The sequence below is a fragment of the Polypterus senegalus genome, chromosome 14, assembly GCF_016835505.1.
Source record: "Polypterus senegalus isolate Bchr_013 chromosome 14, ASM1683550v1, whole genome shotgun sequence".
NCBI classification, from domain to species: Eukaryota; Metazoa; Chordata; class Cladistia; order Polypteriformes; family Polypteridae; genus Polypterus; species Polypterus senegalus.
This window is the reverse complement of record NC_053167.1, coordinates 63,011,252-63,217,630: the sequence shown is the minus strand read 5'-3', so window position 1 is coordinate 63,217,630 and position 206,379 is coordinate 63,011,252. Positions and strand designations below refer to the sequence as shown.

The 206,379-nt window shown below is 38.1% G+C and overlaps 3 protein-coding genes across 6 annotated transcripts; 2 read left to right on the top strand and 1 right to left on the bottom strand.

Moving 5' to 3' along the window:
* The first annotated feature begins 23,714 nt into the window (after window positions 1-23,714).
* On the top strand, window positions 23,715-66,858 carry ssx2ipa (synovial sarcoma, X breakpoint 2 interacting protein a). The gene is made up of 14 exons (XM_039735362.1): window positions 23,715-23,888; window positions 38,199-38,331; window positions 39,078-39,223; window positions 40,558-40,761; window positions 46,156-46,266; window positions 46,728-46,863; window positions 48,562-48,637; window positions 48,839-49,016; window positions 51,508-51,658; window positions 57,861-57,997; window positions 61,327-61,500; window positions 61,623-61,740; window positions 65,846-65,996; window positions 66,271-66,858. Exons 2-14 carry the CDS (start codon window positions 38,289-38,291, stop codon window positions 66,422-66,424), a joined length of 1,779 nt encoding a protein of 592 aa, XP_039591296.1. The 5' UTR covers window positions 23,715-23,888; window positions 38,199-38,288; the 3' UTR covers window positions 66,425-66,858.
* Window positions 66,859-73,515: 6,657 nt separating this feature from the next.
* Window positions 73,516-102,984, top strand: LOC120514248 (vitellogenin-like). 4 transcript variants are annotated; one of them, XM_039734527.1, is made up of 35 exons: window positions 73,516-73,595; window positions 73,696-73,716; window positions 73,822-73,973; window positions 79,126-79,377; window positions 79,470-79,631; window positions 79,710-79,858; window positions 80,706-80,856; window positions 80,947-81,104; window positions 81,554-81,719; window positions 81,815-81,940; window positions 82,017-82,235; window positions 82,325-82,542; window positions 82,628-82,725; window positions 82,818-82,942; window positions 83,023-83,124; window positions 84,472-84,591; window positions 84,672-84,861; window positions 85,307-85,400; window positions 85,520-85,705; window positions 87,094-87,238; window positions 87,337-87,559; window positions 91,546-91,715; window positions 92,270-92,797; window positions 94,214-94,267; window positions 94,922-95,029; window positions 95,130-95,342; window positions 95,609-95,751; window positions 96,156-96,294; window positions 97,299-97,431; window positions 98,150-98,333; window positions 100,390-100,478; window positions 101,339-101,427; window positions 102,076-102,235; window positions 102,372-102,533; window positions 102,765-102,984. In XM_039734527.1, exons 1-35 carry the CDS (start codon window positions 73,556-73,558, stop codon window positions 102,869-102,871), a joined length of 5,376 nt encoding a protein of 1,791 aa, XP_039590461.1. In that variant the 5' UTR covers window positions 73,516-73,555; the 3' UTR covers window positions 102,872-102,984. The 4 variants fall into 4 exon arrangements, with proteins under 4 accessions (XP_039590461.1, XP_039590459.1, XP_039590460.1 ...); XM_039734525.1 differs by having other exon boundaries at window positions 80,706-81,104; XM_039734526.1 differs by lacking the exon at window positions 73,516-73,595 and having other exon boundaries at window positions 73,653-73,716.
* Window positions 102,985-119,316: 16,332 nt separating this feature from the next.
* Window positions 119,317-199,819, bottom strand: LOC120514321. The gene is made up of 70 exons (XM_039734645.1): window positions 199,738-199,819; window positions 199,549-199,569; window positions 198,578-198,729; window positions 198,239-198,490; window positions 197,982-198,143; window positions 197,121-197,269; window positions 196,766-196,916; window positions 195,533-195,690; window positions 194,299-194,464; window positions 194,030-194,155; window positions 192,564-192,782; window positions 191,952-192,169; window positions 190,048-190,145; window positions 189,253-189,377; window positions 188,864-188,965; window positions 188,123-188,242; window positions 187,767-187,956; window positions 187,002-187,095; window positions 185,368-185,553; window positions 185,117-185,270; window positions 183,858-184,077; window positions 183,452-183,627; window positions 182,404-182,868; window positions 182,099-182,152; window positions 181,415-181,522; window positions 179,658-179,870; window positions 179,308-179,450; window positions 178,952-179,090; window positions 177,283-177,415; window positions 176,585-176,771; window positions 175,959-176,056; window positions 173,993-174,247; window positions 173,178-173,339; window positions 172,730-172,844; window positions 145,004-145,070; window positions 138,624-138,795; window positions 138,251-138,271; window positions 137,974-138,125; window positions 136,838-137,089; window positions 136,590-136,751; window positions 136,343-136,491; window positions 135,130-135,280; window positions 134,877-135,034; window positions 134,612-134,777; window positions 134,390-134,515; window positions 134,087-134,305; window positions 133,780-133,997; window positions 133,482-133,579; window positions 132,337-132,461; window positions 132,145-132,246; window positions 130,956-131,075; window positions 130,666-130,855; window positions 130,184-130,277; window positions 129,377-129,562; window positions 128,394-128,541; window positions 128,087-128,309; window positions 127,569-127,744; window positions 126,882-127,427; window positions 125,700-125,756; window positions 125,502-125,591; window positions 124,704-124,916; window positions 124,456-124,598; window positions 123,867-124,005; window positions 122,844-122,976; window positions 122,492-122,678; window positions 122,193-122,287; window positions 121,991-122,085; window positions 121,605-121,770; window positions 120,408-120,569; window positions 119,317-119,620 (listed from the first exon to the last, which is right to left on the bottom strand). Exons 1-70 carry the CDS (start codon window positions 199,775-199,777, stop codon window positions 119,511-119,513), a joined length of 10,962 nt encoding a protein of 3,653 aa, XP_039590579.1. The 5' UTR covers window positions 199,778-199,819; the 3' UTR covers window positions 119,317-119,510.
* Between the last annotated feature and the right edge of the window lie 6,560 nt (window positions 199,820-206,379).

Genomic DNA, 206,379 nt, shown 5'->3' with positions numbered 1-206,379 from the left:
TCAGGAGGTCTGAGCCCATTCTAAAGGCATCTGACAAAATAATAGAAATGAATCCCTGATGGGGTGCCAGTCTGTCATGAGTCACAATCACACTCATTCTCCCTGGGACGATTTACAGAGGCCACGTAACTTTAACCACTAGTTCTTTGGGCCTTATTAAAATGTAGACATATGTGAGAACTAAAAGCCCAGCTTTGATATCAGCATTTTGAATCTCAGAACTCAATTATGTGTGAATCCAAAGTAAAAGATTCACAGCTTCTGTCAGAAACCATTTTGTGCTTTAGTAATGACAGTTAGGGCTCGTTTGTACTTCACGCTCAGAACGTGTATGCGCACGCATCATGGCTGTCGCGCGTTCCCAGCATTCATTTGACGCATGGATTTATGGCAAAATTGGAGGAAGATTTCATGTCAATGTGCATCATAAAACCTTGTATCTCCGTTACATAAATGACATCTTCATAATCTGGACTGCCAGTGAGAATGACCTCCTCCATTTTCATAATGAATACAATTCTTTTCACCCCAACATAAAGCTGAAGCTGAATTACTCAAAAACAGAAGTCGGCTTCCTTGACACCACCGTTCAACTGAAAGACAACACCCTTGTATCTTCTGTTTTTCACAAACCAACAGACAGACGGACCTACCTAAGAAGTGACAGCTTTCACCCCAAGCATATAAGGCGCTCCATTATTTTCAGCCAAGCAATACGGTACAATCATATTTGCTCAGACCCGACAGACTGGGATAAACAACTGCAGGAGCTCAGACAAGATTTCATCAGACAAGGTTATACCCCCAAAACAACAGACACTCAAATAAGAAGAGCTACTGCCATACCCACAGACAACCTTCTGGAATATAAAAACAAAGACAACAAGAACCGCATCCACCTTGTTGTCACCTACAACCCACATCTTGAAACACTTCAAAAAATTATAAAAGAACTTCAGCCAATGCTAAACAATGACCAAACACTGAAAAATGTATTTCCTGAACCTCCCCTCCTGGCATACAGACAACCACCAAACCTTCAGCAACTAATTGTCTGAAGCCCCCTAAGTGAACCAACAGAAAATGGCACATGTCCCTGCCTACAGAAAAGATGTAAAACGTGTGCCTGCATTTATAATACAGACCGTATAGTTATACCACACTGCCGACTTGAACATCACATAAAGGGATCATTTTCATGCAGATCATCTAATGTGGTCTACCTAATTCTCTGCATGAAATGTCCTGACACTGCACTCAATGTAGGAGAAACTGGACAAACACTCCGCCAGACAATGAATTTACACAGGTTCCACATTAAACATGGCAACACAGATGTTCCTGTAGCGGCCCACTTCAACAGCCATGGACACTCTGAGAGGGAATTTAAAGTCACAGGGCTTATGGGCAACTTCAAAACGCAGCAAGAGAGAAAAGAATGGGAAGTTAAACTCATGCTGAAATTTAATACATTACAACATGGCTTGAATAAAGACAAGAGTTTTATGGCGAGATATGAGGATTGTTTACATCTCTGAGAATGACACAGACAACCTGTCTACAGATCCACATTGTTTGGAAAAAACGTCAAAAGACTTTCTTGGACAGTTATCTTATCCAAAGATCTTGACCATACATTGATGTTCTCTCTCTTGTTAAATTTACCCTAGCCTGAAGGAATCTATTATTTTTTTACATTTAAGATTTCTCATTTAAAGATTTACCAATGTTGTTTCTTGTCCTAGTGTGTATATAAACACAGGGAACTCCAGTTTCTCTATTATATCTTGCCTGAAGAAGGGGGCCTGAGTTGCCTCGAAAGCTTGCATATTGTAATCTTTTTAGTTAGCCAATAAAAAGTGTCATTTTACTTGGATTTTCTCTTTATTATAATGTAACAGTTCTACAAAAGAAAGGGGATGGACAGAAGTTAGCACTGCTCCCTCACAGATCCAGAAGGTTAGGTTCAGTTCTCATTCCAATCACTCACTGTGTGAGGCCTGCATGTTCCCTCTTTGTTAGCCTTTCTTTGGGTGTTCAGGTTTCCTTTCACATTTCAAATAATCTGCAGGAGAGGTTAACTACTGACTCTAAATTGTCCTGGTGTATTTGTGTTTGTGGGTACGTGTGTCCTGGGACGGACTGGCTATATGTCTAGGGTTAATATCTGCTAATGCTGCCAGGCTAGGTTCATTGCCCCATGACCAAGATGTGGATTAAGCACATCTGAAAATGGATGGATTAATTATGGGAATTTTGCCAATTATTTAACACATGTAGTGTAATTGTGATGTTAATATGCATGAACATATGACAGATTTTATGAACTGCTAGGCTACTCATCAAAGACAGCAGCTACTGATCCATCTGTATTATTTTCAAAACAAAATAATCTATTGTGGCTGGGTGCAGAAATGACAGGTCAGAAAAGGAAAAATTTGGGGTGCCAACAGAGTTGTCCAGTTTATTTCTTCAATAATTCAAAACCAAAAAAATAGAATTTGGCCTATTGGGTTCTGAAGACAAAACAAAAGGTATTGGCTTATCCACAAGTTAGGTCAGTCTGCTCTGGAGCTCCATTCAGTGGGTAGCTCTTGCCAAAATGACACCTTCTTCTATTGAAAGCCGGGGCTTTTATGGAGAGTAAACTAGAAGGAGCAGAGTCAGTTGCCCCACTGGGTGGATTCTTGGCACTATGGAGAAAGGAGGAGTTGACCATGTGAGTAATGGCACACCCTCTCATCCTGAGGCTATTATATACCTTGACAAAGCCTTTAAGAAGATCCATGTGTGACACTATATAAGAATTAATGGGAATAGTTGTACTCATGTTCTCTTGTGAAATGTATTCTCAGTTTTTGGTTTTCATGCAAAATATCTGAAAAATATTTTAGATTGCTATAAGTTCATTTACTATTACTACTACTGCCTAGGACTACGTGTAGTTTCCAGGGTGTTAATGTGGGAAAGTAAAATGCAATTACATAAAAATATATTACCAAACTTTATTACCTTTAAACATGTATTTAGTAAATAACTAAAGCTTTCTGTACATGGTATTCTTGTATTTTCCTTCAGGTACAAAAAACTCAGACTGTAAAAAATAACTCTAGAGCAGTGGTTCTTAAACTTTTTTATCTTGTGACCTAATTTTGCTGATTTTGTGTCTTTGAGACGGAGAACTGCTGCCAACCATCATCCACTAAGGCTTTAGACTTCAAACCCTGAGCTTGTGGGTTCAAAACCCGCTACTGACACTGTGTGACCATGAGCAAGTCACAATTGGAAAACCCAAAGAAATGAAACCAATTGTATCATAAATATTATAAGTCGCCTTGGATAAAAGTGTCAGCCAAATAAGTAAATGTAAATGTAAACCCAGGAGGGTTTTGGGCATCTTGGAGAATTGCCACTGATTGTCATATAAGAGAGGGTGTCCACCTTGGATCAGGTGCATCGCCAATGCAGATTGTAGTGGATCAATGACAGTTACTTAGTCTGCCCATGTCAACCCATCACAAGACACTCTGCAACCAGAGCGCAACCTCTCCCATTATGTACTATAGAATCGCTAATCTCCTCTACCCAACTCCCATACTTTGAGAACCTCTGCTCTATAGACAATACGGTCCCATTTGGATTGGCCTGGGACTGTGACAGCAATAGTCAGAGAAATTTTTGTTTAAAGAAGAAGTCTAATGTAACGGGTATAAACCAAACATAAATGTCTTGACTGAAGGGCTAATGTGCTTAAGATCACACTACTAGCCTGTGTGGTTTTTCTGTTGATGCATCTCACTGTAGTTTTTCTTTGCATTCACCCTCACCTCCAAGGCCAAACATTGTATGTTAAAAATCTGACTTATTGTAAAAAGTACTTCCAATCTACATTTCCACTTGGTGGATTGAAAAACAATTGTAACTTATTAAAATGTTTTGCAATTCATTTATGTCTATCTATCTATCTATCTATCTATCTATCTATCTATCTATCTATCTATCTATCTATCTATCTATCTATGCACACATATAGCATATATATCTACTGTGTTGTGAGCACCAGGGGATGTAAGGACAAGGTGTAATAGTACCTTCCCAGACTTGATATCCTGTAGGTGATTTGCTTAAATGAAATTGCTTCTCAGGTCTGTAAGAGAACTCTAAGCCTGTCTGTGTATTTAAGACATTTCCAACCTTGGAAGGATGGCCTCCTGTATTCCACTGTGCTAGCAAACTGCTGCTGTGTCTTGTCTAGCAATATATGCAGTAGCTGTGAGTGTAGGGTGTGGCTGGGAGGATGTCAGTGGTCCCAGTTCCGGTTCAGATTGGCTGGTCATTTTCTGATGCTGGTTATTCTTTGATAAATGGACGGAGCTGGACATTGATCCTGAGGAAATGCAAAAGTACAGCAAGAGGTCTAAACCATCACTTCTTTTGTCTCACAAACATCTCTAGATCCTCCTAATGGAAATAAAGCATGTTTGGGCAGCATCTGTTATGTCTGCCATGTTATTTCTTTCCTGGAAAGTTACAATGTGCTGCCATGAACTTCTTTACCTGAGTTTCTATCAATAGCCAAAGATCTTACATTTCTCCATATTCTCCATAAAATTATTTATACCAAAGGAAGAGAAGGCATATTTGTTCATTTCATAGTAGCACCTTCAGTATTTAAAAAGGGACAACTTTCATAAAATTACTGGCCAAGCTAAAAGTGTCTTTACAGTTTTAGTTTAATTGATGGTGTCACAGTGTCTGTAGCTGTAAAACCCGCTATGCTGACACTAAGAATTCTATTGTCCTACTGACATATGGCAAATAAAGCAACTAAACTAAACTAATCTGTCAGCATTAAACTGTCAGCTGAAACAAGGTAGGATGTAGTGTTTTTTTTGCCTTTTTGTTGATATTTAGCTGAATTCTAGCTTACGGTGACAGGCTGGGATTAAAGTTCCCTGCTTTCTACTCAGAGATAATAAAGCACTGCAAGGGTAAAAGTACAAAGAACACATGCTGCTTAATTTACAGTTTGAGGAGAATATTATAATTGAATACACACAATCTGTTTTCATACCTGCCTGTGGGAAGCTAAGACCAGCCATGAGCATTATGAGGGAAACAAGCACTTGATAGGTTCCTAGTTGTTTTGGAGCACACACATGCACACCAGAGGTGATTTAGAGACAGCAAAGGCTGAAGCTAAATAGAAGTACTCCCCTCCATAAGGTAAATGGAAATTGTGACGATTTGCTCACTACTCACACACACACACAATCAATGGACTGGAATTTGAATCCAACTTTCTTGATCTGTGAGGCAGCTGCCTATATTTCCTTTATGAATACAGTAAAAAGAAGTAAAACGCCTCATGGTATTTCTTCAAATATGAAAAGATAAGGAGAATACAAAGTACAACGCAAGTAGAAATTAAAACAGAATTGCATTTTTAGACCTTTGTACGTGGCTTTTGAACCCCTGTCTTCTGCCGACTTACGCACTTTTCCAGTTCTCTTACCTCTCACCTCTTGTCTCTTTGCTGTTTCTGATTCTCAGCTTTCATCCTCATATCACATTGAGGCCTTTCTCCAAGTCTCCTCCCAGGTCTTAACTCACTAGTTCATTGATACAAAGGGGTCTTTAACCCCCATACTGGAACACTGGTGAATATAATGTTTTTAAGAGTAGCCTAAAATCTGGAGTCTGGATTAAAGAAAATGGTTTGAGGATATTGCAGAACATCAAGCATGAAATATGAACAGAGCTCTGATTACATGATTGTTTCCTCTAAAAACAGACAGTTAAAATCCATTCATGCTGTATGTACTGTAGGTTACTGTAGGTAACAGTGAACACAAGAGAGTGAGAGTCATTTAAAAAGTCTCTCACTAGATCTTGGATGCAGAACTCATCTGAGCGATACAGAAAAAGATGACTATGGTCTGCTAAAACCAAAATTGACATTGTTTGCATCAAACCATGTTTGACAAGAGGCCTAAGCACTTCATATCATCTGAAAATCCCACCCTAACTTTGAAGAATGGTGTTGGCAACATCATTCTATTGTTACATCCCTGAGTGGGATTCAAATTCTTGGTTTTATGCCTGTGTTGTGTATTTTTGATTTATTTGCATATGTTGCTATTGCTTTTATTTATGATCTATATACGTTTTATGTATCTGTCTTCATGCCTCTGTTGTGTGCCTGTGTGGGCCACTAGCCCATCATAGACCTATAAAGTCGGAGGCAATCCACAGTTCCTTATGGCTCATTCAAATCCACTTGAGAGGGGTGACTTTCTTGGTTTGTGATTTTTCTGTACTTCTTGTGAACTCATTTTTGATCTCTGTGCTCTATATTTTGACTGTTCTTTGGATTTATGATTTGGACTTGGCCTTGGATTGCCTTTGTCCTTTCAAACAGTTCCTTTTGTGCTCCATGGAGGTTGCCTTTGTTCAGAGCATTTTTGTAAGTGTAAACAGCAACACTTAAGTTTGGGTGCTGCAAAAATGCATTGATTACACATTTGGTATTATTTAACATACACTTTGTGGCTTCATAACACTTACAAAGCATTAGTAAAGTGTATATTTATCTCTGCAATGTGGCCTACTAGCAAAAATTCACTTTGGAGTGGTCTGAGGTGGATTAACTGAGACACATTTCTTGCGCTATTACATATTTAATATAAGGCATGTGAATTCTTCATATTAACAAGTTTTACCATCACGTCAATATGCCACACTGCACACAGATGAATAACCGATCTACCAATGTTTTATAAGTGTTATGAAGGCCAAAAGAACATAAGAGTAAATGAGAAATAGATTTTGTAGCATTTTCACAGTACCTAAAGTAAAGTGTTTACTTTATAAAGATCCTGTGTTTTCCCTGATTACTAGCCGGGGTTGGATGGTAAAACCCATCCCCAGGTATATTTTTGGGACTTATGTTCTTGGGATTTTTTCAGCTTATAACTGCTGTGATATATGGCCGGCCGTTCATCCCGGCCAATACCCCCACGCGGCCAGGTGGAGCCCTCCCTGCAGTATGGAGGTGCCCCGAAGACCAGCAGGGCATCATGGACATTGGAGTCTTTATGCACAGCCCTGCTGGATACCATGGGGGCCGCTAGGAGACGCTGCAGGGAGGAACAACGAATATTTGCCCTACGCCCCGGAAGTAGATGATGTGCTTCTGGGGTGAAGAAAATGACTTTTGATCTGACCTGGAAGTGATAGGAGTTCACATGGACTGGGGATTGGAACACTTCCAGGGCAGGGATTATAAAAGGATTGTGGGAGCTCCCAGACGGCGAGCTGAGCTGGGTGGAAGGGTGGCAATGCATCTGGGAGAGGAGGATTGTTTATTGTAGTGTATTGGTGTAATTATATGAGTATTGTGGAGAGAAGGGTGCTTGGTGCACATTATTGTCCAAATAAAATAAGTTATTGGACTTTTAACATGTGTCTGGCGTCTTGGACAAGGGTTCAAGGGAGCGATAGCGGACCCAATCTGTCACACTGCTATATGCTGGTTTTCTGTCAGACCTCAGAAATTTTAAAATATATAAAGCAAAACAAGTAGAGAAAAAATGCTGTTGCCTCCAAGATACCAGATGATTGGGAAAAGTTTAGCCTGGCAAAAGAATCATCACACAAAAATACATCCATGACAAAGCATAAGCAATAGTCTGACATATCCAAATATAGAATGAAATGAAATATTGTCATTCAGAAGCAGTCCTTATCTGATATGAGAAACTATGAGCAATTTGAAAAGAAGACCCAAAAAATGTTTCAGTATCCACATGTTGCTAAATATTCCTAATTGCAATTGTTGTAATATTTACTCATCTTTCCATTGAAATCCATTCATCAGTTTTCTAAACGCACCTTTTCAGTCACAAGGTTGTGGGCAGCTGGAGCACACTCACATAAATATTCACTCATTCCCAGTGAATTTGAAATGATCAGTAACCTAAAATATAAATTTCTGAAGGACACTGGGAGGCTGACACAAATAACGAAAGAACAGAGAAGAAACAGAGATGAGGTCAGGTGTTGAACCCAACTGGAACTGTCAGACAAGTGCACTGATTACTGTGCCATTCTGATACCCTTTTATTGGATATACTATCATTCTGAATTGTTTTAAACAATCTGCAGTAATTCGCTCTCTACATGTCCCAGAGAACATCATTTAAGAAGAAAAAAATTAAATATAGAGTTTGGCATTTGCATTTATTAAAAGAAACTGAAAGCACCAGAGAAACTTTATCTAAAGAACACTCTGTTTATTAGTAACCTTTCTTAATTACCAAGGAACTGTGTTGTGGCAGAGATAACTGATGCGGCTTTATGTTTCAAAGAAGGGTATCCGATATAAATTAATGGCACTTTCTTTGGAATGAGATATAGAATATTATTTACCTTCTGAATCATATCAGTCCATTTTCTAGAGCTGCACTCTATTGTATATTACATAAATAAACTGAAATAAGCTGTTAAAAGTAACATATTCAAGAAAGAAAGCAACGTTCTCCACATTTTACGAACCTCTGAATGCTGTAATTGTGGTTTTTTTTTGTAAATATCTTACAAGAAGACTTATGAACATTTCCTACATGTACTCAATAAGGAGTGTGGTTGCACATTTAGGATATAGTAATAATATCCATAAGTATGTTTTGTTGTCTTCTCAACAATGACAGAATATCATCTCCATCTGTTTGAAATTAAGCACAAAGATGTACAGTACGTTTAGTGCTGTAGAAATAAGATCCTTATCTTTAAGAGTCTTAACATTAACTACAGAAAGAGGAGGCCATCTGCTTCAGATCTCTTACCAGATCCTCATGGAAAAACCCAAAAACACATGTATCGTTGGCTCCAGCGATTCCAGAGATCTGGTAAGGATAAAACTAGACATGTGGTACTTTCTCAACAAGAATGAATAATAAAGCACTCAAGTTGTGTCTCTCATTTGCATGTGAATTCTAAATCAGGGGATTACCAGGTAGGGCACAGATTAAAAGACTCGAGAGAAAAAAAATTAATGTAAAAAATATGCTTATTATTCAATAACCCACTGTGGGTGCTCTTTGCTTACTATGGCTTGATCTTTTATTAGAGTTCATAATGGGTAACAACCAGTGGTGTTTCTGCATTACGGGCCAGTAGGACAAAGTAAGAAATAAGCTTCCCTCAGTAATATATGTTATTTCTGAAATGTTTATTAGAAACCTCACCTTTGCTGTCTTGGACATTTTTCACATTTTCCTGCATATGCTCAATGTAAAAATATTGCTTTTAGTAAGTTGTCTTTATGCCGGGTGCTGCAAGCCCATTTCTGGCTAATAAACTGGCTCTAATGGCCCTGCAGTGTTCTTTCACTGTGTATGTAGTCATGTATAATCTAAACGTTCCAGTTTTGCAATGGAGTTTGAAGGCTAGTGCCCCTTATCATTGGCATTAACGTGCAGACCCCCTTTTTTATCACATCTTTTAACTTCTGGCTTGAACTTTTCCCAGCCAATGCTATGCAAAGCAAACCAGCAAAGAAGCAGGAAACAGTTGCTCCAGTAAAGGTAGCTACCATATTGAGAAGAAAAAAAAGGAGATCGATATCAGGAATGGATCCAACATAAGATAATACAATGATCAGAATGGGGCTGATTAGGAACCTTTATCCTCCTTCACTGCTAAGGAGGACCACCTTGATAGTCCTAAATTTGAAAAACCTATCCAGGAACCCTTCTGTGTTCTCTTTCCACTTTGTGGTATAGAAACAAGCCATTTCAAAGAAGCACAGAGTCCTGGTGTAGAAAGTACACAGATGTGGATAATCTATTTTTGATTGGTTTTGCCAGCCTCAAGGTGTCCAGCATACACCTGGTTGCATGGTGGTAAGCACCTCTACCAGACAGCTGTAGAGAGTTGTGCTCCAGTCATACAGTGTGCATAGTCTGTGTGTTCTTTCCATGCTATTGTGGATTGTTCTTTTCACCCTAAAGCTTCTCGGTTCTAAGGTGTTTCTGTTTCAATTTAGGTACAGCCAATATTTATTCCAAGGCAGTAGGTAGTTACAAGGCTTTCAGTTTACTTAACATTTAAATTTAGATGGCTATATTTTGTCAGATGGTGACAATGTCTTAGAGTATCACTATGATCTGATACCAGTCGAGATAGACAGAACATCAGCATTGTTTGATTGATTTTTGTGTGATACCAATGTTGCATAAACTCCCAGTCTCTTCTTTAGCGATAACAAAACGGGGCCAGATATTATTAGTTAGATAAGTTAATGTTAACATATGCACACATAAAGGAAAACTGTATGGCCCCACCAGAAATTTCATGCCAAAAATGCACCTGCTAACAACAACCTGCTTCACTGGATAAGCTCTACTTAAGAGGGATAAAATCACTTCCTTGAGGCAACTTGTGACAACTATGCTGCCAAGCTGCTGAGTCTGTCAGCACATTGCATTATTGGCGACGTCACAGTTAGCTCAGTCTGTCCGCCCCTCTTCTCTCAGGCTGGTACTATTGACTTTGGAAACAACAACATTTATTTATATAGCACATTTTCATACAAAAAGTAGCTCAAAGAGCTTTACATACTGAAGAAAAGAAAAATAAAAGACAAAAAAAGAAATTAAAATAAGACAACTTAAGGTCCGATGGCCAGGGTGGACAGAAAAAACAAAAAAACTCCAGATGGCTGGAGAAAAATAAAATCTGCAGGGGTTCCAGGCCACGGGACCGCCCAGTCCCCTCTGGGCATTCTACCTAACATAAATGAAACAGTCCTCTTTGTAGTTAGGGTTCTCACGGAGTCACTTGATGTTGATGGTCATACAGACTTCTGACTTTTAATCCATCCATCATTGTTGGAACATCACGGTGCTTTGAGTAGATGGTGGTGGCACAAGCCACCACCAAAAGGATACCGGAAAAAGGAAACAGAAGAGAGAGTAGGAGGTAGTACAGATTTTAGAGCCACCATGAATAGTTATTATAATGAGCTGGAGATATAGAGTATTAGGATTTTAATTACAGTGAAGTTATGAGAAGGCCATGTTAAAGTAATGTGTTTTCAGCAGTGTTTTAAAGTGCTCCACCGTATCAGCCTGGCGAATTCCTATTGGCAGGCTATTCCAGATTTTAGGTGCATAACAACAGAAGGCCGCCTCACCACTTTTAAGTTTTGTTCTTGGAATTCTAAGGAGATACTCATTTGAGGATCTAAGGTTACGATTTGGAATATAAGATGTCAGACATTCGGATATATAAGATGGGGCGAGATTATTTAAGGCATTATAAATGGAATGAAAAGAATCTGTAATGGTGTTGAATATGGAAGTCTGTATTTCTGAAGTCCTGTTTAATATTAAAGTCTCCAATCTCAGTCCATCCAGCAGAGTTTCAGGAATCTACATGGGAGATGGTTCAAATATGACCCTAGCAATCATAATGTATTACCGGCAGTTCTTGAAGCAATTTATCTGTATCATTTACAGATTTTTTTTTAAAGAATGCGGCAATTGCCAAGAGCGTCAACCTATGTGTAAAGACCCATAGCCACTCACACTAAATTATTTATGACCTCTCATTGCTACAGTTCTGCAAAACTTCACGTTGGAGTGGACTGAGGTAGCTTATCTGAAACACATTTCTGTTGATATTACATATTTAGTATAAGACCTGTGAATCCTTCATATTAACAAAGAATTTTACCATTATGTTAATATGCCACACTTCATTGAGATAAATGACCCATCTACTGATGCTTTATAAGTGTTATAAAGACCAAAAGAGGCCTTTGCTAAGATCTTATAAGAGTAAATGAGTAATAGATACATTTCTGCAGTACCTAAAGTAAAGTCTTTTCTTTTATATAAAAATCCTGTGTTTGCCCTGATTACTAGCCAGGGTTTGATTTTAAATCCGGGTACAATTTTGGATGTTTTTGGGACTTACATATTTGGGGTTTCTTCAGCGTATAACAGCTGTATGCTGGTTGTCTGTATGAGGACCACAACAATTTAAAAAAGATAGAAAGCAAAACAAGGAGAGAAATGTTGATGCTGCCTTCCAGGTATCAGATGACTGGGAAAAGGTTAGCCTGGCAAAGGAATCATGATCCAAAAATGCATCCACAACAAAGCATAACTAATATTCTGAAGCATCAAAATACACATTGGAATAAAAAAAATATTTATGTTTTAATTGACATTATTGAAGGGGCTGAAGTAATAGAATTTATTGCTGCTGAAAGCTAAAGAAAAATATATTCTGAGACTTTCAGTTTTGAGGTAAGGTTATTATACTCACTTTACATATCACTGGAGAGTGACTACATGTCACATGTTGATTAGCACATCCAAGTAAGAATTTCACTGTACTCAGTACATGTGACAACAATGATACTATAACTGCATACAGCATATTGTAACCACCAGCTGTGCCCTACAAGAGACTATCTAACATCCTATCCAAGGTTTGTTTCTGCCTTGAGCCTAACAGTGCTGGACTTGGTCCGGCACCTGTGACCCTAAATTGGACTTAATGGAAAAGGAATAGGTGAATGGATGTTTGGATATACAGTACTAGAGTGTCACCTGATTGTCAAAGGATTGAGAGGTGCAGATATGGCATCAAGATTGCGAACAACAAAGGAAGACGCACCTGTAATAGTTTTTAGGGGCCCTCTATGTAAATTGGTATGGACAGCAGCAATGGTCAGATGATGGTAGAGAAAAAAGGTGGAAAGATGGAAACGGCAAAGAAAAATATTATGTGTATACTTTTTGCCTTGTTCTCTTATCTCACTCTGACTTCAATCCAAGAAATACAGACTTCATAATAGATAAGAACCAGTCATTGAATACTCCAGAGAATCAACTGATGAAAAATGGTTATCATTATATGGATAAGATGCTTGCATAAATGGGGTAGATGAAGCATGTCTTCAAGGTGTGACAGTAATAGATTTTGGTTCTCACTATTCCATCAAGTAAAGAGTTGTTAAAAAATCATAACTGAGCCTGCCTTCCAAATACGTCTGTTGATTCATTACGCCTCTCTTAAAGCATTTACCAGCACCAGCACACAAAATCACACCATCCATCACAGCGTTGAAGAACATGTAAAGGATGTCACTAGCCACATTAAAAGAATGCAATCTCTAATGAAAAAAGATTTGGTACTTTTTTTTTATATAGTTCTTCTGTGTTTTAATATCTACTCCAGTTTACCATGGACCTCTGAATATTTATAGCAGTGCCTCACCTCCACATCCTGTCCTTGAACAGTGACTAGACATAGTGACTCAGTGTTACAGCAAAAGTCAATAACCATTCTAGTGATTTTGCTGATGTTGGGTTGCAGACAATTCTCTTCGGAGCAAGAAACAAAGTTCTCCATCTGACTTCTGTACTCTGTCTCACCGCCCTTGTCAATACACGCAATCGGTACAGAAACATCACAGAATTTGTAAAAGTTACAAGGCCTGGTGTATATTTATAGTTCAAGGTGTGCAGCACGAACAGAAAAGGTGATAGGACAATTCCTTGTAGTGCTCCAATGCTTCTCATATCCACACTAGACACACTGTAAGCTCAACCACTTGCCTATGTCTAAACTTCAACCTTAACAGGAATGTCTGGATGGTACTGAAGGCGCTGGAGAACTCAAAAAACATAATCATCATAGTGCTGCCGGCTTTGTCCAGATGAGAATAAGTCTTGAGGAACAGACACATATTTGCTTCTTCTACTCCAACCTTTATCTCATAGGCAAACTGCAGTGGCTCCCACTGATCTTTCACAAGAGGTCTCACATACTCCAGGACCAGCTTCTCAAAGGTCTTCAATATGTGGGATGTAAGGGCCACAGTAGGTGAATATGTGCCTGCTTTCTTGGGAACTAAAACAATGCAGGATATTTCCCACAGCACCAGCACTTTCTGGAGCCTTGATGACAGAGAATACTATAAAGTAGGTCAGTATAGGCCTTAAGACGTTGAGGACTAGCTTCATCTGTTCTCTCCTTAGTTGTCTCCTAACTAGGTCACAATTATGGACATCCTACACTGGTGGTCAGAGGTGAACTTATCATTGGTCATATCAGTTGAAGTGATAGCAGTAAAATACATACAAAGAGTTGTTGATGCAAAAAAGATGGGGTTGGTAACTGGCCATTGGAAGAAAGTGGCTAATACCTTTCTCTGCGATGCATACAGCTTGTCTGGATTCCCTGTCCTCCGTGGATTTTACGATGCTTTCAGGTATTATCACTGGTTTGCTGTTCCCTTGTCTTTTGGTTGGAGTTTTGTTAGGTGCTGACATTACCTCGTGTAACTTTCTCAGAGACAAAGATCATAATAATCACCTGGGAGGCATTCCAATGAAGCACAGGAGGGTGTACAGTTTTGTTCTGCCTATGCGGTCACACTATGAGCACAGACATTTACAGTATGTGACTTTCAAAGAGGATGAGCTGGCAATTCAAATATAATGTAACATTTTTAACTTAATCCAATTCAGGGCTGCATGGGATTGGAGGCTATTCCAGTAGCATCACAAGCAACGCAGAAACAAATCCTGCTCAAGATGTAAGTTCATCACAGGGCCAACTCACACAAAACCACAGCGGACCAATTAAGGGTCACCTATGAGTCTACCATGCACATCTTTGGGGGTGTGGAAAGGAAACTAGGGAACTCAAAGAAAAACCAACACAGACTTGGGGAGAACATACAAATTCCACACAGACAATATCCAAGCACAAAATTTTAACCCAAGATGCTGGATCCATACAGCAACAGAGATCACCACTGCATTGTACTGCCCTTAGTGGCAATCTGAATAAAGTACATTGAGAAATACTGAAACACAATAAAATTTTAGAAAGTCCAAAGAGGGACAGAATAATTGAAATAACTACTGCATATTCTTTAATATTATTTCAAACAAGGTAGGTCTGCCAGATAATGAATAAGACAAATGCTGTTTCTGCTAATAAACCTTGCACAATAAGGTGGTACAGAATATCTGTACTTGTTTACCAGCTGTACTTGTACCGTACATGGCCTAAACTATTTGTCTATGTCTCTAAAACACTTTTCTCTACTGCTGTACAGTATGTTAAGCACAAACAAGTTTGACTTAAAGGGTGTGCTTCCCATGTGCTGCCAAGATATGTGATGTCGTCTGACAGGTACAACAATGCAACCTCCATTAATCTTTAATCCATTGCATTCTGTGCTCTCTGTAGAAAATGTTGTTTCAGGCAAATGCTTGTGTGTACCCAGGGGGAAACCCCTGTCTGAAAGCTAAAATGCCACCTGAAATTGCATAGTACACAGAAATTCTATGTAATTGATCCAAGAGTTTTGGGGGCACAAAAATATATATACATATGATATATTTAGTGAAAAAATAACTACCTGCAGTCAATTCATATTTTTCTGAAGTGTATGCACTTACAATAATTGTGGAACACTGCCTTCATGCAGGATGAGAGATAAGAATGTCAAAGAGGACATCCAGTGATATCTTCAACACGACAGCTTTAAGGAGAGTTCTCTTTTCCTATCGAAAGACCTGGCTGTCTTTTATTATAATCAGCACAATGGTAAATGCTGACAAAAGATAAAGTCACACATCACTTGGACTAAATGGAATGGGTCCAGTTTCTAAAAAGTGGCCAAGTGCCATCTTGATGGTAATCTCTTGTGCATAATCTTACACCGGTGGAGCTCTTAAACAGATGTGGGTCTGATGTTGTTATGTGTCCTGCTACATCCATATGTCAATTTACTGAAGTCACTTTCTTTTGATCAGAGCCTTAAGGGGACAGAAAATATCCCAGAAGCATTGGGGAAAAAAACTGAAAACAACAACAGTGTGCCAGTTCATCATATGTACAAGATCAATTAATTGTCATCAAGCAATACATCTTTAGATGTGGGAGGAAACTGAAGTGTTTGGAGAAAAACCTACACTGATAAAGAAAAGTCGATTCACACAAGAAGTGACTGAGCTAACAACTGTACCCAAGTCACTGAAATCACACCAGCATCCTCCCTAGAGGACTGTGACGAGGTTAACACTGCTACCTGGGGGCTTCAGAGTCCTGGGATGATTTCAAATGTATGTTCTTGACTTCTTCTCAGTATTGTACTTAGCTTCCAAAACACTGTACCGGTAGAAACAAATACAGCAAACAGACAAATGAACATTAAAAATGATGCCAGCATCATATTAATCTATACATTTAATCTCAAAAAACATTGGTCAAAAAATATTCATCCATTAGAGAATGATGCCAAGCTGGAACCAGCATTGCAAGGAACAGAGGGATGGGAGGTTAAATAAAATACTGCAAGGGGGCAGTTAAAGGTTATGTTAATAGAACATGTCCAGGTGACAACTCCAGAGGCAGAAATAGGGCCAGGGCAGTGAGGGAAGTTTACTGAAAAAATCGTCAGTCCAATACAAGGCAGAAGGGAAGTCTGTAACAGAAAAACTGGCCACCTGCAATGTGATGTGGGGGTCAGTCATCATGGGGTGGCCTCGTTCTTTAGGTGAGTGTTGATACTCGGATGTCTGGAGGCAGTAGAGAGAATTCCAGGGGGAATTCCTTAACCTGGAAGTGATAGGAGGAATTACAGAGGAGTAGTCCCAGACTGGGGTCTAAAAAATCATTGCAGGCATTGTACTATTGAGCCTGGAGTTGGGATGACAGGTGTGGATGAAAACTGAGGGGAAAGTAACATCAGAGGAATATGGAAAAAGTATAGGATGTGAGAATGAAAAGGACAGGAGTTTTTGATTTAGTACAATGGAGGGAAGTGAGCAAACCACACCTCATCCATGTGCTTTTGAACCTGCTTAACCCAGATCTGGGTCACAGGAGATGAGCCTATGTATTCCAGCAACATTAGGAAACAACTCTGGATGTGGTACCAACTTATTAAAGACACATTTATTCATACATTGTTACCTAATTATGTACCATTTAGTTTTAAAGATTAAATATGTGTTGTTGCTGGAGCAATTGCATACATTTTACTGGTATGCACTATGTCAGGGCTGGGGTGAGGGGGCAATAATCAATAGAGGCTCACATGGATATATGGATATTATTCTTGCAGCTCTTGTAGAAGTTTTAGGCTGACCTTTCACTTTGGTTTGTGCAGCAGTGTCTTGAAGTGCCTTTCTGTTTGGTATGTGTGTCAGCTGCTTGCCATGTCATGATTTGGTGATCATTGTCAGTGAAACAGCTCCTGCTTTTAGGTCTACACTGAGGAAAGGTTATGGATGCTGTTGTTTTTCTTGGCCAAATGGTATATATAGCTGTTTTTCTCACAGAGTGTAAAGCTGTGGATGAAACTGTTCTGCCTGCATTCTGTGTCTCTCAGTTGATGGATGTGTCATTAGCATGTGGAATTGTCTCACTGTGATGGAGTGTCAGTGTTTGTCCACATGTCTGTATTTTGTGTCCCTTAGCTAACATGCGTTGTCAGTGGCATGTGGAAAATCGCCCACTGTGATGGAGTGTAGCTGTCTGTGGACAAACCACTGTGACTTTTCTGATACTGTTGGTGGGGTTTGGCCTGTGCCGGCAATGTCGCATGTATGCTGTGTGCTTACACCTCCATTCTGTTTGCACATGCCATTTCCTGTTAAGAAACGTGTCTTCCCGCTTCATCAGCAGTAATGAGAAGGACTCAAAACCAAATTTCAGGGTTGCCGTGAGCCAGATATCAAAATAATGGGTTGTATCGCTTGTGTCAAAGCTGCCAAATGAGACCAAGCTTCAGTGTGCGAGTTTTGTGTAACAGACAGACAGCCCTTAAAGTTTTATTTATATAAACAAATATTGATCTCTCTCTCTCTCTATATATATATATATATACAGTGGTGTGAAAAACTATTTGCCCCCTTCCTGATTTCTTATTCTTTTGCATGTTTGTCACACAAAATGTTTCTGATCATCAAACACATTTAACCATTAGTCAAATATAACACAAGTAAATACAAAATGCAGTTTTTAAATGATGGTTTTTATTATTTAGGAGAAAAAAAAATCCGAACCTACATGGCCCTGTGTGAAAAGTAATTGCCCCCTGAACCTAATAACTGTTTGGGCCACCCTTAGCAGCAATAACTGCAATCAAGCGTTTGCGATAACTTGCAATGAGTCTTTTACAGCGCTCTGGAGGAATTTTGGCCCACTCATCTTTGCAGAATTGTTGTAATTCAGCTTTATTTGAGGGTTTTCTAGCATGAACCGCCTTTTGAAGGTCATGCCATAGCATCTCAATTGGATTCAGGTCAGGACTTTGACTAGGCCACTCCAAAGTCTTCATTTTGTTTTTCTTCAGCCATTCAGAGGTGGATTTGCTGGTGTGTTTTGGGTCATTGTCCTGTTGCAGCACCCAAGATCGCTTCAGCTTGAGTTGACGAACAGATGGCCGGACATTCTTCTTCAGGATTTTTGGTAGACAGTAGAATTCATGGTTCCATCTATCACAGCAAGCCTTCCAGGTCCTGAAGCAGCAAAACAACCCCAGACCATCACACTACCACCACCATATTTTACTGTTGGTATGATGTTCTTTTTCTGAAATGCTGTGTTCCTTTTACGCCAGATGTAACGGGACATTTGCCTTCCAAAAGTTCAACTTTTGTCTCATCAGTCCACAAGGTATTTTCTCAAAAGTCTTGGCAATCATTGAGATGTTTCTAAGCAAAATTGAGATGAGCCCTAATGTTCTTTTTGCTTAACAGTGGTTTGCGTCTTGGAAATCTGCCATGCAGGCCGTTTTTGCCCAGTCTCTTTCTTATGGTGGAGTCGTGAACACTGACCTTAATTGAGGCAAGTGAGGCCTGCAGTTCTTTAGACGTTGTCCTGGGGTCTTTTGTGACCTCTCGGATGTGTCGCCTCTGCGCTCTTGGGGTAATTTTGGTCGGCCGGCCACTCCTGGGAAGGTTCACCACTGTTCCATGTTTTTGCCATTTGTGGATAATGGCTCTCACTGTGGTTCGCTGGAGTCCCAAAGCTTTAGAAATGGCTTTATAACCTTTACCAGACTGATAGATCTCAATTACTTCTGTTCTCATTTGTTCCTGAATTTCTTTGGATCTTGGCATGATGTCTAGCTTTTGAGGTGCTTTTGGTCTACTTTCTGTGTCAGGCAGCTCCTATTTAAGGGATTTCTTTATTGAAACAGGTGTGGCAGTAATCAGGCCTGGGTTTGGCTACGGAAATTGAACTCAGGTGTGATACACCACAGTTAGGTGATTTTTGAACAAGGCGGCAATTACTTTTTCACACAGGGCCATGTAGGTTTGGATTTTTTTTCTCCCTAAATAATAAAACCATCATTTAAAAACTGCATTTTGTGTTTACTTGTGTTATATTTGACTAATGGTTAAATGTGTTTGATGATCAGAAACATTTTGTGTGACAAACATTCAAAAGAATAAGAAATCAGGAAGGGGCAAATAGTTTTTCACACCACTGTATATATATATATATATATATATATATATATATATATATATAAAAGTCAACGTATCTGTGTGTGTATGTATGTATGTTCCAGCATCACTTCTGAACGGCTGAAGCGATTTTCATGAAACTTGGTACACATATTTCTCATTGGTCGTCTAAAAATACTGTAGGGTTAAATCAACCCTAACCCTAGACTAGAATGTTATAAAGTCCAATTGTAGTGTCCTAAGTAAGCCTAGAAGGAATAGAGAGACATTTCTTAATAAATTCCAAATTTTTGAGTAACTATTAAGTTTGACCAGTAGAGGGCAGTATATTTGAACCGTAACCCAAAACTTGAAAAATTAAGTAAAAAATGAGTGGAATTGGTAAGAAAGATTAAAAACTATTGAGCAGCCATAGAGAGGACAAGATTTATTGGATTTTTGGAGAGTTTTGGTAACATTTTATAGAATGGGTGTATGGACCTTTAAAAATAAAAAATTCTATGAACAGAACAAGTGTACCCATGCATGCCTTTGGGCAAATATCTCCTACCCTAAGCCACCCCCTTCTGGGTAGGGTGGGGGGTGATCTCACGGTCTTGTATGCATGTTATCATCCAGTTGATACTAGGAACGGCCACCAGAGGGCAAACTGGACGTGACTGCCACCATTCTTTATGTTTGAGCACCACTGTGCCCCTGCTGCTTTTGAAATTAAATAGAGTTGGCCGCTTCCAAGCATCAACTGGATGATAACATACATACAAGACTGCAAGACAAGCATATTTGTGAGTCTTTATTGTTTGTTAATTTATTTTTATTTTTAAAGTTGTGCTTTTTTTTATCATATTTTTCTCAAACAATTAAAAAAAAAAAAATTCCTCCCAGGCAACTCTGGGTATTTCAGCTAGTAGGGAAATAATTACTGGATTGGAATAGTGCTTTATTTTCAATTATTTGTTTTTTGTCTAGTAAAAAATGACTTCTTTGTAAAGATCTTGCAAACAACGTTGACCTGCCTAACAAAAAGAAAACGCATACAAAAACGCTACACAATTTGCCCAACGGAACAAACAGAAGTTGCATTACGTGACGCAATCACTCAAAGGTAATTTAAGATGGCGGTAAATTATTTGTGATGTTCAAAAGTCTAGATTTAATACTAAACTTTCTTTGTGGTCCTAGCTTGTGCAAAAATCTCATTCTGGTTTAGGATTTTATGTTTTGGTTAAAGTACTGGACTTGGTTTTCTGGTTATTCTGATTTTTTGACTTTAACTCCTACGAAATGTTGACAAGAAATTTACCATTTTGTCTCCTGACCCATTTGTTCTCCTTTTCATGCTGCTTTTCCCACTCTGGCAGCACACTCACACGTAGCACTAATACTTGAACCCAACCCTCTGAGGCTGAGAGACAGCACCACTAAACAATGTGACACCTAGAAGTTATAGTTTACCCTCTTGTTTCTGAATAACTTTGAGATCATCTTGAATATTTTGTTGCCTAGGATCTTGTTAATAAGGCAGTCAGTGTGAATTGGTTATTGATTATTTCTGAACTTGTTTTTTTCTCTCTTAATACTTCTTCTGAATTTACCTTTCCATAACCTCACCCCACCTTTCTAATCTTTAGATCTGGTAAAACTCAAAGCAGCATTCTAAGTGGAGGAATGTGTATCTGAAAGCTCGACTACTTCCAGTCACTATCAGCAATCCATATACCTTAGAATCTGAGTGAGTAACAATCAGAAAAAAACATAGCTATACAAAACAACAATCTATAAAAACATATCAGAAAGTAATTAAGCAACTCCTTGTTGTCATTTCCTTAAGAACAGATTAAGCCAAATTGCAAACAAACATCTGGTAAACAGTTCCTTGCCTTGTGTCTGACGTCCCATTGCCATGTAGCACATTTGTTCATAATTGTTTTACAGTCTCTTTATTACCAATATACAACAGGAATGACGTGTAATTATGTTTTTTCACGTCAGACAGCTGGAGACTGCTTGAATGTCACCAATCCCTAGTACACAATCAAATCAATCATACAAGCCACCAGTATAGCTAAAACAAAAGCACAAAACAGGCAAATAAAATATTTTATAAATAGTAAATGGGACTCACTTTGCTGCTGCTCTGGATTCATGACTGTGTTCCTATTACTTTGTCAAGCCCATAAAGTCAAAGCCCAGTCTCTGTTCTCCCATTGACCAGTCTGAACCTCTGCAATGAGCCGTGGGTCATCACAAGGGGAAGCAAATTGTGTCTAATCTGCATCTAAAGGGTAAGGTAAAGCACATCTGTTTAAAAAAGCTATTTCTCTGCTCATACTGGACATAAACACTTAAGTCCTGCAGCTTATTAAGTTTTTTATTTTTATTTGGATGTTTTTGGACCTGTTTTACAAAGGGCAACTGTGTCTTTCTCTCTTTGGTTGCTCTAAACTATTGCTAACAAAGACCCATGCTGTACATCACAGGTTATGAGATTATGACCAAAGATGTTGGGATGTTGTACAAAAAAAGGGGTTTAAAGTCCAAAAACTTTTCAGTCAAATCTTGAACTGGGGCCATGCATGAAACCCAACAGAATTAGCTCCAACATATAGCAAAATAATAACAATGGCCTTAATCTTATATGTTGTAGTACGATTACAAATAAAAGAAAAGGTTGTAGTCTGGGACAACCTATCATACTTAGCAGCATATTGTTTTGTTCTGGATTATGCCTTCATGAAATGGGGCCAGCTGTGCATAGTTTTAAATATTAAAAACATCTTTCCATTTCCTAACTTACTGTTTAGCACTGTACAGAGATGGATTGCCAATGAAAGCAGGAAAAAATGCAAAATGGGGAACCATTCCAGGGTATCAAGCCAATCCATTAGACTGTCCACTTCCACTTTAGACTGACTTTGCAGTAATCCTAGTTTCCCAAGAAAATGGCAAACCTCCCAAGCTTTCATCCAAACAATACCCAGGCATTCAAACATGGGAAACGCAGCACATGCAAGCCACTCTTCTGTAAAAAACGGGTGCACGTAAGGACATCTACAAGATAATTGTGATATATAAAGGTAAATTGTGTAGAAATTTTGAACACTCTGGAATTTATTAATCAGATTTTTGCCATATGTATTTTAATGTTTTTTTGGCATTTTTCCGCCTGAATCCACACTAGATTTTATAATGCAGGTCACACTCTCGCACATAACATTGCAATTTAGATTCAACAATTATCCTAAATGATACAGAAAACTTTATTAACTGAAAAAGCAGAGAAGGGGAGATCATGCTAAATCTACATTGACTATGACCGAGTCAAAAGCTGGGAGGCATCGTTTTTTTAATACGTAGCAAAAACACTCATATGATGTAGCAGTAACCTAAATGATTAAGTAATTACTTATGTGATGCAGGGTCATTTAGCCTCCCAAAATATCATGCTTCTAACCACCTACGGCAGTGCTTCCCAAACTCGGTCCTCGTTTTTCATTGAGGTGGTCTTGACTTCCATCCAAATCCACAAGCTCTACATGTTTGATTAATTGTCGTTTATTATGTGGGTGAATGCTTTCGCGGACCCTGCGATGTACCAGCGTCCCGTCCTGGATTAGTTCGTGATGTTACGACACGCCCTAGCAGATTAGCGCATACCCACCAAAGCCCGCACATAAACCTCGAAATTCTTTACAAACCTTACAAAGATTTTTAAAAGTTGGATATGCCAAGTAAACTTTCACCGAACCGGTATATACAATAAATCCAGCCATCCATCCACTCCCCCATTTTCTAACCCACTTGCATGTTTCGTAACAAAATCATCCTTTAAGAAAAATGGAGCCGAAAAGAAATCACCGGCGAAAGTGACAGCAGTGTGAACACCTGTTGCTGGTGGAGCCTCGCACAACGTTATAAGGAATTCCAAAAGACAGTACACGTCCAAATGTAAAACGATTAATGAAATAAGATATACATAAATGGCACACTAAACAGAGCATCATATTTGATCAGTAATTGATACTTCACGCCGGTTCCTAACGATAATACACTAGCTTTCCTTAATGTTTCTCGGCTATAATCTAAGCCAATAATATAGGGCCGCACTGGTTGCTCGGCAACCGTTTATCCAATAGCGTGAGTTGTCTGTTGTAAGGTGACGGAGTCTGCATGCTTCAAACCTGCTGCTGCTGTAACTGGTGTAGGAGGGGGTGACGCGCTGAGATCAGCTGCGGTCGTGGTGTTGATCGTGAGGAGATTACATTAATAACTGTACTCACGGAGTCGGACGCGGAGGGATAAAACATTCAGCATTTGTTTACTTGGGCAAACCAGGAGGACTCTTCGGGTGTACGTCATTTAAAACCATGTAGCGTAAGTACCGCATATTGACTAGAGTATTAAAGAACCCGAATGTTCTTTTTTATGACGGACAGCTGCAGTGCTAAAACTCCATGCAGACAGCCTTGTCTGGTGTTGCGGACAGAATAAGTAAAAGGTATATGACAGGTGGTGGAGGTTAGCATTTTGGCTTGTATGGATGCTTCTCGAGTGTTCGTCTGGTGGAACATTTTCTTTTTACGTTTACTCTCCGATAACTTCGTTTTTTGTAGTTAAAAGTTAAGTACAGTCTAAACCATCTGCTTTTAAAATGACACAATTTTGACTTTTTCATTCTGCTAATTGTATACCTCTCTCCGTTAAATCCTTTAAAAATGCTAGAGTAGATATAATTTAAGACCTGCTGCTATTGGCCTCTTGAATTTTCAGGGAGCCTTTGACCCCCCATTTATTTTTTACTTTTACTAGCTGTCTGTAGGAAGGTGTTATCGCAATGATAGCGCATATGTTATGTAGGGATGTGTTCAAAAGTCCACCTTTATTGTAGTTGCATCATGTTTTATCCATTTTTTTTTTTAAACCGTATTTTAAATTGTTAGAACAGACATTCATTGGTGGTATTCGTTAATAGTTTATCAAGGTGTGGTTAAGTCGATAACGTGGTATTTCGGTCCCTTTCCCTATTTTACCACTAAAACAGTTAATGTTTCATTTGTGCAACAGTGAATAGAATGATGCAGTGTTCGGTTAGCGGTCGTCCGAGACGTTGGTATTTTGATATTGCTAGGATTTAATATGCTTTCATTAATGTTGGGTCTGGGTGTGAGGGTGGAATGAGATGATGTATATTCAATGTTACATTTAACCAATTACTTGATATATATTGCATTTATTTACTGATAAATACTTTTTCTGCCTTCAGACATTTAACTTTTATTGGTAAGTAAACTGATTCTCTTGCAAAGAACCTCGCTGCTTGAGGGGTTTGCTGTTAGTCACTGAAGATTTTTTTTTTATTTATTTTTCTTTGCCAATATTCTTTCCTCCTGTGCTGTGCAGGTGGTCTCATTTTGTTTTGCTTATTCACTAGGCATGATCACTGATGTTTCATCTTCATGTCAGTATGGACTACTCGATAATCATGGTGGGGAGCACAAAGCATAGGGCCCTCCTTAAGGCAGTAATAAAGAACTTTAGGCTGAAATGTTGTCAAATAAGGTTTGTGATACTGCACCATGTGCCTGTTTAAACATTAGTGTATTTTATCCAAATAACAGACCGGAGGCCTCATGTATAAACAGTGTATATGCACAAAAATGTTGCATACACCTGTTCCATGCACACTTTGAAATGTATAAAAATTAAACTTTGCGTAAAGCCATGCACATTTTTGAGGCAGTATCACACCATGTGTATGCATGTTTCTGTTTGGTTATGCAAATTGGCGGCACCCAGTGTCAAACCAATACCACTGTTTCTGTGTGGTCTCTCTTTTGCAGTGAAGTGGGATTTATCGAATACACCAAAATTAATTCCATATCATTTACAGATTTAATTCACTTGATTGTAATCGTTCTGTAAAAATAAATGGTGCATGGAATAGTCAAACTATTCCAACTACCATGGCTGCTTTAGCGTCATTAGATGACATTGCAAAAGGAAGAATTAGTGCATATTTATAGGTGATGACGACTGGCTTCCAAGTTGGTTTTGATTTCTAAGAGCTGTCTTTGTGAAGCTGTGTGTTGAACTGACGCTGGCTTTGCAAAGGCAGAATTTGAGGAATTATGCTCTACTTGATCCTTTGTCAGTTCTGTCCACTCTCAGGTTTTTAGCCACAGGAGCTTTTCAGTGTGAACTTGCTGACCAATTGGATATTTCATAAACATCACTGAGTCTCACCGTGCCAGCAGTATAGGACGATATTATCATCTTGTCATCCAGACAGAAGATTTCCTTACACTGCGGTTGAATTGGAAAACATCAAAGCACAATTCGCAGCAACTTCCGGTTTTCCCAATGTAATCAAAGCGGTCAGCTGAACGCACATTGCTTTTGCAATGATGCAGGACAAGATGCATCAGTCAGTAATGAATCACCAAAAGAATGAGCTGGACTTGCGTTGTCTATTGTAGGAGAGCCTATAAAAACTGCAGCTCTGCACAGTCACAGGTGCTTTTTCCAGCTAGTGTTGCAAAAGGCAAGCAGTCCTTTTAAAGATGGTGAGTCGCCTCAAAGACCCATGTAAAGAGCAGCAAATCTATCTGCCGTGGGCGCCGACACTGCTCTATAAAGAGTGCTTCAACTTGGTTTGAATGTAATTAGCAGAATGTAAAAACAGGTAATCAGATGCACCATTTATTTTTTTAACCATAAAATTCTTCTTTTTTTCCACATGCTTTTGCCATTGTCTTTTAACAAAGCACTGAATGGAAGGGGCTATTTATATTGATTTGCATATTCAAATCTGTGCAGTCCTAGGAGTTGGGGTGAGGCTGTAGGTGCATGGTCTTGCATTAAATTTCACGTTAATTGGGATTTAAAAAGGGGAAGTGGATTTAACTTGGCATATCCATAGTTTTATGGATCTGAATTTTTTTGCGCATACACGTATTTCTATTTTTGTCTGTACTCCATGTTCCAGTGTGAATTCTATGCACTGCATTATACATGAGGCCCCTATACTGGAAACAAAAGTAATTTTTATAGATACATTGGGAAAAATAAGTATTGAACGTGTCAACGTTTTTCTCAGTAAATATATTTCTAATGAGGCTATTGACATGAAATTTTCACTGGATGTTGGTAATAACCCAAGTAATCCACACATACAAATAAGTCCATAATTTATGTGTAATTAAGTTTTTTTTTTCTCCAAAAAAAGCTTGGTGGAATACTCAAACTTGTTTTTTAATGTTGCCCCATTTAAATTGTAGTAATGGCAGAGAAAATATTTTGAATCTCATGTTTTTGTGCAGAATAGTGAGTTTTATAAAGGTTATGATAAATTACAAGCCAATGGTGAACAACACTGTACAACTGAAAAATGTCCATGGAAGAAAAAAAAAATCTTGCGTCATTCATTTTGCATAATCCATTATTATGCAAGTATAGTTATGTGCCAGTGGGCTATTTCTTATTTGAATAACCGTTTGAGTATTAGACAGGCAGTGTGATGTAGTGGTTAAGGCTTTGGACCTCAAAAGGTTGTAGATTCAAACCCGACTACTGGCCCTGTGTGACTATGAGCAAGTCTCTTCATCTGCCTGAGCTCCACTTGACCTTCTCAAGTGTTGTAAGTCGCCTTAGATAAAGGCATCAGCCAAATAATAAGCAGTATTAAGAATTGTATAATGCTTATGGAATGTGCAGAAGTAAAATAAATGACAAAAAAACAAAGTTTAAAATTGAATTAAGTAAAGAACGTTTATTTTTAAAAACTTTACTGTAAATAAATAACAAATAAAAGGCTACAAGTTGTATGGAAGATGATGAAGCACTGGGGAGCATCAAATAAGCAAAGGTATCTGGATGAGCATGTTTCTGTCAGCAGATATTTGAAAATGTCACTACCTTTTTTTTTTTTAACAAATTCTTTTAAGATTTCTGTCTCTTCTTTAATGTTCAATTTAAAACTGAAATAGTTCCAAACTGCTAAAGTTTCCACCTGAGTGTCAGTTATCATCTTTTATTCTTATTTAAGTGTATTTAAATGCGCTACTGGGGAAGCATCCCCAACCTAACTTTCCTGAAATCCTGCTGTTGTGCCAAAAGCAATAACTGCAATTAAGTTCAGAAATTGTCCAGTCATTACTTGGAAGAACGCTATCGAATTAAATCAGTTTACAGAGATTTGGAAAACGTTTATAATGGGGGTGCACAGCCTTATTTGCCCTGATTGATCAATCCAGGTTGAATCGGTGATGCCTGCAGGTTGTTTAATGTTATAGTGTTTGTTCTATTGTTTATAATCCTGCTCATTTTTGATGTTCACATTTCCACTTCTACTACCTGATTAGATTTCACCACTTTATAGTATTCCGAGTACCGTTGGTAGCTTATTTAACCGTTTACTGGCATTTATACTACTTGTGTATAAGTGTTTATAAATTTGTTCGTCTCCTGTAGAACTGGGGATAATCTGGAGTCAGGAGTCATTTGCAGCAGACAGGAAGAAAAATGCAAGGTAATTTTATATAAAAAAAAAAACAACACCACAAAACCTGTACCCAGGCGGGCTGGCAGTGTGGTGCAGTGGAATTTGGACCTAGGATTTAGAGCAATGAGGTTGTGGATTCAAATCCTGCTACTGACATTACATGACCAAGAGCATGTCACCAAATGTAACCAATTGTATCTCGAATGTTCTAAGTCGTGTTAAACACACCAGCTAAATAAGTAATAATAATAATGCTAGGTCACTGAAGCTGCTTAGTCTTGAACATGCTATGTACAATTACACATGAGTAAAATATTCCTGCATTTGTTCAATTTCCACTCTTCCCAGGCTTTTGTTGATGGTCAGTGTTTCTCATCAGTTTTCTTTGGCAACCAGTCAGTTCTAACTCTGCATTGCATTATCCTTTAACTTATTACAATGCCATTTACAGGCTGCATCTTTCTGCTTCCAATGAAATGAATTGAATTATTTTACGTTTGAAAGGCTTATTTTCTTCCATTTCAAGCACTACAGAAAACAACTGGTTGTTGTATGGTTTGAAGGCTTCTTAAACGAATGGGGCACCCCCTTTAAAGTCCACAGATGGAACCGGGCAAAGAGACTTTTACATTGGCACTTGACGAAACAGTATTGTAGCTTTATTCAAACACACAGCAACTTTGAACTACTTAGTAGTTTTACTCCATTGGTGGATTAAAAGAACTCAAAGGCGTCTTTCTTGGAAGTATTCGTTTGAAGGGAGACAGAAGCAAAGCCATAGAGGGCTAATACTGTTCTTTTAAAAGTCGTCTTTGCTAGGGAGCTTACATTGAAGATGCTTATACTTGGAATGTAGATGCTTTAAGAAGAATAGTCTTTTTCCATGATCCTATTTTGTCCTTTAGTTTTCAACATTTTACTATAGTGTGTGTCCATTTAAAATGTTATTTTTTTCTTCCCCTCATGTTTGCTTTGTTTAAATTAGCTAGTAGATTTACAGACATTGCTTGACACGTAGTCAAAGTTGTTTTAGTAAGCTTCCATTTTAATAATTTTAAGTTGAATAGGGCAATTCATTTTATTACTTCTTCTGATCTATACTAATAAAAGGCAAAGCCCTCACTGACTGACTGACTGACTGACTCACTCACTCACTCACTCACTCACTCACTCACTCACTCACTCACTCACTGACTTACTTATCACTAATTCTCCAACTTCCCGTGTAGGTAGAAGGCTGAAATTTGGTAGGCTCATTCCTTACAGCTTACTTACAAAAGTTGGGCAGATTTCATTTCGAAATTCTACGCGTAATGGTCATAACTGGAAGCTATTTTTCTGCATACACTGTAATGGAGTTCAGCTGGAAAGCCGAGGGGGGCGGAGTTTCTTCTGACAACATCACGCCTCCCACGTAATCACGTGAACTGACTGTCAACGCACTACGTAGAAAACCAGGAAGAGCTCCAAAACGCGCTGAAGAAAACATGCAGTATATAATTGAGAAGGCAGCGAAACAATAAGAAGTGAGCGAGTGACATATACACTGAATCCTCCAGGCACTACTTACAAAAGGTTACATTGACAATCGCACAGATGAGAAGGTTCGATGCATGTGCTCCATAACGCATTAAAAAAAGGTTACATTGGGGAACTTGTGTCAATGCATGATTTCCTGGTACACCGATTACATTGATCAGCGCTTCCCAAAACCTGACGGTCATAACTAGAACCTTCTTTCCTATACAGTACTGTATACGCCATAGCGGGCAGCTCGCTCGCCGTGTGAGGCGTGGCGGCTGAAGGTATGTGCTTAGCATATTCATAAGTAAGGCTGCTGCGCAACTCAGCACGCCTCGACAATCGCACAGATGAGAAGCTTCGATGCATGTGCTCCATAACGCATTTAAAAAAAATAATGCATTTAATCACAGTTTCAATTACAAGCAAAGGGGAACTTCTGTCAATGCATGATTTCCTGGTACACCGATTACATTGATCAGCGCTTCCCAAAACCTGAGTATATAAAGACGGTGTTGGAATATTTCGGAATATATAATATAAGCGCTGGATAGTCAAAACTTTATATATTCCGACGCGGACTTTATATATTTAAAGTCAGCGCTGGAATATATGAAGTCAAATCTTGAATGTATAAAGTCAGCGTCGGAATATATTGTCACGCTTGGGTCATAGATTTGCACAGAGACACAGGAGATCGTAGAAACAAGAAGGATTTTTATTCACAGACTGCAAACACATCAGCTTAAACGTGCTCCATGACATGTCAGAGATGACAGTTCTGCTAGGAGCAGAGAGAGACAGATAAAAGCAAGCAAACCATCAATTTTCAACTGACCGGTGCTGCACAAGGCTTTTAAGTTAGTGGAGTATCGCGCGAGGTTTGCATTACGCGTTATAGCGCAAGTGAGAAAGTAAGGAGCAAGCGCTGGAATAAAATCCACAAGTTAATACACAAGCTGTCTCTACAGTTTCTCCACACTGAATCCTCCAGGCACTACTTACAAAGGGTTACATTGACAATCGCACAGATGAGAAGCTTCGATGCATGTGCTCCATAACTCATTTAAAAAAAATTATGCATTTAATCACAGTTTCAATTCCAAGCAAAGGGGAACTTGTGTCAATGCATGATTTCCTGGTACACCGATTACATTGATCAGCGCTTCCCAAAACCTGAGTACTGTATATAAAGACGGTCTTGGAATATTTTGGAATATATAATGTAAGCGCTGGATAGTCAAAACTTTATGCAAAGATGCCTACATTTAACTTACATTCCTACCAAAGACATTTCTATCGACTAAATAAAAATCCCTTCTATTTAAAATTTAAATAGAACTTGGAACAGATGTTCATAATATCCACGCAGACTTGCACGTGAGAGCGGGAGTCATCCGTTTTAAATAAATTAAGATTTTGTACAAATAATGTTTTTCATTTTTCTTCCTTGTTGGATTCTGGCACCCCCAGCAACAGTTGCTCATATAGCAAAGTGTAAAATGTTATCTATAATTTTATTTATTTTTTTTTTTGTTATGGACTTCCCCAAAACTGTTGATCCCTGTAAATAGTTTATAGTATAACAACACTATAATCTGTTGTAGCATGAGCGTTAATTAGCGTCACACCTCACAACCTACGTGTACCACGTTTTTGGCTCTAATGCTAGAAGCGCGGTGGATGCTGTGGGGGTAAGTTCTGGTTTCTGTTTCTTTCCCGATTATTTTTTTTTCATTTACTTTGTGTTAATAATTTATAATCGATTTAATTTATTACTTAATAGGCAGAGGAAAGAAGACGTGTATGTGACGCTCTTATTTCTTTCTTTTTGTTTTGCAAAGATATGCTATATAAATATATATATATTTTTTCTTTTCATTTTTTAAGAATAGATATGACAACAACACTTATATCAATGACAAAACAATTACATTAACAATCATGTTATGTTTTTTTTTTTTAATTTTTCCTTTTCTTTTTCATAACTTCTTTTACACACTACTTCTCCGCTGCGAAACGCAGGTATTCTGCTAGTTTATTATAAATGACCAGTTTTGATAGTTTTGAATTCTAATCATAAGAGTTTTGTTGTTGATTACATTGTTAACAATATTGTTTTTCCCATATGGAATGCATCTTGACATGAAAAGGTATATATTTTTTTTGTGTGTGTATTTGGGCTCGGGTTTCTAAAATGTATACTAAAGTTAAGAAAAAGTTATCTAATTTGCCAGGTGAAGTAATCAAAGTTCCTAGCCCTGGGCTTGGTAATGTTGTTCTATTGCCGAAAGGGGGTGCTGCCTAAATTAGTAGCAAGCTATTATTACCTACTGTATTTGTATGAATTTAAATAATGTCGTTCTTGCATCATAAGTATTTAACAATAGCTCAAAATAAATTAATGGCTTTTAAGCACCTCATTCTGTTTAGGTCCAGTGCAGGTCAGCTTCTCTGGCCTTTTGTAGGTGAAGAAATACTAATGGTGCATTTGGAAAATTTTGTTCAAAATTTCTTGGTATCAAAATGCGATAAGAAGGCATTTTGGAGAGTTAGAGAAGCAAGTGAAAAAGCAACAAAGTTACCATACAAACACTTAATTTCCATTGGCATTTAATGTTGAGGTCCTCAACAATTGAAATGTTTTTTCATATAATAATTTAAATTATAATGAAAAATATTTTTGTTTATTTTAGTTCAGAGTGCTTAACATAATTTCATGGTTAAACCTTTTATATCTAGGTCACTTAGAAATGATGTAGCACAGACACATCCGTCAGCTTTTCTGTATGCAGCTAATGCCATCTGGGGAGAAGGGATTAGTGAAAATGAACAAAAGAGTGTTATGATGATTTCCACTTGTGTTCTTGTGAAGCAAATAGGAGCATGTCTGAAGCTTCAAATTAGGTACTGAGGATACTTAAATGCTTGATATTTCAAACTGGGTAAAGAAAGATAAAGCTTTTTTTTTAACATTACTACTTTGTTACATTCTCAGACCTGCTTTGTGCAGCAGTTTGCATTTATCTGTTTTAATATTGTCTTTTTTTGCATTTGAATCCACATGAAATAATCTTTGTAAATCTTGAGGATTATAACTAAGGTTTATTAAACCTGGTAAACATGAAAGGCTTATGTAAGCTACAAGGATAATCAAAATATCATGAAGTAATGTTTTGTATATTTAAACTGCTGCTTATAAAACTGTTATATGTTGATTTGTTGCAAAGTTTCTAATGAGGTAGCCTTTGCTACTTAGTGCTTGGAAGTGCTCAGAAGAGTATAACCACAATATATTAAAAAACAAAAACAAAAACAAACAATACCAAAACGCACACACTAAAATCCTGCAGGCTTAAATCCTTCTGTTTGGTGCACTAGAATTATAAATACAGGGAATTGTCAGGTGCACCGGGCTGTACAAGAATACATACCCTTTGGTTATTGTATTTATGACATACTGTGTCATAAAAGGAAATTTCACCTCTAAATCTTACAGAATACTAGTTCTGTATTGGATTTCTCCTGAACAGTTTCAATTTCCACTTCTATGCATGGCCATGCCTTATTGATGTGGTCTGTTTAAACGTAGCCTGTAAATATTATAGCAGTATACTTCAGTTTCTTCAGCAAAGTTTATAATGAGGAAGCCATTTGCTACTTAGTACAATTATTAACACTTGTTTTGAAAGCTATGATCAGTCCTTAATAAACACTTGAATTTTAAAGTGCAAGGTTTTTTTTCCAAAATGCTTGCAGTAAGCTGATACATTTTCCTTTCAGTAATTATTTGCAGAATATGATTCCAAACATTCCTTTATATAATTCTGCTTTCATGCAGTTTGTGCACCAGCAAATAAAATTAAACTGCTTAGGCAAGATTTAACTACCAGCACTTGCTTCAGTAAGCCGTCCCCAAACCTAAATACACCGCATCGGACATAGCAAGGTGCTACTGTGCAAAATTAATTAATGTCAATATGGTTTATATGTTTATAAATTCCACATTTAAAGGAGAAATCTACAAAAGTAATCCGTCACTTTTCATCACCATCTGCAATACACACAAGTCCCTCTATAAAATCAAACCACCATGCAATATGTAATGTTAACTGTGGCAAAATGGCTAGCATTACCTTTCACCTCTATAAGCACATTTAATTGAAGTTTTACTTAGTAACAAATCATAGAAATCAACCTATAAGGATAAGTGTCTATGTACCTTTGTCCTTTTGGTTGTTATATGTCTGTCATTCAAAAAGGTTTGCTGTCACTGTGCATACTTAGGTTTTTTAATTAATTTACTCTCCAGACCGATTATTTTTCTGTCTCTTTGGGCACTCCTCTGTAATGGGCAATATGAATTGTATGGGGTGTGGTCTTTTTTTTTTTTTTTTGTATACTTTGTGCACACACACCAAAATGTTGCTTTGTTCTTTGATACATGCAAGCTAAACTGCAACAAAACATTTTATAACAATTAATAATCAGATTTCATATAAAGCACCAGTAATTTATTGGAAATGTCTTCCTTATGGATGAAATTGCCTTGCTATTCCCACTATAATTAGCAGTTTAAAGAAATGCTTTCAAAAAAGGCAAATCCTGTACAGTGAATTAGTCTATATTTAATGCATATACCCTGACTTGTAAGGCCTTGTTCACACGGGCGTTAATTTTTTGGATAAACGAACTTGCTCTGAACGTCCTAGACGTTTATGTTGCATTTTGTGGTGGCGATCGATTGACTTCTACACCGGCGTTCGTTTGTCTCTGTCCAACGCCAGCCTGCAATCCAAATTGTAGTCTGTGTGTTAACCTGTGGAGGCAGTGTCGGGAACTGGATATGAAAGCCCTTGTCGTTTTATTTGAGGTGCCTCCTTTCAATATGGACCATTTTGCTATGTTAGATATTAATCTTCTTGTTTTAAAAATACTCGTAATACGGCGACGTAGGGAGAGAAGAAATCGCTGCCGCTACTGGGTTCATCCTCTGACTGCACAACGTTGGGTTAAAGGAAGTTTTTTTTGTGCTTTATGAAGAAATGCGATATATGGGATATATCCGGTCCTCTAGAAGCGGTTTCCTTGCGTTCGTTGGGTTTTGAACGCCAAGAAAAAGCTGCATGCAATGTTTTTTTGATGCCGTATAAACACACTGCCGGACAAACGCACGTCACCAAAGCCCGTGTGAACAATCTCATTGACTCCTTCCTACGTGTAGAAAACACTCGGCGCTTGACCCGCGCTCACCGGACTCTACGAACGAAAAAAAAACGCTTGATTTTAACGCCCGTGTGAACAAGGCTTAATGGTTGTAAAACTGTAGATTTTATATGAGAGTAGAAAACTTCTACCAGTTGACAATGCAAGGGAACTTCATAATATAATTCTGTCAGCTGTACAGTATTAATGGAAAATATATATATGAATGCAAATTCAAAGTTATAACTTACAGTAGTGAACATTTTAACAACTGTATTTCAATATGTGTACAGTGACCTAAGATTTCATTTGGAAATGGCACTATAGAAATATGTAATTCTAATTACCTTGCAGGAACAAACCGGCCAATACATCAGTCATTTATAATTTCAGTACATTTTTATTATAAAGTTTAAACTAATTGTATACAAGAAAACAATTAAGCACATTTTTAAACATCCATAATGATCAAACTAACTCTTTAGATTGTTTAAACAGGTTCATACTGTCTTATAGGCAAATTCAAATTAACTGAAGTATTCTTGTTGCCTACTATAAATTAATCAATATCTCTAGTTTTACAAAAGGAACATTTGTTGTGCGCTACATCCACTAACTAAGTAAGCAGCAGGAGAAGTAGTGACAATTTTTGATATCCTGGGGCCTAATGCCATGTGTAGAATTCACACTATAACACAGCATATGGACAAAAGCGGAAATGTGTTTATGCACAAAAAAATCCAGGTGCATAAATCTGTCCGAACGCCAACTTCCACGTTGTTCTGCTACATAAATCCCAGTCAGCGTGAAAAGAAATGCACGTGCACACGCCTGCTGCACCATCCCAACTCCTCCCAGAATTATGCCTCTTTGAATATGCAAATCAACATAAATGGCCCTTAAGCTCAACGTTCTGTGAAAAGGCAATGGCAAAAGCACGGGGGGAAATAGAAGAATTTCAGCGAATACCAAGAGGGGGAAAGGACAAACGTACTATTTGTTGGTTTAAATCGTGGTATAAACAACAAAAGTAAGTTGATCGAGTGACAGAGTGTCAGAGAAACTCGAAAGCTCAAGTTCACAAAGTCGCACAGTGACCAAAATAAAAAAGTTGTCAGATATCAAAGTCTGTGTGAAAAGGTGAGTCGTAGCCCACTGTCTGAGTGTCATATGAAAGCTTATTAGGGAACAGAGAAAAAAAAAATAGGCACACAATGGGGGGAGGAAAAAGCATGAAATGTCAACTTTAATCGTGATATTTCCACTTTAATAACGTAGTTTTTGTCATTAAAGTAGAACATTGTAAACTTCATCTTTAAATTGTTTAATTTACTAGTTTTTCAAATCCCCTCATAACTAAAGTAGCACATTAAATGCTTTGTTTTGTATTTGATCTATGTGCTCTGTATGTGAATCACTACATGCTGCTTAAACGTGCTTTCTCTTCCTCCAACAGAACACAGAATACATTACGTTTGTGATATTGCAACTCTCCGAATAATTAAAATACTGAGATGTATACTTGATATCATTTTCATGATGATAGGAGTTAAAGCATGTTATTAAACATGGGAACACAGTGGCGGAGTGATTGTTCATGCCTCACACAAGATGCTTGCTGTGCCATCCGCAACCTTTGATGAAATAATTAATTGCATCAGTACTGTCTCTTTCAAACGTACTAACCCCTAATTCCTGCTCTTACTTTTCTTTCTCCAAATACCCAATCGCCACATAATCAGCTCTGTAATAGACGTTAAGCCATAGAACGCCGATTCTTCAAAACTGTACATCACATTTAGAGTGTGAAAACGTTCGTTCGCAACATTTTTTTGTGTACACACCGTTTATACATGGGGCACCAGGTGTGTATTGTATTGTTTTTATATAAAACTATCAAGATACTATATACACTCATTTTAAGCCTTAGAATTAAAGCACAATGGAATCTGGATATTTTATGTGAAACATATAAACCAAATTACACACACATACGCACACGTGTGTATAACCAGTAGGTTTTGTCTCTCTTGATCCACCTAGCTACAATTTCATCCTGTAGCATAAAATTCAAACATAAGTAGTTTCAAGTTTGACAGGAGGAACAGACAAATTGAACATTTTGTGCTTCAGTGTGTTGCATGAAAACACTTTAACTTATAGACCATGTTCTCAGTTGCTGTTAATAGACCATACTCTACCCCAGATTAAGAGCAATTTTGTTACTGAAGTCGAGGAATATGCAGAAACCCATTTAATGTCCTTTCTCATCTTTCCAGATAGTGGAGAAGTTTGTGCTTTACTAGGAAATGGGCAGTGCTTCCCTGAAAATTTTAACTTTTTTTCCAGTTTTTCATCCAGGGATGAAAACATGTGGGTAACATGACTTTTTAAAAATATCCTAAAACTAGCAGACCACGTGCGCTTCGCTGCAGTCGCTGTATAATTGGAATAATTATGTATCTACATGCGACTTATAGAGCTTCTTTATATACAACATTTTTGGTTTATCCTCCTGGAGCCAAAATGTATAAATTTTCTCCATGACTAATTCGTGAACATGCTACATAAAAAACAGAAACGGGAAAAACGGCAACACCACCGGGAACAACAGTAAATGAGATAAAGTAAAAGTCTACCAAACACTAAATGAGATAAAGTAAAAAAGAGCAACAGCGCCGGGAACAACAGTAAAAAACAACAGTAAATGAGATAAAGTAAAAGTACAAAAACGAAGTAGAAAGTAACAGTAAACCGCAACACCGCCGGGAACACCAGCTGACCGCGTCTACTAAACAATAAGAAACACTAAGTAGAAACACTAAAAATACTATTCAGTTAGTACTGCGTCTAGTAAACAGTAAATCAGTAAAGGAGAGAGGACTAAACACTAAGGAAAAAGAACAGCAAGACCGCTCCGCTGCGGAGCTCAGCTCGGAGCGAAATGAAGTGAATGAAATGATGTGAATGGGAGGGGAGATGATCACGTGACTTCCCCACCCGCCTTAACTCTCAATTCCTCCACAAACACAGTCTCTCGGATCCCAACTCTCCTTTATATGTATAGATGTAATGGATTCAATAGGTTTTGTTTTTGTTTCATATGAAAGGAAATGCATTTGTTTTGTATTTTCAATTATGGGTTAAAATTCCTGGGGTATGTATACAGTAGATAGGGGGATGGAATAACAGACATCATGTGAATCCTGATGTATTTGATATTATTTAAAACATTCACAATTATCTTGTAATTAGAAGTTGAACAATATTTTAAATATCGATACTCGTTTTGAAAAAATGATTTTTACCTTTATTTTTTAACATCCGCCTAGTCATCAGTTTTTTGTGATGCAAAATTCTAGTGTGTATGCCTAAGAGTACTATAGTATTATCTTTTTGAATCTGATTTACAGACTTTTTTTTTTTGGTGTTTTCTTAACAAGATGTTTCTATTTTAGGAATAAATCACTAGGAAATTTGTTTTCATCACATGGCATGTGAATGCCAAGCCTGAACCAGTTGCTCATGTATTTTTACTTTTCGTTGCTATGGGAGATTGGAAGACTGTAACAATGCCAGAGCCTTTACCAGGTAATACTTGTCAGCATACTGATTAGTAGAACCTTCCTCCTATTTTTGTTTTTCATGAATTGTTTGAGTACTTATTTAAAATATATTCTAAAACTGTAATTGTTATCAGTTTAATTCTGTAAAGCAAGGTGCCAACATTATCTGAACTCTCCTTTAACTTTATTAAATTGTAAAATGTTTGTAGTTTGATACTTAATCATTTTAAATATATGCATATTCTAAATTTAGTAAGCTTTTACTGCATTTTTATTGTTGTAATTTACTGCTCCATATACTGTAGTTGGTTATCAGAAACTACTAACTAGAAATTTCAATTGTTGACTAGTCTCCCTGTTAGTTAAAATCAGCATTAAGGTTTGGTAACATTCATCATGTTCCTGACTTTATCTTATCCAATTTGACATGTTCAATGTAGTTCTGGTCACTGACCTGCCTAAAACCTTTCTAATCCAAGGAAATTGTGCTTTGTTGCATCTATTGAATGGGAAGCAATGCTTTTGATATTTATGTTAAAACATTTGATCTTATTTGACATAGCCAGTAGATGGTGGTAAATTGTCACAGACGTTGATGGCTGTGTTTTTTTTTTTGCTATATTAAATGTAATGCCGTTTCTAATTTGTGCTTTTTTGAGAGTTTGTTAAATTTATAGATGTACATTATGCGGTGGACACCAAAATTATATCTAAATAAACTGAGCTCTGTTATATAATAATTTGATGTTTTCTGATTAATTTGTTTTGTAGTTCTTGACCTTTCTAATTATGGCCCTACATCTGTGATTTCATCATTCGTGCAAACATTGCCACCTTTATCTCAAAACTCTTACAACCTTGTTAGTGCTTTTTGTACGGATGAAAATATTGGACAATGTCTTACCTACATTAATCAGGTAGGTTAAATTATCATTTGTACCTGTCCTTCATTAAATGAGAGGGTGGCTTCTTCTTTGTCAGAGAGAGTGTGTGTGTGTACAGTTTTTTTAAATCTTCCTAAACTTACAGTAATCACATCATGCTGAAGTTTTAATTATTTAATAATGTTATAGTGTAAAGTATTCTCGTTCAGGATTTTTTTAAATTTTTTTATAACCCTTCTGTTCCATCTTAAATATATTTACTGATTTAATTGATCATGTACACCTGGATATGGACTAAGTTGTATCATAAGTCATTTCCTAACAGTTTTCAGTTTGCCCCGAGACCCGAGTTCATTTAGGTTCACTTTTTCAGCCTCTTGTTTAGCCCAAATTGATATATAATTACTTTTCTATGATTTTTACACTTGTCTGGAGAACGTGTGGTTCTTTAACAAACAGGGCTGCCATATGCCAAAAAATTTTCTAATCTGTAAGGTGTCTTACTAATAAGAAAGACTGTGCTTAAATGTAAACTTGTTGTGATTTTGGTGGGAGTGCTAAAGGGGAAACTGGAGTAGAAAAGAGCACAAGAATGCTATGCAGGTATTGCAATGGTATAGTGTAGAGTAAATGTTTTTTGTAAATAGTTGAAGTTGCTTAAAGATTGATTTTTGAGAAATGTTTTTTCTAAAATTAACTTCAAATGATCCATTCATTTTTTCAGACCTGTTTAGTCTAGCTAATCATTGGTCTATCCAGTTTCATAGAAACCAATGCCATTGCAGGGCCCAATTTAGAATGACAGTTTAACCTAATGTTGGATAAGGGAGAAAACCAAGAGTACTCCAAGAAAACTCCAGGAAGACATAATCTGCAGATTTCATGTAGACAACCTGGTATGGGATTTTTAAACTCTTCATTTTGAATCTGTGAGGCAACAACGCGAATTATTGTACCACTCTGCCATGCTATTTAAATCCTTTGAATTCATTTAGTTTATTAAGTGGATCACTCATTAAGAATGTTACCCACATATTCTATTTATGGGATATTTTTTTTTTTTTTTGATGTGGTGAGCTAAAACTTGTACTGGAAATTTGAGTATAAGGCATTACACATGCATGCTTAAGCTTAAGCATAAGGAGTTACACATAACCATTCCAAATTGTAAAATTTATGTTGTTCACTTTATTTGACTTGGGTAAATGTATGCCAGGGCAGGGATTCCCGCCCAAGGTGACCCACAAAGACTTCAGTTTTTGTGTTGCAATAAGCAGCAGTCTATAAAGGAAACTATTACATTGTCTAACAATTTACACTTTTTCTATTAGATTTATAATTGTTTACTACATCATAATCTTTTACAGGAAATATCTTCTCTGGGCTTTCAACCAATTTCCAATGATACCAGGGGTAACAGTGATCTTAATTTGGTGTCTGTGTTAAATGTCATATATGAATTACTTCAGCTTCACAAAAAAGGTCTAAGAACCATGGAGGACATGGAAAATGAACAGCTTAAGTCAAGCAGTGACATGGACCATCTCCAGAACAGCCATTCAAAACTTAAGGTCTGTTCATATGTATTCAAATCACAGTTATTATTTTTTTTTTTTTTTTTTTTTTTTTTCTCCATATTTTCAATATTTATTTCTGGATAAATAATGTTGGTGTGTGAGATCTTTTTGATTTATTTACTGGTATGTTGTGTATGTGTATAGCAGCAGATGCTCACCTGTCATAGTATTAACTTGCTTACATTTTGAAAGTGGGCAAATACAATTTTATATTCATACACTAAATACACAGATGTTTTTGTTTAAAACTAGAAAAATCTTTACAGAAATGCTGAAGTTTAATTCCCATCCATTCATCAGGAAACCTGCTCAGTTTCATTTGGTGTTGTTGGGGTCCAGTGCCTATGTTTGTTTCCACGGAGAAATTCAGCCCTGCACTGGCCTCCTGTCCATCACAGGGCAATCTTACGTGCACACATCAACATATATATGGGAGAGTTTAGTATCCCTGAATAAACTAACATGAATGTTATGGAAGGAAATCCTAAACCTACAAGGTGAAACTGTAAGGCTGCCTTACTACATTAACCACTGTGCCACAGTGCTGCTGTGTAATAAATATATAAAAGACCATAGTTCATGTATGGTTGAAGTATGGTCCACATAGACTATTAGGCAAGGGTATTTCCATACACTAAAAGCAAGACAGAGATCTGTATTTTATTTTTATTTTTTTATATTGGATGTAATGTAATATTAGATTTTATGACCAAAATGGTAAAATCTAAGTACTGGGCTGAACCCACCAACCCTATCTTTTGTAGTCTGTTTTGATTATGAAAATGTTAATTTTTGCTTCATGTTTTTAAGTTTTATCCTGAAGATTACAACATGGATATGAGGCTTCTGAAAAATCCTTTGAATGTCTGTATCATACCCCACACCTGTTTAGAGTATGTCTGCTAATGGGCATGATGTTAATATGCCAACACTGCTGATACAATAAAAAATATGTACTTGCAAATATAATTAGTGCAGGCAGGTTTTGAAGGTTAGTCAGATGATGCTAGTGCACCACAGTTTTCCAATAACGCTTCAGATTTTGAGTAGAATTGAGATCCGGGCTTTCACTAGATTAATGAGGGCATCCATAGTTTTGTCCTTGAGACTCCTACTCTGGCATTGGTATCACTGACCTGCTGAAAGACTAACTTTTGCCCAAACATAAGCTTCTTAGAATGAATTGGGTTGTGTTGCAGTATTTGCGTATACAGTAATCCCTCCTCGATTGCGGGGGATGCGTTTCAGACCACCCGCGATAGGTGAAAATCCACGAAGTAGAAACCATATGTTTGTATGGTTATTTTTATATATTTTAAGCCCTTATAAACTCTCCCACACTGTTTATAAATATTCCCGCACAGTTATACAGCATAATCACTTTGTATTCTCTTAGATATTAGGTAAGATTCAATGAAATTATGTATATAAACACACTGTTTATATACAGTAAAACCTAAATATTATTTTAAAAGATATTGAGTGTCTCCGATATCACATATGTTACAGCCATTACGATAGACAGGCCACCAGCAATAAATACGTACAATGCAAGAAAAATAGTATACAGTAAATGTGTGTACAGTGACACTAAACGTACGTACATGTACTAAGTACTGTAAGTAGAAAATTAATTATGGTTGCTCACCAACAATGACAGCGTTGCAGCCCTTCTAAAGGAGCCACTTCAGGCGATTGTGTAGCACTGCCGTTGTTCTTCTTGTGGCAGTCTTCAATCCAAATCCCTAAAGCAGATTCCATCCAGACTACTGCCTTATTACATCCACTTACAACTCGTTTTGCACCCTGGTTAAAAGGACACTGCGGCTGTAGATCTTCTATTCCTTTCCTACTTTTTAAATAAAAAGAATCATAGCCTCATTGATGCCGTAATGGCGTTCTACAGCGGTGTAGCTTTTCCCTTCCTTTAGCATATCCACAACGTTTACTTTTTCGGCAATCGTTAACATCTTCCGTTGGCGCTTGGGCAAGGCCCCTGAAGCAGCAGCAGGAGCAGATCGTTTTGGAGCCACAAAAGTTAACTCTTTACACAGCGAAACACATTGATGCTGAATGAGCGAGACGAGACTTCCTGGTTAACACTGCATTCAGCACACAGGAACTTAACTGCGTGCTCTGATTGGTTAGCTTCTCAGTCATCCGCCAATAGCGTCCCTTGTATGAAATCAACTGGGCAAACCAACTGAGGAAGCATGTACAGGAAGTAAAAAGACACATTGTCCGCAGAAGCAGCGAAAAATCCACGTTCTATATTTAGTTATGCTTACATATGAAATCCGCGATAGAGTGAAGCCGCAAAAGTCGAAGCGCGATATAGCGAGGGATTACTGTATTCTCCATCATCCCATTCTCCTATTTTTAATGAGATAGCCAGTTGCTGTCCATGAAAAGCACCTCTGCAGAATGGTGTTGCTGCTATCATATTTCACTATAGGTGTTTTTGAGGTGTGGGCAGTGTTATAGTTGGCGCACACCACTTTGAACAAAAATATAAGAGCCCAGTTGCAATGTCATATAAGGTTTAACATCAGCACATGTGATTTCTTATAGGGTTTTTCTTTGTAGATGTTTTTGTGTTTAAGTTATGAGTTTATTTTGTGCTAACATCTCTTGATATGGTTAACTGGTGCATCCTGTTTTCAGTTTCGGCTATTGAACTCTGTAGCTCCTTCAATTTGATTGTAGGCCTTTCTGTATATTCTCTCATAAGACCCCTTCTTGTTCATGTTTTAAGGAATAACCTTTTCTAGGTAGTGTCTGTGTGATTTCACATAACATACTTCTTGATAATTAAATCAATAGTGTTTACAGGATACTATGGAGTGTGTGTGTGTTGTGTGTTTTTTTTTTTTTTAATTGTACTGTGGATTTTCCTTTGCTGCTCATTTGACTTATGCTGGAACCTACCTTGTCAATTCAGCAGCTATATGTAAGAATTCAATTATTTGCTTTTTCTTTAAGCAGATCCTATGAATAAGCTTTATGTGCTTCAAAAGACAGTAAATAATTGAAGTGAACATCTAAACCAGCTTCGGTTATGTTGCATTTTATTAAGGGCCTTAACTTTTTGGACCCACATTCATGGCAGTTTTTTCTTCCACCCACCCAGAACAGTTCATCATAGCTGTTCATGAGTTGACTTTTTTATTGATAACAATCAAACCTTTTCTGAAATCTGACTCGGCTTATTTTAGAACTTAGTCGTTGTTTACAATTAAACTATGAATTTTAGCAGATGAAGACATTATTACACAAATTGGTATTTTAATAGAGACAATTGCAACTCCTGAAATCTCTGCAGGAACACTTTGAGGAAATGAACAAAAGAATATCTTTTGAGACATGCATGAAATCATGTCTCATTAAAATGCATTTCAAGGTAGAAGAATATCTGAACTAATTGCAGAAATCTGTGTAGTTGATAAAATATAGTTAACTCAACTAATGGTATGTTATACAAGGATTGTTGCTACAAATAGATTTTAATCTCTTTACTGAAAGAGAAGATCAGTCAGTTAATAAGTCAAGCCACTCTAAATTATTATGAGAAAAGGCTAAGACAATTCTAGCACCATAGATACGCAAACAGAAATTAATTACAGAGATCATAAATTTTAGTTGGAGCTGAAGTTAGTGAACATTATAGTATTTTAAGATTTACAAGTCTCTATACCCATCAGAGTTTAATGACATTGAATTTAATGCTGTTCGTATCATGTATTGAATTATAATAGTTGTATCTTGCTACATTGCTTATAAAGAATCTAAGCAAATCCCTGAGGCTCATAAAACCTGCATGTTAAATTAGCTTTGTTGTAATACTAGATATTTTTGATGAAGCTAGAAAATATACCATAGCCTATATCCTGTACTAGACATTATTACTGTCTTCCTCAAATAGGAATAAAGACCAATTTTTTTATTTTTAATAAATTTTCAAAAATCTCAAGTAAACTTTTTTCACGTTGTCATTATGGGGTGTTGTGTGTAGAATTCTGAGGAAAAAAATGAATTTAATCCATTTTGGAATAAGGCTGTAACATAACAAAATGTGGAAAAAGTGATGTGCTGTGAATACTTTCAGGATGCACTGTGTGTGTGTGTGTGTATAATAAAAATAAGAAAGCCTGCACATTTCACTGACCATCTTTTTGTTACTCCATCCTATGCCCATATAGGAACCTTCTTGAATCTGATCAGAGAAGTGGCCAAATTTAATACAAAAACAAAAAAAGTTAGTCCTCCATCCCCTTTAATCATCCCGAAGTGCAAGCCCCTGCAGATTTGTTATGTGCCGCCTGATCTCACAGTTTAAAAATATCTGTAGCAAACCACTGAATAAAAATTTAAACCGATTTTATTTATAGATTTCTGTTACTGGATTCCACAGGGCATACTCTTAATTGATTGGCTGTGTTTTTTTGTTTTTTTTTGCATAAGAGAACCTGTGTATAACATTCACTTCTTGCCTTGTACTCCACCGCTGCAATAAACAAGACTCCCTGTGATTTTAAATTGGAAAGATGAAATTTACCTATCCGCACATATAGGATTAAATTTGCCTACTTTTATTCAATTCACTTGATTGCATGCATAAATTCTTCTTTGCTAGCTGTCACCACATGGTCAGAGCACACAAATATGCATGATATTACACAGGCAGCAGTAGGCAGTGGCCTAAAATGGCAATGCTTACGAAAATGCAGTATTTTTACAATTTGCGTTTTTTGTTGTTATTATTATTATTATAAGTATACATAGTAATGCAAATGATCTTTAGTCAAATAAATAAAAAGTAGTAACAGAACCAATTTTAAATGTTCACTTTTGTCTGATCTGCAGGTGGAGCTTTTTTTCATGGTATTTTGGTTAAAAATGTGAGGCTCAGCTTATCCATTAATATCTACCATTATTAGATTTAAAATAGAGTACAAACTGCACAAAGATATAAACATGTCATTTACAAATTTCTTGCCTGGTGAAAAAGCTTGTTAGATAGAAGAGATACCAGATAACTGGAGACTGAAAGACTGAATTAGCAAAATATGTTACAAAGTCTGATTCAAACTAAAATTAATATAAAATAGATAAGAAGGGAAGACTGCATGTGTCTTTCTCAAAATTAAAACACCAGCCTTAAGTTTGCTTGCTGTCTGCATTTCAAAAGTAACCATCTCAATTTGTCCTGTCTTTATTCTTGAGACTGGATATAAATGAGCCCTGTGTTTCTATATCACAGTAGTTTGTGAAGTTTTGTCTACACTGTAATTATTTTGACCCCCCGAGAGGGCATAGGAAATTATTGGCATAACATGTTGTATTTTGAGCTGTTTATAAAAGCGTAACCAGAACATTAATTTTTAACAGGAACAACTGGAGTTATGTAGAAGGGAAAATAAGTCATTTCAAGAAAGAGAGCGGCAAGTGCATCTTAAGAATAAAAGTTTGCAGAATTCCTTGAAGAATGAAAAAGAGGAGGTATTTGTATATGCAAATAAAAAAACGTTTCTTTGTATGGACCTGTATTTTTATTATGCTTATTAGGTATACGATTTTAATTTAAATATTGTTCCTAGTAACCTCCTTTTATAAAATTGCTGTTTCATATACTGTGTGATCCTTTATACAAAGCAGTCCATGACTACATCATCTGGAATGCCTCAGTGTTGAGCATTTAGTTATAATATGTATTTTTCTGTTACCTTGGTAATAACTGTGTTTGTTTTGGGTTACACATATTCTCTTTATGCACAGATCATAAAGTTTAAATGTTCCCCTGTAACTTGTTAATCCATTATATGTTTAATGCCAATAAATTACTGTAGATGCGTTTCCGCAAAACTGCTTAAGCTACATTGATTTTGGGTACCTGGACATTCGCTGACGGTGCTGGCTTGCTTTGTTGCATTGTTTTACTAAATGTCCCCCCTCCCCCATAGGTTCAAAAGCTTCAGAATGTAATTGCAAGCCGCGCCTCTCAGTACAATCATGATATGAAAAGGAAAGAGCGAGAATTCAGTAAAGTAAAAGAACGTTTGAATCAAATCCTTATTGATAAAAAGGATAAAAAGATGGGTATGTATTGTTTGTAAAGTTCTTTTATACCACAGAAGTTTATCATTAACTATTCTTTTCTTCATCTTCATTATCGCCTGTACTTTCTTTGCCTTCAATGGCAAGCCACATTTTACTTTACAGATAGTTCAGTTCTCCTAGTGGCTTGTTTTGTAAGCAGCTTTATCAATCTGTATAATATTGACAGTTGTAAAATGACTATGTTAAAATCAATAAAATGAAATAGTAATTTTAATATCTTATTAGGTATTAAGGACTTTGTTCAACGTCAGAATCCTGACTAAAACTTTGACATAATCTGTACAATAATCTACTGAGAGCTTAAAGGAGGTCTTAATGTTGTTAATGACTTTATAGTTTAACTTCTGAGAAATATTCATTTAGATTTATTTTTTCTGTGGCACTTGTACAACTGCAAATTATACTGAAACCTACTGCCCACTTGAGCATATACATGCCATTTTCTTGTAATTTGTTGGGTGTTAAGACAGAAACAAGCTTATTAACTATTTGTGCATTTACTATACATGTTTAGTTGATAGTCTATTTAAAAAATCAGTTTAACTATTACATGTGTGTTTTTGTTTTTAATTATTTTCTCAAGTATGTGGTGTTATCAAAGATATTCATCTTGCACTGATTTTAATGAAATATTTTCCTATTGTGTATTTTCTTTAATTTTTCTTTTTTTATCAGGCTTGATGTTTATGTATCACAGTTGCTAAGTGACAGGCAGTACTTCAAATCTAATGAAAATTTAAAATGTTTTGAATATTCTGAGAGCTTTCATTTTTTCAATTGTAACATTTTTTGTGAAAATGACCCCTTCCAGTAACTGGCCTGTTTTTCTTGGACACTAATTTGTATACTCTGTTTATTTTTTCTGCAATTGCTACTTTATAAATGTAAAGAATTATACTTTAGTGCATTTCTAGCAATGAAAAGGTTTAAATGAATTCAGACTGAAATCTCATTATGAAAACTGCCGCTTATACCGTTTGACACAAAGACTAGTAGATAATTAAATTGTATTATATTCCGACACATACAAGTGGGTATGTGGATAAAACCTCATGTGTTCAAAGCTCCATTATTAGTAAATATATTGTATAATATTGTTGTTAAGCAATCTATAACTGCCAATATGATTATGCTATATATTCCGTTTCTTTCTGACACGTTTATCATTGAGTACTTTTGGCCAACAAATTATTCAACAGAAGTGGGTTTTTTTTTTAAAAAAAAAAAAAAAAAAAATGCAGCTTGGGTTTCTTTTTATCTTTGCCAATACAATTACCTCACTGTGACTGCTCTTTGTCATTCTCAAATGTAAGTGTTGAGAAGGGTTCATAGGTTTGGGGTTGTTATAATGAGTGTGTTATTTCTTGATCTTATATGAAAAAACTACATTAGTCCTTAGATTCTTAACCCTAGCTAACAGCTTAGGTTAAGTTTAGTCTGGTTATGTGCAATATTTATTCGGTTAGTCAGAAGTAAAACTCAAATATCACTTTCAATTGAGGCCAGAATGCCAAGTGCGTAGGCGAGTATTGATTTACTAAATGCCAAAATCTCAGATACTAAAGTTTTTGCTAATTATAACCTGTAACGTTTTGGCAAACCTAAGTGTGTGGTTTTTTTTTTATCTTGCCAAAGTTTAAATACAGTTTTTTTTTTTTTTAAAACATTTCTCTATAGCCATTGAAGTTCTGAATTATGTGGGACGACCAGATGGAAAAAGAAGTGTTTGGAAAACGGGGAAAACTGAGGCTAGGTATGGAATGTTATATGATTATTATGATTGGAAAGACCTTGTGCAGTAAAAGTGACCACATTGTAGATCAAAGTACTCTGCTGCATTTAGTTCGTTGGTATATGCTCCGAGTATACGGTGTACGAATTTTAAGGTCTAGGTACTTTAATAATATGCGATATGAGCTAGCATATTGGACTTTTGTTCACATGTTTTTTGTAGAAATGAAGAAGAGATGTACAAAGTTCTTCTCGGTGATTATGAGCATCGTCTGAAAGACCTAATGATAGAAAATGCAGAACTCAAAAAAGTATTGCAACAGATGAAGAAGGAGATGATGACAATTTTGCATCCTCAAAAGCATGAATTCAAGGAGAAAAAGGAAGAGAGCATTGATCCAGTTAGTAGTTTCTTCATACATATTCTTTAGGAAATTACAGGATGACCTATTTTTTCCTTAACACTTGCTAAATGCTCACAAATAATTAGTCATTATTTACAGTATTAGTGCTACTATTTTTTTAGTTTGCTGGTGTTGTGTGATGGTATGTTTTTGTGAATTTTTTTTTTTTTTTTTTTTTACATTTTTCATTTTATTGAGCAGTTGTTTAAAATGAATTGTTTACTAGTGAATTATTATTGATTATATGTTGCCTGAAGAAGGGGACTGAGTTGCCTTGAAAACCTACATATTGTAATCTTTTTAGTTAGCCATTAAAAGGTGTCATTTTGCTTGACTTTTCACTGGAGAATTATTCAAAATGTAGAGGATGCTAAATCACAGAACTTGCAAGCTCCTTATCTAAGTTTTGAGGTCTACATTACAGAAATGGATGTTATAATGGTTACTGTACTATTTGCACTATTTCTAACCCACCTTCCTCACCCCAGTGAAAGAGATGTGCTACATTACTTAGATTAGATAAAAAACCAAAAAAATACAAACTACTCTTGATTCTTCAGTATTTGGCAGGCAATACTGAATTGCTGTAAGCCGCAAGGCCATTATAACAATATCATACTTCCTTTCCCTTCCTTTTACTCTTTCTATACAGGGAGTGCAGAATTATTAGGCAAGTGAGTATTTTGACCATATCTTCATTTTTAATGCGTATATTCCAACTCCAAGCTGTATTAACTTGAATGCTTATTGGATTTAAGCACGTCAGGTGATGTGTATTTGTGTAATGAGGGAGGGTGTGGCCTAAGGATATCAACACCCTATATCAAGGTGTGCAGAATTATTAGGCAGCTAGTTTTCCTCAGGCAAAATGGGCCAAAAAAGAGATTTAACTGACTCTGAAAAGTCAAAAATTGTAAAAAGTCTTTCAGAGGGATGCAGCACTTTTGGAATTGCTAAGATATTGGTGTGTGATCACAGAACCATCAAACATTTTGTTGCAAATAGTCAACAGGGTCGCAAGAAACGTGTTGAGAACAAAAGACGCAAATTAGCTGCCAAAGATTTGAGAAGAATCAAACGTGAAGCTACCAGGAACCCATTATCCTCCAGTACTTTCATATTCCAGAGCTGCAACCTACCTGGAGTGCCCAGAAGTACAAGGTGTTCAGTGCTCAAAGACATGGCCAAGGTAAGGAGGGCTGAAACCCAACCACCACTGAACAAGAAACATAAGTTGAAATGTCAAAACTGGGCCAAGAAATATCTGAAGACAGATTTTTTTCAAAGGTTTTATGGACCGATGAGATGAGAGTGACTCTTGATGGACCAGATGGATGGACCTGTGGATCAGTAATGGGCACAGAGCTCCACTCCAACGTGGAGGTGGGGTACTGGTATGAGCTGGTATTTTTAAAGATGAGCTAGTTGGACCTTTTTGCATTGAAGATGAACTCAAAATCAACTCCCAAACCTACTGCCAGTTTTTCGAAGACACTTTCTTCAAACAGTGATACAGGAAAAAGACCATGATTTTTATGCAGGCCAATGCTCCATCACTTGCATCGAAGTTCTCCACTGCGTGGCCAGCCAGTAAAGGCCTTAAAGATGAAGGAATAATGACATGGCCCCCTTCCTCATCTGACCTAAACCCTATCGAGAACTTGTGGGCACTTCTTAAACGCTAGATTTATGGGGGAGAAAAACAATACACCTCTCTGAAGAGTGTCTGGGAGGCTGTAGTCACTGCTCCACAAAAAGCTGATTGTCAACAGATCAAGAAACTGACAGACTCCATGAATGGAAAGGCTTATGACTGTTATTGGAAAGAAGGGTGGCTATATTGGTGATTGATTGATTTATTTATTTTGAAATGTCAGAGATGTTTATTTGTAAATTCTGAGGTGTTTGTTTATTATTCTCACTATAACAGATGAAAATAAACAAGTGAGATGGGAAAATTTTCATGTTTCCTTTAGTTGCATAATAAATCTGCACACTAATAGTTGCCTAATAATTGTGCGCACATATGTATTCCCCCGATGATGTTCACACTCACATTTCCGTTGTGAAACGTTCAGGTTTATTAACATTTTGGATTGACTGATAGCACTGTGTTTGTTCCATATTAAAATTAATCCTCAAAAATACAACTTGCCTAATAATTCTGCACTCCCTGTACTTGTACTCATGATTTATTTGCTGGGGTAGGAGGGAAACTTCTTTGTAACTGTAGACAATGTATATAATATTAATTCTATGTGGATTCCCTACATTTACTGTAGAGCTATTTTAAATTAAAGATGTTTAAAAAAATGTGTCATTTATGCATAGATGCAAGCAATAGATCTGGTATAGTGGGCGTATTGTTGTATATTAAGCATTACAATTTTGTAGCTATTTAGTGCAAGTATTCTTGAAGTCCTCTATTTTGAACTCTACATTCTGACTGGCTTATTGTGTGTGTTTTATTTATTTATGTTTTGGTAAGGTTGCATCTGACGATGAAGAGGAACCTGGTGAAAACAGCAAAGAATATGGTCTTGATCTCTCTTGTGAATTGGCACGGGAAAAGCTCACAAACAGCATACGACAACAATGGCGAATGCTCAAAAATCATGTGGAAAAACTAGACAATCAAGGTAAAAATGAAGGAGTTCAATCACTAATGTAACTTTTGAGATATGGAAGATATAAAAATATTAAGATACCAGTTTGGGGCATGCCTTTTGGGTTTTTTGTTGGTAGTCATCTTGTTCATGTTTTATAATTATAATGTTGTTTATGGTGATACTTCTCGCATGTAGGTTATAGTGGTGGCCCAGAAGAAATTTTAATTTAATGTTTATGTCAAACAGAGACAGAAACTTTAATGATGTGATGGAGTCCATGATGGGGGGGGAAGGGGAGGATATCTGATTTTACTCCTTTCGCATAATCCACATGCTCATTATCCAGTTGCTATCACAAAATAGTGCTTTTTCTTTGCTAAAATGTTAAATTACTTCCTGGAAAGGGAACTTTCATAGTAAATGGGAAAGGCTCATTTCCCATAATATTGTGCTTTTAAATTTAAGAGGCGCCTCTCCTCCTGCTCCTTCATTAATCCAAGAGTATTGTAAGATTAAAAATTGTTTTCAGCCATCAGTACAAATTTACGTAGGGAGAGTAACATAAAAAATATCACCTTTGGGTAGAGTATTCTTTTAAGCATAAAATGATTATGTATTATGCACTAGGTGCCTTTTTTAGGTTGGTGGGATTGTATCAACAGTGCTGAATAATCTGAAGATCTGTAATATGTGAAATACCTGGTGATTGGAATGTTGCAAACGTCACACTTCTTATGGAGGGGAAATGCATGAACAATTATAATAGAAGTATATAAAAGTACTGGGGGGGCTATGTGCCTTTGTTAAAAGGGGGATTGAACATACCCCAAGGAGATGCAGATGCTCCTCCGAAACCGCTCTTAAGCGGTGATACAATGGGAAACAGTTGGTTTTTTTTTTTTTTTTTATAACCTCCTCCTTGCATGATCAGATGCAAGCTTGCTGCCGTGTTGTGTGATCTGCATCTCGTGCGACGCTACAAACGTTTAAAAGCCTGTACAGCAGTTGTCCTTTTGTGTCACTGCCTTGTCTCTCTTCTCTCCCAGACATTCTCAAACACTATTCGATCTCTTTTTGCTGTTCTGTTATTTCACGGAGTAATATTTTCTGTTTGTTTGCGCTAATGCGATCTTTGCTATCATTTTTTGAGACTTTCAAATTTTCCTAATTCCATTATCTCTAACCTGCTCAGCATTTGTATCGCACCAACGTTTTTGAAATCTTTACGACGTTCTACTTTGTCTTTTTTCGGCCCCAGGCGTGGTTAAATCTCTTGGCACAAAGAACACAGGAAGTGTGTCTGCCAAAAGCATTCCAACAACTGAGAGGTTAGATGACCGTGGTCTTGTTTGAAAATGGTTGTAAGTAGGGCGTGACTTGCAAAAGTCACCGTCTCACAGGACTTGCTTCCAAAGCTTGTAAGTATGACATGACTTGACCGTCAAGCTGAACGTGAAAGTGTCTCTCTTCTGTCTCTCTTCAAAAGATCACGTCTCGTTGCAGAAAAAAAGTCTCGCCTTGTCCCAAGATTATTATTTTTTTTATAATAGAGTGATGCCTTAATCCCATGTAAATTAATGGAAACTATAGTCAAAAACACACTGAAGTAGTGCTTTTGTAAACCAAATATTTTCGCTGTATGAGGGTTAATTTTTTTCCCCGAATTTTAGTTCAAGGCTGTATATACTGTATTTTCCAAAAAACTATGTTCAGAAAAGCACACAAAGCAATGCTTTCACACATAAGTCAACATAAAATGCTGCTGTGTTTTATGTTCCATGAGCCTCTACAATATGTGAATTTGCATACCTAGTTACACTGCATAGTCCTGCAAGGCATGGTAATGTTTGAATGTGTGGAATTCACTGCCACATTACACTGCTTGCATTGTTCATTACACTTTTGCCGCTGTTTCAGCTGGCTATGGCAGCAATCACAGTATGCGGCACCTGAAACAGCAGCCACAGTGTAACACATACTGCAAGCAACATACTACTAGCAAATAGAGCCCAACTATAATGTAACAAGGCTTTTGTCGATGTTAGCAGTCAACTGCCGCCCTCTACCCCATCTGCCTTTTGAGAGAATTTAAAGTGGTAAGCAGCTTGCTGTGTTTTTTTTTTGTTATTGATTTCTCTATATTTCTGGAACTAAGTCTGGTTGTCATTTAGAATGCTGAGATTTACAGTTGCTAGAGCAACAATGTTTAGTATCTTTAGTATTGTGGGTTTCTACTGTAGATTTAAGAGTTTCATTTTCATTTATTGATCAGGTAAGTTTTTGAATGAGTATCAGATTGAGGTGTAACAAGTGTGAAAATTTAACACTGTCAATGGTTGCTGTCTTTTTTTGTTCTAACCATTTTTTTTTTTTTGGAAGCAGGCTTTCACATACAGTGGATTGAAAAAGTATTCAGACCCCTTCATTTTCTGCATACTTCATTGTGTTTTTGATATAATTTTAAATGTATAAATTTACTATTTTTGCCCATCAATCTATATATACCCCATAACCCTAGATTACTAAGGGAAATAGTTTTTTCAGAAAGGTTTGCAAATTTTTTTTCAAAATCAAAAAACTGAAACCTGGTACTCCTAAATCATGGTCTTTTGCTTCCTGAATGTTATCCTTACTGTGTTTTATAAATTGCTTTGGAGTCCACCTGGACTAACTGAATTGATAGGACATAGTCTAGGTAGGCACATGCCTGCATATATAAGGTCATGTAGCTTACACTGCGTGTCAGAACCAAACTAAGCAAAAATGTCCAAGGAACTCTTCACATGTCTCCACGATCTAACCACAGTGAGACATAGATCCAGGGCAAGGATATACAATAATTTTTTAAGCATTGAGTGTTCCCAGGAGGTCAGTGCCCTCAATAATTGAGAAATGGAAGAAGTTTATCAAACTGCATTTAAGCATCTATGAGAGCTTGAGGCAAAAATGATCTGTTCTGAGAAGGCAAAAATGGAACTCATTGAGCAGAACTCCAGGCATTATGACTGGTGAAGCTTAGGCGCTGCTTATAACATGCCTAATACCCTATGATCTTAAAGTAAGGCAAAGTATGGTGGTTGCATCATTATACTTTGGGGTGCTTTTTAGTGATGTGGAGGCTCATCATTTTGGGAAGGGAGAATGCAGCCAAATACAGAGACTTCCTTGAAGCAAACCTGCTCTAGGGTGGCTGTGACCTCCGACATAGGCGATGGCTCACCTCTTAGAACATAAGTGAAACGAATCTTGTCTGAACAGCCAGGATAACACTGGAGTGACTTCAGGACTATTCTCCGACTGTCCTTCAGTGGCCCAGCCAAATCCTAGACTTAAACCTCCATTGAACATGTGTTGGAAAGACCTGAAGATGGCAGTTTACAGACATTTCCCATCCAATCTAATGGATCTTGAGAGTATTTTCATGAAAGAATGGGGTAAACTGCCCAACTCCAGGGGCCTCATTTATAACGCCTTGCATAGAATTCACCCTAAAACATGGCGTATGGACAAAACTAGAATGTGCATACACACCTTTGCATAAAACTAGGCGTAACCCAAGCACTTTTCCTTTATGAATCCCAATCAACGTGAATTTTAGTATATATGCATGAGCCTCCAGCCCCACCCCTACTTCCCCCTTAATTTTGCCTGTTTAAATATGAAAATCAATATCAATAGACCCATCTATTCCGTGTTTTGTTAAAAGCTAATGGCAAAAGTACTTTATTTATTAAAAAAAAAAAGGAGGTCCCACTCAGTGAAGTGGAGGCAAGGAAATACATACTATCTAGTGGCTTTAAACACTGGTATAAGCAACAAAAGGAATTCATGGAGTTGACCTTAAAAGGTGAGTACAAGCCCATCAACAGTGTCAACACCACTGAAGAAGGTAGCAGAATTCCAGGGCTCTTACTGTTTGAGCAGCAAGCTGCTGCAGTTATTGGTGAGACACTTCTGTTTATCACCACAACATTAATAAGATGCCTTTTTGCATCACAGATAATTTTTACATTAATAAAGCGGAAATGCTTTCTATTTACATAAGCAAATTAATTTCTTTGAAGGCACCTTTTACAGCAATATGCGTGCAATCAATAACTGATTACATTTGGAAAACCGGACATTGCTCCAAATTGCGCATTGATGTTTGCTGTTCAACCACAGTGTAAGAAAATTGTGTATATCTGGATGACAAGTGGATAATGGCGTGACTCAGTGATGATTGAGAAATACCTGATTGGTCAGCCAGTTCACGTTGAAAAGGTCCTGTGGCTAAAAACCAGAGGGTGGACAGGACTTGCAAAGGAACAGGTAGAGAACAATTCCTCAAAGTCTGCTATTGTAAAGCCAGCCCTAGTTAAGCACACAGCTCCAAGAGTATAGCTCTTGGAAGTATAAATCAAGTAAGAAGCCAGTTATCATAATGGGTCAAGAAATCAGTGCAATCTCTAAATACGTTTTGTCTTCTAATTGTTCCATTTGTGGTGTCTTCTAACAACGCTAAAGCAGCCCTGGTAGTTGGAATAGTTTGGCTATTCCGTGCACCATTATTTTGTTACAGATTGATTACAATTAAGTGCTTTAAATTTATAAACCATATACAATTAATTTTAGTGTATTTGATAAAGCCAGCATCATGGATGTGAATCGGGTGGGGGAAACCACTTGGAAACCGTAGCACTGCTTTAACCTGGTGCCAACCACTTACAAAACGGAGCAGAAACATTCATACACATAGTCTGAGGCTGTTGTGAAAATGTGTGGCATAATGCCAAGTTTACTTTTTACACATCTCAGCGTGTATATGAAAATGGGTATATGCAACATTTTTATGCATACTCATCGTTTATACATGAGGCCCCAGGTGTGAAAAGCTTGTAAAGATTTATCCAAGAACACTCAAAATTGACATTGCTGCCAAAGGAATTCTGCAAAGTACTGAATTAAAGTTCTGAACACTTGTATGAATAAAAGATTTCAGGATTTTATAATGAATGAATTTGTAGACTTTTCTGAAGTTTTCACATTGTCATTATGAGGTATTAAGTGTAAAATGATGGGCAAAATTACATTTATCCATTTACAAATAAGTTGAGATAGAAATCATTTTAAATTTTATTTTAGTTTAGGCCTAGTCTCAATTTTAAATGATGCTGTATTCATAATGTAACTAATGCTCCCCTCTTGAGATTTTTGGCTGCTTATGTTGGATTTGCCTGTAAAGGTCTCAGTGTTTTTAGATACAGTAGGCTCTGCACCTTAAGTGACCACTGTAAGAAATCACTCATGTAAAGGTAGTCTGATTTTTACATTTTTTTTGCTATCTCCAATCTATTGTCTGCTCTTTAGAAGACTTTTTCAGTGCCCCCACCCCAAACACAACAAAGAATGTCTTTGTGTTACTATTATAATGTTCCATATGTTTAGCTTGATATATATTCTGTTTACATGCTACTATATACATATCATAAACTTGAAAGGAGCTTTTTATAATGTTTGGCTTTAATAGATGCACTCTAGTTTTTTATTTTATTTTTTTTTTTTTTTATTAAAACACATTAACTTCAGTTTTGTGCCCATATTTCTTTCTAGTTGAATTCTGGTTTGTTAATATATTTTAAATAGTTCACCTGTAAAGCCTTAAAGAATTATTTGTTTTTGAATTTCAAATGTTTGATTCTAGAAAGACTTGCTTTAATTTTCAGGATTCAAAGACACATTCAGGTTGATCTGCGTTCAGCATTTGCAGAATCCAAACAAGGCAAGCATTCCCCTCCTGCACTCTCCAGAATGCTGCTCAATAATTTTTTTTTTCTAACTTCCTGTTTCTAACTATGATATTGAACACTTCATAGACATTTGCTTTCTCCTAGCATGCCATCTGTGTTACGTTTTGTTTGCTTGTTTTCTAAAGAGGAAACAAAGCCATATTTAAATATTTCCTGCATGATGGCCTCCTTCTTTGAGATGAAGATATTGTCAATAAAGTAAATTATAACATTTATTCTTTGGCAGAATGTATGTTGCTAAGTGCATTGCAGTATTAAATATTTCAAATTAACTCTCTTCCTTATTTTTATTAAAACTTTGTGTATTGTCACTGTGTGATAACTGCAAGTATAGCTGCCTTATACACTGAGTTAGAAATGCAGCTCATCCAGATAAGTTGTCATTTCCTTTTAGGATTATATTGTGTATATATTCTTAATAAAACAGGTTTTTATTTCTGTAGCTGCCTTAATGCAGATGGATGTCCAGAATGAATGTAATGTAGTTTCCCGTGAGATTCATGAGGAAGAAGTAGATAAATTGAAACTGGAAATTCAGCAGTGCAAAGATTTTATTAAAACTCAACAGCAACTATGGCAGGTGTGTTGGATGTATTGTGCATGTTTTAAGTTTTCATTGTGTTTTTTACATTTAACCAGTTTTATGTGTTTTTGTTTTTATCCCAACTCCTCCCTTCTAGTGCTGGGCGATATGGAAAAATCATATATCACGATATGGATTATTTTATATCACAATAATGATATATATCACAATATACCACCCACAATAAAGTACGTTTTCAGTTATTCTTTGAAAAGTTTGACAAAAATATCATTGCATACTTTTTTTTGCAACTTTATTTTGAAGTGACATTTAACTGAACTGTCACAAATGAGAAAAATACATTTTAGTTTAGCAATATAAATGTATCAACTGACAACAGATGTGGTGGAGGTAGAGCTACAGTAGCTTCACTTTTTTTTTATCCACATCATAGTTATTTAAATAGTATTATCAAAATAAACTTTATTTAAAAAAAAAAAAAAAATTAAAGTGCACAACCATTTCAAGTTTCTGAGCAGAAAAGCACTCAATTATAAAAAATAAACACAAAACATTTTTCTCGGAATTACTACAGTAAAAATGACAGAACAGTAAACTAAAAGTACCTCATACAAATTACTGCACGAGTAACGCACCATGGGCAATCATGGCTCCCGTGTGGTCATCTGGAAAGTACGCAGTCTGTAAACAGCGAGCACAGAGGATCCAGTCTTTGCTGATGTAATGGATGGTTACGCGCATGTAGGGCTGCGTAGCTCTGCTCGTCCACAGGTCAGTTGTCAAGGCATAATGGACCACACTGCGAACATCCTTCTCTACTTGGGCCCGGCATGCGTTATATAAGCGAGGCAACTCGACTTTACTGAAGTGCTTACAACTGGCCATAACGTACCTCGGGTCAAGGACTTTGACGAGGTCTCGGAAGCTACCCTTCTCAACTGCATACACGGGGGTCATGCCTTTACAAATGTAATGCAAGATGGCACATGTGATTTCTTTATGGCGCTGGGACGTTTTTTCATACGGTGTGCTTTTTATGAAAGACTCTTTAATTTTAGGCTGGCTATATTTTTTCTCGCCACTTGCCCGGGGTGTTTCACAACTTTCTTTACGTCGCATTTCTTTGATTCTCCCGTATTCTTTTTCGTGGACCTTCTTCAAGTGGTAAAAGAGGTTTGTTGTGTTAGCGTCGGGCGCGGAAACAGTCTTTTGGCAGAGTTTGCACATGACTGTCTTCTGCTCCGTGTCAGAGCTCTTGAAGCCAAAATGCAACCAAATCACTGACGTACCCCCACGTTTCGGTAAAAGTACTTCTTGGGCTGCTGCCTGCATAGCAGTTTCAGTTTGTTGCGACTCCGGGCATTCATCTTTAACCTCTTGCGTCTCCATCTTTAAGCACTCACGAGTTAACTAGCGTAAAGCATGTCGCAACAACGTAAAGCGTCTTGTCGCAAAACCACAAGACGGAGTTTCTTTGCGAAAAAGTTCATTTTTATTCTTGATTATCACTTATATAAAGGGTAGAGTATGCATTGCATAGTGACAAGACATTATCATACATTTGTCATAGCCTATTTAATGCAATATTTTCTTTAGTAATTGATAAAATGAGGTTAGAAACAATAGAAACGATAGAAGAGAAATAGGACGATAGAAAAGTGTGTATAGTCCCCACGATATATATCGTCATATCGCCCAGCACCACTCCCTTCTCTTCCTTACATCTGTCGTTTTTCTTTGATTAGTGGGGAATGTAGGCCAATTCAAGTGCAATCATTCTTTGACTTCTTCTCAGTTTAGGCTTGCTTTCTGCAATGATTCTGCTATCAACAAATTGCCATTTCACATACTGTAGTTTAGTGTTATCTGCAAAGGTAACCAGCTTGTTGCACCCTATAGATCAAAGACTTTTGTTGTGTTTTCTTAGAATTATAACATTAGTGAAATGCAATATCCTGTCTAAACTTGTGTTGACTGAACATTACACATGCATTTGACAGGTATTGCTTAAAGATCTTGTTTAATGTATACTTTAGTAGGGTAAATGTGGCCTAGTAGTTAAGACTTTGAACTTCAAGCCCTGAGATTGTGGGTTCAAATCCCACTACTGACACTGTGTGACCATGTGTTACTTCACCTGCCTGTGCTTCAATTGAAAAAACAAAGGAAAGTTCAAATGTTGTAAGTCACCTTAGATAAAAGCATTAGCCAATTAATAAGTAGTAGTACTAATACTGCTAATAATCTTTTACTTCTGTTAATTTATACTCTGTAAGCTTAGTGGCCTTTTGTTACTAGGAAAGGTGCAATCCCCCTTTTTATAGTATGTAATGGGACAGTTTTGGCTAGCATCCAGTCTTTAGGAGTGTGCAATGATTTTTGGAAACCTATGGGTTTATAAATGTAATCCCAAACTGCACTGGGGTAAACTAAATGTAGCCCCTGCAGTTTGTTTGTTTTTTATCTTTTTGTATACTAGTAAGAAATTTTGTCTCTGATAGCCCCAAATTACTGAGTACCATCTTAATAGTCTCTATAGCTGAGACACACTCTCAGTGTTAGGCCTCAATCCTTTTGTATTTGATTCTACATACCAACACTAAGATGGGACTCTTCTTTTAAAGAAGACTCTTAAATCCTCCCCTTATTCCCTCACAACCACCTTTTTTTTTAATAATAACCCTGCATTCCTAAATAGTGGTATCTGTTTCTTTTATGTACGTCTCTCGGCCCTACTATGTGTAATTTGAATTTTTTTTTATTTTTTTTTTATTTTTAATATGCCTAACATTAAGGCAAGCAATTTTGTAATGTTTCGCTGTTAGGTTGTGTTATTTTGCCTATAGACCACATGCTTACATTTCCTCTTTGTTCGTGTTTGTCCCCTTATAGGAAATTTTAAGAATGGCCTATCCTAAAATCCCTGAACCTTACCTCACAGACATACTTTATTCCCTAGTTTACCCAGTGCTAAAGTAACCTAGTCAATTTGAGTCTTTTCAGTCTTATTTGGACTGTGGCACAAGCAGAAGACCACCTTGTCAGGTTTTTTTTTTTTCTCCCTTGTCAGGTTAACATCTTACTCATTAAATTTGTTTTCTGTAACTAACAGCCTATCCTTACTACATCCTTGTCCTGGAGTGGTCAATAACCGCTCATTTTCTGGCCAGGAGCCTATCCACAACCCCAGGGAGTTCTGTAGCTTGAAAGGCAAATACCATTTAAGACTTGAAATGTTATACTCATGGAATTTAATACTGTGTATAATTATAAAATATTTGCTGTTATTGTATTCATTTGATTTTTGTTACTTTTCCATTGCAGTTGCCTTTCTTATGCTAAGGTTATTTAACTTTTTATTATAGCAACAAGTCAATTCCCCATGTGATGAAGAAACATCATCACTTCTACAAGATTGTTATTTATTAGAAGAAAAGGAAAGATTAAAAGAAGAATGGAAGCTGTTTGATGAACAAAGAAAAAATTTTGAAAAAGAGCGTAAGAATTTTACAGAGGCTGCTATCCGATTAGGTCATGAGGTAAATAAAAAGTGAAAACTTTTAATGATTTAAAATTCAGATAATTTATTTTCCTTCTGCTAATGGTGTGTGTGGGTTTTTATTTATTTATTTATTTTTTTTTTGCATCTTTTCATATATAGAGAAGAGCATTTGAGGAAGACAGAGCTAGCTGGTTAAAGCATCAGTTTTTGAATATGACTCCTTTCATTGATCGTAAAAGACCACAGACTTCAAAACATCCATTTGCATTTTCTGCTAGTAAGTACCACTTATCTTGTGTTTTTTGGTTTTTATTTATTTTTATTATTTTTTCCTTTCTCTCCAAATTACAAATGTTCTAGCAGCTGCTTTAGACATTTGATTCCATAGCATACCTGATGGCATTTTACAGCTGCTTGTTGATATAGTTTGCAATGAAGTGGTGTGATACTAATTTATGAGGAATGTTTCCAGCACTTCATGGGAGCAATCAGTCTTTGTCTGTCTTGACAGGAATCTGGTGGCTGAGGTGGGAAAAATAACTTATTTTATATTATTCATTATTATTTATTTATTTTTTTATTATTTATAATTATCTCTATTAAATATTTGGCATTTAAAAAGCTCAAGTTTACAAAGTAGTTTAAATAAGTGTGTTCTCTTCTCCGTGAATTCTGAGGTACGCCTGAGTTAACTAGATCTCTTTTCACTGGATTGTCTCAAAACAGTTTAAATAACCAGGGGTAGGCTGGGCGATATGAACATAGATTTATTGAATATCCTTTACAGTAGGTGAAAAATAGTTGCAATATCAACTTATGTTCTCAAAATTCTTGGATTGAAGATCAGCACAAGTGATGTCACTAGGGGATTGTGGACTATATCGGACAATGCCATCAGAGACGCAGCTTTTTATTAACTGCCATGCTAAATAGTGATGGATTTGCATATATACTGTATATTCTACATATAATGTTTTATGATTTACGTAATTTGTAGTGGTTCCATATTATGTATTTGCATATACATTCCTTTTTTGTCTGTAGCAGTCTATTTGATGCATGCAGGTATTTATTTTAAAACCTTCACCAGCACAATAAATACTTTTATGGTCAGGCATCTTGTGTTTTGTATCTTGAGTACTGCTGTCTCTATAGTATACTGTACATAGATATTTTGCACAGTTCGTGCCAGGTAAGAGTCTGTAAGGAGGCTACTGAAATTCTAAAGAGGGTGTGGATTATCAATCCCAGTGAACAGTTAAATAACCCCATATAAAAGTTTGTCATTATAAAATCACACAAATTATTATTTCATTGTCATTTTATTATTCTATAACTGACTTCTGCTCACAAAGCAATACAGATGCACATTTGACTTCCTCCAATAATAACAGATTCAAATGTCACCTCTACATCTTTAAATGTTAATACAAACTGATTGCTCTGTATGTTGAATATGCAGTTACTCTGGTTAAGAAGCTTGGGCCTGGATTATATCTTCATATTCAGTAACGTGTTTTGTTTTTAGATGTTACACTGCTGGAACTGTTGTTTTTGGGTGAAAATCCAAACCATATGTAAACAGCAGGGCTTACTCTACCTGTTGTAAGCTCTTCCTCTTCTGATCCTTGCTGCATTTGTTGCTCACACTCCACCTATCTAGGCTTCATGGGTAGATTCCACATAGACAAACTTAAAACTAGAATCCCTGAAGCCTACGAAAATATTTGTTATGCCGGGCCACCTTAAATTCCCTCGCACGTCCTCGGCAGCACATTGGTTTTGTTAAAGTGACCATCCGCACTGGCAGCAGGCAGCCTGCTCAATCATTCAAACCCCCACCGAGGCAGCAAAAGTCTTACACAAACTTCAGCTGTGAGAATTTTGTGTATCTGAGAATGAGGTGTCTCGAATTGTATAGTGTAAATAATATATTGTTATTTGGAATACATACATTTCATTTGTGTTCTGTGTCTACAACAATCTATAAATGTAGGATGACGGGAAATATTGAACACAACTAATTTTTTTTCATGTTATAGTAATAACAAAATGTTGACGTGATATGTATAATGTGTGAAGACTGAAGTCCAAATAACAAACAGTTTCAATAAAAGTATAACAAAACAAGTGTGCTTTTGTTCAAGAACATAAAAGAATTTGTTCAAATTACAAGTTGCTGTCAAAGTGTAAAAACTGAAGGCCAAAAATCTATTGATACAAAGGGTGGCTGGTGCAGAGGCAAGAACTGCTGCTTCATAATCAAGAGGTTGCTGGTTCAAGCCAGTGTTTTTCCCTGCATTTATCGTTTTTGAGTATTGAGCTTCTATTATTAATGCTGTATAATAAACATACAAATGATTTGAGCCTCTAACAGCTGGTGTAAATTTATGATATTTGTACAAGTTAGCTTTTCTTTTTTCAGTTTTATTCTGTCAGTCACGTTTAAACCCTGAGGCTGTGGGTTCATATCCTGCTACTGACATTGTGTGACCATGAATATGTCACTCATTCTGCCTGTGCTCCAATTGGAAAAACAAAACAAATGTAACCAATTGTATCGTAAATGTTGCAAGTTGCCTTGGATTAAGGCATCTGGCAAATAAGTAAATGTAATTGTAAATGTACCTCCTTTAGTAGTGCCTGTTACTGTTGGGAAGCTTATTCACTTCTGCATTTAGCCTTCCTAATACAGTAATCCCTCCTCGATCGCGTGGGTTGCGTTCCAGACCCCCCCCGTGATAGGTTAAAATCCACAAAGTAGAAACCAGGAGCCACTTCAGGCAACTGTGAAGCACCGCCGTTATTCTTCTTCAATCCAAATCCCTAAAGCAGATTCCATCCAGACTACTGTCTTATTACATCCACTTACAACTCGTTTTGCACCCTGGTTAAAAGGACACTGTGGCCGTGGATCTTGTATTCCTTTCCTACTTTTTAAATAAAAAGAATCGTAGCCTCATTGATACTGTAATGGCGTCCTACAGCAGTGTAGCTTTTCCCTTCCTTCAACAAATCCAAAACGTTTACCTTTTCGGCAATCGTTAACATCTTCCGTTGGCGCTTGGGCACAGACCCTGAAGCAGTAGCGGGAGCAGATCATTTTGGAGCCTTAATGAAGGGCTTGACTATGCACAAAGATAAACACAAAAGAGCACAAAAGTTAACTCTTTACACAGTGAAACGCGTTGATGCTGAATGAGCAAGACGAGACTTCCTGGTTAACACCGCATTCAGCACACAGGAACTTAACTGCGTGCTCTGATTGGTTAGCTTCTCAGCCATCCGCCAATAGCGTCCCTTGTATGAAATCAACTGGGCAAACCAACTGAGGAAGCATGTACAGGAAGTAAAAAGACCCATTGTCCGCAGAACCCACGAAGCAGCGAAAAATCCGTTATTTATTTAGTTATGCTTACATATAAAATCCGCAATAGAGTGAAGCCGCGAAAGTTGAAGCACGATATAGCGAGGGATTGCTGTATCCTATTAACCCGTTGCCCTCATGATCTCCTATGCCCTACAGTTAATGATGGGGTAGTTAGTCTTTTTCCTCTGTAACTTCAAATGGACCTCATTCCATTTGAAAAGAGTGTGGGCAGTAATGAAAGAGCATGTGAACATCTGTTTTAGTTACATCAGTTCTATCTTGAGGAATGGGCCAAAATTCTAGCAACTTATAAGAAGCTTAAGGAAGACTGCCCAAAGTGTCTGGCTTAAATTAAACTCTCTAAAGGGAATTCTACAAAATATAAACAAAGTGTATGTAAACTTGTGACCCACATTATTGGAAAAAGATACTTTTGCCCTGCACAAAGTAGATGTCTTCAATGATATGCCAAACTGATAGTTTATTAGTATAAAATCTGTAATGGGGTTATATAGTCAGTTTTAAAGAATTCACCCAAAATATATGCAAACTTCTGACTCCAGCTGTGCACTTCTGTCCATCTCTATCATTTAGTTAGTGTTCTATTATTCCTGTTATATCAAAGTCATGCCGGTACATATAATTCCAACTCAATTTATTCTTAATTCTCATTGCATCAAGGCAAGCATTTTTTTATGGATTTTTTTTTTGTTTACTTTGAATTTTTTAATATTTTTAAGAAACTGTTATCTCTTGTATTTAAAGAACTGCCTGTACCCCCCCCTTTTTTGGAAGTTCTTAACCTGCCCTGTCCTTGACTCCATGCCTTCTGAGCCGGGTAGAAAATGGAGGTCAAGTGTTCAATGTTCAATTGTTCTGTTCTGAAGCGCAATGTCTTTATAAAAAACTTCATAAAAGTGTTCCCTCTAATGGATTTGAGTCTTTCATGCATTACGTTTTTGTGCTTTTTCTAAATATTTAATCTAACAGCTAACTTGATTTTTTTAATTAGGTACAGAGCCAGAAGTAAGAAATTTGCATAGTTCGCCACAAACCATGAAGTCTGCTGTCACAAACATACCTACACCCAAATCCCAACCGTCATTGAAAATGCCAAGCACTCCTGATCTCTACCAAACTTTGTGCCTTATTCCAAACAAAAGGTATTTTTTGTTTTTTTTTCTTATGAATTGCATTTTTTATTCTCCACTAGGGGGCAGTATTGATTAATTTTTTTGTTATTTTTGGAGAGTAGAGTTGTAAAACCCAAAGAGTGGTTTGCAAATTTTTGTCTTTAAATTATGTATAAAAATCAGTCAACCGCTATCTGTGAACTTGTTCACCAGTTTGTTTTTAAAATGTTTCTGTTTGTGTGTGAATAAAACATGTATTCGTTTTTACATATATAAAATGTTTGTTTTTTTTCCTCTTTAACAGCTCTCCAGAAATCCAGCCAAAGCGAAGCAGTTTGCAAGATCCAAATGCTAGATTATACGGTGGTGAACTGTCCACTCCTAGGACAAGACACTCCTTCAACTCCGATAACTATTTTATTTATTGTGTGTCTAGAGATGAGAATACTTTAAAATGATTGATTTTTGTGTTTTTTTTTTTTTTTCTCAAAGATTTGTGTAGCTTTTTCTGTTTTGATTCTTTCATTTAATGTGCTCCATGTAGGATGAACATTGTTTTATCCTTTTCTCAGCAAGATTTTTCTGAGCTACATTGAATTTTTTTTTTTGTCTTTTGATTTTTAAGTTTTGTTTAGCTGTATAATTCTTGTGGATTTTTTATATGAAATTGGGGAAAGAATTTTATTCTTTTTATAGCCATCCATTTCAGTAAATAGTATCTTTAGAGTGATGTTAATGATCAGGTAAGAATAAAGATTGAATGAATGTAGAGCATATGATTTTCAGCAGGAACTTGAAATGAAATATTGCAATTAGCACTTTCTACATTTAAAGCTGAGACTTAGAAAAACATTTAATATTTCCTTGAATATTTTTATATAGTGTATGTGTGTTTTTGTTTTTTTTTTTTTTTTTTTTTTAATTTACCATCAATGTTTTGAAATTTATTAGCACTTTTAAATTATTTTGTTACTTTTTTTTTTGTACAGTCTTTGGATTGCTTTTTAATCTACTGTCCTAAAGGTACAGCAACATAAATGACACTATTATGCAAGTTTTTGTTTTACAACAGTGACCTTTGCTTATTTTGATAAGTGACGAGGAAAGTGAATTAATAAAATCAAGTTTACCAAATGTGTGTGTGTCTGGTTCTAGAATTCTACGCACCAAATCATTGGGCTACCAACCTGGTAGTCCCTGTTTGATAATGAACAAGAAAACAAAAAATGGTTCATAAGGGTACGACAGAGAGAGTGCTGACAAGTATTCCGCCACTGTAGAGGTTTCTGCGCAGCTCAATTTAGTCTCGACTCCGGGTCACAAACTCAGTAGGCTTCAGAATAGCCCAGGATCAGACATACCGCATGTTGTATGTGTAACCATAACCTTTTTATTAGGCAAAATGTGGGTTGTCTCATTAGGATTTTAAAATCTTCAATAAACATTCAGCAAAGCTGCTTTATTTTGGAAAACGTCGGAGTTTTATATAGATACGAATAAAAAGAAATGAGATACAAAAACCTTTGTTTGTCAAAGCTAGGACAAGCACATTGTGTGAGATTCGTGAGCTGTTATTAAGCAATTTTGTTCTTGCTAAAAGCAATTTGTCTTAAAGTAAGCAGTTTGACCATATCCATTAATATTTATCTAACTGTTTGGGTTGCATTATTCCAAAAGGTTTGTTGACTAGGTGTTTGAACTGGGTCATGATACCCCCGTATAGATAACAGAGATGCTGACAAATATTGCACACTGAAACTTACAATTTGAAAAAAGGAAATTGTATTGTGTAAACGTAGCAGCATTTTTGTTACAAACAAATGCTTTAATATTCAACACCTTTTCAGATCATCTGATTTTTATGTTTTAATAATTGTATTCATTGGTTATTTTGCAATGTCAAGTTAGGTGTATGTCAACGAGGCTGATTCCCTTTTTCTATGTAATTTATGTCTTTTAATGTGGCTTGAATTTTATTGCTTTAATCTTTGCTTCTGTGTCTGAATGTTGGAATTGCAAAAATATATTCCACTCAAGTTGAAATCCTGTGGCATAAATGAAGTGTGGGCCTTGCTTTTGTGTTTTGATTCTAACCAGTTTTTACATTGTAGCCCAGTTCTTGCCACTGAAAGTTTGATTTTTTTTTGGTCAAATCATCTGCTGCTTCATTTTTTGTTAGGGTTTTAGCGCTCAAAACTGCTGAATGCCTGGCACTGCCTACAATGTTCATACTAAAATCACTATGATGAATACATTTTAAATGATTTAAAAATAAATGCAAGATTTGAAGGGAAAAAATCTGACATTAGTGTGGTAGGCTGGGTAGAGAATAGAAGTGGCAAGCAAATTGGAAACTTTGCAGTCCTCTCCCATATTTTGGGATTAAATTGACACACTGCCATCACATCTGGATTTTCTTTAATGTAATGTACAGCAGTTTGCCGTACTTATTTCTATTTTGAATGATTGAATTTAAATGCAGTTTTTATAGAGGTTTTAGTTACAGACAACTAGCAAATGATGATAAAATACTGTACTTGACTTCTTTTCTTCATTAAATGGAAAATAATGCAAATGACCAATTTGTTTGATTTTCTGACTAATATAGTAATTCCCAAATTACTTGGCAGTTTGTTTTTCTATATCTGACAATGAATTACTTATGAGGTTACTTTGGAAAACCTTTTGGTAAAATAACCCAATGAATTTGGGCCTTCATATAAATATTTGTACCCTCTCCAGGACAGTCCTAACCCTGACATTCCTCACCTGATGTCTAAGCATTGAAGACCGAGCTGGGTGTCTTGAACTGTACACACAAAATAATCTGCCTTGAAGTAAATAAGATTATAATCGGTCATAACTTTTAGAGCACAACAATTATTTAAAATTTCTTTATATTTGGAAATAAAGTATAACAAACACGACAGCCAGCTGAATTAGAAATGTCATATGTTGGACATTCAAACAACAACAACATTTATTTATATAGCACATTTTCATACAAAAAAAAACAGACCCTAATGCACAGTGAGGGCCCCATCTAAAAAAGTTCTTTGTGTTACAAATGACAAAAAAGTAAATGACCCTAGAATGTTTATTTTAAAATAACATTAATGAGTTTGGTACAAGTTCTGAAAAGTTTTAGGGAGATCTGTAATTTTTTTTTTTTTTTTTAATTTGGGGGGGAAATAAGTGACATCTTTCTCACTGCATTGTAGAAGATGTAGTTGAACAAACCAAGCCTGTGTGTGAGTAGTGGGGTATATGGTTATCACAAGCACACTTTTAACATATCTGGTATCTGGTGCTACTCCAAATACTTCTGTCAAGCTGTTCGATTTTGGATTTGGGGTCAATCCTGCAAGGAAAAATCCCTGCTCAAAAGGGCCTTAATGTGAAGCACTCCCGGCCCACTTGACCTTGCAGTGCAGATTGCGTATCTTACCTTCACTAGTCTTCTAATCGGTTGCACTAGACCTTGCAGTCATGACTTCATGATGATTATTCGATAGTGAGGATGTGATGTGTGATGCCTCTAGCTCTTGTTTTTGTTATTTGTTTTTAGTTTTGCAAAAAAAAAAAACAAGTTTTAAATGGATTCTACTTTTAGGTTTCTTTTCGGTCCATGCGGCCATTGTACCTTAGGAGATTTGCTGATTGATTGGTCAGTTGTCATTTAACAAGTGCACTTTGCTGTCTCGACTAGATTGTGAGTGTGTGTGTTATGAAGACCACATTATATCTAACCATTCTCTTAATTTAATTTCCCTCTGCTTTTAGAGATCGGAGGACTATGGGTCTGTCATGGTAACAAAAGCAACAAAGCAAAATTTGTCAGATCATCAAATAACATCTATGCATACGCCATCACACCAGGTCACTTTATGGCTGATAGTCAACCTTAAAGCCAGCGTTTCTAAACACAGGGGTCTCTTAGGGAGACAGACACCAAACTAGAAGGAGCCCAGCTTGGAATTTAACTTTGAGCAATCACTCAATCCCTGAACCAATATTTTCAATTTGTCATACAGTAATTCCTTTAAATTTGGGATTTGTAAGATAAATTAACCTGGTACTGAATTTTTCAAATTTTGGGCAAGATTGTTGATGTAGAAATTACAAAATTCCTTGATGTATTAAAGACCTTGGTTTGACTAAGTGACGTCTGTAAGAGGCAGTATGGCTGGGTGAGTGAATCACGTTCCTCTTGTGACATGTATGGTCAAAATGGAAGTCCTCATACTTCGGTGAACAAGGAGATTATTCAGCCTTCCACATCACCACCACCATCAACTCTGTATTCACCACTGCTGTGCTTCTGAACCACATACTGTACCTGCCGTTAGAGTTAGGGTTAGACACTTGGGTCAATTTACATACACTGATTGACTTATTGTATATCCTGAGTAAAGAGGAACACACTCTAATATGATAGCAGTGCACAGACTCCACATGGGCCGGAAATCTGAACTCCCCTGGGTCCCCAGACCGTGAGCCAACGTCTGTGTTTACTGGGACATCTTTCAGACCTTTAAAAACATAAAAAATGGGTTTCAGCTCAATGAAAATTAAACATTAGCTTAACAGTGTAATGTCTCCCTGTGATAAGGTGATAAGACAACAGGCAAGTCAGAATGACCTGACCAAGGATAGAGAGACCATTAGTACTACCTCTAGAGTCAAGTGCAAAATAGCAGGAGGCATGTGGCTCCTTGCTGCCTTTTCACTTTTAGTTCTGTCACTTAAATTGAAGATTTCTGAGAAATGTTAGGACCAGGGTACAGTAAATGATTGAGGTGCTATGCCATTATACTCAATCTTTGAAAAAGCTCGTTTGTGATCACCTTTAGAGTATAAGAGTCTTAGTGCTTTTAGTGAAATCTCAGCTGAGTCCTAATATGGTTTTACTGAAATGGGGCACCGCAAAATGACAAACCCCCTTTAGTGAAAACACAGTACTATGAAGGTGTCAGGATTGATCACCCTCTGGGCATACTGTTGAGCGGTAGTGGTGCCTTTAGGGATTGCCAACTATTTTTTATATTTCCTCAAACCAAAATGTCAACTTTTTATGTTTTTTGATGATGATTTATAGGAAGATCTTACTGTCTACCCCTTGACTCTGTGAAGATAGGCTAACATTTATAAGAAATGGACCCTTAAGTTCCTCTCTGGTTCCCCATGTTCTTTTACCTAACATAACAGCTGACTGCTGTACTTGGACTATTTCTCTTCATATTTTTAATCACCTTAACTTAATGTCACTTTTCAATCTCTGTTTTCTTAAACTAAAAAGGTTCAACTCCATCAGTCTTCCCTTATAGCTCCTACCTCTCATGGAATCGACTTCGATCTTCTCCTCTGGACTTTCTCTTGTGCTGCTATGTCTATTTTGTAATATGGAGACCAAAACTGTGCACAGATCTCCAGGTGTGGCCTCACTAAGTGAGTTCTAAATCTTAAGCATAACCTCCCTTGCCTTGTGTTCTACACATCGTGATTTACAACCTAGCATCATATTAGCCTCTTTGGTTGTTTCTGTGCACTGGGTGATGAGTCCACAACAACTCCTACGCCCTCCATAGCATGTGCTGCCATACTGTTTTTAGAAACGGCATCTATTGTTAGACGACTACGTTGAAAACGTGCAGAGTGTGATGTCATCGCCTCCTCACTATAAAGGACTGCAGCACTCGGTAAGGGTTACAGACTTTGAGAAACATTAAGAAAGACCCCATGTAAGACAACTTCTTGAGCACCTCAAAAAAAGTTAGGGATTCTGTTTTGATATTTTATTTTTGACTTTGATATTGGGGATAATATCTTGCTTTAGGTTATTAGTCACTTCTTCTTCCATTGTTTCAGCCTCTTTTCCTATCCATCCAGCCATTATCCAACCCACTGTGTCCTAACTACAGGGTCACGGGAATCTGCTGGAGCCAATCCCAGCCAACACAGGGCGCAAGGCAGGAAACAAACCTCGGGCAGGCCGCCAGCTCACCGCAGAGCCTCTGTTTGTTTGCCAAAGTTTTTTTCGATTTCCTAAAAAATACAAACTCTGAATCTCTGCTGCTGTAGTCATCCTCTGGTCTGTTTTGGCCTGCCACAGTCTAACAAACACCTAACAACTAGGAGTTACAGCGATCATCTGAAACTGAAATGAAAAATGACAGCATCCTGTCTCAGTTGTGTTTTTATAGTTTATTGTGAGAAAATAACCATACAGGGGTAGACATTAACAAATGGGTGCTACCGTTGTCAGACAATAGATATGCACCTTAAACACTGGAACACAGTCCTCACCGATCAGTCACTTGTTGTTTGGCTGCAACTGCCTCTGTTGATACAACCAACAAAAAACATTGAGCCCATCGACGTACAACATCTCCCAGAAATGGCAGCCGAAATAGAATAGAAATTCATTCACTGCGCATTAGCAAAGTATCGTGGGCTGCCATCTTCTCTCACTGAACTGTGAACATGTCATCAGTGTAAGGTGCTGCTGGTTTCCATTAAGATATGGAAGAACAGATGGAACTCCTAGTTATGATGCCATGTAATTCAATACTGCCAGGTAGTTTCTGAAACTCTACAATACCTGCTACCTGCTAGGCTTATATAAGGTAGAAATTATCCGTTAATCCGTTTTCTACAACACGGATCCAGTTAAGAGTCACAGGATGTGTATGTGCTACATCACCTCAGGCCTTAACTGGATTTAAGAACGTTGTTATGTTATATGCATTATAAGTATTGAATGTGATTCCAGAGTCTGTCACAGCGCTTGTTTCATTAAATCAAAACAGCGGAGTAGACAAACACAAATATATCAAACCAATCCAAACCATAGTCATCCTGTCCTACAGAGTCCATGTAGCAATAGGCCAAACCCTCGCTGACGGCTAGAGAAGCTCACCTATTTTGCCCTACTCCATACACTGCTATGCAGCTGACCCCAAGTAAGACACTGACAAGGAAAGGGAATCGAAGAGAAAGAATTTGGGGACCATTTCTGGAATCATCAGAGTGACGATGGCACTTAATAATTCCAGGGTTAATGTGCTCCTCTGGTGCTACCTGAAACCTGTATCTGGGTGTGTCCCCTTGTTCATCTAAAAGTTCAGCAGCTGTGTACCACCTGCCCTAGTGGCCTCTGCAATCTGAGGACTTAGTGCTCAGCCACAATGGCACCCAGAGCGGCAATCTCTTTAAGCAGCCCCTTGTGCACCTGGCAACCTGTCATTAAAAATAAACCCATCAATCCATACCAATAATTATTTTATATTCATATATATGTGCAAAATGTCATACATATAAATGTCCAAATACATATTTTACATTTTAAACAAATTATCCGTTCCTAACACATTTTACACCTTTCAGCTATAAACTAATTCTATGACCAAGAGATGTTTTTTTTTTTTTTCTTTGAAATGGGCAATATGACAATCTGATATGGCACGGCTTCAAAATTTACAAAAAAAAAAAAAAAGGACGTGTCAGCAAAATCCTGCGCATGCGTCATGAGGGTCCTGTGCTCTATAAAAGTGGACTGGACAGAGGCAGGAGTGCACTCACCTTCAGCCATGAAGGGACTCATTTTAGCTCTGTTTGTGACTCTTGTCGGTAAGTAAGGAGAAGCTGGTGTGGCGAGTTAATGTGTTTGTCCTGAAGACTGTCTTCATGAGTGTTTTAATGCTTTTTTTATATGCATTTTATTTTGCAGCAAGCAGCCAGATTAACTGGGGTAAGTTGATGTGTCCTAGTAAGCCACTTTCCTGTAATGTTTTCTTTCTTCTGGATGAATGCTTTAAAAGTGACGTCCATTGCTATGTTCCCTACTCTCTTTTAGACCCTGACTTCAGCAGCAGTAAGACTTACGAATACAGATACGATGGTCTTCTACTCTCTGGTTTGCCTGAGAAAGGATTAGCAAGAGCGGGTTTGAAAGTGCAATGCAAAGTGCAGATTAGTGGTGTGGCCCAGAAAACGTATCTTCTCAAGGTCTGTGTGTATTTGTGGTTTCTTTGCTGGAGGTGAAGTTTATTGCTGTGGTTGATCGATTTCCATTGTTGAACGACTAAATATTTATCTTGGGATCAACACATATCCGCATCGGTAGTGTAAGCGAGCTGGAGATCATGCTAAATGGTGTATCCAGTTCACTTCTTGCAGTGTTTCACTCTAAACAAGAGTAAGAGCTGGCCTGTGAGCTTCATTTTTTCGTTTTTTATTATCATGGGTATAGATTTTCAAATCCTGTAGGCTTTCAGGGATATCTTCCATTTATATTATTTTGTTTTAAATAAGTAACCAACTTCAGTAATGCATGCATTGTCTTTAAAGCCCCAAACTACTGCAGCCCTGCCTTTCAGTGGACAACTGGATCACCGAGTCCAGCTTTACATGTAAAGGACAGGCTAATGTCAAACAGCTGGAATGAAGAACATTCATTTAACAGACAAGATTAGGCTCAGCGGTCCATCAAGCACTTTTGTGTAGCTTCTGTTGTTCCAATACATCAGGGCTCCACCTCAGTTACTCGATTTGGTCTTTTCTTCTTAATTTCTACAATTCTTGGTGTAAACCATAGCTTCCTGACTGCTGTATTGCACACAATTTCACTTCATTTCCATCGAAGTCTTGGATTATTTCTCTACTTAGCTGAAAGAATTCTGTGCGATCAACTTTGTTGATGTCTTTGAGAATTCTGAAGACCTGAATTAGGCTCTCACAGCATGTGCTCTCTTCAGGACACTATAGATGTTCGGTTCTCTCGGCCTCTCAGAGGAGGCAGTGGCTTTTAGTCCAGGGATGCACTTGATCGCTGTACTCTGCATGACTGTTCGTTTTATTTTGTTAATTTTTATAGTGTTGTGACTCAACCAGACTTGCATGCAGTTTTCCAAATACAGTCTCACCAGCTCTTCAACTCTTTTGATTTGATTTGTGCTAATGAATAGTAAAATGTCACTTCAAGCCAACAGTTGTCATTTTACCTTATTAAAATAAATCTGGAATTTCCTTGAAAACGCTTAGATTTAACAAAGCTGGCCACTATGTGCCAGTAATAAGTGGCCATGTAAGATGAGATGTACTGCAGATTCATTCATTCAATATTTCAAAGCTGAGTGATGCACTGTGCAAAGGTAGTTCTACTGACATTACTACTGCAAAGTCACAATCGTGACAAAAAGTTACCATGACACAAATAATAATTACAAACTTAGTTTGTATTAATGTATCGCTCATCATAACTCCTAGCTCCACCTGAATGGTCTATTGAATATTGGCAGGCAGTGTGGTGTGGTGGTTAACGCTTTGGACCTCAAACCCTGAGGTTGTGGGTTCAAATCCCACTACTGCCACTTTGTGACCATGAGCATGTCACTTCACCTCTCTGTGCTCCAATTGGAAAACCAAAAGAAATGTAACCAGTTGGACCATAAATGTTGTAAGTCACCTTAGATAAAGGCGTCAGCCAAGAAAGTAAATGTAACAGATGAAATGTAGCAGTTAGCTGAGGTGTTCTCGGCACTTCAGCTGTTATCTTCTCCGGGGCTGTCAGGGCGTGCAGATGTTTTTAGGGTTGAAGGTTACAGACGACTTTGATTGAAACTCCCAGAGTGTGCAGCTCCAATGTGTCTAGGTCACAAATGTCAGGATTTGGTAATATATTTTAAAGCTTTATGATAAGATTGTTTTGGTCAAAAAACAAGGTTTGACTATAAGTGACTATACTACAACTACTATTTGGGGCTTCGCCTCCCTTTTGTGTGAGTCTCTGAGAACAAAGAAGTTTCTCAGCATTTCTTCTGGTAGAGCCAAAGAAATAATTTCTTTTCAGGCTGATCAAGCATTATATTCAAAGCAAAAAGCAAGAACATATGAAAAAGAAAAACAAGCAATGTAGTGATAATAATAAGTAGAACTCAGATATACATTGTATATGACAAAACAACGACTAATAAGCAGGTTATGTATATAAGTGTAACATTTATTAAATCTTTACACAACAATGAAGCACTTTACTTCACCGCTGCCTACAGTTGCTTACTTTAACTTAAAGCTATAAAATACACTTGAATGGTCCCAGTCTAAAATGGGAGTATGCTGGGCTGTGGTGAACACGTTTGCTTTGTTAACCTCGAGTTGTGTTGCATAATTCTATAGGTGCAACGGTCTGCACATCTGTCTGTGTGGAGTTTGTATGCTTTCTTCACATCTGTTTGTGCTTTCTTTCTCCAGATTCTCCACTCAGATTTCCATTTGCGTCCCAAAGCTGCATTTTCTTCTTCTTCTTCTTCTTTCGGCTGCTGTCATTAGGGGTTGCCACAGTGCATCATCTTCTTCCATATCTTTCTGTCCTCTGTATCTTGTTTTGTTACACCCATCACCTGCATGTCATCTCTTACCACATCCATAAACCTTCTCTTAGGCCTTCCTCTTTTCCTCTTCCCTGGCAGCTCTATCCTTAGCATCCGTCTCCCAATGTACTCATTTCTAATCCTATCTATCCATCCTCGTCACACCCAGTGCAAATCTTAGCATCTTTAACTCTGCCACCTCCAGCTCTGTCTCCTGCTTTCTGGTCAGTGCCACCATCTTCAACCCATATAACATAGCTGGTCTCACTACCATCCTGTAGACCTTCCCTTTCACTGTTGCTGATACCCGTCTGTCACAAATTACTCCTGACACTCTTCTCCACCCATTTCACCCTGCCTGCACTCTCTTTTTCACTTCTCTTCCACACTCCCCATTAGTCTATACTGTTGATCCCAAGTATTTAAACTCATCCACCTTCACCAACTCTACTCTCTGCATCCTCACCATTCCACCTACCTCCCTCTCATCTACACACATGTATTCTGTTTGTTCTTACTGACCTTCATTCCTCTCCTTTCTAGATCATATCTCCACCTCTCCAGGGTCTCCTCAACCTGCGCCCTACTATTGCTACAGATCACAATGTCATCAGCAAACATCATAGTCCACAGGGACTCCTGTCTAATCTCGTCTGTCAACCTGCCCATCAGCACTGCAAATAAGAAAGGGCTCAGAGCCGATCCCTGATGTAATCTCACCTCCACCTTGAATGCATCCGTCACTCCTACCGCAGACCTCACCACGGTCACACTTCCCTCGTACATATCCTATACAACTCTTACGTACTTCTCCACCACTCCCGACTTCCTCATACAATACCACAGCTTCTCTCGAGGCACCCTGTCATATGCTTTCTCCAGGTCCACAAACACGCAATGCAGCTCTTTCTGGGCTTCTCTATACTTCTTCATCAACATTCTCAGAGTAACATCATCCCAAAGCTGCATCAGTTAGATTAATTGTGAATTCTAGATGTGTCATGGATAAATAAGAGTGGATGTGCCCTTGGATAATTTCTGCAATGGCTTGCTGTTCTTCCAAGGTTCTCCTACGTTGCACTTGATGCTGCCAGATATTCAGTCTAGAATCTTGTAATGTAAAAAATGAAATTGGACAATGGATGGAATATTATTCTGATCTATACATTGAACTATGTTTAGATATGCACATTTTTAAAGAAGGGACCGTAGTTGTTTGTGAAAATCTGGAGTCTGATCAGAGGTGGAATGTGCAGTTGTGTCAAATCATCGAAGTGCCATCAGTGCTGCCATCATATTGATCAAATGAGCATTTATGGCTTGTTGGCTCAGAAATCTCAGTTTGTTCATGGTAGTAGCTCGTACACTGTAAGTGAAAGCTTTAGATACATAATATTGGATTCAGTACTTCATATTAGAGGGCATATACAGTATCTGCTTCCTTGCAGCCGCTGGTCTGTTTCCTACCTATGTAAGTTTGCTTGTTCTCCAGTATGTCTTTGTAGGATTTTATGCAGGTGCTTTGGTTTCCTTCCACATTCCCCAGAGACATGCAGCTTGCATTATTGGTGACTTTAAATTTGCCCAGCCTGAGTTAATGCATGTTATGACTTACTGGCACTCAATCCTTAGCTGTTTCTTGCCTTGTGCCCAAAGCTGCCAGTATGGCCTTCAGCCCCACAACTCGTATTAAACTGCTTTATTAATGAAGATTATTGCATTTTTGATGTAGTGCTTCAAGTCCCCAGTAAATCTTCGAATCTAGTAAATTTGGGATGATGCCTGGTTAGATAAAGGGAATTGAAAAAGTCCTCAAAACGGATATACGCACACAGATTTGCATGTTTATGCATTTTGTGCTTTGTTTTTGGAAATAATATGTTTATAAGGACACTGGGCTAAGAATACTAACAGCTTTCAAAAGATTCTTCATTGGCTGCAGAGCACTTCCGACATATTTTACTATACCATTTACTTGTGTGGCCACATGTGTTTACAGTGGCAGAGGAGACCCCAACACAATGAGATTGTCCATACAAACAATATGAGAGTTTGCAAACACAGCACAGTCAGTTGCTGGGCAAGGAATCATGTCCAGCTCACCATTGCCATCAGGCTTTAATCACTGTATACATAGTGACAGCGATAGTGAGCTGGACATGGTGCACTATACATGAATGCACTGCATATTTATACATAAACGTTTATAAGGTGTGGTCATCCAAGTGTGTGAAGGTTGCAGCAATGGGAGAATTTTGGAGTGTAACACGGTCCACCCCATTTAAATGAAGCTACAAACAAAAAAATATTCAATGATGTAAAGAATCAAACAAAAATGAATTGCCACATAAAGAGGGTGGCTGCTTATTTCTGGGTAGTCATCCTTTTGTAGTCCAGGGACTGGAAAGCACAGAGCCAGTTTCCCTCACTGGGTGGTTTCTAGGAGCTGTTTAGGAAGAAAATGATACAATGGAGAGCAGGAACGTCACCTCTTGGCCCGGGGTGGTATCACATGCCTGGGAAGAACTTGGATGGTGATCCATGCGTGACAAGGGTTGTTATAGTCTTGTGTCCACAGGACAGTGACATTTTCACTGGTATGTGCAGGCATCATGATTAGTTTAGTATGACTACCTTACCTCAAAAACTCTGTTTTCTTTAATTGGAAAAAATTACCAAAATATTGTGGAATTCTGCTTTTGTACTGTTTAGTGTGTCCAGATTGTAGTTTTGTACAGTGCAACTATGACTGAGGGTAATATTAACTTACTTTTACATTATCCCTCCAGATTATTGACCCTGAGATCAAGGAATACAATGGCAATTGGCCCAAAGACCAATTCAGTCCGGCTGAAAAGCTAACCCAGGCCCTGGCTTCACAGCTTCAAAGACCAATTAAGTTTGAATACTACAATGGTCGTGTGGGAAACATCTTTGCTGCTGAAGACATTGCTGAAACTGTTATCAACATCCAACGAGGTATCCTGAACTTGCTGCAAGTGAACATCAAGAAAACCCAAAATGTGTATGAGCTTCAAGAGGTGAGGCAATGCCCTTTTCTTTATTTTTGAAAATCTAATGAAGTCTGTTCACTAAATGATGATGTAATCTCTCTGTCTTACTCTAATTCTAGGCTGGAATTGGCGGCGTCTGCCAAACAAGCTATGTGATTCAGGAAGAACAAAAGGGAAATCATATCATTGTTACCAAAAGCAAGGACCTCAATAACTGTGAGGACAGAGTCAAGAAGGACATTGGCATGGCTTATATGGAACATTGCGCCTACTGTCAACAGGTAGGAGTCTTTCTAAAGCTCATCACTTCATTGTCACCATGAATTACTTCATTGTTTTTCTGCCTCATTCCTTTTCAGCGAGGAAAGAACCTGCGAGGTGCAGCTGCCTACACATACATCTTGAAACCATCTGACACTGGAGCTTTGATCACTGAAGCTAATGCTCAAGAAATCCATCAGTATACCCCCTTCAATGAAAGGAGTGGAGCTGCACAAATGGAAGCTCGGTATGCTTGTAGCCACAATATTTGTACCCCTGTTGAGTAAACTCTAAATGTTTTCCATGTAATTCAGCTGTAATTTAGAGGATTATTTGGTTGTGCTTCACTTTTGGTCCCTTATGATTATGTTCCTGTTCCTTGTTCAGTTTTAAACATTAGACAGAACCAGCCCTGAAAATAGCCTACTATGGGACACACTTGGGCACACATTTGCGCAGCTCCAAGCCATTTTGGAGTGACCATTCCATCCATTATCCATCCCGCTATATCCTAACTACAGGGTCACGGGGGGTCTGCTGGAGCCAGTCCCAGCCAACACAGGGCGCAAGGCAGGAAATAAACCCCGGGCAGGGCGCCAGCCCACCGCAGAGTGACCATTCCTTCTAACATATATGGTATGGGCTGTAGAGAACAGGCAGTTACTTTCTCTATAATTTCATCACCTGATCCTTTACACCTGGAATAAAAGTATTTTTAAGCATCCATCCATCTATTAATGAAAAAACTAAATGTGTTTTGTTCACATAATGACATCAGAACTTGTCCTTGGAGTTGTGTGCTCAAGGCACACTTGAATGTAGAACGCACACAAATCCATTGCCTGGTACAAACACACTCTTCTATACTCTTGCGAACTCAGTTATTAATCCTTAACGAAATGCTACAAATAAGTAGGAATGTTAAAAAAAGCAAGGAACCCAATGTTAGCAATAGATAAGTACTCTGTAGTTATGAATCCTATCATAATTATAGTCAATTAGCTTAAATCAAATATTGGTAAAAATATTTGACAGGGCACCGTTTTGACATTTTGCACTTTAATATTGACTTTGTGCATCCTCTATTTCTGCAGCCAAAAACTTATTTTAGTCAATGTCAAGAACAATCCAGTCAGAGCAGTTGATATTCAACTTGAAAGGCGAGGAAATCTGCAGTATGAGTTTGCTTCTGAAGTGCTTCAGACACCAATTCAACTCTTCAGAGCTAAAAACCCAGAAACTGAGGTATACCAATCTTTTCAGAAAGGTGGATGGGCTGAGTTTCTTTGCAGTGGTCTCAATTCTGTCATTTCACTTTTCTGTTGTTTTTTTCAGATTGTGGAGACTCTTCATCACCTAGTCCAGAATAACCAGAAGGAGGTGCATGCTGATGCTCCGGCTAAGTTCCTTCAGCTGACGCAGCTGCTCCGTACTGCAAGCCATCCAAACTTTGAGGCCATATGGAAACAATTTGAAAACAGAAGAGACTACAGGTATCTATTCCTTTTGACAATTGATTTAATCCATTTCTGGGTCACAGGGGCCAGCTAGCTATCCCAGCAGCAGGGTACATTTACTTAAAGCTGACCAAAAACAAGATTCTGTACTGAAGATGTGAGTCTTTAACGTGCACATCTTTAGAGTGTAAGGTGAAAACTATAGCATAAAGAGGAAAATTCTATTCAGACATAAGAAGAACATTCATATTCCACACAGACATTGACCAGACCAACACCGGAATCCAGCCTTCTGATGCTGGGGGACAGGATTTCTATTCATTGCATCACTGTGTCGCCCATCTTCATTAGTGAATTGTTAAAATGCGTTCACCACTCATTTTTCTTGGAAATATTCTGTGCCTGAATTCAGATGTGTACAACTTACATGTTTGTTTCAGTCCATTTGTTTTCCACACCATCTGATTGTTTGCCACTTCACGCAGGCGCTGGATTCTAGATGCAATCCCAGCTGTTGGAAATGCTTATGCCTTAAGATTTTTCAAAGAGAAGATCCAGGAAAATGTTCTCACTACAGCAGAAGCAGCTCAGGCTCTTGTGACTCTCATGCATCTTACAAAGGCGGACCACGACACCATGCCACTTGCAGCAGTAAGTTGAATCCCTGGAGGATACAGTAACATGGCTACTTGTCCAAATGACACTGCTGATTACCATGATTCTATTTGTTTTTCATTTGTTTCCAGGCCCTGGTTCACTCGCACCATGTTCAACAGTCACCAGTTCTCCGTAAGATCGCTTTCCTAGGGTATGGCACCTTGGTTTATAAGTACTGCTCTGCCCGTCAGAACTGCCCTGAGAATTTCCTTCAGGTATTGTGGATGTCCATAATGAAGCTGATAATATCGCACTCCTTCAGTGTAATTCACACTCATGTTTCTTTTTCAGCCCCTTCACGACTTTGCTGCAGATGCTGCCAGCAAAGCTCACGAGGAGGAGATTGTCCTTGCTCTGAAGGCTTTGGGCAATGCAGGACAGCCAGCCAGTATCAAACGCATTCAGAAGTTCCTGCCAGGATTCTCTTCTAGCGCCTCTCACTTTCCAGTCAAAGTCCAAGCAGATGCTGTAATGGCTCTGAGAAATATTGCCAAGAAAGAACCGAAAAGGGTAAAAAAAAAAAAAAAGGGTGTGGCTGCATGGATGGGGAAATCCTATTGGCTATTGGCATTCTAAACTGTGTGCTGTATCTCATCCAGGTTCAAGAAATAGCTGCCCAGCTCTTCATGGACAAGGATCTTCACCATGAAGTCCGAATCATGTCCTGTATAGTCCTGTTTGAGGCCAAACCCCCAGTGGCCCTTGTGGCAACAATATCAGATGCCCTGCTAAAGGAAACCAGTTTACAACTGGCTAGTTTCGCTTACTCCCACATGAAGTCACTCAGCAGAAGCTCAGTTCCAGACTACTATCCAGTGTAAGAGCATGTCTGGCTAATAAAATGTGAAACAGAATGAAACAAACAAGATAAAAATTGAAAATATCTGTTTTTCCCTCTTTAGGGCTGCCTCAGTCAATGTAGCTATTAAACTTCTGAGCCCCAAACTTGACCGTCTAAGCTACCGTTACAGCAAAGCCATTCGTATGGACACTTTTAAAAGTAAGTGCAGCGACCCTTATGAAGATGATGTCGTACATGTTGTGAATCTTCACAAGAACTGCCCACTAGAGTATCGATTTTCTTATTTCTAGCTGAATGGATGACTGGCATGGCTGCAAACGCTTTCATCATCAACAGCCCTAACAATGTCATCCCTGCTGCTGTGATGGCCAAAGTCCGTGCCTACTTGGCTGGAGCTGCTACAGATCTTGTAGAGGTATGTGCTGTGAATTGAGACTGAACACTGTTTAATCCTGCCTAGGGAGCATTGAAATGATTGTCTGCTTTAAACCACAGGTTGGTGTGCGGGCAGAGGGTCTTCAGGAGGTCCTTATGAAACAGCACATCCCAGTGAATAGCATGCCTTCTGCAAACAAGATGGAGCGCATCATCAAAGCTGTAAGTGCTTTTGAAATTGCAAGGCATTCCCTAAAAGAATCGGCTGTGTGCTTTAAAGTTGTGGGCTAGGATAGTCAGTGCACCCCTAAAAGGGCCATCTGTCCATCCAATGAAAAGTCAGTTCAGATGAAGTTTTAATTTATTTTGGTACTTAGCTGCCCTACCCACATATCATTATTCCCACACCGAGATGACATCCTCGTAACGCCATTGGCATGCTCCAATCTTGACACTCATGCTACATTGCTCAGCCATTAAAATTTCTACTTACACATTGTTCATATTTTCACACCAGGGTGAGACATGATATGTAATTGATCATCTAATTAAAAATGAACAGATATTGAATATAATTGTCATTTGTTACTCTGCATTCAATGACATGTAAAAGCACCTATTGCTGGTGTCAGGTCTGTCTGTCTGTCTGTCTGCATGTAACAACTCGGCTCCCATTGGACCAACTTCATTGCAGTTTGGCACAAGCAAACATTTGTCAGAAATGTTCAGTTTCCATTCTGGTGTCTATTTCCCACATTTTTTGACATTTTGTAAACTCCCATTTAAATCATTGATATTAAAATGGAGAAACATTCTGTGCACCCTCAATTCCTGATGAACTTGACCTTACAATTCATTAGCATTGAGAGATGTTGTATTTTCACTTCATTTATAACATCTGATAGCCACACGTGATGCCGCAACAATTCCCCCAATATAAGTTAATGAAATGTCAGTCGTGAGTCATGAACTTTAACGTAGGTAGTAACTCTCCATCAGGTACTTCTTTCAAAATATTTTATCTTTAAGAAAAGTTGAACCTCATTTAGCCGCAAAGCCTCCACAACCAACACTAACCTGAGTTAGAATCTGATGCCAGTGAAAGCTGCTTCAGTACCCTCAAGCATACTTGGGCTTGGTTTTTAACTGCATGATATTGTAAAATGTGATGTATTTTATGCGCTGTACTAATACAATTAATAACAACTATTGCTGTTAATTTTGAACATGAGTTATTGTTACAAAAATAATTAATATATATTTTAATAAACAGATATAACTGTTAAATTCTTCAACTTTCAAAACAGTTGATTGAGTCTCCAAAGGCGCCTGAATAATGTGCCATGTGTATATTTTCTTACTTGTTAATTGGTTATGAAGAAGCGGTATATGGTGTACAACATGATCCATCTTATGTACAAGTTTGTTATTTCTAACGTTTACTAAGTTGTGTGTACGTCAAAGGATTTTCTTGACCCACAAATTCAAATATCATTTTTGCTTTAAAGTCACCAGAGTATTCTGTTTGCTAGCCAGAATGCGGTTTCACTGCCCGTTCTTGTTTCTCAGCTCTCAGGATTCAAAGCTTTGCCTTCTAGCAGACCCCTGGTGTCAGCTTACCTGAAGTTGTTTGGACAGGAAGTTTCATTTGCTGACCTCAACAAGAATGCAATTGAACATGCAATGCAGGTAATGGAAAGCTGCCTGGGCTAGCTGACCTCTGAAGGCAGTGGTGAGCTTTTTATAATCCTGCATTTCATTGCATACAGCTGGCTACTGGTCCACTAGACAGACATGACACTTTGAGAAGGGTGGTACAACAGCTTCAGGATGGCGCGGTGGCACAGTGGTCCAAACCAGTACTTGCTGCTGAAGTGCGCAGGATTATTCCAACTTGTGTTGGTCTTCCCATGGAAATAAGCCTCTACGCGTCAGCCGTTACAAACGCAGCTATAAATGGTAGGAACATAGAATATGAATGGCATATTTCAATTTAATAATAATAATAATTCTTTGCATTTATATAGCACTTTTCTCACTACTCAAAGCGCTCAGCAATTGCAGGTTAAGGGTCTTACCCAAGGGCCCAACAGAGCAGAGTCCCTTTTGGCATTCGACAACCTTCCGATTGCCAGTGCAGATCCCAACCTCAGAGCCACCACAAGTATCCACAAGTAAAAGTCACAAAGTGATGGCTGTATGTTTTCTTATCTGTTTACAAGCTTACATATTTTTAAAGACTAAACCAGCCCTTTCATAATCATTTTTCTACTCTTTGAAACATTAAACCTGTCTTTGATTTAAATGTGTTTGTTGAAAAGATGTTAACGTTTGGCTAAACAATATTCTGAATGAAATGCATTTATTTTAGTGATTTTTTTCTTGATGTTCTTTATCCCATTAGTTCACACCCAGATTTCACCATCGCCCTCTGGAGATTTCAGGCTTGCCCAATTGCTCAATGCCAACATTCAGGCTCAGGCTGAAGTCACTCCAAGGTACAATATGTCATTTCAGGAAAAAAATGAACGGGGGACATGCTTGTATGTCCATAATATGAAATCCTATTTAAGACGTTCAAGTTTAAAGGCACTATATTTTTCCGATTTGTTTTTAGTGTCTCTGTTCACACCATTGCGCTTATGGGGATCAACACTCATTTAGTTCAGGCTGGAATGGAAATACACGCAAGAGGCCGCACTGTCATCCCCCTCAGGTTTACGGCTAAGATTGACATGAAGGAAAGAAATTTCAAGTTTGAAGCCTTACCAAGTCAACAAGAAGATGAGCTTGTGTCTGTAAGGTAAAGAGCAAAGATACGATCCCACAAATAATTTTATTGTATTGAAATTTTACTCTTTGGTTGATCATTTCTAACATCAGTCATTGCCAATCAGTCTCAAGTAAGCATAGTAATAACTAGTCCAAAACCTTCTTTCATATACTCCATGATTCTCATGCTAGTATGTTGTACAGCTTTGTATTTGCTTCCCAACAGAAGCACGTTCTTTCTGATTTTAGTTCGTGTAGTTCAGTTATGACAAGGTGCTGGTAATGTGTACACTATTTAGTTAGTGCGAATGTTTGGAGGAGAAAGTGAAATACATGTCTCTTTGAATGAGGCACAATCAAGCAAAATCTTCAGATCTTTGGTTTTTGTCATGCTTGTCTTCATCTCTACAGAAAATATGTTAAAAGTAAGAAATATATAGATAACATCGTCTCTACAGTTATCAGTGGTGGATGCAAGCTGTGCTTAGTAGAATATGCCGTGATGGTTGGAGATTCATTAGGGGACAACACGGACAACCTTTACTATCTCTCCACACCATCTCTCCACACCCAAAAAAATGGCAGTGGGGCTACAAGCATCTGAAATAATGTACATATTTTGGAATGTTAATTCATAGAGAGAAAGATACATGTGGAGAATCCAAACTACAAAAAAACAAAGAAAAATAAAATTCTATTACCACTCTAGATTCCCCTCTGTAGGATGTCCAAATCGATGGTCTTATTCATTAATTTATCTTTCTTCTCTCTTCTCCCCTTCTGTCTCGTTGTAAGTTCTTTGGGGTGTCTTATCAGACTGCCTCGCATTCTCTCACATTGGTGCCTCTACTTCTCTCCTATCCAGCAACCACAGTCTGCTGTCCTGGTCTGGCATATAGCAGGATCTCCTCTGCTCTTCTCTGCAGAGAATGTCATCCCAAGACGCACATAGGGTTATAGTACAATTGCATACTTGTGGTTTGTGCAAATAGGACTAATGTAAGTTAAAGCACCCATGAGGGGCAAACTGTGAGCTAGAGGAGGGGGCTCAACCAGCAATGCCATGGAATTATGTAGGTTAGGGTTAGGAATTAAAACATGACAAATGTGTCAAAAAGTTGATATTATTTTATTGAATTTAGGTGTATGCATAAGAGTGCCTAGCAATGGATTGGCCCCCCATCCAGAGTAAACTCCTGCCAGGATAGACTCCAGTTGAATTTCAACTTATGAACAGGTTTAGACAACAGATTGATGGATGGATACTGGTTTAAATCCATACTTAAGTCTGTAGTGCCACTAGTGGAACCAGTTGTATAAAAAAGAGTTACAGTTACAAAAGAGTTCATCCCTAAACGTTTAGGTTTGGGAAAGTTTCTAAATCTGATTTCTTTTTCCTCCCTTTGCTTTCCTAAATAGTGCCCGAGCTTTTGCTGTCTCAAGGCATGTGCAAGATTTATCTGAGAAGAAAACACCTGTAATACCCGATTCAGCTAAAGTGAACATCTGGAAACAACAGTTTACCTCTGGAGAACAGACTTTCTCTCCACGTACGCATGGCATGGTAAGCACGACCATGGTTATTTTCTAATCCTTTAACAAAAAACTGCCAGCTATCACATTAATTTCTGATTTGTTCGACTGTCTCTCTTCTAAATCCAGTCGAGACTATCTGCTGAAATGGAGTCTGCAGAAGTGCCATATGCAGTAGACCATTCAACACATCCATCCCACTCTTCTACTACACGGCATGCCTGCTACAAGGCAACAGAGTTTGGATTCCAGGTGTGCTTGGAGGGCAAATCACAGTCTGCTGCTTTCATCCGAAACTCACCTCTTTATACCATTGTTGGTGACCATAAAGCCAAGATTGCTCTTAAACCAGGTACTGTCATTCACTACCAATTCTCTGAAGTAATCGGTGAATCTGAAAAAAATGTTCCACATGTGTAACTTTACATAGACTTGGAAATTGCAATTTCCTGACTGATTCTTCATTGTATGGTGAATGTGATCTTTGCTGTTTAGTGGTTTTATTCTGTCCTGAGAACTTCCATTTGTTTTCCTTAAATTAGATTTGTCATTGTTAAACCTGAATATTACCAGTAACTCATGTTTGTATGTAATTTGTGTAAAGCACCTGTATTGATAGTGTAAGAATATAGAATGCTAATAATAAAAGAACTTAAGGTGTTTGACAGACCAGAGGAGACCATTAAGTCAATTAAGCTGATTTGGTAGTCCTCATCCAGTTACTTTTTAAAAGATGTCAAGGTTTCTGCTTCAGACGTCATGGCCTGATACTTTGTTTCACATTCCCACAACTCAATGGTTCTCAACCTGTGGGCGGGCCCCCCTAGGGGGGCGCGAAATGTGGAAAAAAAGGAAACAAGAATCAAAAATATGAAAAAATCATCTGTTGAAACCAAAACAAATTAACTTAAACTACATTCTTATACTAGAACAATAAATGTAGAGTTAGATAAATGCCAATAAAAGTTAAGTAGGTATAATAAAATATGCATCTACATTTCAAAAAAATGTCGGGGGGGGGGCGCGATTAAAACTGTTATGAAAACTCTGGTCACAAATACTTAAAGGTTGAGAAACGCTGCCACAACTCTTTGTATAGAAAAGGGATTCCTGCTTTCAGTATTAAATGCTCTTCAATTTGGTTTCTATCAAAGTGATTACAAATAGTGATTTACTATTTGATTAAAAGAATTCTTCTGGGTAAAGTGATGCTGATGCACAGCCTTGACAATAAGCCGGTTTATTTATCTGCTCCTCTCAGAGTAGGACATGTCCTTCATTGCTTAGTTGATTTTCTCTGCATCTGCTGCAGCATTGTTTACTCCAGATTTGGCCTCATTACTGCATTATACAGTCTAAAGAGCATAAAGTTCCTTGACTTCTGTTCCAACATTTTGAAAATATAACATTATAACATTTCATTTACTTTTATAATTGCTTGTGCACATTGCCTAGAGACAATGAGAATGTTGTGTCAATGTGAATCCCTAAATCCCTTTTAGTATAAGACAGTGCCACTCGTGATGTACTTATAGTGAATGTTCTCTTGACTAAATGTAGCCCTTTACATGCTTCTTCATTAGATTACGCTTTTTCCAGTGTTAACAAAGTGTTGAGGATTAGACTAGTAGTTTTGAATTTATTTTGCTGTTTCTTCAGTATCTGCTACTTCTACAATTTTAATGTTAGCCATGAATTTCACTAGTCTATTCTTCTTCTTCCATAACTATTTCCATTTTTATATCGGGTAGCTGTTTTTTTTCTTTAGACTTCTCCAATAGAGGTTTTGGCACAATTTTTACTAACTTTACCATAATCAATGTCGTTATTATGAATTTGGAAAAGTAGCAGTCCAAGTACACACAGCTGATGGGGTGTTCTTCTCTTAAATGTACCGTAGGCCTCCATATGATTATCCAACTTTAGAAGTTATCTTTAACGTTAAAAGTGTCTAGTTTCAAATGTGATCTTTGGTGTGGAACTGTATTTATTTAAGGCAATCAGAAAGTAGAAGCAAATTATGTCGTACTAGCAAACAAACAGACTTGCAGCCTTCAGATAAAAGTGGTTCATACAGAGCAAGCTGAAAACTTCCATTTTGGCCACACATTTCGCTGTTTTCAGTATGAGAATGTGCTGCCCCTGTACCTAACCTAAGTTGTCCTTTTCAAGGAAACATTGATGTAAGGATGTAAAAACAATGTTTCCTGATGAGCAGCAGTTGTTTTGGTGGGAAGCTGTTCTTTTCCAATCTGCCATGTGACCCTCTCAATATCAAAGTTCCAGCCCAGTAGTTTGTAAACACCAGTAACTTACCGGTCTGCATATGCTTGATGCCTAGTGGATTCTTCTTCTTCTTCTAATTGACTTCTGTTGTTTCCTTGAAGTTTAGCAGATGTTGCTGCTCTTCTTTTTCCCATTGCCACATCTTCTTGATCACCTTCTATCTCACCTTGCTGATCATTTTGCCTGTCTAGTTTGCCATAAGAAAAGCGAGAACACCAATGACTTTGCAAGGGTTGCTGGCAGCCACATTTCAAATGTACCAGCAGGTTGTGGCTGTCCTTGTCCATCTGCAATTTCCTTCACTCTGAGTGTGCAGCTGATACCAGGGCTTTTTTTCATCCTCTTCCTATCACATAAGCGGCTTCCACAATTTGCTTTATGCCCAGTAGATGTCGCTGCTCTTCTTCTTCTGTCATGGTGGCCTTCTCCATCAGTTTGCCATTAGAAAGATGTGAACCCCGATAACTTTGCAGAGGTTGCCATAAGCAAATCATGTTACAAGTGTTCAATTAAGTGTAACATCAAAGTTGTAGCCCCAGCGGTTCGATTGTTCACATGACAGACAGACAGACTTAACCAATATGCTGTATATGTACAATAGATGCTTTGCTTTTATCTGCTACTACAGTTGTTTCTTCAAAAAAGTTTTAACATTTACGTTAAGGAGAATCTTCCATTCATACTCCCATACTGGCTCTCATTTAATGTTATTATTTAAATGGAAATAGTCTTAATTTATTTCTGATTATACATAGATTCCATGATTGTGTATGTTATATAAGTAAGGATTTTCAGCCTGTAACAAATGGGCTCCATCTTGTGGATTAGGGTGACATTTGTGACTTTCTAGTCATCAGGTCACTCTCCCATCTGAAGCGACTGTGCTTAATAAACGCCCCTCATTTCTCTCAACACTACTAGTAAAATCCCATCAGGCTCTAGGGTTTTATTGGCATTCAAGGTCCTGAAGCACATTTGATTATTTTCTATTAAAATCTGTAACTCTGAGCTTGTCTTTAGTTCCGCATGAAGCAATGCAATTATTTCTTCTTTTATACATTCTAGGGTAAAAGGCATATTTAATTATACATTAATTTGCTTCTCCTTGTGTGTCTCTAGATATATTTTTTTAAACTGTACTGGTACCAAAAAAATGAGTTTTTAAGGATTCAAAAGAAATTCTTTTCTCAGTTTCCCTTGTACATTTTTGAATGCTTTTTTTGATTCCTTGGCGTAGTCTCGAATATTCCTGAATTTTTGTAAGGTTTTGTGTAGTGTGCTCTGTAATTATGTTCTTATTCATCCAGTTCAGATGTTTTAAACTTTTAATTTTTTTGTTTTTGAAATATGTTTACATTGGGGCAGGATTATTATGTCTTTCAGTTGATACTCTCAGTGACTTATAGTTGTAGAGTTTTTATTTTGCCATTCTATGTGTTTTAGATGTTCCCTTATCTTCATCATGTCTGCGTTCTACAGGTGCTAGGTCTTTGCTTTTGTTTGTTTTCAAACACCGTTTCAGATTTATCATTTGTTGTAATCAGTGCTGCTTCAAACATCACGCATGTCTGTCAGTTTTTTATATTTTTAATTTTCAAAAATGTAAGATACTCCTGTCATGAGCACAGTTTCGTCTTCTGTGTTTCCCTGTCAATGTCTGGAAAGTTAAAATTCCCCCAATCATCATAACTTTTTAACACACAAATGACTTTTGTAATCAAATAATATGCCGTTGTTTGAAATATTAGAATTTGGTGGGCTGTAACAAACACTAATCATTGATCCTCTGGGCTTCTTCCTCACTACTTTAACCCCTGATGAGTCTGACATGTTCTTTTCTGATATATACAGACTAACATCAAATTTGCTATGCAGTCTTACTATGTTGGGCATAAACCGATTCACTCCTCTGTTAAATGTGTTTAAAGTAAAAATACAAGTTTTGTCTTTACTATGATGTAAGAGCTTAGCGCAGGAGTTTTGGTTCTGTGCAAGGAATTGCGCCGGCTTAGGTGGCTGACTCTTATTCTTCCTATTCTCTTATGGCAATAGTTCACACAGAAGAGCCCATTGAAAAACTTCAGATCGAAATTCAGGCAGGTGAGAAGGCAGCTTCCAAGATCATCAAGCTTATCACACTGAAGGAAATTAAAGAAAAGGAAACACACAAACGATCTGAGGCCGCAGTGCAGAAGCTTATGGAAATCCTCAAAACTGATGAGGTACTTTTGTTTTTTGTTGATAGGAAGGCATTGCAGAAGTAATGTCTCTGAGACAGTGGATTAAATAAGCATCCACCATTTTAGGTCCTTACAATAATTAATATTACTTAGACTGATCATTAAGAATAAACCCGGGTCATGACAAGGAACATAACTTCCACAAAGGATCCCTTCATTTTAGAGTTTACTCCCCTATTGTTTACAATGAACACTTAAGTATCCCAGTCTGTACTTGTTATAATGCATTGCTTCCAATTTACAATTGTCATAAAGCCACCACCCTTTTTGTGACAAAATACTGACAAATTTAAGCTAGAGAACAATAATAAAAGTATTTTGTCTTTAATGTGTATTTTTCAGATAGCACTGTCACACACCAGTTCCCCAGGTTTCATTCCTGGTCTGGTCACTGTCTATACAGAGGTTGGACTTTTATTCCATGTGTACAGAGGTTTCTCTAGCTTCACTGCTTTCTTCCCACATCCCAAAATCATGTAGGGTTAGGTTACTAGGCAAATCCAAACTGAATTTTTAAATTCTCTTTGTTTTAACAGAGTGCTCCAAAGAACTTAACTCAGAGAAGCTCCTCTTCATCTTCCTCCCCATCATCATCCAGCTCTCAAAGCAACAGCAGCTCTTCAAGCAGCTCCTCCAGTCAACAGAATGATGATAGAAAGCAAAATCTGAATGTCAAGAGCAGGCGTCGTTCTTCCAGATCCTCCTCCTCTTCTTCATCCTCTTCATCCTCCTCCTCATCTTCCTCTTCATCATCATCTTCTTCTTCTTCCAGTAGTCAATCTTCCATGCGAAGACGGAAGAACAAGGCAGATGAGCTGAGCCCTGATGATCAAAAGGACCAAAGATCAAGGAACAGACGGAGAAACAAGAGCAGCAGTAGCAGTAGTAGTAGCAGCAGTAGCAGTAGCAGCAGCAGCAGCAGTAGTAGTAGCAGTAGCAGTAGCAGTAAATCCTCCAATGCCAGTCGGCAGAAGAAGAGACAACAGCCGGGAACTAAACAAGCCTGGAGTGTGAGCAGCTCTGTCAGCAGCAGCCAGTCCTCCAGCGCGTCCAGCCAGGAGCAGGTGATGTATTCCAGTTTTTCACAGGAATTTCCTTTTGTCCAATGTGAAGACATGTACTGTGTAGTCCGTTGTTGTGGCAAGCTAAATTCACATACAGTATAGAGATATCTCAAAGTACATTTTAAGACATCTTGAAATACATACAAAGATATCTTAAAATGAATTAAATATATTTATTTTAACCCTTTAAACTCTGCCCCATTGTTTTGGACCCACTGACAGGACAGTAGACAGTAAGAACAGAGACAAAGAATCCAATTTTTTTGTACCGCTTCAAGACAGTAAAACGGGAAATATTATTTGTCGATATTTCATAACAATATTTTTCTGGTTGTTCCTGACACATTTACTGACACTTTTATAGTGTTTGGAAGCTTATTCCTTCACCTATGGAAATAGGAATAACATTCAAAGTGCATTTTTTGGTAAAAATGTTACTGAATTTTGCAACTTATTTTGCTGTAACATATGAGTACAACATAAACTTTATTATGAAGGGTAGAGCATGAATAGTGAGTGACAGATGATGAAGTTAAATGAAAGTAGCGGAAAGCAGACATAAATGAAGCTGAGTTTAAAAGGTTAAAATATCTCAAAAGCATTTTGAAATAAGTTCCTGTGCATTTTGTGATGTTTCAAATACGTTTTGTATTATTCATAATTCTATGTATATTTTGAAATGCAATTCAAGATGCAAGAAACTATTTCCTGTAGAATTTCTTGAATGTTCAGAGGGATTTCTTGTCATTTTAATTTATCTTGAAATTAATTTGAGTGGCCTTGAATTGAATCTTGAAATGCATTTCAGATACCATCATTCTCATATTTGAGATATCTAAAATATATTTTTAGGTATTTCAAATTAATATCCTGATATCTGAAAACATATTTTGAGTACTTCTGAGATATTGTAAAATGTACTTCAGGGTAACTCAAATTTTATTTTATTTTGACATATCTGAAATATGAATTGAACTGAATTCTGAGATATCTTAAAATTATTGGGATACCATATATTACAGAAAGTAATTTTTAAGATATCCCAAAATGAAAAATGCATGCAAGGTCAATTAGATCTAAAATGTATTTGAGATGTCATGAAATGAATTTCACATACTGTAGAAGGTGTTTTGAATTTTACAATATTGGATATTAATTGTAAGATATCTCTAAGTGTGAATTGGATTTGCCATAGTCAGTATCAGTTTGTAATATTCTCTTTATTGTTATTACACCCATAATGGTAAAGCCCTTACTGTGTGGCCGCTCTGCCCTAAATTTGACATGTCCACTGCTGGAATGTACCTGACATAAATCTTCTGGATTTTTACTAGATCCTCAGTGCTTGCCACCTAACAAAATAATGAACATTTCCAGCTCTAATGATCATACTTGAAACCCATTCTTCTATTGCAGATCCGGGATCCAGAGATTTATGAAGTCAAGTTCAAGTCTGCTCATGTCCATCAGGTACTGAACTCGAATGCAAAATCTGAAGAAAATTTCTATAGAGTTTGGTCTTGAGTGCTAATAAAACCTGCTGAACAGGGGAATCACAACTACTGGTGTGAAGCACAGTGGGTTGTCTTGTCTGAAGACTCAATTTGGCCAACACAATCTAACCATTCCAGTCTCCATCACCATCTCACCATATAATACTAAACAGGTCACTTAACCTCTCTGTTGAAATTTTTGAAAAGGTTTGGTTGAGCGCATTTGGCTTGTGTTCGCTGTGGAGATGCCTCTTTGACATAAAACTAATGTTAACACGTACTGAATGTCATATAGATTGCTTCTGATAAAGCTGTTAGGAAAGTCTGTAATGGATTTGAACTTACACATTGTTTTCAAGCTGTTCAAAGTGGTGTTGGTTTGCACCTTGTGAAATGCATTTGCAGTGTAAATGCAGTAAATAATGGAAGTGTGCTGCAACAACCTGATGATTTTGAAGAGACATATGAATGGCAACTAAATGTGTTTAGTTTAAAAACCGAAACAGAATGTATAGTCATTGTTTTTGAAGCATACTGTATGCACGAGGCACATAAACACATTAGTTGTGGACTCGGCCACATTGCCTCTGTAATACGTTTGAGAGATTCATAGTGTTGTTTTTGGTTTCAGCACGCTAATAACAGACAGCGCAGCAGCTCCAGTGAAAGCAGCAGCAGCAGCAGTAGCAGCAGCAGCAGCAGCAGTGAAGCCTCCAGTTTTGCTACAGCCACCAAAAAGGTAGGCCAATGTGACAGATCTGCACCTGTCATTTGCTGCGTCTTGCACCAATGGCTAGTGGCTTTGATTAAAGGTGTCCTCTTACGTTGTGCATACCCAGCCTAGGTTCCTTGGAGATGCTGTCCCTCCAGTGCTGGCTGTTATTCTTCGAGCTGTGAGGAGTGATGGCAGGCAGCAAGGCTATCAGGTGGCTCTCTACCATGATTCTACAGCACACAAACCAAGACTGCAAGTGATGGTGGCTGACATGAAAGAGAAGAGCAAGTGGCAGATCTGCTTGGATGCTGTGAAGCTTAGTGACCAGAAAGCAACGGTAATATTTTATGTCCCTGTGGTGTTGGACAGTTCGAGTTATGTTAGTAGTAAATTGCTGTGCCTCTCTGGCAGAAGTTCTGAATTCTATTGTATAACTCAATCGGAGAACGTGGGCTGGTATGCCATGTGGTTTGAGATGAGCGGGCTTTTCTCTGGATTAATTGTTGACATTTTAAAGCTGCAGAAAGGGAGATTACTTGGTGCCCTCCATTCAAGTAAGCAAAACTGATCCAAATGAAACATCATCTCCTTTTTTTCATATAGGCAATGCTGAAATGGGGCCAGGAGTGTCAGGATTACAGGGTGTCATTTAAAGCAACGACCGGACAATTATCAGCTCACCCAGCTGTCCAGATTAAAGCGCAGTGGTGGAAGATACCCAGACGAACTAAGGCTATTGGAAAAATGTAAGTGGTCGGGTTTGATTTTTCTCAGTCGGTATAGATTTGGTTTTATTTAAGGAAAATGTTATTGTAGCATGGGAGTGTTGTGAGTGGTAAGTGGACCCTGGTTTGGTTTCCTTTGTTGCCTTCTGTATAGAATTTACATGAAGTCGTTCTGTCAGAAAAACTGTAGGCCTCAAATGAATCCAGTATCTAGTTCACCTGTACGCTGTTGCTGCCAGGATAATCAGCCTGATTGTGGCGGCAGGGAGTGGATTATGCCTGTCGGAAATGGCTGGATGAATGAAACACCAGGAATTATTCCTCCTCATCTTTTCCCAAGAGCTGTCAGCCATCTACAATATTTGTAGCTATTTTCTCTTCTTATGGCTTTTATATTAAACAATTGTTATCTTTTGGTGTTACAGGATTGCTAATTATGTGCCAGCTGCAGCTTATTTCCTAGGATTTTCTGAGCGCACAAAGAGGAACCCATCAAGGGAATTGACTGTCATTTTTGCAGCTACTTCTCCAAGAACCATTGATGCTGTGGTTAAAATGCCAAAGGTAATTATGTAATACCATTAATACAGTATCTGGACAGGATCCTATTCTGTTTAAAGGATTCCTATAGGGACACTACAGCCCAGAATACATGGGTCAGCTGAAATGTAATGAAAAATGGATGTTATTTATAAGACACAACACAGCTGAAGAAAAGTTACTGGGATATACGATTTGTTCATTTTCAATATCATTCTCTTCCATTATAAGTCAGTTTTATATAAGCAGTGTGGAGAACAAATCTACTAATTTCTGCCCACAGACAAAACAATATTTACCTGAATATTGCTTGATTTGATTAATCCTGCAGTCACACCAAGAGTAAAATGCAAAACAAGAAGCCAAATAAAGCAAAGAGTTCAGTTCAAAGCAGTAATTGGCCTCCAATGAAAAAATGGCTACTATGAAAATCGGTATCTGCTGCTGTTTTGAGTATCTTCCAGGTCTGAAACCAAATACCACAACTACAGAGATGTAGAAAATATTTGACAGGAATTGAATTTTATGAATTAATTTAGATTGAGTTTTTTTAAAAAGATATATGCTATGTGTATAATATATGAAAAGATCCATGATTAAGAGACTGATTCCAGAGAAACCCTATAGCCTCTTCTGCTGTTGTTGATGGGAAAACACGTGTTCCCCCAATTGGATTGTGTTTACATAAAATTCTCCTTTCATTAGCATGGAGTCTTATTTTCTTCATAAGGCTTCTCTGTAGCACTGTCTGTGGTTCATGGGGCCTTGGTGTTTACGTAGCAATTCACTGTCAGTTAGATAGACAGATAATAGCCATGTGTGGCAATGTGACCCTACAGTATGCTTACACAGAGTGAGCTTGTTTTATTCATATATATATATATATATATAAAATATATATTAATATAAAATAATATATTATATAATATAATATATTATATATATCTATATAAATTCTATGTACATTTATACAAATGTGGCAAATGCCTACTTATTTACAAATTGTCTTTATTTCATGTATGTTGCAGTTGACGGTTTTCACCCGTGCTATTAGCAGTCCTATTGCCTTACCTTTTGGTCAAAGCCTCATCCCGGGGTCCACGCAGGCTGGATGGAGTATGGTCAACAACATTCCTTATATGCTGGCTGAAGCTGCAGCAGGTGTGTAAGATTCTTAGTGACTGTTAGTTAAGTGCGTATGAATGAGGAAGCAAATGATTTTCCACAGTGGACAAAGAGAAGATGCTTGTTAATAAGAAACAATGGCCATGTACAAATACCTTAGGCCTTGTCAACTGATTAGAGAAAATGCCTGTTGGCCTGCTTTCTACAGGATTATACAACTACATGTTTATTGATTCTGTTTAGGGTGTACTGTGCTTAATAAACTGGCCCTAGTGTGTGGTTGGTGTGCGGGTGTGTTTGCCAGGGCCGATGCCCTGTCCAGAGTTGCTTCATGCCTTGCGTCTAATGCTACCTGGGATAGGCTTCAGCACCGACCGACACCCACCTGTGACCCTGTTCAGGACTAAGCAGGTTTCACAATGGCTGACTGACTTTGCTTAACACTGCAGCCTTGCAGCTCATGATTACTGAATATGGGTATCAGCCCTAGCTAATCATCTCTCAGCCATTTTTCTTTATGGTACATAGGGATGGATGTGTGCATTAGTTTACTTGCCAACTGCCAATTGTCATTGTGAGTGAGTATGGGTGTATGCTTGAGTTGTACAGTGAGTAGATGGCCACACAGTGGCTACTGCTGGGCACCAAATACAATAAACAGGTTTGTAAAATGAATGAATGAAATAAAACCATTGTTCTGTTTTTCTTGTTATGTAAAAGAATCTTTTTTCTTTTTTCCCTGTTGGTTCCACAGGTCACTGCACACTGAATCGCAGTAAAATTAACACATTTAACAATGCAGAGTTTGATGCGAAATTGCCCGACTCTTGTGAGGTTATCTTGGCTCAGGATTGCACAGAAAACCTTCAATATGCAGTGCTGTACAGAAAAATGGACTCTTTGAAACGCAAAATGCTGAGGGTTGTCGTGGCTAACAAGTGAGTGTGCCTCTTTAATCGTCTGATCTACCGTATATGACTTGCCACTAATTCTGAAATCTGTTATGTCCTCCAGAAAGATGAGAAAGGTTCATAGCATTTTGGTATGAGAGATGATTAGAGGCAACAGTCTGCAATGACCATCTGTGGAAATAGAAAGTGTGCTGAGTTCTGATAGCATATAGCAAAAATACATGAAATAACTACAAATGTATAAGGAGAAGGATTTTTCAAACTTACATAAGCTTGAATGTATAAATGTACTCTGTATATACTGTCCCCATGAAGCATGCATTGTGGGCAGCACCTTGTAAGTCAGTGGTTCTCAAACTATGGGACGCGAAGATGTGAAAAAAAGAAAACAAGAATCAAAAATATGAAAAATACATCTATTGAAAGCAAAACAAATTAACTTAAACTACATTCTGATCCTAGAAAAATAAATATAGAGTTAGATAAATGTCAATAAAAGTTAAGTAGGTATACTAAAATATGCATCTATAGTATATCATTAATTAAAAAAGAACAAATTGGTATTAGTGGGCTCCTTTCAAAAAAATGTTAGGGGGGGCGCAATTAAAATTGTTATGAAAACTCGGGTCACAAATACTTGAAGGCTGAGAAATGCTGTTGCAAGTAATGCTGCTGTTCATAGATTTAGTGTCCAGGGCTCAAATTATTTTGTTGTCCATGTACAGTATGGATTTCCCTATGCATTATTGTTTTTTTGTTTGTCTAAAACCCCTAAAGACAAACATTTTGGCTGATTGGAGTTTCCAAATTGACCCTGTGTGGCCCTGCTATGGCCTGGCACCCTGAATTAAGGATTAAGAGGGTTAGAGAATGTTGTGTTACTATATGTGTATTATATAATATATATATATTGTGGCCTGCAAAGGGCACTCAGCTCCCCAAGCCCGGCACAGACAGATGCAAGACACAATTTCAGCAGTACACATTTATCATTTTTCCATGAGAAACGCCTTCACTCACTTCCTACCTGCTCAGCACTTTGCCTTCTCTTCTTTCTTTTTCTTTCTCTCTCCCTGTGCCTCCTCTCCTCCTCCTCCTCCAGCAAGCTTCATCCCTCTCCCTCTCAACAATGGCTCCCAGAATGAAGGCAGGTGGCTCCTTTTAAGCTGAACCTGGGAATAATCCAGGTGGCTCACCAGGGATGTCTGGAATCACTCCCAGGCGTGGCGGAAGCCTGACATAACAGGGCTCTGCAGTCTCTGCAACTCCCGCTGGCAGCACCCACGGAACCCAACAGGGCTGTGGTGAACTCTCACTTCCAGCATGCCCTGCAGGAGTCTTTGGTGCCCTGGCATCCCAGGGGGCTGCCCTCTAGCGTCCCGGAGGAGATAATACCCTGAACATGCTCTCTTCCCTGGCCCTTCCATCCTACTGGCATCTCAGCCAGACAGGGCCCCTGGCCATCCATGCCAGTATGTACACATTGAATATAGTACTGGTGTTTTTTGTTAGGGTTGTTTAATGTTTTAATTTGACCCTGCTGCTTATGCAATTGGGTATAGCAGGCTGGATTTTTAATTGAAGGGGAAATCTTATATATAAACGTCTACACGTGTGTGTGTGTGTGTGTGTCCAGACCGGAGGTGAGAGGTGTAGTCGTGGTAAGAGCTCCTCCTCCAAGGAAACAGAAAACTCGCTTAGCCGCCAATACAGAAGCGAGGCCAGCACACCAGCAAAACGAAACCTCAGAAGAAAGACAAAGTCGCTTAACCGCTAACGTCGGCAAAGCAGTATCCCTTTTACTTTTCCTCTTGCCACTTATCCTCCTAGGAGAGAGATGCCCAGAGTAGTTTCTTTCAATTACCTGACATCTCTACATTTCAGTTTTTTTTCTGATGATTTCAATAGTTTCTAGGACCCCGGGCTTTTTACAGCATGGGTTTACACGGCTAGTTGATTACATAATAAAAACTGAGTTAATGTTTTGTAATCCTCTCCTTAAATTTAACTTCATGATGATTCAGTTTTATGCAAATGTTACATTTTTAATGTTCATGTGTGTTTTATTGTTTTTTTTTTCTAGGAATGTTCAACTGTCTCACTCAGGTGAATCAGTCAACATCCAAATGAACGGCCAGAATGTTCCCAGCCTACCTTACAGTGACAGAGGAGGTCAGAATGATTTTTTTTTTCCTTCATATATTATAAAGTTAGACTATCAAAATTTCCCAATACACATAAAGTAATCTTAGAGGTATGTCTGATACAAAGCACATTTCAGCCGTTATCTTCTTTCCTGTTGTGCTCTACTATGGACCACTTTCCTAAACTACATAATTTAATGAACACAACAAACGGTTTTTCAAATTATCCTATCAAATGATCGCACAAAGGCTCACATTCCTATTCTGAACTAGATGGCTTCCATAGACAGTTTCATTGACTCCCCTTTTTAATGCATTCATATCACTGTTCACGTTTACATGGTTTCACGTGTTTCAGATACAACAACAAAAACATTTATTTATATAGCACATTTTCATACAAATGATGAAGCGCAACGTGCTTTACAGGATGAAGAAACAGAAAAAAGACAAAATAAATAAGAAAATAGAATTAGGGAACACTAATTCACATAGAATAAAAGTCAGGTCCGATGGCCAGGGAGGACAGAAAAAAACAAAAAAAAATTCCACACGTCTGGAGAAAAAAAAATCTGCTGGGGTTCCAGGCCACAAGACCACCCGGCCCCCTCTAGGCATTCTACTTAACATAAATGACCTCAATCAGCCCTAATTGTACTCAGGGTTCTCATGGAAGAATTTGATGATGACTGTCATGTGGACTTCTGGCCTTTAATCCACCAATGTAGGAACATCATGGTGCTTTGAATGGGTGGTGGTGGTGCAGATCGCCACCACAGAAAACCGGAAAAAGAACAGAAGAGAAAGTTTCTTCTGTATGAGATGGGCTGGCTGTACTTTTATAGCTGCAGTTTTAGTAATGTTTTACATCTTCTTTTGAATTTGTAGTCTCGGTACGCAGAGAAAACAATGGAGTAATACTAGAAGCGAGTGAACATGGGCTTAAAGAAGTTTACTTCGATAAGAACCAAATCAAGGTATTGGAAGCGGGCTCGGCCTGTGAGCAATGTGTTGTTATGGCTATGCAGATGCTTGTTTGTTTTATGTTACTGTTAATCGCTGGGTGGTACAATGGCCTGCTAGTTAGCACTATAGTCTCTCAGCCCTAGGAGACTGAGTTTGAATGGCAGCCTGCTGGGCACACTCTCTCTACCGCTTTCTGTGGAGTTTGCATGTTACTCCTCGTCTGTGTTGTTTTGTATTCTGTATTTTATCACATCTGGTAGACTTACATATTAGGTTAATTGAGAAGTCTACAATAGTGAGAATTAGTATGTATAAGAGTGTGCCCTGTGATGGGTTGATGCCCTGTCTGGGGTCAGTTCCCCCATGTGCCACATATTTTCAGGGTAGACTCTGGTCTCTGAGACAGTGAATTAGATTAAACATGTTTCAAACTGTAGTATAAATTGTTGTAATGGACTCAGTTTCAAAAGACGCTGTATAAAACAGAGACTAATTGGGTAAGTAGCCTGGGGTAGAAGGCTCAAGATCTTTTAGGAAATGCATGCTCTGTTTCTGGACAGTTCTTTTCTATGAGAGTTTTTTTTTTTTGATGAATAATATTCAGCAATGAACTGTCATGAACAAAACTGTGCCAATTCTCTCATTTCTCTACATAACAGATCCAGGTGGCCTCCTTGAAGAAAGGAGAGACTTGTGGTTTATGTGGAAAAGGAGATGGTGAAACCAGAAGGGAATACACAATGCCCAGTGGACGCTTAACAACATGTCCTTCAGCCTTTACTCAGAGCTGGACGATCACAGAGGAAACTTGTGATCAGGGTAGGAGGCCATCGAGCTACTATGAACTACTACTAAACTATGAACTACTAAACTTTAGATATTGAATCTTAAGCAGATGCTGATTTCTACAAAAGGCCGGCTAACTGAAATGAGTGTTTGCTCTTCCTTCTTGCAGACTGCAAGCTGAAAAAGGAGTTTGTTAAATTGGACAAGGAGATCACCATTAATGACAAAAATGCCAAATGTTATGCCACCGAACCTGTGCTTAGGTGCAAACCTGGTTGCACACCAACAGAAACTACAACTGTTCAGGTTCCTTTCCACTGCATCCCTTCAGGTGAGTCCATCCTGAAATCCCAGACGGGGAGTGGTAATTTGGAAATTGAGTCAGTGTACAAGTTGTGGAAAAATCTACACTTATAAAGAATAAAGGAGGCCCTGGGAAGTTACATAAAGTCCTTCTTGGTTCCCTTTGCCATCCCCCTGCTTACGAAAGCTGGCCATGTAGGTGATGCAGATTCCTAAACCACATTCATTTGGTCTAATGCCTTTGCTTGTCTTTTCCCAGATTCTACAGTGAGCCTTGTTGAAGAAGATTTAAGTAAAAAGAATGATGACATTAAGGAACTCGTGAATGCCCACTTGTCATGCTCCTGCACCAGGCAATGCTCTTAAAATCTGTTTCTCTTCAACAGCAAAATCTTGTTAATTCAGGATTGTTTACTGGAAAAATGCGCGACGATGAGTTCAATGTACATTAACAAGTTAATAAATGCAAGTTAAAAACATTTTTTGTAGTTGTTTCTTTTTCACTTTAACAAAGTAGCACATGAATCACTGTGTGCTGTCCCAGAGTTTATACAAATGAGGTCCAATATTAAAAGGAGGTCATCCTTATATATAATTTGATATTATCCGTATGTATGGTGTTCACGTCAATACCCCGTATGTATGGTGTTCGTGTCAATACCTCGACTCAATACAAGTTAGAACCATGCAATGGGACTCTGCCTCTATAGTTAGAACATAATGTGGCAAACGAGGATGCAGTATTGCATGATTGGCCAAGAATGTTCGAATGCTTCAGTGACGCCGCTGGACAGCCGAGTATCGTAAGTCAGTGTTGGTTCAAGCAGATAACAGTAAGTTCGGTTGGTTTTTGGACGGTTTGGTGGGGTGTACTTTCCAGGAATAACATTGTTGACTGACTTAAACCCTTCGACAGCTCTGGAACTGTAAGTAATTTAGAATGTATCGCCATTTGCTTGGTACATCGAATTCTATCTTTGGGCAGTTCGGTTTTGGCAACCGTCCTTCTGACATCTATTGGCAAACTGAGTAATGACGGCTGAGTATTAACAATGGTCATTGTTTAAATTTTAGCCGATCTCAGATCTAAAATGACCACGCCAACATAATTATTACTCCGACTCTGATTAGAGTCGTAAAATACGGTTTGTTTTGAAAATTTGTTTGCCGGAAAAAATCAAATGAGTTCACGTATCGCAGCCCCGTTTAAACAGGAAGCTCTTCATTACATTGGCCGAAAAGGTCTATTTTAAGCACAAATCAATGCCATGATAACAAAATCATTTCATGCACTTAAAAAAACAAAATTCTTTGCAGATAAAGTATGGATTTCACAAACGTGGAATTTGTAGCCAGATTCGATCGGGCTCCCAGTCGCTAGTAGATAGATAAAAGAGCTCAAGATAAATCTGGTGTTCTATGAGTAAAGATAAAGGACTTGAAAATACGAGATGATGTTCACAGAACATTCAGCAATAATGAATTACTGTATTAAAAAGAGTGTTCTGTTTACTACAAATGTAACAAGTGTAATTCACCAAGTATAAAAACAAAAAAGAAAGTCCAAATAAGAACAACTCTGTCTCTCTTTAGGCTTCAAGCCCCCGTCTACTATTTGGGGTTATTCACCCACTTACCCAGCGAGCAAACAGCACCAAGCACTCGATTTCTCACTTTCCCTCAGTCTCACTCTCTGTGTGCGCACCACAAACACACACACACACACACAACTGCCACTACCTTGGAGTGCCTTCAAACCCAGCCCTGGGGTCTCCTTCAGAGTAACCGGTGGTACTTTTATTACCAACAGTGACCATTAGCAGCCTTTAAAAGACCAGTGCCTGATTTATCTCAGAATTACGCCTAGGAATTGCGTTAAAAGTCTAACTAGGATAAAAATTTGTCTGACCCCAGAAAAAGACATCTGAAGTAGTTATGAAGCGTCCTCCACCCATTCGTAGAGAGGAGTGGGAGTTCACATTTCAGAATGAATGATGTCATGATTTTATGGCACCCCGGCCTGCAACGAGGTGTTCATGATTATGTTTTGTACTTTTCAGGTACTAGCGCTAAGGCTTCACCACAAATATGATGAAAATAAAAATAATTTTCAAAGAAGATGAAGGAAAACATACAGTAATAGGGGAGGTTGCTGTCCTCAGCTGCACGTAATTACAGCTACTTTATAACAGCATCAAGAATAATACTGTAACGAGCACTGAGAAGGAAAGACCGAGACACACACACACCAAGTGAGAGTAAAGCTCAGTAATGGGCACATCTATTTCACAATGAGTGATTCACAGCCGTACTTTCAGAAGGATCAGCTTCCCTCTGTTATAGGAAATGCCTTGTAAAGTAGTAGTGAGAGTAAATCTAGCCATGGCATTGTTTCTGAAGCCATGGTCACGCTTCCAGTGTACCTGATCTTCTTCCACCGTGCTGTCTCTGTCTCTCCCCATAATTGCCACTACACCCGTGACCACCGGTGTGTTGAGTCTGTGATGCCGCTTGTGATTCACATACACATGCTCATCCACACTTGGGCCAGTGGTCTCTAAATGTGTGCCGATTTGCGTGAATATTACTTGGAGTATGGAGTGGTGGGGAGATGAACAAGTCTTCAAATTACCTCACGCATTGCAAGGACCCTCTAATTTTAGTGCAAGTTTTGAGAATTGGTTGGTTGTTAGATACCCAGATCATCACTACAGCAAAACTGCATTTTACAGGTAACATAACCCACACTTTAATTTTAGCTGATAATGCATGGCTTCTCCACATAGAATGATCAACTGCGTAACATGTGAGATTTATGACAAATATTATTCCATCTCTGCCAAATTGATATCTTTAAATAAGTTCATTGTTGTTCAGGGATTACAAAACATTCCACCTTTTCCAGAATATGCATATTATTCTCTGACTGAATACCATCTTCTGGCAGCTCCTAGTGAGTCAATAATAATAATAATAATAATACATTTTAATTATATAGTACCTTATCCTTGCTCAAGGCACTTAGGACAGCTCATGAGATCTCCTGAATGATGTTGAAGTTAGGAGTGGTTTTCTAACTTAACTGATAAAAACTTAATAAAATGCTTTTTCTCCTATTCCCAAGAGCAAATTTGTGTTGCTCTTAAGTTTTTCAGCCAGTTGCAACTATTTTCTTACTTGATAAATAGGAGCACAGATCTCATAGGGAGCTTGTCAGCTATCCCTTCTCTTAAAGGAGCCTTACAATTGTAGTGGTCCGGTGCCGCCGCTCAGATTCACACTGACATAGAGACAGTGATTTGTTTATTTTTTTTGGTGGGGATCCCAGGAATGCACCCAGCCTTGGCCCGACTTGCCCCACTGACACACAGAGACACAAAATACAGCAAATCAAAAAATAATGTGTGGTATATTAAATGAAAAACAAATAGAAACAACAGATAGGCAGAAAACCTTCCCCTTCCACTATGGCACTTTGGAGAAGCTTATATTATATTATCCATCCATCCATTTTCTAACCCGCTGAATCCAAATACAGGGTCACGGGGGTCTGCTGGAGCCAATCCCAGCCAACACAGGGCACAAGGCAGGAACCAATCCTGGGCAGGGTGCCAACCCACCGCAGGACACACACAAACACACCCACACACCAAGCACACACTAGGGCCAATTTAGAATCGCCAATCCACCTAACCTGCATGTCTTTGGATTGTGGGAGGAAACCGGGCGCCGGAGGAAACCCACGCAGACGCAGGGAGAACATGCAAGCTCCACGCAGGGAGGACCCGGGAAGCGAACCCGGGTCTCCTAACTGCGAGGCAGCAGTGCTACCACTGCGCCACCGTGCTGCCCTTATATTATGTTATATTATATTATATTATATTATATTATATTATATTATATTATATTATATTATAGCCCCTGCTTATTACATTTTTAGCAAAACATCCTGTAGGTCAGCCTTACTGCCTTTGTGTGGCTCCTGTCTATTTGCTCTTTTTCTGTGCCAGAGTGTGTATCCTACCCTCTCCTTAGGGGGTTTCTTGTGGGACTTAAATCTTTCATGTACCACCTTGGTTTCTCTACTGTCAGGAGCAGACTCTTGCCTATAGGGCACCCTTCCAAAATATTTCTGTGTATACGCATATAAAATATAATGGTATCTCTTTGTTACTTGATAATTACATACAAAATTACTCTCCGGGTGGGCCAGTATGGCCACTAATTCAGCCGGTCTCCGCATCTTTGGGACGTGGGATTAAAACTTTCAGGCAGATACCACTAGTACAGTATGTGTGAAGAAAACAAGACTAACTAATAATATTCAATACAGTGTATTGCTTAAATGCAAAGAAATAACATGTTATGAAAAAACAAGGCAAACATTTTTTAAAGGTTTGGGGACTCCAAGTACAGAATTTGTTTTATTACCAGAGGCAAGGAGTAAGTAAAAAAGCAGGCCTTTGCCGCAAGAGTTTGAAATATGACATGTCCCCTAAAGAGGCAGTTGAAGCAACGCTGAGCTGCTTCTAGACTGGATTGTTCGTTTATCCTGATAGGATTGAAGAGGCAGTCTAGCGGTCAGGAGGAAATTAGGTCTCAGTCGTCTCACACATACATTGCCGTATTCTCACTTAGTCTAAGGTGGAAAGGAAAACACTGTGACATAACTCTAGCATTCCTCTTTATCTTAACAGGAGATGCCACAAAACTTTTGCCAGGCTACCATGCATAACGGTGTGTTTCTTGTAATATTATGGTAAATGTTTATGGCCAGATCTGTTGTCATCATTAGTGATTTTCAATGATACGCAATGCTTCGATAATGGGCTCTTGTGTTCCCTGATGTTAGCCTTGCACCAGGAAAGCCTGCCAAATTTATAGGGATTAACCAGGGAAGGAAACGTAAAATAGGACAAAGCTAAAAATCAGTCCAGTCTGACATTTACTGTAGACACAAATCTAAAGCAAAGAATCATGTTGTGGAAGTCAAAAGCAAAACTTAAGCACCAGGATGTCAGATAGATAGATAGATGAAAGGCACTTTATGATAGATAGATAGTTAGATAGAGATAAGGCATTATATAATAGATAGATAGATGAAAAGCACTATACTGTATGATAGATAGATAGATAGATGAAAGGCACTATATGATAGATAGATAAAAGGCACTATATAATAGATAGATAGATGAAAGGCACTATATGATAGATAGATAAAAGGCACTATATAATATATAGATACTTTATTGATCCCAGGAGATATTTAAGTACAGCACCAAAACTAATACACATGAAGGTTCTTCTCCTTAAATTCGCAAACTCAGAATATAACTCTAGTGATATTGATGGCTGATAATGGTGACAATAAGTGACACATCTGGCAAACCTGTTCTTCAAGGGGTGATCTGATGACACATCTCTTGTATCTTCTGGGACAGCATTCGCTGTGTCGTGATGACAGAAACACAAATGGAGCCACCATGGGAAAAACAAAATGGCCATGAAAATGATGCTTTTTATAATAACGGAAAACAATTTCCATTATGAAAATAAATGCAAAATTCATATTAAGGACCTGAAACCCCATCAGAAATAACAAGTAAGGAAAAAATCTTAACAAATCTGTTACGAGTTACCAACATACATAATCCTAACAACTGCATGCTGTGAGGAGCATTGCTCAGTGCGGGTTTCAATTAGTAGATCCAAGTCTCTGGCCGTAGCTACAACCCCATTTCCATAAAAACTGGGAAGGTTGTGTAAAACGTGAATAAAAGCAAAATGTGTTGGTTTGCAAATTATTGCATTCTTTTTTATTTACCTGTTACACAGCATCCCAAATTGTTTAAAAACGGGGTTGTACTTATTAGAACATTAAAATAATCTAGACAAGAACAGGCCATTCAAAGCTCTCCAGTCCTATCCATTTATTTTTTCCAAAATAACATCAAGTTGAGCTTTGAAGGTCTCTACTTTCTCTGCTTGTAATGCATTCCATGTGTCTATCGTTCTTTGTGTAAAGAAAAACTTCCTAATGTTTGTGCGAAATTTACCCTTAACAACTTTCCAACTGTGTCCCCGTGTTCTTGATGAACTCATTTTAAAATACAAGTCTCGATCCACTGTACTAATTCCCTTCATAATTTTAAATACTTCAATCAGGTCACCTCTTAATCTTCTTTTCCTTAAACCAAAATGGCTCAGCTTTTCTAATCTTTCTTCATAATTCGTCTGCTGTATACCAGGAATCAGCCCGGTCACTCGTCTTTGGACTTTTTCAAGCACAGTACTCCAGATGAGGCCTCACCAGCGCGTTATAAAGCTTGAGCAGAACCTCCTGTGACTTGTGCTCCAAACATCAAGGCGCTATATAACCTAACATTGTTAGCCTTCTTAATGGCTTCTGTCTGAAAGTTGATAGTGTGGTGTCCACTATGACTCCTAAATCTTTCTCATAAGGTGTACCTTTGATTTTCAGACCTTCTATTGCGCACATTTAATACTTTACATTTACTTATATTAAATTTCATCTGCCACAAATCTGCCCAAGCCTCTATGCTATCCAAGTCCTTCTGTAATGATATAACGGATTCCAAATTATCTGCTAATCCACCTATCTTGGTATCATCTGCAAACTTAACCAGCTTGTTACTTATATTCCTATCTAAATCATTTATATATATTAAAAATAGCAGCGGCCCTAGCACTGACCCCTGTGGAACACCACTCTTAACATCGGCCAGTTCTGATGAGGTTCCTCGCACCATCACCCTTTGCTTCCTGTTACCAATTCTGCACCCATCTAAAAACATCACCCTGAACTCCCACTTCTTTTAACTTGATGCCCAACCTCTCATGTGGCACCTTATCAAATGCTTTCTGAAACAGTGGCGTAGTGTGGGTGTCAGCCGCCCGGGGCAGAGGAAAATTTCGCCGTCCCCTTATTTAGGTATTTCAATTTAAAAGACTAAAATATACAGTAATTCTTTGCCGCCCCCTAACAGTACCGCCCGGGGCGGGCTGCCCTGGCGCCCCCACTATGCTATGCCACTGTTCTGAAAGACAAGATAAATAATATCATATGCTCCACTCTGATTGAATCCTTTTTTTGAGTCTTCATAAAATTCCAGCATGTTAGTAACATGCGACCTCCCTCTTCTGAACCAATGCTGACAGTTCAGTAAAACTCCTGTTTTTGCCAGGTGCTTTTTCTCAATCTTTTCTTTAATATTATTCAATAACTTGTATGATTACCTACCTGCCTGGAAGGCGGTAATGGAAGGAGCACAAGAGAGGAGACAGAACCTAACATGGATGGTCCTCAGTTTCTGTCCCAGTCAGGATGATCAGGTAATGGTTAGACGAGGTTGGGGCTCAATGGCACCCCCTTGTGGTCACCACATATAATAATTGTGGCTGGGAAGGCCGACTGACGGAGACACCCAAAAAACATTGGGGTTATCAGTTTTGTGCTCTAGGCAGATGTTCATCTGTGCCATTCTCTTTTCACTACTTAATGATTGATTTAACTGGACAATAAGGGACATTCAGTGACTTGGACATTTTCTTGTCTCCATCTCCTGACTTGTGCTTTTCACAGAGTCGCCTGGAGCGTTCTTCTGTCTTCATTGTGTAAGTAAGGCCACAATATGGACTCACCACAAGGTAGGTAGGGGTATAACGTTTAACACCGAGGCTTATGTCGTGCGGTGCAGTGCGCTCTATTGACATAATATGATGAAGCTTGTATCAAAGTCTCCTTACCATGTGATTTATGACATCCAAACCTTCAAACATCACTAAAGCCCCAGGAATGGTCTGACTGCTTTGAAGCTTTGCGCCGTCCCACATGCTATAAAAAAGGATGCAAAACTACCACTTATATTGTATGCAGAGACAATAAATATTAATAATTTAATATCCATCCATTTTCCAACCCACTGAATCCAACCAAAGGGTCACGGGGTTCTGTTGGAGCCAATCCCAGCCAACACAGGGCACGAACCAATCCCGGGCAGGGTGCCAACCCACCACAGGACACACTAGGGCCAATTTAGAATCATCAATCCACATAACCTGCATGTCTTTGGACTGTTGGAGGAAACCGGAGCGCCCGGAGGAAACCCACACAGACACGGGGAGAACATGCAAACTCCACGCAGGGAGGACCCAGGTCTCCTAACTGCGAGGCAGCAGCACTACCACTGCGCCGCCCTTAATTTACTATGTAGTGCTGAAATGGAAAGAAAAGCCAGGAACAGTTACACCTACCTAACAGCAATAATATAAATACTGTTCTGTACAATCTGTCACTTGTGGAACTTAATATATCATTAATGCTGCAGGCCCATTCCCTCTCCCCCCTTCTACACTGTCTCTGTTACTTTAGCCTGTTCCACAAGTGCAACCCTGGTATTAATCTCTCTGACAGTGCAAATATTCCCCAAAAAGTGATGATACATATTAATCTTTCATTACCTCACAGCAAAAATTAGCACATATGAAAAGCCTGTCACATTAATTATGAATCAGTGGTGTCTCATAATGTCTTCATCATGGTTGCTGTTATGTTAAAACAACACATTTAAACATCATTTAATTGTTAAAAGTTGTTGCACTTATTAACAAGTACTTGCATTACAGTATTTTAATGACAACATGATTATCATAAGATATCATAAGGTTATGTTGTTAGGCTTTTATTGCCCCTGTCAAATTGAAGCTCAACCAGCCGTCACTGCAGCAGGTGGAATGGGGCGGGGCTAAAACTTGGCGGAGTTGATCGTTGACGTCGATGAATTACAAGTGGAGTTCAACACGGCCCTGGTTTAGCCCCGCCCCGTTCCACAGGCCGCGAGCCGCGAGCAGATTCTCCTGACGCTCGCTCACACGACTGCTACGACTTCGGTAAATCACCAGATGGCACTCATTCAAAACGCGGAAACTTTTTCTCGGCCGTCGCCCAAGAACATTTTAACGTTTGTGTAATTATGATGTGAGTTACTTTAAGTTTATGAACGAATCTCATCTTTTCAGGTAATTTCATAAGCAATTCATAAATGCGTAGTTTTATAACAGGTAGAGGAGCATAAATGGGCTTGTTTAAAGGGAAATTGTCAGATGAATGATTTCTTATGCACAGGACGGCAGGTCCGTTAAACGAACACGTTACCGAGTTAAGTAGTTGAAAGTGTCACTTTGAGATTATTCGAGTTTCAAACTTGGTTACTTTTTGGAAATGCTTCGTTGCAAGAAATAATGGGTTGCTGTGTTCTAAACGGTGTTCTCTTGTGAAATTCTTGTACTTCTTTTTAAATCCTCATTGGTTTTGTAGTCAATAAAAGGTAACCTTTGTAAATTGTTATTCATTAAACCTTGCTTGGTTATTTGTGAAGAACAGACAAAGCTCATTTTAAATGTAAATGTTAAGGCTGTTACACATTTATATTACTTCATCCTCATTTGATCATCATACATTTCAATTGAAGTATTTTTGGCAGATGTAATTAAGAGCAAACCAAGAGCTCTGTTGTAATTACTTGTTTGCATTTCTCTTCCTTCTTTAATTCTTCATCTTTATTTTTGAGACAAATAATTCAGAATTTTCTAAATAATCCAATAAAGACCATAAAATGCAAAACGTATGGATATTAATCCACCAGTCGCCTTGCTTCAGTAAGAGTTCCAATTGCTGCTTCCAATGAAAGCAAAATGTGAGATCATTCCTTAGCTTATTATGACAGATCACATTTATAAATTGTACTTCTGTTCATCTTGGTGACTTCAGTGCGTGTTATCGGTTGAGAGATTTATTCATCCATCCATCAACCATTACTATCGGCAATAGTAGTAATAAACAATCCATTATATTATTTCTGTTTTTGCATTGTGGCTGGAAACTTGTGCAGACGCTCTTGAGGCTCGACTCGGTGACAAAAACACTTTACATTGAATCGAATCCGAAAAAAGGCACATTAAATCTCTCCCACTAGTGTGTGTCAACATCATTGTGTTTTGCTGTGTAGAGTTTCCTATTACTTTATCTAACATTTTAATTAATACGAGGGAACAAATTAAAGCCCACAAGCACCCACACTAAAGGTGCCAAAGTGGTTCTTCAGAGCGACGCCATAGGGGAACCATTTTTGGTTCCCAAAAGAGCCGTCCATGTGAAGGTTCTAGAAGCAACATTTATTTATTTAGATCTACATAACTATATCACATATAAACTATAACATGTTTTCTTGTCTCCATCCCCTGACTCGTGCTTTTCACAGACTTGCCTGGAGTCCTTCATTGTGTAAGATGGGTCACGATATGGTAGGGATGGAACTACGCATAGATGATAATACATTTGTGAAACACCAATGGGTTCCTGTTTTTCAAGGACTTTTGCTACGTGCAATAACGGAGGGTTAGTTCAGGTTTTCTAGATATGTTGTGTCCTGCCTGGTAGCTTACTACACATTTGTATTATTGTGAAATTTGTTAGACTTACAAGGAACATTTATTGAGTTCATCTACTCTCACCATTGTAGATTAACACACACGCATGCACTCACTCACTCTGCGGTATACACACACATACACGTAGCTATCCTGTCCAGACAAAGTCTCGAGTGGTGTCATTTGCCAGTTACTTCACAATAACTCTCTTCTCGATAAAGGAATTCACTATCAGCAGCACTAACAAACATGTGGGCGCCATCGCAACACACAGAAAAACTCGACTCTTTTGGTTGTATGCTACTTGGTATGCAAACTGTATGGCGTTATTTCAGTGCCACTATTCTGAGCGCACGTAAAAAAATATTGCAAGTGCAAGTGTTGCATTTTGAGGAGAAATTTATTTTGAGCGTACAAAAGCTGAATTTGAGTGAACAAAATTCATTGCTGCGTGCAAAAAATGTATTTCGGTGTTTGCACTTATCCATATACACACACACAATAGCACCCCCTCTCGCTCAGTTTTTTCATTTGCGCTTGCTCAATGTGTTGCTAGCTCACAACATTCTCTGCTGCAAGCGCTCAACTCTCTGTACACCGTTATAAGTGTGCCACAAAACCAACCAATCACAGACTTGGTTTCAAAAATTCTGATTGGCTCTTACGGTCTCCAATCAGCTCGCTAGCTGCTGCATTCCGGAAACAGTCCGAAATGTAGCTAAATCCAGCTAAACTCAATTAAACCCCAATTTGCGGATAATATCTTTAATTATTTTATTTTAAAATATATTATTTGTTAAGACTATCGTTGGTGTAGTATAATGTAGTTGCATTATACAACCATGCCAACTGACTCTCCAAATTATATTTGAGTAGCTCTCTTTTATGTCGTCGAATACTGAACAGCAGCTGATTGAAACCGTAAGAGCCAATCAGAATTTTTGAAACCAAGTCTGTGATTGGTTGGTTTTGTGGCACACTTATAACGGTGTACAGAGAGTTGAGCGCTCGCAGCAGAGAATGTTGTGAGCGCAAGCAACACATTGCGAGCAAGCGCAAATGAAAAAACTGAGCGAGAGGAGGTGCTATTGTGTGTGTGTATATGGATAAGCGCAAACACTGAAATACATTTTTTGCACGCAGCAATGAATTTTGTTCACTCAAATTCAGCTTTTGTACGCTCAAAATAAATTTCTCCTCAAAATGCAACACTTGCACTTGCAATATTTTTTTTACGTGCACTCAGAATAGTGGCACTGAAATAACGCCATAAAACTGTGTCTTGTTTTTACCGCAGTTGTGCGAATTATTGAGGAACATCCTCAGTAGCCTTGATAAACCTGTGAATAAAAGTAGCATCAAACTCACAATTGATACCCATTTATTATTTCAATCACTCTAGATGCACTAGACCAGGGGTCCTCAATCACGGTCCTGGAGGGCCGCAGTGGCTGCAGGTTTTTGCTCCAACCCAGTTGCTTAATAAAAAGCGCTTATTGCTAAAGTAACACTTCTGCTTCACTTTAGTGATTTTGAGCCCTTATTGCTTAATTTTGTCTTAAACAGCTATTTTAATTGTTCCTTATTATCAATAACATGCAAATGACAAGAGAGAGCAGCATTTCTCCATTTAGAGTATTTACATTTAAACCTGTGTGTATTTATCTGCACTATTGGGTTTAATTAAATACTTGGAAGAAAAATGAAGAGAAAAAAGTGAAGGACTGAGAATTCCTCGTCCATTTTAGCCTTGAAATCATTTGCATGATAGAAAGGGAAAGAAAATCTAGGATATGAGAATGACCTGACATAGCAGAGTTAATTTAATTTCATAGCTTGTTAGTGCTTTATTGGCAAGAATTGCTTTCTAATTAAGCAACCAGGTCAGAACAAAAACCTGCAGCCACTGCGGCTCTCCAGGACTGGGATTGAGGACCCCTGGTCTAGGGTGTTGTACCCTGTTAGCCATTATGGATGTAGTGACAAGTCAAGCAAAACGCTAACTAGAAAGATTACAATATGCAAGCTTTCAAGGAAACTCAGGCCCCATTTTCAGGCAAGATGTAATGTTACCTCGAAAGCTTGCATTTTGTAATCTTTCTAGTTAGCCAATTAAAGGTGTCTTTTTTCTTGAATTCTCACTACAATCACTCTATACAAAAGACAAAGTGCAGAAAGTGTAAAAGCAACATGGTATTTATTAATGTATAACAATACCAAACAGAAGAAAATATAATCGAAAATAGAGAGCAAAGTCCAGATTAAAAAAATTCACTGAAAATCAGAAGTGTCAGCGAGTGAATGTTCTGGGCGGCCTTTGGTTTAGTGTTAGCGTTGTTCATAGTTAGATGGCTGACATCCAAATCAGACAGCGGCCCTGCTGTCGTTTGTTTTTCTTCCTTTTTTTTCTCTCTTTTCTCCTCCTCTTCTTTGGCCCATCAGATGAACCAAATTTAAGTTAAAATGCACTTGTGGGGTTTTTGGGAAATGAGACATTGTACACATTTGATTGGCCAACCTGTCCTGACGATGAATGTCTCTGATCAGAGTGTTTGATCTTTTACGTACCTTCCTTTCAGAAGCTGTAAACTAATTTGGTAATTTGGAAGAATAATGTTAGGGTAACACAGAATTCATCTTAAAGAAATAGCATAAAGGGATCTTAAATGTCAGAAACCAGATAAAGGTCAAGTGAACAACAAAATGCACTGAAAAATGGCTAAGAGATGACTGAGAAATCAGCAGATGTCCAGTAAACAACCAGAATGGACAGTTTTTATTTGCACAGAAATTTCAAGGTGGTGTCTCAGCTCAACAGTATAAGAAGGACCGGAATATAATATAAGAGACTTTTATTTTATACAAGTCGTTTGGATTGTGAAAACCATGGAGACATACAGCTCCTCAAACCGGAACACAGACAGGCCCAGAGACACACAAGTGCAAAAGCAGCACACTGTTTATTCATTCAGTGCACAATTACTACTGCTCAGTCCCTTTTTCTTTCTGTTTCTCCTCTGCCGCCTCTTCTCCTCTCCCAGCAAGCATTGTCCTCCACTTCCTCAAATGGAGTGAGGCGGCCTCCTTTATAGTGTGCCCAGAAATGCTCCAGGTGCACTCTGATGCTCTACCGGCAGCATTCCCAGGTGTGGCGGAAGTGTTGCAAACCAGGGCTCCGGAACTGTCCAAGGCAATCCAGGGGGGTTGACCTCTCTCGTGTTCTGGGGGAGGTTTTGCTGTGAACCTGTCCGCTCCCCCGGTCCTTCCATCACAGAAGTGTCCCAGCCGTCCACCACAGGGTGTAAACCAACGATCCAACCAGAGTAAATGTATGTATTGATTGACACTGTATGTAAATTCAACAGTTTATAAAATGAACCTCTATCCTTTGTTTCTCTGACCATTCTGACCATGCTGTGACGGACTGCTTTTGAAGAATGCTCCCTCCAAGGCATTTTGCAGAGGAGTAATTCAAAAATACAATGAACAGCTTTTCTCCTGCCAGATTACTGATTTGTCCTGTTAGAGGATGTTTCCTTCTTTAATAAGATGTTAAATTTCGATCACAGTAATTACTAGTCCTACTGCCAAGTTCTGTGGAATGTGCTTATTTCCTATTATCTCCAGCAGGGACTGCTTGCTTCCTGAGATTGTGCTCTTTTTTTAATGCCGAACGGATCTGAGCCATACACATCCCTTTAGTGACCATGGCAGAAGTAATCACAAGAGAGTAATATGGTACAAAAAGATGTACGGATTGGTCGTAAGTCGATCTGGCGTAAGATGGACTGGTATATGTATTTAAACCTGATCATCTCTATAGTAGTGTATAATAAGTCTGTGTTATGTTACGTCATCAGTGTTCATCCCTCCCAGTGTTCATTGTGTTAACTGTGAGAGTGGGAATTGTACCAGCAGAGTTTGAGTGCTCGTATGTTTTCTGTTTTAACATTTCAGCCTGTTAATAATAAACATTAACAGATAATGGAGTTCAGTGTGGTTTCATTAACCGTTCGTTGTAGTTCACATGAAGCGGCACATCATAATTTACATCACAGAAGCTTCAGAGGTTAACTGGAATCAAAGCTAGAGCACAGCAGTACAGCGTTTGTGGTGAACCCCGGTTACAATGGGACAACTTAAAGTCACGTGGGATCATATTCACTTTCTTTTCTCCCTCATACTGCTTGATCACCTTCATTTTTGTGTTGAGATCAATTGCCTTTTTTCCTATAATTGTAAGACAAATGTAACTGAACGTAGTCGAAACTGCTGCAGGTAATAAACCAAGATGGAGAAGAATGAATTCACAGAGGGAACTTCGAATAGAAGACAAGGGGTCCCTGGCTAGTATGACCAACTAGGGCAAGTAGCCTGCCTGAGTTGCCTTCCACCTGTTTATGTCCATCTTTCTGTCAGCTTGTTAATGGCATTGAAATAAACTTCACAGATTACAGTGGAACTCTTCAAACCTATTACTACACCTATCCCCAGGTAATAAAGTAAATAAGCTGACTGGAACAAATGCATCAATTACTAGTACAATACAAAAAGATGCTTGCAATCCCTTTAAGTCCTGTTAATTCATTTCATCCTGGTTCATTTCAGCAACATTATTAAAACCTAATATGAACAGTTTGCAGTTGCAAATTTGAAGATATTCCATACCAGAACAACATTAAAAATTTCTGCTTTGCCTACATGTTAAGACCCTTTTCAAAGTCCAAAGTGCCAATTATGCACAGAACAGAACCCTTCCCACAAGTAAATAGTTCTTTGTCAAGCAAAAGCTCTACGAGAAACCCAGTCAAGTGTCAATAAGCCGGTAGTTTTAAGAGTGCAGTTGTATTATTTGAGTTAAATGAATAGTCTCATCTGTCTGACTTCTCATTAACTTGAGTGGATTGTGATAGCGAGACCATCAATTGTCACAATATTTATTAGCATGAAACATAAAATTGTAGCCTCAATCAAAGTTGCTTCCATCTTTCTAGTTCTTACTATATATTATTATTATTATTATTAAGCGTTACATGAATTCTAGTTCTATGACTTGAACTCATTTAGTAAAATTTCAGGTGCTAGGACTGTTTGAAAAGTGTACCATAAGATTTGCTATAATATGAGATTTAGTACACTGCAGTAAACTGGCGCCCTGTCCAGAAGTTGCTCCTGCTTGGTGCCCTGTGCTTGCTAGGATTGGCTCCAGCATCTCCAGGATACTGCTCAGAATAAGCAGGTTTGGAAAATGGATGGATGAGCTGTAGTACACTGTGTAACTGCAAACAGAAGCCTGGCTTTGCTATAGAGTATCATTTTATGTTTTGTCGTTCATCCATCTGTTGATTTTTTAAATCACTTGTCCAGCTCAGGATCTTGGTGGGGGGCAACTCTAGGATATTGTACCAGTCCATTCCAGGGCACACTTACACAGAACTGCTCACCCTAGCCAGTTTTACTAACAAACTTAGCAAGCATGTTGCGCTTGTATAGAGAGTTGAGCCAAGTGTAAGATTTATACTTGTTGACCAGTACGCAGTGTATCTTAAAAAGTCAAAAATCTAAATTGTTACTGCTAGTATTTCATTTTCTTAGGTTTACGGGAAAGCCTAAAAAGCTTGTATAACTGTGATATTTATTTTTTACCATGAGTGAAATTAAGTATGTTCTATATAGTGTGACGGACAGCTGGGTCCCATGCCCAGCCGGGACGCCTCTGATACATACGTCCCGGGGGAGCCATCATGGACTTTGCAATACCTCCCCCGGGGCACTTGGGGGCAGTCTCCCTGGCAGTGGATTCCTCCTCAATCTCCCCGTGGCTCCATGGGACATGGAGTCCACCACAGCAGCCCGGTTGGGAGATGGGGTGGCCACTAGGGGGTGCTGCAGAGATCCAGCCACCACACTGGACGGTTTATCAGCCCCACCCGGAGGTGCAATTAAGACCAGCTGGTTAGGCACCTGGATCACTCCCGGGTGGGGCATAAAAGGGCCTGCCTCCCAGCAATCGAGGCCAGAATCGGGAGGAAGAGGACGAGGTTGCCTGGGAGGAGTGGTGGAGCAGGAAAGTTTGGTTTTTTGTGTGTTTGTGCTTTGGACTGTGTTTGGGCTGTGTGGCACGGGGAAGACGTGTCACACAGCTGAAGAAAAATAAAAAGCCTTTGAGTGTGAACACGTGCCTCTGCGTATTCTATGCCGGGTCGGGCGCTATAAAGCGCTTGTTTACAATAGTTGGATTTTGTCCTTTATCCAGTATATTGAATTGTCTCATAGTTAATACCGAATATTTTTATTCATTCTCTAGGTATGTTTACATTCTAAGATTGAGTAATTTTAATTTTAAATGACCAAACCACATATTTCTTTGTATGCATTTTATTATATATCTGAAATCTTTTGACAAATATAAATACATTTGAATGATGTATTTTTCATTGGGTAGTTCCCATGAATTACATTTCAAGCACTTTCTAAAAATTTCAACTTGGAATTAAAGTTTGCGTGAGGAGACACAATTCATCTTCTCAACGTTCCATCAGCCCGTCTTGTTCATTTAAGCACATCTGTTGCAGCTGCAGGCCACATGTGAGTCTACGGTGTCTTTGAGGTCCACACTCTTATCAGAGAAGTAGGCCATATTGTCAGGTCGGCTCACATATGAATCTGAAAGTAAATAAGCAAAATTAGATTTTTGATTCTTGAATGGAAACAATTCTTCTTCTTCTGCATATCGCAAAACTATTGAATGTGATCTCTTGTAGTCAAAGTCTGAAATAATCTCAAAGATTTACAAATGCAGTTTGTGTATCAAACAGTAACTCATACATTCTTCAATACCATGAACAGCTAGTGTGCATCATAACCAAATCAAGATAGAGTAGTTTGTTATTTATCTGACAGTAAAATCATCTGCTGATGAGAAAAAAATGTACTGGACAACAGTATCATGACATAATGTTTGACTGTTTACAATGTAAAACCTCTAGACCTGTAGCCAAGTTGTTTTTTCCTAATAATAAGAAAACCTTAACATGTGTTGTACAAAAAGGTTTTATTTATTTATGTTTGCATAGTCCTACACACCAAATTCTAGTCAAAGTCTGAAATAATTTAAAGGATTTTTAAATCAAGGATTTTTTAGCAATGTTCTCTAACAAACATCCTGATTTTGAGTTAATATATTTTATACATTGGTACAATTTATAAGGTGTACCACGTCATGACTGACATGCATGCAGTTTGTAATATATTCATTATTTTAGTAGCAGCACTGAATTTCAGGGGTGATGTTTTTTCGTTATTGAAATCATCACGAATGCCCTAGAATTTCTTAAATCCTCTAATTGCAGATAAAACAAGTGTGTGCTGCCGTACTGAGATGCTACACATAAGCCAGCAGTTCAATTTGCTAATAAATTCTTCTGCCAAGTAGCAAGTAAGGCACACTTACCAGCTGGGAGGCAGTGGAATCCAACAGTCACGGGAGCCGTTCTGGTTGGTGAGCATCCTGGCAAACAGCGCAGCACAGGCTCCACGGAGTAGCACTTGGAGTTCTGTCCTTCAAGGTTGACCTCTTTCTCCATCTTTACAGATTCATGTTGCATTCGGCATGCTGCAGAACACAGAAAGTGAGAACCGTCTGTTCAGCCCATCTTAGCTCATCACTTTCTATTCATGTAGTTCTTTCAAATAAGTGACTTGTCGAGGTTTTAAGGCCCTGACGTCCTGTTGTTCTCTACACTGCTCAGTGAATCAAGCCATAAATCTTTTGTTCTCTTTTGAAAAAATACTTTCCAACCTTTGTGCAAAATTTGCACTTAACTGTCTACCCTTTTGGAGTAAATGTAAAATAAATATATATAAAAAGGAGAACCCATATATTTCTGGAATCAGTCAGTAGCACTGGAGTAGGGTGTAGCTATCATGTTTGTCATTAGATTTTGTTCCCTTTACTTTTTTTTCCCAAAATTTAAAACTGAGGCTGAAGGAAAGATGATTTGTTATTGTGTTAGAAAGCCAAAAACAAATTCTACGAGGCTCAAAAGATTAATGCTGGAAATGTGAACAGGAATGGGAGAAATGCAGGGAAAAATGTATTGCATTTCAAGGAGAGTATTTTGACATTTACTAAAAGGAAATTGCTGTAAATTGCATATGCTTTTTTTAAAAATAATTCTGGGACTTTTATGTATGTATATGTGTGTATTTTTATATACTGTGTATATATATATATATATATATATATATATATATATATATATATATATATATATACACACACATATATACAGTACAGGCCAAAAGTTTGGACACACCTCCTCATTCAATGTGTTTTCTTTATTTTCATGACCATTTACATTGGTAGATTCTCACTGAAGGCATCAAAACTATGAATGAACACATGTGGAGTTATGTACTTAACAAAAAAAGGTGAAATAACCGAAAACATGTTTTATATTCTAGTTTCTTCAAAATAGCCACCCTTTGCTCTGATTACTGCTTTGCACACTCTTGGCATTCTCTCGATGAGCTTCAACAAGTAGTCACCTGAAATGGCTTTATTTTACCACAATACCTAGTTAATCTTTTAATACAGTGGAAGAGGCTGTGATAAATAATCAAAGTGCACATTTATAAATTGCAATACCTTGTGCATTTTTGCAGCTGTCTCCTGGAATCACCCATGAATTCATGAAACTTTGTGCATTCTCCACTGCCTCTCCGTTTGGCATCTGATACTCCTCTCTTGTTTCTCCATCACCACGACCACAAATTCCACAAGTGCGTCCAGCCATGGAGGCAGCAACTTGAATCTGGTTTAAAAATACATTTTTGATTAAAGGCAATTGGGGGAAAAAAAAACACATTGTCAAAATACTGTACAGTTATAGAGAGGATATCTCCAGATATGTCATACTGAAATCAATGAAATGTCATAGAGAAATCATACATATAGAGCAAGGAGAGTCTCAGAATTGACATGACGTCATTTAAACACATTGTTAAACCAGCCTGTGAAGAAAGGATGCCTACCTTCCAGCTGTTTCCATCAAAGTAGATCTCACTTAGTCCATGGCTCACAGCACGGAGAGACAAGCCATCTCCAGTTTGTTCAATTGTAACAGAGCCTTTAAGAAGCATGTACAAAAAGTCAAATGTGTGAAGAAATTCAAACATAAAATTAAAAGGTAAAATATTTTAAGAATATGTATCTGCATATGAGTTATCCACTGACCAGTTGAGTCTGTGTATGGGAGATTTACAGCGGGTATTTCCAAACCATCAACCTTCAAGAACATGGCATCACCTCTGGGGTCCATGTCAACATCTCTGATGAAAAATAGCAAGGTGTGCATTTGTTAAGGGATTTTTAAAACTTGAGTGCTTGTAAAACCTGTTTTTTTAAAATCAAATTACATGAAACTGCTACTGTCTGCTAGTGCTGTACTTTTCAGCTCCTTTAACTTTGTTTTTATATTTGTCTTCCATTTTCTTTTAATGATTCTGCAAAATCAGTTAAGCTTTAATACTCACATATCAGCAACTTTGACATTAATCCTGTTACGTTCGGATATTTCGTCCTTTTTCAACATCACCATAAATTTGAGCTCATCACTACAGTCTTGTGCCAATACTTGGTAACAGGATATGGGGATTTCATTGTTGACTCTCACATTGTTGAAGGTTGTCAGGAGATTTGAAGAAGAAGCTGAGCACTGGGCTAAATAAAACATATAATAGGAATTGTATAAATGGATGTCATCACAAAGGAAAATGTTCTAAGTTAAGATTGGAATAAGGAAGTCGGGTTTTAAAGGAATGTTTTGTGCTCATAACATGGGGTAACTAAATGTCCAGTTCAAAGATTAGCACAACATCCACCCACCTGAATAGGAGTCAGCAAACATGTCAGGAAGGTCAGCAAGGATACTCCAGCCTGCCTGCTTCTGCTGATCTAAAGCATTTACTCCAACTGGCAGCGCTAGAGGGATACGGACAGCACGGGTATAAAAGGTCATCTAGAAAATTATAAAGAATCGATTAGGAAATGCTGTTTTTTCTTACCTTTTTAAATTACCGTGGTTTACAAACTTAAAAGTATTTTCGACGCATGACTACATTGTTCTGCAAATAATCCCCTCTATCTCACTGTGTCCTGCTAAATACTTAAAACATTACAAATAAATGATGAGTGTAGGAGCATCACAGTGGAGTGAAACACAAGCACAAAACCCTAAAAGAGATGACTGAGGAGGTTCTGGCTTCACTTAAGTTAGGTTTCTTTTTCAGGCTTATGTAAGAATCCACCTAAATAGTTGTGTGAAAATTAAGATTTTATTAAAAGGTTGACTTTACTTATTATCTAAAATAAAGTCACAAGTGTTAAAGTTGCTGAGCAGTCAATCATAAGAACAAATGTTGTAACAATATATAAATATATAGTGCTTGCAAATAAATGTTACATATATATATTAGGGTTGGGTCGGTACTAAAATTTCAACTTTTGTATAAATACCAGCTTTAGGAACACGGTGACAGTATTAAAACATTACCAAATAATTAACGGATTAACTCAATTCCCCTGTCTCACTCCTGCCTCTCTGGTGTGCTGCACAATCGCGCCCTTCCCTGTTGCGCCACGTAATCGCACACCTCCCTGCCTGGCTGTAGTCCATGTCAATACAATGGAAAAAAGAACAGAATACAGAAGAAACAACAGCTGAGCACACGGTCTTTCAAAACTACCTTTTATTTCCAGTACCAAAATTATCAAAATGCTGGTAACATACTGTTTTAAAAATTGTGTTTTCAATGTTTTTCCACTTTTGGTATACCATGCAAATCTAATATATATATTTTCTAGAATACAAAAAGCATGAAAGGAAATAAAATGTGCAGGCGCTCTTACCTTTGGTATCTTTATGACAGCATCAATAGTTCTTGGGGAAGTTGCTGCTAAAATGACTGTCATTTCTCTAGATGGGTTACTTTGCCTTTGCTGAGAAAAGCCAAAATAGAAAGCAGCACTTGGAGCATATTCTGCCATCCTGTAAAAACACAAGGGGTCTCAGAGGGGATTCTTTGGGCAGTAGGCCTTTGAAGTTTCCTTCCTGCATATAATTTTTCTATTTATTGTAATGCTGTATTGATTGATTATGTTTCTAATGCTGTATGAGAGAAGATTAAAGACAGTAGAACAATTTGTCCATGATGGATAGGTCTCTGTTTAAGAGACACTTTCAGCTGATTTCATTTCAGTGATGTCGACACTAAGATGTTAGTATAATCGATAATACATGCATTAGAACTGTGTATATAATTTAAAAATGAGGATATATTTCAGAAACGGTATTTCCACTACATGATCACAAAAGTCAGGACTGAACCTTAGACAGGACACCATTCCATTAATCTGATGCCATTACACACTTCCAAAAAAAAAAAAAGAACAGCCTGTTTATAATTATTGCAGGTTTCTCCTGCATCTGAATCCTTACATCTTTGCCGTCTTCTTCACTGCAGTAGGGATCTTCCAAAACTGTGTTTTGAGCTGCACTGCTGGATGTGCACCGAGCTGTCCAGTCACTGCCTTGAAAGCAATTTTGTAGTCCTGGCATTCTTTACCCCATTGTGTTACAGCCTATTTAAAATAAGAAACAACAAATACATAAGAGAAATAAGCCATATTTGTGCTCAAGTATCCAAAGTAAAGACAATCAAAGTTGAGAATGAACTTCCTCCTTACCATTGCCTTGTGCTTGCTGAGTAATATGGCATCAGCACAGATCTGCCATCTGCTTTTTTCAGCGAGTTCTGCCACTATCACCTGTGCTCTTGGTTTTGAAGCTGTCAGGTCACTGTAAACGGCCACCTGGTATCCTCGTTTCTCTCCGTCAGTCCTGATGGCCCGAGCAACAATGGCAAGCACTGGAGGCAAGTTATCTCCAAGGAATCTATGCTGCATTAGCAGGAAAGCAAGGGAGGGAGCATGTTAGCAGTGACATTTCTGCTGAAACAGAACATATAGTATGCTGTACATGGTATACTGTTTCCATTAATCAGAATTTAAGGTGGAATTATACACATCTGCAATATTACCTATGTATAAGCTTCTCAGCAATTTTGATTTCAAACATTACTGCTAATTCATAGATATTCCCTAACTAAAGCATAAATTAGTGACTTTTCCAAATTTTTCAGAATCTTTTTTATATGATATTTACCTAGAATATAGTAAAAAATATGGCAACATATTTACACTGCCCTCTTCTAATTATCCCAGAAATGGTAAAAGTGAAGATGGCTCGTCTAACCTACTGCATGCAATGATATTGCTCCTTTTTACAACAGCAGTGGAAGTTAGTGGCTTGAGCATTTGTTTAAATTTAGATGAGCTCAGATCATGATTACCACAAATCAAGATAATGAAAGAACGATAATCAACTAATTTCTGCTTCATCTCAGCTAATGTTCAGTTAACTCTATTCCAGTAAGTAGGCATGAAGGAATAAAGCAGAAACATTAAGCTGGTTAGTCAACAAACCTTCTGTGATACTTCAGCAAAGCTAGAGGCGCTACTACTACTGCTGCTGCTGCTACTGCTGCTGCTACTTGACTGCCTTCTGTCACCATGCTGTAAAACAGAAAAATGTCATATAGAGAAGGCAAGTTCATTTTGACTTTTTCAAGTAACAACCCTGCAATCTAAATATATGGTTACGAAGAGTCAAATACACTTTACCTGGTGGATGTGAGCAGATTTGAATTTGTATTCATAAATCTCAGGTTCTCTCTTTGGCTGCAAAACAAGAAATTGGGTTTATCTTTCTGCATCTCACAAAAGGTTAATATCAAGACCACATCAAACCAACATAATGGATTATCACTGAGATAGCACCAAAGAAATCATGTTATAGCTGAAGAATAGACAGGCTGGAATGAGAATATATGGAATTAACTAACAAAAACGATAGAAGAGGCAACTAAAATGACTGAAATATAAGCATTTATTGAGCTCAAGCTTGGGAGGTCACAGGGTTCGGGGCATGAAGCTAATGATACTTGGATTCTTCCCCCTGTTTCCTCAGTCTTACTTAATCAAATTTCAGAGTCATGAAGAACTTGAGTCCCTGTAGCTTTAGGTGCGAGGTAGCACCCCATTCTTGACATAATCTGGGGTATGGGAGGAAATGAGTCTAGAGTACCTAGAGAAAAACTAATGCGGACACAAGGAGGACAAGCAAACCCAATGCAGTTATTGACCAGGACAGAATTCAAACTTAGTCTCCAAGATCTGTAAGGCATCTGCATTAACTACTGTACCACTGTGTATTTAATCACAGCTCTGCTTGCAAGAGCATAACATTAACTAAATATTATATAAAAGGTGACAGTCTAGAAATATGGAAAATAACAAGTGATTAGATATGTTCAAGGAAAGAATTACAGAAGACTACTATAAACACTTGGCATACATTTTAAGATATTATAATTGGCCATATGGCTATCTTGTTTTCACAGAGCTGTTCTCAGGTTGGTAACATATATGAAAGTGAGAAACTGAAGTTAAATCTAAACAATATTTTTTATATTTTATTTTTTATATCTGTGTTGCCCTTGTGAAGAATAGAATGGAACTCTCAGGTTGATTTCTGATGTATTCGCAACATGACAAGATCAGTAGATGTGTTATAAAGGAAAAATGGGAGAGCAAAGAACTAGTGCAGATAGAGAAGAAAGAGATATCCTTGAGATGTGAGCTGTTAATGGAAAAGCAAATATTTCAGTGATTACTGGTCAGTATCATTCAAAGAATAACAAAAAGCAGTGAAATCTCCTTTAGGGCCCTACATGAATGCCTGGATAGACCCGATAGTCTTCCTCTCTAAGTTTACTATATTGTTAAATAAGAAGTGAGATTAACCTGCTGCTGGCTGGACTCGCTGGAGGACTGGCTGCTGCTGACAGAGCTGCTCACACTCCAGGCTTGTTTATTTCCTTGCTGTCGTTTTTTCTTCTTGTTTTGACTGTCATTGGAGGATTTTCTGCTGCTGCTGCTGCTGCTGCTACTGCTACTGCTACTACTACTGCTGCTGCTGCTACTGCTGCTGCTGCTACTGCTGCTCCTCCTCCTGTTTCGGTCATGGCTTCTTGTTCTTTGACTCCTCTCTCTTTGTGGATTCAATTCATCAGGCTTTTCTCTCCTACGTGAGGAGGACTGACTGCTGGAAGAAGATGATGAAGATGAAGATGATGAAGATGATGAGGAGGAAGAAGAGGAGCTAGAGGAACGGCGTCTAGGCTTGGCTTTGAGGTTTTCCTGTCCTTCTTGTGCGACACGTTTCTCCTGACTTGAGGAGCTGCTTGACTGGCTGCTGTTGCTCTGAGAACTTGAGGAAGAACTTGTAGATGGTTCTGAGGATGAAGAGCTGGAGCTGGACTTTCTGTATGTCATGTTCGTTAATCTAACCTGTAATTTAAAAGCAATCAGTAACTAGACTGATTTAAGACAACCTTCTTACAGTACCCAAAGTTTCATGTTTCAAAATACCAGGAATAAAAATGAGCCAGCTAATCTAAGTATTAAAAAAGGAAGGGGAAATATTAAAACCTCTTCTCGTGTGAGGATTTTTTTCAGTTTCAGCAAAACGTTTTTGCCTTCAGGGTTTTCTTCAGTTTCTTCTTCAGTGAGCCCCTTCAATGAAACCATTTTGATAATCTTGGAAGCAGCCTTTGCTCCTGCCTGGATTTCAACCTGCAGTTTTTCAATGGTACCTTCAGAGTGAGCTGTAAATATATTTGGGAGACTGTTAGCTGTGAAAAAGCATTTATTCAACCTTAGTAAACATCCATCCATATTTGTATCTATTTTGAAACCTGCTCATTCAGTGTAGTGTCATGTGGGGGTGAGTCAGCATTACCTCTTGTATGTTAAGAACAAACCTCGGGGAGAGAATATGCAACCTGACACAGTGAGTGGACCAAGCAAGATTCACCCAGTCTCCCACTGGTATTAGGCAGCACCATCATGAATCTGCATATATATCAACATATATGTGTACAAATACACAGATTATACAGTATATACTAATAATAATATATCCAATGACTAAGATAATTCATTAGTACCTGGCTTGAGTACAATTCTTGCAGCATGTTGTCCAACGGCCTTATACAGGCATGAATTCCTTATGAAAGCAGCATTCTGGGTTTTGCCCTCATAGCACAACTGGAATCCAAAGTTGGTAGCTTTAGCACAGGATTGACGATAGTAGCTGGCCATGTGCTTATGTGGTGCACCTTCTGCATAATAGGGAATTTCTGCTGATTGGAGTTCCGAAGACATCTTTGGCTAAAAGAGTGGAGGAGAGCTCAATGAATATTTCCGGCAAGACTTGGAGTAGTTTAAAACAGAAGGATTGGAAAGTTATTTTACCATTCCTTGTGAATGTTCTCTGGATGACTGCTGCTGGGAAGTAAATTGCTGTTTCAAGATGTTACTTTCAGCAGAGTCTGGCACTATCAGAGTTTTCCTGGTTGCAGACAAATCTTCCACATTCCTTGTTACAGCGAAAGCTTCAGCCCTGTTGAGACAGAGAGGAAATTTATTTGCAGGTTTATTTCAAAATACTTGTAGATCATACTGTATGGATTTGCCCAATGTACTTATATTTTTATTTAGCCATAACCCAAGTGACGCCACCTTGATCAACAATATGACTAATTCAGGCTGAACTTGGAAAACATCTTAGCCTTACACATTTCCCATAAATAGGACCTAAGAGTTGTTAATTGGTGCAGAATACGAGACGCTTCACTATTAATGTTGTATTTGTTGTAAGGCACAATGTCACTGCATGCAATACTAACTGAGACACAAGTAAGTCATTATTAGTGCATTGCCATTTAAATCTTAGGCGTGTTGCTAGTACATTAGAGAGCCTGTATTGATGCTATTAATAATAATAATAATAATACATTTTATTTATGTAGCGCCTTTTCCATGCTCAAGGCGCTTAAGACAAAATGATACAAATAGTTTCTGCATGGGCAATAAACAAGTAAACACAGGATATACAAAATCATTAAAAAGGATAAAAGAAAAAATAAACCAGAGTATAATACTAAATTCAATACTAAAAGAAATGCCTGAGCAAATCATATAATTTGTGATATGACAAACACACAAATTATTCTGAGCATCTGGACAAAGAGGTAAACTGAAAGAAGGAGCAGAGTGTTACATTAAGGTAAAAGCCTTCCTGAATGGATAATCCCAGTAACATTAGTTAATGGACAGTTTGTGTTTGTCTTAAGATATACAGGCTCAAAGTATTTCTAAACATTTCAGTTTATTCAAGTACTGTCCATTATTTCAAAATGAAATGCAGTTTTTCGGACATTTTAACATCCGCATACCTCAGGTTTAGAATCTCTTCCTCTTGCTGACATGGTGCCGACTCAAGTTTGAAATTCATTTCCTTTAAGTCAACTCTGGCCACAAACTTCAGAGGAATGGCAGCTCGTCCTTTTGCGTAAATCTCTACTGCACTCTGAATTAAGTGAGTGTTGATGCCCATGACTGCTACTGTGTGCAGGGAGATGCTGTAAAGTATACAAGTTAGTGACATTAATCAGCTGCCTGACTCGTGCTCTTCCCCGCTCCAGCTCTGACTGGCCCTGAACAGAATTTTGTGGCTGGAAAATTGTTTTATTGATGAGACCTTCTACTTATTTCTGAATGTTAGCAAATATTTGTTGCATTTATTCTTTTATTGTATAGGTTCTTTACCCATGCCGTGCTCAGAGCTTGCACAAATTTACAAATAAAAAAACGGTACAGTACATAACAATATGCTCACATATACCTACTGAAATGAACCACACCTGTACCAAACTAATTTTTTAATGTTTTAGAATTGTATTCCAAGGTTTAAATGACTTTTCATCCTAATTTCAAATACAAATTTCATGATCACTATATGTACAAAAGATTTATTCATTCAAGAAGTACTATGATGTTTCCAGGTTAGTTACTTGTATTATAATTTGCCAGGATGGGAATCAGACTGGGTTCCCTCTTGTGCTATCCACTGCAACACGATGCTGTTTTCATTTTTTTATTTGAAATGCTAAAATACTTTATGCCTGGCAGAAAGTGTCACGCATACTGTATATCAAAGGAATCTGCATCACCTGCAACTGTACAAAGTGAAACACACCTACCTGGGAGTTAATTCTGCTTGAACTTGAATGTTAGTGTTCAACAACTGAGATACTCGGAAATTGTCGGCAGGAGCAGGTGACATACGAGTCTGGACTGGGAGGAAAAACAAACGTAAAAACTGTTAGTATTTGTGATCGGTGCGGCATGGCACGTCTTCAGTTCCATCTGCTGGTTATACCTCCGGCCCCGCTCAAAGGATCTTATGGTATCTGAGCTCAGGCTGTAGGTATATTTGACATTTGTTTTGTTTTTCTTCTAAAGTACTTTTTTTTTGTCAGAAGCTCATTATTTTGAAGGTTTAATCTGAATGGACCTCATGTATTATGTACTTAAGGCCATGAGGGCTTTACAGTTCTGACAATACAGTAGGAATGAGCACAAATGGTTTTCAGTAGGAGGCTTAATAGGTGAGTTTGGAAAACATCCATGTCTGATTTATATTGCTTTTAAAATACATCAGAATCACATTAGGAATCCATACCATTTGCTGCAGAGGCTGCCACGGCTGCAGAGTACAGGCTTACTTCAGCAGGAAATCCCACACATGTAGGTATAATTCTTCGTACTTCTGCAGCGAGCAGAGGCTTGGACCACTGAGCTGCTGCTCCATCCTGAAGCTGCTTCACAAGTTTTCTGACGGTGTCGTGTCTTTGTAAAGGTCCAGTTGCCATCTACAATGAAGATCACACATTTGAGTGTCTAATCGCTTTGGCCATCTTCTTTTCCCAACTGGTTCCAAGGAAATAACATTCAAATAAAAGTGTGCCATACCTGCACAGCATCTTCAATGGCATTCTTGTCAAGTTCAGCAAAAGAAACCTCTTGTCCAAACAGTTTGATGTATGCAGAAGCAATGGGCTTATTAGAGGGCAGAGACTTCCATCCAGAAAGCTGCATGGAAGGGAATAAGGATAAGGTAAGGATCGTTTTAATGGTGGAAAAGCTATTTGTAACATTGTTTAAGATACCATTGACGTATGAAGAGGCTTAGTTAGTTTTGTTCATTCAATATACAGGAAATACTCAGAAATGCAATGGCTAACAAAAGTTGCATTTGTAGCCCCTCTTCGGCATCTATTCATGCTTTATGTACAGTTATCGTACCTGTTGTGGTGGAGTTAGAGATAAAGTAGGTAAACTGTCAAAGCTGCTGTTGTCATTTTGAGGCAAACAGCAGGAGACAGTTCTGCAGACATGAGTGTGTTTGAAGCAAACAGTAGGACTGCCTACTGACTCCAACATTTGCTGCCAGGTCAGGTCCCAGTTCCTGTAGCTATGCATTAGATGGCACATATTCAGAAGACTGACAGATGACTCCATCGTTTGTTAGCCAGACATGCATTTGTGCACTTGTAGAACGTTAATCTGCTTTTGCATTATTATTTCTTACTGACATACATCATACCCTTAGAATAAAGGATTAAAACCACATGTGTTATAAATGTTTTATTTAAATAAATTAATAGGTGCCAAAGATTTTGAAGTCATTCCTCCATTGAGATACACTTGTCCAAAACTCAATGTATTTGTTTTGCTTTCTTAGAATATGTTTACCTTGACCATAAAATTGGAATTTGCAGATTCAGCAAGTGGATTGATTAATGGATGTGTGTGCAGTACAGTGCAGGACTAAAAACCAGTAAGCCAGCTTAGTGAAAAGTGAAATTAAAAACAAACTTGCTTAAATGATTCGTATACATTTTCTCCATAATTGTCTTCCTATGCCTGTTTTAACAGCTTCATACCATTAACCTGTCAGTCAGCCTGATTTCATTGCCTAAATTGTCACCTAATCCTTGTCATCATCTTCTACAACATTCAAACCAAATACCTCCAAATGAGATTCTCCACCCTGAAGAGCAACTTTCAGCTAGCCTTCATTCCCATTTAAGTCAACTTATTTAATGTATAACTAAATTATATATAATCTTAACTAGACAAGGTAGTAAAATATACTTACAGCTTTCAGTATATTCTGAATTTTGTTAATCCTAGCAGGGTTAATGTCTTGCTGTTGTCTTTTCATAATGATATCTTGCAGCCCTTCTGTTCGAACACCAACCTATGAAGGATGCAGGGGACATAATATTTAACAGACTATATTGACAAGTAAGATATTTTTTATATGCATTGACTGAAATTGTTGCCTCACCTCCAGAAAATCTGCTGCACTTCCTGCAACATAAGCTCTGATTTTGGATACCACAGCAGTGGGCAAGATGCTAGCAGCATTGTTGATTACAAAGATCTTTGCAGCAGCTCCAGCCATTATCTCACCTGGAAGGCATCAAATATTCACATGTATTAGGGAAAGTGATGGAATGGGAGTGCATGTGTTTCCAGATTAAGTTCTTGCAAATTTCTTTTTATGCACTTATGGTGATTTTGTTTTTTTAATTGAACAGATTTGATGACAGCACTGGTCATTTTTTATGCTTTGTTTCTGAATTGTGCAATGACCTAAAGTGAAGTTTCTAAAAGTCATAGTAAGGCAGTATCTTTGTGATGTATTTACCAATTATTAGCAACATGAGTTAACCCAAGGTCTGCTAATTTTCTCATTCCTCTAATGTTCGGATCTCAATCTGGCACAGACATAAGTTTTGTTATTTTTTGTTTTTTGTTGTTGTTTTCTTCTCTAGTGCTCACTACACATATTGCCACTATAATTTCAGTCCCAATGTCTGCCTTAATAAAGCTAAGTCATTTTTTTATTTATATTTAGAAATATTTGTGATTACCATGAGTTTTATTTGGCCTTTTTTCATTGTGTCCTCCCCCACCATAACCTATCTTCTATGGGGAGGAGCTAAATGTTTAGATTCGTCAAAAATTTCAACCTCCGGTTTTCGACGGTCCCTGATACTAAAAACACTGATTTTTCGATGATGGGTGTGTGTCTGTCTGTATGTCACAGTTACTTGAGGACGGCCTAGAGATAAAACAGCTGGACAGAAAAATACTAAACTCGAAACTTAAGCCTGTTATGAGATGCCGATGTGCTGATTAGTTTTTGAGCGAAACCATGCAAGAGAAAGATACACTGCAGAGGAACCCTCAAATACTATCATTCTGCAATTAATTATGAATTCTTCTCATCAGTTGCTATCGTAATGACCTATTTTATGATCAGAAAGATCAGCATCAGAGCATAATTGCTGAAATGTTAGAAGATAGTTCAGGTAACTTGGTTCCTAGGGCACAAAGCCTACTGACGCTCATGTCCGAATTTTTGTTGTTAATGTGTTGTGTTGATTGAATAGAAAATGAGAAAATGTAGAGTTTAAAAATACTTACTATTGAAGGTATCAAGACGTATAGCTTTGCTGTAACGGTAGCTGAGACGGTCAAGCTTTGGGCTCAGGAGCTTAACAGCTACATTGCTGGCAGCAGCACTGAAGAAGAAGAAGAAAGGATATTCTTCAGTTAGAGTAACTATAAAAGTCATTAAATTCAACCCACTACATGACTTGACATTTCAGTTTGCTTGTTATTTCCAGAAATCTCATAATTTTTTTACTTGTAATATAAACATGAGATAAAAATGTCACATCATTTGGCATGCTTGAAGATTTCTCAGCCAAAAACTACATACACAGGGCGGTAATCAGGCAGACGACTTCGGGTAAGAGCCTTCATGTGTGAGTAGGTGAAGCTGGCAACTTGTAGACTTGTTTCCTTTAACAGGGCTTCAGTTAAAGTGGTCACGACTGCTATAGTGGGCCTGGTTTCAAACAAGACTATACAAGACATGATTCGAACTTCAGGGTGCAGTTGTTTCTCCATAAAAAGCTGAAGAGTGATTTCTTGGACCTTTAAAAACACAGAAGTGTTAAAAGTTATTAATCCATTAAGTCATTTTCTCCCCTTTTTGTATCTACCTGAATTTACGTTGGCACTACCTTTTTGGGTTCTTTCTTGGCAATGTTTCTCAGAGCCATCACTGCATCCACTTGCACCTTGACTGGCATGTGTGAAGCACCAGAGGAAAACCCAGGTAGAAACTTCTGAATGCGCTTGAGGCTGGCTGGTTGGCCTGCATTGCCCAAAGCTTTCAGAGCAAGAACAATATCTTCCTGGTGGGCTTTGCTGGCAGCGTCAGCAGCGAAGTCATGAAGGGGCTGTAAATAAAACTGATGGTGAGTCTTCTCTGGAAATTTCTAGATTTCATCATTGTAGCATTTTTTTTATTTTAAAGGACCCACCTGTAAGACATTATCGGAACAGCTTTGATGCAAAGAGCAGAATTTGAAAACCATAGAACCGTAGCCAAGCATTGTGATTTTACGGAGGACTGGTGACTGCTGAATATGGCGAGAGTTAGCAAGAGCCTGAAACAAGATACATAGAATTCCGTGAGCTTTTTGATTTTTCAAGGTTTAGAATCTAGGTGATAGTAGATGGTTTTCTGGTAGCAATGAACTTACTTGTGCAAAAGGCATGGTCTCGTGATCTGCTTTTGTTAGGTGCAAAGCAGTGATCAGAGCCTGGGCAGCTTCCATTTCAGTGATGGCATTTTCCTGAATCTTTTCCTTGATGAACCTCAAAGCATAAGCAGTCCCAACCGCAGGAATGGCATCTAAGACCCAGCGCCTATGGGTGGAGAGCACAAGTTGATTAAAAAAAAAAAAAAAACGGGTGACAATGTGTGCTACATGAAGCTCATATAGAAGGACAGCCACCGTGCCATACCTGAAATCTTTTCTGTTTTCAAACTGTTTCCAGATGGCCTCAATATTTTGATGGTTGGCAGAGCGTAACAGCTGGGTAAGCAGAAGGAACCTGGCAGGAGCATCTGGATGGGCATGCTGCTGATTGTGCTGAACCAGATGTGTTAGGGTCTCTGTGATCTGTCAGTAGCAAAAAAGCAAACCAGAAGATTATTAACAAACTGAAGAGACTTTGATTAGGACGCATTCTATTAACTGATTTATTGTTGCCTCACTTGTGTTTCAGGATTTTTGTTCCTGGTAAGCTGAATTGGTGTTTGAAGAACTTCTGATGAAAACTCATACTTGAGAGATCCTCGATCCTGATATTCAGAATCAGCTGGCCTTACTGGGCTACTGCGAAGTTCCACAAATGCAAGATTTTGCCTGGAAGAGGATATGTTTTATTCGACTTTTCAGGAACCTCAAAATTTATTGCAAGAGAGATCACAGCTACTCACATTTAGTCATTTATAAAAGTCTGAATATTTCTAAATTGGACTTGTACCCTTATTGAACTTTCATTCTCTGTTCTCACAGCATGTGTAGGCTAATTTTGTATTCCTTCATCCACTGTCAGGACCTGCTTATTCTGTGGCCAAGAGCTAACTGTGGATGGGAAGCCAGTATGTCACCCAGCATGCTCCTTTACTCCAGGACAATTTAGAATCAATCAACTTAACTGGCACATCTTGGGGAACTTAGAGGAAAGTGAAGTACCCAAAACAATTAGAGGAAAGTAAAGTACCCAAAACAAATCAACAGTGATAATGGTAAGACCAGGATTTACTATGCAGAAGTGTAATTCTCTGTTTTCTTAAGTCAGTGGAAAATGCTTTGTAATATAAAAGATAAAAGTCAAAGCAGCTTGTACCTCCCTCTTGCCATAGAATGAATTGTTTTTGTCATTTTAATGAGCTTTTTGTTAATTATTTATTGTGCTTATCTTAAGAAAGGTGTATTATATAGTGTAATCTATCATGCAAAACTTTACTTACCTATGTCAAAAAAACTATATTGCCAAACTGTAGAAATCCATCTTAGTCTAATATACTGTAGCCAGGGAATTAAATGACACCATTCAAGATGTCCATTATTTAAAATCAGTGCCCACAGCCAACAGTGTGAAATTCCTACCAACTAAAGATGCTATACCATGCAACTTTAAGGCCTTGTAAAATGCTCATGAGATTGTTTCATTAATAGTTTTAATCTAGTATCGCTTCACAAACTTTAGCTATAAGTAAACATCAATAACATTTGTAGTAATTGTCACATTTATAACCAAGCCAGCTATGCTTTTAGTCTTATACTCACCTGATTTGCTATCTCTGTGGACCCAATGAGCAACACATCTTTCATAGCAACATTCCAAAAGAAGAGTGTTTTGTGAATTAAAAACTACTGTCTGAAATCAAAATGATTTATTTATTTCCTAGGGCAACATACCGAGCTTCCACTTGCGCAGAACCCAAAACTTCATTGAATGGAGTGTACTGATGGACCTCCTGAGCAGTAGCTTCAATGATCAGTGCGCCTGAGTCTGTGGGTTTCATGACGTAGTTGTAGGCAGCTACACCCCGTAGGTTCTTTCCTCTCTAGTCAGTCATGAAAATAAAGAACTGTTAAACTCAGCCAAAGTTTAGTGTGAAAAAGGCATGCGCCATTCTAAAAGAAAAAAAAATAAAAATCCCACCTGTTGACAGTAAGCGCAATGTTCAGCATAGGCCATGCCAATGTCCTTCCTAACTCTGTCCTCACAGTTGTTGAGATCCTTACTTTTGGTAACAATGATACGATTTCCCCTTTGTTGCTCCTGAATCAAATAGTTTGTTTGGCAGACGCCTCCAATTCCAGCCTGAGGATAGACAGAGGTCATGTCACATCAGCTGGTTTACCTTAATTTAAGTAAAATGAAGAGCTAAGAGCCTGGTTCTGACTTGCCTCCTGCAGCTCATACACATTTTGTGTCTTCTTGATGTTCAGTTGAAGCAAGTTCAGAATTCCTCTTTGGATGTTGACCACAGTTTCTGATACATCTTCAGGAGCATAGATGTTTCCCACACGACCATTGCTGTATTCAAACTTGATGGGATTTTGGAGTTGAGATGCCAATAGCCTGGTAACTTTTTCAGTTGGTGCAAACTGATCTTTGGGCCAGATGCCATTGTACTCATAGACTTGGGGATCAACAACCTGAGAAACAGTATGACAAGTGGATTCACTTTACATTTTAAGAAAAGCAAAAGAAGGCGGTGTTTTGTGTAAAACATTCAAAAACTGCACTACTACTAATATATGTACATTTACATTATTCTCTGTGGCAATACTTTTTCATTCTTTGAGAATATTTAAAAAGGCAACATAATTAGAAAGAGAAAGGCTAAGCAGTATTATTATTCTGTAAGCGTTTTAGTGTAGTAATGAAACTCACGGACAGCCACTACAGTATGTGTTTTTTGCATGTGTAATATACGCAAAACGGATTCTTCTCGGACTCTGGTACAGGCTGGATTATTTGTACCTAGATAAGGCACAGGAACATGTCTGTAATGGTGATGTGACACTTAAAAGTGTTTTATTAGGAGTCTCACAAACAGGCATTTAACTAATAATTTAATTTACATTTCTTAACGATAGCTACATTACAATTAATTCCAGAAATAATTCCCTAGAGGTGTTAATTGTTTTCTGGGTGGTTCTTAACCGAAACAGAGCAGCATATGTAGGACTACTGGTATGCTGCAACAATAACTCTGGAAGAAAGGTTGGCCCGTGTATTTTATGCCATTTACTTATTCCAATACATCCCTAGTAGAAGTCTGTGTGTGTGTGAGTGTCTCATGATGCTGGAAAGGTGAAGATATGCGGTGATCACTGCATTGTGGAAAAAAGCAACATAAAGTAAGTCACCCACAGAGATATACCTGTTAGTATATAGGATTCAGTACTGCACGGTGTACATGACACTTTATAAAATAAACAGAGCCCTCAGGTACAAAGGCCTAATTCAGAAAGAGTGTGCGGTGGCTTGTATGTTTTACAAATATCAATAGTAACAATACTTATTGCTCTAGTACCTTAAGGAGATACGTTTTCTGAGCAACCCCACTGATCTGTACTTTGCTGGTAATCTTCAGACCGGCACGTGCTAAGCCTTTCTCCGGAAGCCCAGCCAAAAGAAGCGCCTCATATTTGTACACGTAGGTCTTACTTTCACTGAACTGGGGATCTAAAAATAAATAACGTCTTTAATGCATTTGATACTAAAATGGAGAAACTTTAGAAATGAATGTGATCAGAAGAGATTGTACGAATGATCCAAATAAAGTGGGTGAATATATAGATTTAACTCACCAAGGTTGATCTGCTGACATGCTGTAATAAAATGAAAATATAGGTTCAAATAAAATATTCACTGCATATTACCCAAAGTGCACAATATAAAAATACTGAAATAGAAAACAACCTGCTTTTGGTTGTTTAGGTGATTCATTTTTAATTTAAATGTGATACTCCATGTAGAATGTATGCATTTCATACTGTTAATTCTATAGAAACCATTTAAAAAGAAAATTAATTCCACTATTATCCATCACTCTACACATTTAACATGCACAACTTACTTTGACACTTTTTAACAAATTCCCAATATTTTACCCACACCTTCTACACACCATGTCATGAATATAAGAGGCTCATTTTTCTTTCTCTTGTCCCTTCTACTTACCCACAAGGGCAATGGTCAGTGCTATCACCAATCTTCTCATGGTGGAAGAAAAGTGATTTCTGTACGTGATGCCTGGGTTTATATACTCTTCTGCCTGCTCACTTGCGCATGCGCATCTCTGTGTCTGTGTTTTTTTTTTTGTCCAGTTTATCTTTCTGGTCATCCTGACCATCTATCACAGATATTGGCAATTCTAATTTTTATTTAAACATGCTCCATTGTTACATGTTGCATTAACCTCACTGGGGTTATACTGACCTGTATTTTGCAAGCTTGCTGTTGTGACACCACCAGCACCTCAAGTAAAGCCGATGCACCAGAAATGTGATTTGAATTTGATGTTTTTGAGATTTTAAGCATTTGATGAAGAGATACATTCCCAGAGAAACAGGGTGACTAATGTATAAGTTTGAATGACTGAAAATAGTATTACAACAAAGCAGACCCCATCATTTTCATACTGTAAATGGGAATAATTTTATGGAAGTCTCTCTTGTTTATTTTTGTTATAATCTACCTGATGTGCCTGAGTGTTTTTCAAAATATTAATCTTACATAGTGTGCCATTTATGGCGCACATGAGGATCATACTGAAAGACTAATGCACTCAATTCTTTGTGGATGTACCTATCTTATGCTTTGAATGCAATGCTTTCTATAATGGGTATAAACAATTACTAAAATGATTCATAAATTCTCTTTCACTCCACTCATTACATTGCTGCTATATTATTAAGTTTATATAAAATTATAATGCAAATCAATGACCTGGTTAGGCCCCACCTATTAATGATGCACATGGAATAATATTTTACACTCTGCAGACCCACTAAATATATCAAACACACTTTGATTTGCACCACTGAATTAAAATAATATTCACATTTCAAATATTACATCTCTTAGGGTGCACTGCCTAGGCCTAAATAATCAGTCAGTCAGTCATTATCCAACCCGCTATATCCTAACACAGGGTCACGGGGGTCTGCTGAAGCCAATCCCAGCCAGCACAGGCGCAAGGCAGGAACAAATCCCTGGGCAGGGCGCCAGCCCAATGCAGTAGACCTAAATATTTAAGTCATAAACTAGGGGTGACTTTTACCTTCGGCTTCTGCTTTCCAACTTTTATTTATTAGAGTGATTACAAGATGAGGGATTAGTGAGTAAGAGAAATTCGGAAAGAATGAAGTTAGTTAAAATATTATATTGTACAGCTCTTCAAAACCTGAGTGAAAAAGTTATAAAATAAAAAATTACACTTCCAGAAAGCGAATCTGTATCCAACATGCTACTTCAATATTTTTTTTGGTTTTTGTAAGCCTATAGGCCTACAGAAAAAAGTTTTTTTTTATAAAAGAGATGATTAAATGTATTTTAAATAATGCTTTTAAAAACAGCATTTAAAATTGTAATGCCTGAATGTGCAAGTCATGGTAAGCTAATAATGTTTATGTGGTTAGAAGAGAGGTAGGTCTATTACAAGTAACTACTGATGCAACATATTTAATAATAATAATGAATTACTTTTATATAGCACTTTTCTAACCTACTCAAAGCTCTTTACGTAGACAATGGGGAGTCTCTTCAAACACCACCAATGTGTTGCATCCACCTGGATGATGCAACGACAGCCATTTTTGTGCCAGTACGCTCACCCCATATTGGATATTAGGTGGTGAAGGGGTGAGAACAATAGTTATCCAGTAGTGTTGATCGGTGAAATTTACTAGAGCTGGGTTCACTGGCAACCTCGTTTGCTAAATGTTTTCCTGGAAATTCACCATGTGTCTTCCTTAAATTACCCTTTTTATTTGCCATTGCCCCATGAAACTTTGCAAGACCAGTGTGACATCACAGACCTGTAGCAGCCAACATTGGATGGATTAGCCCCCTTAACATATAATGCTGGTCCTATTAGTGGGAAGTTAAAATTAGTGGAAAACTTGGGAATACATTCAAACACAGAAGGAGACTGAAAATGTGTCATTATATTTGTGTCTTGATATATACAGTATATTTGTGTCATCCTTATGTATGGACTTGTATGTCACCTGTGTGTAATACGTGAGCCTACCCCTTTGAGTACTGTGCATTTGATGCAAACAAGAAAGAGTGAAAAATCCACATGTGTTAGTCTTACACTTATTTGGTAGTAACAGCATTGAACGAGCATGAAAATCAGAGAAAAAAAACCAAACTATTTTTCGATTTAAGAGAGGCGAGTGCCTAGTATCGAATTTGTGACCTTAGTGAATTCATGTTTCCTGTCTGTGACTGTGCAAGAAATTTTGCTGTTCTGATATTTCATTCTATTAATTTGATCTCAGGGAGCCACAGTGACACAGTGGTTAGCACTGCTGCCTCACAGCGTAGGTCACATTTTTGGCCACAATTATCGGCCCATCATACTTAGCAGATGTACCCTTATCCATCAGGGACACTTAAAGGCCATTGCATCATTATAGCCCACTCAAAATGAGTTCAGTTTATCCTTTCTTGTTAACTTCAATGCACTCTACTGAGTTCAGCAGAGTCCTAAAACATCTCCATGATTTCACTGAACTTGAAGTGAAGTGACTTCAGTGGGGTTTGTTCATGACTATTAGCCAGTAAGGAGCAGGAGGTGATTAGGGTGCCAGAATAGCCAAGTAGTGGTGGGCAATCTAGCCAGGACATTGGGAAACTCCCTGCTCTTTTCATGTCTAGGAATCTTTTCTGACCATGGCGAGTCAGGACCATGGTTATAAGTCTCATCCATAGGATTTCTCTAATTTTTATCACAAAGTGTCCTCATCACTGTCCTGGAGCTTTGGGATCCACACACAGACCACAGGTTAAGCACTCCCTGCTGGCCTCACCAACACCTCTTCTAGTAGCAACCCAAGCTTTTTCCTCAATGGTCTCCCATCCAAGTACTGGCCAGGCCCAAACATGCTGATCTTCAGGTGGATTATGTGCTGGCAGGAGAATGCTAGATTTTTTGGTTAAACTCTGAAAGGTTTTTCCCCTGAAATCGGCACACAGATTTTTCCTTTCCTGTTTTGTTATGGTGGATGACTATTCTGAAAGAATCGTATTGTGTTCTGAAGTAGTGATTCTGTGAGAGTCTTCTCTGCTTATATATGGTGGTCCAGATCTAATTATGCAATTTTCATTACGCTATAACCTATTAAGTTTATTACATAGGCAATCACCCAAAAAATCCTGGACCATCGAGAAGTGTGTGAACTGACGACATGAAGAATCGTCTTCACGTCGAACTGGAATCGTTCCCGCATAAATCAAAGTCATCCAAACAATCTGGATCTGCATATTTAGATCTGGACCACCCTGTAGAAAAGGCACACCAGATCCTGAATTGAACAATTAACATTCATTAAGAAATGTTAACCATACACTGTAGCAATTCTCTGTAACCACACAGTAAAGGCTTTTCTTGTATATCACATATTCCTTGTGCCATCTGGGCAGCTGAACTGTGACCAGCACCGGTGCATTCATACAGGAGTGTCTTAATACAACAGTGTTTATTTTTACCTACTGTATATGTCATCTCCTCAGTTAAGTCAACCTTAAAGTAAATGTGTACTTTAAGTAATTGTGAAATTCTGTCTGTTTTATGTCAGGATTCAGGTTACAGTGACCATAACTAATACCTGCAATATACTATCTGGCTGGAAGCGCAAACATTTGCACAGATAAACATCTCAGCTTGTAGCCAAACCTGATGGTGCAAATTCTACCTCATTCTAATGTGCCTGGCCTAATTACACAAATCCTCTTTATCCCTAAAACAATTCAGTTTGTATCACAAAGCTAACTGAACTGAGCTCATTTTGATATAAAGTAATGCATATATAATACAAATATAGAAGTTTGATGGCGTATTGTCTAAAATACAATACCTCTTTCTGTTCATCTGCTCAGCATGTTGTGTTTCTTTTACTGCAGTGGGCACTCAGTTCAAAAACTTGAATAGTTTAAGTATAGCTTAAATAACTTAGGTGTGACGCCATTGATAGTCAAGCAAACTCAGCATCTCACCAACTGGTTGTGTCACCTTAATTCTTCATAGCCTGATCCTTTTGTTATCCAGCCTGTTTGTTTTATGACAATTTGTATGGATGGAATTAAATCCAGGAGAACAATTTAATTATGGATAAGTAGTTAAGGAATCCAAATTAAACGCAACATCATCTTTCTTGTTTGTTCTAGGAAGAAACCTGCAGATACTGCTGCAGTGCAGGAGATCGTGCTGGACAAGCAAGTACAATCCACAGGTGAGTGGACAGGGCCACTGTAGGGCAGCAAAATGGTAAAGTGAGAAGATATACTGTACACTAGTTTATCTCTACTATATTCAGTCAGATGATAAAGTCCCTACTTGTGTGCTTGTACTGTATAGACACCTGAAATAATGTGTTGATAAAAAGAAGAAATATAATAAATGAATGGTTTTTTGTCTCATTTAGTGCTGCAAAAGATGTGTTGTATCATTTACTATTATTTTAAATGTTCATTGAATTATTTCAGTACGTGCAAAGCCAAAGTGGATGCATGACAAGCACATGCAGTGTCACTCAAATAATAATGGTGTTAGGGTGCGCATCATTCATCAATCTGGAGCTTCCACAATTAGTTGGTGATTCCCATGTGGAATAAAGACAGGAAATGATTTCCACTGAAGAACATTTGTCAAACCACTGAAAGGAACCTAAATAGAAGAGATACCAGTTTACTCTAAATTTGCACCCTTATTGCATAATTACAATAAATACTTTAATTCTCTGTAATACATGTGTTCCTTTTTGAGGTGTCACAGTAGCTTAGTTATTAATGCGGCCGCATGCCTCTTGTTTTCAGGATCCTTGGTTCAGACACTAGTCCTGGTCTTGGTCTGGGTAAAGTCTGCATGTTTCCCCAGTGTTTGTACAGAGTGTCTTCTGGGTGCTCCGGTTTTCCTCCCACATCCCTAAAGATGTGCAAGTTAGGTTGATTATGGCACTAAATAGACCTGACTAAAGTGTATGTGTGCTCTGCAGATGACTGCTGCCATATCCAGAGAGTTTCTTGTCTTTTATCCAGACTTGCCCTGATGCGCTGTGAACCTGAAGTGGACTAAATAAGTTTGAGAAAGTGTCTATGATACTTAACAACATTTTGTTTGGATATACTGTATATTTATTGAATACATTTAAACAGATGTTTTGCCCCTTTGCTCTTGAAGTTCCCTTTCTTAGTCTTAATCATTAGAGTAAGCCCCCATGACTGCAGGCAGCAGACGTCATTTTTGTTTAACAACCGCCTGTCTACATTTCCAATTATTATTATTTTTTTTTAATTCATCGTGTGTTCTTGTTTTATAAGCTTTAAACTGGACATGGTCAGAGCGCTGATTCCCAGGAGAGGACAGGACTTTTTTAAAGCTCTGGAAAAGCGGACACCCATTTAGGCTGAGCTCTGCATAAATGAATCTCATAATTTAGCTTTTGACACCAAATCAGATGAATTGTCTGGTCAATTAAAGCTGGTGTACCGAATCAGTAATCTGAATTCACTTAATGTGTGTTTCTGAGTTAGTACCCATTCATATTTATCCTGGTTGTTTATTAGATTTTCCATATTAATACTCCAGTGAATATTGATTTTACTTTGCTTTTCCTTGTATATAAATTTTCTTGTTTATTATATTTCACTTTTTGATTTCTACCATTGTGTTTTTGTTGGTTTTTTTTTTTCCATTTACGGATGCCATTATGTTGTTGGAGTATGTGGCCCCAATGCTAAAGCTGGCAGTAAAAAAGATCGCTGTGTGTTTTGTTTGACATCTGAGTTTTGAACTGTTAAAACTCTATCTACAACAAAAATAAAAAACAAAGGAAACAAAAATAAAACTGTTTCAATTGGCAGTACAACCGTACAGCCTCTGTGTATCAGATCCGTGCCTGCCGAGTTTGTTGCAAAACCACCTTTAACAACACAGACAATTAGTTCCAGTGGCTTTTTACCTGCCTTGTATATTACAGAAAAGGAAGAGGAGTAGGATATGAATCTGAGTAGGCCTACAATGTGGGCCTACTCAGTACTTGGTTAATTAAAGTAAGTTGTCTGATTCTGTGTAGAGATAACTAGAGTCCCTGTGCAGGTATACATGAGCTAAATGAAGTGAAAAAGAAAATCCATTTTGGTTTTGCCTGGAGGATGCCAGTGAATGCATGTGCGTCCTGGGGACTTCTTTCCTTAGACTGAGTGTTGATAGCCTCCGTCATAAGTAAGTTCTTGCATTAATTATATTTGGAAGTCACACCTGCAATACTAATGTACAGTATCATGTAAAAAGTAAACAAAACCGAAAGTGTCTTTTTTATAACACATAATACCTCAAAGACACCACTTTGTAAACACTCTGGCTTGCTTTCATATGGGTAAGTACTGCATTGTTTTTGTCTATGATTGGATAAAAGCAATAGCATAGAAATTCTGAATCATTCAATAAAACCAAAGCAAATAGTAATAAATTAAGTTGCAATATGAATCACTATATGCTATTATGTAATTCTGCAAAACTATAGCACAAATGCCAGTAATTATGAAAGAAATCCTCTAAAATATATTTTATATATCCATCCAACTTCCAAATCTGTTTTGTTCTTTTCACAGTTGCAGGACACTGTGACATCTCATGTACTGGGAAAGGTCACCAGACTACACACTGGACACCTTGTAGTTTGGGACGGATACGGATCAGAAATGAGAGATGTTAGATGGGGGGCACAGACAGAATAAGGTTGAGTTTCAAAAACAAAAGTTGTTTTTTATTTACAGGTGCACATCAAATAGTGTCAGGCGGGCTTTTTCTGCAGACCTCCCTGCAACTGGCACACAAAGAAAAAATAGTCAAACTTTTTTTTAGTCAAACTACAAATATTTACAGTGAGTCTCCAAATTAAAAAGAAACAGGAACAACAAATGTGTATACATAATTCCTCAATAAACATGCTGACAAGAAGTGACTACACCAAAATCACAGTCTTTCCAATAATAAGATCCTTAAAAATATTAACAAAGAGAAAAAAAAATCAGTTTACAGAATCCCATTGTAACAAAATTCAAGAGACCGTAAAAATATTTTGTTATAATGGAAATTTCATCATAATGAATATGGGTAAAATACATATACTATTGTGACTGGGGTTGTTGTCATTCACCATGTCTAGCGGCAGCGGCACAAGGAAAGTTCTGTAGCTGTCTGTAGCTTAGCCAAGGGCAAAGTAATTGGGTGTCCTCTGCTTACCGTGTACTGTGCTTGTCGCACAACATTTAACATTTAACACTGGGCTTTCATCTGCTCTTCATCACAACTCTCCGGATCTGTCTCTCCAGAGTTCTTCTGAAGATGGGAGCTAAAGCTGGATGTTCTTCTGAAGATGGGAGCTAAGGCTGGATGATTGCACCTGTCGTAACTCCTATCTTGAGTGTCGAAGTAACAGCTCCAATGTTGAATGAAGTCTTGAGACTGTACCTGCCTTCTCTATACAGAAATAAAGTACCTGTATTTTTCTTGGAAACTTAGTCTCATCTTCCTGTCTCTAATACAACTTTGTGACCCAAGCTTTAAAATACCTGTATAAAAAACAGCGCTTCTTAAACTGCAAAAAATATTTTATTTGAAAATGAGACATTTGATGTAACTTTTTTTTATAGAAATACAGGTATGAATACAGAACAGAACAGTATCCGTACATGACTCAACTCTCCACGCGGACACTCAGTGGAGCACTGACTAAGAATTCAGCTGTTAGTATGATGTCACGCCTACACTCTCACGGAGACTGCCCAAGACCAGACATTTTGTAACAGACTCACTTTCTTTTGGTCTAACAAGAACGAGATAGTCTGTTGCAAGGTTCCTCAGACTTGGCAGAAAGTGTAGGTATTTTTTGCATCACATTATTTTCTTTGGTGCTCATTTTTGGTTGAAGAAAGCATTACACTGAAATTTACATTTCATTAAAAAAATCTGTTAAACATGATGTTGTGTGAATGTTCTTTCCTGGCCCACAAAAAGTATTCATTATTCTGTAAAATTTGTTACTTTGGTATTTGCTATAATGGGATTAGTCCTGTATATGCAAAAAGTGCATCATAAATTCAATTCATGTAAAAAAAAAAACTTCACCAAAAACTATACTAGGAAATATAATATATATTAGAGCTGGTCATTGATTAAGAACATTTTAAATTAATTTCATAATTTTAAAATGTTTGTAATTAATTGAGATTAATTGCATCTAACATCAAAACATGTAATTCAAAAATTAATACATTAATCCTGAATGAAATATAGATTGAATCACAAAATTAATGTAGAATCAACACAAAAGTATTAAAAAATGAATGACATAGTTTAAACTGGACCTTAAACCTGAATTATACAAAATAATACTTGAGTAAGTATAACCTGAATTTGAATGCCTTCCTCCTTGGCAAGCTGAAAAGAAGACAATAAGAAAAGGAGGCTAATGTATTAATTATCAAATTGGCATAGCATATGAGACTCAGACATGTCAAAGTAAAAATTAAATGATTGAAATGACTGTTGATTTTGAATGCACTGCTGAAGATATTTAATTGAAAGAATAAGGATCTCTTAAATGGCATGCATTAAAACTTGTGTTAAAACTCTGCAAATGCTATCATCAATTGTTCATCACCATCAATGACTTGTTAGTTAAACTCTACACAAGTGTTTTCCAACTGGTAGGCCATGGAAATAACAGTATGGTGCCCCTGGGTTCTAACCTGACAAGACCTGTTGTCGAGACCTGTCTGAGGAGGACTGGATTACCTGAAGAAGCCAACATAAAAGCAGCACCAGATGCAACACTTAGGGAGCACTTTAGCAGCCAGGAGACGTGTTAGGGATCCATCTGCCTAGGTGCATGTTCACCAGTGATTCTCGCAGACAATGGACAGTGGGCTTACAGGTTGACTCTGACTCCAGGTCAGTGGAGTGAGGCAAAGAGTGGATCATCTGTATGAGCGGGCAAAGGGACAAAGCAGCTGGGAAATGCATCCAAAGGGTCTGACTAAGTGCTGTGTCTGTGAATGACAATCTCTGAGGCACCTTTTTTTTGCCATTCCCGTCCTGGCCCTTCGGACAGTTTAGTACACCTATGGGATTTAATGCTCTTTTGGTTGGTAGAATTGTGGTGTGCCTTGGGATTTTTTAGGTTGTAGAAAATGTACCACCACAGGAAAACGGATGGAAAACACTGCTCTGCCAACACCTTTGCTTCTGACATGCTAAAAAAGATCTCTGTAACTGCTACTTCGCTTAACAACTGACACCATGCATTACTTGAATGGTTATGTTGCGTTATTTGTATAAATTAGCCAAGACACTGCAAACTTTAATCTTGGGTAAGGAAAATCATTACACTTCTATTTCTTAGAATTTTGTCATCATATTACGGCAGTCAACACTGTAAGCTACCTGGCAGAATAGTGAGTTAAACACTGAGGTACTAGAGACTTATTTTAGTTTTAGTGCCACACAAAGATAACTTATTTAGCAGTTATGTGATATGACATTGAATAATGACATGAAAAAAAAGAGAAGGTCATTTTTACCTTTGCAACTTTTCTCTATTCCACCAGGACTACGGTGAACTCCCCTTCCTTTTCATCCCACTCCTCCTCCCCCCCGCACTTATGTCAGTATGTATAAATCAAGAAAACAAACACTAGTGCTATATATTGACATGCGTAATATGAGATTTTAAACCTTTAAATGAAAATTTTATTTCATTAAATTTTTAAAGGTAGTACAGATAAATATGGCGCTGGATATGTTTGTAATTCTTTAGGTATACAGTTAACTTTTTTGTATTATTGTTTCATAATGTTAAAAAAATGACATGAAAATGCCACCCTGACCAAAGGACTGCCTGATGCGCTTGCCTCGCTGCTGGCCCTGGATGGATGCAACAATGTTTTTTAACATGTTTAACAGGCCCAATTAATCGCAAAAGTAATATGTTAGCTTTCCCAGGGCTAATATATATATATATATTGTGGCCACCAGGGGGCACTCCAGCTCTCCAAACACCTGGCACAAAGGCTCAGACACAAATATAAAGTACCAAATACCAAAAAATAAAATAAACAGCCTTCTTATTCTATATATATATATATATATATATATATATATATATATATATATATATATATATATATATATATATATATATATATATATATATATATATATATATATATATATATATATATATATATATATATATATAGTGGTGTGAAAAACTATTTGCCCCCTTCCTGATTTCTTATTCTTTTGCATGTTTGTCACACAAAATGTTTCTGATCATCAAACACATTTAACCATTAGTCAAATATAACACACCAGTAAACTCAAAATGCAGTTTTTAAATGATGGTTTTTATTATTTAGGAAGAAGAAAAATCCAAACCTACATGGCCCTGTGTAAAAAAGTAATTGCCCCCTTGTTAAAAAATAACCTAACTGTGGTGTATCACACCTGAGTTCAATTTCCGTAGCCACCCCAGGCCTGATTACTGCCACACCTGTTTCAATCAAGAAATCACTTAAATAGGAGCTGCCTGACACAGAGAAGTAGACCAAAAGCACCTCAAAAGCTAGACATCATGCAAAGATCCAAAGAAATTCAGGAACAAATGAGAACAGAAGTAATTGAGATCTATCAGTCTGGTAAAGGTTATAAAGCCATTTCTAAAGCTTTGGGACTCCAGCGAACCACAGTGAGAGCCATCATCCACAAATGGCAAAAACATGGAACTGTGGTGAACCTTCCCAGGAGTGGCCGGCCGACCAAAATTACCCCAAGAGCGCAGAGACGACTCATCCGAGAGGTCACAAAGACCCCAGGACAATGTCTAAAGAACTGCAGGCCTCACTTGCCTCAATTAAGGTCAGTGTTCACGACTCCACCATAAGAAAGAGACTGGCAAAACGGCCTGCATGGCAGATTTCCAAGACGCAAACCACTGTTAAGCAAAAGAACATTAGGGCTCGTCTCAATTTTGCTAAGAAACATCTCAATAATTGCCAAGACTTTTGGGAAAATACCTTGTGGACTGATGAGACAAAAGTTGAACTTTTTGGAAGGCAAATGTCCCGTTACATCTGGCGTAAAAGGAACAAAGCATTTCAGAAAAAGAACATCATGCCAACAGTAAAATATGGTGGTGGTAGTGTGATGGTCTGGGGTTGTTTTGCTGCTTCAGAACCTGGAAGGCTTGCTGTGATAGATGGAACCATGAATTCTACTGTCTACCAAAAAATCCTGAAGGAGAATGTCCGGCCATCTGTTCGTCAACTCAAGCTGAAGCGATCTTGGGTGCTGCAACAGGACAATGTCCCAAAACACACCAGCAAATCCACCTCTGAATGGCTGAAGAAAAACAAAATGAAGACTTTGGAGTGGCCTAGTCCTGACCTGAATCCAATTGAGATGCTATGGCAGGACCTTAAAAAGGAGGTTCATGCTAGAAAACCCTCAAATAAAGCTGAATTACAACAATTCTGCAAAGATGAGTGGGCCAAAATTCCTCCAGAGCGCTGTAAAAGACTCATTGCAAGTTATCGCAAACGCTTGATTGCAGTTATTGCTGCTAAGGGTGGCCCAACCAGTTATTAGGTTCAGGGGGCAATTACTTTTTCACACAGTGCAATGTAGGTTTGGATTTTTTTTTCTCCCTAAATAATAAAAACTATAATTTAAAAACTGCATTTTGTGTTTACTTGTGTTATATTTGACTAATGGTTAAATGTGTTTGATGATCAGAAACATTTTGTGTGACAAACATGCAAAAGAATAAGAAATCAGGAAGGGGGCAAATAGTTTTTCACACCACTGTATGTATATATATATATATATATATATATATATATATATATATATATATATATATATATATATATATATATATATAGCACATATTTTACAACAATGATATATTTTAACATGAATAACATTATAGGGCTGTAGTGCTGTTGGTTAGTGCTCCAAAGTTCTCTGTGTTTTTTTTTTTTGTTATTTTTCCTGGCTGCCCCAGTTTGTCCCTGCATGCCATGTCAGGTTAGTTGACAGCTCTGAAGTCATATATCCTGTCTGGAGTTGATTCCTATCTTAATCCTGATGATACCAATGTAGGCTGCAATTCTCTTCGATCCTGATTTGAAAATTTCTTTTCCTGGAAAGTGTATGCACTCCTAAAGTAATCAAAATTTGAGTGACTTATTTAACATTTTTAATCTTTACCAGAGAAAGTGCCCTGTTTATTAAGAAGATATCTTTGTTAACCTCCTTGGTATTAATCTCGAGTGTCTCTCAGCTGTGAATTCTTTGTAAAAACAATTAAACTTGAGTGGTACTCAGGTTAACCTGTTTTGTTTTCATGTACAGTGTTAAGCCTGAAAAACACTCAATATTCTGCTGTCCTCTCATGCAGTATTTCCCAGCCTTTTTTTCTGCGGTGGCAAACCTTTTGTCACCAAAAACATCCCAAGGCACACCACTATTTTACTAACCACAAACACATTATACCTTACATGTGCTTTACTGTCTGAAGGAGCGGGACTACCAGAGAAGCCAGTAAAAAAGCAGCTCCAAGATCAGCGTTCTCAGACACAGTACTTAATGAGTACTTTGGTGGCATCTCCCAGCTGCTTTGACCCTTTGCCCACCCCTCTTTGCCTCAGAAGCAACTCATACTCCCACTATCCACTGATCCTGTGACAACACATCCAGGGCAGATGGACTCCAGCAGCCTGGAGATGCATCTGAAGTGCTCTAAGTGCTGTGTCTTCAACATCGCGATCATGGAACTGCTTTCATGCTAGATTTTCCAGGTAGTCCTGTCCTCCTCAGACAGGACTCGACCACCTGCGAAGCTTGTCTCTCTCAAGTTCAGACCCAGAAAATGCAGGCAGGTAGCCGGAAGGAGAGTCCCTTGAGGAGCACATGGATGATGCTCAGGGACTGGAGAAGGCAGCTCCAGTGTAGCAGCCATAGAGCTGGAGTAACCTGCCATTGGAACTCGCTGCATAAGTCCAAGAAGGCAATGGTAGTCCTGGAGGCTGGAACGGGGAGCCCTGTCTGGTGTACGAATGGTCACAGGACCCCGAGCCTTCACTAGTTGAGGTCTGGATTAGGTGACAGCAGGGACCTGGACCTATAGCTGGAATTGGATGGTTGCACCTATCGGTTGTGCGGCTCCCCTGTTGCAAGGCTACGCAGCAGAGGTAAGCAGAGGAGACGTCAATTTTAAAGGATTACACCAGGGACTGCATTTTTAAACGTTGGATACATGCCTGTGTTTTAAGCACTGATTTAAAGAATTATTTATTTGACAGTTTTTTTGGATTATTTGTTTATAGAACATTTGCACTGCACCGTGTTAGATACCTGTTTGTTTTGATGAATTATTTTAATAAAAACACTGAATCACTTTCACACCAGCCCCTTGCTGCTGCATGTGCATGTGTGTCCTTATTTGCTAGGCTCATCCCTTGGTTATGTTATTGGCAGTAGCGTGTTCAAGAGGCTCCCAAAAGGACCCTCTAGCATGGGGCCGACCTGCACTGTCACAGAGTAGTGCAGAGCTTTCAACCAAAAATCACTAAGTAAATGAAGAGCTGTAAATCCAGCTTTAGAACAAACTAAAACTGAACTATTAGTAGAATTAGGTAATAGCGATGACAATGTGATTTGGACATCAAACATTAACAAGGATAACTGATGCATGCGGCACTGTGTAACTGGACCTATGTGATATACTCCGTGAATTCAGTTGCTTGATGCTTCAGTGTGAGCAAGTAGATGAATGGCAGAAAGGCAAAAAGATTGTGTTTAAGTGGAAGGCCAAGAAAGACATTAGCCATCTAAGCACTACTGTTCATGATGTCACAACTGTCAATGTTTGGTCAGGGAGAATGTGGAAGTCACTAAGCCTACAGTAACACAAGAGGTACGTCATTCATGCAGATCAGACACTTAAATTCTACCTTCTCATGTGCAAGCAGCAGAAAAATATAAGAAAAGTGTATTAAGAAACTCACTTCTAATGTCCCGATTGCAACATCAGGCTGTGCATTGGTGACAGTTTCAAACATGTCACACAACAATTGTGTAGTACATTTCTATCAGTACGGCAGTGGACGCAAGACCTACCGTTCCTGCTGTATTTTCGTTGATGTTTTGGACATTTTCATGTTTTTGTTAGACATAACATTGTTTCTTATTAAAAAAAAAAACAAAATTTTTGGCATATTTTTCCAGGGGTAAACATAATACTAAGTAGGCATCATTTTTAGGATGAAGTTTTAATCTCAAGCCAAAATAAACTTACTGTTTGCATGTTTCTAAAATAAAATAATTTATGACAAATATTTAAAAAATTAGTAACTGGAAATATTTATTTGAATCTACAAGTATATGTGACTCTCCACCAGGGTGCAATGTGTTTGGTGAGGCTTGGTGAACAAACATGGGGAAAAAAAGTACATGTATTTTGGACCCTAAAGAATAAACAGAGTTACATGTTCTTTGGACCGTAATTATGTCATTGTACCCAACGTGAATTTTCACAAGTTAAACGATTATCCTAGTAAAATCAAAAAAAAAAAAAACAGACATAGAGTGGCTTCACTCCACAGTCCAGGTTACAGTGACCAACTAACTCATCTCCAACTGTGGCAAAGTATATTCTCATAAAGTAGAAAATTTCAACAGAACTTCAAAATTAAAATAAATCAAGTGAGAACTCTCAGAAACAATCAGTAGTACATTGCAGTGTAGAGGCACACCACACCACAGCTTTACATCAAGCAGTGTCACACTCCTGTCGCAACTCGATGTTTGATGACTTGACTGCACTGTACAAAGATAAAAGAAATGGCTGTCTGAACAGGACAGGCGTAACATGGTGGTGGCTTATCAGTAAGGGTGCCCTGCTCATTCCTGCCTTACACCCAAAGATGCTGGGTTAGGCTCAGAGTGCCTGCTATCCTGTGTTGCATTAAACTCGCCTGGAAATTGTAAGGGTGAAATAAAAGGACCTTCTGTTTGTTCTCTTCCATCGTTCTCCTTTCACCTTTCAGTTCATTAACTTGTCCTTTGCTCTTGCAGTCTGCCTCCATTTGACAGAGCCCCAAACTAACTTGAGTTTCTCTTTGCTAAGCTGTTTTTCCCACTGTTGTGTAATTTTGGTCTACCACTCCTTGATTTCATAAGATCTGCTCCCACTCCTTCTATTTCCTTTAATCCAGACTCTCCCTACAGGAAACTGATAAACCAACATCTACAATTTGTCTTTCAGAGGACACATTACCTTCTTCCCGCACCTTTCAGAAGTCGACATTATGTTTGTTCTTCTCATTGGGTTGGCCTCTACAAATCCATTGTTCTACCGGTTCATTGTAGCCAGTGTGTTGTTCTGTGCTGCAGAAGCAACTTAAGCTCAAAAGACACACAATGCCTTACGGAACTTATTAGGAAAGCCTGCGCCATCATGGAGCAAAACTTGGGCACACTGGAAGCTGTTGTGGAAAGAGGACGGTGGCAAAATTAAATGCCATCATAAAAAATCCTCTCCTGGAGCATTTTTAGCTACAGGCTCACTCCACCACAGTGTGCAAAGAAACGCCTCTGAGGGTCTTTTCTGCCCGCTGCTATTAGGCAATACAATTCTCCTCCCTGACATCCCACACTAAATGCTGATAATCTTTAAGTTCATTTTTCAATTTCTGCATAGTAACATTTATTTATTGATTGATTGTATTATATGTCAAGTGAGTCTGTCTCTTTGTTTTTATATTTCAGCTGCTGTATCCATCAGAATGTCCAGCTTGGAATGAATAAACTTTAACTAATCGAAATATATTATTGGGCGCTTCTCAAGTTCTGCCAGACTTGCTATAACTACTCACATTTAGCTTTGCCTGTAACTAACTTGTTCACTCTTTTCATCTTATTTTCAAATCAAGCACTTCCAATTTATAAGCTCGGGGAAGTTTACATAATTTAAAGACTAAAATATTTATAAAGAACAACACAAACTAAAAAGTATTCATGTGTATACCTATAAACAGCCAATTTAAAATCTGTATCAGAAGACAAATACAATTTCATAGTGCTGTACTTATGTTAATTAGGTTGTTAGGACTAGTAATCATATTAGTGTCAGGGACTCATTAACTACTGTGTTTTTTAAATTATTATTTTTAATCTTTGTTTTCCTAGTGTCTACATTGTGTGCACTGCTAACATTTTGCATGTCTAGATTTCCTGGGTGATGCCATTTCTTGTACCTGGTTGCTGTAATGCTGCACTGCTGTTAGGGCTGCGATGTGTGTGCTTCCAGACCAAGGATGGCATGATAAGTAAGATGTCTGCTTGCATGAGCAAGTGTGTGAGCTTGGGGTAATAACAAGGGAGCACCACTTCGAAAGCAAATCATCAGGGTTCGGCTTGGTGTTGACTCCATTTTGAGCATTGTCTGCGAATTCTGCTTTCTCTTATTTGGTACTCTTGATCTCCATATTTTGAACTTTAATCAGTTTACTGTCCTCCCTTTCTGATGACCCCTAAAAACTACAGCAGTTCTCTGTTCCTGTTATTATTTATTCATTTGTTTGAATGTGTCATCATTTCCTTTTTTTCTATTTTATTGAATTTATCAAAAGCAGGTAACGTTCCATACTATCAAGTCAAATTTGACAAAACTAAATTCTATTCAACTCCCACCCATGAGAAAGAGAAGAAGGCCTATAGCCAGAGTAAAGCTTTGAGAGTAGTAAAGAGGGAAAGAAGTGCTTCTCCCCAATATAAATGTTTATTCTAAAATGTTATTGATTAGATCCTGCCATATTTTTAAAAAGTTTTGAACAGATCCTCCAAGTAAGAATTTGATTATTTCCAACTTCAAATAATTTATAACATCAGTTACCCACTGACTGAAAAGAGGTGAGTTAGGATTCTTGCATTTGAGCAAGACAGGTCTATGTGCCAATAGTAAAATCAAGGAAATTACAGTTTGTTTGTCCTTCTCCTCTGTGAGTGCCATCATTTCAAACAAACAACAGTTAACAGCAGGCTAAGCAGAAATCGAGACTTAGCTGAGTAAGCCTTACATAAATATGCCTCATTTACCATTCAAGGTTCTGTGAGTTCTATAAACACAAAGTGTTTCTCATTGACTCAAGATGGCAATCTGTGATTGTGCACACACTTGTGAGATTTAAGCAGCCCTGAGAACCTATCGTCGATGACGGCTCTGAAGTTCAAAAAGCACAGAGGAGAGTGCAACATCTGTAGATTTCGTACCCTTGACTTTAAGTGTGAAGCTGTTGGGATATGTAGTGTGTTATGGAAAAGCTTGGGAAAGTTAGAAGATTATTTAATCTTCATAAAATAGAAGAACATGCACTAGAGACAGTAGCAGTCTTTATCAGCTGAACAAAAAATAATACTTGATCTGTAATTGCACAAAATGGAAGTGTGTCTACTATTAAGAAAGCTGTCACAGTTTTGTAGATAGATAGATAGATACTTTATTAATCCCAAGGGGAAATTCACATAATAAACATATGTACAGGTGGTTATTGTTTCTAAGTTATTAGTTATTATTATTTTTACATCTTTTCTGTGCACTATTTACTGTAGTGTCTGTGTCTCTGCTTGTGCTGCTTTATCTTTGTGTTTTGAGGGGGTCCCCAAGAGGCGGGGTTATCTGCTTATCATCATCAAGGGACTCCCCTCAGCCCCATAAAAGTTAAGCTGAGACGACAAGCAGTCCCTTGCGGTTCATTTGAATACGCTTGCTGCTTTTGGTGAATTATTGTAATTTCTTGTGCTTTTGTGAATATCTTGGATTTTGACATTCATGCTCTACTTTTGGTCTTCCTTTCTGGATTTGTGTTTTTGGGACTTGTTTGCCTTTAGATTGTCTATTTAAGGCAACTACTGTTGCACCTTTTGTGTACATTGGAGATTTTGTTAAAAAGAGTATATTTGTGCAGCAAACGTCTTTATTTATCTTCTAAGTGGATCCTTCCACTCGTTGGGGTTTTTGGATACAGTTGTCTGGACTTTATGCTAAGGTTCTCCAAAGTTTATCACAAAAGTGAGAAAGGCTGCTTGACAATCTATAGCAGACCAACGCCAGAGTACGTTCAGAATTTGTGCATTGCTTTTTAAATGGCAATGGCATTATTCAAAGTAAAAAAATGTTAAAGCTGTTTTAATTATCAAGTTTGATTGTAAATGTTCTAGTTTGTGAACTTTAAAGACTTGATCAGAGTAATATGGTAGAAATTGGTAGAAATTAAATGCTAGAATATATACTAGATCATGCTTCAGAATTACTAGAAAATACAATACATTTATAGACAAACACATATTGCACATTTTGCAGCCAAAACGAGAGCTGCAGCTCCTGCTGATTAGTGTGTCCTCGTCAGAACGTCTAGTGGCATTCACGTCAGTGTCATTTAAAAGAACTGCCCTGTCCTGTGACGTTACAAATGATTCGTATTTTACAGAGGCAACCTCTAGTGAGCTTGGTGCTGCCGTTATTCACACACGAGTGCCGTCTACTGCACCTACGACATGTGGGAAGCCTAAATAACATTATGTACTGCAGAGTCACTGATAGATTTTAGATTAGTGAATTTTACAGAGACTCACTAAAAAAAAGTCAAATTGATGCAAGCAGTTGGTCAGACATTTGCTGTGGCGCGTTGACTTTGCAATGCACAGCTCCAGCTAATTTTATATGAAGGAAATGCTGAGGGGTCCATGCTGTCCTTTTAAAGAGCATTTGTTACAGACAATCCAAGCTCCCCTATCCATCATATTTTCAAGGAGTGAACAAGCAATGGATGATCCCACAGGGCTGTTGAAAGCAAAATTACCTTGTATGGATTGACTGGCAACTACAGGCATCTTCATGAAATGTCAGACCTGGCAGTCTTTTGAATTTTTTTTTTTTTTTTTCTGACAGATCCTCAATTACAAAACATTTTGTATTTTGAATATCTTAATAGTAAAAAAAACTCTGCGGTGGGCTGGCACCCTGCCCGGGATTTGTTCCTGCATTGCGCCCTGTGTTGGCTGGGATTGGCTTCAGCAGACCCCTGTGACTGACTGACTGACTGACTGAAAAAACAATATGTGCTAAATGACAAGGTGCTTTCTTCCTACTCCTTATTTGTGCTGATGAATAAAAGCTCAGCATAGTACATGAGGACAGGGGGACAGCATGGTTGATCCTAGAAGGTCTCAAAGTGTGCCATTTTTTCTTGTGTATTGCATTGCTATGAACACTTTTTCTAATATATTAGTGTGACAGGCTTATTGAGTTAGAGGTGGTCCTTTTTTGACTTTATGGACCATGTCTTGTTGTTTATTACTGTGTTAAGTGTCAGCAGGTGACCTCTGATTACAATGGTTACAAAGCACAGTTTGTCCGTCTCCTCTTTGTTGGAAGAGAGCCCACCACCTACATCTGCCTGCCTCTTGCATTCTCTCCCCTATTTGTCATGAATGGATTCTTCCTGGATTTGAACCTGTGGGATGAGATTGCACAAATCATGGAGAAATAAAGAGCACTTACTGTACCTCTACACCATCTGTCCTGGTGAGGCATCCCCAAATGAATTTTCACAACTTCTCCGTCAAATACAGTTTATTGAGGTTTCTGCAGGAGCACACCAAACAGGAAAGGCACTTCTCAGTTTACAGTTATAATGGCTGGCATTCACACTCAGATCTGTTTAAAATCCAAGTGATAACAAGTTATTCTGTATTTACGTAGTGCCCAGCAGATTACAGAGATGTTTTCATGCTGACACCTTGTAGCTGCACCAAATAACCAAATAACAAAAGGCAATTCCTGAGAGTACATGTATGGAGGAATATTTCGGACAAAATGAAATAAATAAATAAATGCGTAAATAAATAAAAGTACTGTGAAATGTGAGCATAAATAAATAAATGTGTCATGAAATGAGAGCCTTAATAAATAAATGTCATTAAATGAGAGCATAAATAAATAAATGTGTCACGAAATATGTTTTTCGTTGCTTATTTATTTATTTCATTTTGTCCGTAACATTCCTGCAAACCGTAATGAAATACGGCTTGAAATAAAACTGTCAGTTTCACTCGTCAAAGTTGGGAGGGTGGGCTCTAACACGCCCTCTAGTTACTGATTGGTGAATCAAAGCACAAGAATTAATTAGAAAAATGCTTAGTACTGCCAATGAAATGGATTCTGCCGAAGATATTACGTATTTTAGAGAGAGAATTGAAGATTTATCGGAAGAAATTACAATGTTGGCGGCCCTTTTAGACTCCGATATAGATGACACTATTTTTGAAATTATCGAAGAACAAGTGGAACGGACTCTACTACACTCCAGTTCAGGTGATGCAGTTCGCTGCTCTGGACGTCCATCCTTTGACATTCCAGCTGAGTCAACAGAACACCTTCTGTTATGCGGTTTAAAAGTAGGACAGATTGCAGATCTATATGGTGTATCGGAGAAGACGATCACAAGGCGAATGAGCCAGTTTGATATACAGTAAGCTGCAACGGCCCTATTAGTGCAGGTACTTTGACATGGAATGCCCAAAGCAGCTCCAAGTAATATTTTGAACTGAACAACTTTATCACTGATCAGAGCTGTACAGTTGTTTGAAAAAGTAGCTGCGAATATGCACCTGACTTTATACTCGTAAAACAAGGGTCAAATACTCAGTTCTAAAAGGGCCGCCAACATTGTAATTTCTTCCGATAAATCTTCAATTCTCTTTTTGAAATACGTAATATCTTCGGCATTATCCATTTCATCGACAGTAGTAAGCATTTTTCTAATTAATTCCTGTGCTATCGATTCACCAATCAGTAACTAGAGGGCGTGTTAGAGCCCACCCTCTCAACTTTGATGAGTGAAAGTGACAGTTTTATTTCAAGTCGTATTTCATGACGGTTTGCAGGAATGTTACGGACAAAATGAAATAAATAAATAAGCAACGAAAAACATATTTCGTGACACATTTATTTATTTATGCTCTCATTTCATGACACATTTATTTATTTATGCTCACATTTCACAGTACGTTTATTTATTTACGCATTTATTTATTTATTTCATTTTGTCCGAAATATTCCTCCATATACATGGCGCCACCCACTGATAATACAGACAATGACGATTGTTTCAGAAATAAAAATAATATGAACGTTGTGGTTGGGAAGTGAACTGTAACTTTTACCTTAAAGGTATGCTTCTTAACCACTACAACTCATCTTGGTGCTGACGTTTTGGGATGGATCTCGGATAGATTAAGGCTTTAGGCCTCAAACCCTGAGGCTGTGGGTTCAAATCCTGTGACTGTGAAAATTCACTTTGCCCACCTGCCTGCCCCCCAACTGGAGGAAAATGAAAACAAATGTAACCAACTGTACCCCAAATGCTGAAAGGCACCTTGGGTAAAGGCGTCAGCCAAATAACTAAATGTATGAAAGCTGTCTTTACTTGTACCATACTTGACTATTGTTCATAATGAGTGTTTCAGTTTTGCAGGCTGATCCTCAATTACAAAATATTGTATATTTTTAAAACCTTACTAGTAATAAAAACTATATGGAATAATATAAAAACAAGAGGTCTGTTTAAGAATCCGTTTAACTGGATGTGCTGGATGTTCATTTTTTTATGATTAGTATTAGGTAATATTAAATATTTCCTTGAGTAATCTGCGGTACAGTATTGTCTTTTTTTCTTGAGCGGTTTCTTCTTTAGGATGCTTTCCTGCTGTTAATCCAAAGGTGGCCTAATAAACATCTCATCTTCATCATATTTTTGAACGACGTCACAGGCATTCACAGGCATCAGTTATCAAATTACTGCGTTGCTGTTCTTTGTAGGCATATCTTATGAAAGACAGATGTCAAGGGGCACGTCCTGCACCACACACTAACACACAAGGACCGAGGTGCACTGCAGGTTCCAGCTGACTGTCTTATCATTTTGTCTTCTCTCAGTAATGTTGATTACACATTACATATCAGTAGGTTTCATTTATTTTGCAGAAGACTGCAACAAACAAACCCTTAAAACTACAAAGGCAAAATCTTCAAACCACTTTAAGGGAAGAAGAGCAGAGAAGAGTTCATTGTAGTCCAATTTTTAGAACATTAGAACATTTTTGATGAGAACCAACTTTTACCAAAAAGTTCATAATAAATGGAAGAACATCAAGGCATCTTCACAGAAAATATTAACATCAGATCTGTCAGCATGCTCTTTAGAAATTTAGAACAATCTAGACGAGAACAGGCCATTGAGCCCAACAAAGCTCTCCAGTCCTATCCACTGAAATCTTCTAAAATAACATGAAGTTGTGTTTTGGAAGTCCCTAAACTCCTACTGTCTACCACACTACTTGGCAGTTTACTCCAAGTGTCTATGGTTCTCTGTTTGATGAAAATTTCCTGATGTGAAATTTATCGTTAACAAGTTTCCCACTGTATCCTCATGTTTTTGATTAGCTCATTTTAAAGTAACTGTGCTAATTATGTTCATAATTTTAAACACTTCAATCATGTCACCTCTTAATCTTCTTTTCCTTAAACTGTAAAGGCTCAGCTCTTTTAATCTTTCCTCATAATTCAACCCCTGTATCCCTGGAATCAGCCTAGTCGCTCTTCTCTGGACCTTTTCTAGTGCTGCTATGTCCTTTTTGTAGCCTGGAGACCAAAACTGCACACAGTACTCAAGATGAGGCCTCACCAGTGCATTATAAAGGTTGAGCATAACCTCCTGTGACTTGTACTACAAACATCAAGGCGCTATATAACCTAACATTCTGTTAGCCTTCTTAATGGCTTCTGAACACTGTCAGGAAGTCGATAGCTTAGAGCCCACTATGACTCCTAAATCCTTCTCATAAGGTAGACTCTCGATTATACTTCCTATGTGTAATACTTTACATTTACTGACATTAAAAGTGATCTGCCACAAATCTGCCCAAGCCTGTATGCTATCCAAGCCGTTCTGTAATGATTTAATGGATTCCAAATTATTTGCTAATCCAGCTATCTTGGTATCATCTGCAAACTTAATCAGCTTGTTACTTATATTCCTATCTAAATCATTTATATATATTAAAAATAGCAGCGGCCCTAGCACTGACCCCTGTGGAACACCACTCTTAACATTTGCCAATTCTGATATGGGTCTTTGCACCATCACCCTCTGCTTCCTGTGTCTGAGCCAATTCTGAACCCATCTAAAAACATCACCCTGAATTCCCACTTCTTTTAGTTTGATGCCCAACCTCTCATGTGGCACCTTATCAAAAGCTTCTGAAAGTCAAGATAAAGAATATCATATGCTCCACTTTGATCATATCCTTTTGTTGCTTCCTCATAGAATTCCACCATTTTAATAAAACATGACCTTCCTCTTCTGAACCCATGCTGACTGTTCAGTATTTGCAGCAGATATGGAGGGGATCTACCATCAGGGCATTCGTGGTGCGTACACAGGGATCTTTGATGGCAAGGGGTCTTTAAACCACTCACAGTCCTCTCCCTGCTTGATGAAATGATCACACAACAAAATGACTGAGAGAATCCCCACCACCCTCTTTACCCCTTGAGTGTCCACTCATGTTAAATAGCTCAGTGTCCGTGTGTTTCATTGTTTGAAGTATAACAAACTCTCATCTAATCTGCAGTACCGTATTCATTACGTCACCCAGGGGCCTGTGAAGGGAATGGGTCTTAACCTGGCCCTGGCAACAGACAAATCCACACAGCCAAAGGATTTTTATATTTTGTACATTTTGGTTGTTTTATAATGCAGTTACAATCCACAGAAGCTAATTTAATTATCGACATGGGCAGATCTACCATCAGGGTGTCCTGAGTGCGTGCCCAGAGGCCTGTGAATGTAAGGGGCCTTCCTACCATTCATAATAATCCCTCTATGCAACAAAACGATCCGGACCACCAAGGGGGAATGCTCAAAAACTCAATGAAATGATTGGGTGTCCATGTGCCAAAATCACCAAGGAGAACCCCAAGATGATACTTATATTTTAGACATTTTGGTTGTTTTATAACACCGTTACAGTCCATAGAATTGCTATTAATTATCAATTACAGATGAGATCATTTCTTAAACTCAATACACTTAATTTGAAATGCTCTTATATTGAAACTGTGAATAAAAGTTCTCTTTCAAGAAATAAATAGACTTCCCTGATGCACTAGATGGTGGCACACCCGGACCAGGATTCCCATATAAATACCTGCAAAGCATAATGGGACTTGTAGTCTCATGGGGCAGCTCAATTGGGTCCCGTGTGGTCCACCAAAGGGAGCTATTTGGATTAGTAATCCCATCTTTATAAAACGTCCAATTGACCTGGAAGTTCTCCCATCAGGCTATGCCCTAGCACTGGATGTACCCCTGCATACAAAGTAAAAGGAGCCGCTCTGCTACATCCAGGCGAGTTGGAGCCAGGAGAGAAGGCAACACTCGCTTGGGAGGAGTGGAGGAAAAAGAAGAGAGATAGAAGAGACAAAAGAGAAAGAATCGTCATTTGGTGGTGTGATATTATTAATGGAGCCTTTTGTAAGGTATTTGTTAATAATTAACCCTACACTTTCACTGTGTTTGGGGTTTGGTGCTGTCTGGCATCTCCTGTGGTTCACACTGTATATTTAGTTTATAACAATATTTTGCACACGTACAGTGTAACCTTGGTTCACGAACGTCTCGGAACACGTATAAATCGGTTTACAACCAAAAAGTTCACCAATCTTTTGCATCTGTTCACGACCACAGACTCAATATACAAACAAGACAGTTTCCCTTTCGGTTTGTGCGCGCCGATGATTTCCACACGTGTTCAGTCTCTCCCTGTGCAGAGAGAGAGAGAGGGACACACACACGAGAGAGAGAGACACACACACACACATGAGAGAGAGAGACACACACGCACACACATGAGAGAGAGAGACACACACGCACGCACACACACATGAGAGAGAGAGAGAGACACACACACACGAGAGAGAGAGACACACACACACACGCCACACACACACATGAGAGAGACACACACATACACACAGAGAGACAGACACACACGCACACACGCACACACACATGAGAGAGAGACACACACACACACACACATGAGAGAGAGAGACACACACACACACACATGAGAGAGAGACACACACACATGAGAGAGAGAGACACACACGCACACACACATGAGTGAGAGATACACAAACACACGAGAGGGAGAGACACACACACACACGCACACACACATGAGTGAGAGACACACACACACACACACACATGAGAGAGAGAGACACACACACACGAGAGAGAGAGAGACACACACACACACACACACACGAGAGAGAGAGACACACACACATGAGAGAGAGAGACACACACACACACATGAGAGAGAGAGACACACACACACACGAGAGAGAGACACACACACACATGAGAGAGAGAGACACACACACACACACACATGAGAGAGAGAGACACACACATGAGAGAGAGAGAGACACACACACACACACATGAGAAAGAGAGACACACACACATGAGAGAGAGAGACACACACACATGAGAGAGAGAGACACACACACGAGAGAGAGAGACACACATGAGAAAGAGAGACACACACACATGAGAGAGAGAGATACACACACACACGAGTGAGAGACACACAGACACACGAGAGGGAGAGACACACACATGCACACACACACATGAGAGAGAGAGACACACACACACACGAGAGAGAGACATACACACTCACGCACACACACATGAGAAAGAGAGACACACACACATGAGAGAGAGAGATACACACACACACGAGAGAGAGACACACACACATGAGAGAGAGAGAGACACACACACACATGAGAGAGAGAGATACACAAACACACGAGAGGGAGAGACACACACACACACACACACACATGAGAGAGAGAGACACACACACATGAGAGAGAGAGAGACACACACACACATGAGAGAGAGAGAGACACACACACACACGCACACACACATGAGAGCCAGAGAGAAACGGCTGGACGCATAAGGCCGAGAAAGCAGTTAAAGAATGCACCAAGCTTGTTTTTAACGAGGCAGACCCAAGCATTGTTTTAACCTCGTTGTATTTAATGGACTTTTTTCTATTGGATTTTAACCTCCACTTCACTTCTGTTTACAGCGATCGGTTCATAGTGTGCATTGTTGCAAAGTTACTTTTCTTGGTGGTTTATTAAATTACTGATTTTTCAAATGTTAATTTTTTCCCTGTGCTTAAAACTCATTAAAAAAAGTGTTTTTAGCAAGCGGGTCGTAGCACTATAGCACAAACTCTTGCAGTGTTAGTTTTCTCTGTTGTTCAAGGTTTTCTCAGTGTTAGTCAATGTTTTTACATTTAGTTTACTATTATGCTGTGCATTCTATGGTATATTTAACTATATTTGTGCTTAAAAATCTTTTAAAAATATATTTACATACAGTTCGTATGGTCTGGAACGAATTAATTGTATTTACATACAATCCTATGGGGGAAATTACTTCGGGTCACGACCAAATCGGTTTACGACCAGAGTTTTGGAATGAATTATGGTCGTGACCAGAGGTTCCACTGTATTCATTTTCTTATCTTGTGTTTTTTAGAACTGCTTGCTCTCACTCATGGTACACTCTCATCATGCACTGTTAAGAAACAATCAACTAAGCTCCATTTCTAAGGTGTTGATTACCATTTGTCATCATGACCATTAGCATCCATCTTACTCTTTCTGTGATCATCGCCTGCTAATACGCAACAAGACCAACAGCAGACAATACCTTTTTTCTCCCAATGACATGTTGCCTTATAAGTGATCTGCTGATGGTGTGTTAAGTTCCCACCCACGATCAGTTTGTCACTACTTATGCAACACCCTATAGCACGGGTGTCGAACTCCAGACCTGGAGGGCCGCAGTAGCTGCAGGTTTTCATTCTAACCATCTTCTTCATTAGTGACCAGTGTTTGCTGCTAATTAACTTCTTTTGCTTTAGGTTTAATTAACTTGACTCAGACCCCTTAGTTGTCTCTTTTTTTAATTAGCAGCCAAACAATAATGAGACACAAAACGACCCACCACATGAATAGCTCACCTTTGCCTGTCACATAATATCTGAAAATAAAGAGAATTAAAGGTCTCGGTAAGGTTGATCTCTCAGGTCACCAAAACATTTTGACGAACAGAAAATCAACTGTTTTCAAAATGTCTGCTGTGGCAGAATGAGAGCAGCAACATGCCATGCAATTAAATAACGGGCTTAATTAACGGCAAGAATCAGCTTCTCATTAATAGATTGGTTGGAGTGAAATTGGCTGGAGTTTGAAATCCCAGTTTAGCTGCTCATCTGTTGGCTCGTTTCATGTCTCATTTCTGTTTGGCTGCCATTTCATGAAGAGATAAATCAATTCAGAGGACTGAATCCTTAAACACAGGGCTATTAAAATGAAGGGAAAAGGTTAATTAGCAGTGAAAACTGGTCACTGATTGCTTAAAGGGTCAGAATGAAAACCTGCAGCTACTGCGGCCCTCCAGGTCTAGAGTTTGACACCCCTGCCCTGTAGCGCAGTGTTTCCCAATCTTGGTCCTGTGGACCCCCTGTGACTGCAGGCTTTTGTTCCAACCAGATTCCTAATCAGTGACAACGCCTGCTAGCACTGATCTCATTTAATTAGCTGGTATTATTTTTCTTTTATTCTACATTCAGAAAAGCACAACAGCATGATTTTTACATTTTTAAGACATTTTGAAATAATTTCTATATTGTTCCCAAAACACGGAACTTGAGAAATGACAGTTCACTTATTAGCCCAGGAGTCCAATTAAAAACAGATGCTGGTTTGAACAAAAACCTGCAGCCACTGGGGGGCCACAGGACCGAGGTTAGGAAACACTGTTGTAGTGGACTAAAAAACGCAGCTAAGATTCTCACCGCCGATCGGACGGTGATTTATTTATTTTTTATTTGGGGATCCCAGGAATGCACCCAGCCTTGGCCCAACTCACACACACTCCCTCACAGAGACAAAAAAGGAAGCGGTCATAAAACAGAAATTAAAGAATGTATTACACAATAATAAACCAAATACAGTATAGGCAAACTACAAAGATCCCACCTCATTTCCCTTCTGGCGGTTATACAATAAACATAAATTAAGCAACAACGGTTTACTAAGAAAAACCAAACACTACGAAGTCCATGAAAATGGCAACTGATGAAATGAAATGGTGGAGGTAGATAGTCCAGAGATCAGCACGCTGTATTTGAATGTAAAGATAGTCCTACCGGTATTTCCTGATGAGCTGATGATGTGTGAATAGGATCAGGTAGCACTTGTACCCTTATGAAATTCGGCCTGTGGGAAAAGCTTAAATTGCCTCATGAGCAGTTAAGGGAAAGTGCAAGAGAAATTTTTTTTCTTGTGGATTTAAGGGCACACGGGGCAAAGGGCAAGGTTCCTATGAGGCTCTGCTATACAGAAGTATACATCCTGGAAGATGGCCACCTGTCAGTGCCCTTATTACTCGGAATGGACTTACTAGTGTTGGTAGGCCTTACCATCCACCTGTCACGGCCAGAGTACAAGTTGCCGGGGGGTGAGGTCCATCAGTCTAGGACAAAGGCTCAGAGCAATCTGGTTTGGCCTAACTTGCATTATTACCTCGCGCAGTTGGTTGACGAGCCCACCCCAGTAGAGAAGGCAATTCTTGAACAGCCAGAGCTCATTCAGCCACTGCTTAGGAGGTGGCACTATGTGTGGATGGACAAACTGGGTCGGATTGATGTGGTGTGTCACCACATCCACACAGTCGACCAAGTCCTTGTTAGGCACAGAGCCTACAGAATGTCACCTCTGAAAAGAGGAATAATCAAGGAGTGGTTCGGCCAGATTTTTCCAGATGTGGTCATTGAGCCTTCCACCTCACTGTGGGCTGGCTCTGCAGTGCTCAATGGGAGCTGCTGATTCTGTGTGGACTTTTGGGAGCTGAACAAGAAGACCCTGAATGATGCATCCCACTCATCCAACATCTTGGAATCTTTGCATGGGGAGGCAATGTTCAGCTCCCTAGATTTGAAGTCCAGGTATTGGCAGGTGAGGATGGGGAAGAGTAGCATTGAGAAGCCATCATCACACCGGAGGGATTGTTCCAGTTTTGGGTGATGCCCTTTGGACTTAAAAACGCAGGAGCATCATTCCGGGTGCTCATTGGGAAGACCTGCTTTGTACAGTATGTATTGATGACATCAATGTGTTCTCCCCATCTAAGCCAACATCTAAAGGACCTTGCCTCCATCTTCCAGCAACTACGCAAGGCTCATCTTACACTCAACAACAAGAAGTGTAGATTTCTACAAGATCATTTGACCTTCCTCGGCCATGTGTGTAAGTTCTTCTTGGACTACCCAGTTCTGCAGGAGGTAAAAATTCTCCAACGCTTCCTGGGGATGGCTGGGTGGTTCCGCAAATTTGTCCATGGGTGTCCCGACATCGCTGCCCTGTTGTTCCAGCGGCTGAGAAAGGGATCTCCCTGGGAGTGGCTGTTAGTGTGCCAGGACTCCTTCAAGAGACTCAAGAAGGCACTGACATCACCACCAGTCCTGGCACAGCCTGATTCATCCTTAACCTTTCAGGTCCACAATGACGAGAACGACCTCGGGCTCTGTGCCATTCTCTCTCAATTGAGTCAAGAAGAGGAGAGGGTGGTGCCCTATGTCTCACAGTCACTAAAGGGTGCTGAGTGTAATTATTCCACCACTGAGAAGGAATGCCTCATTTTTGTATGGGCTGTGGAGAAGTGGCGTCACTACCTGGAGGGGACATCATTTGAAATCTACACTGACCATCGGGCTCTGACCTGAGCATTCAATTGCCTGAAGGCCACGTCTAAGCTAAACAGGTAGGTATTGCGCCTCCAACAGTTTATGTTCAAGTTGTACTATTGAGAGGGCTGTGCTAATGTTGTGCCTGATGCTTTGTCACGAGTGCATGAGACCGCACCGGTGGTATGTGAGTCTCTAGCCCTTGGCCTGATCTTCTCTTGTAACGTGCAGGACATTGCTTAATCTCAAGCTGCTAGTCCTGTATGTCAGGGATTGAGAAAGGGCACATGTCAGCATTACAAAGCCCCACCTAGTCTACCCTCTGGACAGCTTCAGGCAGTAACAATCGCTACCCCAGGGGAGAGCCTAGGCATGGACCTTATGGGACTATTTCCTGCAAGTAAAAGGACCAGAAGACCTACCTAATGCTGGTTGTAGACTACCCGACGGGTGGAGGTATTCCCCATGGCTAATGACACAGCCAAGAAAATATGTTGTCCTTCAGGGTGGAGCACGTTTACCTGAATTTGGGTTGGGGGTGCCGAAAAGCATCATCACAGACCATGGCTTGCAGTTTACCAGCTCAGTGGCTGAATAGTTTTGGAGACAGTGGGGGGTGGTTCACCTGAAGATGACAGCATACCACCCCCACTCTAATCGGACAGAGCGGGTGAACCAGACCCTGAAGACAATGATTCCATCCTTTGTCAGAGGCCACCATCGGGATTGAGCACGGGCACGGGTGCATGAGGACACAGGTGAGACCCCCTGCATTGTTAGCTTTAGGCGGGAACTTACTGACTCAATCACAATCCACCCAAACCAGGTACATCGATTCATGATCATCTACAAACTTTACAGCAAATTACACAACGGGTGAAGGAAAGTATGGTTGTGTCCCAATCCAGGCAATCTCAATCATACAACCAGAGACATAAGCCTGTACAATTTTCGGTTGGGGAGAAAGTCTGGATCAGGACTCATCCCATCTCCAAAGCCTCCGACAAATTCACAGCAAAACTGGCTCCAAAATGGTTTGGCCCAGCTGAGATAGTGCAGAAAAAAGGTCCTGTAACCTATTCAGTACAGTGGGGATTTCTGAGGACTGAAAAGGTAGACACTGTCAACATCTCTAACCTCAAGCCTTAGTTTGGCCATACACCATGGCCTGGGGGTGGGGATTGTAGTGGTGCTACTGAGGAATGAAACTTCAACTCCCAGCAGTCCATGCAATGGCTCTGATTGGTCGTCTGCTGAGGGTGCAGGGGCTGCTGGGGATAAGGGGGCGGCGCAAGATTTAAAAGGAGGCCAGTTCTACAGAGAGAAGAACTCTTTTGTGTTTTGGGTCTGGAGTTGCCTGTCTGTTTGCCTTCCTGTTTACTACCTGTGGATTCTTGTTTTGTCCTGGATTGTCTCCTGTTTTGGGTGTATGGACTGTCTGGTGTCTTCATGAGGACTGTCAGAGGATTTGTTGTCATCCTGCGATGAAAGGAGTATTCCTGATCCCATTCACATGTCATCATCTCATCAGGAAATACCGGTAGGACTATCTTTACATTCACATACAGCGTGCTGATCTCTGGACTATCTACCTCCATTATTTCTTTATATCAGTTGCCGTTTTCATGGTCTTCATCATGTGTGGATTTTGTTAGTAATTTGTTGTTGCTTAAGGAACTAGGGTGAGATCTTTGTAGTTTGCCTGTATTTTATTATTATTGCCTGTATTTTGTTTATTATTATTTAACACATTCTTTAATTTCTGTTTTATTACCAGTTGCTTTTTTGTCTCTGTGAGATGAGTCGGGCCAAGGCTGGGTTTTTTCCCTGGGATCTCCACCTAAAAATAAGTAAATCACCATCCTCTTGCCGGTGTGAATCTTAGCTGGGTTTTTTAGTCCGTTTCAACCCTATGCATCTCCAACCTTACAGTCAGACTTAACCATAATGGAATGCAACCAGTTATGCAGTAGATGAGTCCTACAATAAAACTGAGCTGCTGTGACATCTCATATATACAGTATTTAAGAACATAAGAAAATCGACAAACAAGAGGAGACCATTCAGTCCCCCAAGCCCATTTGTTTAGCTAATAGCTACGCTGTCCCGATATGTCATCCAGATTCTTCTTGAAGGTTTTCAAGGTTTCTGCTTCAACTGCAGATGTAGTTTGTTCCAAAGTCCCACAACCCTTTGTGTAAAGGAGGTTATTATGACTTTGGTTATTGCACCTGACTGTTCAGGTTGATTATGAGCTGGAAGTTAAAGCCTACCATGCAGGCCGTGGCCCGAGTGCTGCTATGTTCAGATCAAATCTGGAGTGTGAATTGGTGATTACAGTATGGCCCGGTGACCCCAGGCTCAACCCACCACCTGCCACCATGTTGGCTCACCGTGCAAGCTCCCGTTATAGCACTGATCGAGTGGAGGTCCTGCAGTCGCCTGCTCCGAGGAGCGAATGAAGCACCTGACTGATCCCCTCACATATTGTTAGAAACTTGTTGGGAATGATTGAATCTGAAGGCATCACTTTATTTTGCCATTGGACTGACTGAAAAAGCAAATCACTGCTATAAGCTTTTAATCACCTGGACAAATCAGAAATTCCGTAAAGTACATTTTTTCAGACAAATATGTTTGACTTGAAGTATATTAAGTCAATTGACAGAGCATTTGGTAGTATTTGCCACTCTTGCCATGCTGCATGCCAGACACTCTCTACAGATCTTCAGGAAATGGGCTGGCGATGAGAAGGATATGGCCATTATGCCAGGCCGCTCTGTATAGGTGTGAAGAAGCACATCAGGGGTCAGTGCCCATGCAAGATTTGGTTTTAAAATGGTGCGGCTCTGACTGTGGGGGTGTAGATGTATGTGGGTGAAAACCTGTGCGGCCCCGCAGTGTTTAATGGGGAAACTGGCTGTTTGCTTATTGACGTGCTGGCACAATCGGCACTGCCATTCCTCACTGGTGTGCCATGGGTTGTTAGTTTATTTCCTTGCTTCTTGTTTTCACTGCACTTAGCCCACTCAGGCTCACCTTTATACTTCTTTGGTCCTGATTATGACCTGTGGAGAGACAACATGGAAATTGGAACCAGTCGCTCCCTCACGTGAACAAGCAATCAGCCCCAATCTCCCCCTTGGCCAGACTACTCCTCCCAACCATGAAATGAAACGTCAGCATGAAGCAGACAGACAGAGACGCCACCGCTGACCGCCATGTGATCACAGCTATGGACACTGGCCTCTGCCATACCATAGTGCAGGATGCCTGAGAGAGGCGTGTGGTCATCCAAACGTGGGCTTTCATTACTCCAAAGGTGTGTGGATATGAGATTGTATGTATGCAAGAACACTTGGGGTCTGTTTTATATTTGACAGCTCAGCTTGTCTTTAGTGAAGACTTCTCTTTTCCTTTCTAAATCCAAATAAACTGAGTAGAATTAAAGTGGATTGAACGTTAGAAAAGAAAAATATATGAGAAAGAGGAGAGGACAGAAGACCACTAGAGCAGCACTTGAAAAGAAAGCAAATGTTACAGGATTTGCATCTAATGGAGCATTGATTTGACACGCAGCACATCAAAGGGAATGTTAAAGAAGAAGAAGACAAGATAGAAAACACCAGTCAGGTTCAGGAAAAGCAGCAGAACAAAAGGCGCAATAGCTAAGAATCAGAAGAGTGAACAAAATCTTAACAAACTTTCCATTGAGTCAAGAAGGAGAAGTGAATAGAAAAAATGAAAGAAAGACCGGACGGGAAAGAGAGAAGGTTCATCACACTGAAGAAAAAAAACTGCAAGAGAGTCAGATGTACGCAAAATGGGGTATTGGTGTGACACAGCACTGTGTGTTTTCACCGTTAATTCTTTAAATACATGAGGACGGTTGAGAAAACAGGATATCAGCCAGTAACACAGAGGCGTGAAATGACTTGCAAGAAAGGTTTATTAAAACGCATTAGCTTCATTTTACACAGCAAACTCTAGCTCCACATTCTATCTTTATGGTATTCTGATCATTTACAATTTTTTGAACAACAAGGTATTGTGTAGTTCTCAGTCGCAGGGTTCTGGGGTCTACGCTTCGGCGCACAAATCAGTGGGGCACGAGCATTCAGTATAGGCTTCCACCGAATGTTCCATGTCTTCACTCTTTTCAGCAAAGCTACTGTATTGTGCTGGGCTGACAGATGTGCCTGAACAACATCAAAAACACAAAGAGAAGTATTTAAATAAGCAGCAAATACAAAAAGAAATGTTAAAAAAGCAACAATATACTTAGTCCATTAGTAAGTGTTAAACGTCCAGGTTATCATAGCAGCACTACAACACTTCACCTTCACATCTAGTGCGGTGTACTCGGTCGCCACGTTCATGTCGTAGAATGACGTCTTTTTCTAAACGGTCTCGTAACCATCTCGAATGAATGAACGGCTCTGCATTCTCAGTAAGCCCCTGGAAGAACCAGGCTAGCCCACAGACGACTGACACACGCGCTACGCCATTGTTTAGTGAATAAGCAAACTGACCTGTTGGGAGGCAGTGGAACCCAACTGTGACTGCAGCGCTTTCGACTGGTGAGCATCCTTCCTCACATCGTAGGACTGGTTCAGTAGAGTAGCATTTTGATGGCTCTCCGTACAGGGAAATCACTTTGCCAAGATCAATATGTTCATGCTTCACGTTACAACCTTAATTGTAATAACAAAAATATACATTTAAATATATATATATATGTCACTATTAAATCACATGTCCTTCTCTGTACATTTTTCAACTTGAAATGGCGATTCCCTGAACACACACACATTCCCTCATTTGAAGAACCCTGGCTTCTCCGCTGCATGCTGACTGACGCTGCTTACTCCATCTTCTTTGACTAAAGCCAAAGGTCAGAGCCCTCCATGGCTTGTGTTTAAGTGACCAGTTAACATATCTGCCCTCACCAGATTCGTCTTGGTATTTCATCCGCTAGTCTGTCCAGACGCACCCTTATGGTGCTCAAGTGGGAAGAAGAAGCAGCAGGCAGCTGAGCCATGCATGTGATAAAATGAAGACTTGAGCTAAATGACATTTTAATGTAACTCTAAATCTTTCTAAGACCACCTCTGGAGTCGGGACAGTCCTTATAAAGCTGCTCAAGAGTCAGTAAGAAGAAGCAGGGATCCTTTACCGTATGGGACACTAGATTCTAGCAGCCCAGCCTACTGATTATTTGCACACTTCAGACTTTCTAATGACAAATTCAGATTAATGAAGAAAAAAATAATTTTTCAGAAAGCAAAAAAAGAACAAGACAGTGTAGTAAATCCAATCCAAAACAGTTTTGTTTGTTTTCTTTTACCTTTCTGACATTTCTCTCCTCGTGCTATCCATGAGTGGCCAAACATGCTAGACGACTTGGCCAGACGTCCATTGGGCATACGGAATTCATGTCTACTTTCCCCATCATTGCGGCCGCACATTCCACACATGTTCCCTCTCATATTGGACGCCACGGTGACCTTTACTTTCTCGCCATTGAACTTCACTTCTTTTAAGCCATACTTTTCTGCCAGCACAACGAGGAATGTATCGTCTTTCTTGATCTCAATTGAGCCTATAACAATGAAAATATTCAGATAATCAAAATCACTTCTATAATAAATAAACAGTACATGCTGTGTATGGGGTCTTATAGGCCATTTACGTTATTTAGAGCTGAGTATAATCAATATTAACTCTCTGTAGAACTCTTTGTATAAATTGTATTCATATTTCAATAATTTGTTATCTAATCTGTTCCCAGAAGTTACATTTACAAACTAATAATACATAAAAGTTCTAAAAAGATGCCAATTGTACACAGAAATATTCAGGTGACACCGTGTGTATATATTTATAGACAGAAACTCACAACGGGACAAAACGAATCACATATCTTAAAACATCTTGTCCTTTAAACATCATTATCAGAGGAAAAAGACTGGCATACTGGAATCACAGGCAACATATGGGGGATTAGTAAGACGGGCTTTGGAAGGTGTTGGTCATAAAGTCTTTTTTATCATTTAGATTTAGTTTTTCTTTTTAAGCTTGCATATGCTGGGTTCAAGTCCAAGTGTCTGTTAATGGCATTTTGTTTGAGTGCCATGATTCAGCCAGCTCTCTGGCACTCTTACTATTAGCCCTGAATCTCTCTTGCACTGTGTCCCAGTTAAACGTGTGTCTGGTTGAATTGGTATTTGCACATATGAGAACGTGTGTCCTTCCTTCTGACAGCACTCTGATGTTGTATACGTGTTGCAAGCATTTTAGACGTTTCTCCGACGTATAGAGCTGGGCATGCGCTACACACTGCGTCTTGTGTCTCGGCTGCAGATTTCTTGCTTTTGGGATTAACAAGAGCTGTCCGCAGAGTGTTTACGGGTTTATGCTCTACTTTACATGCTGTGGTTTCTCATATGCCACGGTAATAAGGAAGACTGCACCAGGTAGAATGGGAGATCAGGCTGTGCCAGTTGTTTGCTGACGTCTTGGTAAATGTTTTGGAGTAGCTGTTTGATGTTAAAAGATGGAATAAGTAACGTCTTTCATTCTCTTTTGTTTCCTTTATATTACAGTGTGTATATCCTTTTGAATAATGTCTTAATGCAACTCGTTTATGCGATAAGGGTTGATTGCTACCAAAATGTATTATTTTGTCCACATAACAGTCTTTGTTATACACACTTGTAATCAAAGTGGCTTTGTTACTTCTGTCAATGCGAATGTCCAGGAAGTTGATGCGTCTCTTTCTTTCTCTTTCTATGGTGAACTGAATTGCAGGGAATACGGAGTTGATGTGGCTGTGGAATTCATTTAGCTGGTCGCTTTTTAATATGACAAATTTATCATTGACATAGCGTATCCAGAGTTTAGGTCTGAACTGAGTTAGAGCCAAGCTTTCAAATCACTGCATAACAAGTTTAGCTAGGAGTCCTGATAACGGAGATCCCATTGGCATGCCTTCTGTCTGCCAGTAATATTAACCATTCAAAAGAAAGTGTCATAATGACATTAAAAGCATTATGTCCTTCGTTTATGATAGTGTCAGTACAGTATTTAGCTTTGAGAGTAAAGTCTCTGTGGCCAGATGACTTAGAATCATGGTGACCACACAACATTATATTTATATAAAAACAGTAATCTTAAACCCTTCCTACAAAAATGTGAAAGCACCGTGTTTCATTTTCCCCCACATATAATCTTGGGAGTGAATGCTTGCCACCTTTAATGCTAGGTCACATTATTTATAATTATCAGCAAACGTCTCACAGCTCGTACAATACCTGAGGAGTCAGTGTATGGTAACCGGGACAGTGGCATCTCATTGTTGTCAATCAGCAGTCTCAGATGGCCATGGCTTGTGGGTAACATTTCAATATCTCTGTTTTTAAAACAAATACAGTATGTATTATTTATACAAACACAGTAGTCAACATTGATTTCCCTTTTTATGTCTGGACTGTCTGTTGTTTGGTACTTCGTCTACTGATAGCATCTTTGTTCCAATCCATATATTCTAATTCCTCCAGATCAGACGTTCCTCTTCTTATATTCTGTACACTTGACCCCAAAAATAATAAATTCTCTAAATTAATAATTCTTTTAATTTACGAGGAAAATAATTAATTTGTTATACAGTTGTGATATGCCCAATTGAAATGCCTCAGTGAAAACAAAAATAATGTGAATGCAGTGCAGTGATAGGAGAGCCGCCATCAACCTTCTCCTGTCATATTTATCACTCAAGGCTGCTGCGTTATGTAAATCAATAAAACTCTGCTAATTCAACCACTTTTCATGCAACATGCACATATAGTATCTAAAATATATATATAGAAAATTTAACAAAATAGTGCATTATTAATCAGATGAAAATGTCTGTCAGATACTTTCCAAAACATTCACTTACTTGTCACGGATATGAATATTCAGAGCTGCTAAATTGTCTCCCACAGATGTCCGTTTTAACAACACTGCAAATCCAGGTTTGGTCGTACAAGCCTGAGCTAGGATGTGGTAGCAAGATTTGGGAATCGCATACGTAAACCGGACATCATTAAAAGTGTCAAATTTGTTTTGTGATGCAGAACACACCGCTGCCAAAAAATTAAAACAATAAAAGACTTCATTAGTTTTTTTTTTTCAGCCATAACAATAAACAGATATTTGTGATAGAATCTTCCTGTTAATTTTAAATTTTTTCTTAAGTTAATTATGATGGAAAGTTAGCCCAACTTTCAAACATAGTGGAAATAATTGTATATAACACAAACAATAATGGGAATAAGTAAGAAAAATTTATGAGTCCCCAAATAACAGGTAAACTCTGTTGTCTCATTCAAAATATAGACCCACTTCCAATTAGTTTTTCTGTTGTTATATCTGATAATTACAAATTTTTAGTAGGCTATTTTATTAAAATACAGAATAAGAATTAAACCAAAAATGTTATTACTACTTTGCTTAATTTTCCATAAATCTTCTCAATATAATTCTTAATGGATTATTTATCAAGCATTAGTGGACTATACGACTGTTGTCATGATTACTGAATTTTGTTTGCAGAACCAAAAAGGGAAAAGCAGTAACATCTAACACTTGAATTACATGTGCTGGCTTCGGCGATCAGTGTTGGGATTTCAGTGATGCTGTGCAGCAGTCCTGCAGGCTTCTGTTCAGCGCTAAGAGCTGGCTGTGGTACTGCAAACGGAATCTGGACGGCCCTTTTGAATAAAGTCAGCTATCGGAAAGAAGAAGATACAACAAGAGAGGTCACTGCACTCAAATGTAGGTTACCCGGCATCTTCTTACAATGTAAGAAATAAATCTGTTTCCATGTTTTTAATTTTCAAAACGTCACCATTTAAAGAATAATCTGATATTTATAAAGCACTAACTTTAATTCAATTCTGTTCTGCTTCTTTGGCAGTACAAGTGTGGGAAGTACAATACACACAAATGACAATAGGAGGACCTCTGGTGTTCTGCTTTTAAGTGACAGGAGGCATCCCACTGTGCACACAGTATGAACAAAATGCATTCATTCTTAATTTTTATACATATATGTCCCTAATTAAAAAAAATTAAATACATAATATGCCCTATATATTGGCCGTCCTGAAAGCACAAATTAAAATTTACAAAGAGTTGTAAGCAACCATCCTTTTTTTCTAAAAATTTTTCTGGCCATCCAAGTGGCCTTAATGTGGCCAACAGTGCTGAAATGCGATAGGCAAGTGGCACCAAAAGACTGTGATCTGTGTTTGCATAGTCCTTCTGTTTCACACAAACACGTTGGGCAGAATTCTCACATTAGGTTTGGTGAGGCGGGCGGCACGGTGGCGCAGTGGTAGCGCTGCTGCCTCGCAGTTAGGAGACCCGGGTTCGCTTCCCGGGTCCTCCCTGCGTGGAGTTGGCATGTTCTCCCCGTGTCTGCGTGGGTTTCCTCCGGGCACTCCGGTTTCCTCCCATAATCCAAAGACATGCAGGTTAGGTGGATTGGTGATTCTACATTGGCCCTAGTGTGTGCTTGGTGTGTGGGTGTGTTTGTGTGTGTCCTGCGGTGGGTTGGCACCCTGCCCAGGATTGGTTCCTGCCTTGTGCCCTGTGTTGGCTGGGATTGGCTCCAGCAGACCCCCGTGACCCTGTATTTGGATTCAGCAGGTTAGAAAATGGATGGTTTGGTGAGGCAGAAAATAAGTATTGAAAGTGAACAATGCACATTTACTGTATGTATCTGTTCATCTGTGTAGGACAGTTCCATGAGAATAAAAAGAAGAACTCCAACAGATATTGAAGGCTGACAACCAAACAATGATGATTTTTTGATTTTAACAGCCTGCCATTGTCTTTACGGTAATTAATGCAGCAATGATGTACTTGATGCAAAAACAGAAAGGAATGTAGAAAGAGAAAACAATTAAATATACAAAACCCACTCATTTTTCTTTGCCCCCTTTATACATTTTGTTCTCCTTGACATTTTAAGAAAAACTAAATTTGTTTCTGTACTAAAAGCTGTAAGAATAACCACATGCAGGACTGATTGACTTTTTCCCCCTTGTGTTTATGTTTTTAGAACAAAACATAATATGTATTTGTAGCATGATGTTTACAAAAGAAGATGAACTAAAACATTGCCAGGCATTGTTAAGAAAGAACATTTCAATATGCAGGGTTACATATGCTATACTTGAGAGAATTGCTGTCCTTTACACATTTCCGCCATTCTAATTGGTGATATGCAGTAGTCGGAGTCTGCTTTCACAATAAGTACCTTTGGTGTCTTGATGATAGTATCAATAGTCCTTGGTGAAGTTAGTGCAAAGATGATTGAACACTGGCTAGATGGATTCTTCTGCTCTTTCTGTGCAAAGCCCATGAACAATGCCATTCCTTTAACGTATTCACCAAACCTGTAGGAACGCATGAGCCATATGGTGTTTTATAGTTAAAATACAACATAACAGAACATCTTTAAACCTGTTTAATTGGAGAATATCTCAGCAGTATTTGACTCATGGTAGAAAGAAATATACTCTGTTTACCAACTGCAATGCTCGTCCAAACAGTTCTACTTTACAATATAATAAAAGGAATAAAGTAGTTGTACATTTAGATAATAAAGCATACTTTTTGTAGGCTTTCCTGGCAGAGCTGGGTATTCTCCACCATTTTGTTGTCAGTTTCACAGATGGGTGGTTTGCTAAGCGGCCACTTTCCAGTTGCATTGCCATTCTGTAGTCCTGGCATTCCTGACCCCACCTCACAATGGCCTGGACAACAAGAACAACAGACACGTGGCATTACAAATACAGCACCTTCTTTGGAGAATTAACCTACTGAAGCTTTATATGAATGTGAAATAAACATTATGGAAAGGTAAGGTATAATACACATACTAAAAACACATGCCAGCTAACAAGAAACCTTATTATCTAAAAGTTGTATTTTTTAATACAAAAGTGCACTTTTCACATTACCATTCCTTTGTAGTCATTTGCCATCAAGGCATCGGCACAGACTTGCCACTTGCTCCTCTCGGTGATGTCAGCTGCCAGCACTTGGATTCGGGGTTTTGGAGCAGTTAAGTCAGCATAACCAGCCACCTGATAGCCTTGTTGCTTTCCATCACTCTTTATGGCGCGAGCCACAATGACAAACACTGGCGAAGAGGAATCTCCCATGTATTTAAACTGCAATGCAAGTTCATACAAAATTAGTGCTAAAGAAATAAAAATGACACCATTTTTATATTACCTCGCTTTATTTCACTATTATAAAATGCTTTAGGTATACAATGAAAAAAGGTATAAATATTTTAAAAACAAAATGATGCAAGATAAAGAAGCATGTTTGCACAAATCATCCTTTTTATTTTACCAACTGGTACCACTTTAATAACACTATTATTAATGTTCTAAGCATTTTATAATTATAAATTACTGTATAACTGTAAGGCACAGAGTAGCTAATCATCATTTCTGAGATGTTTTTATTAACCATTCATCAGTCTAAAAGAAATCAATGTTTTGCATAAATCTGTATAACAGAAAAGCATTATTTCATGTATCCAATTTTTGAACATATTGCAGGAGTATGAAGAACACGAGCCTCTCCACTGCAGTTTGGCACAGGGCAGGGACCAACCCTGGAAGGGGCAGCAATCCACTGCAAGGCACATTCATCCACAAACCCACACTCACTGAGAACATTTTGAGTCACTAATCAACCTAAAATTCACGTCTCTGAGTGGAAAATTTCAGACAGAACTGAGAAAATGTGTACATTCCACATTGAAAGTGACTGGGCACTCTCCTGGAGTTGTGAGGCAGCAGCATAATTTAAATGCAAAGCTGAGCCCATAATTTTTTTTAGGGATTAATAATGTCTCTCTATTGTAAAAGGAAATCCTGGGACGAGACTTTCTCACAGATAATTTCAACTCCCGCGAGAGATAATTTCAGGTCCCGCAAGACGAGACTTTTTTTCAAGAGATTTTGACAAGTCCTGCACTCTTCTCAAACATTTACAACCTTGCCTACGGGCCAATCACTTCTCATTCGTGCGAATGCTATTGTTAGACACAGTTCCTGCGCTCTCTGCTCCAAGCGGGGCCAGAAATAAAAGACAAAGAGTAGAAGACAAAGTAGAACGTCATAAAGAGGTTCAAAAACATTGGCGTAATACACATGCAGAGCAGGTTAGAGATTATGAAAGTGCTAAAATTTCAAAGTCTGAAAAACTGATATTAAAGATCGCATTAGCGCTAACAAATGGAAATTATTACTCGGTGAAATAACGGAACAGCGAAAAGAGATCGACATATGGACATAGGTGATATGACAGAAGTAAGTAGTTATTGTTCAGCTTTAAACTTTAAGTCGGAGACTTGTAGATCGTCTAATTTGTGTTCCCCATCAGGGAAAAGCAGTGTTTCTTCCCAGTGAAGAGGCGTATCCGCGAGAATTAAAAGATTTGTTGTTTGGTGAAAGTGAAATCCACATACGCGAGCAGAATAGACATGAAGTGGCTGGCGTGTAGTGCAGGCCAGGGGGATGGTGAGCGAAGCGAGCAGGAGGTGAAGCCCCCTAGTAATCTAATTTTTAAAATGTCTGTCTTTCAGTTTTTGCTATCTTTATTACTACAAAAAAGGGCAAAATAAGATACATAAGCCTATATAATTTTATACAGTATATGTATATATTTTAATCTTTGAAGCATTAAACTCTGAATTTACCTGCTTTGACGTAAACATCATTTGACTGCTGCTGCTGCTGCTACTGCTACTGCTGCTGCTGCTGCTGCTCTCAGATGACACTCTTACTCGGCTGCCTAATTTATTCTTCTGGAGTATTAAAAAGGGAGAAGATGCTTTAATATGAAAATGAAAATGTATATACTATTATTTTTTTTCATTATACAGGTACATTAAGCATAATGGTTGGAAAATGACTGACTGACTGACTTTAAAAGGAGTCATATCTAGAACAAGTACCATAGCATATATAAGAACATGTAACAGAATAAATGCATATTTATATATACATATATATATATATATATATATATATATATATATATATATATAGTCTTAAATGACAAAAATTAGACAGGGCGAATCTTACTTGCCATGTCTTTAAAATCTTCCATTTGCATAAAATTGAGCAAAATGCTATAATATATTTAATGCTGACGCATGTATAATAGTAGGTGTTGTATCATAAGTAAAGCAAGGGGCCTGAGTTACCTTGAAAGCTTGCATATTGTAATCTTTATAGTTAGCCAATAAAAGGTGTCATTTTGCTTAACGTCTCACTACATCCATAATGGCTAATTTGGTACAACACCCTAGTACTCTAATCATGTCTATGAATTTAAAGATTTGGTACATAAGAACCAAAGAACATTGGTTTAATCTTACCATATAATCATGTGCTCTGAATTTGTAATCATAGATTTCTGGATTGCGATTATTCTGCAAAAAGCAAAAGAGCAAGTCAGCTTTCAAAATGAAAGACTTAAAATCTTTGTAGTTTGTTAACTTTTTAAAGACAACTTAGAGTGGAGTGAAATTATTGCCCTTTTGTAAAACAGTTGCATGTTTATGCTGATAGCTAGTTTTTATCACATCAAGTTCTACTACAGATTTTACATTTCTGTGATAGAAGTTGTTCATTTTCCAAAACAACTGCATATTTAGTTTACTTTCTTTTTTCTCTATCATACCTGTTCTGAAGATGAACTTGACGATTCACTGCTGGATGAACTGGTGTTTGTCATATGCCTTCTAGCTGGTCTTGGCATTTTAGAATAATGTTTTCTGTTTGAATTGCTGCTGCCGCTGCTGCTACTGCTGCTGCTGCTGCTGCTGCTATTGCTGTCACTGCTGCTGCTACTGCTGCTGCTACTACTGCTGCTACTGCTCTTCTTCTTAGACCATCGACTTCGAACTTGTTGCTTTTTCTGTTGCTGCTTCTTTTGAGATTTCTTCTGTGAATACTTGCGATTATTCAGATCAACTTCTCCTTCAGCCTTCTCCAGATTATCAGTAGCTTCGGTTTCTATGGAACTGGACTGGCTGCTTGACTGACTGGAAGATGACTTGGATGAAGACCTGGAGGATGAACTGGAGGACGAACTGGAGGATGAACTGGAAGACTTCTTATTCAATGCAGTGCCATTATTTGCGGCCTTATTTGGAAAAAGAGCACAAGTAAATATTACCTGTTAAGCTACCATATGTTTTCCAGTTTCACTTGAACACTCCACATATTTGCTGCCTTTTGTTTAAGGTAATTCTTCATTCAACAGCTCAGTAAATGCAAATAATTTAATATTCCAAGCTCTTTTACTTTTACATTACACATCTCCAGATTTCACAAAATGTATACATTGCAATTTTGTGTTTACAAAAATGTGTATATTTTTAATTCACCATACACCTACCTACCCATCCATCCATCCATCCATCCATCCATTGTTTTCCTGAATCTGTTCAGTTTATTTCAGGAACACAAGGACCTGGAGCCTTTCCCAGCAACATCAAGCACAAGTTTTTAAACCAACTTGGACATACCTCAGAGGGAATTCTGTTGTATGCACCCACACTCACATATACAAGGGTAGTTTAGAGTTGATAACTAACCTAATACACACTTACAATCAAACTGTATTAAATAAGAATATGCACAAAACATGTTTAACATCATTCAGCAGCTACACTTGCATGTTATACTAATTTGAAGAAAAGCTTATTTTAAAGAGTTGTCTTTACCTCAGCTCGGTCATCTGCGGTGAGGATAGTCTTTAGTTTAGACAGGATCTTGTCTCCAGCTTCTGCTGCCTCAGGCAGTTCAACCATAGACAATGTTTTAATCATTTTGGATGCTGCTTTGGGGCCTGTCTGTAATTCAAATTCAATCTTTTCCACAGTTGAATCAGAAGTATGTGCTAATGTGATATAAAGAAATGAAGAACACACACTATTATGAAAGTATAAAAGACAGATTTGCCTGGTAAAAACACTTGAATTTATCTAACAATAACATATACCACAATGCCCCCTTTATGTGGCAGCTTTACACTACTGCAGTTAAATACAAAGAGACAAAGTAATAATAGTGAGCACAATTTATAGAGTCTGAAAAGATACATAATAGCCATCTAATGGGCTCCTTTACCTGGTTTTAGAAGTATTTTACAAACATGATGCCCAGCAAGCTGGTATAGAGGACTCCTCCTGAGATATGCAGCATTTTCTGATTTAGACTCCATACATACTTGAAAGCCATAGTTTTTAGCTTTGCTACAGAAACTGACAGATGATTTGGAAAATCGGCGTGACTGATGTTCTCCAGTGTTTGGCAGATCTTGGGACATCATTTCAGCAGACAGTCTTGCCTAAATTAAAAACACTTATAATTAAAAAAGCTAATTTATTTTATTTGGTACAAATAATTTATATACAATTTGGTTGTAAACTATTCTATGAGGACTCAATATGTTTGCTGTAGCAATAAGGTTGCTATTATTTTAAATCATACCATGAGATCATCAAAATATATGTTTGTTTGGTTTTTAAAGACGTCTACAAGGAAATACACTTGTTTCAGAATGCATAGAAAATGTGAATATAAAACTGAAATATATAAGTATGGGATTACTAGCCTGTTAAAGACAATTTATAAATATTTGATATCTCTTCTACGTGTATCTTAATCGTCTTTCCGTGGTGTCCTTGTGTGACTGAACGTTTCTTGACCAGTGCTTCCACTGCTGAGCAAATTCCCATAAAGCCTGCTTCCCACACTCTTGTTATTTTGAGGCGCCTTGCTTGCCCCCGTCTGCTTTTATACTTCCCATCTTTGAAGGTGACTGTCAGGGTGCCTCCCACACCTTTTGCTCCTCCTTGTGTGTTTCACATTCACACTCCTCTTTCAATCACATCAAAGCTAAACTGCTCAGTCTGATTGCTTGGAAGAACCAGACAGAACAGACACACACATACTCTCACACACACACAAAGACACCTTAGCATTCTATTAGATGGTAGATAACAGAAAATAGAAGAACATATTACATTTTACCTCATTCTCAAACCCATTTATTCCAATTCAGGTTTGCAGGAGGTCATAGACTACACCAGTAGTGCTGGACACAAAGCAGGACTGAGCATCATTTACAGCAGCGCCCACACATGCACACACCTATGCTTACACAGGGCCAGTGTGGAATGTCCAGCATGTATTTGGGCATATGGAATTAAAACCTGAGCACCCAGAAAAAAACCCACGCAGACCAAGGGCGAGTATGCAGGCTCTACACAGATAATGCCTGGGAACGGGATTGAAAATAGATTTGTGCATTTCAAATACCTAAACTAGATTTGTTTTATGTTCAGTGTATTTTAATAATTGGCCTACAAAAACATTGCACTTACTATTCTGCCAGCTCTTTCCCTTTCAGTGGATGCCACTACTTCTGCGTTGAACTTTTCTTTCAAAATATCAGCCTCTGCATCATCAGGTAGGACAGGAGTCTCTTTTGCAGCATCAAGATCTTCAATATTTCTTGATACAGCATATGCCTGTGATCTTGAAAAAGTAACACCCATGTGAATATAACAGCAGACTACAACAGAAAACCATCATCTGCAAAGCCAAAAAACACTAAACTATTAAATCACTGTACCTTACAGAAATGAGTTCAGTTTCCTGTTGACATGGTTCTGATGATATCTTGAAGTTATTTTCTTTCATGTCAATCTTGGCAGTAAATTTCATGGGGACTATTGTATGTGCTTTGGTATATAACTCCACTCCAGACTGAACAGCATGAGTATTGATGCCCATCATTGCAACTGTATGCACACCAACACTGGAAAGAAAATCAAAATGAAACCAATTTTTTTTTGATCAAAAGATCATTACAAATAGGTCAGTTATAACACTGTGAAACACAAAACATCAAAAAATAAATTGATTGAAAACGTTTTGCATTTTAAAAACTAACAGAAGTGGACACCTTAGTCATACTAGAAAGAAATACCCACATTTCACTTCTGAAAGACATTTTTTCAGTGGATCTTTATTTTAAGCAACTAGGGGGCTTTGCCCCCTGCTCGCTTTGCTTGCTAACCCACTTCATGCCTCTGCCGCTCGCGTATGTGGATTTCATTTTCGTTTTTCATTTTAATTCTCGTGGATAGGCCTCTTCATTGGTAAGAAACACTACTTTTCCTTGATGGCAACACGAATTAGACGATCTACAAGTCTCCAACTTAAAGTTTAAAGCAACCAATATCTACATACTTCTGTCATATCACCTATGTTCATGTATTCGATCTCTTTTTGCTGTTACGTTATTTCACAGAGTAATCATTTCCGTTTGTTTGTCCTAATGCGATCTTTACTATCAGTTTTTTGAGGCTTCCAAATTTTGAGAGGAGTGCGGGACTTGCCAAAATCTCTTGGAAAAAAGTCTCGTCTTGTGGAACCTGAAATTATTTCTCGCGGGAGTTGAAATTATCTGCAAGAAAATCTCGTCCCAGGATTTCCTTTTATAATAGAAAGATATAATATAACCCTTGTAATATGTAAAATAAGGTACATATTGCATTTGTGTTATGTTACTTATCTATTTATCTATCTATCCATTAAGTTAACCTGCATATTGAAGGATCATGGAGCCAAAGTCTATGTTTGTATTGGAGGGTGCAAGTTGGGAATGAACCTTGGAATGGGAACTGATATTTTAGGGAAAACACACTCATTAGTACCAATTTACAGTCACAAATCAAATTAACATTGAAATGTAGGAGAAAAAGTAAAGTACCAGTGTAAAACACATGCAGATATGGGAGAGAATATGCTGATTGCCCACAGGTCACGACTGATGAATGTATGAGGCAGCAGCAGCACTTATCATTACACAGACATGCTGCCACCATCTTGTAAGTAAGCTATGTTGAACTAAAACTGAAATGTTTGACTGTGGTGTGTATATTTAAATTAAAAGTTAGATTTGCCTCAGTATTTCCTTCTGATAGTTAATTAGTTTGCCGCTGCACCAAGGATAGATTTGACATAGTATAACACATTTTTGCATTAAATTGTTATGTATAGTTTGTTGTAAAATAAAAACAAATTCATTTAAAATGTTGAAGATAGTGAATGTATAATAAGGAGTTCATAACAATCAAAGCCTGTTAATTACTTTGTTTTCTTTTATGTTTCCAATACAATACACGGTGCCAGCAGTGAAAACAGTGATCAAATACTTTGTATAAATTCCTTTCAGAAGCAGAAATCAAACAACACAGTTACCTTGGTGAGATATCAGAGCGAAGCAGAATGTTGGAATTCATCAACTGAGCCACATGGAAGTCGCTGCTAGGTGTAGGTGTGATTTGAGCTTGAGCTGAAAAACAGAAGCTAATAATGTGATGCTTTGAACTCTGAAAAGCTGTCCCTTTGTCATATTCAGTTCTGTCACTCACATACTTGGAAATAAGATGCAAATATCTATATGTATTAATAGTCAGTTTTGAAAATAATCTTCAGGTTTTGGCAACTTTTCCATCCACACAGTACATTTGCGATGCCTTTGGAAAGCCCTCTCCATTCACTTTGATGTCTTACACTTCAACAAAAGAATTTGTCTCCACTGCCATATAGAAACCACCAGGCAGTAAATTATATGTGTCCATCTTCCAGACCTAGCTTGTAGTTTAAGGACCTTCCAGTACTTTATTATGCCACCTCGTTTTAGTCTTCACCGACAGCTTCGTACTATTTTGAAAACTCCACAAATGAGTTACTTACACTGTGTAGATATGTAGTAATTGCTAATCTCATATTTTTGTAATTCAAACAGTTATATATAAAAATATATAATTACTAAATACACAGTGCTTTTGTTTTTTATGCTTGGTTATTATGTGTCTGAGGCACTATATTGTTCCTGCACATTAAACAACACAGGGACTAGCAATGTACGTATTTTGCTAATTAAAATTACCTTAACTGAAGAGAATTTAATTGAGCTGAAATGGAAGATGATACCATTAAGTCTCAAATAAATAGCCTTACCGTTGACAGCAATGGTTGCCACTGAAGCGGAGTAGAGGCTTGTTTCCATTGGGAAGCCGACACAGGTGGGTACAATTCTTCGCATTTCAGCAGCAAGCATGGGTTTGGACCACTCTGTGGAAATTCCTCTCTGAATCTGTTGGATCATGGCCCACATGAAGGACTGCTTTGCCACTGGCTCGCGGACTGCCTGTAAACAGAACATATGAAATGCAGGTTATGTGAATTTTGGTTGACGTTTTTCAGTTCTGTAGCCACTTCATTTAAGTGTTAAGTAATATCCCATGTGACAAAAAATAAAAATCTGTCTATCAGAGTCTCAAGTGCATATGATTTAGTTGATTTTGGCATCTTACCTGCAGGGCTTCTTGAATGTATTTCTTATCCAAATGAGCAAAAGATACTTCTTGTCCAAAAAGTTTGATATAGGCAGATGCCAGGGTTTTTTCTGATGGTATAGACTTCCATCCACTGAGCTAAATCAAACAGAATGACACATTAATAAGTGACTGCAACAACTATAATGGTGAGAACTTCAAAATATGAATTTTGGTAAGAGCTCATAATGTACACTGTTAGATTTGTAAACAGGGCCAAGAAAATGTATATCTGACAAAAATATATTTGTAACTCTCGTTTTATTATGTAATCCTATGCCAAGCAATTACAAATTTATGAACTATATCTTAAATTCCATTGTAGCTTTACATAGGTAAAGAAAAACATGGGTTAAACTTTAGCTAGTTTGGTAAAAGTTGTGTAATGATTCTGTCCTTTTACCCAACTCAGCAGTTTCCTCCTGATAGCAGACAGTGCCACTTTACGCTGCACTGTTGTCTAAATCTGATCATAAGGGCATCAAAATAATTTCTTGTTTTCTTTATCATTTCTTAATAACCAAATAATTCAAAACGTAAAGGATCACATCACTTCTTATATACAAAAATGTCCTGGAATGTATCGTCAATAAACCAAAGATCAGTGAGCGTATCCCATGCCACGTTGTCACAATTAGTCACTTCAGTAACACAAACATGGTAGCAGTCTCCTAGAACACTTTACATAGCCTTTTGACACAATATTGAAAGATTACTTACCTTCTTCACAATCTGTTCAATCTTTCTAGGTGAAGGGAAGTTGTTTATGTCCTCATGATTTCGTGTTAAAGCCTCTTGAAGACCCTCTGCTCTCAGTCCAACCTAAATAAAAATATATTCAGAAATTTCAATGATTTTCATTATAAAAGTAACTATGCTATAGTGAACTGAAATGCACTCTTTTCTCTTAGCTTTTTTATACATATTTCTATATTTAATCAGTCACTCCATGGCCTTTATGATGCAGTACAATGGGTTTGACAACACACTTTCAGTGCATGCTCCCAACAATACCTCTGTTTTACTCATAAACTATTTTGGTTTCATATGGTCAGCATATACTACACATTATTGACTTAGGAATTAATCAGCATGGAAGGATAACACACCTCCAGAGGAGTAGCTGTGGCTCCAAGAAGATGTATTTTGAATTTTGCCATAACTGCAGTTGGTATAATATTAGCTGCATTGTTCATGATATAGAGCTTTGCAGCCAGGCCAGCCATAAGTGAATCTAAATGAAAGAAATATTCAAATAAAGAAACTATAAAGTAAATCATATTATGCTATTAAATACAAAAAGCAAAGCTTTAACTTATTTTCAAAAACTGTTTGCATTTATTTGAAAGACCTGCTTTGCTGTAATTAATGACACTCATGGTTAAGCATAATTTATTCTTCAAAAATAATTAATTTTCACTTGTTTTTTTTTATTTTCATCTGCTACAAGAAATTATATTTGTCACTTCCTTCTAATGCATGTCATTCTTTTTTTTTACTATTGCATGACTAAGTGAGAAAGCAGTACATTTTTAAAACCCACTAAATCTAGTTCAGGGTTTTCCATTACCAGAGCATGCCCTGGCTGCATCAAGCAGAAGGCAGGAAACAGACTTATACAGGGAACGATTTTAAAGTGCAAAACCCCTCACTTAGTCATGCTGGGATGATTTAAATTCACCAATCTACCTGACCATCATGTCTTTATAATGTGTAAAGAGACTGGAGTATCGACAGTAGATAAAAAATGACACAGAAACAGGCAAAGAACGTGAAGCAAGCTGCTAACCATTGCATTATTTCACTCTGTCAAATGAAACTTTAGGTATCAAAATTTACACTTCTAAAGATTACAGACTAGTCCTTGGAGTGGGTTTAGAATGCCAGTCAGACATTACACTTACATTGGTACGTATCGGTATATAAGGCCTTGCTGTATCGATAGCTAAGTCTGTCAAGCCTGGGGCTTAGCATCTTCAGAGCAATAGTGCAGGCAGAAGACCTGTTAAAGTGATCAGTACGGAGAACAATAATTAAAACATTCAATACTACTGAAGTCAGTTACGCATTTACAACAATAAATGTAAACTACCTGACATATACTTTGATAACTGTAAAAAAAAAATTGAAAATGTTTTGTTTAAATTTGAGAAAACACAAACTGGGTCTAATGTAGATAAAAGAAATGAACTTTAATTGAAAATTTAAAAAGATTTAGCAGGTGAGGAAACTAAATCATGAACAGAAAATACTAAACCACAACAATAAAATGTGTGAATTTGTTTATCTTCTTCATTTTATTGTTATGTCCTGTTAAAGAGAAGAAATAATAGAATGAGGTGCTTTCAAACAAAACACTGATGGATAGTTATGCTTATACATGCAAACAGACTTTACTGAATGCAGCTTCACATAATACAATACTTGGTTTAAAGGAATACTCCAACCAAAAATGTACATTTATGTATGTTACTTACCCCATGTAGTTTGTAGTGATGACCGAGAAAACATTTCCATCTTATATTTTCATGCAGAATGGAGATAACAAGGTTTCTAAATACAATATGGCTCAATGGTGACCAACGTTGGACAACAGCAAATGTTATCAAAAAGTCAATGAAAAACTCATGTTGCATAATCCACATGCCAAGGAATCCATATATGCTGAAAATGTCCGGAAGGTATGCATTTTTACAAAGAGAGAGGTTAAGAGCATGCGTTGATTACAGCGCATTGCCACACACACCACACAATGAAACACCCGGATTAAGATCCTAAAATATTATTAAATAAAAACCTCTCATGAACGAAGATGGAATGAGCTCAGACACACCCAAGAACTGAAGACTCGCCTCCCCGGCTAATTCACTGGTTTATTCATTGGCTACTACTGCGATTCATGGTATATCAGTGAAAAGCATGATCTGAGAGACATGAATAACTAAAGGCCGAAACTTAAAGAAAAGTGAGTGAAAACATTATCAAGAAGAGAACATGCCTCATATCTGTGAAATGTTTCAACAAATAGAAGATTAATTCACCCATACAGTTTCACTGACTACTGCTAAATAATCCCCAAGGCACTGCAGTTGTGGCTCACCGCTATTAATATGAATATGAGTATAACAACGGGAGGGAGGTCTACAGCTCCAATGCTTATTTGCCTTTGACTGCGTTCCATTGTGGTTCAGGATAGCATTTTCCAGAGGTGGTTTATTTTTCAATACTCTAATAAAAATACACGTGTTTGAGACATTGCGCCCATATGACTGGAAACCTAACATGCGAAACACAAGTAATGTAAGGTTTTTTTGATGAACTTTTTGGTGCTGTTTGCTGTTGTCCAGTGTTGGTCATAACAGACCCCTGTTTTATCAGAAACTTTGTTATCTTAGTTCTTAATGAAAATACAAGATTGAAATTGATTTTTTTTTGCCCATCACTACAAACTACATTGGGTAAATAAAATTAAAAAAATATAATTTTTTGGTACTTATTTAAAATTACATATTTTTAAATCATACTTTTCTAATGCAAACATCAACAAAAACCAATTAATCTAGTGTCGTTGAAATGATCTCAATTATACTAATACATCTCTATATTACATATCAGCTTTAAATTATTACTTCTTAAAATATGTACTTTTTGCTCAAGTATAACAATACCTAAGCACCGAAGCCCCATTTAGTTAGTCAAACATGAATAAAAGCAAACAAGTCACAGCTTGCTTTTTAAATATTCAATTTAAACATTAATATTAAAATTTAGTTTGCTAAATGGGCAGGGATGTTGGGACTATGCTTACACTTTGTAGCTAACTGCTGAAATGCTTCTTGAAAGGGCCTTCATCTGAGAGTATGCAAAACTAGCCACTTGTAGACTAGACTCCTTCAGCAATGCTTCAGCAACAGCTGTGACCAGCGCCACAGGGGGCTCAGATTCAAACAAGACCACTGAGGCTACCATTCGAACCTCTGGGTGGTTTTTGTGATCCATGAATAGTTGAAGGACAATCTCTTGTACCTATAAAAGAAATGACAATAGTCGTTGGTATGTACAGTTTATTAAGGGCACAGTACGTTGTCACAGCCCTAGGTTACATGTACAGAACGGATCTTTTATAAATCTTGATCAAAACAACTAATCGTCAATGTTATACAGGTAAATACACATTGTACATTCAGGTGATGAAGAGTGGCTATTTGGTTTTAAGTACTTCAGCTTTAAGTAACTTAGTAATAATGGAGTTAGTGTGCTTCTAAATTATGAATTGCTTAAATTGGTTTCTTGTTCTGTTGTGTGTTTTGCGTATGTTTTAAGAAAGCAAAGTGAAGAAGCTACGTTTTTTTACATAATTTGTGTGTATATAAAATACCCTTGTAACACATCAAATGAATATATGAGCCTAATGTCTCACCTTTCTTGGTTCTTTCTTGGCAATATTCCTCAGAGCCATTACAGCATCTGCTTGAATCTTGACTGGATACTGTGATGCTCCAGAGGCAATGCCTGGCAAAAATTTCTGAATACGTTTTAAGCTGGCTGGCTGTCCTGCATTGCCAATGGCCTTCAAGGCAAGAACAATCTCCTCTTCATGAGCTCTTGCTGTAGCATCTGCGGCTATGTCATGGAGGGGCTATAAAAGAAAAACACACGCATCTGCACATATATATATATATATATATATATATTATATATATATATATATAAGTTGTGAAGCTAAATGCACTGCTAATTCTTCACTTCTGTAAGAAAAAAACAGTAGTGGCTAGTTTTTGTAATACTGAAGTTCTTCCTCTTTGTCTTTTGGCTGCTCCTGTTACTGGTCGCCACAGCAGATCATCTGTTTCCATATCTTCCTGTCCTCTGCATCTTGCTCTGTCACACCCACCACCTGTATGTCCTCTCTCACCACATCCACAAACCTTCACTTAGGTATTCCTCTTGCCTGGCAGCTCTATTCTTAGCATCCTTCTCCCAATACACCCTGTATCTCTTCAGAGGACATGTCAAAACCAATGTAAACTCGCCTCTCTGGCTTTGTCTCCAAACCGTCCAATCTGAGCTGACCCTCTAATGTACTCATTTCTAATCCTGTCCATCCTCGTCACACCCAGTGCAAATCTTAACATCTGTAACTCTGCTGTCTTTAGTTCTGTCTCCTGTCTTTTTGTCAGTGCCACCTCACCAACCCATATAACATAGCTGGTCTCACTACTGTCCTGTAGACCTTCCCTTTCACTCTTGCTGGTACCCTTCTATCACAAATCACTGCTGACACTCTTCTCCGCCCATTCCATCCTGCCTGCACTCTCTTCTTCACCTCCCTTCCACATCCCCCATTACTCTGTACTGTTGATCCCAAATATTTAAACTCATCCATCTTCACCAACTCGACTCCCCACATCTTCACCATACCTCTGAACTTCCTCTCATTCACACACATGTATTTTGTCTTGGTCCTTCTAACCTTCACTCTTCTCCTCTCTAGGGCATATCTCCACCTCTTCAGGATCTCCTCAACCTGCTCCCTACTCTCGTTACAGATCACAATGTCATCTTCAAAGTCCATGGGGACTCCTGTGTAATTTTGCCTTTCGTCTGTCAACCTGTCCATCACCATTGCAAATAAGAAAGACCTCAGTGCCAATCCCTGATGTAATCCCATCTCCACCTTGAACTCATCCATCACTCTTACAGCAGACCTCATTTTCACACTTCCCTCGTACATATCCTGTACCACTCTTATGCACTTCTCTGCCACTCCCAACATCCTCATACAATACTGAAATTAAATTATGTGAATTGTTTCTTTTATTCCAATCTACCCATAGTTTTATGTACATCAGCTACTAATAATGTCTTATTCCAAGCCATACATACCTTCAAAGCAGATTCAGAGCAACTGCTGCTTTCTGCACAATACTTGAACACCATAGATCCATAGGCCAAAACCGCATGTTTGTAAAGTGCAGGTGCTCTTATGGCACTGTTGTCTTCAATAAGATCCTTCAAAGTACAAAGTACGGTATAAGCGTTTCATTTTGGTTAACTAACATTCATTTATTTTGATGTACAAATGGTTCTGCCTATTGCGGATGCTCTCTAGGTTCACTGTAAATGTTTTAAAGGAAAAGCGATTGCACACTCACCGCTGCCAATTGCATTGTCTGGTGATCAACTTTGACAGCTAACATAGCCGTTACCAATGTCTGTGCCGCTTCAGCAATGGTGAGATCCTTTTTCATAACTCTCTGGATAATAAACCTGAATGCATTCGGTGTCGCAGTTGCAGGCAATGTGTCCAGAATCCATCGCCTTTATAAATAAATGAAATTAAAAGCTTAATGAAAAATGACCATTCTTAGTTAAAAACGGACCTATGCATTCAACAAAATGCTACTGAATTTCTAAATTGACATTCTTCAATGCACAGTTTTCTGGTTATAAGCTCTAGGTGTTCACCATTATTTCCCACTACAACATTTGCTTGCCATTCTAAGTGCTATTCTTTCTTTTTTTAGATATGTTTATTGAGGTTACTTTTTTGATCATGTTATTTTTTTCCAATAAATATTTGGTACAATCCTGGAAAATTTTGAAATCAGTTTCATTACTGATAAATATTCTAGCGCTGCTGCCTCGCAGTAGGGAGATCATGGGTTCACATTCCAGGTCCTCCCTGTGTGTAGAGGGCTTTGAGTAGTGAGAAAAGCATTATATAAATGTAAGTAATAATAATAATTATTATTACTATTATTATTATATTACATTGCAATGTTTAATTAGTGGGAAAACTGATTGTACTGTTACAGCATCCCATTAGCTCTGAAGTCTGTAGCACATTTTGGTTGAGTGTTCAAATTTCCAAATACAAAATTTTGGGAGATTTAAATTGAATAACACATAGTATTTTTTGGAATACTTAGAACCTCAAACTCCTAACAAAGTGTTCACCAGTTTGTTATTTGCATTGTTTATTGTGAATTCAGGCGCACTATTTTCTTTCATGACTGCATACAAAAAGCACTAATAGAAAGTGTCTTAAGATAAACTATACTAAAAACACTCCTTAAGTTTCAGGAAAATTCACCCAGATAGTTTTAATTATGCAATAGAAAGCTGAAAGACAGACTCAGAATTAATATTACTTATCCAAATCAGTAATTTTGAAAAGAAGGAATTTGATTTAGTCAAATGAACTACAAAATATTGCATTGCGTTTCTCATGCACCTTTACTAGGATATGACAATTCCAGCTACAGATTGCAGTATGTGTTAATCCAAACAAGCCTGATATGAAATTTTGTGACAATAAAATGAAAATAAGATTACAAATTTTAATATTGGACTTGCATATTGCTGTATATTTAAATAACCTTTTACCTGTACTGTGGTGTATTTTCATATTGCTTCCAGATGCCCTCAATATTTTCATAAGTACTGGCACGGAAGAGCTGTGTGAGCTCCAAAAACTTGGCAGGAGCATCTCTGTGAACTTCCTGATGATTGTTCTGCACCAGATGCTGTAGGATTTCCTTTATCTTTAAACATAAAGAATATATACTAAAATACTGAAAATGAATGTAATATAAATATATTGGTGTTTAAAATAGTTATTGAAAATCCGGTTTACCCATATCAATAAATTGTTAACTTTAAACCATACAATTATGACCAAATGAATTTGCTCATTTGTTTGGTCTGAACTGAATACAATTATGTTTACAGTATTAAGAAAATAATTGACTGAACATTTGTAAGTAAACTAAGTATGTTTTAATTCCAAAGTTGTAATTTTAATGTACACTTCAAGAGAATAATGCATTACAAGACCTCACTGGTGAACAGAATCTCTTAGTAAGATTAGATTTACTAATCTTACTAAGTTATTTATGTGTATAGTAAACAAACTACTCTTCTTTTTATAATTACTCTGATCTATAGTAGATGGATGAATGCTTACAATATATCATGTGTGTTTATTTTACACACTATAAACATACTGCACTCTTAACCTTTATATATAAACACTATACATGTTTGCAAATGCCAGGTTACCAGTAATTATTGCTTAATTGACCCTAAATGTCAGGGTATGAGTGATTGTGGTTGACTGGCCAGATGTTCCCTTCATTACAAGTGACGGTGTCAGGTTGTGCTCAAGAATTGGATTAAGTAATTTCAATAACACACGAATGCATAGTTTCTTTACAGTACAGCACTGATCACGCTCACTAATGCCCAGATTAACCTACAGCAGACCAGTTTAGAGCCACAAGTTACCATAACATGCATGTGCTAGGAGTGGTGGAGCAGACATGAGAACAAAATGTATCCTTCACAAAGACATTGATAGGGCCAGGATATAAACTGTCAAAACATGCAACAGCAGTACAAACCACGCTGACATCCCACGTACGTAAATAGAACATTTTTTATAATTGTGTATTTTTGTTTCTGATTTATGTTTTTTTAGATGCATTAAGTTTATCTGGAGTGAGCAGCACAATACATTGTAATGAATGAAGATAAAATAATTAAGCATTGGCCATTTTTTATATTAACAATACAACTGCACTTTCCCTCGGTCTTCCTACAGAAATGAAAAATACTCACTTTGGACTCAGGGCTTTTTGTCTTCAATAACTGAATGGGAGTTTGAAGAATTTCTGTGGCAAATTCATACTTAATTGACCCTCGATTCTGAAACTGCTGCTCTGGTACATTGTTGCGAATTGCTTTAACATCCACCAAAATAAGCTTCTGCCTATTGAAATATAAAAAAACATATATTGCTAAATCTTGTAATTCCAATAAATTAACACATGAATTGAAGAACATATGAATACACTAAATGTGTCACATTCTAGCATTCTTTTAAATGTTCTCTTTTTAACATGATCATAATTTTATATTCTATCAAATATGATCAATTGTGAAGAGTAGAATTTGCTGTCATAAAAGAGTGTACCTTGCTTCAGTTAAAGCTGCTCCATTCATTGCATTAAATGGTGAGAACTGATGTACTTCCTGAGAGGTTGCTTCGGTGATTAAAGCACCAAATTCTGTTGGCTTCAGGATATATGTGTATGCAGCAGTAGCTTTAGCGTTTCTGCCAATCTGAGCAAATAAAACATTCTAAATATAGTTTATGTATATCACAATTTAAATTTATAAATAGCCATATATATAGGGTGGTCCAGATCTAATTATGCATAATTTATGTGGGGACGATTCCAGTTCGGCACAAAGACGATTCTTCATGTTGTCAGTTCTCACACTTCTTGATGGTCTGGGATTTTTTGGGTGATTTTCTATGTAATAAACTTAATAAGATATAGCGTAATGAAGATTGCATAATTATATCTGGACCACCCTATATCCAAAAACATGATGGACAAAAAAGAACATTTAGAAATGTTAAGGATGTTCCTTAAAAAAAAAGATTACAAGGAATAAGAAGATACTAGGTCTACTCAAACCCTTTAACTTTCAATTTGCATTTCTAAATTCCAAGGGAGCGTGCATCCCCTGCTGGAGAAATTTGCTGCCATCCCTCAAAAACTCTCACTAATGAGGATGAACAATAATGTTATCTATACTAACTGGTCTTGATAACATCAAAATCTCTTACAAAGTCATCTTAATCTACTATGTCACAAAAGAGCTCTTTTTCCAAAGTAGTAAAAAACAAATTATGAATTTATCAAACAAGAAAATAGTATTTTACAGTCAGTAAACAGGTCCACTAAATGGGGACACAAAAAAAGCTATGTTGAGATCTTGGGACCCCCAGAAGGTTAAGTAAAGCTTGATAGGTGAAATAACTGACCTGGTCACAAATCCTGCAGTGCTGCATAAAGCGAGTGCCAATATTCTTTATAACTTTTTCATCACAGTTGTTCAGATCTTTGGATTTTGTGACAACAATCTTGTTAGACCTCTTGACGTCTTGTACAACATAGCTTGAATGACAGGTACCAGCAATGCCGTCCTGTCCAGATCCACAAAGGGAAAATATTAGTGAGTAGATTTAAAAATTATGTTCTGAAAAATCACTGATGCATGGTGAGGGACACAACTACTCACCTCCTGGAGTTCGTAGACATTTTGTGTGCTCCTGATAGTTACTTGGAGCATGTTCAAAATACCCCTCTGGATGTTGACAACAGTATCAGAGACGTCTGCTGGTGCATAGATATTCCCAACTCGTCCATTGCTGTACTCAAATTTGATGGGTTCTGTCAGCTGCCTAGCCAAAGCTTGTGTTAATTTTGTTGCTGGATAGAAGGTAGCTTTTGGCCAGACCCCATTATACTCCTGAATTTCTGGATTTATAATCTAGTAAGATGAAGAAGAAGAAATTGATCACAATCTAGCTGTCGTAAAAATAAAACATCCAAATTCATGACTTTAGGGTGCACTTACTCTGAGCATGAATGTCCGTTGTGCCACTTCACTGATTTGTACTTTTGAATTAATTTTCAGACCAGCTCTTGCCAAACCCTTCTCAGGGAGTCCTGTCAGAACCAGGCCTTCATATGTGTACTCATAGGTCTTGCTGCTACTGAAATTAGGCTCTGCCGTTCCAAAAAAAATTGAGATTTTGAACATGAAACTCATTCGAATTACTCCGATTGGTAGTGACCATCTAATGTATAACAACCAGATCCCAAAAAAATTCCTCTTTTATACTGGAAACTAAATATTTTTGTAAATTTAGTTTACTGAATAGCTTCAGTGTTTATTTACATCTTGTTCAAGCCAGATTAAATCCTCTATGCCCCTGTTGTTTTGTGTCAATTTCTTTATAGGTTGCAGAAACCAAAATTATACTTATCACACTTGTATACTGCTGCTTTATTAGGTTAACAATAGTTTTAGGACCTTAGCAGGCAGTATAGTAATAGTGGCTTGGGGATTGGGTGTTAAACAGCACGGCTAATAGTTACGTTCCTGCTTCTGACTCAACATGTGATTTTGGGAAACTCACTCCAATTATAAAACAAAAAAAAAAAACTGGATGCTAATCTTGTGAGTTACCTTGGGTAATGGTGTCAGTCAAATATATACAGTATATATTCATTATAATATTTCAGTTGACCCTGAGCAAGTATCTAGGCCCACCTGTACCCTTACAAATATAAAGTGTACACGTACAAGTAAAATTGTCTCAGTGTGGAGAAAAATCTTTGCTAAAACTAAATACAAGTGCATGCACATGAAAAGTAGTGCAGGAATTATTTTTCCTGAAAGCATTACTAATATATGCTTTATTAACTATTAGTAAATTAGTTATTGTATATTTTAAATGTACATTATTCAGCCTATATACTAAAGGTACTTTTTGAGCATAAACTATTTAAGATATAGTTAAGAATATGAAAAAGGATACATACCATACTTCACCTGTTGGCTGCCTAAAATAGAAGAAAATAAAATTCTGTTAGCTTTCACTTGATTTAATTACCCCATATCAAAAACAATAAAAGAAAGATTATTAACAAATAATTATTTTGTACTTTATTGCACTTTTCAGCACGTTTTATATCATAATCAATCAGTTTGTAGTTTAATCACCCACTTACCCACAAGGGCGAGAGTTAAGGCTAAAAGGATTCCCCTCATGGTGAAAGGTGAATGCCAGTCTTTGGTTAAGGGGGCTTTAAATAGAGGGTCTGAGAGAAGGCTCTGTGTTGAGGTAGCCAATCACTGATGCTTACTCAACATTTTGTTATCTGAAGAATACCACGATGACAAAACACAAACGGGACAAGTTAACACTGACATTCTGACATGGTGCATCAATGGCAATGATTTACTAGTGATTTCATACGAAATGTAACGTTTTGAGATATTCATGTTCAGACTAAAGACATGTTGCCAATTTGAATGTTTTTATAAATAGGTTAGGTTGACCGAGTTGATAACAGGTCGACATTTACTTGGAGAAGCCTCTTTTCTGTTGGACACTGTACAATCAACAGCCATTTTTTTCTGACTGTGTACTTTTATAAAATAAATATAAACAAAGCATTTTCATTGTAACTGCAAAAATACTATTACACAGAAAAAATGAGAAATAATACATTTTGGGTGCTTTACACTAAATTTGTGACATTTATTTTTTTTAGTTGCCCAAAGAAGTTACTGTTTGAAGACACTTTTTCAGTTCAATTAATTTATCTACCATAGTCAAGATCAGAAATATAAAGCATTTCCACTTATATGCTGTATATTTAGAATCAATTGCTTTTTGTGTAGACATCCACAGGAAGAACTGTAGCCCTTTTCTTCACAATGTAGACATAATTACAGCACTTAAAAATCAACTATATGATGGTAGGCTGTATTGGTAAAGAAAACATTTTACTAACAGATTAACATACGAATGTGTGAAGAATTTGTCAATATCCTGACATTTTCTTAGACAGCAAAATAATGGTCTGAATTTATTAGAAGGTGACAATTAGAATTAATAAAAAACAAAGAAAAGGAAAAAAAATTAAGAGACTTAAGTTGAATAAAAAGTCCAGAAAATTGGAGACAACACTTGTTTGCACTGCTGTATTGATCTCAAAACATGAGCCATTTATTTTAAGATGAAATGTAGATTATTTTGAAGTGGGAGATTTCATGCAGAGTGTAAATAAAGAAAGATGTCATTTTAGGGAAAGTTCAACTAAACAGAAGTTAAAGTAAACATTGATGAGATGCAAGTGAAACATGGACTGGATGTGCAATCTGGTACATTTTTAAGTGTAAAGACTTCTAAAAGCCACTATACCTCCAACCTCCACTCCCACCTCATGTGCTGAAAGACACAAGTCTCTTACTTAACAACCTTACTACATAACAACTGATAAGATCAATGAATATGGAGATCTGGGTTTTGTAAAACTACTACTCATTAGGATGATTATTCCTATCTTTGGAAATGTGAAAGGAAACCCACAGTACACAAAGAAATTTCAGACTTTCACATGGATAATAACATGGAACAGATTTAAAACTTAGGACAATGGATTAGTGGACAAGTAATGCTAACCACTGCACCATCATGCCATCCTACAGCAATAATGTAGAAAATTAGAAGACACTTCTAAAATAGTAACACATCTGAATATAAAGGTGGTTAGAGTGAAAATGAATTCACTATCGCTAAGTGATATCACACACTTCATTAAAATGAAATGCTGAATATTATTGCATACACACCAGGCAGCCACATCATTAATACCACTGACATGTGATGTGACTAGCATTATCTTGTTACAGTGGCACCTGTAAAGGTGTAGGATGTATTAGTCAGTGCTTGAAGGTGATGTGTTGGAAGCAGGAGAAATAGAGAAGCATAAGGATCTGAGAGGCTTTGACAAGGGCCAAATTATGATGGATAGATGACTGGGTCAGAGCATCTCCAAAATGGATGGTCTTGAGAAGTGTTGCTGGTATGTAGTGGTTAGCACCTACAAAATGTGGTCCATGGAAGGACAACCGATGAACTGGTGACAGGGTCACAGGCCTCCAAGGTTCACTGATGCATGTGGGGAGTGAAAACTAGCCTGTCTGGTCCAATCCCACAGAAGAGCTACTGTAACACAAAGTGCTGAAAAATGAATGCTAGCCAAGACAGAAAGGTGTCAGAACACACAGTGCATTACTTGGGGAAGAGATGGCCGCAGGATGCACTATGGAAAAAAGGCAAGCCTGTGAAGGTAACGTGATACTCTGTGCAATGTTCTATTGGGAAACCTTGTGTCCTAATATTCATGTGAATTTTAAATTGACACTTGCCACCTACGTAAAGATTGTTGGAGATCACCTACACCGCTTCGTGGCAACAGTACTCCCTGATGTCAGCTGCCTCTTTCACCAGGATAATGTGCCTTGACAATACAATATAATACAATGTATTTTTGTATAGCCCAAAATCACACAAATAGTGCCACAATAGGCCTTACCAGACCCTGTGTTTTGACAGGCCACCAGCCTTGACTCTCTAAGAAGACAAGAAAAAAATGCAACAAATCTCGGGAAAGGCAATTTGAAGAGAGACCCCTTTCCAGGTAGGTTAGGCGTACAGTAAGTGTCAAAAAAAGGGGTAAATACAATACAATACAATACACAGAACAGAACACAAGTAATGCTCAATACAATATGATAGTACAATAGTAATATTACAAGTACAGAGCAAAATGCAAGAGTAGATAATATCACATAATACAATTCAGATTTGTTCAGAGTCCTGGAGACCTCGCCCATCAAGCTGCCTCCTACCTACTGGCCATTCCATAGCTGAGTCAGTGGTGGGCCGGCCAATACAATGAAAGGACCCTTCTACCTGATGATTCCAGGGCTCCTCCATCAGAGATGACTCCTCCATAAGCAGGCAAAACAACTTGGCAGGTGGGCCGTGGCACCAAGTGCCATTTTTGAGTACCGAGAAGAGAAACAGAATAGATGAGGGTTAGTATTCAATTATAACTATCATGTTACTTATATTTTAGTGCTAATGACTAACAACAGATTTGCAGTCTGTACAGTTAATCAGCAGCTCTAGTCAGGATATGCTAAACTGAAGTAGTGAGTCTTCAGTCAAGATTTAAAAGCTGAGATCGAAGGGGCATCTCTTATAGTAGCAGGCAGACCATTCCACAGCTTAGGGACCCTGTAACTAAAAGCTCGACCTCCCACTGTTATTTTATTAATCCTTGGAATCATAAGCAGACCGGCATCTTGAGATCTTAATGTGAGCTCAGGTTTGTAAATCATGATAAGTTCAGACAAGTAAGCTGGACCTTGGCCATTTAATGCTTTATATGTTAAAAGGAGGATTTTGAAATCTGCCCTAAACTTAACTGGGAGCCAGTGTAAGGATTTAAGAAGTGGAGTTATGTGTTTGTATTTTCTTGTTCTTGTAATAATTATTACAGCAGCATTTTGGATTATCTGGAAGCTGTATAAAGAACAGCTTGAACATCCAATGAACACTGCATGGGGTGACCTGGTTGGTGTCCCAACATTTAGCTGGATCCAGTGTCATACCTCACATGACCACTGTATTCATTATGTAATTAGAGATTTGTTAAGTTTGTATCCGCATTTTACCTGAGAACTTTTCACACCGCTCTGCATTCAGTAAAGAAACCTATATAAAAATAAACTGGATAGAATTGAACTGAATACTATCCTAAGTTAATAGATAAATAAAGAAATAATTATATGTTCTTATTAAGGACAACTATTTATCTTTTCAAGGTAGGATTAAAATGATCAGGTATGATGCAGATGTAACCTGTTTGACAATATAAGAGATGCCCCTTTAGTGTTAGACTAAGACCCTATAACATTAACTTCCCACTTATTATTTCAACTGCTGTTACAGCTCTTCAAAGTGTATAAATATCTGCAGACACTACAAATGAAGCAGTCATCATGACAAACTATTACCAGTCATTCTTTATCTTTCCTTTTTCTTCATGATACTGTAGCACTATGCGCCAAAGATACCTTGACATTAGACACCAGCCTGTTTGGGAAAAAATGGCATCCTGGATACTAGTATATTGTGTCACAAAAGCACTGTGAGAAGTCAAGCAAAATGACACCTTTTATTGGCTGACTAAAAAGATTACAATGTGCAAGCTTTCAAGGCGTGGGATATCTTAGAAAGGGCTGGGTAGCACATAGGCCTTGGAGGTAATATATTTTATCTAACCTTTTTCACAACATCTCTAATCTCAGCTAGTGCTGGGCAGTATGACCAAAATTCTATATCACGGTATTTTTCTAAATTATCCCGGTTTCACGGTATTCAACGGTATTCTTTTCCCATGCATGAGTGGATGTTAACCACATTTTCCACTGTAATTACTGCAGTAGACTGGCTAAGAGTAACCTATTCCACCATCATAAGAATTGTACATTGTACACAAAAAACTATTTAATGTGCACACAAGTATTAATACAGGTTTGCATGGCCCCATAAAGTGATAGTTTTCAAGGGGCACTAATGGAGAGAAGGAATCACATTGCATGACAGATACAGTCAAAATATAAAACTTTTTTACTGAACAATTTTGCACACAACTATAATTTTGACAGCATATTTTCAACCATCCAAAGAGGCATTTAGACTTAGTAAAATATCCAGAGGTGCTTGTCAAATGTTGCATTGCATTGAACATGTCTTAGAAAAGGAATAAATAGTAAATATTTGTTGTAAACGAACTACACTTTCTGTTAATGTTAACAATCTCAGTCCACTGACATGTTAGCCATATAGATTGTAATGGCGTTGGGTATCTCGATCCACCGCTTGCTTTTTATCGTAGGCAGTACCTCTAGCAAACGCGTCTACAAGTGCCGTCTGACTCGAGTGTCCTCTAGCTCTTTCAGTTTTACCTGGGGACACGGAGGGTGCCAATCTTAGTTCCATACATTCATGGTACTCCAAAGCATGTTTGTGGTTAAGGTGGCGCGGCAAATTGCTTGTGTTGCTGCCTCCGGCAACAACTTTAGCTCAATGGCATTTGCAGTACATAGTTGTTTGGTACACATCCGGCCTTTTAAAACCAAAGTATCCCCAGACAACAGACACAGCTCCTTTTTTTGGAAAAAGTTCTTTTGTGTCATCATGTTCAACTTTATCATCTGTAACAGCTTCAGTTTCAGAATGTTCTCTGACCATTTTCACCGCTCAATACCTCCACTAACGCATGTACTCCATTGCATGCGTGTTTAGCGGTGTAGCAGTGAGAAATGTGCCCCCTTAAACAGTTTCCTGCTGCGCCACGTTCCAAACATTGTTTAGGCTATTTAAACCGGTGTTGCGGTATAAGAAAAATCCATATCATAAGAAAAAACGGTTTTCGGTAAGAACCGGTATACCTCCCAGCACTAATCTCAGCAGATTTATATTTTCCTGGGTGTGGTCCAACAGAAAGTTTAATAATCAATTAGAAAATGCCTCCTTAAAATTGAGGGGTGCAGAGCATACAGCTGCAACCTGCCAGTTCTTGATGAGCAAAGAACGTGTCCATTGCTTGTAAAACAAATATCCACAAACAAGAAATATCCACATAAATAAAGTGAAAAGTAAGAAAACATGCAGATCATATAATCTGTTACATGTCTAGGCGCACTTCTGATGTATTTAGGATTATGAATGCAGCTAATCACATATTAGTAGTTTACTGGCATTGTAAAAACACTTGTGAGTAAACTTTGATTATTGAAACTAGTGTAATGCTGGTCTATTTTAACTTTAAAAGATGTCCTTATTATAATATCTAAAATATCACAAAATATAATGCTAAAGTGTTTCAATGTATATAATATTCTGAATATTTGTTCACATATCAATTAATATAATTTTCAGAGTATGCAGTTCACAAGCCCTCCAACAAATTACCTCTTCTTGCTGCAGCACACATACTAAATATTCTGTATAAGGATTTTATTAAAGCATAAAGAGACAAGTATATATTTAAATATATTGTAAATATAAAATTTTGCACTTTTTCTTATAGATATATTAAGACACGGAAATTTTAATTTTCAGTAGATGTCTTCATTTTCCATTGCACAATACTTAAAACAAAATATAAGAAGAGACGTTAAGGACATCATTTGTTGGTGTTTTGTGCTCACGTGTACATGTTTCCATCCTTTTGCTCGTTTTCTGAAAGGCTTTTTCCAGTACAGGGCTGTGAACAACAAGTGCTAACTGGGCACATTGCAGGATGCTAGACCATTTGCAGTAAAGAAATGTTTTTCCTTCATAGTTCAATTAAATAATACTGCTCTAAAAAATACACATTTGAAATAATATATTTTCATACAATTTTCACAGGTTAAAAGAAGCTAAAACTAATGCTGTAAGGTAAAATGTCAAACAGTTCATTTGTGGACTTAAACAGACGCAGTATGATTTCTGAATTCCCATCTGAATCAAATCAAGTAAGTCATTTCAGATGAATCAATGAATTGCACTACTTCAGTGGGCAAACAATGAAGGGGTCAACCTGTCCCAAAATCCTAGCAAGCATATGTATATAACAATGCCAACTGATTTAGATGATAAACTGTTCATGGCCTGTGTGACATTTATCTTCCACAAACAAGTGAAAATGATTTGGGCACATCTAATGTAATTATTTAAACTGTTACATAATAATGCTGTATGTTTAAAACATTGTTTGCACTTTTTATTAATGAGTAATTAT

Excerpts from the sequence above, each read along its gene's own strand:
- ssx2ipa (XM_039735362.1), top strand. The coding sequence starts at position 38,289 with ATGGGAGATTGGAAGACTGTAACAATGCCAGAGCCTTTACCAG. Across the intron at positions 40,762-46,155 it reads ACAGCCATTCAAAACTTAAG|GAACAACTGGAGTTATGTAG; the intron begins GTCTGTTCATAT and ends AATTTTTAACAG. Across the intron at positions 46,864-48,561 it reads TAAAAAGGATAAAAAGATGG|CCATTGAAGTTCTGAATTAT; the intron begins GTATGTATTGTT and ends ATTTCTCTATAG.
- LOC120514248 (XM_039734524.1), top strand. The coding sequence starts at position 73,653 with ATGAGTGTTTTAATGCTTTTTTTATATGCATTTTATTTTGCAGCAAGC. Across the intron at positions 82,543-82,627 it reads GTTCCAGACTACTATCCAGT|GGCTGCCTCAGTCAATGTAG; the intron begins GTAAGAGCATGT and ends TTCCCTCTTTAG. Across the intron at positions 100,479-101,338 it reads ACCTTACAGTGACAGAGGAG|TCTCGGTACGCAGAGAAAAC; the intron begins GTCAGAATGATT and ends TTGAATTTGTAG.
- LOC120514321 (XM_039734645.1), bottom strand. The coding sequence starts at position 199,777 with ATGAGGGGAATCCTTTTAGCCTTAACTCTCGCCCTTGTGG. Across the intron at positions 194,465-195,532 it reads GAAAATACACCACAGTACAG|GCGATGGATTCTGGACACAT; the intron begins GTAAAAGGTTAT and ends TTATTTATAAAG. Across the intron at positions 187,957-188,122 it reads ACATTCAAGAAGCCCTGCAG|GCAGTCCGCGAGCCAGTGGC; the intron begins GTAAGATGCCAA and ends TTCTGTTTACAG.